This window comes from Capra hircus (genome assembly GCF_001704415.2).
Source record: "Capra hircus breed San Clemente chromosome X unlocalized genomic scaffold, ASM170441v1, whole genome shotgun sequence".
Taxonomy (NCBI): domain Eukaryota; kingdom Metazoa; phylum Chordata; class Mammalia; order Artiodactyla; family Bovidae; genus Capra; species Capra hircus.
The window spans coordinates 56,276,820-56,489,915 of record NW_017189516.1 but is presented as its reverse complement, the minus strand read 5'-3'; the positions used below and the strand labels follow the sequence as shown (position 1 = coordinate 56,489,915).

Here is a 213,096-nt window from a genome sequence, read left to right as displayed (position 1 = left end):
CAAATTATAGTTATTTTCAATCCTTTTGTCTTTTAATTTTTATGCTAGAGTTTCAAGGGATTTACCTACCACCATTACAACATTAGAGTATTTTGACTTTATATTTACCAGTGAGTTTAGTACTTTGATAGGTTTTCTGTCACTAATTAGCATCTCTTCATTTTAGCTTGAAGAACTTTTTTTTAACATTTCTTGTAAGACTGCTCTGGTGGTGATGAACTCCCTTTAGCTTTTGCTTGTTGGGAAATCTCTCTCAACTTTAGTTGTGAGGCACAGCTTAACTGGGTATAGTATCCTTGCTTGAAAGTTTTTCTCTTTGAACAGTTTGAATACATCATTTCAGTATCCTCTGGCTTACACAGTTTCTGCTGGTAGTCTTCCAGGTATTCCCTTATATGTAACAAGTTGTTTATCTCTTGGTGTTTTTCAGATTCTTTGCTGTCTGTAGCTTTTGACAATTCAAAATTAATGTATCTTGGGGACTTCTCTGGAAGTCCAGAGGTTAAGACTTCACGCTTCCACTGCAGGTTCAGTCCCTGGTCAGCCAAACAAACAAACGAAATATTGTTTCAGTGTTTATATCTCTTTGGATTCCTTTTTTTTTTTTTTTTTTTTTGGAACACTATGGTCTTTGTGGATCTGAATATTTCTTTCCCCGTATTAGGGAAGTTTTCAGCCATTATTTGTTTCAATAAATGTTCTGCCCCTTTCTTGTCTCCTTCATTGACCTCTATAATGTATATAGTTGGTTTACCTGATGGTGTCCTATAAGTCCCTTAAATTATCTTAATTCTTTTTCAGTTTTTTCCTATTTGCTCCTCTAACTGGATAAATTCCAGTGACTGTCTTCAAATTTGCTTACCCATTTGTTTAGTCTGCTGATGAACCCATCTGTTGAATTTTCTAGTTATTCTTCAACTGTGTGATTTGTTTGGTGCTTTTAGACATACTATTTGAAATTCTCACTTTGTTCATGCATTGTTATCCTAATCTCAGTGAGCATCTGCATGACTATTACTTTGAACTCTCAGGTGAGTCACTTATTTCCATTTTATTAAAGTCTATTTCTGGAGTTTTATTCGTTTGGAATATAGTATATTTTTTTCTTCATTTTCTTTGTCTGTGTTGGTTTCTGTACAATGGATAAAACAGTCACCTCTCCCAGTCTCAACAGAGTGGTCTCTGTGGGAGATGAACTTTGTCATTCAGTCCAGCCCAAGCTTTTCGTTGCTTCTCAAACCTTCATGGTAGTCCAAGCTACCTTCTTTGTTCTTGGTGCTTCTTAGTAGTTGAGAATGTTGTCAGGACTGGTCAGTGTGGCAGTGGGGACGATCACAGTCAGCATGTAGATGCAGGCTGATTGGGAAACTGACCTCTCAGATGGCAGCTGGGAAAATGAGCATTAGGTCTGATCCTGGAAGCTAGTGGTTTTTGCCTGCTCCCTCTGCACTTGGCCTGGGTGCATAGCTGCAGGGGTACTCGTACTCCAGTGCCTGGTAAGAACTGCTGCTACATCCTGTAGGCCTTGTGAATCCCAGTCCTGGTGGCTGTCAGAGCCAGATCGTCTTCGGATCTGTCCCCTGGGTGGCAGGTGCCGCTGCTGGAACACAGATCAGTGTACCAGCTCCTCCCTGGAGACATGGGTGATTACAGCAGGTAGAGCATGGATGCAGTGGCTTTCTTGGTCCCAGGGGAGGATGGCAGTGCCCTGTGTGCTAAATTAGAAGCCTAACTTTAGGCAGCCTTTTAATATATGTAAATAGATCCTTTTCAGGGAAAGACTCGGGAGTTGGTGAGTCCTCTCGAGCTGGGTAAGAACTGGCTGTGACAGCCATGTGGGTTTCTTGGACACCACAAAACACCTTAAAACAAGGTGTTTGGGGCAGGGTCTGTTCTGTAGGTGAGTCATAAAAAGGGGAAGTGCTAGATGTGGGGTCCGAACCCTTTGCTCTTCAAGGTGAATTGTGGAGGTGGGAGTGTCCACCAGATTGTGTGGTGGTGTGCCAGAGTTAGGGTTTCTGGTAAGTCTTACGTCTGAGCCTTTCCTGTCCATTTCAACGTGGGTGTTTTCTGCTCATTGTGTAAGAGTAGCCCAGCTAGTTTTTTCTTTTAGAAAAACCTGCTCGGTGTGCAGTGTCCTGTGCCGTGTGTCCATGGGAGGAGGGGGAGTTCAGGAGCCTCCTATGTCATGGTCTTAGTCGTAAACCCTCCGATAACATTTAACACTTCCCTTTCTGCTTTATTGCGTATGCCAAAGCCTTTGACTGTGTGGATCACAATAAACTGTGGAAAATTCTGAAAGAGATGGGAGTACCAGACCACCTAACCTGCCTCTTGAGAAAGCTGTATGCAGGTCAGGAAGCAACAGTGAGAACTGGACATAGAACAACAGACTGGTTCCAAATAGGAAAAGGAGTACGTCAAGGCTGTATATTGTCACCCTGCTTATTTAACTTATATGCAGAGTACATCATGAGACACGCTGGACTGGAAGAAACACAAGCTGGAATCAAGATTGCTGGGAGAAATATCAATAACCTCAGCTATGCAGATGACACCACCCTTATGGCAGAAAGTGAAGAAGAGCTAAAGAGCCTCTTGATGAAAGTGGAAGAGGAGAGTGAAAAAGTTGGCTTAAAGCTCAACATTCAGAAAACGAAGATCATGGCATCTGGTCCCATCACTTCATGGGAACTAGATGGGGAAACAGTGGAAACAGTGTCAGATTTTGTTTTGGAGGGCTCCAAAATCACTGCAGATGGTGACTGCAGCCATGAAATTAAAAGATGCTTACTCCTTGGAAGAAAATTTATGACCAACCTAGATAGTATATTCAAAAGCAGAGACATTACTTTGCCGACTAAGGTCCATCTAATCAAGGCTATGGTTTTTCCAGTGGTCATGTATGGATGTGAGAGTTGGACTGTGAAGAAGGCTGAGCGCCGAAGAATTGATGCTTTTGACCTGTGGTGTTGGAGAAGACTCTTGAGAGTCCCTTGGACTGCAAGGAGATCCAACTAGTCCATTCTGAAGGAGATCAGCCCTGGGTGTTCTTTGGAAGGAATGATACTAAAGCTGAAACTCCAGTACTTTGGCCACCTCATGCAAAGAGTTGACTCATTGGAAAAGACTCTGATGCTGGGAGTGATTGGGGGCAGGAGGAGAAGGGGATGACCGAGGATGAGATGGCTGGATGGCATCACGGACTCCATGGACGTGAGTCTGAGTGAACTCTGGGAGATGGTGATGGACAGGGAGGCCTGGCGTGCTGCAATTCATGGGGTCGCAAAGATTCGGACACGACTGAGCGACTGAACTGAACTGAACTGAAGTATTACTTTTCCCCTCCCCTTCTCTATCTTCAAAGCCCTTGTCTAAATCATTTATTGTGTTGTTTCAGTTTTCTAGGTTGGGGTTTGTTAGCTTCATTTCTTTTTTTCTTTTTCCCCTCTGTCAGTCAACTTAAATTCTAAACAGTATTCTTATTACTCCAGATGAGGTTAGGGTCTTTTTCAAGAGCAGTAAGTCATCTCTTTATGCAGCACGGCAGGTGGTCACATCATTCCCCATGTGAGTGAATACAGTATTCGAAATGTGACATGCTCCCCTGCAGGCTGCCTACTCCTGCCTCCCCAAGACCCCCCAAATGGAGTCTGTTCAAATCCTCCCCAGGTGGGTAAGTTATATAGATAGCAAACAGGAAGATGGAGGGGCAGTTGAGAAAAAGTGTTTTTTTTACCAAACCCGACTGACCTTTGTATTTTTTTTTTTTTCTCAAAACTTTCTGTTGTTTTACTCATCCTAACACTCACTTTGAAAAAGTTACCTTAAGTAAAATTTGTAATTTTTCACACACTGCCAAGAACAAAGTAACCCTGCATTGGCTAGCAGAAGCTGTCACCATTTAGGACAATACAGTACTCACAAAGCATGCTGCCTCCTTTAAATCTTGAAAGAGGCAGACCTCCTCCTATTGTGCTTTGCTTTATTGCATGTCACAGATAACTAAGATTTTTATAATTTAAAGGTCTGTGGCAACCCGAACAAATCTGTTGTTGCTGTTTTTCCAACAGCATTTGCCCACTTTGTGTCTGTGTCACATTTTGGTAATTCTAACAGTATTTAAAAGACGCTTACTCCTTGGGAGAAAAGTTATGACCAACCTAGATAGCATATTGAAAAGCAGAGATGTTACTTTGCCAACAAAGGTCCATCTAGGCAAGGCTATGGTTTTTCCAGTGGTCATGTATGGATGTGAGAGTTGGACTATAAAGAAAGCTGAGCACCAAATAATTGATGCTTTTGAACTGTGGCGTTGGAGAAGACTCTTGAGATTCCCTTGGACTGCAAGGAGGTCCAACCAGTCCATCCTAAAGATCAGCCGTGGGTGTTCTTTGGAAGGAATGATGCTCAAGCTGAAACTCCAGTACTTTGGCCACCTCATGCAAAGAGGTGACTCATTGGAAAAGACTCTGATGCTGGGAGGGATTGGGGGCAGGAGGAAAAGGGGACGACAGAGGATGAGACGGCTGGATGGCATCACTAACTCGATGGAGGTGAGTTTGAGTGAACTCCGGGAGATGGTGATGGACAGGGAGGCCTGGCGTGCTGCGATTCATGGGGTCGCAAAGAGTTGGACACAACTGAGCGACTGAATGGAACTGAACAGTATTTCAAACCACTGCTAGCAAAAAGATGACAGCTCCCTGAAAGCTCAGGTGATGGATAGTGTTTTCTGCAGTGAAGTATCCTTTAATTAAGGTGTATATGTTGTTTGTTTTTTAAAATATAATGTTACTGCACATGTTAATAGACTGTGCTGTAGAAGACCTATATGCCCTGGGAAGTCCAAAAATTCATGTTACTCTTTATTGTACCATTTGCTGTATCTCAGTGGTATGGAACAAAACCTGCAGTGTCTCTGAGGTTTGCCTGGATTAGGAACTGTTAGAAAGCCCTAAAAGGATTGTTTCAATGTAGAGTATTTTGCTTGTTGGTTATTAAATGAGTAGGTGAGTCCTGTATAATTTTGACTTGATTTTCATTCCTTAGAAATTAATTTTCACAATGTGTAACTAGAAAAAGGGAAAACTCTTAAACCTCTAGAGGTTCCTACATTTTGTGGCAGGATATCTGTCAGTATTTTAGATAGTACCTGTGATCTGATTAACTTAAGAAATAACTGCACACAAAACTTTATTCCATAAACAGAAAGTGTTAAGATGTGTGACCAACAGCATAATAATTGGACTGCTGATGTTCTCCTGCTGTGCATGAGGGAAGGGTGATAATCCAGAGGCAGTGCCTCCTTTAGAAACGTCAATAGTACTCAGAAAGGTCATATATAGACAGTCCACATGTATAGTCATGCTGACAGGTAAGTAGTTGAAAGAGGTTATAAAATGAAGTCCTAAGTAAGAAATCTAGGTCTGCAGCTTAGTTTTTTTAATTGAAATATAGTTGATTTACAATGTTGTGTTAGTGATGTATACAAAAGTGATTCAGTTATGCATGTGTGTATATATATATAAACACATATATGTGTTTTTTATATACATTTTTTCAGACTCTTCTTTCCGTTTATAGTTTATTACAAAATAGTGATTATAGTTCCCTGTGCTCTATACAGTAGGACCCTGTTGTTGAATAGACCGTGGTATCTTCGGTTGGTAAAACAGCCAGTGTTACGTGGCCCTTTATGAAGGTTCCTCACTGTTCCCACTGTCTCCAAACAGAAAGCTTTGTATTAATCCCATAAATTAGTATATAATTTTTCTGACTAGCTTCATACCTAAGTGTTAGTGGCAATTTATGTAACATACTGCCCAGTGGGTTACAGTGTTTTCTCAAATTGCTCTTGCTTTAAAAGAGGCTTCTGTCAGAAATGAAACACGTAGCACTTGGAAACTTGATTTCTGTACAAATGTAGAATCTTGATTATGCATACTGTTTAAAAATAACACCATACCGAGGACAGAGAGAGAGTATATATGTATGGTAAAAAGGCAAGTAAATGAAGCTATAATTTTTATTTCATTTCTCGTAATACATCCACAGCTATTTCCACCTAAATAGATCTTTAAAATAAGCATACACAGGTATTGACTATTATCTACAAATATTTATTGTAACACTTGAATAGAACTACAGGAAGCCCTTGGCACTGATAGAAAATATTGATTCACTGTTAGGTTACAAAAATTTATACATAGCAAAATTTAATGCTCTTTACATAAAAAATATTAGACTACTTAAACAAAACTTTCAAAAATTCCTGGTAAGAGCTACCAGAATTAGAAAAGTAAAATTAGGCTTTAGACACTGCCTCTTCTAGAACACTGGACTCAAACAGCACCTCCACTGCTGGAAAAAATATTTAGGTCTGTCATGCAACAGGAAAACAAAACACCAAGCTATTCTGGAACAACTGTTCTACACAGAAGAGATCGTCTCCCGATTTAGAAAAAGAAAAAATAGTCAAGATCCAAATAGGCATTTTTAGGCATTAACAACAACACCAACAGAAAGAATCCAAATGAAATATTATACTTGCTGTTCAATTTTAATAGCATCTGATAAAGGTATGCTTCCTTTCATTTTAACACATTTCTGCACGTGGATATGTTTAAAATCCAGGAAACAGCCAAACCACAAGTTAATTCTTAACATGAATATACATAGTTAACCCTATTATATTATGCAGCCCCCTTTAAAAGCACTGATGCACCCAACAGTTATATGTATCATTTCATAAAGAACAACACAAAGTTTACCATCACTAATACCCAATACCTATAGTCACTTAATGTTCTGAAACACAATGATTTAAAAGGCAAGTTTCTTTTGAAGATGGCTTAAACTCAAGCATTTGGGTTTTTTTTTTTTCTTTTCCTGAACATTTAACTTTAGTCTAGGAAACTTAAGATTTAGATAAGAAAACGTGAAATAAATACCAAACCTAATTGAAATTAATTCAGTATTCAAGTCTATAAAAGTAGGAGGTCTGTGGTCTGTTGGTAATTAGGTTTTGGGTAGTTGGTATGAAATTGTAAACTTGCTATTCAGACCACATAAAAATGGTTTTGAGTGGTGGTCATTTTAATAAGGTAACACTTCTTCATTAAGAAAAACATTTGTGGAACAAAATTCTTTGAAGGATTTGGGGTTACCTATTTTAAGATCTTAGAAATTGAAAACAAATACTCATTAAGGCAAAGCTGACATTTATGTAAAAGAAACCTATTACAAAAATTGATTTTGGATAGCTTGTCAGTCTGAATCTAGCTTCATCCATGGTAGGTAATGCAGAATTATTATAATGGGCTCATTTTAGCATTCTTGAGAGAAAGAAAAAAAAAACAATTTCTGATTGGACCAGGAAATTAGTATGTCCTGGACTTAAGAGGGGTGGGGAGGTCAGCTATTTTTCTTACAAGGGTCAACTCTAAGAATCACTTTATCTTTGAGCCACAATTTCATACATGTCAGCTGTCAGGAATGCAATGTCGCATCAGTTCCATTTTAGTTCCTATTTAGATGTGTTTGAGGACAGATGGTAGAAGGGAATGTGTGTTCATACCGCCTGATGCTGTGATGGCATGGTCCTTATCAAGGGGTATCGTGTTCTCAGAGCCTGTCTTGGTGGGATTGTGAACATGCCACAAATTTCAAAAGGATAAATATTCATTTTGTTGAAGTGTTGCCTTTTAAAATGGCTCCCATGAAACCTCCAATATCTTGTAAAGAAACAGAGTTACCTACTGGAAGGTTTTCCTAGAAATACATCCCAGCAGCTTGAGACAGACAGTGAAGTGTTTGGACTTCTACGTGAGTTTGTTTGGTGGGGTACACATCTGTACTGCAGAGCAGCTGTCTGATGATTTGTCAGAGCTGTAAATTCGTTGGCTGAGACCCTCTGGCAAACATTTATGTGTAAGAATTGAGTTGTTCTTTTGACCGAGACTGGATATCTTGCAGTTCCTGTTCTTCCTTTGCTTTGATATCCTGGTAAGCCTGCATTTTGCTTGCATCCTTTAAGTAAGCCCAGTTAGAAGACAGTATCATGAGGAAGTGGATCTGGAAAAGAAGGGTGAGCATGATGGCTAGTGAGCATGTGAGAAGGCAAAGCGAGCTGTGAAGGCAGATTAGACGCTCTGTGCTGTAAAAATGGAGAGGGTTATTCCGGATTAATATTCATTCTGCTGTCAGAGGCATCGGAGACTGAGTGCAAGCTCTGCTAGGACGCTTCGTATTAAAAGGGTGAAAAAAGTTAGTAAACAAACATAATGAATCAAGAGAAAATGGCCCAAGTTACTGTTAAGAAAAGGCAAAAATGAAATACGACAGGGTGCTTTTTACCATTTTAAGAGTCACTTGAAAAACGAAGGCAAAAGTTCAGAAACACGCTGTGTGGTTATTTTGGAATGAGTGTCGTGCAAAGATCTTTCCTATCTGTGGACAAAAATCAATTTCCCCAAAGGCCTGAAAGTGTGAACGGTGTTTATTTTGAGTAAATAATATAAAACTACATATTTAACATGGAAAAATTAAGTGAATGTCAAAACCAAAATTAAGAACTATCAGCAAAGCATGCAGTCCCTGTGTTAACACACTTTTAGTAGTGAAACTAGTTTTCGTGTATAACTGCCGTGATTTCATTTCACAAAACGTCAAAATCGTTATGATCATTCTTTACAGTTTGATGTGGCAAATGCTTCTTTCCCGCTTATTTTCCTCATCTTTCCTGCAAAATCTATATATCAAGTTCCTTATATTTCCTTCTCAACATATTGGAGACTTTCAGATCCAAGCACAATTACTTTCCCCATTAGAATCTTACATGCAGTTTGAGAAGTGGCTATGAGGAATCAGTTACTACTCACCCCAATCCAACACTGTGAGGTTATCCATTCTGTGGGCTCTGAAAGGACTGATGGTGTTGTGTAAAAATAAAACTACATATAAATATTTTTGAGAGATAACAAGTGAGCTCTTTTTCTTCAAATTTTTGTCAGCTTATTTGAGGGGCATTTATTTGGTAGTGAGCCCTATAATCGTTAAAAATACGGTAATCAGATTTAAAAAATATTTATAAAATATTTTCCAAACAGAGTCTGAGAAGACCAAATCCAGATGAAAACAGTTCTCTTCCAATTCATCTTCAGCACGTGTGTTCATTACTGAAATGGGTTATCAAGCAAGCAAAAATAATGGAAAACACAGGTATTCCAGTTTTAATACTTCACTTAGAGATACTGCTCAGAGTTTAAGTTCAAAGAACTTTGTTAAAAAACAAAGACATTGTTTTTCAGTGGCTGCTCACCAATGTCAGTAAATAACTGAATCCTTTCCACAATGTGGAAATAGCCAGATCTCATCATCATTTTGGAGTTCATGTACGGTAAGTCATTTGAGTAATCTACCATGCAAAATGAGTTGACTAAAGCGATTTACAAATTACTGTAACAAAACTGCAGAAGCCTAGGCTCTGCTTTAGTCTGGGGGTCAGTGATTCACGCTACGGAATATAGCTCTCTAAAGCTCCTTATTGGCCTTATGCAACTTAGAACTTAGTGCAGCAATCTTCCCGACTCTTAAACTTCAAAACCGCATAGTTATATGTGGTAGCCATCATGTAGATCAGCTGGTGGAAGAGAACAGAACAGGACAGTAAGATACAGGCAGTGCGGGCCTCTGCCCCGACACTTCTAAACTCGGCCGGGGATGGGAGCCAGCTCAGAACCTAGGGTGTTTCTTTTTTGCCATTTGTAAGCCCATTATATCTCGCGCACTCAAGTTTCTGGAGTCTCACGTATACAATAAGTCATCAGCCCAGAGAACAGGTCCCCATCCTGAGGGAATAGAGGGTTGCCTCCACGTGGGGAGGGATGACATCAAAGGTTGGACAAACTCTGAAGGACTCACTTCCTCATTTCTCAGCTCTTGAGGTCCCCCCTCATTCTACCCGCCTTAGAGCTCTGGACACCACAAGCCAAGCCCTCCCAAGTTTTCGGTCCACGTGATACACACAGACACACGCCTGTGTGGTGGCATCTTCCGTATTTGTGAATCTGTCCTTGTGCTAAAATTTCCTTAACTCTCAGGTCAGCACTCACAGCCATGCGGACACACAGGATGCGGAAAAGCTGACATGCCCAAGGCAACTGTGGCAGCCTTGGCAGCTATGGCAAGCTGTAAACAAGCATCTTTTTCATCATGTGCCCTGGTTTTTGCATTTTTGTGACCTCACTCTTTCTGTGGTCCCTCATGAGAGTGCTAAAGGGCCGTCTAGTGTTCCTAAGCGCAGGGAGACTGCAGGGGACCTGACGGAGAAAATACATGTGTTCAGCAAGCTCCAGTCAGGCCTGAGACACACTGCTGCTGGCCGTGGGTACACTGTTCATGAATCAGCAATGTATACCCCACAAGATGCCTTTAAACGGAGGCAAAAGGATTCTTCCCACCGAATCTGAATCTCATCACCTACCATGAATGCCAAGACCAGCACCTCATCCTTCCTGCAAGCTAGACACGGGGTACGTTTACATAGGGGCACCTGAACCGAGGCAGAGTCCCAGGTGTGTTGGCTGGAAGGGAAGTCTGTTAGGATGGTGCCTGCAGGAAGGGGGCCAGCACTCACCAGGGCAATGACGGTGGCGCCAGCTCCGGCACAGGCCACGATGAACAGGTGATAGGACATGTAGAACTAGGAGAGAACCGGGCACCGAGGTGAGCATTCTGCAGGGGAGTGATGGCCTCCTCTATTCTGGGCGCACTCCCTCTTCCTCTGTAGGGCTGATTTCTGAAGGCCGGGCACATGCTGGGCTTAGCTGGGGAGCTTTCAGAACTTGGCAAGAGGCTGTACCCCAGGCCAGTTACATGGGAGTAGCTGGGGCTGCTCCCCACGAACAGGGTATTATCTTGCCCCTGCATGCCTGCTACCTGCGGCCCAGATCATGGATGTACACACCCAGCAGCCGGGTAGGCGGGCCCTGATGATTGCGGTTGTTCCTTACTTCCTAAACCATGTCAGGATCATCTTAAATGCGAGCTTCCACCAGTGCATTTGAGAATCTGCTTTTATATACAGTTATAAGCCAATGCCTGAAGACTTTCTAGGGCAGAGAGATTTTTCAACCATAGTGTGTCAGGATTTACTGCCAAGTAAGGATGAATAAGCAATAGCAGCAACTCAGTCTAATCAAAAGAATAAGTTGCCAGTGTATAAAAATTCAGTTGTATACAAATTGAGGGCAGTCCTCTCTGGGAAAATTTACATTGGTCCTATGACAAATGTTCTACTTTGAAAAACGATCTGAAGATGAAGAACTGAGATATATTCAGACTGGGCAGGATTGGGATCACTCTCCAAATATCACCAAAAGAGAAAGCTGTCTGGTGGCGCAGGACCGTCACTCTGGATTCAGCCATGGCACAGGGCCGTTGTCTAGGTAGAAAATGGTGGCTCAGCGCCCTCTCGTGGTCTTTCTCCCTAGGAGCACCCTTTGCCTCAGCCTGAAGTGCCCAGTGGTCGTCTAGGGTCAGCTGAGGGGCCGGGGCCTACCTCGTTGGTGTTGCAGATGTTTTCCAGGGCCGAGCCACATATTCTTCCTGGGAAAGCATTCCAAGGGATGATTCCTAGAAAGTGAATCCCAGCAGAAGGTTAGTGATTAGCACAAATGCCAGTGCCCCTGCTTGCACTGGGCCCCTCCACTTTCAGAGGCAGTTACAACACAGTCACGTGCTGTGCTCTTCATCAACAATTGATGTATCTGCCCTCTGCAGAAGAAACTTTCTGGAATAAAAAAAAGTCCTATTTGAACAACAGGGCAAGAGCAAAGGCAACTAGTCCATGAGAGAATTAGATAAATTATGCTTTGGTTAGTTGAGCTGATATTCATGAACTCGAGTTCAACAGCTGCAGGACAACCCCCACCCCCACCCCCCCTTATAAGGCATTTCCTCCTCCTGAAACCAAACACATCTCGCCTTGAACTTCATGGTCTGCAGCCTTGCTTCTCAAGCTCTTTCACCATGATTGGCCCTGACTCCGTTCTGAAAGGGAGAGGCTATGCTCAGAAAGGTTCATGGCAATTTGAGAGGAATTTGTTTATATTCTGTAATCTGCACTTCCATTTTGTATGTCTTTGCTTTTCTATTCCTTTTTGTTGTGTTTTACAAGTATCTCAGAACTACTTCTGGAATGAAAGTCCAATTGGAAGCTTGGAAAACCACTGTACTTCCTCACAGAGTGAGGCCAGCTCAGCCTGTGGTGTCCTTGCTGTATCCAACTCCCCTCTGTGGTCACCTCATCCACATGGCGGCTGCTGCTTTTTTGGTCATTAATGCCTCGATGTACCCTTAAATATGAGACATACATCAAGTTCTCTTGTCTCCCAGGAGGTCAGAAAGGAAGATACTTAAAAACTATTCCTTCTACCTTTGTTATGGACCAGTAGTAAGTTTTTGTTTCAGGAGAATAGGAAATGATGAAACCACTGATTTCAAGAACAGAAGATTTTTAAAAATGATTACTGATGACATTTATAGTGAATGCTGAAGAGTAGGGAAATGATACATGCACCTAGATATTCATCTATAAATATTTTAAAAATCAATTTGAATCTCTGTTTTCCATCTATTCTAAAGAACAGTGTAGTTGAACCTTTGGCTCTATGAGAAGAGCTCAGTGCAAGGGGCATTTTAGGTTAAGTTTTGTATTATGGTTCAAGGTAAGATGCTGAGGATAAGCCAGACAGGAAGAAACCTCTTTTAGAAAAGCTCTGAAAGAACAATTATTTCCTCTTCAATTCTAATGGAAAACTTTTTTTCCCCTAGTTGATCCTGCCAAGAACAGGATTTCCACCATCCTGGACAGAAGTACTACTGAAACTGCCTTTTCTCATTCAGGAGGGATGTCTGGTTTGCAGTGATGGACAGGAGGTGCCATGGCCCTTTCTGTGGCCTCTCAAGATGAACTAAACTTAGGTGAAGTGCCCACTCAGAAAAATATGTTTGAATAGATATCCAGCACTCAGCTTTGTTAGAGTCCCTTTGGATGACTTTAAAATATGCCTGGATTTTATGTTGTCATCTAGAGCCGCATCTCCTCTCCTGAATCTTCAAAGTCTCCACTCACATCCTGAGTCTCCAGAATCTCATCTCCTGAGTGTCCAGAATCTTGTCTACAGTCTCCTCTCAAGACTAGCCTAGGTCTTCTCTCCTTTCCTGAGTCTTATCTCCAGAGTCTCCTGAGTCTTCAGGGTCTAACCTCCAGAGCCTCATCTCCCGAGTCTCCTCTCCCGAGTTGCCTAACCCTCTTCTCCTCTCCTGAGTCTCCTTTCTTGAGCTCCTGAGACAGCAGGGTCTCATCTCCTGAGTCTCGTCTGCTCAGTCTCCTGACTCTCCTCTCTTGAGTAGCGGAAGCCTCGTCTGCTCTGCTGAGTATCCTAGGTGTCCTTTCCTGAGTGTGCTATCCTGAGTCGATAGTGTATCCTGTCCAGGGTCTTGTCTCCTGAGTCTCATTCGCTGAGTCTCCAGAGTCTCGTCTCCTGAGTCTCCAGGGTCTTTCTCCTGACCCTCCTGTCCAGGGTCTCATCTCCTGTGGCTATAGATCTCCTCTCCTGAGTCTCCTGTCTCTCCGCTCATGAGTAGCCTAAATCTCCTCTCGTGAGTCTCCTCTTCACAGTCTCCTGTCCTGAGACCCCGGGCTCTCATCTCCTGAGTCTCGTAACCCTCATCTCCTCTCTTTAGTCTCTTAAGTCTCTCCTGAATCTGCTCTCCAGGGTCTCGTCTCCTGAGTCTCTAGTGTCTCTTCTCCTAAGACTCCAAGGTCTTGTCTCCTGACTCTGCTATCCAGGGTCTTGTCTCCAGAGTCTCATCTCCTGAGTCTCCACTGTGTTGTCTCCCGAGTCTCCTAACTGTCCTGTCCTGAGTAGCCTAAGTCTCCTCTCGTCTCCTTAGTCTCCTAAGTCTCCTCTCCTGAGTCTCCTGTCCCAAATCTCCAAAGTCTCCAGTCTTGGGTCTCGTCTCCCAAGTCTCCCTAGTTCCTCTCCTAAGTCTCTAGGGTCTCATCCCCTGATCTCCAGAGTCTCGTTTCTTCAGTCTTCTCTGCTTTCTTCTGCTCTTCTCCATCCTAATGATTATTAGAATTATTATTATTACAACCCTGTAATAATTTAGACCCGCATATGCACATAGAACACAAATCACGGACTGCACAGGAAGTACCATATTGCCGGATGTCCACACAGATCTGCTCCACTCCTGCTGTCCCGTTGGTTTGGGGGGACTTGATGACTTCACAGGTGGACCATATGTTGTAGAACATAAACACTGGCACTGCCGAGAAACCAAACACACCCAGCCAGGCCACTCCCAACACGTAGGTGAGGAAGACGAACTAGGACAAGAAGGAGAAAGAATCTTCACCAACCAGTGCAATCCCTGGGAGGAAGAATTAATATATTTCTCCTAATACTGAACTTGCTGGATGCAGTCACCGGACCATAGCAGATACAGGGAAGTTTTGGAACTTTACAGTTCCCTATTCAGTAAGGACGTAAGTAGCCAAGGCAGGCTGTCCCTTGTCCAAGGTCACTGAGCTAGCTGGGACAGGGCCTCCTTCAGCCGTGCCTTGTAAATATCAGTTCCACACTTACCAAGGTGTGTGGATGCTCTCACAGGCCACTGCATTAGAACCCTGTTCCAAATTGCCTTTATTCTACATAATAGAGGGGCTGTAGAACAGCCACCACTATAGGAAGCTCTTTCTGGAAAAGAACCTGGGTAGTTTCATGATCCTGTGAAATTACTAAAAAGCATTAGATGCACCTTTACTACATTTACAATAGCCATGAACACAAGCTTAGTGCACAGTAAACCTGCTCAAATGCTCATTTCCCTCTAGTCTTGCTTGGTTTTACATCTTTAAGAGTCCTCACCTCAGGACAGCAGAGAGCTCAGTTGGTGTCCTCAGCCCTGCAGCCTGTGTGTTTATCTTCCTCCTTCCATGACTTTCTGCCTCCATGTGAGTGCATCTCTCTCAACTCTCCAGCTGTTTTCTTCACATCTGACCAGTTTTCAAATGCCAGACCCACACATCCAGCTGCTTGGCATAGGCCATTATAAACCCCACTTCAACGACCCCCCCAGTTCCAACTCCAAAAATGCCTCCTTCCCACCTCTCCCTCCACCCCTGAGTCTCCTTTTGTGATAGAGCACTTTCTGACCCTGTCTCTTACCAAGCCCCTTACCAAGCCTCTGTCCTCCACTAGGTCAGCAAACACTGCCTATGAAAGGCCAGAGAAGGAACTGGTCAGGTTCCACTGGGTCACACATACGCCTCAGCTTTGCTGAGTGAATGCAATCACAGACCACATGTCAGCAAGGGAAGTGGGTGCCAAAAACCATACCAGACAGAAAAAAACTTGAATTTTGTATCATTTCATGCATACTCACCATCCCACTGATGCACCGGCCACAGGCAGTTGTTTTAAACTCCCCATGCAGTTCTTTCACTGCACTCGTGGTGTAGAAGCCTTCTGCCAGCAGAATGATCCCATACAAGAAGAAAAAGGATGCAATTCCGTAGATGACATACTGCATCAGTTGAATTCTGTGAAAAGAAGATCCCAAGTGGTTACATTCACGGCCTGATTTTGGCCTCTGGAGGGAGGCCGTGAGGGTAGGTGACATCCTGTGACAGCCGACCCACTGATGGCTTCGGTGGGGGTGCCGCAGACAGGCACCCCTGCCCAGACCACAGCAACCTGGACCCTTCTTCCAAGGGGTGGGCAACTTCCCAGATGAGGGAGATGTTTCCTTTGGGCAGGGCCCCGATGGACTTTTAGTACTTACTAGATGATACTCCTTTGCATGTAAGTAAATGCAGAGATTGACGAGTTACAGCCACTCATCCAGGACACACATACAGCCAGCATTTCAACTTGGGTCCAGTGGACGGCCTGTTCCTTCCACCACATCAGAATGTCTCCCAACCAGGCTTTGTGCTTAATGGTTTTCTGCTAAAACCCCTAAGTAAGCCTTCATGGCCTCTCTATGGAGTAACTTGGGCGAACGCTTTTTGCACAAGACACTGTCATAACACAAGTGATAATGTATCAAGCAGGTTTAAGATACAAAAAGTTAATTCACATCTAATTTTGTCCTATGAAAGCCAACAGAAATGCAGATGACAACCTTTGGCTGCCCAGTGGAACCAGCTGGTGAGTTAGAGACTACAGGTACCTGGGTCCTATATCCCCAGAGATTATGACTCAATTAGTCTGGGGTGAATCACAGACCTTTGGATTTTTTTAGAGCCACTTATCAGCATCACCAGCTAATTAAACTACCATGCTTTCCCGAGGTTCAGTCATGGTAAATATTTCTTGGTCTTTTTTTTGTACCCAGTTGGTACTCACTGAATCCCTCGTCCTGCTTGATCCTCCTCACAGCCTCCCCAACTGCTGATTTCTTTGAATCATTTCACAGATAAAAAATAAAATTTCCCAAGGACTCTTCCAACATGCTTCCCTTATTATTTCATAAAAATTCATTCCTGCCTTTTTTCAAAGGGCTGGTAGAAAAGTATCTCCCAATCACAAGGCACCTAAAGACTGTCAGACTTTGGGAGTAAGGAAGGAAAAAGCAAACAGTGAGGGGCAGGGAAAGACACAAGAAGACAATCATCAATACACTGCTGCCGGGCAGGCACGCTTGGGAGAATCCATGCATGGGAGTTGGACACTCAGGAGGATTCTAGGATAGCAGGGCTGAGGCCATACCCCTAAGACTTCCCCTTTTCTGAACTGGAGGATCCCCGGGGATTTTTCCTCTGCTTGAAGAATGAACGTCCAGGTCCTGCTCCTGTAGACTTCGGGTGGGGCTAAGCCATTTTCTCTGACAGCACCGGAGGGCATCTGTTACTCGGGGACCATGGTAACCCTCGGTGAGAGGATGGGCAGTGTTGCACCATCCCCCTTGGCCACACGTGCACTGTGTCTTATGTGTGCACCATCCCATTCCCCAGGCGCAGTCCTATCCCAGGTCCCCAACACCCACTGCACTCCTGGCCCTTTCTTTTCCCTTCTTTCCTGGCCCTTTTCCTGTCTATCCCTAGGGAGCGTGAATGAAAGGCATCCATTTTCTCCCAGGGGCGCCCACAGCAGTCTTTCTGCAGCCCTCCTGGGGTGGTAGCACTTTAAATGCACTTCTAAAAGGAAGGAGGCAACTTACACCTCACTCAGCAGGGCATGGTCACTGGTGTTGGTGGAGAAGTGCTGCTCCAGGATTGCCACGGTGCCTGCCAGAGCCACGTGCCCACAGCCGCAGAACAGGGCGACACCCGAGAAGCAGAGGATGGTGGCCACCAGGGAGGCGTAGGGGACTCCGCCCAGACACTTGATGCAGCATTCAAAGCAGCCTGGACCCAGGGGAGAGAAAACACGGCTGGTAAGGGTAAGATGCCTACAACTTCATGAAGACCACACATTAACAGAGAAGGTCAACTCTTCCCTCTGTCCCACATGCTCTTTGGGCAACAGCTCAGCATCGCAGGGGCCAAGGGGAGCTGTCCTCATCTCCTGTGGGTGAGGACCTGGGGGCTTCAAGGGGAAATGAAGCTTAATTTGTTCGGGGTGTGTGGCAGAGCAGCTAAGTGACAAATTGTTATGGAGTAAGGCACAACTCTACCACTTCCTGATTGACCCAGGGTTGAGGTTAGGGGACCCCTGCTCAAGTGACAATGAGAAGCAATCACCCCACTAACAATGTCAGAAGAATTTCAGTGAAGCTGCCGTTCTATGAAGACAAGTGACCATCAAGTTCCCCCCAGCCTCACCTTTATGGAGTTTCAGGTAGCTATTTCTCTATTTTCACAGCGGCCAAGGGCTTTCCCCAGCCTCTGACCACCTGGGCAACCAGAAGAGTCAAATACAGTAATTACACTATTGCTATGATCAGAAAAATATCAAGGGAATCAGTCTGGAAAGGGGGTGGGCATATGGGTCCCTAGAAGTACCAAGCCACCCAGATCCACTCAAATGGGCTCACTCAGGTTTCATTCATGTCAATACCACAAATCTTAGCTTTTAAATAAAAATGTTCCCCCAGAGCCAGGCAGCACAAGCAGTTTAATCATACTCATCCCCCGAACCCACCTCCTCAACTTCCACCTGCCCCCGCCCAACGCACATGTTGAGAGTAAGAATCCAGAACTGGTGCGTGACGTTTAAGTACTTGAAGAGGGAAAAGGAACAGGGTTGGGGTGGGAGGGGACAAAATGAGCATCCATGAAGTGAAATGAAGGAGAGAGCCACAGTTCACTCTTCATTCTTGAGAGAAATTAAACTCATTCATTTTTCAAATCAACTTTGACTTGAGACATCCATAAGGACCTCCCCAGGGACTGAGTCAGGTGACATTTTCAGTTCGGAGACACTTTACGTTTCAGTGGAGCAGTGCAGGCCTCAGGGTAATGTTGGTCCCTCTCCTGACCTCCCGTCCCTGTTTATACTATCCAGACCCTTAACTAAATGGCTTGTCAGGGAAATCGAACTCTGAATGCATTATGATGTTTAACAGCAATCAAGAGCAGTTCATGACTTCAGGGCAAGCACATTAAGGTGGCCAAATTTCTTTCCCCCAAATGGCCTTTACAGTAGATAGGGAATGACTACCCAGCATGAAACACTGGAGCTAGGTCTTTCCATTTTGATGATCATTCCATGCTAAACTAGGGTTTGCTTAAACCTACCCTAGGAGATAACCCCATCTCTCTCTTCAGTTCATTGGAAAGTAAAAATGCCAGGCCTTCATAACAAAGTGTTCTGCCTTTCATTTCAAAAGATGACCAGCTATTTTCAAGAAGACTAACCTCCCTGAAATGGACTGATGAAACTGCCCAAAATGGGACCCAGTACACAATACAATTCAAGTCCACTAGCAAGTCGGTACCTTAAAGAGATTCGGACATGTGAGATTTGTGAACACAGATGATGGAGGTCAATCTCATTTTGTCTTATGACTTCCTAGCAGGTTGAAGTGAGGTAAGAGGAACGCAACTAAAAGCCCAAATTCTCCAGGCTCCCAAACCAACAGCAACTAAAATTCCTGTCCTTGATATAGGTTGCATCATACAAGAGAGAAAACAGACCTCTTTTTTCTTGTGTTGTATCATCCCCACTTCTCCCATTCTCAGGCTCCATGATGAAGTTAGGGACAAGATGAATGCCTGCTTCCATGGCTAATGAAGTTATCTCTGGTCTTTATTGGATAGAGATGTGTGGCCTTGAGACTGCTGGCCAAGATGGTGGCCACTGGGCACATGTGGCTGTTTAAATTACTCAAAATCAAAACTTCAGCTCTTCCTTTGTAGAAAGTCACATTTCACATGCTCAAGAGCCACATGGGCTTTTGGCTACCATCTTGGACAGAAGAGATACTGGAGATTCTCTCACTGGAGAACACTGCTGTTGTGCCAGATCAATTTTGACGTGCCACATACTCACTTTCTTGTGACCTGAGCTAGGTTCTGAGTTTTACTTTGGATTTCATTCATTCAGTCCTTTTTGAAGATCTAGAGGGTGAAAAGCACGGCTGTTGGCACTGGGAATACAAACATAAAATAAGACGTCTTCCTTGCCTTCAAGGAGATCAGTTAGATGAGTAACAATTTCTATGGCACACCGTGATGACTACCAAGACAGAGGCTGCTAGAGGGCCAGTGGATGGTCAGGTGGAGGAGAGAGATACAGTAGGACAGGAGGAAATATAATTCAAATTGGAGAGGGATCCTGAAAGGCTTTCTACAGTAAAACCTAGGATGCCAAATATGTGAACAGCTGACATGGGGACATTGATACATAGTCTGATAAAATTTGAAGAAATCTGCATATTACTGGTGTACATTATCTTACTAAGCCTACATCCTTTCTCATCATCTGGGATTAGGGTTAGGTGTTATAGTGCAGTGCACTCAACCTTTAACAAGAGAACGCAACCTTCCAAATCCATGGTTGTAACTTCAAAAAATCTTTCCTCCAAATGGGCTAGAGCTGTCTGCTTCTTTCAAAGGAAATGCCACAGCTGTTCCGTGGCTCAAGAAAGACAAGGGTGGATCAGAAGAATGATGCTCTTCAGTCCCCAATTCACCACCAGATCAAGGCTAACATTTTCCTCCAATTTGTCTCTCCCATGGACTATGTACCCTCATGCTGGGGGTCTAGTTCTAGAACAGCAGGGGAAACCAGAGACTCAAGACTTTCAGGATCACTTCAATGAAGCATACTCTCTCAGCAGAAGCCAATGCTCTTAGGTTTTGGGTGGGTTTTATTTATGAACATAGAAGTCTGGCTCCTGTAGAAGTCTCCATATTGGTCAGGGCTGTTGCATGTGCACGCCTAAAACTCTTATGGACCCTGCTGGCCACCAGGAGCCAAAGCCTGTGACATACATCCTGGGAAAAAACTATAGGAAATAATAGAACTGGATACAGAGCTTATTCTAACATGGTTGGCCAGTTACCCACAAGGCTACAGCTGCATTTCTGGTGGATATCCAACCAGCTGTGGATGGATTGCTCCCCACTGTACATTTTCTGTCAGTCTAGAAGCCATCTCTCCCTACACTGTGTAACATATCTTTGAACACGGGGTAATTTGGTCATATGCCACACACATCCCAGAGGAACCAAGAGTGCTGCAAAAAGCTGGCAAGGAAAAGCTAAATATGTTTCTAAAATATGATATCAATACTGTTAGTGTCCTCACATTAAGAGCATTTCTGACCTATGGGTACCTGTTGGCAGAGGTAGGGGGTGGAGGCCATGGTGATGCTGTGCGTTCAGGCTAGCCTCACAGGAGTACACCAGCACAGCCCCATGGGGTCCTGGGTTTACTATAATGCTCCGCTACTGCCATCTTGACATTCTTACTACTTTCCGCACAAGGGTGTCTGAATTTTCAATTTTGCACTTGGCCTACAAATTATGGAGCCAGTCCTGGGTGTACTTACGTGAGAGGAGACAGGAGGGGTTCTTCCTACTTTATATGCCCACTGTGGCATGGTTTTATTTCAGTGTCAGATAGAAATACAGCCTAGAAAGGCAGATGTCACCTTGCCTACCTACCACGTTGTCCTGAGCACAGCAACTGTCCCATGAGATCAAAAGCCTGGCATGTGGGAGAATTACTAGCTTCCCCTTTGCTCTGAGAGGGGGTAGGAATCACCCACTGTACTACCCCCAACAGAGCCAACACTCCAGGTTCTGCTAAACCAGGAATCTGCAAACTAGAGCCTGTGGTTTGTCAATAAAGTTTTATTGGAACACAGCTTACATCCCTTCATTGACAAATTGCTGGCGGCTATTTCTGCTCTACCAAGGCAGAGCTGGGTAGCTGTGACAAGAGTGTGCGTGGCTTACAAAGCCTGCAACAGTTACTATTTCCAGGAAAAGTTTGCAGACCCCTATCTGGAGGCACTGACATGCAGACTGTGGTCTGAGGACCAGGAGCACCAACATCACCTGTGAACATGTGAAAGATGCAGAGTCTCAGGTCCCACCCTAGGACAACTGAATCAGAAAATCAGCAGTGCGGCGGGGTAGCCTGGCATCTGGGCTTTCAGACAAGTCCCACAGAGGCTCAAATCTGAGAACCACAGTCCTAACGAGTCGCGCCAGCTCTTCACTGTGGCAGTCCCACCAGCTTTCTTTTATTACCAGCCGAACTCCGTTGACAATAAACACCGAACACCATGAAACAATCTCCTGGCTTCTGGCCAAGATGGAGTATCAGGGAGCCAGTTTATCCTCCAGCCTGAAACCACAACCAAACTGAACGAAACCTATGCAACAATGGTCTTCAAGGTATTGAGACAGCAGACTGTGAAGGACCACCCATGGCGAATGAGTCAATGATTAAAATAAGTTCTCAACACAACCAAAGAAGCCACGTGAAACGCCCTGTGACACGTTTCAAAGACGCAGTTGGTATGGGGTCACCTGAAGGTGCAGCTCAGCTCTCACTGGAACAAGAGAAGCTTTTCCCCATAACCTTGCTGTTATCATCATCTCGGGTACTGGGGTTTCTTAAAGGCCTGATTGAATGGAAGCTGTCAGTTAAGCAGGGTAGTAATGGATATGGGTGGACAAGAGCACTGGGAGTGAGGGCACAGCTGTCCATTTATTCCATCTCATTCCATTAGCACATTCAATGCTCACCCAAGTGTCTCTGAGGTCCCACGGACTGGGCTGGACACTGGAGACTCGACAGCCAGCTAAGATAGGAGAGCTACATGCTAATGCAGTTTATAGCCTGGGGGAAAACAGACATTATCCAAATGGCGTGGGGATCAGAAGTGCTAGGAAACAGTAGGGACTTACTCAGGCTTTTGGAGGGTGACCGGGGACAGCCTCCACAGCTTAGACATGAAGGGTGGGTTTGAGCCGAGGGATGGTTAGGGAGGGTGTTCCAGCAAACAGGAACTGCGTGAACAAAAGCTCTGTGAGGGAAAAAGGGCACGGCGCTTTCCTGGGCATGGAAGATGATGCCAGAACAGAGAGGGTATGGGAGGAGGGTGGGGCAAGGAAGGCAGGAGGGGTCTAGGGGAGCCGGATGCACTGGAGGCTTTCCAGGCCACCCAAAGGGATCTGGACTTTAGCCTCAGAATCACAGGACACCACCAAGCCTTTCTGACCCTGGGGAACAGACCGGGGCTGCGGAAGATTCCTCTGGCGGATATGACAGGAACAAAGTGGCACTGCAGATGAATAGGAGCTCACTGCAATGGTGCAGGCAAAAGAGGACAGGTGCTTGGACCAGGGCAAAAGCAGCAGAAGTGGAAGAAAGGGATGCGTCAGAGAGAGGTTTGAGATGGCAAGTGGGCACAACTCGCTGTGAACTCAAAGGAGGGGTTGGGGATGGGTGCTGAGAACCAAGAGTGACTCCTCCATTTCTGCACATGGAACCCCATGGTGCTGTGCTGTTCCTTGAGCTGCGGTTGATGCAGGAGGGCTAGGCTTTGAGGACAAAGATGCTGAGTTTAACCCTCCTACACTGTTGGTGGGAAAGTAAATTAGTGCAGCCACTATGGAGAATAGTGTGGAAGTTCCTCAAAAGACTAAAAGAAAGGTTACCATATGATCCAGCAATCCCACTCCTGGACATATACCTAGACAAAACTCTAATCTAAAAACATAACATGCTTCTCTATGTTCACAGCAGCACTGTTTACAATAGCCAAGACTTGGAAACAACCTCAATGTCCATCGACAGAGGAATGGACAAAGAAGATAAGGTACATACATACAATGGACTACTACTCAGCATGAAAAAGGATGAAATAATGCCATTTTGGAGCAACATGGCTGCCTACTAAGTGAAGTGAGTTTGAAAGAGAAAGACAAATACAATATTACTTATATGTGGAACCTAAAATATGGCACAAAATGAACCTGTCTATGAAACAGAAACAGACTCATGAACATAGAGGTCAGACTTGTGGTTGCCAAGGGGAAGAGGCATGGGGGAAGGAAGGACTGGAAGTGAGGGGGACTCAGTTCAGTTCAGTTGCTCAGTCATGTCCGACTCTTTGCGACCCCATGAATCACAGCATGCCAGGCCTCCTTGTCCATCACCAACTCCCGGAGTTCACTCAAACTCACGTCCATCGAGTCAGTGATGCCATCCAGCCATCTCATCCTCTGTTGTCCCCTTCTCCTCCTGCCCCCAATCCCTCCCAGCATCAGAGTCTTTTCCAATGAGTCAACCCCTCACATGAGGTGGCCAAAGTACTGGAGTTTCAGCTTTAGCATCAGTCCTTCCAATGAACACCCAGGACTGATCTCCTTTAGGATGGACTGGTTGGACCTCCTTGCAGTTCAAGGAACTCTCAAGAGTCTTCTCCAACACCACAGTTAAAAAGCATCAATTCTTTGGGGCTAAGCTTTCTTCAAAGTCCAATTCTCACATCCATACATGACCACTGGAAAAACCATAGCCTTGACTAGATGGACCTTTGTTGGAAAAGTAATGTCTCTGCTTTTTAATATGCTATCTAGTTTGGTCATAACTTTACTTCCAAGGAGTAAGCATCTTTTCATTTCATGTCTGCAATCACCATCTGCAGTGATTTTGGAGCCCCCCCCAAAAAAAGTCTAACACTGTTTCCACTGTTTCTCCATCTATTTCCCATGAAGTGATGGGACCAGATGCCATGATCTTAGTTTTCTGAATGTTGAGCTTTAAGCCAGCTTTTTCACTCTCCTCTTTCACTTTCATCAAGAGGCTCTTTAGTTCCTCTTCACTTTCTGCCATACAGGTGGTGTCATCTGCATATCTGAGGTTATTGATATTTCTCCTGGCAATCTTGATTCCAGCTTGTGCTTCTTCCTGCCCAGCATTTCTCATGATGTACTCTGCATGTAAGTTAAATAAGCAGGGTGACAGTATACAACCTTGACGTACTCCTTTTCCTATTAGGAACCAGTCTGTTGTTCCATGTCCAGTTCTAACCGTTGCCTCCTGACCTGCATATAGTTTTCTCAAGAGGCAGGTTATGTGGTCTGGTATTCCCATCTCTTTCAGAATTTTCCACAGTTTCTTGTGATCCACACAGTCAAAGGCTTTGGCATAGTCAATAAAGCAGAAATAGATGTTTTTCTGGAACTCTCTTGCTTTTTCCAAGATCCAGTGGATGTTCGCAACTTGATCTCTGGTTCCTCTGCCTTTTCTAAAACCAACTTGAACATCTGGAAGTTCACAGTTTATGTATTGCTGAAGCCTGGCTTGGAGAATTTTGAGCATTACTTTACTAGTGTGTGAGATGAGTGCAACTGTGCGGTAGTTTTAGCATTCTTTGGCATTGCCTTTCTTTGGGATTGGAATGAAAACTAACCTTTTCTAGTCCTGTGGCCACAGCTGAGTTTTCCAAGTTTGCTGGCATATTGAGTGCAGCACTTTCACAGCATCATCTTTCAGGATTTCAAATAGCTCAACTGGAATTCTATCACATCCACTAGCTTTGTTCGTAGTGATGCTTTCTAAGGCCCACTTGACTTCACATTCCAGGCTGTCTGGCTCTAGATGAGTGATCACACCATCGTGATTATCTGGGTCATGAATATCTTTTTTATACAGTTCTTCTGTGTATTCTTGCCACCTCTTCTTAATATCTTCTGCTTCTGTTAGGTCCATACCATTTCTGTCCTTTATTGGCCCATCTTTGCATGAAATGTTCCCTTGGTATCTCTAATTTTCTTGAAGAGATCTCTAGTCTTTCCCATTCTGTTCTTTTCCTCTATTTCTGTGCATTGATCTCTGAGGAAGGCTTTCTTATCTCTCCTTGCTATTCTTTGGAACTCTGCATTCAGATGCTTATATCTTTCCTTTTCTCCTTTGCTTTTCACTTCTCTTCTTCTCACAGCTATTTGTAAGGCCTCCCCAGACAGCCATTTTGCTTTTTTGCATTTCTTTTCCATGGGGATGATCTTGATCCCTATCTCCTGTACAATGTCATGAACCTCCATTCATTGTTCATCAGGCACTCTATCTATCAGATCTAGTCCCTTAAATCTATTTTTCACTTCCACTGTATAATCATAAGGGATTTGATTTAGGTCACACCTGAATGGTCTAGTGGTTTTCCCTACTTTCTTCATTTAAGTCTGAATTTGGCAATAAGGAGTTCATGATCTGAGCCACAGTCAGCTCCCAGTCTTGTTTTTGCTGACTGTATAGAGCTTCTCAATCTTTGGCTGCAAAGAATATAATCAATCTGATTTCAGTGTTGACCATCTGGTGATGTCCATGTACCCAAGGTCAGGGGCAGCGGCCGAGAGGAGCTACTCCACGCCAAGGTCAGGGGTGGTGGCCCAAAGGAGCTATCCCACGTCCAAGGAGCAGCAACTGCATGGGCACAAGAGGGCCAGAGGAGCTACTCCACGATCAAGGTCAGGAGGGGCGGCTGTGAGGAGAACCCCTCGTCCATGGTAAGGAGCAGTGGCTGTGCTTTGCTGGAGCAGCCGGGAAGAGATACCCCACATCCAAGGTAAGAGAAACCCAAGTAAGACGGTAGGTGTTGCAAGAGGGCATCAGAGGGCAGACACACTGAAACCATAATCACAGAAAACTAGTCAATCTGATCACATGGACCACAGCCTTGTCTAACTCAATGAAACTAAGCCATGCCGTGTGCGGCCACCCAAGACAGACAGGTCATGGTGGAGAGGTCTGACAGAATGTGGTCCACTGGAGAAGGGAATGGCAAACCACTTCAGTATTCTTGCCTTGAGAACCCCATGAACAGTATGAAAAGGCAAAATGATAGGATACTGAAAGAGGAACTCCCCAGGTCAGTAGGTGCCCAATATGCTGCTGTAGAGGATGGAGCCAAAGCAAAAACAATACCCAGCTGTGGATGTGACTGGTGATAGAAGCAAGATCCGATGCTGTAAAGAGCAATATTGCATAGGAACCTGGAATGTCAGGTCCATGAATCAAGGCAAATTGGAAGTGGTCAAACAAGAGATGGCAAGAGTGAACGTCGACATTCTAGGAATCAGTGAACTAAAATGGACTGGAATGGGTGAATTTAACTCAGATGACCATTATATCTACTACTGCGGGCAGGAATCCCTCAGAAGAAATGGAGTAGCCCTCAAGGTCAACAAAAGAGTCCGAAATGCAGTACTTGGATGCAATCTCAAAAACGACAGAATGATCTCTGTTCGTTTCCAAGGCAAACCATTCAATATCACGGTAATCCAAGTCTATGCCCCAACCAATAACACTGAAGAAGCTGAAGTTGAACGGTTCTATGAAGACCTACAAGATCTTTTGGAACTAACACCCCAAAAAGATGTCCTTTTCATTATAGGGGACTGGAATGCAAAAGTCGGAAGTCAAGAAACACCTGGGGTAACAGGCAAATTTGGCCTTGGAATGTGGAATGAAGCAGAGCAAAGACTAATAGAGTGAGGGACTAGCAGATGTAAACTTTTATGTATAGGATGGGTAAACAACACGGCCTTACTGTATAGCACAGGGAACTATATTCAATATCCTGTGATAAATCATAAAAGAATCTTAAAAAAGAATGTCTGTATGTATATAATTGAGTCAGATTTGTAGTTAAATGCAGATTTTCCTGCATGAAATATGGAAATCCATGAAATATGGATTCACTTATATGATTATCTAATCTTCTTAATTGTGTGTGCTTGCATGCTAAGTTGCTTCAGTCATATCTGACTCTTTTGCAACCCCATGGACCATAGCCCACCAGGCTTCTCTGTCCATGGGATTCTCCAGGCAAGGATACTGGAGTGGGTTGCCATGCCCTCATCCAGGGGATCTTCCCGACCCAGGGATCGAAGCAGCATCTCTTATGTCTCTTGCATTAGCAGATGGGTTCTTTACCACTAGCACCACCTGGGAAGTCCCTTATACTTCAATTTAAAAAAAAAATCTTTTTTAAGATGTTGAGTTCAGTTTTAGACGTGCTGACTTTGAGGTCACCTGATGCCATCCAAAGGGAGAGATTCCAGGGGGTGATCAGACATTGGGTCTGTAGCTCAGATGAGCTGATGCTGGATGCTGTCAGCTTCTGGATTGCAGTGAAAACTTTCAGAGGTCAAGGAAAGACATGGGAGCACTGAGCAGTTCCAAGTGCTTTAGACCCTTTCTTTTGCCAGGCATGGTCCTTGGACAAGCAGCAAGAGCTTCAGCAGGGAGTTTGGGGGAAATGCAGAGTCTCAGGCCCCACCCCAGGACCAGTCGAGTAGGTGGAATCTGTGTGAGAACAAGTCCCCAGGAGTGAACATGGAAGTCTGAGAAGCCCACTTCCAGTCACCAGTCCTATCTGTCCAGTCCCAGATGCGGAGCCCTGAGTCCCTGTGAAGTGCTTGCTTTTGTGTGCAACTGTGTTTGGTGTTTTTTCCAAAGCCTGCTGGGCTTGGCCCTAACTCCAGCCACTTGCAAATCAAATGGCAAGTTCCAGGGGCCACAAAGAAGAAAACACAGTGTTCCAAGCTGTTCAGCCGCCTTGAAAAGAGTGCCACTAGAGTGTTTCTTCTGAGCCAAGCAAGCACTGTTAAGCTCAGATTTTTCACAACAAAGATGCTTTAGTGTCATACCACTGACAGGGTCTGAGAACACAGACCTATCCCACCTCCCCCGTTCAGACAAGCACCTGGGTTTTCGGCTGTCCCCAGCAGGAGAAGTCACAGGCCAGGCTGATGTGTTTTTTTTTTTAAAGAGGGAGGTGGTGCCAAGTATCAGCATAGCACCACGCCGTGCAAAGTGGATGCCAGCTAAGCAAGAGCAATGCTTTTCTTGGATATTCTGATAAATCCACATGCTGAGTTTTCCCAAGCTTCAAACCAGCAACGACAACGCTGGTGAATATGAACCAGAAAAGGGCAAGGAAAGCATTTTTTTTTTTTGATGACTATGAACAACTCATGGAAAAAACAAATCACTGCTAGGCTTTCTAGTGCATTTTACTAGTAATTCTCAGTGCCTCTCACCCGGCCCCCTGAACCTCCATTAGGTTAGTCACATCTTCAGCCTTCATTTAGCTGGTCTCTGCGGCTAAAGGGAATTTTCGGTTTTGATTTGCACAAAAACTCCAGTGTGCGTTAGTCTAAGATGGTTTAAATATAAACCACACAGTAGGGAGAAAAAAAACAGGCTTCAATGCCTCACCCTCTCAATGGCCATTTTGTCTCCGGCATCTCTAGAACCTTTTGTGCAGAACAACAGAAGAAAACTGGCTTTGTCCTCAGGCTCGCGGATGCCCGTTGCCATGGCTGGGAGTTCACAACGGCCCAGTCATTTGCCCCAAGTTGTCTGTGATCCTGGCTGCAGCTCTCATGCTGGCTCCCAGGAGGGCTGGCAGCAACAAGGGCTCAGATTCTTCCCCAGGGAATGAATGTCTCACACACACACACCCTCAACTCACGACCCTTCTTGCCACTTTACTAACTCCTAACAATCCATCAAATTAAAAAGAAAAGAAGTAACCAAGGTTTGCAACTTTCAAACAACCAGCAGGAAAATGGAAGCAGAGAGAATCCTTAGTTAAGCGACGTTAAGATTGGATGGTGGGGGACCAAGGTCTCCCTGACTTAGTTCTCCACCAGGAGTGACTGTACCCCCCTTGGGGACATGGGGCAACATCCGGAGATACCTGGGGTTGTCAGGACTGATGGAGGGGATACTCCTGGCTCTAGTGGGTGGAAGCCAGGCATGCTGCTCAATATCTTACAGGGCACAGGACAGCACCCCTCCCTCCAACAATTACACAACCCCAGTGTCTGCAGAACCAAGGGGGAAGAGTCCTGAGACAGTGCATGCACACACGTGCTGCACAATGTTCACATCCCTGGTTTTCACCTGCGGACGACTCTGTCCCCAGGGGAGGTGTGGAGACACTGCGTCATCACAGCTGGGCAGGTGCTACTGGCAGGTAGTGGGTAGAAGCCAGTGATGCTGTTCAACACTCCACAGTGTATAGGACGGTCCCCAGCCCAAACACAACAAAGAATGAGGCAACACCAAGGGTCAAGGATGAGAAACCCTGCTCTCAGGCTACCGTGTACCATCCTGGTCTGAGATACCAGCATGACCACCAAATTCTACAATTAAAAAAAAAGAAAAAGAGCTTAAAATAACCTTACTTTGTTTAAAAAATATTACAGACAGAAGTTTACAAATTTTGCTCTCCAAGAGAATTACCTGGAGCACATGGGAAAGCCCTGATGTCCGGACTTTCCCCGAGACCAAATTAAATCGCAATTTCTGGAAGCGGGATTCAGGAATTAGACGTTTTGGTTTTTTGCTTTAAAAAAAAAAAAAAAGCTCCCCAGGTGACCTTAAGTTGGAGAACACGTGTTCTAGAGCAGACATCAGCCAACTGTGCCCCATGGGCCCAACTGGGCTCTCCACAGGGCCTGTGAACTCAGCACACTTTTTTACATTCGAAATGATTGTGAAAAAAACCCAAACTCAAAGAATAATCCTGCTTCGTGACACAAGTATATGGAATTCAAAGTTCTGTGTCCAGAAATAAAGTTTTACTGGAACACGGCCGAGCTCAATCCTTTCTGTACTGTATGCGGGTATTTTCAAGCTGCAAAGGCAGAGCTGAGTAGCTGCCAGACATTTACCATCTGGCCTTTTACAGGAAAAGTTTGCAGCTCGCCCTTCGAGAGCACTGGTTCTCCACCTTTCATGTGCACATCAATTCCTGGGGAAACTCCTTGCAATGCAGGGTCTCTTTAGGCAGGTCTGGGCCATTGCTCCTCACTGAACCTCCTCACTGAACCACAAGGGCAGAAAAGAGAGGCTCTCCAAGGGGGGCTGGTGCAGCCTTGAGAGACCCCAAGACTCCGGAGGTGCAGGAGGCCCAAACTGTCTTCATGATAGCACTAGATAATACTGACTTTTTCCCACTGTTGACGTTTCCACAGGAAAACTGCCGATGGCTATAGCACAAATCAGGCAGTGGCACCAAAGTGAATGAATCAGCAGTTCATTCCTTACCACCACACACTCACAGGGAGAAAACATTGAGTTTCAGTTTGATGTGGTTGAAAAAAATTATCAACTGTGATAAATCTACACACCCTGTTGAAGATTCTGTGCAATGAAATGAGGACACATCCAGGACTTCTGTAGCATTCCAGACCACGATGCAAAGTTCAAGTGCGACTGAGTGTCAAGCTAAACTAGCATCTTGTTTTCTGGTGGACGGCTGTTTTTTTCTTTAAAGAATGACTAACACAGTATAGTTATTAAGACTTAGGAAGAAGACAGATGGCCAACAAGCATATGATAAACAATGCTCAACATCACTCACTAAACATCAGGGAAATGCAAATTAAGACCACAATGAGATATCACCTCATACCTGTCAGAATACTATCCAAAAGACAACAAATAACAAGTGTTGGCAAAGGTATGGAGAAAAGGAAACCCCTGTGGGCCATTGTTTTCCATAGTGGCTGCACCAATTTACAGTCCCACCAACGATGTTTTCTTATTCTCTGGAAAAACACTCAGAAGTAAAATAGCTTTGGTTATATTTCTGAGGAATCTCCACATTAATTTGAAAAGATATATGCACCTCTGTTCACTGCAACATTACTTATAATAGCCAAGACATGGAAACAACCTATGCCCACTGATGGATAAATGAATAAAGATGATATAAGAACTACCATGCGTGCGTGCATGCTAAGTCAGATCAGTCATGTCCAACTCTTTGTGACCCGATGGACTGTAGCTCGCCAGGCTCCTCTGTCCATGGGATTCTCCAGGAAAGGATACTGGAGTGGCTTGCCATTTCCTCTGGTTTGATCCTGAACCCACATCTCTTATGTCTCCTGCCTTGGCAGGCAGGTTTTTTACTACGAGCACCACCTGGGAAGCTCAAGAACTACCATATGATCCAGCAATCCCACGCCTGAGCATATATCCTGAGACAACTGTAATTTGAAAAGACACATGCAACCCAATGTTCATTGCAGCACTATTTACCAAGACAGGGAAGCAACTTCAGTGTCCGTCAACAGACGAATGGATAAAGAAGATGTCATTGTTCAGTTGCTAAGTCATGTCCGACTGTTTGCAGCCCTATAGACTGCAGTACACCAGGCTTCCCTGTCCTTCACTATCTTGCAGAGTTGGGCAAATGCATGTCCACTTAGTGGTATATATATATAATGGAATACTACTCAGCCATTAAAAAGAATGAAATACTGCCATCTGTAGCAACATGGATGGACCTAGAGATTATCATACTGAGTTAAGTCAGAGAAGGACAAACATTATGTATCACTTATAAGCAGAACCTAATTTTTAAAAATGATACAAATGAACTTGTTTACAATGTGGAAAAAGACTCACAGATTTCAAAAACAAACTTATGATTACCAAAGGGGAACTACGTGGGGAAAGGATAAAATAGGAGCTTGGGGTTAACATATACACACTACTATATATAAAATGGATAACTAATAATGACCTACTGCACAGCATAGGGAACTATACTCAATATTCTGTAATAACCTATATGGGAAAAAAATTTGAAAAAGAATGAATATATGTGTAACTGAATCACTCTGCTGTACACCAGAAACTAACACATTATAAACCAACTATACTTCAATAAATTTTTTACAAAGATGATATGATATATATCTTATGTGTATGTCTCACATATACACACAATGAAATACTACTCAGCTATATAAAAGAACAAATTCTTGCCATTTGCAACAACATGGATGGACCTTGAGGGCATTATGCTACATAGGGTAAGTCAGGTGGAGAAAGACAAATAGCGTATAATTTCATTCATATGTAGAATCTAAAAAAACAAGAAACAATTCATAGATACAGAGAACAGATTAGTAGTTACCAGACAGGAAGGGGGTTGGGGGTTGGGTGAAATGGGTGAAGGGGGGTCAACTGTTAGTCTGGTGATGGACAGTAACTAGATTTTGTGGTGGTGACCACTCTGCAGTGTACACAGATGTTGTATACAGATGCTGAATTACAATACTGTACCTGAAACATGATACACACACACACACACACACACAGACTTGGCTATCTGGCACAAATTTTCTTAAAAATGATGTAAATGAGCTTGTCAACTTCAAAGATAATAAGCGACAGTATCTGTTGCCAATCAATTTTGGAAAACTTGCACCTGTGAAAGGCCCAGCTTCCCAGTACTTAGAAAACTTCTTAATGAAATCAGTGGTGATGTTAATGAAATGTGACTCTTGGGATATGGTATAATAAAATGTGTCAATACTTGGAAGATTTGTACCAGCCAGAGAACCGGTATTTTCCAAGTGACCAATGCAGGATGTTACAAAATCATTCTCCAATACAGACCGATCAGACTGCAAGGGAGAGCAATAGATTTTAATGGAACGGAGTAGAAAAAGTTCACTAATACAGTTTCAGATTCCACATTATCAATAATCTATAAGAAATCACCACTTGCTGGATATTGGTGTATTATCAAGGAAGAGTTCCACAAAAACATGAAAAGGCCATTAAAACATTCCTCCCTTCCCCAACCACCTATCTGTGAGAGACTAAGCTTTCTTCATATACTTCAGCAAAAACTAGATGCTCCAAGATGTGAGTGAAGGCAGAGGCAGATGTGAAGATAACAGCTATTGAATATTAAGCCAGGTATTACAGAGATCTGAGAAAATGTAAACCAGTGCTGCTCTTCTCACTCAAGCTTTGCCTTGTTTGTGAAGAGTTATCTTTCTTAAACATTATTTTTGTTACCAGGTAATGGGTTTACGAGTAACATTTTAAATAAATAAGTTCATTCTTTTTTAAAGGATAGAATATAATCTATTTCTGAGGTCAAATACTAATAAACACAATATAAAAGAAATTATATAACTTTTAACTTCTATGATGAAAACATTACTTAAGTAATATCTTAGTAATAATTTCTAATACAAAAATACCTAGAGATATAACCCACATGAGCAAAAGCTTTTGGGGTCTTCAATTATTTTTAAGAGAAAAAAGGGACTTTACACCCCAAAGTCTGTAAACCACTGGCATATACCATTAAGAAGGTATCATGAAGTCCGTGGACATGGGAGCTTCCTGCTAAAGACTTAAGAAAACACCTAAACGATAGGTTGCTTCCCAGTTCTCTTAAGACCTTCTTAGAGTCATTAATGTACAAGCCCAGCTGTACAATGCCAAGAACACTGAAACTATTTTTAATGATATAAAGAGAATTGGTTTTTTTGGGATATCCTTCTAAAACCTGGTCCTAAAACCTGTGAAATCAAAAATTTTCATTTTTGTGGCATGTTGTGCAATATCTGACAATTGATGAGCCTCTCACATTTGCAATATGGCTTGGAGTAGGAGATAAGCAATTATAGAAAAGGAAAGCTATGTTCACATGGTGAGAGCAAATAAAGTTAAGACACAGATCTTGTTAGTCCCGTTCTTCACCTTCTTTGGGGACTGGCTTTAGTTTTCTTAAAGACCATGTGTGTGCTCTAAGCCTAGTTAAGTGGGGAGCAAAGAACCAGGGAAATCTAGGCAAGTTGGGGATGCGTGTGTGCTTGCTCAGTTGTGTCAGACTCTTTGGAAAGCTAGCTCTAAATCTAAATGACAGAGGTTTTAAGAGCACGGAGATCTGTAGGGTGTTCAGGAAATTTGAGGTGCCCCTGCAATACTAAGCTTTAGCACCACTCAACCTCCTTGACCATCTAGGTTTCAGGGTCTATGTGTTGCTGGATTGCACTGAGTTCAGTGATTGTCTATTGAATTGCTGCTATATGCAAGGCACTGTGCTGGGAGCTGCAGGGATTTGGTTTGCCCTCCTGGTCTTGACGCTTTGGAGTGGGGTGAGGGACACGACCACAGCAGAAATATTCAAGTAGAATGAAGAGCGAGGTGACTCAGGGACATAGGGAAGGAGGTAGAGGCATCTCCTTGGCTTAGTGTGGGGAGCTTAGGAAGGGGCATGTGGGTGGCAGTGGTGTAGACAGGCCTTTAAGAATAGAAGGATCCTGTGGTTAGGACAGATTGACAGGCATGAGTGAAGAACAGGACTGATGTGGTTAGGTGCCAGTAGGGAAAGTTGAGGGCGTGTGTGGTGGAGTTTGTCAAGGGCATTGGGACAGTGTCAGGAGACAAGCTGGAGAGGCAGGCAAAGCCCTCCTGTGGGGAGGTCTCTGAGCCAGCCTGCAGCCTTGGGTGCTTCATTTTGCAGGCAGTAAGGAGAGAGGGAAGGTTTGTGAACAGGCGAGTGACATGATCTGAGGTGTGCTTTTAAGAGATTAATCTGGTGCTAGTGTGTAGGCTGAATTGCAGTGGGTGCAAACTAAACTCTTCCACTGTGGGTGGTAGCAGAATGGGTCTTTTTGAGTTTTATTCAAAGGGCGCAGGGTGTATTCAATGAAGGCAGGAAGGGTAAAAATCAGACAAAGCTTGGAGCTGTGAAGCAGTCAAAGTCACACAGCATTTTACAGGCATGGCTCAGTGAGAAAACACGAGAGAATATATGTGAACGAATTTTCTTAGGGGCCACTCCAGAAAATATCAACTCACCCAGAGACAGAGGTTGTGTGGAAAGAAAGGGCTTACAAAGGGACTCAGGGGATTGGCAGACATGTCACCACCTTGCTCGTTTCATGGGCACATATGTATGTCAAAGTTGATCCAACAGGTCACTTTACATGTATGCAGGTTGTGCATATCGACTGTAACTCAAAAAAAAGTTTTTAAAAACGACCTTTCTCTTTTCCTTTTCAAGATATGCTTCTTAAGTTCAATTTTTACAAAAGATGCTAGTAATGGTAAAAGGTTATAAGTCCCTTTTGGAAACTAAGGATTGACAGCAAAAGTCAGGAGCCTTAACAACCACATTGACCTGGGTTGGGTGGGCTGGTGCGGGGGGAGGGAGATATCCTACAGCTACAGAACCTATGGGCTAGTTGGTGACAGGGAAGTGTAGGGGCTACTGTCATTAAGAAGAGAAGCCAGTGCTTTAAGGGGACACGTGATACATTTCCATTTTGAAACGTTTATATGGCTTGCAGCAGGTAGCCTTCTAAGACACCCCCAATGGTCCTCATCTGCTGATATTCATACCCTCCCTCACAGTATGGGCTAAACCTACTGACTAGCTTCCCTGATTAGGTTTCAAAAAACTGACTTCCATCTTCCTAGCACTCTCTGTCACTCTTGCTGGCACACTCTATCATCCACTCTCTCTGATGAAGTCAGTCGCCACATCATGAGGGAGATATGGGAAAGCCCACATGGCAAAGCATCAAGGGAGGTCTCAGGCCAAGAGCTAGTGAGTAGCTGAGGCCCTCAGTTCCACAGCCTTTGAGGAACTGAATCCCAACAACAACCACAAAAAGTGATCTAGGAAGTGGATTCTTCTATGGTTGAGCCTTCAGATGAGACTGCAGCCCTGGCCAAAGCTTTCAGTCACAGCCTTGTTAGAGACCCAGAGACAGCTAAGCAGAGTCCAGACTCCTGACCTACAGAAACTGAGATGATATATGTTACTGTTTCTGACTATTGAGTGTAAGATTAATCTGTCATGCAACAGTAGATAACTAATACACAGCTTCAGCTCTGGTATATGCCTGCAGCTCTACAATAGAATCTTTAAAGCATTTTTTAAAAAAATGCAATGACACAAACATGCAATGACAATCTTAAAACATCAAGAGAAGTTTGCTTCAAATTCACTCTCTGCTAGGGGTGTGGTGATTTACTTTGGGCATCTTGATAGAAAACATGGATACAAGTTGCCTTTCAATTTCAAGTTTATGTTGCCCTTCAGAAAGGTATTTTGACCTGAAACAATACTTTACCAAAGATGTTATCATGAGGAACTATTTTTTCCATTAAGATTTTGATCCTCCACATATACAGTAGTGGTGGTCAGACTTCAGTGTGGCTCTGAATTGCCTGGGGAGCTTATTAAAACAAATCAAATTCCTGGGACCCACCCCAAAGGGGGAATCTGGCAATCTGAACATTTAACCAGCATCCTTGGTGATTCTTTTACTTAACACAGAAAATAATACTCGCTAAAGTACAACAAATGGAGTAATAGATGAAAACAGCCCATGGTATCTATTTAACAGGACTCGGTTTATTGTGGGAACACTCAGAAAAGGGCTTGTAAGAGGCCAAAGGGGCTGAGCTTCCAAAAAGAGCCAAGGGACCCTCTGAAGAAAGACTGAGCTTTAGCCTAAAGCCTGTGAACAACCAGTACCCCAGGGAGCAAGGATTCTGGAGCCTGGAGAGAAGAAGGTGAGGGATCTTGGGTGGAGATTTTAGGAAACTGAGTGACTAGCAAAATGTTTAGGTCTTGCCTACCATAAGTGACTGGATTTATAACGAGTGCTAAGAATACAATCACTCTAAGTCAGGGGGTGGCTTTTTTTTTTTTTTTAATGAAAAGGGCCAGATAGTAACTTTCTTTGGCTTTGCAGAGCATATGGATGAAACCACTCAATTTTGCAGTTTTTGTAGGAAAGCAGCCACAGACAATCTGTAAATGAATGACCATAGCTGGTTCTAATAAAACTTTATTCACAAAAACTCAGTTGCGATTTTTGTGTGGTGAAACACAGCTGTGATCATCAGCCTGGTCTAAGCCACGTTCTCATAGGTCTCCATAATCTCCATCTATCACCACTGGGAAAGAGCACAGGACCATGAACAGGGTTGTCTTAAGACCACAGAAAAGACCTATTTTGCTCCTACTGGCCTGACATTTCGCCACTAGAGTTACTCCTTGGGGTGAAACCACTGACTCTGGAAGTTCCTAGAGAAAACACAAGCTGCTCTTCAGAGAAAGTCTCATCCTACCTAGATGACTCAGACCTCCAGAGCTTTCTGCTTCCCGGTGCACAAGCCATTTTACAAAAGCTTTTGATAGATCTAGAAACACATGGGTATGGGTATATTTGTGAGTGAACAGGGACCCCCAAAAGGACACAGCTTGGGGAGGTAGGAAGACTAACCTCTAAAAGCAGACTTGAGCTGCTTCCCAATGTCTCCAGTTAGCTCTCTGGGGCGGGGGTAGGGGGGTGGCGGGCCAAAGAGTTTAAGACGAAATTAATTTTAATTAACTCAAACTGAAAACATACAACATGGGAGGGAGTACTATAAAGGTAATGAAGATCAGATGTCACTGTTTCTAAGCGACTACAAATTGCTGCTTTGAATAATCCAAGTCAGTTTCTCTAAAACCAGATGCTGTACCTGACAGAAAGCCCCAGATAGACAGTCAGTTCTGACTGATCTGCTTTTCATCTCTGCTTTCTTTGTCTGCTCTGAGCTGAGGAATAGCACAAGACCGAAAGGCAAAGCAAGTTCTGTATGTCACAGACACAGTGGCAGCCACTGCTACATAATTGAGTACTAAGCATGTATCAACAGTATAGCTGATAAAAAGTTGAACATTTGTAAATGAAAAACTCTATGTTTATGACTGACATAATAGCCTTTGGTAAATAAGTAATAAAATAGTTACCTGCCCTATACTGGCACATTTTGGGGTGAAAACTTCAGGTAATTTGAAAATGGAATAAATAATCCACAGCAGAAAACAAAACGCAAAGAACTCTTCAAAAACTCAGAAACATTAGGGCATGAACCTGGGCTAGAACATGCTTGTACTGTGTCCATTGTTCACCTCCGTGTAACCTGAAACACCCTCAATCAGTGGCAGCCATCAGACACACACACTGGGTGCTTCCCCTGGCCATAGCTGTGTAAACTGAGAGTGCTTCTCCAGCCAGACTCCGGGGAACAGCTGCCCTGCCCGAAAACTCACACGACACTGTCAGACCCCGGGCTGTAGTCCACACGTGACCAGCAACAGACACCAAAGATGCACGCAGAGAGATTACAGGTTCCCCACCTTGAAATACAGTTCAAGTGTTTTCAGAAGAGGCCTCAAACATAGCTGCCTTACCACTATAGGTTAGGACAGTGCGACAAGACAGTTTAACACCAAATCCAATAGCATTTCCTGGGACTCTCATATCTCAGGTGTCACTCTATAGAATGGATCCACGGCAGAGAAGTCCCAAGCTAGGGGGCCAGAGGGAGAAAGGCTGGGGATCTCAAGGGGCCTGCCTTCTCAGGTCCCACCTGGGCAGATAGGAGGAGCTCAGCAGTGTGACCTGATGCACAGTACTGCGCAAGCAGGAATCTTGGTATTTGGCTGAGTGTTGAGCAGGAAGCCCCTGTGTTCGGATTTCCATGGCTGCCCGGGAATCTTGGCCATGGAAATCCCAACACGGGGGCTTCTTGCTCAACACTCAGCCAAACACGAACATTCCTCATGCTCTCCCCACACCTTTAGTTCTAGTCCGTATGTGAGAGGGTGATCTCTTTGGACTTCTGGAATTATCTAAAACATCTGAGTCCAAGCATCAGAGCCATCAGGATTTGTGACCTGGCCAGAAGGGGCTTCCCTGCTGGCTCAGTGGTAAAGAACCAGCCTACCAATGCAGGAGACGCAGGTTCGATCCCTGGGTCTGGAAGATCCCCTGGAGAAGGGCGTGGCAACCCACTCCAGTATTCTTGCCTGGGAAATCCCATGGACAGAGAAGCCTGGAGGGCTACAGTTCATAGGGTCGCAAAAGACTTGGACATGCCTTAGTGACTCATCCACAAGAACAACAGGAGGGGAACTGGCGACTGCTGAAGGGAGTGGTCTTTGTACTCCTTACCTGGTAGACTGAATGCAGAACTACACAGATTTACCAGCGTCTGAATAGTCATTCTTGGTCTTTCAGCTTACAGCTGCATTAGGTGGCAGCATCTTACATGTCACTGGATTATATTCAAGAAGATGATGAGGGGCATTTGAGAACTTCTCCCAACTCCTATCAACTGCTTTCTCTTCGCTTTCTCTAGAAGGAGACAAGCCAGACCCATTTTCACTGCCCCATCCCCCACTCTCATTCACCACGATTTTAAACAAAGAAATAAGAGGAGGCACATTTTCAGACAAGTGGCTAAGAGAATCCAAGGTCACCGGCCTTTCAAACTAACCAGGACTCGGTGCATTAACAACTGGCAATTCTTACACCTATCTCCCCATAAAGAGGGACAGAAAGGACAATGGAAAACACAGCAATTTCTCAAACTTTTGAGAGTAAATCCACCTCTATTCCTTCCTCTGTCTTCTCCCTTCTTGCTTTTGGACCTTGCTCTCAATTAGTGCTTCTCGAACTGCATTATGCCCAGGAATTATCTGGAAAGTTCTGAAAATTCAGACTCAGATTCAGCAGGCCTCAGGGGGGCCTGAGACTCTGCATTTGTAACAAGCTTCCAGGGGATGCCGATCCTGCTGGCCCATGGACCGTATGTGGAAGAGAGGATCTAAATTCTCTCTGATGACACTGACTGAAGCCCTTGTGACAACCTGCAGTAGCCTGAACCATGCCCTACACGCTAAGCACAATATTCCATCGAACACGACTGAAGCCCAAAGGGCTCCTTATTTCCCAAGTGCCACCGCTTCAGGCCTAGGTCCCCAAGGCAGTGTCACCCGAGGTGGCCCTTGTGGCCACCCGCCCCTTGATTTCCTGGAGGCCCAAAGAAGATGTGGATGCCACCTGGTCAAAGAAGTTAAACAATTCAAAAAGAAGAAAGCAGTACAGATGGTGAAGGATTCACTATCCAAGCGCTAAAAATGTAACTCCACAGAGAAGTTTCACCCAAAAAGGAAGATGGGAAACGACTGAGGCAAAGGAAACTGGAAGCACCTTGACGTCCCTCACGGGGAGTAAGCAGTTCGGGGGGAGGAGGTCTCTGCCACACTGCCTGCATTTTCCTTTGGCAAAAATCTCCCCGTTGGCATGGACCAAAACCTCTTCCCACTGTCTGTCCCCCACTGGAAAGAAACTGAGAACTCTGCAAAGGGGGAAAATAAAAGACACAAGAGCCATATGGAATCGTCTATTTTTTCCCTCACACCATCTGGTGTAGGATCTAAGCACAGAATGGCAACTGCGCTGATTGAGGAGACAGCAAAATCTCTGGGCCACTGGGAAGGCGACACCATGGCTAGGGTCAGTCCCTCCCTCTGGGGATTTTCTTTCTCTCCCTCTGACAAGAATGCGCTTGATCCTGGAATTCTCACCTGAAACATCACCTGCAATGTGATTAACTATTAGAGTTCTACAGCTTCTCATCATAGCACTCCAGAATTCCCAAACCTCTGAAAACTAAGGTTGGTTTCTTTTTGGGGGTGGGGTGGGAGCGGAGTTCATCTGGCAGCGAAACCCATCCTGCTCTGAATTCCCTTGATATCCAGAACTGACCTTGAATGGCCCAGACGCTGTTCACAGATGTCATCGACCTGAGTCCAGCGCTCCAGAAAGATCCATGTGTTGGACTTGAGGGGCGCACCCGGACCTTGCTGGGGACACGGCAAGTGCATACGGTATGTGCGCCACATCACTTTTCAAAAGCCCCAACTCTTCTGAATTCTTAACTAAATTAAGAATTTAGCCCCAACCGTTACAGATAACATGGAGACCTTCTTGTCATGTTAACAAGTACTGCCCATGGTGTAACCATCACCACGATCTAATTTGAAAACACCTCCATCACTCCATAAAGGATCCTTGTACCCTCAGCAGTCACTCCCCCACGCTGCCTCCCCCAGCCTCTGGCAAACGCTCAGCTATTTTCTGTCCCTCTGGATTTGCCATTTCTGGACGTTTCATGTCAGTGGAACCCTGCAGTATTTGCTCTCATGTGTCATCTTTGACTCAGCATCCTGTTTCTGAGACCCATCTGTGTTGCAGTGTGTAGTATGCGTCCCTCATTCCCTCTCATCGCCGCACAGTATTCCACTGTATGGATACATCGTGCCTAACGGCAGTTTTTTAAAATCAAGCTTCTAGAACCTTCCATCCTTCAAAGGCTCCAAGAGAACAAATGTCTGGTGGCATTTCTTGCTCACCTCTTCGAGTTGGCACTACACAGGCACACAGAGCTGGCACCTAGTGGCCAGAGATGGAGTGAAGGAATATGTCACTCAAGGTATAGAACTAAATCCAAAGACAGATTTCATGTTAATTAACATGAAGCCACAATTCAGGTTTTAAAGGAAAGAAGTTTTAATTATTAAGTGAATGACAGGTGCTATGACTTTGTAACTCAGTATAGGTCTTACACTCTACCTCCAGATCGCTCTTTCTAGACTTTTCAGTTCTATGCTGTCATTTCTGGTTTATTCTTACAGAAGTAAGAAGACATTTCAGATGAACGATGCTATGGGTTCACACAGAATTCCAGCAATAACTTGAAGCCTGGTGTGTTTCTCTGACCCACCACCATTTCTTTGTATTCCCATTTTAAGTAACAAAACTACTGAATCTAGCTCTATATGGACTTCAGGGATGTGGAAGGTGGGTGTGCATATCACTCAGGTTTCTCCCCTTCTAGATCCCCAGACGGGCTGATGCACAGTTCACTCAGACCCAGCACTTAGATGTTTCGAGAGGCCAGTGTTCCCCTGAGCAAGGAGACTAGAGATCGGACCCCATGGACCTACCTGATGGGGTCAAGTTCCCAAGTATATGATCCTCATTTCATGGGCTCTGGGTTTTCCTTCTCAAAGGTAAAAGACTGATGTTAATAAATCAGAGGGCTGAAGAGCCATGTGGCCAGAGATGTTTGGGACCACTGACAGCACTCTCAGAGCCCAGGCTCCTCAAATGTCCCAGCTCAGTTCTTGGTCCCATGATGGGCACGTGTGACTGCCCCCTTCCCCGACTGGTGGTTCAAATATTAGACATTTCGTGCTTAACCCCAAGGCACATCTCATTGCACCTTGCTCCCTTTGAGAAGAAGAGGTGAGGGGAAAAAATAAGGAGGAGGGAGAAGAAAGAGGGGAAAGATGGGGTGGAATGGAGAGGAAGAGAGAAAAAGAAAGATGATGAAAACAATGTTTAAAGGGCCACTTCCACCCCAGCCCCTGTGAACAAATGAATGCATCAAGCAAAACAAAAAACAGCACCAAACCAAAAGAGCTATCACAAATCATATTAAAGATAACAGTTGAGTTGCTATGCGAATGCACCCCGAGGCTGTATTTACCTGGACTGCTCAAGGGGTTAGCCCTGTCCCCCAGGGTTGGCACGGGACGGTACTGGTGGTTCTTTGAGCCTGGGTACATCCAGTGGTACCTGCCAATTTCCATTTCAGCTCTGCTGTTCACTGCCAATTTCAGGTGGCAAAGAGTCAGTGTCTCTATCTCCAGCAAAGATTCTACATCAGCATTTTAATGTATTCTTTTACCATATAATTAAAGGAAACGACGAATACACAAAAAACGCTATTGAACTGCAACCTTGCAGTACATCTTATCAACTCAGCATGATACGCTGAGAACGTTAGCATCTTCTCCTCCATTTTTGAATTTGACAAAAAAATCACCAATATTTTCTTTCTCTATTTTCTCCATCTCCTCCCAATCCTCCTCACCCCTTCGAATGCTCGTGTTAGGCAGACGCTGTTGATAAGGAAAAGCTGGCTTCTCACCATTGTATTTTTTCTTTCTGTTCAGTTCACTTTCAGACCCACAGAGCACAATCATCATTGTTGCTGCATAAGCGAAGGTGAACCCAGGCTTGCTCTAATGCTAGCTAGTTCCAGCCAATAACCCCATGGTCTGCTGAATCTTAGGTGACACTCCTGTTCTCCCAATGACATCAGCAGTATTCTCTGTCATCTCATCTCATCTAAGCTCAGGACATCAGAGTCTAGAATTTTCCACATTCAGTCTTGTTCCAATGATCTCCCAGTGTCTTGACAGAGAAAGGGCTGTGGGCACTGGGCTTGAAGCAGGGCTTCCTCACACACAAGGCGACAAGTGGCCTCCTGGGGACTCAAGTAGGTCCCAACTGGTAATCTGACTATATTTTGTACTTCTTAGGGAACCAGACAGAAAACTATCTACCAACTTGCCTGACACAGAATCAGATGCTGGTAACTGTTAGCTGAATTACAACCCTGAAATCCCAAGAGACCATAAGGTCACTGTGCCTGGTTTCTAGCCGAGAATCCTATCAAACCTAATGATGGATTACAGCATCCGGGGTGCCACAAATATTTAAGGATTAAGCAAATGGTGCTGACATTGATGGGGGGGAATTATTCCATCAGAAGAGCACATTATAATGCCCCATCAGGCATCTTAGACCACTGAGGATGAGAACTAGGCAAACCATCACATGGTAAGGTGAAGGAGCAAACGCCCTGAGCAGATTCACTGAACACCTCCTCAGCCATTATGAAGCCTGACTCTGCTCTCCACAGTCTCTGAAAACTCTTGTGGTATTTCCACTTGGGAAGTGGAGACCTACGTTTCTAGGTGGTGTTTTAGGGCAAATCTCTTTGGTTTCATGATAAAGTAATGTTTTTTAGAGACATTAAAAAGAGTTAAAGGCTTTTAAAGACATTTGAGAGGGGGAAAAAGGATGTGAGGACAAGATCAGAACTGCACAATGAAAGTATTTTTATTGCTGCTGGTTCTGTTGTTAAATGGAGATGTGTGCTACAATGTGCTGGGCACCACACAAAGCATGTTACACCTGTTCCCTCAGGAATTTTTTTTTAATGCAAAGTGTTAATTTTTTTTTTAACTGTGTAACACAGGCAAAACTATTTAAGTCAATACATTTTTAAAGAATGTCACATGTTCTGATTCTGCCAATCACTTTAGGCTTTCCAAAGTTTGTCATAAGTTTCAAGACAGTCCTTTCAAAAAGAATTCTTGCTCAGTCCATGGTTGTTATCCCAGTCAGTCCACAATTTCTTTAGTTGGGCTTCTTTGATCTCCAGTAGAATATTGGACACACTTCAAAGTTTCCCACCTGGAATCACGGGGATCTGATTTCCTCAAGCAATTTATTTTAGGACCCTGTTTAGGGTCAGAGGAGATGATCTGCCTTGGCTGTGAATTTTAGATGGCCTCTACACATGCATTAGGTTTAAATCAGATACCTTCCTAAGCAATCACAGCTTAGAACATTTGGGATATGCCAATACGTAAGATAGAAACAGTTTCACTGTTACCATGACCATGACCTCAATCATTTGAGATCAAGGTATTTGTCACAACCATCCTATGAAGGAGGTACTCTTATTACTCTAGCTTTACAAATGAAGAAACTAGGGGCAACTGAGAGTTAAGTCATTTGCCCATGATCACACAGCTGGAGGGGAGGAGCCTGTGCATAAATGTGGGTGATACGACTCCAGAGGGCAGGTTATCCAGCTGTGGCCTGTGCTGTCACTGTTTCTACTCTTTTGCTAAGGTCTGTCTGGAGGTAAGCTGTGCTTCTGTGCATCAAGATGTGTTTCAGATCCCAAGCTCCTGATGCTATTTCAGGGTTCTTAAAAGTTCTGAACTCTCAGCCTTTCCTGCATTTAGAGTTTTGGTTTACTCTTCAGGGGAGTTTCTCTCACACCACAGGTTGTGCTATATTCTCCAAAAGCAGGGCAACCCACTGGGGCCAGTGGAAAGAACTAGGAGATCAAGTCATACTCCTGGTTAAAGTGGCTATAAGCCCTCTATGTCAACCTCAAGCATGAGGATCCCCAGTAGCTCGATCACTTCTATCTGAAAAGTTTTCATCCTCCTTTCAAAAAATCTCTCTCTCCTAGTCCAACACACAGCAGGTGCCCAATCTATGTCTGCCAGATAAATAGTTGGCTGAATGCAAGAGAATATCCTGGGACCTTGTGGATCAAGCAACAGGTCTCCAGGTCCCCACCCCCACCCCCACCACACTAACCTCACCCAAGGCAGGGTAGGCAATTCAGGACATGTGTGTCAACGGCCCATCCCTGCTCTGCCCTCATCCCCTCATGTGGGCAGTCAGGCACAGGCTGCTTGGCAATGACAGTGAAAAAGCCCCAAACTAACATGTTTTCTGAGTAAAGCCTGGCGGCTACACCCAAGACACTCGGTTCAGCATTCTTCCTCCTCCTGTAGGTGTGGAGATGGGGTCAGTAAGTGGGTGACAAGGCCTCTGGACAATTCATCTTTCCATATGGAGGGAAAGAAAACCCTCTATTTTGTATCTCTGAGCCAAACTTAACGACAGTAAGTATCAAATTATAAAATTTCAAAGAACACAGGATATGTTTTGTTTAAAAGAACAGGGGCCCAAAACCTAAAAGGGAGTCACGTGATCATGAGGGGACGCCTCAGCTTGGGGAGTGTTTTAAAATGGCGTCCTTTCTGGACTGCCAACTGCCAAGAAGTGGAGAAAACGTTCAGACGCAGGAAGATTTCGGCTTCTGCTCTTCAGCGGGAAGACTGCAAATGCTCCCCTTAGAGACTAGGAGGGAGATGTGGGCAGGAGACCACTGGATATTCTCGAGGAAGCACAGAATACTATGACATTTCAGAAATGCTCTTGGTCAAGAAGTTTGATTGCGTTTTTCCATTAAAGGGAACCGAAAAATCCCAATGAACTTCTTGGCCAACTGCATACTATTTATGGTGGAGGCTGAGGTGAGACACAGAACTGAGTGGTCATCGCCAAAGATGGGCATGACACAAACAATGGGGGGGGGTGATGAAAGAAAATAAAAATAATGCTGTGGACACTTTCCCCCCATTGACTCAGATGCTGTGATTTAGAAATGAGGCTGAATAACTAAGCTGCAGGCTGGTGTGCTTTCTGCCATCTAGGAAATTATCACTGGAAGCAACTAAATAACAAAGATTGAGCTTCCTAAATAAAAATAAGTAAACCATACTCAGTGGGCCAGGTCTCTGAAAGCTATGTCTGTCACCCTCCATTCTCAAGTAGAGTTTAAAATATTAAAGGACGCTATAACAACACTATAGGATATAGTAGGGGTCAGCCAGTGATGGCCACCTGGTTTTGCAAATGAAGTTCTACTACAACACAGCCACACCTATGCACTGATCCACTATCTATGGCTTTTTGTTTACTACCTGGAAGGATTGAGTAGTTACAACACTGTGTGGCCCACTGGGCCTAAATATTTACTCTCGGGCCCATTACAGATCAAGTGCACTGATCCCTGATCTCAAAGATAGTCAGGCGTGAATTACAAAAAAAATTAATGCAATTCATCAAATGAGTCTACAAAATAGGAAAATATTTTATTTTCTCTATTATACTTTCTCTGGGCTGGCCAAGGATCAGAATTCTCCTCTTGGACATCGTCATCTGAGATTTAATCTGCCACCAATCAACAAGAGTATTGTTAAAAGCAAGATTATACCCTACAGAATGGTTCCTACGATGAGTTGGCACCTTCTGCTCCTATGACAAGAGCTGACAGGGCAGAAGAAGGGTGATGTTCAGAGGGGAACATTATTAAATGAATAAAGAAATGAACCAAAGAATGCACAACCAGGTACATTTGTGAAGGTGGGAGTCTGGCTTCCCTCTCTTAAAAGCCACCTTCTTCCTCCGTTCCACAGCCATCCTTATTCCTGGCCAACCATCTCACATGGATGGACACTGGGTCTCAAGGAGAAACAAGCAAGGGAGTATCTCAGAACAGGCCAATTTATCACCAGTCCCAGTGAGGGGAAACTTACGTCATGGGGACACTGGTTACGTCATGTGTCCTCAGATACAGCGAAGTTAATAAGTCATGTTATGAAGAGTGTTTACTTTACATTGGCGTGTACTCCCAAATAACAGGGAGAGATGATGTTTTTTAACATTACAATCAGAATTTAAGATTTCCGCTCACTTCCAAGGAAGGTAAATCTCTGTCTCCAGAAAGGAGTCCGAATTCTTTGTCTAATGAATGAGCAAGGCCAAATCTTTGAAAGGAAATGATCGTATCAAAGGAAGAGAGGTACCAACTGGCTTGCTGAGATCTTCTCTACATTTAAATTTTCTAAAAAAATTAAATAAATAAAAGCAAGCTGCATCATACCTACCACATATGTCCAGCACCATCTGGCCGGCCCTGCTTTTCTCTACAGTCTCATCCCCAGATAACCTCTCTGCAAATGTCCTCCTTGGAAGATCCTTATAGGAAAAAACTGCATCTACAACTTTCTCTGTATCATACGTATGTAATCAAGTCAGAAAACGTCAATAAAAATCTCAACATCAAATAATTCCTAGATCACCAGGATGAGTGTAATGTGTTAAATGTGTCCCTCTGGGTTTTTAGCCTACGGGGCAGATATTCTAGAGGAGTGTTTTCCTTCCTAAACAAAAACAATACAAATAAAATTTTTTTTGGCCAAAAGTACACATCTTTCACTCAATTTTTTTAAATAAAAACCTAAGAAATTATACCTATTTGATAAAAAAGATTTAAATGGATGTGCTCATTTTCTAATTATATCAACCATTCACATTCTTGTGTTGACTACGGCCTGCAATTCATTTTAAATTACACATTATTCCTGATTTTCTACATTTTTCTTTTTATGTGCTTAGAAATTTGACACCTGGAGTTCTGAAATGTAGCTGAGCAATGATTCAGAGAAGCTTAACTAGCCTGACTACAATTGCTTCAGTAGACTCCAATTTCCTACATGTAATAAAAATAATTTTCCTAACAGATACTTAGGGTTTTTTTTTCCATCCAATAGAGCAAGTGATTCAATTGTTTTTCTGCCCCTAGATTACACCCTCCCAGTGAGTCTAGATGCATTGGTTTTTCACAAATGAATTGACATCCATCAAGTAATAGTCCACAGAAATAAATAGAAACCTCACTCTCTTTATTATCGAGTCTCATGATCTAGTTGCTTTTATTCTGTCTTCTCCATTTTCCCCACTTATTCCATTTCAGTGAATCTGCTTACTAAATCCCCAAAACTTTGATTTAACACTTTCGATTTAAAAATTGTCATTAGTAATAATTTGGCTTTTTTTGTTTACATCCTTCTAAGAAAACCTCTTGCTTTCTGTAAAAATTCCTGAATAAAGGCTAAATTACTTCTTGTGAATTTCAAGCATCCAGTAGGGTTCCATGACAAAAGCTAGGAGACTGTTTCAAAACACATACGCTTTTTTTTTTTTAGGGACTTGGATTATTTTTATTTACAATAGGAACAAAGTCATTCTGATTGAATTTAAAGAAACAGCTTTCTTTGTCCTGCTAAAACTCTGAGAAGTGAGACTGGAAAAGCTGAGGTCAGTTTATAATAACTTGTATTCTTAGTAAACATTATTAATAATTATCTGAAGCCATTAATCCACAAGCTACTGGGTTTTAGCCATTGGGCAATAATACTCCAAATTCAGAGAGAAGTATCGCCCGTACCACCGACAATGAAAACAACTGGGAAAGGAAGAATAGAGGGGGAAAAATACATGTGCATAAAACACTCTGTGGGAAGTGACAAAACGTAGAGGATTCAATTTACTAAAATAAATCCTTTGGTGACAGGCTTAAAGGAAACCACCCCACCCCCTAGATCCACCTGCTCAAGAATTATATAATGCATTCTCTGTGTCAAACTTGTAAATGTTCATTTCAATCAAGTGAACACTGATTTTATAAATTTAAAATTAAATCTGAAGGAATCCTGGAGTGGCAAGCATGTCCAAACATGTTTATCATTTTATGCCTCTGTATGTGCCTTGGACTACAATGGGAGAGCAAACTGGGCACACTACAAAGACACACTCGTGGAAGCTTTGACCCTGCCTGGCTGGCAGATGAACTTACTCATTTAAACCAAGCTCAGCAGGTAGGCTGCCGTCCAGATCAACACTCCTGGTGGGTTAAGGGCAAGCGCGACCCCGGTTGCTGTGCTCAAAATCCAATCCCGGGCCCATGTTCTTACTTAAGTATAAGCCATATGTGTGATCGTGTCTTGCAGTAACTTGGTACATCTGGGCTACTCAATAGCTAGTGTTTATCCATTTTGGTAATTTTTTAAGTTCCTCCAGAAATTAAGTTTTGCTTCTAATTGTCTCTGAAACCCTCACTAACAAGTTTTCATATACAGACTGCCAGGGATGGAGTAGCAGCTGTAGATTTTTGGTATTAAATAATAAATATTTAATGGATAGGAATTAATAGCACTCCAGACGATAAACAATGGTGAGAACCAGAGTTAGGTAGTAAGGATTCTACATTGGTTTTATGCCCTGTTCTTGCTTCTGTGGAGACCAAAAGTGGTTTCAGCTGCATAGTAGTACAAAGTATGTTCTACGCATCTATTTTGGGGAAAATTGCTACAACTGTGATCGGCTTCTTCACAACAATGCTGTTATTGCGTGATTACATTGCCCAAGCTTTGTCTCTAATTGTCATGGAAATCAATCTTTCAACTTTTATCTCAGTTCCTCAGCTTTACAGATATTCCCGCGAGTTTCCCTTACTGCTATTTGGTCATTCATATAAATGAACAAATGTATACATACAAGAAAAGACAGGGGGATATGGGGGCTGGCTTTTGCTGTTGTTTGGGGGGGGGCGGTAGGTTTGCCGCAGCAGTTAAGCTCAACTATCAACTGCAGAAATCTAAATGCTATGTACTTAATTCCACCGAATTATCCATCTAAAAATGGTTCAAAAGGCACATTTTGTTCTCTGCATATTTTATCATACTTTGAAAAGTAATTAATTTAAAAAGTGAAATGGCTCAGTTTAGGGGAGAGTCAAGGACTGTTCTACCCAAGCATGCTGGCACAGTGAAATTCTCGAAATTGCTGTTTTTGCGGATGCAAAATGGTTGACTATCAGGAATTTCAGAGGGATCAACCTACATAGTCTTACGTAAAACGTACCTGTATCTCTATCTGGGAGACTGACTATTGTTTAGTGACTATTAGTGGATGTCAGGGTCAGGAGAAATAACCCTAGCATGGGGAGCTTTTGCTATAAGAGCCACTGCAGGTACGGAACATGTCCTGGTGCCTTTAGGACAGTACTTCGGGTGAAGGAGGTAAATTACAATGCAGTGAGATGCTCTTCACCTCACAGGCCTGAGCTGCTTCTGGGAGGCAGTGAACCTAAACCAGTCATTATCGAGGAAAAGAGAGATTAATGTTAGCCTCTATTTTCTGCCGTCTTCCTACTGCAAAACACTGACTTCTCCTTGCAAAAGTCAAGATCGGGATGTGTTCTCAAATGCCCTTTGAAGAACAGGACCTGTGTGGATTTTCCTGTTGGAGATCTCCAAGTCAGAAACAGCAGAAGACCAACCTCCCCCCTCCCCTGCCCCCAGCAACCGTCTTCCATCAGTACTAGCCCACAGAGCTGATGCTTTCTCTCTCAAGCTCCAACTGTAAATGGTTATTACACATCAGAGTTAGGGTCTGATACACAGAAATAGCAATCGTATTAAATACAAAAATTAGAGCATGTCCAAAATCAGTACAGCATCAGCAGAACCAAAGCGTATTTTAATACGTGTGTCCCTCCAGTTTCCCCTCCGCATTACTAACAGACAATGCATTCTATGTCCCCAGAATATAACTTGCCGAGCCTAGGATCTCAGTTAGGGCTCATTATAGTAATTAAAACAGACAGTTTCCCCAACCCAGCTTCCCAAGGTGACAGATTGTGGACCTCCTTCCGTGCAATACCACGTTTGGGAGAAAGATTTGGATGAGCGATGCACTGAAAAGAGGCTGCTCTCTATTCATTTAACACCAGCCTCCAGGAGAAAACCACCCCAAGAGCCAGGCCAGGCCATCCGGATGGTTTCAGAGACAAAAATCCGGCTGCCCCTTTCTAGCCACTCCCCCCCAGTGAAAAGCTTTACACGGGCTCTTCTCAGAGCCCAGGGTACCTTTTCTTTCTCCGCTCTGTTCAGTATTCTCCTCCGCTGCAGTTTCCATGGCTGGCTTCATACCATCCACCAAAAATGCTTTGCCCGCTCCCCCCCCTCGACACCCACGTCTCCCCCTCCTCTTCCTTTTCTTTTGCTCTCCCCTCCGGCTCTTATTTACACCCGGGTGATGGAGAGCTTCGGTTCTTCACTCCAGAAGATTACAGTCCCTTCCAAGATGCAAAAGTCTCCGGTGGCGTCGATCCCCCTCCGCCTACTGGTCCAGAAAGACAGCTGCCAAGGGGCCGGCAGCCATACGTCACGGAGGATCCCGGTTATAACACCGCCACCCCTGCCCGCCGCTGCCCAAGTCCCCGATGCGGCTCCCGGGGGAGGCCCCCCCCCCCCGCACCCCACAGACCGCGCTGCGCCTCTGGCTCGCCTGCCTACACGCGCGCTCCGGCACCCTTCTTCCTCCTCGCCAACTGCACCGGACGAATGCTAATTAATTCTCCCAGGAAAGAATAGATTTGTGACATCAGAGCAGGGGCTGTGAGAGAGAAGAGAGCCCCCTCCCACCACGTGACTCCGCGCTCCGCCGGCCCCTGTGTGTTTCTGCAGAAAGCCTCGTTTCTTCCCACAAGGGAACTCTCACCTTCCCCTGGGACCCCTGGACACAGCATCAGTTTGTTTTATTTCCTTTACCCCTGATCCTAGACCCTAGGATCCAGGTAAAGGACTTGCCCGGGGTCTCCGTTTTCTTTTTCATTCTTTAATATGTGTTTTTCCAAAAAAAGAATGCCATATGACATCACTTATATATGGAATGTAAAAATCAAACAAAAATGATACCAGTTACCATGTACAAAAGGAGACCCATGGACAGACAGAAGAAAGCAAACTTACTGTTAACAAAGGCAAAAGGGGAGGGAAGGGGTAAATTAGGAGTTTGAGATTATACACACTACCGTATATGAAACAGATAAACAACAAGGCCTTACTTGCTAGCACGTGGAACTATACTCAATATCTTGTAAGAATCTACAATGGAAAGGAATCAGAAAAAGAACAGATATGCATATATGTTCTGAATCCCTGTCCTATACACCTGAAACTATTAACAACACTGTAAATCAACTACACTTCAATTTTTTTAAATGTGTCTTTCACACAACCTCCAGCAAGCTAGCTAGATTGACCTGAACATATCAAAGAGGGGAGAAAAAGGACAGAAGAAGGAGGAGGGCCTAAACACCGATTTAACAAGAGCAGTATAGCAATTCAGCCCCAGAATCCTTTTCCTGATCTATAGACATATGAGATAGTAAGAGAAACTTCAGCTGAAACCTAGTTCATAAAAAAGTATCCATCTTTATTTTAAAGGGAGCATAATATGCTACAAGTATATCTAGCTGACAGTTTGCTGACTCCTTGGTTGAAAAATCAAACTAGAGTGGTTTTTCTTCTTGGATGTGGTTATTTCTGTATGGAGCCTTCCTTAGAATCCCACATTCGGAGTCAAAAGGCTGTTTTCAAGAACGTTCTAATTGTTCAGCAGAAAGGCTATTTTAAAAACAATGATTGTGACTACTGCTCTCACAAGTCTCCTTGCCTCCTCAGATACTATTGGACCATGTTCTCAACCCATCTAAGCATATATATCAGAGTTATAAGCTATATGGTTCCAAACATCACTAATTTCTGCACCATTTTTAAGCATTTGTTTGACCTGCTCACCTTCACTGCTCCTATTCAAAAGATTTAGAAAAATTCAGTGTAGCACTCTCAAGGTCCATCCATGGACGCTAAGTGAAGTGAGTCAGACTGAGAAAGACAGATACTGTACCATCTGATTTCTCTTATATGTGGAATCCAACAAACAAACCAAACCAAATAAGCAAAATCCAGACTCACAGATACAGACAAGACTGGTGGCTTCCAGAGGGGAGAGGGTTTGGGGAGGAGGGAGAAACGGGTGAAGGAGATTAAGATGTAAACATTTCCAGTTATAACAATGAGTGAATCGTGGGGATGTGACGTACAGTATGGGAAATACAGTCAATAATATTCTATTAACTTTGTAAGGTGACAGACAGCAACTAGACATATTATGGTGAGCATTTTGCCATGTATGCAAACATTGAATCACTATGCTGTATACCTAAAATTAACATGATATTGTATGTCAGTTGTACCTCAACTAGAAAAAAATTCTAGAAACTTGAGTCAAATACAGTCATGACCACTGATAAGTACAGCGTGAAGGGTTTCCTGATTCAAACAGTCTGCTAGTTGTTTGGGGGTGAACACATCTCAGAAGCAGACATAAAGACAAGTAGGAGGCCACCATCTCCTAAAAAATCCTCTCCCAAGTTTTGAAGGTCTGTTGCTCAACACTTGAAAACAAAAAAAAAGGTATAAGATCCTGAATCAAAATCCTCTAACAACCTGAGCTTTTAATGCATTCATGTGAGATAAATCCCTGAAGACTTCTACATTCAATGCCTCTGGCCCGGTTGAACCAGAAAAGATTTTAAAAACCAGTTTAGCTTGTTTCAACATTTTTCATTTTGTACATCTCATTTTCCACTTTCAGCCTTGTCTTAGGAGACCATGCCCGCAATCAACTAGCCCCTTGAATTCCGGCCCCAGACAACTTTATTGTCTCACGGTGGAAGGATTGAGAAGCATGGCAGCCTAAGATTTCAGACTTGCCAAAAGGAACACGGATGTGATGTAACTAACCTGCAAAGAAAAACGTGATGATGTGTCCACATAGGATGGTCTGCAAACATTTTCAAAAGATGGCTTAGGTGTATTCAGAGGGGAAGATGCCAAATGTTCTTTCATGACAGGCTTGTTCTCCCTCAGCAGTTCAAGAGAGAATTAATACCAAAACAAAATTCAATTCAGCATAAAAGGGCACAATTGAGATTAGCTACATTATCGGGTTTTATTTAAAAAGTGCAATCATTCAATCAAAAGCAAAATCAGTCAATTATAGAAATGGCAGAGTAGAATAATTTTTTGAGGGGGATATTACTTAAGAGCATTTTAAAATGTTGGTGGAAGTGGGCAGGCAGAATATAAAACACATTCTAAATTTAGGGGCCACTCTAGTTCTGTATCAGTCATGGAAATCATAACCATTGGACAAAATATTTACAAATTCTCCAGTTGATAGTCTGATCTCTTTTTCACCTTGAAAAACTATAAATAGACTATGCATTGCTTTTGCCTTATTCATAACTTTGTCATTTTCTTTTCATGAGACAATGAGTGTGACAATTCTAGAAGTTACCATTGCATCACTTTCTAAGCATCCTCAAATCCTCACTGGTGTTTGTGACAAACCATGTGAATCAGCAGAAACATGACAGAAAAGTTGTTCATAGCCAGAAGGAAAGCGGAGTATACACTGAGAACTTTTCTGAAGTTCACATCCATTTTTGGCCAGAAAAATGGACTATGTAGAATGAGTAGGATGCAAAATATCTCCGAGAGCTGAAAATTATTCTGAGCCCCATGCTTTAAAGCATTCTGGTGGAAGGTATGAATATTTCTGAAAGCAAAGCCAAAACAGGAATAACAAGTATTGACATAAACTGGATACAGTGGATTGAACCATACAAGCTTCCTGATATTGACTAAAAGAACAGGAGTTTCTCATGGTTCAACCAGGCACAATGTAGGCTAATGGAATACAGAGAACCCTTCTAAACAGGGGAATCCAATCTGATACAAGCACTATGGTATCCCAACAAAGGAGAGGAGGGCAAGGTGGGGGAAAAGCTTCACAGAACAGAGTTGGCTACCGCAGTAAGGTTAAAAACCTACAGAGTTGTTGTGTTAGTCACTCAGTCATGTCCAACTCTTTGCGACTCCATGGACTGTAGCCTGCCAGGCTCCTCTGTCCATGGGACTCTCCAGGCAAGAATACTGGAGTGGATTGCCATGCCCTCCTCCAGGGTATCAACCCGACTAAGGGATCAAACCTGGATCTCCTATATTGCAGGCAGATTCTTTACCTTATGAGCCACCAGGGATTCCCAGCCTGCAAGGCATGTGAGCAAAAGACTAAGAGCAGGGAAGCCGGCGGGGAGTGGGGAGGGGGGAGCAGGGATAGATCAGTCCAGGAAATGGTGAAAAGCATACAAAAGGAGAGAGGGTATTTTCAAAGTGTTGGAGAGATGATTTTCTTGACAGAGGGGCCAGAGCATAGGGTGTGGGAGTGGGGAGGGAAATGAGGCAGCTGAACCAGCAGAGTGGGATGCAGGGAGGTTGAACACCTGCTAATCCTGGAGGCAGTGGGTAGAGATGGAAGGCTTGAGAGTAGATCTAACCCATGAGTTCCGAAGGTCGTCCTGTTGGTAATGGGAAAGACAGCATGGCACAGGGCAAACCTAGAGGCTGCCAAACTCATTTGGAGTATCCTGATGGAGTACAGGTGAGAGAAGGGGCGTGTCAATGAGGGCACGAGGAGGTAGGCAAGGACCCTGATGACACCTGATTGGATCAGGGGAGTAGAAAAGAAGGTGGGAAGGGAAGTCTGGAGTCTCTAGCTTGGGGGAGTGAGGAGCTGGCCATGCTGTGAACCAAATGGGGAAACGAAGGAGGAGGCAGAGGTTTGGTATGAGAGCTGAGTCTGTGTGGTTTCAGGGGTCCCCAGATGGCCCGCAGAAGCTGTCCAGGAGGCAATCAGGAACCTGGCTCTGATGGACTGGGGGCTCCGAGACGAGGATCTAGGAGGCTGTGGTCTAGAGGGACCCTTGGGAATGCACAAAGTCCATCTGTGCTCAAATGTACCTTCACAGGGGACCCTCCCTGATTCTCTTGCCTCAAAGAGGAGCCCTGACAGGCTCAGTCCCTTAATCTTGGTTGTTCACTGTGAGTTTAACCACAATCCACCACTGATCTAGCTATTCGCTCATCCATTCACTGCCTCTCTTCCCTTAGAATATAAGCCCTTTGCAGACAGACATTTTGGTCTCTTTGTCCTCTGCTGTATCACTGGCTCCTAGAACAGTCCTCAACTGTAGGTCTTCAAAGATCATACTTTAAATGAACAGCAAACAAATGACTGGGGAGAGACTAGAGAGTCCAGCGACACTGAGATTTGAATTTTAAGGAACACTGACTTTTAAATATAAAGGTTAAGGAAACACTTGAAAGGGAGGTCAAAGAGACCAAGAAGGAAAAAATCAGAAAAGCCAGGAAATAAGGCCAAAGTGGGATGATGGGATGAGAAAAAGGTCCCATGAAGGGCATCAAGCTAACAGTGTCAGACAGAGCTAAATAATACAGGAGGAGCAAGGAAGATGCCAAGGGGCAAGCAGAGTGGGCCCTTTAGCACCACACAGCCAGAGAAACTTCCATGAGAAGGGTTTTGGTGGGATGATGGCAATTCCCAAGTCTGAGCACAACTATCACTCAAGATGCAAGGCTCTCGTGGTCCACTGAAATTGTAATCTTGTAATAGGGCTCTGTGCCCAGGTTTGTTTCTCTGGGTCCAGTATTCCACTTGTCAAGATCATTTTGATTTTTCTTCCATGATCTATTCCGTTAAGAATGATCTTCCCAGGCTTACTTTGTCTCTAACCATTCTGGTCACCAATCTGTGTATGTCGGGGGGAGAGATGAGGGTGGACTTCCCCACACCACCAAGGAATTCTCTGACACCACCAGGGTGACCTACAATTCACCTCAAGTACGACACTCCCAGGACCCAGCACCAGATCCCAGAGGTTAAGGGTTCAGCTCCCCCCACACTGGCTCTCCCCACCCCCACCCACTTTAGACAACAATCCGGTGGAATGAAGAAGAGGAAGCAGGGGCAGAAGAAACATGAGGGGAGGGTGAGAGAAAGATGCAGGCAGATGAAGAGGGAGAAACACCCTGAGGAAGAGAGTCCCCAAAGGCTGAAAAGAAGATAGGGGGTTGAAAGAGACTTAAGGAGAATCAAGTGAAGGTGGAGAAATGACGGATGGAGGTCACAGGAGAGGCGGAGGAGGATGGAACACTGCTCCCTCTGACGTGGGAGTGAGCAAAGAGGAAGTGGAGGGAATAGTTCCTCTAAGATTGAAGGCATTTCATCTTAGAAGAGGTGCCATTAGTGACAGGGAGGTTACAAAGGCACCCCCGTAAGGCCCTGAGAAGGGTCCATTTGTTACTTGCTTTTTGTAGTTCACATCACAGCCTTAGGAGGGAGGGATCATTGGCTCCTTCTTCTAGGATGTCATCCATAACGATGGGAAGATATGATGGGTTTGGTCTCAGTCAGAGAAACAGAGTGCTCTGAGTGCAGATGGCTTGGGATCCTGAATGGGGCTGAGACTTCAGGAGATCCGCAACCAGAAGTTGAATGAGGAAGATAAACAATACCCTCACTGGGGTTCTCATCGTGCCGGACAGAAATGGACCCCAACACCCTGGAACCATGCTGAAAGCCAAACCATACACAAGGATGAGATGATGGGCTTTTCAACCAGTTTCAATGAAAAAAGGGCAAGTTTTCTCCTTTTTCCTGTGTACACAAGGCATACATGAAGAGACAAGGCAGCTGATCCCCTGACAATATGCTTCCTGATTAATTATCACATTCCGTGGAGAACTGAGTCTCCTCATTAAGAGTGGCGTACCATCAATGGGCTCTCCCTGGGAGGGCCCCCAATTAACTCGTCCACTAAGCATGGACCAGCCAATATGAACAAGGGCAGGTCTCCCAAGCCCTTCTGCTAACTGCTGACCTGCAACTATTGAGATCGCACTTGTGGGATCAATGGTGCCATCCCTTCTCTGTTAGCTAGAGACCCCTGGGGCAAGGATGTCCTCTTACCCAGGGGGAGGTGGTAGCTCAACCTCAAAGCTGGGTTGGTCGGGGGTGCTCTGAGGGGGATTTTTCTCTACATTATCTGCCAAAATCCCTCCCACACTGCCTCCCCAGCTCTTCCCCTTTTCCAGGAAGGCACAGCTCAAAGTCTCCTCCTGCAGAAAGGCCTCCTGGGTTCAATCTACCCACTTCCTCTTCCTCCCATTCTTCCCTCAAACCATCCCTCTCTCAGTTATAAATGCAGCCACTCTGAAGGGCAGCGATTTCCACTGGAAAGACACATCACCTCCCTTTACCCACCTCCCACACCGGTGGGAAGGAAGCCAGACATTTTCAAATTCAAAATGAAATCTGAAGACATCGAAGCTTCAAAAATTCTCAGCAGAAGAATTTGGCAAATTATGGGGTGAGCCTGTCAGGGTAGGGAAAAAGCTGATGGGAACCCTTAAACTTGAGAACTCTGGGAGCATGAAGACCTTATTCTTGCCCAGTCATTGTATACACTCCTCTGCAATGATCAGCAAGGCATCATATTAGACTGGAAGCACCAGTTACCAGGGACACTTGGCCAGTTCCCTTTAAAAGCTACAGCGAAAGATCTGGATGGGTGTGGAACCAAGGTAGCACCGTGTCCAGAAAGCCACCATACCCCCCTTCTCCCGGAGATGTGACACCAGCTCAAAAGGGGTGGAGAGTGGCCAGAACTCAGGGATTGCTGCCGGAACTTGCTTGAACCCATGCTCTTTCATTCTGGCCTTCATGATGGCATTGGGAGGCGGGCATAATTACCCCACTTGCCTGGACAGAGGGACCCAGACCAAAGGAAGCCAACACGACTCAGTCAAGGTCACAGAGCTGGTCAGAGGCCATGCTGAGCATTGACTGACTCAGGCCACTGGATGCCAAAGCTGGGAACTCAAGGGTCAGGCAGCCACGATGGTGACTAGGTGACCAGCTGTGTCACCTTGGAGAGTCCGGGTCACCGCCCAAGATGCACTCAGGATGCCCACCACCCCTTCAAGGCCAGCTCCACCAGGTACCGACCTTGGTGATGCCATGTGACCTCAGCTTTGTCATCTGTTAAAATGGCCAGTAGAGACCTGCCCTCCTCAGGCTACAGTGAGGGTGATGAAGTCCTGCCCTTAGAGACTCATACAAAGTGTCCTATGGGGTACTCACGAAAGTCTAGGATTTCTTTCTTCTGGGTTTTCAGGCTCACACCACAATCACACAGGTCCAAGAAGGAGGGAGAGAGAGGAATAAGGAAGAGATAGTGATTCTGCATCCTTTCAGACCTTAACCTGTCCATGAGGGTTCCCTTCTGTGCCCATCTTGCCTGAATGAACTTTGAAGGGCACTCTGCGTCCCACACCCACCCCAGACCTCCCTGCAGAGGCACAGCTTGTATGCGACCTCTGTGAATAAGCTATAAACAAATCAATGGGCCTGAGATGAACGAGGCAACGGGATTAAAAAGAGATGTGCCTCCAAGGGCACTTGTTAGTACAGTGTCCAAATTGGTTTCTAGAATCTAGAAGATGTTGCTAATACCTGTGTGTGTGTGTGTGTGTCTGTGTGTGTGTGTATGTGTGTTAGTCGCTCAGTTGTGTCCGACTCTTTGCAACCTCATGGACTGTAGCCCACCAGACTCCTCTGTTCATCGGATTTCCCAGGCAAGAATACTGGAGTTGGTTGCCATTCCCTTCTCCAGGGGAACTTGCCAATCCAGGATCAAAGCTGGGTCTCCTGCATTGCAGGATTCTTTACCATCTGAGCCACCAGGGAAGCCCCAATACCTGGGTACTCAAGACCAAATTAGATTTGCCCCTGATGCTTGTTTAAAACAAAAATCACATAGAGCCCACCATCAGAAGGGCCTCAAGATTGGTTTCATACACTTGTGTTAATGTCTTGAAATTCTTAATAACTTACCTGTGAACTTTTGTTCTGCAAGTGAAATCCGATGGGACAATGGTGCATGCGTGTGAGCAGGGGAGCCATGTGCTCCTTGCCCCCTATTTGCATACAGCACTCACAGTGCCTCATGCACAGAAAGCCGGTGGGCCCACGAGGCAGGGAAAGAGTCGGCGACAGGACAAGGTAAGGATGTTCTGTCTACCACCGAGTGCGCACTGGCTCCATCCTTTGCCAGTCATGGCAACTTGGGCAATGCACGCCTGAGCCTCCACTCCCTCATCTATATGAAGACTGGACAAGATGCTTTGCAAAGCCCGTCCTGGCTCGAAGGTCCACTGAGCCTGAAATGACTGGTTTGGCAGCGTGGTTACAAAAAATAAAAGACATCAGGTCCGATGCTCTGCACACGCCCCCCACCCCCACCTCCATCACTGTTCCCGGGGACCTAAGTCGTCCTCTCCCTGTGCAGGGCATGCTTCACCTGCTCTGCGTGACGTGTCAACACCCTGCGATGGATTCTGCTGGGCTCCTGGCATTCTCTGGAACGAGATGCCAACACCTCTTCCTTTGGAAGTATGTGGTGCAATTCAGTTTTTCTCAGCTTTGCCCTGACTAAGTTGGAGCTTCTTTAAGCAGTTCCACTAAACTTAACCTTAGTGCTGACAGCACAGTTCAGTTCAGACTCAGTCGTGTCCGACTCTTTGCGACCCCATGAATTGCAGCACACCAGGCCTCCCTGTCCCTCAGCAACTCCCAGAGTCCACCCAAACCCATGTCCATCGAGTCAGTGATGCCATCCAGCCATCTCATCCTCTGTCACTCCCTTCTCCTCCTGCCCTCAATCTTTCCCAACATCAGGGTCTTTTCCAGTGAGTCAGCCCTTCAAATCAGGTGACCAAAGTATTGGAGTTTCAGCTTCAACATCAGTCCTTCCAGTGAACACCCAGGACTGATCTCCTTTAGGACTGGTTGGACTGGTTGGATCTCCTTGCAGTCCAAGGGACTCTCAAGAGTCTTCTTCAACACCACAGTTCAAAAGCATCAATTCTTCAGCAACTCAGCTTTCTTTTTTTTTTAATTTAAATTTATTTTAATTGGAGGCTAATTACTTTACAATATTGCATTGGTTTTGCCATACATCAACATGCATCCGCCACAGGTGTACACGTGTTCAGCTTTCTTCACAGTCCAACTCTCACATCCATACATGACCACTGGAAAAACCATAGCCTTGACTAGACAGACCTTTGTTGGCAAAGTAATGTCTCTGCTTTTTAATATGCTATCTAGGTTGGTCATAACTTTCCTTCCAAGGAGTAAGTGTCTTTTAATTTCATGGCTGCAATCACCATCTGCAGTAATTTTAGAGCCCAGAAAAATAAAGTCAGCCACTGTTCCCACTGTTTCCCCATCTATTTGCCATGAAGTGATTGGACTGGATGCCATGATCTTCGTTTTTTGAATGTTGAGCTTTAAGCCAACTTAAAGAGGAGAGTGAAACAGTTGACAGCACAAAGACAATGGAAACCAATAGAACCATTACAAAAACTTTTCATAATGAAAATTTTAGACCCTGTTAGCCACTTGGAAATATGTTTTTGAAGCAAAATGAATAAAACATGGTGCTTTCCAATAGAAAATACTAACACTGAAGGTCACATTCTAATGTTTGGGGGTTTTCCACACAGAAATCTGGTAGAAGGAAAGTTTTAATTGAGGTTTGATTAAGATCTCTTCGTGGGTCAGGGATTTTAATTTTTGGTACAAATGAAGTATACAGTTGCTTACTTTTGACAATTAAAAAGTAGGCTACTGAGAGGCTAAGATGGAATGACTAAAGTATTTGTTGGCCCATGAACTCCCAGTGAGGACTGGGTGGACTGGGCGAGCATGTGGCTGTCATCTGCTCCTACTGCCAACATGACCTTCCTGAAACCCCCGACTCAGATGAAGGAGAATGAATAGTGCGGACAGGCAGTCTCACACCGAGTGATTCTGATAAACACACCAAAGTCTAGAAACCACTGATTTACAGGAGAGCATGATCATCTAACATGTAGCTTGACAGAACATTTGCACGTTACCAATACTTAGCCCGACAGAGAACATGACATCTCCTTTGGGCCGTTAGAATGCCTATTTCCTGCTAGTTCAGGGAAACACCCAGGATTCATTGATACATAATTCAAGTGTCCTCAGATGAAAGTCCACAGAAAAATCAGTCCCTTGGTGGATCAGCAGATGGGTGGTCCAGGGCTGGTATAAAATATAAATTACACAAAACTGTGAGCTATGTCATTTAGTCAACTGCTGTTAAGAACCTACACTAAAAGAGAACCCAAACCACATACTTCAAAATATACCATATTTATTCAAATGCAATCTTTTATTCACTTTGGCCTCTTCTGTTTCTTTTCTGGGATGGAAATGAGGAGAAGTAGGATGAAGTCATTTAAGGCCCTGTACTGCACTAAAATAATCTATGGGCTTTTTGCTTTTGCAGGTGGCTCAATCTCTGGGCGGGAAGATCCCCTGGAGGAAGAAATGGCAACCCACCCTTGTATTCTTGCCTGGAGAATCCCATGGACAGAGGACCCTAGCAGGCTGCAGTCCATGGGGTCGCAAAGAGTTGGACGTGACTGAGCGACAAACACTTTCACTTTGCCTTTGCAAGTTGGAAACCACTGGGATGACTTGAAATATCCGTCCCTGTCAGGTCAGACATAAAATATCCTAGAGCATCGACAAGGCGGCCAACACAGATTACATCTTAGCCATTGCACTGAAATCTATCAAACTATTTGATGCCACGAATTACTTCTGATGCAATTACTTCTTACTGGGAAATCTAAGCGATTCAGAGCATCTCAGAGGCAAAGGGAAAATGTGAGGAACAACCTCTCTGTATGGGTCCTGAAAGGTGGTGATTGCATAGCAGCTACAGAAAATCACTGTGAAACCAGAGAAATGCTGGAAATTGAGACAAAAATTATCCTAAATTTTGAAAGCAGACAGAACAGAGTTCTCTCTGATCACTGGAAAAACTTGAGATTCTTCAACAGATGACTCAGGAATATAGGAAACTGTGATGTCCAGAAGGCGGCCCAGGTTTCCTGAGGCGCAAGTGATACCAAACTAACCTATGCTCTTTTGTAATTTGAATATTTAAAATCTGTGGATTTGACATGTTTAAATGCCAGTCACTGAGGACAAAGCCTGCTGTCTCCCATGAACATTCTGTGAATCAATTTTAGTCAGACTCTATTCTTACATCTTCAATATTATTCATTCACTCAGTCAGCATCGTGGTCACCAAGACAGCGCCAACTGGAGTCACGGACTGGTTTCCCAGAGCCTGTTACCTCTGTTTCCTTCCAAGCTGACACCCAGCACTTCTGAAAAGTCTGTGGCTACTGCTGAGATTTGCCCAGTAGACGACAAGCACTAACTGGCAGAATTCACCTCTTCAGGTGGGTCAGGCAGTTAGTGTTTATTCTAAATGGAGGCTTCACTATTCTTACACCAATGGCGTTCTGTATTGCTAAAAGGAATCTTTGTTTGCTTTTAAAGAAAGAACAACTAAGGCAGGTGACTGTCATCATCTACTCTGACTTCACAAGCCATTTGATAAAACCCTTCCTGGGTTTTGGGGGATAAGATGGCGGAAGGCTGGCAACACGCCAGTGCACTTCAGAACACTGTGCTCGTCCTGCGCTTTTAATCAACAACATTTCAGGGCACTTAATCATACACTCAAGCGGAATCAGAATGGGCTAATGTGATTTCAAAGTGGTTACTGAATGATGGATGTCAATTCGCAGAGGAAGGCTTCTGTACCACTGGGCTCTGTCCTTGGTCTGGGGCAGTGGACACGACAATGTCACTTTACCACCGAGGCCACTTAAGAAGAGGCCCAGGAGTCAAACAACGAAACTACAATGAGAAGAGATGTGTTCGACCCTCGCCTGATTTTCTGGCCCTGCTTGAAATAAACATTCCATGCATACAGAATTCTATGCAGAAGGAAAATTTTAAAACCATCACTCGCTTTTCCAGTGTGTAATTAGAAAAGACTGGACTAAAGACTCAGGTCTCTTGACTCTTAGCCAAACATGCTCTTGTTTTTGTGAGATGTGTAGTTATCAAAGTAAATATTCTGTTAGGCCCAGGCAAATGCCAGATCTGCAATGTGCACACTGGATAGAGGTAATTCCTAAAATATACATCATACCTTTATAAAAAAAAAACGTTTGTGTATTTTACAAAACATCTCTTAAGAGTAAATCATATTGGGCCAAGACAGAGAATAAGGGAGGAGACAACATAGATCTTTGCAAATCAATGCTTCTTAATGTCAATTCATCTTTTTAATGAAAAGCCACTGATAAACCATGCCATTGGGTTAAGTATCTAATGCATGCTGTAGGCTTTGCACAAGAGCTGGGAGCACTCAATAAGTAGCTGTTATGATGAATAAGCAGTTTATGCTTTCACACAACAGCAATAAAACTCCAGGATGGTGTTTGTCAAGCAGCCCCAGCCCAAGTGTAATGGATAGATAACGGTCACCCCTTCCACCCACTGCCAGAGGGCCAGCCTAGGATTCTGGGTAATTACCCACTCGCACAGATGTTCAAGCTGGTTTTAGAAAAGGCAGAGGAACCAGAGATCAAATTGCCAACATCTGCTGAATCATCGAAACAGCAAGAGAGTTCCAGAAAAACATCTATTTCTGCTTTATTGACTATGCCAAAGCCTTTGACCGTGTGGATCACCACAAACTGTGGAAAATTCTGAAAGAGATGGGAATACCAGACCACATAACCTGCCTCTTGAGAAACCTATATGCAGGTCAGGAAGCAACAGTTAGAACTGGACATGGAACAACAGACTGGTTCCAAATAGGAAAAGGAGTACGTCAAGGCTGTATATTGTCACCCTGCTTATTTAACTTATATGCAGAGGACATCATGAGAAACGCTGGGCTGGAAGAAGCACAAGCTGGAATCAAGATTGCCAGGAGAAATATCAATTACCTCAGATATGCAGATTGACACCACCCTTACGGCAGAAGGTGAAGAGGAACTAAAAAGCCTCTGAATGAAAGTGAAAGAGGAGAGTGAAAAAGTTGGCTTAAAGCTCAACATTCAGAAAACAAAGATCATGGCATCTTGTCCTATCACTTCATGGCAAATAGATGGAAAAACAGTGGAAACAGTGTCAGACTTTATTTTGGGGGGCTCCAAAATCACTGCAGATGGTGATTGCAGCCATGAAATTAAAAGACACTTGCTCCTTGGAAGAAAAGTTATGACCATAACAGCATATTAAAAAGCAGAGTCATTACTTTGCCAACAAAGGTCCATCTAGTCAAGGCTATGGTTTTTCCAGTAGTCGTGTATGGATCTGAGAGTTGGACTATAAAGAAAGCTGAGTGCCGAAGAATTGATGCTTTTGAACTGTGGTGTTGGAGAAGACTCTTGAGAGTCCCTTGGACTGCAAGGACACCCAACCAGTCCATCCTAAAGGAAATCAGTCCTGAATGTTCACTGGAAGGACTGATGTTGAAGCTGAAACTCTGATACTTCGGCCACCTGATGCGAAGAGCTGACTCATTTGAAGAGACCCTGATGCTGGGAAAGATTGAAGGTGGGAGGAGAAGGGGGCGACAGAGGATGAGATGGTTGGATGGCATCACCGACTGAATGAACATGAGCTTGAATAAACTCTGGGAGTTGGTGATGGGCATGGAGGCCTGGTGTGCTGCGGTTCATGGGGTCACAAAGAGTTGGATATGACTGAGCGACTGAATTGAACTGAAAGACAGGAACGATTTCAGAGGTTAAGTTGTTATCATGAAAAATGATTATTTTTGTATCATTGTGAATAAAAAGCAGTAAGCCTTTGCCTGAAGTGGTAACTTTTTAATTAATTTTTTTAATTGAAGGATAATTGTTTTACAGTATCGGTTTGATTTCTACCATACCTCAACATGAATTAGCCATAGGTGTACATATGTCCCCTCCCTCTTGAACTTCCCTCCCACCTCCTACCCCATCTGATTCCTCTAGGTTGTTACAGAGCCCCAGTTTGAGTTCCTGGAGTCATACAGCAAGCAAATGCCCACTGGCTATTTTACGTGAAGTGGTAACTTTTGAAGTTTGCAGCCAGAACGTTTCCATTCCCTTCTCTTTGCCCTCCTCTGCCTCACTCATCAAAAATCCAGACATCTTGAGACATCTCGAGACATCTCACTATTTCAAGTAAAAATACATTAAGGCTCACAGTGGGAAATACACAAACGGCATCGACGGTCCATTCTTTCCTTTGTAAATACTTGCAATTTAGCACTAACAACACTGAAAACCAGTTCTAAAACTTTTCACTCAGTGACTCATTTGTTCACTTAACACATGTATCATGTGCCTGGGATTGTGCCAGGCACAATCATTCCAGGAGTGACGGGGCTCTTGGGAACACAGGAACACATGGTCACTTCTGATTCAGCAAATATTGACCGCTTCCCCCACCGTACCCCATCCAGTCATGTGGGAGCACTGTCAGGGTAGCTAGAATCACAGGCTATCTGCCTGGGCACAGGCTCCACTTCTGATTCATTCCTGGGAGCAGGCCCACAGTCTGGTCCAGGGCAACTGATTTATGAATGCTGCTCACTGATCACCGGGTGGGATCTGGTTCCTGGCCGCCCTGAACTCGCGTGGCCCAGGGCTCACGGGAGGATGTAGGGGAACCACGAGCAGGAAGGCTGATTTTGGTGGGCTGGGAGCGTCGGGGGCAAGGCAGGCTTCAGGAAAGAAGCCCCCATCTGATTGGGAACCTGAGGGGTAACGAGCAGGCGTTTTCTCCCTGTGATACTTTTAGTTGTGTCACGGTCCTAGAGCCCACAGCGAAAACTAGGAGTTTAAGAGTTTCTCCAGCTCAACATCAGGAGCAAGTTCACTCAACTCCTCTGGGTCTCAGATCCCCACCTGTAGAGCCACCTTAAAAGGGACTGGGAAGATGAAAGAGAATGCGGCCAAGTGGTGAGACCGGCTCCTGGCTACAGTATTAAGTGTTAAATGGATGTCAGTGGAGATTGACGCTAGCCATGTACACACGCCTTTTTCAAAGCCATGACCACATGACACTTCCCAAGTCACAGCATTGTGATCTGCAGTCTGCTGGAGCCATCGAGAACTCCACGAGGGTTCCTCGCATTACTAAGTTTGAAATCAGAGGCAGAAAGTCTGGCGTTTGTGGTTTGCTGAGCTCCCGCTTTCCTTCAACCTTTACATGTTTATGGTGAAATGTCTCAGTTCATGATCATTGCTAGAGGTGAAAAGCGCTCAGTAAGACACATACTCGCTTCAGCTCCTAAGGAGGCAAACCCAGCCGCGGCTCACAGGTGTGCCCAAGCTGAGTTAGAAGCACATGCAAAACGTTACTCAGAATAATGTGGCTCTTAAACACTGATTTTATGCCACCTGTTGAGGTTTAAAAAACATACAAAGGAAGCACGGGAAATCATTGCTTTGTGATCTGAGCACGTCTGAATTTACTGAACTAGTGGGCAGCAAATCACTAAAATAGGTGGTTGATCTGTTTTTTCACTATGAGATCCTTAGCCAGCTATGACTTGACTCAGAACAAAAAGATGAATGGAAGCTGTTTATAGGCTGTGATTTTAATGGTGAAGTACACTCACCATACCAGCAGACAGAACCCACCAAAGGGAGGACTCCCAACCTTAATTTCAGGAGGAAGCAAACCTACAGTCTTCTTCATTTAATATGTGTGTGCATCCAGGTACATGAGCTACTTCTTTGTAGGGATGAAGGAAGGAATTCCGACCCTAGTTTCTATCCAGTGAAGCTCCTATAAGTAACTTCTCATTTTTACAGTGCAAAGATTTCCCATGTTTCAGTTTTTCAGAATTTATAAGGAAGAGATACAAAGACGTAATGCTTGATTTTTTAAAAAGAAATCCACCCCCTGCCACCTCCCCAACCCACACTGCACAGCATGAGGGATCTTACTTCTGCAACCAGGGATCGAACCCATGCCCCCTGCAGTAGAAGCACAGTCTTAACCACTGGACTGCCAGGAAGTCCCAACGCTTAACGTGTTTAAAAAAAAAAAAGGTACATTTGGAAACCATTGCAATAAAAGCATCCTATATTTTTGTTTCCCACATAAAGGATACAACCATCCATATCTACCAGTCACTCAACACAAACCTAGAATTCAATTAAGATTTGTTCTCTGACTTCAAAACATGGTATAAAAACCATAGAACTATATATATACAGGATATACTACAGGTATAAGTGACAAGTGTATGAACTGCCTCCAGTGAGTCGTGTGAAATTTCAATCTGGAAGCACTTTCGCAAGTCCTAATGGCTGTTTGGTAATGCCTGCATTATTCTTCAGTTATAAACTTCACACGTTTAAAAAACTAACTGCGCTCAAATGTGTCCACAAGGAATTAAATCAGTGCACTTCCCTGCATAAAAATCAGCCAGTCAGAGCAGAAAGGAAGATGTGTTTTTCCTGTTGTGAAAGGAAACATTGCATATCCAAAACTGTCATCTCATTGTACAGATCAAAGTTCAAGGCCTCAGAATTGAGGTACACCTTGATTGATCCAAGAGGCAAGCCAAGTGTTTACGGGAAGACACGACAGAAATTGACCTCACCCACATGGTGGTAAACTGTGATCGGATCAGCTTTGGAAAGCGCCAAGTTATCTAGATCAACTCTTCAATTACGGCCTGGGTATAATCACAGTTTTGCTGCCATTTCAAAATACCCATTCCTTTTTTTTTTTTCTTGGCTATGGTGTGTCTAGGAGGTGGAAGGTTCTCCCTCCCGCCAATCCCTTGCATTTCATAATTTTCAGCGTACAGCCTCCCTGCAGGGTACAGCGTGGGGCAGGGAGGATCAAGGGCAAGGGGGCCCAGCGGGACCCACTCACCCAGGGGGCGTCACGGGTGACTGGAGTGGCCACTGGTTCAACCCCTTTCTCTGGGCACAATAAGAGCCCTCCCGCCTTCTCTTCTCTTTATCATCAGTCATATCTCAGCTATGACAGGCTCAAAAAAGACTCCGAGGGGAGCTGTGCCTCAAATTAGCATATTTCTCCCCTCCACACAATAGAGGCTTTTAAGCTGCAGCTTTTTAAAAGCAGGGGAGGGAGGAGGAGGGGAAAAGCCAGGCTGCTCTTAGCAACAGTGTCTGAATGTAGTCATGGCCCTCCCTCAAAGCGGCTAGCGTGTTTTTCCATCTTCTTAAAGCCAGCCTCCTCTCCACGGGCCTCAAAACTTGTTAGAAAATACCTACTGGGCCATGGAGTAATCTGCATTCACCCTCTTACTGAATTGCGATTCAACTCCTTGATTACAAAAGAATAGTTTATCAACCCCCAAAACTCTTCTTACAGTGTGGCTATGGAGCATGGCATCTCCCTTCCTCACAGAGAAACTGACAATGTGAAGAGATTGGGTTACTGGAAATACTTATGGAGGGGGGCGGAATCCTCTGCAGGGACACCCTTGCCATGCGTATTTATATGTTTCCAATCCCCATTAACAAAAAGGAGGAAAAAAGACGGAAAGGCATCGCAGATTCTCCAACTCCCCTAGACTTGATGCTGTCCATCACAGTCCCCGTCACCTTTGTCTGGGCTAACAGGAACTCTTAAAGCTGCAGCAGGCACTGGCTGGCCAACCACACTAGGACGTTTGAAAGGTCATAAAAGCATCAATCGAGTAAATCTCTAAGCAGCCACTAAAAAGTCATTCTCCAGAAGACAGTGTCTCAACTCAACAGGGAGAAATGAAGATTTCTCTGGCTCAGAATGAATTATCTGCAAGGGCTCAGAGTGCTTTAATAGTAACCCAGCACCATCAGGGATAACTTGAAAGGATGCCCTTCCTCCCCACAAGCTCCACTTCCTTCCCTATGGCCAAGTGGGTGGTTTTCAAGGCCTCCCAAGGGGAAACTCGGAGCATTCGAGCTCTCCACAGGGTCAGCATGGAGCCAGGCACCAGCTCGGGCTAAGCTGGCTCCAGAGGGCAGCCCTCCTGCCAAAGAACACGACATCGGGCCATCTGCTCTGCCTCCTCGCCACGCCCCACAGAGCTGCAGTCCTCTCCTGCCTTTCAGAGATGCCTAAACACAACTTCTGGTCCAACCCCATGCCCCCCCACAACCCTGGGACCTCAGTATACCCCCAGTCACTAATTCTGACAGCCTGTTTTCTCTAACTGACCCCCAAAACCCTCAACTCCCACCTCCATCTCTCTGTCTCATCTATAGCACAGGCCCCAGCCCCTTGTTCTCTGCTAACTGATGCTTTACTAACCTAGGGGTTTCTCAGTTTGGCTCTTTCCTAGTGCCAGGTCCCCAAACCCAATTTAAAACTCAAAACAACAGCTTAATTCTCTGTAGTCCGAGCTATGGACCAAATGCAGTCAAGTCAAAATCCTGGCAAGCCTTTTGGTAGCTGTCAATGAGCAAATGCTTGAGCTCTTATGGAAATGCAAAGAAATAAGGACAGCCAAAATCATTCTGAAAACCAAGAACAGTCAGAGGACTCGCATTACCCAATTTCGAGACGTACTATAAAGCAACATCAATCAAGGCTGAGTGCTTTTGACAAAAGGGCAAACAGCTCAATGGAACAGAATAGAGAGCCAGAGCCACACAAATATAATCAACTGACTTTCACCAAAGGTAACTTGACAGAGAAATGTTACTCCTTTTAACATATGGTGTGGGAACAACTGGATGTCCAGATGCCAAAACATGGACGTAGACACATGCCTTGAACAGAAAATGAACTCCAAATGGATCACAGGACAAAATGTAAAATTATAATACTTGTAGAGGAAACTATAGGAGAAAATCTGCACGAGTGGGGTTTGGGGAATGTGTGTTTAGAGATACGGGCTTCCCAGGTGGCGCTAGTGGTAAAGAACCCGCCTGCTAATGCAGCAGATGTAAGAGACCTGAGTTTGATCCCTGGGTTGGGAAAATCCCCTGGAGGAGGGCTTGGCAACTCGCTCCAGTATTCTTGCCTGGAGAATCCCATGGACAGAGGAGCCTGGCGGGCTACAGTCTACAGAGTCACAGAGAGTCAGACTGAAGTGACTTAGCATGCATGTGTGTTTAGGGACAGAACCCAAAAGCACAATCCACAAATGAGAAAGTGTCAAGGTAGACTTCAAAATGAGAGCTTAAGAAAGCAGGTTCTCCTTGGTTTAAATGTTTTTAAAGACATTTGTTCCATCAGAGTGAATGAGTTTATGGGAAAGACTTCCTCCTGAAGGACACCACCCCAGGGCTGGAGTCCTCCCCACTGAGGGGAGTACATGGCTGAGCATCACACCACCCACCCCACAAACATGGCCGGGGTATCCTCTGTGACTCCCAACGACATGAGCTGCCTGAATCTCTGAAGCCCTAGCACTTCCTCTTCCACTGTGAGCCACGCTAATGCTATCAGCGTGGTCTCCCCACCCAGCCAAGGACCCCAGGGGTTGGGGCTATGTCTGAGATTTCCTAGTGGCCCCCCAACACCAGGGCCTCAATCGGTGCCTGGGGCATACTAAGCACATAGTATATATATTTTTTAAACTCACAACACTGACAAACATTCAGACAAACAACAGCCACTATGAAGACCAGTATGGAAGGTCTTTAAAAAACTAAAAATAGAGCTACCACATGATCCTGCAATCCCCCTCCTGGGTGTATGTCCAGAGAAAACCATAATTCAAAAAGATACATGCACCCAATGTTCATAGCAGCACTACTCTTTTTTTTAATTTTTATTTTTACTTTATTTTGCTTTACAATACTGTATTGGTTTTGCCATACAGTGACATGAATCAGCCACGGGTATACATGAGTTCCCAATCCTGGACCCCACTCCCACCTCATATCATCTCTCTGGATCATCCCCGTGCACCAGCCCCAAGCATCCTGTATCCTGTATCGAACATAGACTGGCGATTCATTTCTTACCTGATAGTATACATGTTTCAATGCCATTCTCCCGAATCATCCCACCCTCTCCCTCTCCCACAGAGTCTAAACGTCCGTTCTATACATCTGTGCCTCTTTTGCTGTCTCGCATAGAGGGTTATAATTACCATCTTTCTCAATTCCAAATATATGTGTTAGTATACTGTATTGGTGTTTTTCTTTCTGACTTACTTCACTCTGTATAATAGGCTCCAGTTTCATCCACCTCATTAGAACTGATTCAAATGTATTCTTTTTAATGGCTGAGTAATACTCCATTGTGTCTATGTACCACAGCTTTCTGATCCATTCGTCTGCTGATGGACATCTAGGTTGCTTCCATGTCCTGACTATTATAAACAGTGCTGCGATGAACATTGGGGTACACCTATCTCTTTCAATTCTGGTTTCCTCGGTGTGTATGCCCAGCAGTGGGATTGCTGGGTCATAAGGCAGTTCTATTTGCAGTTTTTTAAGGAATCTCCACACTGTTCTCCATAGCGGCTGTACTAGTTTGCATTCCCACCAACAGTGTAAGAGGGTTCCCTTTTTTTCCACACCCTCTCCAGCATTTATTGCTTGTAGACTTTTGGATCGCCATAGCAGCACTACTCTTAAGAGCCAAGACATGGAAGCAACCTAGATGTCCATCAACAGTGGAATGGATAAAGAAGATGTGGTACCTATACAATGGAATACAACTAAGCCATCAAAAGGAATGAAATTATGCCACTTGCCACAACACGAAGAGGCTTGGACATGATCAAAGTCAGAGAGGTAAGTCAGATCGAGAGAGACGGATATCATATAATACCATTAAGAGCTCGTGTCTACAATGATACAAATAGATTTATTTACAAAAGAGAAACAGACTTACAGCCTTAGAAGAGAAACTTAAGGTGATCAAAGGGGATGGGTATCAGGGGAGGAGGGATAAATCAGGAGGTCTACATTAACATATACACACTAAGATATATATATATATATTGTATATATATAAGACCTACTGTTTAGCACAGGTTGCTCTACTTCACACTCTGTAATAACCTACCTGGGAACAGAAATGAAAAGAGAATAAATGTATGTATTTCTGTGTCTGTGTGTGTGTGTGACTCAACTTTCCTGACCCCTTTATCCAATCTCTCCTGGCTTCAGACTTGGACAGTAGCAATGGCTGTCCAGCTGGTTATCAGTCTCTACAATCTCCCATCTCAAGTCCCAGATCAAGGCTTCCATTCAAAATGAATACTTTGACTGAGCTGTGGGACCCCTGCCTACTAGAACAGAGTCTCAAGGACCCACGTGGATCGCCCTCCTCCAAGCCAAGTCGTCCACGCTCGCCCACCAGGCTCCTCTCAGCTCCCACACGCACCTTCTTGCCTCTGCTTCTTGGACCAGTTTCCTCCTCCTGTTTCCCCCTCCTCATCCACTTGTTCTAACTCTGCTCATCTTCAAGGTGTAACCCAAAGGCTCCAGTTTGTGGGAAACCCTCCTAATGGTTCAGTTCTTACCACATCTCAGTGTCTGAATTGACCACATTATGACAATTATCTTGAACTGAAAGTGTCCATCTGCTATTTTACAAAAAGGCTTTGACTGCTGATGGGAGAGAGATCACACAAGTTACTTTTCTGGTGCCTCGCCAAAGCACAGAGCCTAGGTTGAGAAAAATGTAGTCACATTCAATGAAAACCCACTGATTTTGTCAAAGAATAATTACTAGGATCCTAGCTATGCTTATGTCCAGTGGCTTTTAAAATAACAGTATAGTTTTTCTGTCTTAAAGAAATAAAAATGGACCACAAAGGAACCCCTCTTTTAAAAAATTAGTAAGTTAACAGCCCTTCACTGCCAGAGAGGGAATACTTGACAAAGTATATTTTTAAGTATAAATTTACATATCGAATATATCATATTGGTAGGGCTCAATCTCTAGAAACACCAAGTGGTTTTAATTTTCCACCTACAGTTTGTATGGCCCAGGGGCTCAGAATGACCTCAATGTTGAACAGGAGGCACATCCGTCTGCCAGCAGTAATTGTTTTATTGACCTGATTAAAGAACAACTATTTCCATGGTCAAAGAGATTCAGCCAAACACATCAGCCTGAGGCACACAATGGCAGTAATTAGAGATGTATATTTCTCTAATTAAAATATGAGTCAATGAGCAGAACATAAAATGATGGATTACTAACATTTACTCAACATATTTCTTTCACTGGTTAAAATGTATGATTAGGCCAAAATCCATGTTTAAAAAAGGCAGCTTATCTGAGATATTATTGCCATACCATGTAACTCATCCATTTGAAAAGTAAACAATTCAACAGATTTGTGTTTATCTCTCCCTTTCCACTTGCCTCAATTCTATGGCTGCAACTGTCACCACGATCTAGTTTTGAAAATGTTGGTCACCCCTAAAATAAACTCTGATCACACTGGCAGTCAGTCCCCTTTCCTCCCAACCCTACCCCACTCGCCAACTCTGGCTCTAATCAATCTCCAATCTACTTTTTCTATCTATAAATTTGCCTGTTCTGGACTTAGGGTATATGGTCCTTTGTAACTCGCTTCCTTTCTTTTTATTGGAAGAAAGTAGATTTACAATGTTGTTGGTTTCAGGTATACAGCAAAGTGATTCAAATACATGCACATATATATACACACACACATATATTCTTTTTCAGATTATTTTCTCTTACAGTTTATTACAAAATATTGAGTATAGTTCCCTGTGCTATACAGTAGGTCCTTGTTGGTTATCTATTTTATATATAATAGTGTTTATGTTAATCCTATATGCTTAATTTTTCTCTCTCACCGTTCCTCATGGTAACCATGTTTGTTTTCCATGTATGTGAGCCTGCTTCTGTTTTGTAAGTAAGTCCATTTGTATCATTTTTTAAGATTTCACATATAAGCAATATCATATGATATTTGTCTTTTTCTGACTCACGTCACTTAGTATGATAATCTCTAGGTCTATCTCTGTTGCTGCAAATGGCATTATTTCATTCTTTTTTATGGCTGAGTAATATTCCTGTGTATGTGTGTGTACACACCACATTTCTTTTATCTGCTCATCTGCCAATGAACATTTAAGTTGCATCCATGTCTTGGCTAGGGGTGTAAACATCTTTTCAAATTATAGGGCATATATACAGGAAAACTGTAACTGGTTTCTTTTACTTAGCATAATGTTCAGGGGTCATCCATGTTGTAGTATGTATCAGTGTTTCATTATTTTAATTGATGAGTAATATTCAACAATATTATATATACATTTTATTTATCCATTCATCAACTTATGAATATTTGGGTTGTTTCTACTTTTTGGCTATTATACCTACACTGCTATAAACATTCATGTACAAGTTTTTCTATGGATATCAGTTTTCATTGCTCTGGGGTATAAACCTAAGCGCGGAATTGCTGGGTCATATGGTAACTCTATGTTTAAGTATTTAAGGAACTGCAAGACTGTTTCCCAAAGCAGCAGCACCATCTTACATCTCTACCTACAAGGTATGAGGGTTCCATTGTTTCCCTGTCCTCACCAATACTTGCTATTGTCTGTCTTTTTTTCATTGCAGCCATCCTAGTGGGTGTGAAGTGGTACCTCACTGTGGTTTCAATCTGCATTTCCACAATGACTAATGATACTGAACATCTTCTCATGTACGTATCATCTGTTTATCTTTTTTGGAGAAATAACTCTTAAATCCCATGTCTCTTTTTGTTTCAGGTTCTCTTTTTATTATTAAGCTGTAACACTTTAAATAATATATATTCTGGACACAAGTCTCTTAGATACATGATTTTCCAATATTTTCTTCCATTCTGTCAGTTATCTTTTCACTTTTTTGATTCTCCACAGTACAAACGTCTTAAATTTTGGTTTTTATTTTTTTCTTTTATTACTCATACTTTTGGTGTTCCACCTAAGAAATCAAAGTCATTAAGATTTACTCCCACATTTTCTAGCTTTTCTGTTTGTTTTAGCTTTTATATTTAGCCTGTGATACATGCTGAGTTAGTGTTTGCGAATGATGCCAAGAAGGGGTCAAACTTCACTCTTTTGCAAGTGGATATCCAGTTGTGCTCGTACCATGTTTCCACAGTTGTTTTAGTACCTTAGTCGATCCAGGCTGCCGTAACAAACTACTATAAACTGGTTGGCTTAAATGACAAGCATTTATTTCTCACAGTTTCAGAGGCTAGGAAATCCAACATCATGGTGCGAGCAGATTCCATGTCTGGTGAGGTTCCATTTCCTGGTTCATGAATGACCAACTCCTCCCTGTGTCCCCATAAGGTGCAAAGGGTGAGGGAGCTCTCCGGGGCTTCTTTTTTATAAGAGCACTAATTCCATTCTCGAGGGCTCCACCCTTATGACCTAATCACCTTCCAAAGGCCCCACCTCCAAACAGTATCACTTTGGGGATTAGGCTGCAACATACAAATAGAAGGAGAGGCCAGCACAAACATTCAGCCTACAGCAATACCCTTGTCAAAAATAAACTGACCACAAGCGAAGAATTACTTTTGGACTCTCAATTCTCTTCTATTGATCTATATGTCTATTCTTATGCCAGTCGCACACTGCCTTGATTTAGCTGTGGAGTTTTGGCTATTTGGGGGTTCCAAAAAGCTAAAAATGTAAATAAATGCAAATGCTGGTTATATGAAAAGTGACTGGAAAAACCTCATCTCACATTTGGACTGATTGATGTTCATTAGATGGCAAAAACTTTTAGTGCCTTAATCTTCTGAGAGTTAAAAGGTACTCTGATTACATATATATGCTAGGAAAGTCAAACACTCCATCCAACAATTTCATTAGCTTAGTAGATTCAGAATTATTTGAGCAAACAGCATCAACATTATTATTCCAGCTGGATACTGTATGATGACTGCCAAACCTTGAACACAAAGAGACTCAGAGTCCAAGGAACTGGAGAATGTCATTCTCCAGGTCAATACTGGAATCTGGAAGGAGTTTCAAACCTAGGTAAGACAAAATATTTCCTGGTGTGGTCCACAGAATTTTCCAGTTGTCTACAGCTCCAGGTGATTTCCCCCACCCTCAGAACCTACCAACAGACTCCAACATGGTATCTGAGCTCTCTAGGGCTTACAGCTCTCTAACCATTCTTTACCATTGACTATCATCTGAACTAAAATCAGGTAACAGGAGAGACAACTCATTATCTTTATTATAAAGTCAGACCAAGGAAGCTGGGCTGTATCTTTCCTTATTCAGGTATCTTCTAACACTGGCCAGAATGCCTTCTTTTCTATGGTGCAAATTTAAGCGGTTGAAAAGCTTCCAGCTTGTTCAGTATTTATTTAGGATAGACTGCCATTTTCCCTCTCACAGAATTTCTGTGCACTTGTATGAAATGGCCTTCAATCCCACCTATTCCAACAACCTATTCCAAAAACAAAAGGCTTCCCTTATGTGTCTGCAAACATTCTTACACACACGGAGAAGATAGATTTGATTTTTTCCATGAGAGAGGAAACTGCCAGTAAAAATTCTCTCTCCTGTAATATGTGTTTTTTGTATTTATATTCAACTAAAAGTTAGTTAGCTTTCAGCTTACCACTTGTTCTGTGTTTCTAAATTGAGTTTTAGGGTTTTGCTTAAATCTTTAGCATTCCACCACTCCTAATGCTTCAGCTTCTTAAGACTAAGGACCTAACTAGAGAAAAAAAAATTATGAGAGACATTTTTGGGAAAACTGATAAAATTTAACAAAGGTCTATAGACTAGATGATTTAAAAAAAGCCTCAGGACCATCAGCAACCTTGCAAGGAAACTTCCTGTAGCATGTGTTGAATTTTTCGTTCCCTGTTCTGTAAGGGGGACACATCCACACAGAACCCAGGCAAGCTTCACATCAGCAGCTCTCATCATGAGTTTTCTTAGAAATGTCCTCCTGTCCATGCAGGAGGTTGTGTCCTTCTGAAGATTCCTCCCCAGCCACGGATGGGCACCATGTCTGAAGTGGTAGGTTCTCTGTCTTGGAGAGAATGGATGGAGAGTCCTACTCCCCAGAGAAGAACACCCAAAATCCTGCCCTCCACCCGCCACTCTTTCTCCCTTCCTCACTTTTCATCTTTCCCTTCCATCACCAGTTGCCCGCTTCCTCCTAGTATCTAAACCTCTGGCTTTTCCATCTGAGCCCCTTTCCTTTTCCACACTTGCATTTCCTCCACAGAATTCAGAATTTTCATGCATCTCTCTATGGCATCTCCCAATCACCCCAGCATTTCTAACTTCGTTCATCTAATTCTGATCTGTGTTCCAAGACATGACTCTCAGGAACCTTGAGCCAAAAAACACTCTTCTGATATCCACGACTCCCGAAGTCCGCCTTACACTATGGAGGCTATTTCTGTTTTCTTATTCCATATAGTAAAAGATAAAGAAACTGACTCTGACCAACCAGAGCAAATCCTGACTTCTTCCCTTTCCTCACTACCCTTTTTTCTTAAAAAATTAATTTTTAAAATTGAAGTATAACTGACTTACAGTGTTGTGTTAGTTTCAGTTGTACAGCAAAGTGACTCAGTTATACACACACACACACACATATACACTTTTTCAGTTTCCTTTCAATTATAGGTTATTACAAGATATCGAGTACAGCTCCCTGGGCTATACAGCAGGATCTTGTTATCTATTTTATCTATATATTTGTGTATACCTGTTACTCCCAAATTCCTGACTTATCACTCTATCTTTTTTAATAAGCTAACTTTTTCTTCTTTAACCATCCTTCCTAGCACTGACATTTTTAGGCAAATGTCAGTAATGTGGTGGGTCACCAATGCGCATAGCAATCATGTACAGTAAGGGTGAGCACCTGCTCAGAACTACACCAGTGAGGTGACTCCTAATGGACAAAGACAGGCAGATGCCCTCAGGGTTGTGTCAATATGTCTGTTTGCACCAAGTGTTTTCCCCCAGCATTTGTCGTGTTTCCATATGTTAAATATATAAACATGGTACTTAAAGTCCTAAATCAGTAATAACATATAAATGAGACTTATGAAATGATTTGAGATGAGAGAAAATACCGCCTTAAGTGTCTGCAAACATTCTTACACACAACTTGCTGTCCAACTTCTGAGTGTTGAACAGACTAATTTGGCAGAAAATCAGTTACGAGAGCAGTAAGAAAATTTATTTTATTTTTTTAGTAAGGCAATTAAAAAAATCTAAACTTTTAATATAATTAAGTATTCAGAGGTCAAATTTTAACATTTACTAATGAGTTTCTCTCTCCAAGTCTACTTTAAACAAACAAGGATGCTTTTTTTATGGATTCACTGTATTATTTCTAAATGCAAGGCATAAATATCTTTTCTAAACTCTAACACAACATTAATCCCACCATCAATGCTAAACTTTTGCAGAGTTTGAATACATGAAGTATGATTCTCTTCAGCTGCGTTTCTCACCATCTCTCAGGGCCTCACAATATCCTTTATAGAAAATGAAAGTGTTTGCTAATCCATTAGCCATTCAGCTATAAGTGGATTAATACTGGTGCATCAGAAAATGGCTCCTATATATCACATCAAGTGAGTGATTCCAATATTGGACTTAATAATAAAGCCAAAAAGGCCCTCCAAATTACAGCTTTAATACTTGCTTAATAGAAAGGTTCTTTTTCAATCAATTGTATGAATACTGTGATTTAAATATTAATTGTTTTTAAAATTTTGTTATTTCTTCAATATTTGTTTCAAGACATGGACAATGGTGAAGCAGAGAATAAACACCTACATTTTCTTTCTATATTCTAAGCCTGGAACCACATGAATATTCAATGACCAATACAAAGATATTCAGGGGCCTACCAAAAGATGAACTAAGAGTTTCAAACACTTTTTTCCTGTTTACTCCAACAACTGCCCCACATCACAAATGTTTCTCACCTGACAAAACTAAATGCAAGGATGAAATATCACTTCACTTCAATAAACTAGAATGGCCATACTCAAAATGATAATAACAAGTGTTAGTGAGGATAAGGAGAAACCGGAACCCTCATACACGGCCTGCTGGCAAGAATATAAATATTTCAGCCACTCTGGGAAACAGTACAAAAATCTCTCGACAAGTTATACAGGGTTATCCACATGACAATTTCACTCCTAGGTATATACCCAAGAAAAACTCATACATGAAAAAGCAGCATTAGTTATAATCTCCAAAAAGTACAAACAATCCACGTGTCCATTGATTGGTAAATATACAAAATGTGGCCCATACAGGGATGAATACTATTTGGCAATAAAAACAAAGTAATGATACATTCTTTAGTGCGTATGAACCTCAAAAACATTATGTTCAGTGAAAAAGCCAGACATAAAAGAATTCATATTATTAAGTCCATTTATATAAAATGTTCAGAAAAGGGAAACAGAAAGTTGACTAGTGGTTCCCCAGGGAACCTGGGACTGGAGATGGGAAAAGGGATGAATGGATTTTATGGGGTGATGGAAATGTTCTAAAACTGGGTTGTGGTGGTGGATGTACCACTCAGCAAATTTACTGTACTAAGAGTACTTAAATGTCTTTAAAACTGGCAAACTCAATGGTGTGTAAATTATGCAATGCAATTGTTTAAAAATACAGATGTGGAAGAAATAGTCAGGAAGCAGGTACAGCAATTCAGGTCAGAGATGATCAGGGCCTGGACAGGCAGGAATGAAATCAAGGAGGCAGGCTCATTAAAAGAGGCTGAGAAGACAGAGCTGTGGGGATCCCCATGATGCCTGTCCTTATCCTCTTTTGGCATTCTGTGGACTCATAAGATGCTCTCAGGTAAGCTAACCAGCCAGCTGGAAACTCTCCGGCTAGTGGCCAGAAGTGGATGTGGCTACTGGCGAAGTCTGGCTCAGAAGGATCAGTTCTGATTGGTCGGCTGCTTGCCTTGAACCACTTCCCATGATTTGAACCCCAATGGAGCACTCCAGGCGCTGCTGCCGGAAAATGCGCCCGGCATGACAAAATCATCTCCTAACAAACTTACTATTTATGTCAAGCTGCTTCTTTGAAAAAATGACCCCATTCTTTCATTCTATAGAACTACAAAGAGCTAAAAAGGAACTGAGGGCTGGTGCTGGCTTCATAGATTTTCATGAAAGAAAGACTGTACTAGCTCAGGGAGCATGCACTCTATGGAATGAATTTCTTTTGGTTTACTACTGCTGAGATAGAAATAGACAGATTCCTTAACAGGAACTTTCTCTCTGTAGTGGGTATTTTCTAATGATTCTATGAAAGCACACATTTGCTAACGCAGGCTACCTGTGCACCTTTAAAAGAAATCCCCAAACTAAATTCTTTAGAGCTTAACAGTAGAAAGGCTTGTAAGAGGTTGCCTGCTAAACCTTCTAATCTTTAAAGTCAATCTTTAATTGAAATGTAATCTACACAAATAAAATGCACAAATGCACATACATCTCACTCCATTTTCACAAAATGAATATAACCATGTAACCCAATGCCAGATTTTTTAAAATATCTCTATAAGCACCCAAGATCCTCTCCTTCCTGTGCCCCTCAAAGCTAGCCACTACCCCAACTTTTAACACCACTGATACGTTTGCTCAGCTTTGATTCTCAGATAAATGGAATCACATGAAATGTTCTCTCCTAATTGGCTGTTTTCATTTAATAGCTTGCTTGTGAGATACATCTACGTTGCTGTGCACTGTGGTATATAGTTAACTTACTCTCACTGCTGTATCGAAATCCACTGCATGAATATGCCACAGTTTATTCATCCTGTCTACTGTTGAAGGACATTTGAAGTGTTTCTAGTTTGGGGCTATTATGAAGAATTCAGCATGTTCATTTTCCAAAAGCTGATAATTTTTTTAAAAAATTGATCAATAATAGGCATACATCAGATACACAAATCCTAAGTATATAACTTGATGGATTTTACACACACACACAACCCAAGGAGAAGACATGGAATACTTTCATCAACCTCAAAGGCTGCCTAAGACTGCTTCAACTTGAAATTACTTCCAAGAGATAAGCTACCAGCCCTCTTTAAACCCACTGCGCATGCTCCACTGAGGTAGTGCAGTGAATAGGATCAAGCTGCGGGTTTGACTCAAGGCTCTGTCATTTGCCTGTGACCTTACAAAAGTCACTCTCAGCTTCTGTTTCATCACCTGCAAATGAGGAGATGGAGCTAGTCGGGGCCCCAGGGCTCCAGACAGCTGCAAAAGTCTGCACATCAAATAAAACCACAGCCTTTCCTGCCTGTCCCTCGTTCCTCAACCCAAATTCTTTTTGCTCTTTTATCTGAGGGTTGGCTCCGTGAGGACAAGGAGCAGTTAATCACTGTTTCCCACTGATTAACTCTAGAGGTTCTTATGTATCATCATCAAACCATGCTTCAGCCTCCTTCTCCTAGTGTTGAATAATTACAGCTCTTTGATTTTGCCCACACTGGCTCTTCTCCAAGTCTTTGTGGCTCGCCTTGGAACATTTTCTAATTCTCCACATGCCTCCACAAAAGTGCCCCAACAGGATACAATATTTTAGGAACATGGACCAAACTGATGGAGGAGACCAAAGCCTGGATCATGAACCCACCCTCCAGAGCCTACCTCTTCAGCACAACCACATTTTCACCAGATACCAAGATGACCCGATGGATACTGAAGTGTGGAGAGCAAAGGGTGTTCTACCTAAAAGTAAATCTTGAACAGACATGATTTACTTGCTCAAGTGTTCAGAGAATAATTCTTTGTGTCAAAGTTAGGCTGAGGATCACTCTAAATTTTAAATGGTTGTTTCAACTTTTTTTTTTTTACTTTTTAAAATTAATTTTTTCACTTTTAATTTATTTTTTGGCTCTGCAGCATGCGGGATCTTAGTTTTCCAACCGGAGCTCAAACCTGTGCCCCTGGCAGTGGAAGCATGAGTCCTAACCACTGGACCAGTGGGGAATTGCTTTTCAATTCCCAATTGCTTTTTCTTTTTTAATTTCCAATTGCTTTTTAAGCATAAAAAGAAGGCAGTCCATTAACACCAAGATGTATCTTCATAAAAGCAATAGAAGTTACAATATTAGTTGACATGGTTCAAATACAGACATCTTCACAGTTATTCAAGAAAAGTATAGGTAACTCTTTCCTAAAAGGTCATAAAATTAATGTACATCCATGTTTATTAAATAATTAGCCTCTATTTTGTAAACCATAGAAATCACAATTCTCAGATCAGTGTATCAGAACAAGAAGGCCTCTGAATTCTTGTAAGAGTACAAGAATCTATATTTTGATTTACAATCACACAGTGCGGTGTGCAAGACTTTATTTAGACTATTTGTGAATGTAAAATATGTTAATTAATAAAATTGAATGGCTTTTAACATAGCAAAAAAAAAGTTAATCTTGAGAAGAGATGATTTACTGGTTTTTAACCCTGCTATAACACACAAGGAACAGACTGTAGGGCTTAAAACAATATAAATTTCTTCTCTTATAGTTCTAGAGGCCAGAAGTTCAAAATCAGTTTTATCAGGTTAAGTCAAACTGTTGGAAGGGCTGCTTCGTTTTGAAGGCTCTAGGGAGAGAATTTCCTGGTTTTCTTCAGCTTCCAGGGTGGCCTTTTCATCTTCAATGCAAGAACAAAACATCTTCCAGTCCTGTCCCTCTCATCTTGACTGCCATCCTCACATCTTCTATTGAATCTCTGGCCACAGACCAGAGATGGAATCACAAGGACCACTGTGATTCCATTGGGCCACCTGAATAACCCCTCCATCTCAAGATTCTCAATTACATCTGCCATCTCTTTTGTCATATAAGGTAATACATTCACAGGTTCCAGAGATTATGACCTGGATGTGGGGAACTGGGAGGGGGTGGGCATTATTCAGCACATCGCAGATGAGGGGAAAGAGAAATGGGACAGAATGAGGCAATGATTGTTAGCCAGCATCACTTATCAATGATCATCAATGATCATTTATATGGGTAAAAGAATCTGATGCAAAGAAGTCAAACAAAAAGAGAAAACTTGCTCACAGTGTATAACTTTATATCTCTAACATACAGCCATCAGGGACCCACAGTTTTAAGCCCACAAAGTCTGAACTTTCCTCCCTCATAGAATCACAGCACCTCAGACTTGGGAGAATCCTTGAGAGTAAACTGCTTCAACTTTGGTATAGTACAAAAAAAAACCGAGGTGTGGGCCTACTAGTGTCCTCCAGCCAGAGACGAGGGTGGGAACCATGTTTTAAACAACCCAAAGCTATCTCTTTTTAATATTTTAAGAAAGGCTGGACTGTTATTGACCAGAACCTAAGTGATCTTTTGCTAACAGCATGGTATCTAAAATGGAAATTGCCTAAATTCACTAGTTTAATTAGCATAGAGATAGGCTCTAGGATACACAAAGACTCAAAATTCCTGGCTCTTCCCAGAGCTCACGTGAATGGGGAGACAAACAAGGAAGAGAGGTTTTCTGTTGGAAGCACACAGTATTGGAGAACAATACTGTGAGAGGAATGAGTTCATGATTTCGCTCATCCACCACTCTGCCTGCCTTCCACAGGCCTGGAGCCTGGAGGACCCAACTAGCGCTGCACATGTTGACAGCTCCAGTGCTGTGCATTATCTCAAAACAGCTGTTGATCAAGAGGGAGCCCCTTTCTTGAAAGTCTGAAAGCACCCCATTTTGTGTAACAGGTGATGACATCTGTGCTGTGAAAATGACTGCCACTGCTTCAGCTCTCTGGGAAACATGAAAATTACCCACCTTTTCCTCTTTCAGTTTAAGTATTTGTGACTTTTCATCCCCCTCAAGAGGAATTCTTTTTGTTGTTGTTGTTCTTTTAACACCCTCCTATCTACCTCTCAATTCTTCTGTTTGCTCCCCTCTCTCGAGTTCATGATTAAGATTACCACCATCAGTTCAGTTCAGTAGCTCAGTTGTGTCCAATTCTTTGCGACCCCATGGACTGCAGTGCGCCAGGCTTCCCTGTCCATCACCAACTCCCAGAGCTTGCTCAAACTCATGTCCATCGAGTTGGTGATGCCATCCAACCATCTATCTCATCCTCTGTCGGCCCTTTCTCCTCCCGCCTTCAATCTTTCCCAGCATCAGGGTCTTTTCCAATGAGTTAGTTCTTTGCATCAGGTGGCCAAAGTACTGGAGTTTCAGCTTCAGCATCAGTCCTTTCAGCGAATATTCAGGACTGATCTCCTTTAGGATGGACTGGTGGGATCTCCACCATCAGTGGTATACTATACACACAGACACTGGGGTATCACTGGGGGTGGGGAGACCCGGTCTGTATAGCATTTGTCCTTGTCCCTGGTGTAAATACATGGCCAGCTGTAAGCTACCCATGTGATGTTGCTGAACTTGGAGTTGGCGGTGGGAGGGGGGGCACTCCTACTCAGAGCAGGAACAGTGCATGCCACTCTAGGCAGCCAGGCCACTGGGCAATCAGGAACCCTCACTGCCGCTCCCCACTCTGCATCATAGCTGTGAAGCTGACAGACCTCAGAGTCAGTCTGGTCAGTTTCAAGTATATAGCCATACCTCTCTCCAAATTATTTCCAACATAGTCTATCCAACCCTTTCAAGTCTTCTCTCTGGCAGGGGGCTTCTGTGGCTACTGCTATCTCCACTAAACTGTCTCCCTTCCTGCTGATCCAACCCATTTCTTATCTGCACTGCACACCTTGAATTCTTCTTGCTCATGGGATTTCTTGATGGTTTCATGGACATGAACTTTCTGGAACTTCCCTACCATTTCTGTGAAATAAAGACTAGCATCAGTCCCTTTGGTGGCATCCTGGGTCTCTTTTATGGCAGACAGGTGTATGGTAAGCACCCAAAGGCACCTGCTTTATTTCTCCTTGGAAATAATCTAAATAGTACTTCAAACTGGATCTGTATTAAAAACCCATTCACCCTGGTTCTAAAATATAAGACAATCTAGTATCATGTATGTGCATGTTCAGTCAGCAGCCCCATGGACTGTAGCCCACCAGGCTCCTCTCTCCATGGAATTCTCCAGGCAAGAACACTGGAATGGGTTGTCATTCCCTTCTCCAGGGGATGTTCCCAACCCAGGGATCAAATTAGCATCTCCTACATTGCAAGTGGATTCTTTACCCACTGGGCCACCTGGGAAGCCCTCTAATATCATACAGTCTTACAATTTGCAGCACGTATGCTTTTTAGCTCTGAGGTATAACCTCCATATATTAACTTCACCTTTTCCATGTGCAGTCTGCTGAAATTTAGTAACTGTGGGCTGCTGCATAATGACCACAAACAAGACACAGAACAGTTGCTGCTTTGCAGTTTCCTGGAACCTTTCTGTAGCTGATCTTCTCTGACCACTGGCAACCACAGATATACTTTTTAAAAAACACCAAAAACATTTTGTATCAGGGTATAGCCAATTAACAATATTGTGATAGTTCCAGGTGAACAGCAAAGGGACTCAGCCACACATAAACATGTATCCATTCTCCCCCAAACCCCCTCCCATCCATGCTGACATATAACATTGAGCAGAGTCACAGATATACTTTTTATTGCTACAGTTTGGCTTTTCCAGAATGTCACATCAATGAAATTATACAGTATGTTTGCATTTGTCTTTTTTCACTGGACATAATGCTTGAGACTCTTCCCTATTGCCGTGTTATATCCATAGGGCTTCTCAAGAGGCTCAGCGGTAAAGATCCCACCTGCCAATCCAGGAGACTCAGATTGGATCCCTGGGTCGGGAAGATCCCCTAGAGCAGGAAACGGCAACCCACTCCAGTATTCTTGTCTGGAGAATCCCATGGACAGAGGAGCCTGGCGGATTACAGTCCACAGAGTCACGAAGAGCTGGACACGACTGAGTGGCTGAGCATGCGCACGTCCACATCCACAGGTGTGTCCTTTTTGTTGCTGAGTACTGTTCCATGGCAGGGATACACACAGTGTGTGTGTGTGTGTGTGTGTGTGTGTGTGTGTGTGTGTGTGTGTGTGTGTGTGTGTGTGTGGTGTGTGTGGTGTGTGTGTGTGTGTGTGTGTGTGTGTGTGTGTGTGTGTGTGTGTGTGTGTGTGTGTGTGTGTGTGTGTGTGTGTGTGTGTGTGTGTGTGTGTGTGTGTGTGTGTGTGTGTGTGTGTGTGGTGTGGTGTGTGTGTGTGTGTGTTGTGTGTGTGTGGTGTGTGTGTGTGTGTGTTGGTGTGTGTGTGTGTGTGTGTGGTGTTGTGTGTGTGTGTGTGTGTTTTTCTTAATCCAATTACCACTTGAAGGACATCTGAGCTGTTTCCAGTTTGGGGCTGCTGTGAATAATGCCACTATGAACAGTCACTCGTAAGTCTCTGTATAAATATTTTCTTTTTATTGCTAACTTATTTACCTCTTTTGAGTTTTTTATGTATCAGGCATAATTATAGATGTATTATGGCTACCGCCTCATTTAACGGTAATATCAACCCCAAGAGATGGGTACTTAAGGGTTCATCTAAAAAAAAATTGCAAAGTTGCACATGTGCACACACAGCTAGAAGTGGAGGGGTCAGAATTTGAACACTACTATCCCATACAGTTTTCACAGAGCAATAATGCATATAAAATGCTTAGAATAGTAACCATTCAATAACTGTTAGCTATCATAACTACACTCTGCCACACATGGCCCTGCCACGCAGAGTATTCAACAGTGTTTGAAACTAAAGCTATGCAGCTACTGAAATAAATGAACAATGCACCTCGCCAATGTATGCCTGTCAGTTGCATTGTCCTTGTTCTCGGCTCACCCCTCTTTTCTTCCCCATCCTCCATTTCAGTCCCAGATGTAAAAAAGAAATCCATGTTTTATCACTTGAGCAACTGACATCACATCACAGCAATAACTGAAACTTTCTTCCATGCCAACATGTGTTTAAGACAAATAATTCACAGTGAGTTGAAAGTAAAGCTCTGTTAGTGAGCAGGGAAACTTCTACATAGGAAGGAATTAGAAGACTAGAGAATCCTCACTAGAATTTTTTCTTCCCTCACCTACCTCTTTCTTTTCCCTCCCCTAAGTTATTTCAGTTTTATGGATTTTAAGAACAGAGTACAAAAATGTCACATAAAACTTTGGTGGGAAGAGTAAAATATGACTGCCATTTGAAATATACAAGAATCTTATAACACTCTGGGATAGTGAAAGATCTACTATAAAAGATGGCTCCTGTGTGGAGTCCAACTAAGGCAAAGCACTTGCTACCATTCCAGAAGAAGCTTTTTAAATAAAAAAAGATAGTCACATAAGATAAGCTCTGGTGAAAACCCTGCAGGGAGCTTTCCCAGTATTTTTGCTCCTGATGTGGTAATTATCCACTCTCATCCTTTTGATGCTGTCAAAGAACCATTTTGGCAACTATAAGATTTTTCCCGTGTGAATATGAGGCTATTAACACAGCCAAACCCTGAACATATTTATGTCTGCTTTCAAATAAGGAGCCTTTTTTTCATACTCTTTGATTAACAATAATTCAGATAAAAATTCAACTGTTGATTTTTTTTTTTTTTTACTATTTTGGTTCTCATCACTTTTTGGGGGGGCAGTCACACTGATATGTTTTGGTATTAAAAAAGTCAATAATGAACACTGAGCTTTCAAATCGATTCTCAGGACTCAATGCTGTACTTACATACGAAAACCAGTTTTAGGCTCCTGGTCATCTAATTAATTAATTAGTTAACTGCAAAAGTGACCTCAACAGATTCAATTAACAAAAGTAATACATGCAGATGGTAACACGACTCAAAACAATTAAGGGTATACAAGAAAAGTAAATCTTCAGCACAGGCTTCATGGAAGCCATGAATTCCTGCGAAACCACAGACAAACACTACATTCATTTGTAGAAAACTTGTGCTGTGCTTAGTCGCTCAGTCACATCTGACTCTTTGCAACCCCATGGACTATAGCCCGCCAGGCTCCTCTGTCCATGGGGATTCTCCAGGCAAGAATACTGGAGTGGGTTGTAATTCCCTTCTCCAAGAGAAACTTTCAAGGGAGAGGGAATTTATAAGTTTTCAACTGATTCTTACGTGGTCTACAACCCAGAAATGGTGAGAACCAAGAGATTGCTTTGTCTTGCTTAGTACAGCTCAGTAGGGTCAAATCTAGGGGAAGGGGAAGGGGTATGTGTGTGTGTGTGTGTGTGTGTGAAGTAGGTCTTGGTCCTTGGAAGTTCCCAAAGGAAACTTCTGTTTGCCTTCAGCTGTGGTTCCCCCTTCCTAGGGACAGGGTAGTCAAGATCCAGGTTGAAGGAAAAGGGAGACAATGGGGGAAACCCTGGCATTTGTCCCTCCTCCACTGAGGTCACATGCCATCATGGGAGAGATTACAGAAGGTCTCACAGGACCCTCTGGAGTCAGTGACTGTTTCTTCTGATGAAGACAGCAGAGGCCGCAGCAATCTTGGCCTCTGGGACTCCTTAAAAACCCTCCCCTGGTTTCTGCTTTCAGTCCCCAACACCATTTTCCTAACATTAAATACTAACTGCAGCACAGCAGGAGGTGGTTTAGTCGCTAAGTTGTATCTGACTCTCTGCAACCCCTGGACTGTAGCCCGCCAGGCTCCTCTGTCTATGGGATTTTCCAGGCAAGAATACTGGCGTATTCTATTCCCTTCTCCAGGGGAGCTTTCAGGGATCCAATCTGGGTCTCCTGCATTTGCAGGCGGATTCTTTACCACTGAGCCAACAGCAGGCAGGTACAACACAAATAATATGAAGCAACAGTAATAAATAAAAGCACATTGTGGAGCTTTTGGAAAATAACCAATGAGCCAAGTATCAAGAATGTTATCCCAAAAAGCTTTCTCAATTCTGACTTCAATCATGAATGTAAAGTTTCAAAACTGGTATGACCACAGAAAGCCATTTAGCCTTGAAGCCATCCCCCTCTCCCACACCCTCAAGCCCACCAATGTGTTGCATGTTGGATATGCAGCAAGCAGAACCTTTACAAACAGTATCCTTGTCAGCTCTGCTGGGATGACAAGAAGACTGGGCACATTTTTAACCTATCACATAAAGAGTTTCACCACACCATCCTCCAGGGGCAATCTTCAAAAAGTGAACAGCAAAGGACTGAGAAAAGTTTACACCATCTTACAACATCTCATTTCTGGATAAGAACAAATGTCCTGGCCCCATGCTACATCCATCTGAAATAAAAGTTTACTGCACCCCACTCTACTTGCTCATGTCATGGTAACTTCTTTCACCTCCTAGGAAAGTGGTAGATTACAACCCCACAATGCATGGTGGTTTCAAAAAAAACAGACAGACTCGGTGGAAACCTTGCCTGAAGACACCAGGCATCGGCCCCAGAGAAAACCACAGAAGCTGTAACACTGCAAGCAAAAATAGGCTTGTAGTAGTTACTCAGACGCCAAGCTGTCAATTGTGTGACCTCTTTCCACGCTGGCCGCTTCCCAGGGCTCATTATGAAGAAGGTTGTTCTTTCTCTTTCCCCAATGAATGCAGCTTTTGAACGGACTTTGCTAGTTACGTTTGGTCCCAGCACCAACGGATTATTTTAATCGTCATCTCCTAGTGGGAAACTTGCTCAGTTTTTTCCCAGAGAAAGAGCTGCCTTGTGATAATTACAGTGGTTTTCAAAATGCCAGGATGTGTGGTGTTTTGAAAAGGAATGAGAAGAGTCTTTGGCAGAACAACACAGAAATAATTTCCCTTTGGTCCATTCTTGTCCCGTTTCATAAGTTTGTTCTGAAGTGGTGAGAGAAACCAGAAAGAAAGACTCAACGTTGCAGTTTTATCTTTAGGATCATATGTGGTAACCAAATCAGTATTTTCCCCCAAGCAATTCTTCCTGGGACTGCCTTTCATTATATGCAGATTTGATAACAAGTGACAGCAGCATGTGGCCCATTTATTTCTGGAAAGTGGGGAGAGGTTAGTGGAGGCAAGAGAAAAAGTTCCCAACACAGTATCAATAAAATTATATTTAAAAGGTCATCTGTTGCCTGACTCTCAGAGTACAAGGAACACAGCAAGTCAGCAAGAGGCTTGACAAATCTGAAAGAAATCGATGTTGACCCTTGACCTTCTGCCAGCTCTCCAAGGACATGCCGGGTAATGTAAACACATCACTGAACCAGATCTGCACAGCACCTTATTCAGCAAAAAAGCAGAGGAGCTGATAAATCCTGGATCACCTTCCTTAGCAACGCTGCTAATTTCCTCCTAGAGAAAGTCAACCAGGGGGCTGCTCTACTAGACTGATGCCAACCCTCTTGGGAGCTAAGTGGGTGAAGTGAAGGGAATTTTGGGAGGAAGGAGCTACATTTTCTCACAATGGGGGGGGGGGGCCTAGGGGGCCCAGGGAAGGGCAAGGTTCCAGCCTTTTGGTTTTCCAAAGGTTCAGAAAATGGCCAATGTGATTCCAGAGTCTTCAAAGGAAGACGGTTTTAGAGGATTGGGACAATCACAGAAATGATATTCTGGTAATACACTCATCAACCAGCCCCAAAAGATGTGAAACAGGAACAAAGGAGCTGAAATGGTTTATGGGAATCTCCCTCCCCAGGCCATGTCTATGAAAGACAGAGAAGGGTCTGCATGAAAGGATGAACAAGGCCTTTGGAGGAGAAAGTCTAGAAAGGTGAGCCTCAGAGCGCTGCAGTATGGGTGATGAAATACAGCAAAGGCCATGTGGGGTACAAGCCAGGAGGTGCCTACTTTGCTATGAAGAGCAGAAAAAGGAAAACTCACTCAATGCTACATGTCACCACATGTAAGTTCAGTTCCATTTCCTCACAAGTGAATCTAAGAAATTCCTCAGAATTCCTCAAAGGCAGCTAGTAAAGACTCCAGGTTACCAGGGATTATAAAAATCAAATATGTGTGAAGGCACCATGTAAACAATGAAGTGGGTCCTGACACCACAATCAAAAGAGCAAAGAGGTCATGTGCTAAACTCGTGGGCTGATGTTTCAATTCCAACAGGTACAAGAAAAACCTGATTATCTCCTCAACTTCATTTTGCTTCTGATTTCTTGGCCAAGAACAATGACCTTCACCCAGGAAAAGAGTAGGAAATACTCCTAGGGAGAGAGAACCGAGGACCCAAATCGATTAGAAGATTTTCTAAAGGAATTTAAGCATCATAGTGAAGACAAATCACACGCCAGTTTCTTAAGAGACCTGGGGAAAAAAAAAACACAGCTAAACCCTCTTCTGTCATAGGGCTTCCCAGGTGGCACTAGTAGTAAAGAACTGCCTGCCAATGCAGGATACATAAGAGATGTGGGTTCGATCCCTGGGTTGGGAAGATCCCTGGAGAAGGGCATGGCAACCCACTCTTGCCTGGAGAACCCCATGGACAGAGGAGCCTGGCGGGCTACAGTCTATAGGGTCGCAAGAGTCAGACACATCTGAAGTAACTTAGGACACACCTCTGTCATACCAATAGTCAAGGAAATGTAGTGGTCACTTTCCAAAGAGATAAAGACAACATATGGCTTTAAAAGCATGGATTGCTGGATTTGATATACATCCTAGTCAAGAGTCTAGAATAGATTATTAAAGAATGTCCTATGCACACTTAAGAGAGGATGCAGGGATTATCAGATGTAAGAAGATTAGTCTGTCTTCCTGTTTTTTTTTCAGTTAATGAGATTATTAGTATGAGGGAATTTTCCAGGCACAAAGTCACTGGATATGGCAAGGCACTTGGTAAAGGCCTTTCAGATTGCCAGTGTTCACAAGAAAGATCGATTTGGAAGAAGCGATCTTTAGTGATGCTGATGTTTCAACAGACTTCAGGCTGTGCCCAACCATGGGGATGAAGTACCAGCTGCCCGGCAGCCTCCACTGGTTGGCATGGTATGGGGCTGACTCGTTTGCTACCAAAGCCTGCTCCTCCAAGGCTCAGCAAACCTACTGACACCCACTGGGTTAGGTCAGTAGGTGACAGGAAACTAGGCAGTGAGGCCAACCCACACCCTTTTGTCACAATGACAAAAATCACCAGAAGCCAAAAGGAACTTGACAAAACGAGAATCTGAAAACGCTATGCTGTGGGGACAGATGTCATCTCCTAAATTGACGTCTTAGGAACCAATTCCATGATTTCAAGATGTGGGTGAGAAGGGGTTGCCGGGGGTCAGGCTCATTCATCGACAACACATCAAAAGGGACTGAAGGGCTTTGGAGACATAAACGTCAGCTTGAGCTCAATGCCATGTTCACCCAGAAAGGTCAATTAGGGCTTATGCTAAATGACCAAAAATGTGACAGCGAACCAACATCTGTTGCTTGGGGTCCAGTTCTGAATACTGTACTTCTAGGGTAACTATAAGCAGTCCAGTAAGTGGGTGGGTGGAAGGGCTGGTGCGAAGAACAGAAATTATGCTCTCAAGTAATAAGCATAGAACCTAATTTTGAACTCTTAGATTCTGTGAAATGTCTCCATTTCAAATCTAGGTATGAAATCAGATTACTGAGGAAGATTCAAGTTGGGCACAAAGTTTTCCAGACAGTGAAAAGTTCTTCCTAGACACTGAAATAGAGAGAGAGCGAGTGTGTGTATGTGTACAGGAACCCCTAAAAAAAGTTATTTAAATGATGGGAAGAAATGCTATGTATTAAAAATAACTTTTAGAGAGCAACTCTTGACAACTGTTGGGTTTCAAAAGTAAAAGTGTCAAAGTCAACACCTCTGCAAAGAGTAAGTTGACAGTTTACTCAGTTTCTGAGTTTGGAAGGTAATTTTCACAACTAAATTGAAATCAGATGCAAGACCAGTCTTGGATTTTTCTTGCATTCCCTTTTTCACCCTAACTGTGGCTAATGGAACATGAATTAAATATGCAAATCAGCTCCCGCTAAAAGTGAAATACAGGATCTTAGTCATCTCTTCTTAGATAAAATTGTCTATTGTTGGTTATTAACCAGCCTACATATAAAAGAATAACTTTTAAAATGAGATGGTTGCATAAGAGTTTTCCTCCACCCCTTGGGTCAAATGAGGGGAAATTCCATGGCACAGGAAAAAAATGTATGCTGTTTTCACAGAAAAGATTCTGTTTCTACAAAGTTTGGCAACAGCATTCTTGGACAACTAACATCTTTCTTTTCTCACACTTATTCAATAAAATGTTTCACTCAGAAGCTCCTTGAAGTAGTGGCTATTGATTTGGACATAATGTAACACACACTTTTTTTTTTTCTTTTTGGGATACTGGGTTCACTGCTTGCCTTAATTCAAAAGACATTCTCAAGTGGTTAAGATAAGCAAACAATCCTGCATGGGACACTCTGGAGATGCTACAGACTCTCTATTCCAAGAGTTACCTCTTAGAGCAACAAAATGCACAGAATGTAGGAGGATCTGGAGAAATTCTATAATTCTCTGAGATTTGACCAAAAGTCACCAGGGCAATCTCCAGAATATATTAGCAGTCCATCAACTTATGAAGGGGTACACGAAATGTGATATATATCCACACAACAGAGTATTACTGGGCCATAAAAAGGAACGAAGTATTGATACAGGGCTTCCCTGGTGGCTCAGAGGTTAAAGCGTCTGCCTGCAATGTGGGAGACCTGGGTTCCATCCCTGGGTCAGGAAGATTCCCCTGGAGAAGGAAATGGCAACCCACTCCAGAATTCTTGCCTGGAGAATCCCATGGACGGAGGAGCCTGGTGGGCTACAGTCCACGGGGTCGCCAAGAGTCGGACACGACTGAGTGACTTCACTTCACTACAACATGGGTGAATCTCAAAAACATTACGCTAAGTGAAAGAAGTCACACCCAAAAGATCACATACAATACCATTTTACATAAATGTCCAGAGGCTTCCCTGGTGGCTCAGTGGTAAAGAATCCACCTGACAATGCAGGAGGCAGGTGTTTGATCTCCAGTCTGGGGAGATCCCACATGCCGTGGAACTAAGCCCACAACTATTGAGCTTTCCCTCGAGAGCCCAGGAACTGCAACTACTGAGCCCCTGAGCCCCAATTACTGAAGCCCACTCGCTCAGATGACAGAGGATGAAATGGTTGGATGGCAGCACTGATGCGATGGACACGAGTTTGAGTCAGCTCCAGGAGTTGATGGACAGGGAAGCCTGGTGTGCTGCAGTCCATGGGGTCACAAAGAGTCGGACATGACTGAGTGACTGAACTGAACTTGCTCTAGAGCCCGTGCTCTGCAACAAGAGAAGCCCCCACACCGGTAAGCCCATGCACCGTAGCTAGAGTAGCCCCCGCTCACCTCAACTAGAGAAAAGCCCAAGCAGCAAGGACCCAGCATAGCCAAATATAAAGAAAAATTCTAAAACAATTGAAAAAATAAACGTCCAGAATAAGACATGAATGGAAAATGACCTATAGGGAAAGAAATGATGAAAATGAGGGGCCATCACTGTGTCATCTGTGATTATCCCGTTGAGTTTCTATGTTGAAGTGATTGTCTCCCTTTGGGCTCCTTTACTCTCCTTCCAGAACGTCCTGTTCAGTGACATTGCAATTATTTCCCATTCCTTTATTCATAATTTCCTCTTAACCACTCTTTTTGGCAGGAGATTGGGATAACTTTAGGCAAAAATTGCTGCAGGGAGGTTCCACGTATCCTTCATCCTTATGTTAGTGGCTTACGTAACTACAGAACACTTATCAAAACTAAGAAAATGAAGCTCGATACAACGGGATGAACGAAAGTACAGAACTTTGGGGGATTCTGCTAATCTTCCCACCAATGTTCTTTTTCTGTTCCAGGATCCAACCCAGGCTCTCCCACTGCATTTAGTTGTCACGTCTCCTTGGTCACCTTCCACCTGGGACAGCTCCTCATGCCCTTGACTCTTTCGAAGAGTACTGGTCACGTGTTTGGTAGACAGTCCCTCAGTTTGATTTGTCTGGTATTCCCTCAGGCTTTGGCTGAGGTTTAGCATTACTGGAAAGGCAACCAGAGAAACCATATCCTTTGCGATGCATCGTATCGGGGGGGAGTGGTGTTGCCATGAACTGCTCGAGATGTTAACCTTGATCCCTTGGCCAGGGTGGGTCTGCCAAGATTCTCCACTGACATTTTAAATTTCAAATTTATTTCCGCAGGCTCAGAAAAATATTCCTTCACTATCTCCATGTGCCAGGGAGAATGTGGGGCTCCAAAGCAGCAATGAACACTCCTGCCTGCAAAGCAAGATGGCCTGCGAGGCCTTCAACACACACACATTCCTGGGGCTCAGCCTCTCGAGACTCAGAGCCCATGAGTCTGAGAGAGGAGACCGTGGCAATGGCCTGGATGGAAAGGCAGAGATAAAACAGGATGGTGGGCCTACCTTGGAGGAGCTCTCAGTCTAGAAGGAAAAAGAGGGCATAGACACGTCACAAAGCGACGACGGCCATCCTAATGAGGTCAAAACCGAGGGCCGTGTGAGCACAGAGGAACGGAGGCACTGCCAACGCCGATTCCGAGAGTGCAGGCACACACTGGGACTTCGCAGGTCAAGCAGGATTTAAGGCCGCTGAGGCTGACGGTGGGAGAGAACTGCAGGCGGGAGCATCACCACATGCTGGTGGAAGTCTGAGTGGATGGATGAGCCAGCTGGGTCTGCAGAGCCAGGAAAAGAGACAGGCAGAAACCACCAGCAGGAAGGGGGCGGGAGGAGCAAGAGCCCATTGGACAGGGTTGAAATCAACGATCAGAAACAGGACCAGGAGGAGCCCAGAAGCCAGTAGAGGGAAGAAGTTCAAAGGGGAGGCAAGAAGGAGAGGCAGTAACAATTGAACATGATCTTGGAGGAGGTGCAAGGCAAGGCCTGAATGAGGGGAGGCAACAGAGCCCTGCCCCAGGGCGCACACGACCCCCAGAGTGAACACCACCTTATTGACTGCACCCTGGGCATCTCTTTTGCTTCACACCCTGGAGTCCCAGTGCTGGTGAAGGAGATGCACCAAGGAACACTGATGTTTAGAAACGTGGAGGTGGGGCAGCAAGAAACAGATACAGCATGCTCTGCTCTGTGTAACCAGCATTCCAGAGATTGGCAGAAGAAAAAGCTCTGGCCCGAATCCTCAGGGTCATAGTGTAGGGAACGCTGAGTAGTCGTGAGGGCTCAGCAACCAGCAGGCATCTCCCCTGAAGACCACAAAGTTAAAGAAGCTAAGTGCTTTGACCACCCCCCCCACCACGAGCGAGGTGGCACTCAGACACCAGCAGAGAGCTGCCCACAGTGGTAGCAAGTGGCCTGAGTCCCAGTGCTCGGGTTCAAACATGGGCTCCATCACTTACCAGTTGGGTAACCTTAGCATGGGCTTCCCTGGTGGCTCAGGGGTAAAGAATCCGCCTGCCAGTGCAGGAAACGTGGGTTCAACCCTTGGTCTGAGAAGACCCCCTGGAGAAGAAAATGGCAACCCACTCCAGTACTCTTGCCTGGAGAATCCCATGGACAGAGGAGCCTGGTGGGCTACAGTTCATGAGGTCACAAAAAGTCGGACATGCCTTAGTGACTAAACAACCACCCCCTGTGCACCTATATTACAGAAAGAGGGAGAGTTGGATGCATAAAAGGTTCTTAGAAAAACTAATTAATAAGTAAAATTTCACAAGATTTTTAAGTTGGAAAATACTGCTTTAAAATACTGCTTGATTTTTTTTTTGCGTATATTGGAAATCAGCATAAGGTTTTTATTCTGGAAAATTAATATGATTTCCATAGGGAAAAAGGTTAAAAACAGTAAATTAATTAGAAGACTATAGCTAAATTACATATACCTTCTTCACAATGTTACCTAGATAGAGGTGCGGAAAAAAATCTATGGAAGCCAGATAAGAAATCCATTGTCTTTGATCCAGGGCTTCCCTGGAGCAGCGATGTGTGGGCAGACGGATGGCAGAAGTTGGCCCTTCTCCAGTGGGGCCCACTGGTAGGGAACTCTGGCGAAATCCTTCTCCTCCCTTGCCCGTTCACTAAGATTACATGCCCTTGTTTACATGCAATCTCTAAAAGAGTGTATTTGCCTTTTTTCTGCTGTGCCTTTCCTTCGTTGGCTTTGTTTATCGCCCTGCAATATACTTGCGACCTGCAGAAATGGCTGCCATTGACATTGTGGCTGCTTGTTCTATTGCCTGTCCTTTATTTTCAGCACTCCAGAGGGGTGGTGTGTGTGGAAGAGGGGTAATGTAAAGACGATATAAGCAAAAGCCATGAGTTTTGATCGCTGGGGTGGGCCAAAGGCTAAAGAGCAGAAGGAATATTGAGCAGCAGTGTCGATGGCGAAGAAATGAAAGCCTGAAGCCTTCACAATTTCTGGGCACCAGCCAACTCAGTATTTCCCTTTTTCCCATCCTTTGGAGATGTCAGACTGAAACCCAGAACTTACAGGAGCGATGGTTTAATGCGATCCACGCGGATAAGCCTGTTAGGAACACTTAAGAGGCAAGGGAAGGTGTCCAGCACAAACATCAGCCAATCCATCCAGGAACAAGTTTTCTCACAAACAGCTGACGAGCGTTAGGAAAGAGTATTGAACTAAAATGCTTCACTTTTAGCCTGAGCCAAAGCACTGTCTTTTTCTGCAAGATTTGGCGCAGTATTGTTTAGGAGCGTGTTGTAAGCCTTAATACAAATTATGGATATCATGAAAATAATGGGTGGGACAAATATATCTCATTTCTTTTCATTTTATTTTCATGAACTAAGGAGGCAAAACAATATACCCTAAGACCACCTAAGTGTCATACTTTCTGGAAAAGTATACTATGTCACATCCTAAATATAGGTGTTACAAACTTCCTTGCATTAAATTAGAGTAAAAATACAAATAACCAATGAACGTTTAAATTGTCAACCTTCTACCTATCGCTTAAAGGCAGAAGAATATAGTACATTTAAAATAATGCTTTTTTAACAGAGGGCTTGCAGGGTTTTTTCACAAAATAACTTTTTTAAACTGCGTTTACAAGACTGAATCACTGGAGGCTAAAATTCTCGACAAGTTGTACCACAGCGCCGCACCAATCTGGCCATATAAAAAGGACAGCCCAGAGTTGAGTCGACTATAATTAATCCTGCTGCGGCTAAAGTCCGCTTTAGTCTGTTTCGCCTCTTTGGCTGATCCTGGTTGAGCCTTGGCCCTCAGGGTTCTCTGTCCAGGGAGTCTCCAGGCAAGAACACTAGAGTGGGTTGCTGTGCCCTCTTCAGGGGATCTTCCTGACTCAAGTGAATGGTACCTGCCTCTCTTAAGTCTTAATCCTGCTGCCTTGGCCCAGAGCCTGCTCAGTGCGCCTTTTGGAACAAGCACAAATTTAAGGCTGTTAGGCACCCGCACTGGCCGAAAAAGTCCCTACAATCTTAAAAATCAATATTGAAAGTGGATGACAGCAGTTAAATTTGTTTAGGTGCTTTTCTCTTCCCTATGAAACCCCAACAAGAATAATAATCGGTGTGCGCAGACCCCTAAGAAAAATCGCACAAATGACCTGGACTGCCCTTCCTTCAGCGACCTCCAGGATAACCTCGTGCTGCTGTCCTTCCTGATAAGTCAAAATCCGAGTGTCCTCGATGATGGGACATGCTTGCGATCTCTGGGTGGAAGGACATAACCCGCGAATGGACTAGCGATATTCTTGTCTCAACATAGGTGGCCGGCAGACAGGCAAAGTCCCTCCGCTCCGTCCCCCATGCACGGATGATCACCAGAGAGACATGGGCACGAAAAAGGTGAGATGAAGGCAAGTGGAGCTTGAATTGATGCTGCACAAGCCAGGCAATGAAGGGTATTGTCCGATGTACGTCTCTACCGACCAGTCTAGCGAAATGCAGAGGTGACAAGAGGTGAAGAGAAGCTCGCTCCAACCGTCAGACGCCTAGGGGAGCAAGCTCCTGGTCGCGTTGCAAGGGTTCAGCCTATGGCGAGCATGTCGGCACAGAGGTGTAAGAAGATTCTGTCATTCCTCACGCAGGCCTCCGGAATCCTCGAGCTCAGTGATGGAGGGTTTTCCAGCCAGGTGGCTTCCGAGTACTGGATGTATAGAGGGTTGACGTGCCGGAATCTCGCCGCGAGCTACCCAAACTACTATTTTAAGCGCAACGGTAAATATTACGAACTTAGGGCGCTGACAGGAAAGGGACCGATAAGCAACTATTCTGAACCTGGGTTGGTGTTGGAGAAGGACCCTCCTTAAATCAGTCCCTCGTTACTGCAAGCGAGCATCAAACCAGTCACATCCGTAAAGCGAAGAGATAGTCCTGAATATTTGTGAAGGCACGATGCTGAGCTGGAAGACTCATACTTTTGGCCCCTTATGTTAAAGACTTGACTCATTAGAAAAGACCCTGATGCTGGGAAAGATGAAGGCGGAGGGAAAGGGGACACAGAGGATAGATGGTTGGATGGCATCACCAACTCATGGACATGACTTATGAGAAACTCAGGGAGTTGGTGAATGGACAGGGAAGTCTGGGTCCTTGGCCATCGCAGACTCAGACATGACTGAGCACTGAACAACGTTAGCAACTGAAACTTACAAACAACTAAACATCAGAGCGTCTCTGGTGTTCAAGAAATGCCTTGATCTCTTTTTCTGTTTCCATTTTAAATTGAAGAATGAACATATTTTTAAATAGATCAAAATCTTAAAAGCATGAAAGTACTCCCTAAGTTAGCAGGTCATTCTTTTCTTTTCCTTTATTATTGACAGACATAGAAAGACTTTTTTTTTTTTTTTTTAAGTGTTAAAAGCTTTAAATTTTAGTGATAACGTCACCGAATGGTTCAATTTAAAATGGTTAATGTTATGTGAATCTCATCTCAATTTGTTTTAAGAGGGCTACCGACCTCATACAGTATAGTCCTGGGATTAAATGGGTCAGGCAATCCACATTATGCAATGAGAACGCAGTCTGACACGCCGTAAGCTCCAATGAGATTGAGCACAATTAGGTCATCATTCAGCTGCTTCATTCCATGTAAGTGCCATGAAAGCATGCTTAAGGGATCTAGACCACTCAAGTGTCTCAATTTTTCCCTAATGAGTGATTAAAAACCAAACATTTATATTTAAAAATGCATTTCCTCTTAGAATGTTTCAAAGTATCCTGTCTTCCATACTTTCCATCATCTAAATAGCAAGCTCCCATTTTATTCAGCTGCATTTTGTCTTTTAAAAATGAAATACAGCATTTAAAAAAAAAACCACTGGGCTTCTTTAAATAAGAGAAAACACTGTGTCATCTTTTCTTACTCTGAGCAACACCACCAGAGAATATTTAATAGTACTTATTGTGCAAAAAGACACATTTCAAATTGAGCTGCCAGTGATTTACAATGGATATATTAATACCATTTTTATCCAAAAAGAATGGGATTAAGAAAGACATTATGAGGCAGTCAAAAGCTTTGTTTCAACAGTTTGTAAACAGATGCAAATAAAGATTGAAGCTTCCATCTAAGAATAAATCAGAAAATCTCATAAACAAAAGCCAACACTTTTCTGGGACTTGAGGGAAAAAATTACCAAAAGAAAGAAAATGTACTTTAGGAAAAATTAATACAATCAGTGGCCTATCCCTTAGTCATTAAATTCAACAGCTAGTCATTGAGCACCAAGTATAGAACTGGGGAGCAGCTTGGAATGCTACAGGTTCGTGGGTAATTCCTGCAAGGCTAGTACAGGGAGTGATGACGGCAGTCCAGCCTTGGAAAAGATAAGGTGTGGCAGAGGGCAAAATTAACTTTATACATTGTTGTAGGTTGAATTGTGTCCCAACAAAAATATATGCTCAGGCCCTAATGTCCAATACCTGTGCATCTGACCTCACTCAGAAACAGGGTCTTTGCAAATGAAATCAAGTCAAGATGAGGCCACAGTTGATTAGGGTGAGCCCTAAGCTGAAGACTGCTATTCTTCTAAATAGTGGGAAAACTGGACACAGGAGAGACATGGGGAAAAGGTGAAGGTAGAGGCAGAGACTGGAATGATGCTGCCACAAGCCAGGCAATGCCAAGGATTGTGGGCAGCATCAGAAGGCAGGAGACAGGCATGAAACGCTCTCCCTCAGAGCCTTCAGTGGGAGCCAGCCCTGCTGGGGTTTCAGACTTCCAGCCCATGGAACTGTGAGAGGGTAAAGTTCTGCCGACTGAGCCATCCCGCTGGTGGTGCTTCGTTACAGTAGCCCTAGGAAGCTAACTTATGAGGCGCATTGGGGGCAGGAGAAGGGGCCGACAGAGGATGAGATGGCTGGATGGCATCACCAACTCAATGCACATGACTCTGAGTGGACTCCAGGAGTTGGTGATGGACAGGGAGGCCTGGCGTGCTGCGATTCATGGGGTCACAAAGAGTCGGACACGACTGAGCGACTGAACTGAACTGGGCATGCCCTCTTCAAGGATCTGAGAAGGTGAATAGAAGACGAGTCAAAGACACAGGCTCTACAGTCTGATATTTTGACCTTGCCACGCAAGAGCGGCAAGGCCTTCAGCCAGGGCTAAATCTCTCTGTGCCTCAGTTTCCCTGTTTTCAAGTGTGGATAATAATAGGATCCACCTCATATGGTTGTCAGGAAGATTGAAAGTGAAAGTCACTCAGTCATGTCCAGCTCTTTGAACTCCCCAGGCCAGAATACTAGAGTGGGCAGCTGTTCCAGGGATCGAACCCAGGTCTCCCACGTTGCAGGCAGATTCTTTACCAGCTGACTCCCCAGGGAAGCCCATCAGGAAGATTAAATGAGATCAAAGTCATGAAGGCAGCATGAATGCCATTATCGTCATTCTGGAACTTAAATTTTTTACCCTGCATGCATAACAATTCCCTTTCCCTCCTTGACCTACTTTTTAATCCTCTGACAGTTTAGTGTTTCAAACATGGTAGAATCTGTGATACCCCCATTTCAGTGAAAATCTGAGCTTCATGAACAACAGAATCAAATCTATTTTTGTCATCTCCAGTTGTTACTAGAATAGCCCAACAATAGAACGGCAAAAATAGTACCAAGTGCCTTTGAGCGCAGAGAACAAGGGTCTGTCTCTGTTCTTGTGAGACTGCAGTTGGGTGCCGGGAGAGGGACACACATCCTTGAAGCCAAAAGAAAGAGTGCAGGTACAAATGAAGATACCAAGGGGCAAAAGTTAAGTTTCTCGAGGCAGAGCTGAAGGAGGGGCACACATGAGTCAACAGAAGCTGCAGGGAGCCACCAGGCAAAGAAATCACAGTGGAGGCGAGTTCCAACATGGATTTGAAAAAAAATGGACATATATGGTGGAGGAGGACTGGCAGCACAGAAGACCACGGGCAGTTCCTTGATATGTTAAACATCAAATTACTGTATGAGCCAGGAACTCCACTCCTAGGTCTACAGCCCTCCCAATTAAAAGCAGGTGTTCAAACAAAAACTTGTACACACATGTTCACGGCAGCACTCTTCACAATTGCCAAAAGGTGGAAATAACCCAAATGCCCATCCAGCAATTAATAAACAAAATGTACAACAGAACAGCATTCACCCATAAAAAGGAACAAAGTCCTCATACATGCGACAAAGCACATGAACACTGAAAACATGCTAAATGAAAGAAGCCAGATACAAAAGGCCACATGTTGTGTGAGTCCATTTATATGAAATGTCCAAAACAGGCAAATTCAGAGAGATAGTAATCAGATTAGTGGTTGCCAGGAGCTGAGGGGAGAGGAAAATGGAGAGCAGGGAAAGGGGTTTTGGCAGGGGGGTCATGAAAATGTTCTAGAACTAGATAGTGGTGATGTTTGCACAACGTTATGAATCTATTACTTGCCACTGAATCGTATACTTTAAGATTGCTAGATGGACAAATGTTTTACATATATATATATCTATCTATATACATAACCATAAAATAAAAATAAATTCAATGAAAGGGATAAAAAGAAGGAAAGATTGCAGATGAACAACTACAGAAAGCCACGGTGAGTGTGACAGGGTAACATGTTGTGTAGAAATAAGAGAACTAATGGTAATTCATTTGTCACCAGGATCGGATGAACTTGGTACAGCGCCTAAGGCAATTCTTTTTTAATCCAACATCAAAAGGAAACCCAAAAGCAACATTCTCAAAGCTCTACATAGTTTGAACCTACTGGTTAGGTCCTACCCTACTTCCAGATGACTAATAAACATATTAACAAGTCTTTAAGTCACTGATAAGAAGGCAATGGCACCCCACTCCAGTACTCTTGCCTGGAGAATCCTATGGATGGAGGAGCCTGGTAGGCTCCAGTCCATGGGGTCGCTAGGAGTCGGACATAACTGAGAGACTTCACTTTCCCTTTTCACTTTCATGCATTGGAGAAGGAAATGGCAACCCACCCCAGTGTTCTTGCCTGGAGAATCCCAGGGACGGGGGAGCCTGGTGGGCTGCCGTCTATGGGGTCACACAGAGTCGGACATGACTAAAGCGACTTAGCAGCAGCAGGTCACTGATAAATTGTTATTGATTGGGTTATTCATCAAGGGGAATATATAAGGTGTCTACATCTTTGTCTTCAAAATTTTAAGTCGCACTTGTTCAAAATTTCTACCTGAGATGTTCTCTGATGAATGCCCATAGGTCCTGCGTTTGCAGCATAACTGGTCACCCAGGAGTGGTACTCAAAACCCTAAGTAGATCATGTCAGAGGGAACTTGAAGCTGTTTACCAGAAACATGAGGGAATGGGATACCAGTGGCCTGCAGGGCAGATGGTGGGATGGACGCAGCCAGCCGGTCAAGGGTGCTCTGAAACAATCTCCCACTTGTGAAGATGGCCTGCTGCTGGCTATGGAGGCATAAGGAACCTTCTGCAAGCCTGTGCAAGGCCCAGCACAGCACATCCACACTAGGGACAGTGGACAAGAGAACAGCTGCTTCCCAGCGGAGCCCAGCCTCTGTTACAGAGCGCCGCAGGGCCAACTTGAGCAGGCCTGTTGTCCAGCGACATCTGAGATGAGGCCATGCGCATACCGTGAGGCTGTGCCACCCCCATCCAGCTGCTGAAATAATGGGCAAGCCACTGGGGTAATTTGCGATCACCACCTCAACTCCCAAGCTGGGGGCAGCGAGTCTGGGGCTCCCATGAGTCCAAAGGCATGACCGTTTTCTGGGTCACACAATGTCTCAGGGTCACTGCAAGGCCTGGGTCATGAGGCAGCAGAGGACGCTTCCCTGTCCATATCCTCCCACCACGTGGTCCAGTGACATAGCTGAAGATCCACTGGCGACTGCATCCTGGCTAGGCCTGTACATGACTGTATCGGCTCTCTGTCGATCTAGAAGAGGATGTGTCCTTTAGAAGCTGAAGGGTGGATTGTGATATGGAACATAACAAAGGTAACAAGACAGACATTCTTAAAATTGTAAATGAGGGGACTTTCCTGGTGGTCCAGTGGTTAGTACTACAGACTCCCACTTTGGGGCCGCAGGTTCAAAGAGAACCTGCTCGGGGAACTAAGATCCTGCACCACGTGGCCAAAAAAAATTTTTTTTTTAATTTTTAAAAGATGTAACTGACGTCCCACCAAAGAGCAATCAGAACATGTAAATGTGACAGGGATACTGAGGCAGAGCACTTCAGGCTCCTGATGAAGCACAAGTTATAACAACAGACAAGAGTTTGTGAGTGTGTGGGGGTCGGGGGTTACTGGTAAAGCTCTGAGCATCCAACGGATTTCTCCAGTGTGGTACTAATAAAAAGATCACTGTTTCAGAAACTAGATTTCTGGCCATTTGGGTCCTTTGAGTCACTTGATTGTAGATAACATTTCAAAAATCATTTCAGCATATTGGGTTTATCTTTTTTTTTAAAGACATTTCACAGCTGAATATTTCAGTATGTACATCCCCCCAAAGCACATTTTCCAACATAACCGCAATAATACTATTATCATCCCTACACAAGTTAACAACAGCTGCTTAATATCATGCAAGACCCGTGCACACTGAAATTTTGCTAACTGCCCCCTCCCAAACGTCATTCACAAGTTGGTATGACTGGACCAGGATTTGACAAGGGCCTGGATGGATATGAGACAGAAGCAAATCTAAAAAGCAGAGAAAAGGAAAAAAAATCAAAATTATACCTTACTAAAGCTGATTTAAAAACAATCAAATGAAGCACGCACACTTTTGTGGACTTTTTTCTAGTCAGGGTTTGAAGTAGGGGAAAACAGGCACGGATTATTTGGGCAGGAAGGGTTGTTCCCTCCCCCCACCTTCCACTTGCAAATACTTTATCTCTCAGTCTCCCTAACAGCAGCAGGGGAGCAGCCCCTTAGGGGTGTCAAAAACTGAGCAGAGGCAAAAAACAGAGGGATGAATTTGGGGAAACTCCAGGAGATAGTGAAGGACAGGGAAGCCTGGGGTGCTGCAGTCCATGGGGTCAAAAAGAGTCCGATGTGACTTAGCAACAACAACAAACAGGGGGACCAGAAGGAAGCCTTTAAGTAATTTGTAAAAAACCAATGTAGAGATTTGGGGAGGCCAAAAATAAACATGCTGGGAATTTCAGATTCTCACAAAAGGCCAAGAGCATTTCCTAGAGCAGCTCTGTACCAGATATTTTCACATATGTCCCATTTAATCCTCAAGGAGATCCATGAGGATTTTTTTTTTTTACTATCCTCATTATATAGATAAAGAAACTGAGGTTGTAAAGCAGTTTCATGGCCTGCTGTGTAGGAATCATGGTTCTCCACCACCACCACCACCCAAGATGCCCCCATCCTAATCCTTTCCAAGGTAAAGCGGGATTAGGGTCACAGAATTAAGGTTGCCAAGCAGCTGACCTGAAAGTAGGGAGAGTAGCTTAAATGATCCCGGTGGGCTCCATGTAATCACAGGGTCCTTAAATGTGGAACAGGGCAGCAGGAGAGGTCACTCCCAGATCCCAGTAAAGCCACTGCTGGCTTTGAAAATGGAAGATGGTCACAAGACAAGGAATGGGGCTGGGTGCGGGGAGGGGGTGCGACTTCTAGAAAATGGAAAGGGCAAAGAAATGGGCTCCCCCCGCCGCCCCCCGTCCCCCGCCCGAGAGCGTCCAGACAGTAACACGGCCCTGCATAGCTACTGGGAAAACAATAACTTTGACATTTGTAGGCAAAATAATATCTTTGCTTTTTAATACACTGTCTAGGTTTGTCATAGCTTTTCTTCCAAGGAGCAAGCATCTCTCAATTTCCTGGCTGCAGTCACCCTCCACAGTGATTTTGGAGCCCAAGAAAACAAAACCTGTCACTGTTTCCCCATCGATTTGCCATGAAGTGATGGGACCGGATGCCATGGGCTTCGTTTTTTGAATGTGAATGAGATTAGTGCCCTCATAAAAGAGGCTCCAGAGAGGTCCCTCCCTCTTCCACCATGCAACGACACAGCAAGAAGACAGCCCTGTACAAACCAAACCATGATCATGGACTTTCCAGAACTGTGAGAAATAAATTTCTGTCATCTGTAAGTCACCAAGTCTATGGTATTCTGTAACAGATGCCCAAGTGGACCAGGACAAGCAGATCATTTGTAACCAAGTAGAGGATTTATGTACAAACAAGTTGGCTGGTGGCATGAGCCACCCAAGCATTAAAAACTCAAGGGGTGGGGGGAGCTGCAGTGTAGACCGCCCACCTGCAGGCAATTGAGAATCTGGTTTTTAAATTCAAATACAATGCTGCTGGTTGTTCCCAGTAGGAACTTTTTATCAGGACAGCTAGAGGCTTCTACCAATTTACACTGTTCAATTCGGCTCACAGAGGACGTAATTACATCAGTTCTACAACTCTGAAAATTCTGATAAGCAGCCAACCCAGAAACCTTGTAAATATTACCCCATACAGTAGCATCCGATAGGAAGAACCTGAATAAAACATGAATAGCCTCAAACACAAAGAGCTGGATTCAAACCTTTGATTCCAAAAGCTCCCCAATGCTCCAGATGGACTTTAAAAGATTACCCTGAAAGGAGTGGAGCCCTCTCCTTAGTCACTCGGCACTATTCGCTCCAGGCAACCATTTCTATCAGCAAAAACCAGCGGTTCCCTCGACTGTGACGGGTGAGTCACCTAGTGTGTTGTTCTTTAGTCGCTCAGTCGTTTCTGACTCTTTCGTGACCCCATGGACTGCAGCCCGCCAGGCTCCTCTGTCCATGGGATTCTCCAGGCAAGAATACTGGAGTGGGTTGCCATTTCCTTCTCCAGGGGATCTTCCCGACCCAGGGATCGAACCCGGGTCTCCTGTACTGGCAGGCGGATTCCTTACCACTGTGACACCTGGAGGGCTTGTTAAAACATTGATTGAAAGAGACACGTGTACCCCAATGTTCATTGCAGCACTGTTTATGATAGCCAGGACATGGAAGCAACCTAGATGTCCATCAGCAGATGAATGGATAAGAAAGCTGTGGTACATATCCACAATGGAGTATTACTCAGCCATTTAAAGAATATATTTGAATCAGTTCTAATGAGGTAGATGAAACTGGAGCCTATTATACAGAGTGAAGTAAGCCAGAAAGAAAAACACCAATACAGTATACTAACACATATATATGGAATTTAGAAAGATGGTAACAATAACCCTGTATGTGAGCAAAAGAGACACAGATGTGTAGAACAGTCTTTTGGACTCTGGGAGAGGGCGAGGGTGGGATGATTTGGGAGAACGGCATTGAAACATGTAAACTATCACACGTGAAACGAATTACCAGTCCAGGTTCGATGCATGATACCGGGTGCTCGGGGCTGGTGCACTGGGATGACCCAGAGGCATGGTACGGGGAGGGAGGAGGGAGGGGGGTTCAGGATGGGGAACACGTGTACACCCATGGCGGATTCATGTCAATGTATGGCAAAACCAATACAATATTATAAAGTAAAAATAAATAAATAAACTGAAAACAATAAAATAAAATCCCTTAAGAAAAGAACAAACAAACAGAAAAACATTGCTGGGCCCTTCCAGAGTGTCTGACACAACAGACCTGCTAGCATGGGGGCCTAGCATTTTTTGTTTCCACCAAGCTTCCTGTAATGATGAGGCTGTTGGTCCAGGAACCACACTTTGAAAACCACTAGTATAAATCCATCATCCTACTTTGGGGTAACTCAGAGCCAGCCTTCTGTTGACCAAGAACAGAGTTCAGCTGTTTCAGTGGCTAGTGGCAATTTGCAGCTTCTGTGAGGGTTTCTTTTCCCTCCTTTGCAAAGCACACAAAAGACCTCTGCTGACACACCCATTGATCCTCCTAGAGGCATTTGCCAGTGCACACCTGGTCACGTCTAAATCTGAAGGGCAGACCACATTAGGATAAAGGCCGCAACACCCAGCTTTACAGACAGAAAATGACACTTTTCAAAACCCAGGGCTGGCAGAGGAGATGGCGGCAGGGCAGTGGGCTATGCTTGAGCACAGTCAGAGACGGAAAGCTGGGCCCAACCTCCAAGGTGCTCTTGTTCATTTCTCTGTTGTTCCTTGTTCATTTCCTTGCTTACCTCTCATCTTCCTTTGTGGAACTGCCCCATGCGAGAGCAGGCTTCGCCTTCGCCTCATTCACCACTAACGCTTCTAGCAACACAACCTCTAACTGGAATGCAGAGAACACTCAGCCAGAAGTTAATGAATGAACAGGTAAGCCAGCCCAAAGTGAGACGTGGGCAACGGAACAACTTTTCAATGAGAAGGATGATCATTTAAGAGCTAATGCTATGACAGCACTACACACAATAACTAATAAGACATGGGACCAACCTAAATGTCCATTGCCAGATGAAAAGATAAAGACGATTTGGCACACACACAATGGAATGCTGCATTCACGCGTGCTAAGTCACTTCAGTCATGCCCAACTCTTCCTGAGCCCGCCAGGCTCTTCTGTCCATGGGATTCTCCAGGCAAGAATGCTGGAGTGGGTTGCCATGCCCTCCTCCAAATGGAATACTACTCAGCCATAAAAAGAATGAAAGAATGCCATTGGCAGCAACATAGATATCATACTAAGGGAAGTGAATCACAAAGAGAAAGATAAATACCATATGATATCGCTTATATGTGGAATCTAAAATATGACAGAAATGAACCTACCTATGAAGCAGAAACAGATTCACAGACATGGAAAACAGACTTACGGTTACCAAGGGGGAGTGGATGGGGGAGAGATCAATTGGGAGTTTGGGATTAGCAGATGTAAACTCTTTATACAGAATGGATACATAACAGGTCCTACTGTACAGCACAGAGAACAATTTTCCACATTCTGTGATAAACCATAATGGAAAAGAATATGAAAAAGAATACATATCTGTATAGCTGAATCACTTGGCTGTGATTATAGCAGAAACCAACACAATGTTGTAAATCAACTATATATCAATAAAAAAATTTTTGAAAATGAGCTAATGCTATGATACAATAGCTCACTGCTTAGTTATAATAAGTCCTTTGGGTCGGTTAGCTTATTTAATTCTCAAAAACCTAGAAGCTGGTTACTTTTTACTAGCCTGAGCCTTCAGGTAAAGAAACCTAGGCCTGGAGAGGAATTTGCCCAAGATCACAAAGCCAGCAAGTGGGATGTGAACTCGGGCACTGCAGCTATAGTGATCATACCCTAAACCCTCAAGTACAATCCATCTGCCTTCCAGGTCCCCAGGATCTTGTTTTTTTCCGCAAGCGCAAACTGAAAGACAATGTCCTTCCAATTCATACAGAAACATTTTAAGAGATTGGTCATCTCCCAGCATGGTCTTCAGATGAAAACCAAGATTGTTTAGTTCTTGCAAAGTGGTTTACTTCCTAAGGTCAACTGTTTAAGTTTTCTATCACATTTTTTTTTCTCCAAGAGCACCTTTTCTCAGCATTTAAGTCATCCTTCTAAATCAGGGCCAGACTCCTGGTTAGTTCTCAGCCTCTCACTATCTGGATTTAGGAATGCAGATGGACAGCTGTGTTGTCCAATACATTACCTCTGGGCGCATGTCACCATTAAGAAGGTTTGAAAATTTAGACTGGACTTCAAAAAGACCTACTCTGAAAAATAATGTAAAATATCTCAACTTTTTATATTGGTTACACCCTGAAATGATATTTCAGATATATCAGATTAAATAAAACTGCTATTATACCTGCTTATCCTTTCAAATAATTTGTAATAGCCTGTGAAAAATAACATGTGGTTCATATTATAATTCTCTTGGACAGTGCTGGTCTAGAATATTCTAGAATAGTTCCTACTGGACAAAATATCTAGAATAGTTTTCCATGTTGGAAACACACATTTTCTTTTTTTATATATAAACAGATGATTCTATATTACTGTGTTTTACTGACTCATGGGTAAAATTTTGGAGTGAAAGATACTATATCTATTTTCATTTGTCTGTGTGATTATATATGTCTTTTTTTAGAATAGTTTTCCATGTTGGAAATGCATATTTTTTCAATCAGGCTTTTTCTAGAAACAAGGATCAGATTCCTCTAGATTTTAAATGTCACATGGATTCATCAGGGCTCCCACAATTTAGCCGAATGCACAAAACTACTAATCTGACGGTCTACACTTTATTTCCCTATTTCAAAAGTAGTGAATTTAATGGCCATAAAGCCATTCTGCCTTGTTTTGAAACAGAGGGAAATGTTTTTAAGGACCTACCAAGCAGCAATGCAAAACTCCCTAAGGATTCGGCAAATCTCACCCCTTCTCTATCTACTCGCATTAGAAGATTCTGGAAATATGGTGTAAGAAGAAATAACAAGCATTCTCCATTTTCTTGCCACAATTTTCCCTCGAGAGCTACAAAATTATGCAGCATGTCATGAAGTGGGCTGAGTTTTCCCAGAGACATTAAGTAACTGGACCTGAGTTCCTGAGCAAGGATCCAAATCAAAGAGACAAAGGCAGGCAAAGAAATGTGACAGAAGGAAATGTACAACCTCTGGTCTGCACAAAGATTTAAAACAGCAGAGGAGGATCCATGTAGTGGATGGGCCCAGCAGAGGCCTCACCAGGGGATTTGTCCTGTCCGCAAATTTATATGTGGGGGAACAGGAACCCAAGGGAAGGGAAGGCCAGAGCTAGAAAAACATTTGTTGTGTATCTACATGTATTTTGCTTCAGGAGAAATCCAGTCATCTGTTAATACAGAAGTCTTGTTCCTAAACTCTGCATTCCCAGGCCAGGACATTTTTATTTTTAGTATTTTAAATAAAAAACCCATTTTAATCCATACGAATCCATGAAACAAATCTCGTACACTCTAAGGAAAATAACGAACTGGGTATGTTAATAAACATACACACCAAAAGAATGGATGTGCACTGAATTCTGTCCTTAAGGCCAAATGAGAGAAGTTAGTCCTGTCCTCTCATCGGACTCCTACAAATATCAAATTCTATCACAAAAACAATCATCTAAGAACGTGATGAGAATATCTGCTCTTCACTGATTGCTGCTCCTCGGCCAGTTTTGCTGCCATCTTTAATGTCTGGATAGGTGAGCGGTAGCTGCCTTAGGTATTTTTTCAAACCCAATTTCCAACAATGAACAGTACAGTGGGAACGTGCCTTGTGGTTCTTTCTAACTAGTGAACTGACTGGGTCAGTTTATTTCAATATCCAACTGAGGAAACTAGAGGCCAGGGCGTTTTTTTGTTTTTTTTTTCCCTTAAAAAATTTTTGGAAGTCTTATTGAATTCATTACAAAATTGCTTCTGTTTTAAGTTCTGATTTGTTGGCTGCGAGGCATGTGGGATTTTAGCTCCCTAACGAGGGACTGGACATGCAGCCCTTACATTGGAATGCAAAGTCTTAACCACTGGGCCACCAGGGAAGTTCCAAGGGCATTTTTTACAAAACCATTCTGCACCCCTCTTCTGGTAAATTCTATAAACTGTGCATAACTAAACTATTAAGTACAGATACATGGAGGACAGGTTTATTATGAAGTATATAGGCATCATATGGAAAACAAAATGTCTCTGTGCCTTTATTTCATCCAGAACTAACATGTTAGCTAACACAAGCACTAAACTGCCATCTTGCCTGCCCCCTAAGAGGAATTCTTAGCTGTTCAAGTGGATGTCCACTAAGGGGCAGCTAAGTACCCCAAGTTTATTTGGGACTTATGTGTCCCAAGTAAGTAGCACCCCAGCAAATAGAGGTCACCTCCAAAAATATCCTCTACAGTATTGCCAATAGTGGGGGCACCATTAAGCTTTGTTTGGGAAGTTCACAGGCAAGGACTCTAGAAGCAGACCCCCCACGCCCAAAGATCTTGTCCTTTACTACTTTTGACCCCTCCTCAGCAAGATTTTCAGAGGCAGGTCCAGGGATGCATGAATGAGGGCATCGTCAGCTCCCCTCCCCATGAAGTGCTTATCAGCCTACATCTGTGTCAACGAGCCCCAGTGCCAGGGTCAGCACTGGAGCAGGCCAGCGCGATGGACGGAGCGGTGCAAGTGCGGGGAGGGAGTCATCTAACAGCAGCGAGTGAGCAGAGGAGAAGGACCAGGTCTGCCTTCTACAGGAACGTCATGACATAGTTTATGTCTGAATTTTGAGAAGTGTTTTGTTTTGCACCCTCATGGCTTCCACCTGTCATCATCAGGGCTCAAGCGAAAAGCTGGCATCTCTTCACTGTGCATAGTTTCACTTTTTAAAAAAGAACAAATATCCAAAGAGCACAAAAACTTAGGCTCTATGCTTTGGCGATACACTGTTCATTTGTTCAGTCAGCAACAGAAATGCAACTTTGACCTTGCTATCTATCCCCTTTCTGCCGAGTCTACAACTCATAAGCATAAAACCCACTGCTTTTCTGGTTATGCGCTGCAAAAGGATTTCACCAAATTAGTATTCTACTTGTGCACTGATGCAAATTTATTCAGATTTTAAGCTAATGAACTAGGAAGCAAAATCTCATCCTGAAGTTTCATGTTTAATCAATGATTAATTTAACCCAATGCCTTTAGGAACTCAAGAGCTGTCTTTGTAGGTGCCAGCACATTTTCCTCCAGTGAAGTCTTCAAACATTCCCCTCTACATATAGCATTCCTTCATCTTCACGTTTATAGTTCTGTATGGATCAGAACACTGCTTCACTTGAGCACGTGAAAAGTGCCTCCGCACAGACAGTATTTATAATTCCCCAGCACTGCTGACATTACAGGGCCTGGTATAGAATCCGGGGCTTTGGACTCAGATCTTAGCCCACATTGAGAGGGGCCACTGCACCCTGAACAGCCACCCTTCTGCTGACGTCACGTTTCCAGCTCTCAGACGTGATGGCACAGGAACACCTGATGAGAGAGAATGCTGCTTTTGAGGTCCCATGGCTCTCTCTCTCAAACCACAGTTGAATCAGTAAGAAGTGTTAGTCACTCAGCCATGTCTGATTCTGCGACCCCCCGGACTGTAGCCTGCTAAGCTCCTCTGTCCATGGGATTCTCCAGGCAAGAATACTAGAGTGGAAGCCATTCCTTTCTCCAGGGCATCTTCCCGACCCAGGGATTGAACCTGGGTCTCCCGCACTGCAGGAAGCTTCTTTACTATCTGAGCCATCAGGGAAGCCCAATCAGAGGTGATAGCAAAACAGACCTTATCCTCCATGGTTGATGCATGAACTCAGGTACTGAGCCACACATACCCCCTCTAATGGTGGCCTTCATCTTCCAACTGCATGAACTGCAGTCCTGTCCATGCAGCTGTGACCACTGACACCTGCTCTATGTCTCTACTGCTGGGAATAAACAGAGACGTCAAGCTCAGAGGATGATGACTGAAGTGGAAAGAGTTAATCAAGTTCATCATTTTGAGTTTCTCCTTCGGGAGCACACTGGGGCCATCCTAGGGGGAGACACAGGTAAGGGCATTGGAGTGAATGGTGTGAACTTCCACATCCGAGTCTGAATCCACCAGAATCCCTGGCAGGGCAGTCAGAGGGCTCAGAGGTCCTCTCATTAGTTTCCATCACAAAGCTGCCATCAATACAATCACCCAGTCTTCCTGCCCTTCTTCTCGAAGCCCAGGGTAGAGAAACAGAGATTTGCAACATGGGGAGAGAAGGACAATGGGCTGAGGCAGCGATTGCCACCTGGACTAAACATCAGATTCACTGGGGAGATTTGCACAGTCCCCTCCCACTCACCCCTGAACAATCACATCTGAATCCCTGACCAGAGAGCAGTACCTTATAAAGCTCCCCAGGTGATCCCAGTGTACAGCAAAGTTTGACAACCACTGGTACCTGGGCATATGAGAACTCAGGGTTTTTCGGTTCCCAAACAAACAACATCTCCCCCCTTATCATTTATGCATTATGGAGCCAATGCTCCTAATGGCATAGGTTTAGATTCTACAGGTGGGTTGGGGACAGAAAAACAGATTGAGATGTGCTGAATTTGATCATTTCTAAGGCTTCTTTCAGCAACCAAGGGCTCTTTTTCCATGATTCTAGTAGCATCTCACATCCTATAGGAAACAAGCCAATCACTAACAGAGAATGTCCCTGTATTGCAACATTTTCCCATGTGGCCGTGGGTTACTGGGAACTCTGCTTTGCTGCACAAAGCCATTTGGTTACAAGCCTCATCCTGATTAAAAAAAAAGAGTTTTCAATCATTAACAGATCTTCCAAAGCACATAGAAAACTCTTGAAGGTAAAATTCATTCTCCTCAACTGTCTTTCAAGCCTCAGAAGCTAGAAACACACACACATTTCTGTCTCTTGCCCTGGTACACGCAATCAGCAGTTGTGCTTGTCACATGGTTTCTAGCGGAGCCAACTCTCTGTTCTATATTCTTTGTTCAGCAGCCCTGCACACACTGAAGCATTATGTTCCAGCCCTCAGTGAGGGCAAACAGGAAATGCATTCTTTTCTCTGGAAGAGAAAGATGCCACTTTCTGCCTTTTATTTTTTTTCAGCACAGGGCAAGATGATTTGAAACGTCTACCCATTTGGTTCCTCAATGGCCCCCTTCACCCTTGGTCCGTTTTTTGTTTGTTTGTTTGTTTTTTGTTTTGGTGGGGGGGGGTGGGTTTTAAAAACCAAGACAAGAAATGAAGTAGGCTTTTGGCCTTTTGTTTCCCGAGCCAATTATTGACAAATAAAACCACAACTGGTGCTGGTGGTTAATGACACCTCTTTCTCGGTAAAATGTTTCTGCATTTTAGACCTCTGCCCATTGGCCTCCAAAACTACACACCACTTTCCTTCACCCTGGAATCAACAGCCCTCTAGGCCAACTAGAACAATGGGACATAAGCAAGCAAAAAGGAACTTACAGCCCCATCTGAAAACATGCAGCTTCTTATTCTACAGGTTTGGGCTGGGGCCTGAGGACCTGGAACTCCAACAGACGCCCAAGGGGCTGGTCTTGCCGCTGGTCTCAGGACCACATTTTGAGAAGCAAAGACTTAGATGGTGGTTTTCAAGCTCAGTGCATGCTGGGGCACACCAGTGGAACCTAAGCCCCTGGGGCGAGACTCAACATTGAGTTGAACCAGGGATTCTATTCTAAAACAATTTCTAGAGAAGACCATCAGAAAAACAGTGCTCAGGCACCAAATCTCCATCTTACAACCTGTACAGTATCCAAGGCTAGAAGACAGAAGATACTAAGTCTGAACGTATGGATAATGGCCAATTCCCATTTCCAGGGAGGCGAACATATAAACCACAGTAAATCCATCCATCTAAAGAATATCTGTGGTGGTTGTTGTTCAGTCACTCAGTCCTGTCCAGCTTTTCGCAACCCCCCAGACTGCAGCACGCCAGGTTTCCTGGTCATTCACTATCTCCCGGACTTTGCTCAAACTCATGTCCATTGAGTCAGTGCCATCCAACCATCTCACCCTCAGTTGCCCCCTTCACCTCCTGCTCTCAATCATTCCCTCAATCATTCCCAATATTTGCGGCATGCCTACAAATCCCAAGAAAACCCTGCTGGGCATTTGGGATACCTAGCAAAGCAAGACAGATGTGGTCTTTACACTCATCAAGCTGACCTTAGTGGGCAAAGGCATTACTCGAATAACCACGCCACTCCTTGCCATTTTAAGCCACCATAAGCACTAGGAAAAAAGTACTGAGGGTAATAAGAAGTGGAGCAGAGTGCTGGCTTCACATTAGAACTGGGCAAACACAGAGTTTGTTTATTGTCCAATCACTGATCATGGAATTTTAAACACTGTGGTTATATACGTATAACACGAACTTTGTAATTCAGTAGCCTTAAATACATCCACAGGATTAAGTAACCATCACCAACATCCATTCTCAGAACTTGTTCATCACCAGAAACAGAATCTCTGTAACCATTCAAACAACTGCAGGATTTTTTTTGACTGCAAGGGCTTTTGGAAGCTTGTAGTTCTGCAGCCTGATTTTCTAGAGGAGGAAAACTGACTTTCCAGTTCAGAACATCTGCCACAGTCTCATGCTGTAAAACCAAATGAGACCCCAAAGAAAAGCTCCTAGCTACCTGCTCTGAGCTAATGGCTCCCAGTGGTCACTGGAGAGAGAAGGGCTGAACCTGCCGGCCTGTTGAAGATGGGAGTTAAGTAAGTTAGAGCAGTTTCCTCCTCCAGGGCACCGTCGCTGTTTGGGCTGGATCACTCTTGTGTGGGTGCTGTCCTGCACATTGCAAAAAGTGTAGCAATGTCTCTGGCCTCTACCTGCCCCATGCTGGTAGCACTCTCCCCAGTTGCAGTGAACAAGCACATCTCCAGACATCAACAGATGTGTCTCCTGGAGCGCCAGGGCCTGGTGGAGAACCAGTAAATCAGAAGGATGCTGTCTTCAAGTGCCACCTTTTCAAGGACTGAAGAACTGGGCTCAGTCTCACTTGGGACCCGAAAAGAAGACATATCCTGCCTTCTAAGAGGACAAACCCACTTCCTCCATGTGCAAGGCTGCGACAGCCCCACCACTGCACATATGAAAAGCCTCTTGGGAGAGTCTTTTTTTTTAATTCCCAGTGCCCAAGCTCAGATCAGTTATGCCAGAATATCTGGGGATGGGGCTTGGGTACAAGTAATTTTTTACTTTTGTTGAAATATAGTTGATTTATTGGGTTGGTCAAAAAGCTTGTTTGAGTTTTTCACTAAGGTGTTACAAAAAAAACCCGAACGAACTTTTTCAGCCAACCCAGTACAATGTTGTGTTAATTTCTGCTGCACAGCAAACTGATTCAGTTATTTATATATATATAAAATTCTTTTTCATATTCTTTTCCATTACAGTTTACATAGCTCCCTGTGCTATACAGTAGGACCCTGTTGGTTTTTTATTTATTTTTAATTGAAGGATAATTGCTTTACAATACTGTGTTGGTTTTTGCCAAACATCAACATGAATCAGCCATAGGTGCACATATGTCCCCTCCCTCTTGAACCTCACTCCCACCTCCCACTCCATCCCAACCATCTAGGTTGGGTCACAGAGCCCTGGTTTGAGCTCCATGAGTCACACAGCAAATTCCCACTGGCCATCTATTTTACATATAGTAATGTACATGTTTCCATGTTACTCTCTCCATACATCTCACCCTCTCCTTCCTCCTGTCCCTCCCCCGTGTCCAAAAGCTATTTTTAAAATTTATTTTATTGACATAACGAGTTTTAAAAGATCTCCAGATGACACCAACATGCATGCACCCAAGGTAAGCGTGGTGGCGTGTGGATCACCACCCTTAGCATCACCCAGGAGTCGTGAGAGATGCAGAGTCTCAGGCTCCTGGCAGCCCTGCTGAATCCAAATCTACATTATCACTAGATCCCCTGGCGTTTGAGAAATGCTGCTATGGACTTCATGAAACATAGCACCTTGCCTTGTGAGCAGTCACGCTCATCTTTTTCCCCCAGCTGCACAGAGCAATTCAGATTAAAAAAAAAAACAAAAACCCACTACCCAATCTTGCAAATGGTCATTTTGAAAAGAGCTGCTTCTCAGGTTCCCTCCTCCAAGCCCAAGAGGCCACACTTTGGGGGTGGAGACGCCAAGGGAGAAGTGTGGCATGTTTGCCTCTGTCTGAGCCTGTAGTCCCCCAGAGGGGGCTGGACATGCCACTATGCATTCCGTGGGTGCTTGATCAACATGGGCTGGCTGGCTGGCCAGCCCAGATGTGAGAACAAAGTGTGCCTCTCTCTGAGTTGGGGGAGATGGACCAACCGAACCATTTCTTGCGATTTAGGGCGAGCAGTCCCAAGTTGGCTTGACTCTAGGCTTTGAGAAGCAGGAGGGCTACAGGCGCAGAGCGGGAAGGAGGGGGGTGACTGGAACAGTAAGAGGCCAAGCAAGAGGCTGCGGGGGGCACAGAACGTATTTACTGTACTCAGGGCATGAAATAAACAGAGGAGAAGTATGCCAATCACTGCCTAATGAATTCGCTTCTGGCTGCCAAAGTAGGAGCTGAAGAACAATGAACAATCCGAGCGGCTTCTGTTTCCACAATGCAGCCTTGTCAATGTCCATGGGCAGAAAATTCTGCCTACCATGCACGGGGGCATTTTTCTTTCTGGGCTGTGTTCTCGATCTGGGCAGTGAATCGTGTACCTACGAAACATTTCATTTGGGGGCCAAGCAAATGAACATTTGAACTGTCTATCCTGCCGAGTCCTTGGGGACGAGAGGATTTCTTTTTCTGGAAACCATTTTCTGAAGTAGCAGCAAGGGCTCAAGACGGCAGCGGTGGTCTGGTTAGCTGGATATGGACATAGCAAAAGCGTTTCGAGAATCTCCTTGCCCACAAAACTGCCTTGTGGGCACAGCTTGGCCTTCATCATTCTGCCTTTGGATCTTCAGTCATTATTTGTCAGTTACCCTGACGAGTCATGTCTGTATCTCCCATAAATGAGTTCTGGCAAGTACTAAAGAAGAGCATGGTAATACAAGTCATGCCATCCATTTCTGTGGATGATTAGGCACCAGGAGGCCTGCTTGAGTTGTCCCTAAACTAGCAGCTTGAGAAGTCCAGGAATACTGACTTATTTCAGACAAGGCTTCAAGGCTTCGATTCAAAATAAATGGTCTCATATGCAGTGCAAAAGGGTTAGGAAGTAATCACATGGACCCTTTAGTCAACAGTCTGCCCCATTTTCAAAAAAAATTTTTTTTACATAAAAAATTTATTCTTGTCTTTAGAATTAAGTTAGGCTAGCTTAATTACTCCAAAAAAGTTAACAAGAATAAAGGAAGCATCATGTTTAATCTTATCACCCAGAGATAACTTCTGTTAACATACAGATAAACTTCTATATCCAGTTTTTCTGTTTAGCTCTATACATTTTAACAAGTCTTATCTGTTCTACCATCAAAATATCTGAGAGCTGACTACTTTTCACTTCCTCCCACTACCACCTTAGGTAAGCCCCCCCCCTTTTTTTTTTTTAGCAACAACTAGATTGTATCATAGAGAAGGCAACGGCAACCTACTCCAGTACTCTTGCCTGGAAAATCCCATGGACGGAGGAGCCTAGTGGGCTGCAGCCCATGGGGTCGCAAAGAGTCGGACACAACTGAGCAACTTCACTTTCACTTTTCACTTCCATGCATTGGAGAAGGAAATGGCAACCCACTCCAGCATTCTGGCCTGAAGAATCCCAGGGACAGGGACTCTGGTGGGCTGCTGTCTATGGGGTCGCCCAGAGTCAGACATACTGAAGCGACTTAGCAGCAGCAGCAGCAGATTGTACCATAAATACCATTCTTTTATCTTTGAACAGTATACATATATAAAAGCCAACATTTTGAACTCCACAATTTTTTCATTGCTATACCTCTATTACTTAAAAGTAAAAGCTCATATATTCCCAATACATGTAAGTTTAGGTTAAAGCACTAGATAGATAGATAGTAAATACAAGGTTAATTTCGTTGTTTTTAAATAAATGCAGAGGGGTTAGTATTTTCTTCCTGTGCCCGGTGAAGCACCTTATATGTCCCTCTGTGATAAACACAGCTCTGTGCTCGCATGTGGAACACTCAAGGGTGTTCCACTGGGTAAAGATAATTTGAGGCAATGAAAGAGAAATATCATTGTGTTATTCTCTGATTTGTGTCATGACAATTTGGTTTTAACCTTAAATGCATTTCTGAGTTTCCTCTCGTTTGTAAAATGTTCTGGTGTGGAATTCCAGTTCCATTTCCCTTATAGCACTTGTCTGTACTGAGTGGTAACTGATTATTAACAAAAAGTTAAGCAGCTGGAGAAAACTAATTCAAAAAGATACACACACCTCAATGTTCACAGCGGCACTATTCTCAATAGCCAGGATATAGAAGCAATCTAAGTCTCCATCAACAGATGAATGGATAAAGAAAATACAGTATTTATGTGTGTATATCATATCTTCTCTACCATATATGTATACAATGGAATACTACTCAGCCATAAAAAAGAATAATGCCATTTGTAGCAATGTGGAAGGATCTAGAGATGATCATACTCAGTGAAGTAAGTCAAAAACAAGATATGACATCACTCTTATGTGGAATCTAAAATATGATACAAATGAACTTATTTACAAAACAGAAATACAGACATAGAAAACAAACTGATGGTCACCAAAGGGGTAAGGGGATATAGGATTAGCACATACCCACTACTGTATATAAAGAAGATAACAAGATCCTGCTGTATAGCAGAGGGAACTATATTCAGGGAACTATAATAACCTATAATGGAGAAGAATATGAAAAAGAATATATATGTATATGTATAACTGAATCACTTTGCTGTATACCTGAAACATAACACTGTAAATCAACTATTATTTCAATAAAAATAAACAAACAAATAAAGAAAACTAAAGGGTGACATCACTTCATTTCATCTCGCTGCTAAAGTAGAAAGTCACAGATAGGCTTAAGGATAGAACTTCTCTGAGCTCAAAAAGATGCACTAATTTTTCTAATTATAGAGAAGGGAGTTCTGAGGAATGGTCTTTGACAAACAGAAAATACGTTTAGTCTTCCATCCTAAGTACAGAATGAAATAATCAGGGAAGGTGCATGTGACCATGTGTCCATTAGACCAGGGTTTATTAAGCACCTTGTCATATATAAGGTTTGTTGTCAAAGTTAACAAGTCACAATCATTGCCCTCAAAATGCTTACAAGATCATGAAGGAAACAGACATGTAAACAAATCGATGTAATACCATGTGATCTGATGGGTAAGAGACAGAACCTATGCAGGATGATACCACAAGAGAGAAAAATGAAACTGTCTACACAGAGAAGAAGAAATGGCCTTTGAGAGGACACTAAAGCAACAGTAGGGGCTAGTTAGGCAGACAAGGTGAGGAAAGGAGTAGGAACAGAATATGCAAAGGTGGAACATTATGAAAGACTGTGGCAAGTTTGAAGGGACATGAATTAATTGGAAGGATGGTGGTAAAAAGTATATATGGGAATAAGAAGGTTGAGCACTGAAGAATTGATGCTTTCAAGCTATGGTGCTGGAGAAGACTCTTGAGAGTCCCTTGGAGAGCAAGATGATCAAACCAGTCAATCCTAAAGGAAATCAACCCTGAATACTTGTTGGAAGGACTAATGCTAAAGCTGAAGCTCCAATACTTTGGCCACTTAATGTGAAGATCTGACTCACTGGAAAAGACCCTCATGTTGGGAAAGATTGAGGGCAGGAGGAGAAGAGGATGACAGAGGATTAGATGGTTGGATGGCATCGATGACTCAATGGACATGAGTTTGAGCAAACTCCAGGAGATAGTGAAGAACAGGGAAGCTTGGAGTGCTGCAGTTCATGGGATCGCAAAAAGTCAGACACAACTTAGCAACTGACAACACCGTTAGGAAATGTGGCCAGAAAGACTTAGCAACTGACAACAACATTAGGAAATGTGGCCAGAAATAAAGATATAAGCCAACAAAGACTTGTAAAAGATATATCTTCTATCCTTTGTATCAGTGATCAAATCCATTCTTGAGACCTTTAACAAAATTCCCAGGGTGGCCAGGGGAATGAAATAGTTTCCCAAATCACTAGTTAAAGGTTGAACACTGTAAGCCCCATAAGAGGAAACCAAAAGGCCTTGTGGGCTCAGACTAAGGGTGAGGGAACACTGTAGACATCATTTCTCCCTTTAGTGACCAAAAGTTAAACTCTGGTGTGGTCTTCTGCTGGTGTGTGTGTGCACGTGTGCTCGGCTACGTCTGACCCCATGGACTGTAGCCTGCCAGGCTCCTCTGTCCACAGGAATCCCCAGGCAAGAATACTGGAGTGGGTTGCTATGCCCCCCTCTAAGGGATCTTCCCAATCCAGGGATCAAACCCACGTCTCCTGCATTGGCAGGCGGATTCTTTACCACTGTACCACGAAGGGCTCCATGATCTCCCATTGCTAAACTCCTGGCAGACACTGGGGATGGGGGTTAGGCAGAGAGGCCTTGCCTATGATGCTTCCAAAGCTGAGGCACCATTTTGAGTCTCTCTTTTCATTAACAGGTCTGGGCAAGATTTTTGCAGGGGAGGTTAAGTGCAGCTGATGCATGGGGTAACTGCAAGATTTTGCTTGTAGGACAGAGGCTTTGAACAACTCAAGGCTGGACACGATGATCATGCCCTCCCTGTAGTTCTGCTCTCAGTCGGCATTTAGCCAATTTATTCTCAGGGGTCGACCAGACTGCCACAAGCAACTTTAACTCTTGTGACTTCACTTGGAGGGTCCTCTAATGAAACTTTCAATGAGCATATTCTGGAACATTTTGATCAGGGGTCAGTGAACTCTTTTTGGTAAAGAGCCAGACAGTAAATATTTTAGGCTTTGTGGGCCACATGCAGTCAGTTGCCATGACTCAGCTTTGCCACTGTAGTACAAAAACAGCCATGGATAATATAAGAAGGAAGGGGCATGGCTGTGCTACAATAAGCCTTTATTTATGGACACAAATTTGGAGTTCATGTAATTTGCACCTATCATGAAATATTATTCTTTTTCTTTATACCATTTCAAAATACAAAAATCCTTCTTAACCTGTGAGCCACTGAAAAACCAGTGGCAGGCCAGATTTGGTCTGCGGGTGCCACTGGGGAAAGGGTTCTGTCTCCAGGACAGCTCAGGGAACACTCACTGTGTTGCTATAGTAAAACTAGACAAAACGCTATGAAATCTGGCTAATCGGACAAACTAGATGGCAAAAGTTTATCACACAATTACCACCCAAATTTGATCCCTCTGTGTGAGTTTGTGTAAGGCGGTCCTTTTCATCCACGGATCTCAGAGTGCATTTCATTTGTCTTATGGTTAGAGGAATATTCCTAGGTAGCATACTCATATGGTAGAATCATATGCTGGGGGTATTTCTTCTTTTGGTAATTCTTTGTTACAAACTAAATCATAGCTTCATACATTCATTTCCCCCAGTGATTATTCATGTTGAACAAAAATTCACACAACCACATGAGAGGAAATTATACAGCAGATCAAGGAGTTGGTTAGGAATGCCATGTTGTGTTCTTTCCTGGATGCAAACTGGCTACGGGACCACTTTCCATTTTATAGGTTGCATCTGCAACAAAAGGGTCTGCTGCTTTCAATCCATTTGAAGGAAACAGCATATCAGTTTGCTGAAACGTGGCGCTTTTGATCAAAGGAGACCCAGAGCAGGCTCCTACACACTCCCTGTCTCTTATCCTCTCTGACAACCGCTCAGCTTCTAGGAGATACACATGACAACAATAAGTGAGTTGTGGTTACTGTTTTCCCTGAAATGTTACATCATTTTGGTGAGAAAAGCACTCTTCTTTATTTGCCATGCAAACATTTTCTTTGGGGGGTTTTTCTCATAATGGGAGAGATCTTCATTTCAGAGTGTCTATTGGGGCATCTTAGCTGATGCTCTGCTTTCATTATAGCTTCTAAATATACCCACATAATCACAACAGCCCAGGATGGGAGGGTCAATAAGCTCCTTGTTATGATCCTGTCCCACAGTAAGGCTATGACTTACCTGAAAGTGTAATTTCCACCAAACATAATAATAATCTGGTCCTTTTTTTTTCCACTTTAAGATTTCTCAACTTGTGTTGAAACATGCTGCTTTCATTTCCCTGGAGGGGAATAATATTCCTTTGGCAAAATTCTTAGGTCAAGCTCATGTGTATTTTGGAATGGACCAAAAGCTGGGGGGAAAAAAAGAACAGCTATCATCTGGAGGGAAAAATCATAGCCCACTCCCAGGATCTGGAAAGGATCTCCCAGACTGTACACTGAAGACTGCTAGTACCCTGGGATGTTATGAAGTGTTCCACAGTTAAATATCTGAAAAATAATTTATATATATCTCCATCACGGAAATTAGTCACAGAGTTCAGAAGATTAGCAACAAAGCAATCTTTTGTAAAAACCTCAGTGTTCCAGACATTTCTAGGACCTCAAAATCTCCATTTTCCCCTAAGGAACATCTGTCAATATCTTGAGATACTAGTGTCTGGTTGATAGGATAGAAATGTTGGGATACAATGAGTGTTTTTTCTTTTTAAAATCTTAAATATGGTGCATGTGAACAAGAATTAAAAATAGAAAGTAGGTAGTTTATCATTTTAAAAATTAAGAAAAACGAGACCTCTGTGTGGCTAGAAAAGGACAGAACCAATCACCGTGACTCACGTACTGTGAGGTTTCAGGAGCCACCCCCTGTATGAAAGGTGTTACTGGTGTGAAACCATATCCTGTACAGAGAGGAAAAGAACAAACAGAACTGGCTAATCGGAAAATACAAAGCAGACCTCGGCATTACCCCTCACGCTTCTCAAAGCTTTTTAAATACCACAGTTAAAATACATGACTAAATAATAGATTGAACCATATGAAATCACCAGTTTTGTAGGTGGGGAATGATCCCATGTTGGCAATTTCACATAGTTCGCTCTAACAAAGGAATTACATGGAGAAAGGTAAAAGGTAATACTTGTCTAGCATTTTAAAAATTAAACCAGAGAAACTGTGATGATTCAGCTAATTAATCTGATTTTACCAGTGGGAACAAAAAATAAGGAACATTTATTCCAGATGATGGAGTCAACTGTTGAGCAGACATGATTTTATTTGTAGGAAAAGTCTGGATTTTGTCTTAAGTGTATGTAACACACAGGCTCAATGATTTTTTACCAAAAGCTGAGCTCAGTCTATAAGAGTCTACTGGTCTTAGGATTTGTTAGAATTGTGTATTTTAGAATCTTCTCTCCTTCAGGGTCAACAAGGGTTAAAGTCATCTTACATAACCCAACAAATCTTCTCTCCTCCTGTTGAGTGGATCAACATGTCTCAGTTGACATGAGGTGACTGTCATGTTGTCTTCCAACAAAGACTGTAGTCAGTATAAATTTACAAATATCTCTCAGGAGCAAACTGCCTAATATTAAGATTCTTTTAACGTAAATGGAAAATTACACTTGACAGAAAAGAATTTTCAAACAACCCATCCTCTGAGGAGCTACTTTTATCTCCTGCTGCTGCTGTTTTAAATGATTCAAATACAAACGGATGATATTAATACACTGAAAAATCCCAATGCTCCCACATGTACATCCCATGCAACAAGGCTGGTTTGCAAATCAGCATACCTAGACTTAACGCATCAATCTGTATTTATGATTCTCTTGAGGGAAAAGTCGTCCACAGTGAATTATTTTTATCATTAAAAAGTATCTTCAATCTGTGGGTCAGAACATTGCACCACTTTCCTACCCAGCTGCAAGTCATATTTAAGAATCCAAAGGAATGTCCTAAGTTTGTTCCAAAAATGTCCAGATGGGCTCACTCGCATACCACGCCAAAAAATCCCGACGGCCAGGCGTGCACGGCCTGATCAGCCCACCACGTTCACACTCCACAAGGGGCAGGCATGCTCCTCCTTCCTCCAGCAGGGGCCCTTGCGACACATACATGCACAACTGCCGCAGATTTCAGGATTACAGAAGTCTTTTCCTTGCAGTCTACTTAACTGCTCTTCTTTATGTTACCATGAATTAACTTTCCCATTGAAATTGATTAGCAGTATATATTATTGTCAATTGCAGAACGTGGCCACTATAAACTAGTTGGTGCTACCACAATGGGTTAGACTCACTGCTGTCAAGGAAGAGAAGGAGCTACTTGTCTTAGTCTCTGCTGCCTTACAGGGGGCAAATGTGTGATTTCCTTTAGGCAAGGATTTCTAATTTCAGCACTAAGGACATGTGGGGCTGGACCATTCTTTGCAGTGGACACTGTCCTGTGCTCTGTAGGATGTTTAGCAGCATCCCTGGTCTCTATCCACTAGATGCCAGTAGTGCCACCCAGATGGGCAACGAAAAACTTCTGCAGACACTGACAATGGGCCCCTTGAGAGCAAATCACCCCCCAGAGAAGCATTGCTTCAGACTTTCTAAAATTCTGAGGATATTTGAGGACGCTCTTATAACTGCCTTTATGTTCTCTTAGGAATTTGCAGCTCAAAGTGGCACCCTTGGACCAGCAGCATCTGGAAACCTGTTGGCAACACAGACTCTCGGGCCCCATCCCCTACCTGCACTTTAGCAAGACCCATGGGTGATGCGATGTACAGTAAAGTCTGAGAAAGCCCTACCCTTTCATATCTTAGGTTGGAATCTATCATTTAGTATGTTCAAAGAAGATGACTCGTTAACTAAAGGTTCTAAATATAGACTGATGAGCCAGAATCATTTATTATTCAATAGCTGATTTCTTCCCTTTTGTTTTTGGCCCCATACATACTTTTTCAAAATTGTTCTCTATACAGAGACAAACAGAGTGCTGGGAATTGGGCACTTGCTCTTACGCCCCACTTTCTCGCAGGGACCGCGCTCTGTTAGTCAACCCAGTGTACTTCCTGCCAGGCTCATTCAACGCAGCCCCAACAAGTTGTCAACCCCCACCAACTCAAGGATACCATTCTCAGGTAGTCTGACAGTAGTTTTAAAGGCACATGAGTTTAAGATAATTGACAATCCAGGATCTGCATTTTCAACAGGGGCAGTATTACCCCCAATATGACGAAAACGGGTTCTTGAGGGGCAAAAGGAAACCTTACTCTTCTTACATAAAAAGCACAAAAAGACACCCAGTCCATAAACATACAGATGGTTTATTTGAGGTATTAAGATTTCATAAGGAAGCAATTTGGAAAAAAATATCTAAAATGTCCTCTGGTGGGGGGGAATGTCTTCTTTTGAGGGAAAAATGTCTTCTTTGGGGGGAAAATGTCTAAAAAACAATAACAAAATAAGACATTGAGAAACAATGATTTTTTTAAAAAATGGTCTCTTGAAAGATAAAGTCTTCCAAGACCCCGATGTACCCTTGGGTAAAGCTCACGAGTCCTGTGTTTGTGTCAGCAGACAGAAACACACAAGCAGGAATGGGAAAGCCCATGGACAGGGAGAGAAAACCGTCTGGAGCTCTGAGTCCCAGCCTGGTCACCTCCCTACTACAGAAGTCCCCCTCTCCCTCAAAGCCTCAATTCCTCACCACCATGTACCTTGTCAAGAGGATGAGATGCAGGGACTACTGAAGGCATTCAACATGACCTGGCATAAGGTAAGTTCAAGGGCAAGGTTAACTTTCTCTTTTCCTCTTAAATAGCCTCTCTAGCCATATGATTTTGCAACTTTTTAAAAAATATAACTGATCTACAATGCTGTGTTAAGTTGCAGATATACAGCAAAGTAACTCGGTTAGGAGCCCTACTCTTTAATACCCTAGGCCGGAATCTATCATCTAGTATCATATATATATATATATATATATATAATTATTATTTTCCATCATAGGCTATTATAAGTTACTGAATATAATTCCACATGCTATACAGTAAATCCTGGCTTATTTTATGTAAGGACTTTTAAAATGTCATTGATTTTGAGGGTTTTTTGGCAAATAAATCTATTCCTTGTTTGGATTCTGAATAAATCATAAGCAGGACTTTAGTACATCCTATTATAGAGCATTTTCACTCCCCAAATACTGTATTCAACAGGGTGAAGTTAGATGTAAGGTTTAGGGCTATAATGGCACACAGGTGGTCCTAAAAATATCCTTCTTTACAAAAATGCACAATAAAAAAGCATATGTCTTATGGGGAAAAATGAGGTTCAGGACACAATACTCAAAAACTGCATCAGTGCCATACATCATAAAAAAGAAACCTAATAAAAGTGGTAACAGTATTGTAAAGTAAAATAAAGTAAAAATAAAAATTTAAAAAAATGGTAACATTTTATATAAGTGAAATGATTAAGAAATATATAAATATAACCATCAATATTTTCCTTCCCCTTGAAGGAGGATCTGAAGGGTGCTTTGGGGTGGCTGACAGGTACTACAGCTTATGAGTTACTGTGAAGAGGGTGACCTCAAACTGGGGGGCGGGGGGCATTGCAGCCCAGGTTGAGGGGATGCACCTCCTAATGTGGGTCAGCTCAGAGATGCAGGAGGTGTGAGAGCTGGTGTGTTCTGTGTGTTCTGACTTTGCTCAGCTCAGTTGGGTGTAGTACTCTGCTTTCACCAAATGTTTCATGAGGAGAAAATGGCACATAAGAAAATGTGAATTCCCGTTAAGCTCATGAAGTTCCCTACTGTATCAATTCCATTGGAACACATGTATGATTTCAAAATGGAGCTAGGACAGAACTGACTGTATTAAGCCAGATGGCTTCATTTTTTCATCTTGGGTGTTCTGCAAAAAAGAAAGACTCCTTTTTCTGATGGATGTTTTAATTCAGAATCAGATCCATCAGCTGTAGTCTTAAGTCTTGAGATATGTCTAGCCCATGTTGCCATACAACAATGCTTTCAAGAACAGTATTTCATGCCATTCCTGAGTTGCTACAGAGTTCAAGAATTCACAAAAGTAACACAACGTGATGAACACAGGAGGCAGCTGTGGAGAGGATTCTAGACTCACAGAGAGGGGTCTACATGCAAACCCCTGTCTGCCTTGCAATGTCCCTTCACCACTCTGAGCCCCGATACCAAATCTCTCAACTCAGGTTGCTCTGAGGATGAGATGAGATAATACATGTTGAAATTACCTGGGCCAGTGCTTGAAAAATATCAGCTGAATGTAAATGTGGACACGGATTGACTGATAATCATGAAGAAAGCTTAACTTTGTCCCTCTACGAAGTAAGGAGCACCATATCAAAAACATTCTTTATTTTACTGCCTTGGCATAAAACGGTCATTGAAGTGGCTATAAAAATGCAGATAAAATAGAAAATAAACATGTGAAAGACTAAGGCAGTTTACAGACACAGGAAGACGTGGGGGAAAGCAGTCACCTCTACCAACGCAGAGAGAATTTCATTTCCTCCTTCAGGGTTTTATTAGCTTTCGTCTCCCTGGTCTCTTGTCTCACAGTCTGGAATGTCCCACTTCCTCGTCTAAAAAAGAAGGTTCAATCTCCTGAATCTACAAAACTTACTCTTGCTCAATCCATTCCTCCTGTCAGAGTGTTGGAAGGAACTTCAGAGTCATGTGATGTGGTTTCATTCTTCCTCAAGACCTGCCAGGAATGAAGAGCTCTTGTTCCCAAAGCCCAGCCAGCCAGACAAGGTCATGCTGCCAAATCCCAAAAGTTCTCTTGTTTGTTTTAGGGAGTCCATGTGCAAATCTCCTTCGACAGAGAACACGCACGTGAACCTGAAGATGGACATAGACTGCAAGAACGGAGCTGTGAACTCGGTGAATTTTCCTTCCTGTTACTCTCTGCTCTTAATGCGTGCATGCTCAGTTACATCTGACTCTTTGTGACCCCATGGACTTTAGCCCGTCAGGCTTCTGTGTCCATGGGATTCTCCAGACAAGAATACTGGATTGGGTTTCCTCCTCCATGGGATCTTTCTGACTCAAGGATCGAACCCAAGTCTTCTGCCTCTCCTGCATCGGCAGAAGAACAACTCTACCACTGAGTCAAAGGTCCATACAGTCAAAGCTATGGCTTTTCCAAGAGTCATGTACAGATGTGAGAGCTGGGCCATAGAAGGCTGAGGACCAAAGAATGGATGCTTTCAAACTGTGGTGCTAGAAAAGTTTCTTGAGAGTCCCTTGAATTGCAAGGAGATCAAATCAAATACTAAAGGAAATCAAACCTGAATATTCATTGGAAGGACTGACGCTGAAGCTGAAGCCCCAATACTTTGCCCATCTGATGTGAAGAGCAGACTCATTGGAAAAGACCCTGATACTGGGAAAGAGTCAGGGCAAGAGGAGAAGGGGGCGACAGAGGATGAGTTGGTTGGATGGCATCATCGACTGAATGTACATGAATTTCAGCAAACTCCAGGAAACAGTGGAGGACACAGGAGCCTAGCATGCTATAGTCCATGGGGGTCACAGGGTCAGACATGAATTAGTGACTAAACAACAACTCCTCTCTGCTCAACCTGGTCCTGAAACTTAGATCCCAGGGAACTTTCCCAACAAAGAAAGAGATGCTTTGAAGGCTGAAGTTGGCCTGCTGATTTTCTTTCTCATTACACATTAATTAAATTATCTCCAGTTTTGTTTTATTTTTAAAAAAGAATTGCTTACCATCACATAGGAGGAAAGGTGACAATACAAGGTTACCCTAGAAATGTAAACTTCTAGTATCAAGACTCATCATTTGTTGGTCTGAATTTAGATTCCTATACAATCTTTGGGCTACTAGTGGATAGAGAAAGTTAGGAGACTGTGTAATAGGTATGGTTCCCATATTTGGTCCACCATCAGTGATGCAGAACCTCCTTTAACATCTCTGCGGCAGTAGAAATACAAATAGGATCCTGTTTGCTAAGGTCTTTATTCCTATCTGGCAAGAGGTGCCCTCAAAAACAAGCAGGAAACACTACAGGCCCAACACAGGAATGTTCCCTCTCTCTTAATTTGTTATTAAAGGTGATTCCATAAGGGTGGATTGAATTTATTGGGCATTTGTGTTGATTATCTCACTTGATCATGGACAATTGCTTGCCCGTCAAGTGATTTCTCTACACCATCTCATCTACTCCTTGGGGAGGGTATTACTCCTTTTTCAACAAGGTCACGCAAGCACACAGAGGTTAAGCAGCTTGGCCGAGATCATGAGATAGACAGTGGAAGCCACAGTGCTAACACCCGGGCCTCCGCTATCACCTTCTACTCAGCCACAACAGCCCCTGCCGAAGGAGCGGCCCAAAGGCCAGCAGAAAATCACTAAGGAGGTCAGGCCTCTCTCTCCCACCCCAGTCAGGACTAATGACTCAAACTCACAACCAAAGGCCAGTCCAATCACAGAGAAGCCTGTCTCTTCTTATCCCAATGGCCTGGACAATCCCAACAACACTGGCACCCTCAAAGTGCTTGATCTGTGGTACCAACTGGTGAACTGCAGGAGGCCTGTGTGACCCAGTTCCAAAGAGAAGGTACTAAAGTTCAGGTTCCATCAAGATGGAAGAGGGCTCAAGTAAGAGTATTCTGTTGGCTATGAAGGGCTACATCGATAGTCGACTCCACCGAGAGACTGTGGAACCATCCCAGGGTTCTCCAGGGCTGGGCAGTGGGTCCTAGAAATGACCACAACCAGATGCGGATGTCAGGGTCAAAGCTTTATATGTAATCATATAATATGCAACTCTATATACATGTATTAATATGTATGTTCTTTATTAATGCTGCTGAGGATACAGTACACAATATTAAAGTCATGACGAGTATAATGATATTTGGAGATTCTTGAAACAACTGCAATGAGAAATGGACATAGGCCAACCTTGGAGATACTGCAGATTTTGTTCCAGACACTGCCAGAAAGCATTACACAAAGTTTCTGGTTTTCCAGTGCATATAAAAGTTTTACATCATACCAGCCTATTAAGTGCGCAATAATAGCATTATGCCCTCCCCCAAAAGTACATCCCTTATTAAAAAAAAAAAAAAACTTCTGTTGAAAAAAATGGCACCAATAGACTTGCTTGACACAGGGCTCTCACAAGCCTTCATTTTGTCACAACCACAATACCTGGGAAGTGCAATTAAACAAAGTGCAATAAAATACGGTGGGCAGGTCTACTCATGATGTCTATTCATGGCAAAGTCACAGGCCTGCTAAAGCACTGCCCCTACTCATACGAGAGCAGGCGCTCAGTTTCTGTCGGAGGTTAGTGAATACAGGGGAGTATTTTTTTCCTACCCCAGTGCCCCCTGAGTTCTAGCCCACAGAGCCCTTGAGAAGCCCTTGCTCTAGACCGGAGCTCAAGAAGTTATGGCACGAAGGCCGAAGCCGACCTGCCGCCTGCTCATGTTAATACAGTTTTACTGGCACAAGGCCACCCCCACTGTAGCCGCACAGGTGGGTCACTGTGACTGAGCCTGACTATCTGGCTCTTTACAGAAGGAGTCGGCTGAGCCCAGTGTTAGACAGACTCGGCGAGTCTGGGGCCAGCCAGGGCTCAGGTCTGATGCTGGGAGTGACAGAGGGGGCAGCGGGTCCCAAGCAGATGCTCACAGCAGGGAGCACCTGATGCTGTGCCCATCCTCCGAGCCTCCTGAGCTCTCTGAACCTCAAGGGAGCCAGAGCTCACTGCACAGGAAGTCTGTCTCTGGGCCTGAGAAAGAGCAAGGCCAGAGCAGCTTCCTGCCGACCGGGCCTGCTTCTGCCTTTGAGACTCTGTGATGATCCTCCAAGGACGTGCCATGGCCTTCATAGACCCCCTCGTTCTGCACGCAGTCGTGGCTCTATTCAGAGTTTGTATTCGTCCTTTACCGTTTCTTAGACCAAGGAGCTGATGTGGAACTTCAGCTCCTTACTTTTTAAGTAATATGACGATAAAATCACCTTGTGAAGTGGGCCCCCTTGCAAAATGCAAGAACTCACTCATGGGACTGAGAAACGCAATGATAAATGTATTGCATATGCATAAGCCATCTGGAAAACATGGAAATGAGTGTTTCCAAGAAAGAGTTTTCTAGGCCAGCTAGCCACTCTGCCTCTTTCACATGGCTCTGGGTCATAACAATTTTGCACACCGGCCATATATGTGTTTTGCAATAAGAAGAGCACCCCTATGAAATGGATCAAGGTGCTACCTTGCCACCTGTCTTCCCAGTTCTCTCTGCTATATACCATGTGGACTTGTTCCTCTCCTGTTGTAAGCTTCAAAACCTCTATGTGATCTCAGATAGAAGACTGGGCCAATGACAGCCATGTCCTCCATTCGTCTAACAGTGGGAATACGACAGAACAACACAAACGTCCAAATTCATCTCAAGGTCAAATATTAAGTAATGGCTCAGAATTTTAAAACCAAGGGCCATGTTGATTCAAGAGTCACTGGTCTCGTGCCAATTTCATTTCTGCACCAATCGACTGGCTTCCTGTACAGACTTCATTTCATTGCTTCTCAAATAAAGAAGAGCGATAAATACCTTCCAAACTCGAGAGTGCTCAAATATAAAGCAAGGGCTTCCTCTTTTGATAATTGGAGCAGCTGCTGTGGCAGAACTGTTTTTCTTCACCCCCTTTCACTGGGGTTTCTCTCCAGCAGCTGCTTTTGTTTCTTGTTCATGGGCCCCCCTCCCACTTCCCCTCCCCTAACCAGTGACAAAGTAGGGGGCTGGGGGGGGGATGCTGAAATACAAAGCAGCGCTTGTTAAAAATTTGAGTAAATCTGGGCTAATAGCCAAATTTAATTCTAAAGACCCATTTTGGAGGCTCGGGACTAAAATGGGACCTAGTATAGGTCTGGCTGTTTCTAGGACACCATGTTCCTATTGTGGGGGAGGGGTGGGGGGCCAAGAGATTCATTTGATTCTATTGGCCACCATGTTTGGAAGATTTGCTATGTGTTAAAAATAAACCACTTCTACTACATTTCCCCAAAGATGACATACAGATCACCAACACACACATGAAAAGGTGCTCAACGTTGCTCATTATTAGAGAAATGCAAATCAAAGCTACAATGAGGTATCATCTCATGCCAGTCAGAATGGCCATCATCAAAAAGTCTACAAACAATAAATGCTGGAGAGGGTGTGGAGAAAGAAAAGGGAACCCTCTTACACTGTTGGTGGAAATATAAATTGATACAGCCACTATGGAGGACAGCATGCAGATTCCTTAAAAATCTAGGAACAGAACTACCATATGACCTGATAATTCCACTACTGGCCATACACCCTGAGGAAACCATAAGTGAAAGAGACATGTGTACCTCAATGTTCACCACAGCACTGTTTACAATAGCTAGGACATGGAAGCAACCTAGATGTCCATCAGCAGATGAATGGATAAGGAAGTTGTGGTACATATACACAATGGAGTATTACTCAGTTATAAAAAACAACGCACTTGAGTCAGTCCTAATGAGGTAGACGAACCTAGAACCTATTGTACAGAGTAAAGTCAGAAAAAGAAAAACAAGTATCATATATTAACACACATATATGGAATCTAGAAAAATGGTACTGATGAACCTATTGGCAGGGCTGCAATGGAGACACAGACACATAGAGAACAGATTTGTGGACACAGTGGGCGAAGGAGAAAGTGGGTAAGTACATTGAAACCTACATCACCATGTGTAAGACAGCCAGCCAGTGGGAATTTGCTGTATGACACAGGGAGCTCAAATCAGGTGTTCTGTGACAACCTAGAGGGGTGAGATGGGGTAGGAGATGGGAGGGGGGTTCAAGAGGGAGGGGGCATATGCATACCTGTGGCTGATTCCTGTTGTTGTGCGGCAGAAACCAGCATAATATCGTAAAGCAATTATCCTCCAATTAAAATTTTTTGGTACAAATTTGATGTCACTTCTTAAACAAGCCATTTCTCATAGAGCTAAGCAATGAAGAGATTTTTAGTTTAAATTAACAATTTATGACTAAATGAAATTAAAAAAAAATTACTGGAGTATATTTGTTGAACAATGTTATGTTATTTTCTGCTGTACAGCAAAGGGACTCAAACATATGTATACATATATTCCCTCTTTTTTGGACTTCCTTCCCATTTAGATTACTAGAGAGCACTGAGTAGAGTTCCCTGTGCTACACAGTAGGTTCTCATTAGCTATCTATTTTATACATAGTAGTGTAACATACATCAATCCCGATCTCTTAATTCATCCCACCACCACCCCACTTTTCCCCCTTGGTATCCATACATTTGAGGAATGGATGAAAAAGACACAGCAAATATATACAATGGAAGATAACTCAGCCACAAAAGGGGACAAAATTGTGCTATTTGCAGAGATGTAGATGGGCCTAGAGACTGTTATACAGAGTGAAGTTAAGTCAGAAAGAGAAAACAAATACTGTATATTAAAGCATATATGTGAAATCTAGAAAAATGGTACAGGTGAACCTATTTACAAAGCAGAAATAGAGACACAGACATAGATGAAATTTAAACTCAATGGCTGTGCACAGAATTCTGATCTTTTCCACACTACACCTAACTAGATGTTACCTTCCTAGAAATAGAACAAATCTAGCATTTTTAAAGAAATGCCTGGCCTAAGTTCAGTTGAGTCGCTCAGTTGCGTCTGACTCTGCGACCCCATGGGCTGCAGCACGCCAGGCCTCCCTGTCCACCACCAACTCCCAGAGTTTACCCAAACTCATGTCCATTGAGTTGATGATGCCATCCAACCATCTCATCCTCTGTCGTCCCCTTCTCCTCCTGCCCTCAATCTTTCCCAGCATCAGGGTCTTTTCAAATGAGTCAGCTCTTAGCATCAGGTGGCCAAAGTATTGGAGTTTCAGCTTCACCATCAGTCCTTCCAACGAACACCCAGGACTAACCTCCTTTAGGATGGACTGGATGGATCTCCTTGCAGTCCAGGAGACTCTCAAGAGTCTTCTCCAACACCACAGTTAAGACCTTCCAATTTTAGGATCAAATACACTAGAAAGACCTAGTACTTCAAAGAACAGAGTAACTACTGAGAAAAAAATGCACCACCCAAGTTCATCAAATCTTGTCAACAGTCAGACTACTCCCCAAACTGATTCCAGAGAACAATTTTAATAAGTTAATCTCAGGATATCATTCCTTTACTAGGAAGTGATGTGGTAATTATGGACAAAAGTGATCTTTTGTGTTTTATAGCCATCCCCAGAAAGATTCTGGGAAAATGGTCATAAAAAGCAATATCACTAACTTGAGAACAATCCAACTGCATTTAAATTTGAGGGGATAAATGCACAAAAGAGGTTGTATGCTCTTTCTCCTTCTGTGTCTCCTATTCATTCTACAACCCAATTGCAAATTAATTAGGACATAAAGCTAACTGTTTATCCTTTCGTGCTCTGTCAGCTCTTAAGAGGCCACATGAGCCCTGCGTGGGATAAAATCACAGAAAGCAGCTGAGGTTCACTGGCCATTTATCGGGTCCAGACGCGGTGCCCAGCACACCCTTTACATCTTTTCACTTCCTCTTCACAATAAGCCAGGGGAGGCTTGATGGGAGTGGAGACTGGGGCTTGTCTAACTTCCGAATGGACTGCCAAATATTGCACTTGATTGTTCAGAGCAGGAAAAAAAAAACAACTTCAGACAACGCCTATTAAAGTTCACGTACTTGATTGCCAGAGGACTCTCCCAAGTCTCGATTTATAGCCTGTTCATTTTTACTTTACACACACTTATAACAGCTTGATTATCTGCTTTATCAATCAACTCTCAGGGCAGAACTCTGCAAATGGTGAGAAGGCATCGTTTCGAGTACAAATGAGATTAATAGGAGAACACGATAAGACTTATACATAAGACGTTCAAAGCAGAGCAGTTTGAAACCATTTAATGCTTGGCCGTAATTCCTCTCATCTTATTCTTACACGGAAGCATGGCACAGGAGTGGCATCCATTATCAAAGCTACTTACAAAAATAGACCAATATCCACAGATGCCCCCTTAACCAGGTGATCAGGGTTAATATCACTAGGAATGACACCTACTGACATTGTGTATCCCCTGAAGCGATACCCTGCCACGGGGCACAATGTCAGATGTCCGGTGGCATTCTTGCCCCAAACTCATAACCTCAATCTCATCATGAGAGATCAGACAGGTCTCAGTTGAGGGACACGCAACAAAATACCTGATCAGTACTCTTCATCAGAGCAGAACAGAGGAGGAAAGACTGAATTGTCACAGATTGGAAGACACGAAGGAGATGTGACAACTAAATGCTGTGTGGGATCCTCCACCGCATCCCAGAACAGAAAAATGGCATTAGAGGGGAAACAGATGAAACCCAAATAAAAGCTGTAATTTATGTAACTGTACTGCACCAAGGATCATTGCCTGGTTTTGAGTCATACTTAACGTTGGGGGAAGCCTAGGGAAGGATAGACACGAACTGTGCACTATTCTTACAACTGTATCCAAAATGATTTTAAAATAAATGCAAAGTTTAAATTGACTGAATTTGGTTCCCCACACATATGGAAATAACTATCTTAGAAATCTCCACCCTAGAAATATTTACAGCAAAAACATTTTGGTTCTTCGTGAATTGGGGCAACTTCCTGTTGACCGAACAGTTGGCACACAAATAGATGTTGAAAAATAAATAAATATCCCATGCCCACTTAACAGGGCAGTATTACCTTAGCAATAACTTGTTCTTTTTTTTTTCTCAAACTGATTTTATTCAAGTATAGTCGATTTACGATGTTGTATTGAAGCCATAACTTTAAACAAACATGTTCTCTTAGGACAGTATCAGAATTTGTTACAGCACTGCTTTTGATTGATGTTTTGGTTTTCTGGCCATGAAGCCTGTAGGATCTTGGCTCCCTGACTAGGGGGTCACACCTGCATCTGCTTCAGTGGAGGGCAAAGTCTCAAGCACTGGACAGCGGCTCCTCCATCTCACCAGGGAGAGGCAGGCTTGGTGCCTCACAACCCTGGTGGCACATTAAAATTACCAGAGGATTTTAAAAAGTCTCTACGCTCAAGCAGCACCCTAGACAATCACAGCAGAATCTCTGGCGGGGGGCGGGGGGGAGGTGCACAGCCAGGTGTCAGCATTTTGAAAGCCCTTGGGTGACTGGAGCATGTCTGGGGTGAGAACTGCTGGGGTAGCATTCATCTCCCATTTATCCGCAAGGAGACTGGGGATTACCACCTACTGACAAAGGATATGGCTCCCTGTGGGCCATGGCAACACCTTTCCCAACAGAATACTGGCCCTTGTGATTTGCTTCCCTCCCCGATCTATGGAGCTGTTTATCTGCTCTAGCATTTCTCAACGTTGACATCAAGTTCATTAATTTCTTTTGCAAAGAACCAATCATAGAGCTGAAATATCAAAGAATAAACTTTGAACCTGTCCCTCTAAGTTGTAAGTAATTTATTCCCCAAAGGGGCTTAAGTTATACAGGACAACAGAAGCATTAAGAAGCTACAATGTGGCACACTTATACTTGATACAGGACAGGGTGCAAAGAGGTTTAAAAATCAGAAAACACCAGCAAACTGAAAATATTACTTGCAACAGGACCTTTTGATAGCACCTTATACTCTGCAACAGATGAAATAAGTAATCATTGTAATAATAGTAATGATAGCTTAAACATGGGCCAGATATATGTCTCATATATGTCTATGAAACCATTTACCACTCAATCATGCAAAGGAGGTGCTTCACTGTCCCCATTTTTCAGATTAGAAAACCAAGGCCCAGAGAAGCCTACCTATAGGTCACTGGTATTTCAATCCAGCAGTTTAACTCCATAGGCCACTCTCTAAACCATGAAATGGCACTATTACATCTGATTATCTATCTGTTCATGTTAGCATCATAACATACCAAAGCACACAAAGGTAGTGGTTGCAATACTGACCCGTCCACTGAGGCCTACAATGTTTCAGAGATAAGGTCATATAGCTTTTAAGGGCTCACATTAGAACAGAATCAACTCTGGACTTCCATTCCAAGCCTCCTCCTTTCTATACCATACAAAGTTCTTTCCTAGGTGTCCATCTAAAGAGTAGCAGTGCCTGAGAATCTTCTACAATGATGGAAATTTACTAGATCTGTGTCATCCAATATGGTCACCTTTAGCCACATGTGACTGCGGAACATTTAAAATGTGGCTGATGTGGATTTAATTTCAGCTAATTCAAACTGAAATAGCTAGTGACTATCATATTGGACACACAGCTAGACAGACCATGAAAGGCTTATCACTGTCACCTTTTCCAATTACTTCTCAAACCAAATGCACTTCCAGGCTCTGTTTCCACATTCATTTAACAGTTCACCAGTGTACTGCAAGCTCTATTGAAATAAAAGACCACCAAGGGGTTTAAACAAGTGTGATCTCCATGATCTCACTGGATATTTGCCTGGCAAAACCACCACAGCAGGCTCAGCTATAAATTGGAACATGTGATTCATGAAATGGAGTAGAGTCAAGGAAAATATTTCCTGAAGAAATGCCGTTGTACATTTCTTTGCATGTTGAGGATGTTGTTTGTTTACAAAGGGCTGGAAAAAGTTTCAAGATAAGGCAAATATGAATTCCACTGACTGGGAGCCAATCGCCTGGCCTGCCTGAAATAATGGCACAAACTGTGGCCTTGAAGACATTGTGGCCTTGATTGAAGACACTGTTACCCCAAGTCTTTCCCCAGATGCCAACCACATAAGGTGTTATCTCTCTATGCTCTCACCATTTTCTTTCCATAGCTTAGAAAACTGAGGCCAAGACGAAGGTGAACAATCTTACCAAATAATCACAGGCTTAACTGAGAGTAAATCCTAGAATAAAAACCTAAAATGCTGGCTTACTTTTAAAGTTGAATTCTGGAAAGTAATGCTGCTGCTGCTGCTGCTGCTAAGTCGCTTCAGTTGTGTCCGACTCTGTGTGACCCCATAGAGAGCAGCCCACCAGGCTCCCCCGTCCCTGGGATTCTCCAGGCAAGAACACTGGAGTGGGTTGCCATTTCCTTTTCCAATGCATTAAAGTGAAAAGTGAAAGTGAAGTCGCTCAGTCGTGTCTAACTCTCAGAGACCCCATGGACTGCAGCCTACCAGGCTCCTCCGTCCATGGGATTTTCCAGACAAGAGTACTGGAGTCGGGTGCCATCGCCTTCTCCGTGGCAAGCACTACTTTCCATTAAAGCAAAAAAGACAATTTTTTCTGCAGTTTCTCTATTGCTATATGCTCTGCTGCTGAAAAATCCCTCTAGTTCAGAGAGCAAAGCAGTGCTGAACCAATAAAAGATGTAATGGTTGTCACTGTGGAAAGCAGTTTGTACACAGAATGCTTTATTAGCACTTAAAATCCAATTGCAGAAACCTACTTGAATGTTTACGTGAAGTTTGTGCAGAGAACAATTAAGTAAAAGACTAGGGACCAAGATGCTTTTGTTGCAATCTTTCGATGGACGCATTTGGAAGAAGGTCGGTATTATTTCAAATTTGGTAAAAAAGGAGAATGACCATCTAAACTTGGGGGGGTGGGGGCACAGTTTGAAGGCAAAAGAAAAAACATAGAAGTAACCCAGTGAAAGAAATAGCTGGGGTATTTAGCTGAGGGAATTTAGCCAGAATTCCTGCTTTAACCAGTGGAGAGATGGGTCACTGTTAACAAATGGTCGCTTTGGGTTGTAAATGCCACTAAGATAATCATATACTTGACCCATATACTTCCTATACTTGACCCAGTTTGGGCTATTTCAAAATGATTCCACATATGGTTCCTTGAAGAGGAAAACCTTAAATTTCCAGTTTAATCTATTTGTTTCCACACCTTGGCCTGAAGAAAACTCCATATGGGATGGGGGAAAAAAAAAATCACTGCATCCATTTTATAATATCAGAGTGAGGAAAATTCAGTAGAGTCAGCTCTCCACATCCTTCACTTCCACATCTGAGGACTCAACCACACTCAGATTGAAAATACTCAGAAAAAAATGATTCTAGAAAGTTTCAAAAAGCAAACCTTGAATTAGCTGCCCGCAAGCCATTATTTACACAGCATTTCCACTGTATTAGTTATTATAAGTAATCTGGAGATGATTTGAAAGTATATAGGAGGATATGCCTAGGTTGTATGCAAATACTAGCCTTTTAATATAAGGGCCTTGAGAGTCTACAGATTTTTTTGTATCCCTGGGGTGTCCTTGAACAGTGTTCCATGGATATAAGGGACAGCTGTATATATCTTACTTTCTTTTTATTCAGGTGAAAAGTACTAAATATTTAGAATAAAAAGCTTGCAGTGCTGAAAGACAATTTCATCACATCCCAGATGTTTCCCTTTTTGTCAGACCACTACACTTGATGTAAATATAGGGTTCTGCCTCAGTATTGAATGTAACTTTCAATTACATTTGAAATTGTACATGATTGAAAATCATGTGAAAAGTAGGTAAATTCCTCAATTTACACCAGCCAAAAAACGTGACTGGAAAGAAGAGGTGAGCCAGTCCCTGAATCTATTGTTCAAATGTTAATAAACACTTCCGCCATCTTCTTGTTCCATCTTATTTACAGTCTTCACTTGGGAACCTTTTGCAAAACAAGGGAATTTATATTCAAAATAAGTTAACACTATCAGCTACTTCAAAAACTTCCCTTTCTCCATCATAGATTTAGTAACACATCAGCTACATGGATCTTTCAAGTTTTGCATTTGTATGTTAATATGGATTATGGGTTGCAAGCATTTCATTATTCTGAAAGAAAAATCAAATTATCTCAACATGTGAGATTTTTAAAAATCTGAAGGTTTACTTTTATGTTTTCACCAATTTTATTTCTCTTTCTAAAATGACACTGCTTCCTTTTTTTCTAATATCTCTGCCCTCCTCTTCCACACTAATAATACTTTTAGCTAGCTGCCCAGCTAAAGACTGGGCTAGAATCACTTGCAGGCAGGTGTGATTATGCTATCAGGTTCTGGCCACTGGGATGTGAGGAGTGACATGTGCAACTTTCACAGAATGGCCTTTAAGAGAAGGGCCTGCCTAACCTTTTCTTTTCCCTATTAGCAGGAATGTGAAGGTGATGGCAGGAGCTGCAGCAGCTGTCTTGAATCATGAAATGGAAGCCAGGTCATGAGTAGGACAGAATAAGACAGAGTTTGGTCTCTGACTTTTGTTTTGGAGGAGAGTTACCATATTTTGGCATTTGTACACCAGAAGGGTGGAAAATTTTGGCAAATCGAAGTTATTATTAACATTTTGGGGAGGGTCTATTACTGTAAACATATATCCAAGCTAATTAGTATGATGACAAAGTAATGAAATTATCTGTGTTTTGTTCTCTTAAGAAATAATTATTAGAGAGCCCAGAAATAAACCCATGCACTTATGGTCAATTAATCTATGACAAAGGAGGAAAGAATATACAATAGAGCAAAGACAATCTCTTCAGTAAGTGGTGCTGGGAAAAGTGAGTAGCTACACGTAAAAATGAAATGAGAACATTCTCTAATAGTATAGACAAAAATAAACTCAAAATAGATTAAAGACCTAAATGTCAGACTAGAAACCATAAAACTCCCAGAGGAAAACATAGGCAGAATACTCTTTGGCATAAATCTTAACAATATTTTTTTGGTTCTGTCTCCTGAAACAAAGGAAATAAAAGCAAAAATAAACAAATAGGACCCAATGAAATTTAAAGGCTTTTGCACAGCAAAGGAAATCATTGACCAATAAAAGGGCAACCTACTGAATGGGAGAAAATATTTACAACTGATATGACCAATACAGGGTTAATATTCCAAAACATATAAACAGCTCATACAAGTTAACATCAAGAAAACAAACCTGATTAGAAAATGGACAGAAGACCTGAATAGACATTTTTCCAAAGAGGACATGCAGAGGGCCAATAGGCACATGAAAAGACGAAGATGTTCAGCGTCACTAAGTATCAGGGAAATACAAATCAAAATCAAAATCACAATGAGGTATTACCTCACACCTGTCAGAAAGAACACAAATAAATTTGGTGAGGATGTGGAGAAAAGTTTCTCAAAAATATAAAAACAGAACTACCATATGACCCAGCAATTCCACTTTTTTTATATATATATATTTTTAAAAAACCAGCATCATTTACAATTGCCAAGACATGGAAGCAACCTAAGTGTCCATCAATAGATGAATGCATTAAGATGTGGTGTATGTATGTACATACATATATAAAATGCAATACTACTCAGCCATAAAAAGGGTCAAATTTTGCCATTTACAACAACATGGATGGACTTGGAGGGTATCATGCTAAATAAGTCAGAGAAGGACAAATACTGTGTATCACTTATATTTAGAATCTAAAGAACAGAACAAACTAGTGTCTATAACAAAAAGGAAACGGACTCACAGATGTAGAGAACAAACTTGTGGTTACCAGTGGGGAGAGGGAAGCAGGGACGGGCAATATATAGTGGAGGGGGATTAAGAGGTACAACCTATTATGGTTAAAATAAGCTATAAGGATGCAACAGCCAATATTTTATAGTAACTACAAATGGAGTATAACCAAAAATTGTGAATTAGTATATTATACATCTGTAACTTATCTAATCGGAGAAGGCAATGGCACCCCACTCCAGTACTCTTGCCTGGAAAATCCCATGGGTGGAGGAGCGTGGTAGGCTACAGCCCATGGGGTCGCTAAGAGTCGGACGTGACTGAGCGACTTCACTTTCACTTTTACACATTGGAGAAGGAAATGGCAACCCACTCCAGTGTTCTTGCCTGGAGAATCCCAGGGACGGGGGAGCCTGGTGGGCTGCTACCTATGGGGTCACACAGAGTCAGACATGACTGAAGTGACTTAGCAGCTTAGCAGCAACTTATCTAATACTGTACATCGTCTATACTACAATTAAAAAGTAACAATAACTACAAAAGTGTACATAAAAAGAACGGTTCTTCCAGGTCACCTGGCCCCTAATGGTGCCGAAGGATCTCCAGAGGGGATAAACAATTAACATTATTTTACTGGGTCCCTAAGTGGCAGTCCTCGAGTTGACCACTCCCCTTACCCACTCGATCTGGCCCAGTCAACTGTGACCACTTCCCCAAAATCTAACCCACCTTCAGAAGTGTGCCACCGCTGAGACAGTTAAAACAAACGAGCCTCAGGTTTCCCTCTCCCTTTCCTGTGCTGGCACAAGAAAACAAGTAGGAGAAAGAGCATGCCCCACATCCCTCCACCTCCGCCACCAGTTCAAAGCTCCCTGTGGTTATAAGGCACAAACTCGACAAACCAAGTTAACCATACCATTAAATGATACCGACTGTACCACCTCCATCAAGAGGAGGTGAGGAACGCAAAGACGAAGCCAGAGTTGCGTGGGTTCAAAACTGGCCTTGCCACTTCCTGGCTCTGTGACCTCAATGGTCACATCTGCGAAATGGAGAGAATTACACTGGTTGATGCACCTAGAGTACTTAGAGCACTGCCCACACACAGTCAGTACGGGTTTTGTATACGTATCATATATGTATGCACAGAGGTTCGATCCCTGGGTCAGGAAGATCTCCTGGAGGAGGGCATGGCAACCCACTCCGGTATTCTTTCCTTGAGAATCCCCATGGATAGAGGAGCACGGTGGGATACAGTCCAGGAGCTGCAAAGAGTCAGACATGACCGAGTGAGCGCACACAGCACACATGTACCTACACATATATGTACATGTACCACACAGTACAAAGTCCAAGGCAGCCATCTCTAGACTTGCCTCACAAGGCTCTGAACTATCATTTTATTTTCTCAGTGACCAAGGGCACTGATCTGAGCCGCCATCAGAGGGGGAAAAAAAAGATGCTAATACAGAAAGACAAACACACTCTGCCAAAGAAAGAGTTCCACGTCAGGCAGGAATGGATGAAAGAGACGCTCACGAGTGAAGCAGTACTCTTTCCCACACTGCCTCCAAGGCTTGGGAGTGGATATTTACAAAAAGAAAAAAAAAACAATAAAAAGAACAATGACATGTTTATATCCCCCATGTGGATACAGAATGCAACTTCTGCATGGATGCATCTATATCCACTGTTATTCCCCACTTATCCAGGACTTGAAATGTTCTGGAAGCAAAACGTTTGCAAAACCGTCAAGTACAAAAACTCTGAGTGGCCAACAGCTGTCACAAAGCCCACTCCACAAAGGAGCCACGACGTTCCTGGGCACCCACTCCAGGCTATTGCCTGCAATACAATGCAGATTTCTGTGCTGTTTAAGCTAGTTTACAAAGAACATGTATTTGTTTATTCATTTGTGTGTGTGTGTTTTAAGGGGTTTCCATCTTCAAAAAATAAATAAAATCAGGCAGCCAATTGGCTCTCATGGGACCTCTCTGACAGCAGAGGGGAGACAACAATCAACTGGATTATTCCAATCTAGTGTCTTAGAGCCATGAGCGGAAAGTGGGTACATGGCCTCAACAATGGCGGCTGACTGTAGACACCCTGTATCTTGCCCAAGTACAATTCGCCCCCGAGTCCCTCTGGTCCCTCAACACGATCAGTTAAGGTTGTTTCACTCAGGGAAACATGGAAAGGACATATAGAAGCTATTTTGCAATATTTAAAATTTTTAGTGGTGGAAATTAAAAATATTTTTAGTGCTTGAGAGTAATAACCTCTGGCATTTCTCACAGCAACTTCTGTGATCAAGTCGTTCACTGAAATGCCAGTGAAAAGGCAGTGTGGACACGAGCAAATTACTTGTGGAGATTTTTACAGCAATCACACAGTAGATATTTTTAAACCAAGTAAGCATAGCCTGCCATTTTAAGTACAGAGTCACCATAGCAACGATAACACAGACCCTGTTTTCTTTACCTCAAGATAAAGTTTTCATAGGTAATAAAATTATAGAAATAATTAAATGACGCATTTAAGACTAAACTCTATAAGAGATTAAAATTCACCAGGCATTCAAACACCACCTTAATTAACATTCGGTTTCCTGTGATGGTGTCGCTGGGCTTCTAAAGAAAGAAACATCATATAATGATGATGTCTCATTATGCCATTATAGTTACTGACATCACTGATGGTTTATCTGGTGATGCAATCTGTGGTTTTGATCAGTTTTCCGACCAACCATCTCTATTTTACCCCTAATTACATTAAACTATCGATGAGGATTTGCTACATTCACACAATGTCCTTTGGCGAAGGTCTGTCTCCCCAGCTGAGTATGTTTTGGCTGGATGTCCACCTGCAAAAGCCGCAACATTCAGATATAATGAACTCTGGCATTTGTTCATATTGTCATTACAACAGCCAGTACTTGGCAAAAGAACAGAGATTTGTCCCCTAGCTGGTAATATATGTGGCAGGCACGCAGAGTACATACACACATCATCAGAAGAAAATGCTGTTTTGAGCACACTACTATTGTTTTATTTTCATCTTATCATAATTTCTCTGCTCACAGGTACATCTCTCCCACCAGAATGCAGGCTCCTCCTCAAGGTTAAGGGCCCTCTTACTCACCACCATAGCTCTTTCATTTACAGTCACATTTGGGCGATGAAAGTACACAGTGAAAACTGGGAAGCTGGCTCGTCAAAGAAGCCAAGTCTCCCAGGATGCCTCTGATGAGATCAACAAAAAGCCACATCAGAGCAAAGAACTACCATGGATGTTCAGAGCCTGTCCTTTCTTCCCAGGCCGGGTGGCAGCTAACTGTGACAATGACCAAACGGTAGCCCTTCTCTGTAACATACAAACACACTTCTTCCTGGGGATGGAAGCATAGACATCTCCCAGTTACCTGGGCACATGAGTTACAGTGGGGCACATCTTACCTTCGTGGTCACGTCCTTTCTTAACTTCTCAACACCCTTCGTTTACCTCTTTGGGGAAGCCCCCCAAACTTTCCTCAGCTGGGGAAGGGTCAAGAGAAGCCAGACCTTTTATCACAGAGATTTCAAATAACAACAGCACACCAGTATTGTGGACAGTGCAAAGAAGGGTCAGGCAAATGGGCTGGGATCCATGGCTGCCAATGGATCACAACTAGAAGCAGAGAGTTTTTTGATTGGGCCAATATGTGGCTCTACGGTTTTTGTTGGATAGCATTTTCAAGATAAAACGCCTGCTTCCAAGCATCAGGGTAAGTGCTAAAATAAACAGGATTCTGATGACTTGCTGTTTCATAGTAGGATAAATTCTTAATGCTAGGAAACTAAGATAGGGGTTTCCCCAGTCTTAATTTCATCCTCAAAGAGCAATTTTATATTTATTTCATTTAAGGAGATGACAGAGGATGAGATGGTTAGATGGCATCACTCAATGGACATGAGTTTGAGCAAGCTCTGGAAGATGGTGAAGGACAGGGAAGCCTGGCGTGCTACAGTCCATGGGGTCACAGAGTCAGACATGACTTAGCAACTGAACAACAACAATGTTCAGCAATGCTAAGCAGGGTAAAATTACAAGAGAATAAGACTTTCCAACAACCTGTGAAATTATGTTGGATTTTTCTCACGAAGATGTCAAAGGTGCACAGATTGCAAATTCACACTAACATAGAGATATAAATACATTTAGCACTTCACTCTCACTTTTCACTTTCATGCATTGGAGAAGGAAATGGCAACCCACTCCAGTATTCTTGCCTGGAGAATCCCAGGGATGGGGGAGCCTGATGGTCTGCCATCTATGGGGTCGCACAGAGTCAGACACGACTGAAGTGACTTAGCAGCAGGAATAACTCAGCTGTATGGATGTAAAACCTTGACACTTACCTGGAAATGGCCACACTTTTATCAATTTCAACTAAAAGTATGGAGGACAAACATCTCTACAAATATAAGCTATCATTAATTTTCTGCACCAAAATTAAACCACCGAGAAGCATTCGCTAAATTCAAGTGGAAAAAGAAAAAAAAGACCAAACTTAAGAGCTTCCCACAGTTCCTGCTTAACAATTATCCAGACAGGTGTATCACATACCTAAAGAGAATACAACACCCAAATCCACCTTTAGCAGTAGATAAACTGGGGGACAATTCTTTGCTTTGCCAGAAAAGCTGCTGAAGGGCAGCATTCTTAGGTTTTTAAATATCTATGAGGGAAACCCCAGGTTTAGGGAAACCCCAGGTTTAAAGTCAGAGTCCATTGAAGACACATCAGAATGAGGTTTCAATTACATCTGCAAAGCTTCAGAGAAAAAAATGAATAGGCATTTCTTTTTTCTCATGGCAATTTCAGGTTGGGAAAGGCCCTTGGGAAGGAATATTTAGGCCACTACCTTCTTTTTAGCTAGCTGGGCAACTATGCTGGATTAGACTGAACTATATGAAAATACCATACTGTATGCCCCCAAATGGACAAATATTGTCTGTTTTATGTGCCTCAACTTAGTATCTTCACCAAGGTTGGGAAAAAAATGGAGAAAATATGATACTTAACCCACCTACTGTACTATCCATTACCAGCTCTTAGGAGAAAATAATAAGGTTAAACCTATTTCTTGAAACTAAATGGTGAATAAAAAAATAATTGCTTCACTACAATATTCTGTGCTCTCTTCTTTTGTTATAGGACTATTGGCAATTTTTCCTAGAGGCCGAAATAATAAATGAAATTTCTCAGGCAAAAAGAATGTTCTGAAGCTGATTATGATTTGGTTTTAGATCATATACACTATCATAGTCTGATTTTTTTCTTATCATAAAGAAGGTCTTGTGCAAGGTAAGAGTTCAATGGATTGCAACTGGATTCAACAAGTAGGTTCAGATCGGCACCAGTAACTAGTGGCAACCAGGACTAGGTTTGCCAGCATCAGAGAGAGGCTTGTCCTGAAGGCTCCCCTTCAAAAAGGCATCTTCTTAACTCAGCAGCTTCTTCTATGCCTGGATCCCTTTATCTGGTGTCTAGAATCCCTTGCTCTATTTCAGGCCAAATTCTAAACCTTACCACGGGTTCTGTGTTTTAAAGGTTGGCAAAGACTGCCTTTCATGAATTCAAAAGTTAAGTCTACAACTCAATAACAACAGCAACAAAACAGAGAAGCCAATCGAAACATGGGCAGAAGACCTAAAGACATTTCTCCAAAGAAGATATACAGATGGCCAAAAGGCACATGCAAATATGCCCAACATCACTAGCTATTAGAGAAAAGCAAATCAAAACTACAATGAGGTTATCACCTCACACAAGTCAGAACGGCCATCATCACAAAGTCTACAAATAATAAATGCCAGAGAGCATGTGGAGAAAAGGGAACACTCCTGCACTATTGGTGGGAATATAAACTGGTACAGCCACTACGGAGAACAGTATGGAGGCGCCTCAAATAAAAAAAGTACAAATGGAACTACCACATGATCCAGCAATCCCATTCCTGGGCATATATCTGGACAAATCTACAATTCAAAAAGGTGCATGCATCCCTATGTTCACAGCAGCACTGTTCACAATAGTCAAGACATGGAAACAACCTCAATGTCCAACAGATGCAATGGATAAAGAAGATGTGGTGCATATGCTGCTGCTGCTGCTAAGTCACTTCAGTCGTGTTCGACTCTGTGCGACCCCATAGACGGCAGACCATCAGGCTTCCCCCAGTGCCTTCTCCAGTGGTGCATATACACAAAGGCATATACTTCCCTGGTGTCTCAGACGGTATAGCATCTGTCTGCAATGCGGGAGACCGGGGTTCAAGCCCTGGGTTGGGAAGATCCCCTGGAGAAGGAAATGGCAATCCACTCCAATACTATTGCCTGGAAAATCCCATGGACAGAGTAGCCTGGTAGACTACAGTCTATGGGGTTGCAAAGAGTCGGACACAACTGAGCGACTTCACTTTCACTCAGCCATAAAAGAGAACAAAATAATGCCATTTACACTAAGATGGATGCAATTAGAGGTTATCATACTGATTGAAGTCAGTCAGAAAGAGAAAGACAAATACCATAAGATACGTGGACTCTAAAACAAGGCACAATGAACTTAACCACAAAATAGAATCACAAACATAGAAAACAGACTGTGGTTGCCAAGAGGGTGAGGCGGGTGGGAGAGAGAAGGACTGGGAGTTTGGGATGAGGAGATGCAGACTATTACATATATATAGGATGGCTAAACAACAGTTCTACTGTATAGCACAGGGAACTATATTTAATATTGGGTGATAAACCATAAGTGAAAAGAAAACAAGAAGGTTATATATTTTGCATAACTGAACCACTTTGCTGTATAGCAGAAATTAACACCCACACACAAAGTTTAGTCTAAGTAGTGTTTCCCACCTTTGGCACTCTTGAGGTGAGAACCATAAGACTGTGTTTGGGGAAGGGGGGCTCTGGGTTCATAAGATATTTAGCAGCAGCCCTGCCCTCTACCCACTGGATACCAGTAGCACCTTCCCCCTCACCCCAGCTAACAACCAAAAATGTCTCCAGACATTGCCAACCGTCCCCTGGGGGCTAAAAGTCAATTTGAATGGAAAATCAGTGGTTCAACAAACTCCAAACAAAAAAGAACTCATGGTCACTTCTGATAGAATTGTGAGGCCACCGTTTCCCATGAGTCCTGGAAAGAAGCAGTGCCTGACTTTGCCAACATCACCAATGAGCACATGGGCCAAGAGCCTGCCCAGGTGGCTCGTCCCACCTCTTAAGCCTCCAACCAAGCAGAAGTTTTCAGTCAATAACGCACGCTGGGACATAGCTATTTTGGTCAGTTTTCTTTTTCTTTTAAATGAAATCTCACTCATCGTTGTGTTAGGCTGAGGAAAACAGAAATTGAATCACAAAGCAGAAATACCACCATTTTTGCTCAAATCTCCAAGGGCAAAAATATGATGGTAAGAAGTAAAAAGAACTTAACTTTCATATTTAAACTTAGACTTCAATTCTTAAATAACTGAACTATAGTTGACTTACAATGTTGTGCTAATTTCTGCTGTACAGCAAGGTGATTCAATTATATACATAAATACACATTATTTTTTATAATATTCTTTTCCATTATGGTTTCTTACAGGATACCAAATATAGTTCTGTGTGCCATACAGTAGGGCTCACTATTTACTTTATATGTAGTAATTAGTATCTGCTAATCCCAAACTCCTAATTTATCCTTTCCTCGCCCCTTCTCCCTTTTCGTAAGCACAAGTGTGTTTTCTATTAGACTTCCATTTTAAATGAGTTTCTACAATGAGCGACCACTCCAAGACAAAGAAATGTAACCAAAAAAAAAAAAGTGAATTTTAAGAACGGATTCTGATGACGGGCCTTTCTGGGTTATTCAAATCTAAATATATGGAAGTCCATATGTCGAGGGGTGAGGGATGGCGTCCTGGGACGGCAGGAAATTGTCCAGCAGTCCAGTTCCATTCTAGCCAGCAGCAGCATCACCATCATCAACAGTGAGGGGGTAATCGTGCTCTATTAAAAACTGCATTTCCAAAGATGTGTTCTAGGAGATGTTACATGTGTGATTTCTGTTGCCATCAAATAAATAAATAAAAGTCCGAGTCCACATGGAGGACTAAGAATATTTCTGTGAAGTGATGGGCAACAGCCACACACATGATGTCATTTGACAGCTGAACAAATTGCTTTCCAGAATAAATCAAGCTCACAGTCCGGTCAGACGCTGGCCTCCTCTCAGCGGGGTGAGCAGTATATAAAAACACCCCAGGTAAAGTTTTCTTCTAAACCGCTTTGGGAAACCAGGTAATGTTGAATCAACCAAGAAAAGGTCATTTTTATGAGTGACACAGCCAAACATGGAAGAGGCGGGTTTCCACCACTCTAGGGTTACCCTGGTTGCATGGCTGCGCACTCTGACTGAAGACTGGCTTCCTTTCTTTCTCTCTTTCCGCAGAGAGTTTGCATCCTGAATGTAATGATGCAGCAAATATGGCCATATTTTTCTTTTCAAAGAAATCCACATTTTTAACAGACTGAGGGTTATATTTTCTTATTAGAATATGTCTAGGGTCGGTTGAAGTAAGAATACCTCACTTCACTTCTTATGACCAGGCTGGTAGGTGGTAACTCAAAATCAGCTTTCCCTACAGCCTGTGTATTAATCTGAACTTTTTGTACATTCAGCTGCAATTCGTTGCAGGTCTGTGGAAGGAAACCATGACATCCGTGGAATTAGTTTTGACTCCAGTAGATTTACTTTCTCACTCTATGAGGGACCTTCACTAGTTTTTTAAAGGTGTGCAAAATTATTGGGGAATGAAAGAGAAGATCTGATTGAGTGAAAACATACACCATGGATATAAATGGAAGGTGCAATACAGTGAACACAGTGCCTATGGTGGAAATTCTTCTATAAACTCACTGTAATCCCACTCAAAATCCTAACAGGGAAGTTGGTAGAACATCAACGGCTGATTGCAAAAACAGCAAACAGTGAAGTGGACATCTCAGACACTTTGAAAGAAGAATAAGAGGAGAACACATCTAGGAGATATCCCGGCTTACTTTAAATATATACTAATTATGACAGTGCAGTCTTAGCAGACGGATGGCAAAATAGACCAAGAGAACCAAACCGAGGCCAGAGATGTGTGCACAGGTACAGCAGAGAAATGTAATGCATGAGATTATATAAAAATCAGTCGGGAAAGGAGGAAATATTAAGAATGCAGTGGTTTCTATATAGGAAATGCAAAATATAGGTTTCTACTTCATACTATACCCCCAAAACTAAAATTCTAATAAAGACTGAAAACTGAAAACCATACTTTTTATGAAACACAATTGTTTTTTAAATTGAAGTGTAGTTGATTTACAAAGTTGTGTTAGTTTCAGTGATTCAGTTGTGTGTGTGTGTATGTGTGTGTGTGTGCTCTTTTTCAGATTCTCTACCCTTACAGGTTATTATAAAATACTGAGTATATTATAGTTCCCTGTGCTTTTCAATAGGTCCTTGAAAAGCACATTTTAAAAGAGAATATTGAAGAACATCTGCATGACCTTGGAGATAGGAACAATTTTAGAACAAGGCTAAAAGGCACAAATCACAGAAGAATAAAGGAAAAGACTCATAATTAGGGCTTTATTATAATAAAAAATGTTCAGCACAACACAAAATGTGCTCAAAGTTAAAAGATAAGCCACAAAAAGCATGATGATATTGACAATACATTTAATTAAGGGTTAGTATCCAGAATGTATAAAGAATTGCTACAAATCAATAGAACAAAATAAGTATATAAATGAAAGAGAAAAGCCAAATGGCCAATAACCTACCCCAAAGTTTCAACCTTTCTAGGGAAATTCAATATAAAAAAAAACAATGAAATACTTCATACCTATGAGATTCTTGAAAAAAATTTAAAACAGAACACCAAATGCTGGAGAAGATTTGGAGAAACGAGAATGTTCCGATGCTCCTGGTGACAATATAAATTGATACCATGACTTGGGGGACAGTGGTGACACTATACAGTTGAAAGGCAGCTCCATGTGATGACAAAGCATTCATTCTGCAGACTATGAGACCCAGGAGGACCCCATGGGGCATTACCTGGACAGACCCCTTTCCCCATATTCTCTGCTTTAGCTCCTCTCTGAGGTACTTAGATCACTGTATCTGATGCACATTTCCTAAGCTGTCTTACAGGCTCCTCCTGGAGCCTAAAGACTGATAATATTAACTCCTGTGACACCGCCCTGTTACCTCACTAATCTGAGAACTAATCTGAGAACTGAGCACAAGCTGATCACACACCGTGGGATGCCCCTCCCTCACCTGGCCTCTGAAAATGCCTTGCTAAAAGCCATTGGGGACTTTGGGTCTTGTGAGCACCAGTGACCCAGATTCCTTTCTTGTCGCCAGCAATAAATGCTGCACTTTTCCTTCACCACAACTTGGTATCAATAGATTGGCTTTACTGCACACAAGAAAAGGGATCCAAGTTTGGTTTGGTAACAACTATACCATCACTTCAGTCAGCCAGATGACAAAATACCTCATTGAAGGAACGAAGGCAGCTTACTGTCTAAGTCCCAACACCGCAAGAAGAAAAGTTAATTTAGCAAAAACCGTTTTACATCTAAGAATTTTCAGGAAGATAACCGGAAATCATCCCAGGCCTTCAAACTTTTTTCTAAACCTGCATATTGCTTGGAACACCCATTTGGCCATCAGTTCTCTAACTACTGTTAATTGAAACAATTCCTAAAATTCTATCTTCTTCAGGCAACTAATTGGGAGGAGGTCTTAACATCTGTTACATCCTTATACTCTGAAGCCAGAAAACATTCTTACTGATTATATCCTGAATACACAGCATCAACAACTTCCTCTTTATTCTCAAATCCTCCTGACCTATCTTTCCATTTCCAAGGTGGATAGTGGGGTTACCTTATCTTTATAATCCCTTCCACTGTGTGCATGTTTTTCAGTTACCCATCTCACCTCCCACCAATTATTTTCAAAGTCCTTCATACACCTGCTATGTCAATGTTTTCTACTTAAAACAGAGGGTAGGAACCAGTGGCTGATGCACTCCTTAGCATAGCTCTACACATGAAGGCATTTAATAAATGCTTTTAACCATAATGATTTAGAAGCACGTCTATTTCCAGACAGAAAATATTACTGAGTTTTAACATAATGTTATTCATGTTGATCAAAAGCTTGCAGACCTAAGAGTTCATCCTCTATGATTCCATTTATATGAAGTGCACAAACTGGCCAAACTATGTTGGCAGAAATTAGGAATGATTACCCTTGGTCAGGGCTGCCTAAAAGGGAGCTTGCAGGGGATTTCTGAGCGGCTGGTAATTTTCTGCTTCTTAATCTATATACTGGTTAAGTTTGCAAAAATTTATCGAGCTGTAGGCTTAACATCTGCCCACTTTCTACGTGTATGCTATACTTCAATATCAAATTTTAAAGTGATTATATAATATTTGTACCTCTCACAAAACATCTAAAAATACCTGTGACAAACTATCATTATATAATAGAGTTCAAAACAGTTTTTGGTAATCCAGGACAGTGGCTTTGCAACATGACAGTAATTTGTGGAATAAAAATTCATCTCTTTAATGTTCTGAATTCTGCTTTACTTAATCATGGTTATTGTCAGAATATGCCACAGGAGAAAACTAAAAGGAAAATACAAAATAGAGGGCTGCATCAAATAAGGTTATCCTAAGGGTGTGAATTTCTTTGTTAATTACATCTCCATTCTTTGCTCCTTGTGTGAAGGAACAGATGCCTGAATTGAAGCTGCCACTTGAAAATCCTCCATTTAAACAATCTTTTCAGTGAGTCGTGAAACACTGCAGTCCTAAAAGGGTGACCTGATACACACACAAAATGGCAGATTTTACAGGCTCCTTCTGACTTTCACTTCCAAGGCTCCTGCTCTTTTTATACTGGAACTATTTTGCAAGTGTGCTCAGATCTCTTGGAGAACACCAATTTAAGCTCTCCATCAGAGGGAGGAAGCGAAGGATGACGAGTGGGCAGGGAGACCAATGGCTGTTCAAAAAGGATCTCTGTGAGCAGGAAGGGAGAATCAGTCCCCTCTCTTACAACTTCTACATTTCTCAAACCCACAGGGAAAATGTAATGAAGTCATTACTACAGACCCTAAGGATGAAACAGAGTGTGCAGGAGGTTGCCTTTAAGGCTTAATCTGGGTATATTTGATTACAGCTAAGGGGATGAATTCTAACTTTGGAAAGGCCATCAAGGTAATTAAGGATGTTAAGAAATGGGACTAGATCCTTGAGGTCTCTCTACTTAATGAAGAGAACAAAGGACGATGAAAACAACTTTGGTAAGCAGAATGAACTTCATATAGATTCAGTTCTTTCAGAAATAAAGCATCCTGAAGATCAGAACAATTTACCAAGGAAAGCCAGACACTTGGGGTTTGCTCTCACTGTTAAGATGGTTTAGGTACCATTTTACTCGAAACGAAGAGTGAATTACATGGTGTGCAACGCTCCCCACTGTATCTCCAGGTTCTCTGATGACGCTGAAAAAAGGTTTAAAACTTTCCTTAGCTAGAAAAGTCAAGTATCCCTTTTGGAAGGATAACAGTTTTAACCAGAGATTTTTCGATCCTGTAGGTGTGCTCAACCAAGTCTCAAATCATGCCATTATTCAGATTTTATAATATTGGGAAACACAAAAGGCTTTCAATCCCTCTTACTCAAAAGCAGTGGTTCTCAACATGGGATTACTCTGTCTCCCAGTAGTTCTTACTTGGCAATTTCTGGAGACATTTTTGGTTGTCACAAGTAGGGTAATGTTATTGGCATGTAGAAGCCAGGGTTGCTGCTAAACAACCCACAGTGCACAGAATGGTCTCCACACAACAAAGAATCATCCAGCCCCAAATGTCAAAAAGTGCTGAGCCCGAGAAACCCTGACCTAAAAGTACACTTGAAAGGGAAGGAAAGACTTCTTTTGTTTCAGTGTCTGTCTCCAGTTGCTCTGAAGAGGAAAGCAGAATTCAACAGTCCTACAGAAAATGAATACACAAGCAGATACTAAGCAATAACTCTAATGCAAGATCATTTACAACAGATCTTGGCAAACCAAGTTCAAATACCCAAGTTATAGAGCCATTACGAGTAAAATTCAAAAGATCAGGTTTAATACTTTTTCCTTTGGCAGATTCTGTTTCTAACCAAGTAAGCAACTTCTGTGCTGTGCTTAGCTGCTGAGCTGTGTCTGATTCTTCTCGATCCAATAGACTGTAGACCACCAGGCTCCTCTGTCCATGGGATTCTCCAGGCAAGAATACTGGAGCGGGTTGCCATGCCCTCCTCCCAGGGATCTTTCCAACCCAGGTTTGATTCTTCCTCATTGCAGGCAGATTCTTTACCGTCTGAGCCATCAGGGAAGCAACTTCTACCTCTAGACATTAAAATTCTATTTTCTGATTACTAAAAAATGTACTCCTTTTTAATTAAGTGATCAGCTTATCTATCAGATGTAGTTATCAGATGTAAGCATCAACCTACTAAAATAAATTTTAAAATAAATGCCCAAGATTGATCAAGAAAAATAAACAGATATACTTAAATTACCTACATTACTAGGAATGAATGCAGGAACATCACTACAGATCTTATAGACAATAGAATTAGATAGATAATACAAAAATAGTATGAATGACTTTATGTCAATAATGTTAATAACTTAGATAAGACAAAAAAGTCCTTGAAAAACACAGCTTATCAAACCTGAAACAAAGAGAAACAGGAAATCTGCATAGTACTCTCTCTGTTAAAGAGACATAATTCATAATTTAAAACATTTCCACAAGGAGAACTCGCGACCCAAATAGCTTTACTGGTGAATTCTTTCAAATATGTAAGGAAGAAATAATAACACTTTCAAAATAATCAAATGTATAAATAGATAAGAAGTGGGTTTCATTTTGATGCCTAACCCCTCTGGAGTCACACCAAAGAGACCCTTTCCTTCCCCCAAAAGGCTCACACTTCCTTCCTTCTCTGCTTTATCTTTAGAAAGAGAGGAGGCAATAGACAAGATCAAAAATATTCTTGCAAGATTCAGCTATGTGTGTCCATGTGTAATCACTTAAAGCAGGTTACTTTCTGTACACTTTATGTATAAGATGTCCCCGCCCCCCGCAGTCACTGATTCCTGTCATCCTGCTCATCCTTCAAGACTCAGATCAAGGAAAACCTCCTCCCCAGGAAATCCCCTTAAGAAATATCACTCCACCCTTTCTTCTCCCTGAGACAGAGGAAATTATTCAACAGGATCTTGTACTTCTATTCTAACTATTTATCTGCATCTCTGAAATAACTGTGGTGATCTGAGGACAGCACTGGGTCTTGTTTATTTTTGCTTCAAGATTTAGTACAGTACCTGGCTCATCTAACAGGACTCGGTGAACGCTTGTTGCATGAGCAGCTGTCTTATATTCCCTGAAAGCCTTCACGGTGAAGGCCATGTAACCGGAACTCAAACACTTAGAAACGGGCACATGCCTGTTGCATGGCACAGCAGTAGGTATTCATTAACCCAGTTACAAAAGTGGAGAGTGGAAGCTCAAGACCATTGTTACCTTTTAATCCTCAGGGCAATAATGAATTACACTGAAACAAACTTTCACTCCAAAAATTTTGTACACTTCAAAAATCTGACAAGAAGGAAGTACTTTTCACCAGAGAGGAAAATATTTTATAACATCAAAAGAAAAGGCTAAAGGCAAAAAAAAAAAGTAATGAAACATTACTTTTAATGTTTAAAGAACATTGTTCTTTAAATTGTTTTTGTGTCTGTATATGCCTATAGCAATCAATTTACTTCGAAAGTAGCTTCAAGCTCTGAAATTCTGTTATTCTGGGCAAATCTGTGCTCAATGTATTAATGTTATTAAAGAATAATAATTAATGTCATTTGCCCTAGTTAATTTGTTCTACTTTATCAGTTTGTCATATATAAATATAATTTTATACGCCTTGAAATCTATACTCTTATAATGCAGACAGGCCTTAATAAAATTGATTTTATATGATAAAACCCTTATCCTTTTAACAAATACTTGTGGAGTACCTATGTCAATTATTTGAATGAACACTGGGATAAAACAATGAGTAAAGCAATCTTTGTTCTTGAAAAATTTGACATTTGAACAGAAAAGACATAAACACTAACAAGCCAGCTAATGGGAACCAGAAAAATCATGTTAAAATGTTAAATGGATAATATTGGCTTAAAGATATAGTAGGAGCCCTCTTACCAATGTTCACCTAGTGGATCCACCCAATTACCCAATATTCTCTATTCTTTTTGTAAATAATACTGGGCATTGCCCACAGAACTTGGTTTCTAGGCTATTCTCCAAGACATCTATGTATATACTGCTTCTCCCACCAGTTGAATTGTGTACCTCAGAAGTCTGTTATATTCTCAAGTCTGTTTATGCCAGCTGTACTTGTTACTAGAATTATGACATTTAATTAGGTGTTACACAAGCTAATAAAATGAGTTCCAAAAATAGTTTTTATTTCTTTGAAAACCAAGTTGATTGGCTTTGGAAAGTCTTAAGAGATGAGTCACTTCGAAAAACAGTTGCCAGAGTAAGTAGGGGCTAGAAAATTTTAAAGGTTTAAGAGGAGTGGGATTGTTGATTTACAAGGAATCTGCACACAGATTGGTTCTCACTCTACTTTAAAAGGATCAAACTGGAAATCAAAAGCCATTGAATTCTGGCTGTGATTTATATACATGGACGTCTTCAAGAATTTCAATCAGGGTTCACACTCAAAGACCTTGACTTTACAACAAAATACTGGTGAATTCATGTTTAAAGTTAAACAAAATGTGTAAGATGGTTACTGACAGTGATTCACCCCTTCGGCATTTTCAATAAACCATCAACTACTTGACCCCGGATGCAGCCAATAAGGATGTCCTCTAAGAACCCCTTGGAAGGGTCAAGTGGTTTGGGCTAGAGGTTCTGCTAGAGCAAAAAGATACTCAATAATTAATTACTTCCTGTTTGTCACAAACAGCACTCTGTGCTATTGGACTAGAGTTTTATGCAAAATTTCCCCAAGACTTGAAGGGCACTCTCTCCCAGACCGGAGGGTGGGCTGTTCCTAGGTCTTTAGACTCAGACAGAGGGAAGCGAACCATCCTGGGACTATTTCCTGCCCAGCTGATCTTCAGGGTAGCATTCTTCATCTCCAGCTGCATCTGAATTCCTGAGCAAACTGCCAGAAGCAAATGTTACATGTGTGGGTCCTTGGCATCCATGCTTCCTTCTGACTCTGGCCTCTGAAGGTGGCCTGGGCCCTGCATGTAGAATCAAGAGAGGCTCTCTGACAAGGCCAGCTCTAAAGACAAGAGGGCAGGAGAAGCTAAAGCTGGAAGCCCTCAAGTGGGTGAACACTACGGCTTCCTACTAGTGTCTTTGGGGATGGCTGGGTGTCCTGTTGGTGGGCACATCAAGATCCCAGCATTCAATGCAACGACCAATGATGCCTGTGATGCCGGCTTCAAGAAAACACGTGGTGTTTAAACAATTAGGAAGCTGTTCTGTCACGTTTGTCAAGCCTAATGTGACCCTCTTATTTCTTTTTTCTAATTTACATCCTTTGAGAGGGCAGTTGTGGGGAGAATGGATACATGTATATGTATACCTGAGTCCCTTTGCTGTCCACCTGAAACTATCACAATATTGTTAATTGGCTATGAAAGTGAAAGTGAAGTCACTCAGGCATGTCAGACTCTTTGAGACCCCGTGGACTGTAGGCCACCAGGCTCCCCTGTCCATGGGATTTCCCAGGCAAGAATACTGGAGTGTGTTGCCATTTCCTTCTCCAGGGGATCTTCCTGACCCAGGGATCGAACCCAGGTCTCCCGCATTGCAGGCAGACGCTTTAACCTCTGAGCCACCAGGGAAGCCCTAATTGGCTATACTCCAACATAAAACAAGAAGTTTTAAAAACAGAAAACCAAGAAAGTATATCCTTTTAGATCTGTAAGGGCCCAAAGAAATGATTTTATCGAATCCTTTTACTGTATAGTAAACTGAACTTAAGAAATGAAAATGATTTACCCAAGCTCACATGGCGAGTTCGTGGAATTCCTGAGGCAGGCATCCCGGCCTCAGACTTGCTCTATTTGCTGGCCTTGGGGACTACCAGCTCCAGTACCACCAAGAGCTTGCTAGAAATGCAGAAACTCAGACCCCACCCAGACCTAGAGAATCATAATCAACATTTTGAACAAGATCACCAGATGACCTTCGTGCACATTAAAGATCAGCTCTCAACTCATGTTTTTAATGCTGTTTAGTGAAATGATTGACTGTGTTTAAATTCATAATCCTCATAAAAACTTCCTTATCACTAAAACAGATCTAAACAACTACTTCATTGTTTTGCTATATCTGATCATTTCACATATAATTTTCATTTAAAATTACAAGCAACTAATGAAACAAAACTGGCACTTCTCGGATGTGTGCATGATAAGTCACTTCAGTTGTGTCTGACTCTTTGCAACCCCAGGGACTGTAACCCACCAGTCTCCTCAGTCCATGGGATCCTCCAGGCAAAAATACTGGAGTGAGTTGCCATTTTCTCCTCCCGGGGATCTTCCCGACACAGGGATCGAACCCGCGTCTCCTGCATTGCAGGCAGAGTCTTTATCACTAGCACCACCTGGGAAGCCCTCTCTCTGGATACATGATCCATATTCACTCTGGGTGGATAGTCCACAAAAGCCTTGTAAGAGATTATTGCAGGGAATCCATTTAGTTGCCATGTCTTAGGGTCTATAAAGAAAGTAACAGGTTCGAAATTCTATTAGGCAACCTGAGTTGCTATCAGAGAAAACCAGAGTTACACTGAATGAGAGAATGAGATGAGAGTAAAAGAGAGTATACACATGCACAATGGCCAAATGTGGAACTCTTCAGCCAGTGAAACAATTCCAGTTGCCTCATTTAGGTGGTGTACTACATACAAACAGTACATCATGACATCTTCCCATTGTGCAAAAGAATCCAAGGTACTGAACAGTCAAACACACGTCAAACATCAATGGGCTCAATGCATTTACATGAAATGTTCAGAATAGGCAAATCTAGAGAGACAGAAAGTAGATCAGTGTTTGCTAGGAGCCTGGGGAGGTATTTCTAATGGGTACAGGGTTTCTTTTTGGGGTGATGACAATGTTAGCTAGTGGTGGTGGTTGTACAACTTTGAATATACTAAAACTCACTGATTTTGTGCACTTAAATGTGTGCATTACATGGTATGTGAATTCTATCAACAAAGCCATTAAAAAAGTCAATTGGCTCAACAATTTTTGAAAAGCATGCTTTCTTTTAAGATGCACTGAAAGATAAAGCTGTACGCACATTGCTCATTATTTTGTCAACGTAAAGATTCTGAATACCTTAAAATTTGAGTCCAGAGGAACTTTTATTTCCACAAACCTCACCCAGTTTACCAGTAAATGAACTGATACCACATTAAGGAAATGACTTATATAAGAATCAAAGTTCCAGCCAATGGACAAGTGGTCAGAGTTTTCCCAGCATTAAATCACTTCAATTAAAACATTCATTGGGGTACGTTCAGTAATTAAATACATCTGGAAAAATAAAACCAGTTCACGGCCTTGTGGTGTATTTACTAAGAATCTACCAAAGGAAATCAGTATGTTTCCTTTCTGGCCTGAGGGGAACTTTTTTTTTTCTTTTTTAATGTAAAAGCTAAAAACTAAAACCAAGGAAACTGCCAGAACCAGTGAGGTATGCACAAATTAACATAAATTGGCAATTGAAGTGTAGAAGCAACAATTGTCCAAGACACAAAGTACTTCCTTGAGAACAGGCCTCTGGTTTGGGCATTTGCTTCATGAGAATCTCCGGGAACTTCCACACCTACCTAAAAATAAAGCCCGCCCCCAATTAGGCCCTGGGCATTGTGAAAGCCATTCCCAAGAAGGTCCCCAAGTGGTAATTCGACGCTCAATTTCTAACTGGAACAAATCCGAATGCCTAGGATCAAAAAAAAAAAAAAAAAGAAAGAAAGAAAAGAAAAGAAATAACTTTATTTCAGGAAAATTAGTTAATGCCTTCCTCAAGCCGGCACTTTGTGCAACTTCAACGTCTTTGAGCCAAGCATTACTGAAATATTGACAGTCACAGGACATGATGAGCAGGAACCTTTGATGTTGGGAAACATTGAGGGCAGGAGAAGGGGACGACAGAAGATGAGATGGGTGGATAGCATCACCCACTCAGTGAACATGAGTTTGAGCCAACTCTGGCAGATGGTGAATTGGGATAGGGAAGCCTGGTGTGCTGCAATCCATGGGGTCACAAAGAGTTGGACACGACTGAGCAAATGAACAACAAGTAGGAACGTGAGATACAGGTCATGCAATTCTGCCCTTTTGTAGAAAGATCTTATCCTAGCTCACCCCTAACTTTTTGGCAAGAAATTGTCCTGGTGGATTCACGGGCCTTATTTCCTTTCAGATTTTGATCACCTAGTAAATTTATAAAACAAATCAAAAAAAGAAAAAGGAAAAAAAAAAGATTTAACTCTAAAATTCTTTGAGCTTCCTTTTAAACGTAAAATCATGTGCCCTCCTTACAAACCCTCACCAAACGTTTGCTCGGTACAAAATTACCACCCACGCCACCAACAGCACAAGGACTGCCGGATGGGGCCGGGGGCCGGGGCTGGGGCCCGGTAGGGAATGCCCAAGCTCTCCCCAGGGGCCGCAATGGTTAAATTCACTGACTCCCTCATCGGAATGCGGATTCCGAGGGGCTCCTGTGACAGTCTTTGTGGCTTTTGCGGCTGGAGCCTGTCAGCCACGAGAGAAGGATAACAGAGCAGGCAGGGGAAACCCCTTCCCAGGCACATTTTTCGAGGGTGCAGCGGAACGAGGTTGATTTCCACCGCACTCTTTAACGAGTTTTCCGAGAGATACAGCGTCCCTGTGTAAAACATGTTGCAGGATTTCGGAGGTGTCAGGAGGTGACAGACACAACACACAACAGCCTCCTGCTCTCCGCCCCGGGCCAGGTGCGAGATTTTGTAATCTCCAGAGCTTGGCTTTTTTTCACCCCGACTAGTCGATTCCCCAACTGCCTCGGACCCCGCGGGGCACATCGGCTCCACCTGCGCACCAGGTTCGCCTTCTGATAGTGGAAATGGGGGACAAAGAGCCTCGCCCTCCGTCCCGTCCTGTCCCTCTTCCCTTCCACCTTCCTGGTTTCAAGGCTCACGGTTCCCAAACGAGCTCACGGAAGACCCCAGGCTTGGGGAACTGGGTGTTGATTTCAGGTGGGCTTAAGGCGAACAAGACTCCGGCAGGGTGGGACCGAATCAGACTCGCAGCCGGGAGCTCGGGCGACTGGAGAGCGTCCCGGGGAAAGGACCAGGAGCAACTGTCTCTCACCCCCTGAAAATTACAGCAGGAGCCCGCAGCCCGGGACGCTCCGTCCGCCCCCTCGGCTCCCCTCGGGGGGTCCCTCCCGTCCCCTCCGGCGAGTCGCACGCCCGGGGCGGGGGCCGCAGCCGGAGTGGGGACGCCCCCGGGATGGGGCGGGGACGCGCACCTGGGCGTTCGGGACACCTGCGCCGCGCCCCTCCCACCTCCAGCCTCCCCAAAACCGGCCCGGGTCGGGGAGGTGCCCCCAGGAGGCCCCACCTGAGCGGGGGCGGGGGCGCGAGGCTGTGGCCGGGGCGAGGGGCCAGCGCGTCGGCTTACCCATGGCTGGAGACGGGCGGGAGGTGCGGGCTGCGGGCGCTCGGGCTCCCGGGGGACGGACACAGCCGGCGGCACAAGTTTGCAGGTCCGGCGGGCACGTGCGCGGGCGGGCGGGCGGCGTTGGGCTGCGGGGCTGGCGGCTGGTGATCACTCCCGGCCGGGGTGGGAGCGCGGCGCGGCTCCGCCTGCACTGGGGGCCGGCCGCGCCGAGAGGGGCCCCTGACGTCAGCGCCGGGGGCTTTGTGCGCCCGCAGCCGGGGCCCCAACCGGGCAGCGCGCGCGCCGGGGTGGCGGCGAAGCGCGCAGCTTCCTCTGGGACCCCCAGGGCGAGCTCCGAGGGGCGAGGAAACCGGAAAAGCCAGCGAGGGGAATGGGGACCGAGGGAAGCGGGCTTAGAGGATCTCGGAGGCGCAGATCTGCGTCCCAGAAGAGAACTCTTCCAGCCGGAGGGGCCCCGGCAGTCCTAGCCGTCACCCATTGTGCAGATAAAGAAACTGAGGCCCGAGAGGCTGCTCGAGGCCCCAGTGTTTGGCGGCCTCGCCCCAGCCCAGAGTCCTGGAACCTTTGGCTCACGTGGGGGCGGCCGGAGGTAGTTCGTTCCGTGGGTCTCCACCCTGATTGCACATTAGAATCACCTGGCGAGCTTTTGAAACTCAATTTCTTCTGGGCCTCAGCGGGTGGGACCGAGGCCTCCATGCCTCAAAATCTCCTCAGCTGGTTCCAATGTGCGGCCAAGGTTGCCACACTGACTTACTTGTTGAAGACAAATGACTTAGAAGGGCACAGATGGCACTCTCCCATCTGAGTAGTGACCTATTTGGGGGTTTCCATAAGCCGCCCGATCCCTGGAAGCCCACCCTGGAAGGCTCCAGAAGGCTTTGCCCACCCTCCCCAGACACGGCCTTTCCCGGTACTCAGGCCTCCTGCTTGAGCTTGTAAGGGAATTAATGGTTTAACAGTGTCCAGATCTTAAATTCCTTCTGTCTCCTTAAGAGAAGAATTCTCCTGTCTCCAAAGGTATTAGCAAAGCTCTGAGATCCCTGCAGTTTTCCCCTGGCTAATGCTTTGTGAGACATTTCTGAGCCTAACCTTTCCCCCTGATAGTTTATGTTGTGTTTTTTCATTGTTTTGAAAATACATCGTGTTACTTGAACGGAGGGTTACATAAACAGTAACAGTAGATAGTCCACTTAAGGGACATTTAAGCCTGAAGAAAGAGGCTTTAGGACTGAGAAAGAGTGGAGGAAACAAACATTTCATCTATTGAATTTATTGGATTAGGAAAGATTTTATCAAGGCAAAGCTCTAGAAAGCCTAATAATATTTTGCCCAAAAGGACAGAGATTTGTGCTAGGCAAATCACGGGCTCATTTACACAGTCCCATGGGAACAGTCATGCCTAACCAATCTTCATGCAGTAATAAAATGGCAGGGAGCTCATAGGTTTAACTTTTTGTCCTGTTACAGGAAAGTAATCCATTTCAACCAGTCCTGAAAGCACGTGCATGCAGGAATCCAACTGCAGTTGACAATAACTGGGATCCCCTGCAAAGGGATAAAGGCGACAAGCAGTTGGTTTAAGTCTTGATTTAGGGAAGAGCATTTGATCTGATTAATTCCTACATCTTGGGAGGCTCCTAGGAGACAAGGAACACAACAAAATGGGACTTGGGCACACAGTCTGAGATAGTATTTTGGCAAGATATGACCTCATTCAGCCACTCTGGAAGCAAGAACTCTAAGGCTGTATGCACTGAGATGAAAAGTAAACCCTTTGGTTCACTTTCTGTCATTCCCTAGAAGTCTTGGATTTTTTTTTTTAACCAAAGAAAAGAAATAACAGCTGTCCAAATATTGGAGCCAGCCACAATGGGATGCTGTGATTAAAAACCAAGTTATAGCCATTGTGTACACAATGTCAAAGGAAAGCCACATTTTAATAGAAACTTTTGCTCACTCTGGAAATGTCATGGACTGATTTCAACAAGCAATTGTCCCTAAAGCCCTTAAGAAAAACAAAACAGCAGTTGGGAAATTAGCAAGGCTACTACTGACAGGGTGTACAAGATAGCTAATATGCGCATTTGACTATTAGTCTAAGAAATGCTCTTTTAAAATAATAAACTATTTTTCTCATATAACTAAAACCTTTAAAAATAAAGCAAGACTGTGTTGCCAGTGGAAGAGTAAACTGGTAGATCCTTTCTGGAAAGATATTTGGCAGGATGTATCGAGAGACTTAAAACTATTCATAGCCTCTGGCCTAATAATCTGCTTCTGGGACTCTCTCTCCTAAGTAACTCATGACTGTTTCAGTCGAAATTAATGTAAAAAGATATTTAGCACAGAGCAAGATGTAATAGCACGTCAAACAATAAAAACAATAAAGGAAGCAACAACTGTTTGATAAAAGGGACGTGGTTGCATAAATTACTGTTGATCTAGCCCCGTGGTTCTCAGCTGTGGATGACTTTGTCCCCCAAGAGACATCTGGCAACACGTGCAGACAGTTTTAGTTGTCACAGCTGGAGAGAAGGTGCTACTGGCATCTAGTTGATGGAGGCCAGGGAGGCTGCTAACATCCTACAGTGCTCAGGACAGGCCTCACCGCATGAAAGAAAGATCCAGCCCCAAATGTCAAAAAACAGTGATATATACACAATACTGTGTATAAAATAGATAACCAATAAGAACCTACTGTACAGCACGGGGAATGCTACTCAATAATCTGTAATGACCTCTATGGGAAGAGAATCTAAAAAAGAGTGGATGTATGTATAACTGAATCACTGTGCTATACACCTGAAACTAACACAACATTGTAAATCAACTGTACTCCAATACAGATTTCCAAAAAATCAGTGCTGAGGTTGAGAAACCCTGCTCTATATGACTAGATAACACACAGCCATGTTTGCAAAGAATTAGGTGGGAAAGTGCTCAGAGATTTTTTTGTTGTTGTTATTTTTAAAGCAGAGTAAAAAGCTAAATGTACAATATAACCCTAGTCATACACATATATATGTACTGGGAAAAGCTGAGAGAAAATACACTACGGTAGACCAAACACCTCTCGGCTACCTGGCCACACAGCTGAACCACATTTCCCAGACTTCTTAGCAGTTAGGTGGGACTACATGTTGAGTTCTAGCCAATGAGGTCAGAAGTGACGTCCACCACTTCCAGGCATCACGGACAGATTCTCCAGCACATCATGTGCTTCTCAGCGCTTTCCCCTCCTCTCAGCTGGAATGTGACATTGACACCCAGCATGCCTTATGAAACCACATGTTGAAGATGGAATTGCCCCTGCCAGCCTGGGTGACTGAATGACTCTGTGGAGCAGAGGCTCACTCCTACCCAACACACTGACAGCCTGGAACTGACTTTGATGTGAGCCAGAAAGAAACTGCTGAACACTGTGTTCAGGGGCTTATTAGTTTTAGCAGTGGCCCTACACTTACTAATATATCAATATATTAATGTATACCAAAATATTGACAGGGTTTATCTCTAAGGGTTAATGGAGTTTTCAGTTTGTTTTTTTTATACCCTTTTGTGTTTTCCTAGATTTCTACAAAGAGCAAGATTACTTTCATAATGGGGGGGGGGGCAAGGAGGAGTATATAGTTGTACCTTATTCCACAGTAGAGATACTCTCCTAATAATTTAATTTTAGGCCATTAATGAAACCTTATTTCCAATGGATTTTATACAATTTGAGATCTTACTGACCTTCATTGCGTCATCCTGGAGTACAACTAATTATAAACTATAAGGACACATTTTGTCTGCCCAGATCAGAATTGGTTTTCGATTTTTATAGTCACCTTATGACAAAGCAAAAAAAAAAGAAAAAAGACTAAGTTCTGTTTGCAGAACATAAATGAAAATATTAGTAAACTTTGATAGTGTTTGACTCTGCCAGTGAAAACATAGCTGATACACAGGGGAACATGGGAGAATATGAATGAAAAGACAGCACTACTGATGTCCTCAGCTGCTCAAGCAGGAATCAGAAGATACAGTCAAACTCTGATGAAAAAACAAATAGAGCTTTGTGAGGGGGGATGACGTAGAGCCTCATCATTCATGTCAAGGAATCAGCAGATATTGTCAAAAGTTGATAAATCAAGAAAGAGAGAATTAAGCATATTATCAAGATCGGAGCCATTTGTTTCAAGCCCATCAGATCTGACGTCGCTTATAAACAAACATGTATACTGTCCCTTTGGCACTCCACGAATGAAATCCAAATGAAACAAAATATCAATATAACACCTCAACTGCAATGTAAAGAAGTAATTTTAAATGAATTGTATTTTCTCAATGTGTAAATATTCAGGCACTGGAAGATGGAATGAAGTCATCTGATGGGCAACTGAGCTGCAGAATCACCATGACTGGGACAGCTAAGACGCTAACCCTGCTGAGATGTAGTGTGTTGGTCATTCAAATACCAAGGGTGGTCCTGCCATTAGTGCCCTGATGTTCCAAAATGGTGAACAACTTGGTAAGGTTTTAAATGAGACGAAGCATGTTTTTCCCTCAACTGACATGGCAATTGCAGTCCTGAAAAACATCTGTGTTTCTGAAAACCACCCCCAAATATCTTGTGTTTATATGTCAGATGGACTTATTTCTTAGTTACTGATAATTAGAAGCATATTTTTAATCTACGTAAATGTCCAGAGGACATTAGCAAATCAATCAAGAAATGGGGACATTGTCCGAGGCCCATCCTGGACCCACTCAATGCCAATAGTGCCCCCTCCCCCTCATGGTGACAGCCCCAAGTGCCCACACCAACATCCAAACTGTCTCACCTCCCTGTGTCTAGATTCTGGAAGCATCTTTAACAACTCAAGCAAGAAAGAGTTAATAGAGATTATCTCTTGGAGCAAGATGATGAGAGATGATGAAAGCAAGGTGACAGAGGACGAGATGGTTGGATGGCATCATCGACTCAACAAACTCTGGGAGACAGTGAAGGACAGAGCAGGCTGGTGTGCTGCAGTCCGTGGGGTCGCAAAGAGCTGGACATGACTGAGCAACTGAACAACAACTTGGAGCAAGGCCATGCAATACTGTTTTTCATCAAGCCCTACTATTCAATTTAGCTGTTACCACATGAATGTTATATATTACTTATAGACAGATATATAGATATATATTCAAGTAAAGCACTTGTTTCCAGTGGGTGTTTAGTTCTACACCTTCTGAGCTCCTGAGAACGTACTTCCAGACATACCCCATGTATATTGATAAAATGGGTATTATCATGGTCCCTACCTCATATAGTTGTTGTAGGGATTAAAGGAGGGAATATTAGTAAAACACTTAGCACTGGAGGCTCAATAAATGGTAGCTATTTGACATTGTTGTTGATGTTATCTTTGCTATCTCTACCTTTTCCCCTGGAGAGGCTGAGGGGTCCCAGAAGGCAGCTTTAGGAAGAAGGCATTCCAAGATTTTGTGGTGCCAAAAGGAATGAAGTGTTGGTCGCAATGTCTTCCTTTATTTTTTTAGGCAGGTAAGGGAGCCCGCATTTGGCTCTGCATCTGTACTAGAGGTGGAGAAGGCAATGGCACCCCACTCCAGTACTCTTGCCTGGAAAATCCCATGGACGGAGGAGACTGGTGGGCTGCAGTCCATGGGGTCGCTAAGAGTTGGACACGACTGAGCAACTTCACTTTCAGTTTTCACTTTCCTGCATTGGAGAAGGAAATGGCAATCCACTCCAGTGTTCTTGCCTGGAGAATCCCAGGGACGGTGGAGCCTGGTGGGCTTCAGTCTATGGGGTCACACAGAGTTGGACACAACTGAAGCGACTTCACAGCAGCAGCAGCAGCAGCAGCAGCAGCAGCTGTACCAGAGGGTAGAGGGAGATGATTGATTTCCATTCTCCTATCACACTGTTTTATTTGGACGTTTATTTACTATTTGGTGAGGGATGGGGGTCAGGTGACCTTGAGTAGTAAGAAAATATAGAATGTAACCCAATGTAGCAAGAAGCAACAGGAAATTAACAAAAAATAATTTTCCTATATAGTTGGACAGTTCATCATTTAATTAGGAAAAAAAATGAACTTAAATGCACATCCCTTAAGACTACAAATGCCCCCAAAGACTAAAGATCACTCAGAACCTTGAATGTGACTCTAAATGGTCTTCTCGGTGCCTACACGTGATCAGCCGTGCTGAGTCGACAGGCTGAAAGAAGGGCAGATGGCAAGTCAGACGGGAATGAAAAGCATAGCACCCTAAAGGCAGGGGCCCTCAGGGCCAACCCTGGGGGCAACCGAGGTGGGGCTGGGGGACCTTTTGCAGCCCTCAAGGAAGACTCACAAGGAAGAGCTGCTGGGTCTTGGAGAGGCTGAGATAAAGATTAAAGCACAATCAAGATGTTCCACTTTGCCTCCCCCTCCTCCATCTTCCCAGGTTCAACTTGGGGATGGAAGAAAAGATGTGATTTTTGCCTGCCAGATGTTTAAGGGGCTAATCACCCTTGGGGTAGGAGAAAACAGAGCCTCTGTGACTCTTTGAGTGGGTCTTCTGGTCTCCTGCAGGTGACAGAGGGAGGGGGTCCCAGCTCTCTGCACCCTGTACCCTTGGTCCTCTCCTGAGACCCTCTTCCTGAGGGCCTGAGATGCCCTCTCACCTCTCCTGGTTCTCTATGGCCTCCTGACCTTTCCTCAACGTTTCCTTTGGTGAAGAAATGGGATCTTAAGACATATTAGATCATGTGTCATAGGCGCACACTGAGTATGTGGCGAATCTGTTACCATCCATAGAAAATGTGCTCGGATTATCAGATTTCTGGTCTGGGCTACAAGGAACAAGCGCAAGACCCCAGCAAGGGTTCATTGTGGGGAGTTCTTTCAGAATCAGTCTCCAGTTAGGCTGTGACTTAGAGATCAGGCGAAATGGCTATTCCTGCCATATGCCTCCTATGGAACTGCAGCTAAAAGCGAGGAGAATGCAGGTAAGACATAAAATAGCAGCCTGCCAGGGGGCCCTGGATTTCAAAGCTGGCTGAAAGCTGACCCTATCTTTAAAACACAGGTCACTTCCTCCTATCTGTTTACGAAGCACAGGGAAGGGCCAGTGGTTTTCCTTTGGTTTGTACTGAGCGTTTCAATCCACCTGGGTTATGTCCACCCCCTGATGCTTCAGTCCTTCATGGGACACTCCGCCTTTGCACTGTAGCTGAGTTCCCCTCATATATGAATCCCCTCATATATGAATGCCCTGCTGAGTTCACAGCAGGGCATCAGTTCAGTTCAGCTCAGTCACTCAGTCGTGTCCGACTCTTTGCGACCCCATGAATTGCAGCACACCAGGCCTCCCTGTCCATCACCAACTCCCAGAGTTCACTCAGACTCATGTCCATCGAGTCAGTGATGCCATCCAGCCATCTCATCCTCTGTCGTCCCCTTCTCCTCCTGCCCCCAATCCCTCCCAGCATCAGAGTCTCTTCCAATGAGTCAACTCTTTGCATGAGGTGGCCAAAGTACTGGAGTTTCAGCTTCAGCATCATTCCCTCCAAAGAAATCCCAGGGCTGATCTCCTTCAGAATGGACTGGTTGGATCTCCTTGCAGTCCAAGGGACTCTCAAGAGTCTTCTCCAGCAGCACAGTTCAAAATCATCAATTCTTTGGCGCTCAGCTTTCTTCACAGTCCAACTCTCACATCCATACATGACCACTGGAAAAACCATAGCCTTGACTAGATGGACCTTTGTTGGCAAAGTAATGACTCTGCTTTTCAATATGCTATCTAGGTGGGTCATAACTTTTCTTCCAAGGAGTAAGCGTCTTTTAATTTCATGGCTGCAGTCACCATCTGCATCAGTGAACACCAAAGAATATAGCTAATCTGATAGCATATCCTTGCCTTTACAGACAAAATTGAAAATGCAACCATGTACACAGCTCCAAGTTATTTAACAAGCCCATCACTTTCATTAGCTGACAATAATTTCTCTTAACCATCCCACACTTCCCACTTGCCTGGCAACACCATTTGGGGTAGCCTCTTGGAAAACATAATACTGCTTTGGGCTAGAATTTTCCTCTCTCCTCCTGACTGATTCTTATAAATGTGTCATAGAATCTCTGAGTTAAAGGGAAATTTATAAGGCAATCAACCTAGACCTCCAGGGTCAGAAATCCCTTATGTCCTGTCCATGGCAGCCAACCATTCAGGTACATTTTAATACATCTCAGGACAGGAAGCTCACTACTGTTACTTCTCAACAAATGTGACTGTTACAGTGTTTTTCACTCTAAGTTACTGTGTGCCTCTCAACCTCCATCAGCTGTCCCTGAGGGAGGCGCCTTTCGTTCCAAGCTGAGTCCAGCTCCTTCGACCATTCTTCATTATGAAAGTTTGAAAAAATCTCTCAGCATCCTGCTTGTCTTATGGGTGACATTCTCAAATTTTGCAAAGTTCCTCTTTGAGGAGTGGGCACTCAGTAAGATGAAAATGTCTAGCTGCTTGGAACTCTATTCTCTTGAGTGGAAAATGTTCTAAGTAATAGGTATTACTTGTTTGTTTTTATTGAGGTAAAATACGCATGACATCAAATTAACCGTTTTAAAGTGGAGAACGCAATGGCATTTAGTACACTGACAACGTGTTGTAACTATCATCACTCTCTAGTTCTAAAATACCTTCTCTAGCCCAAAGGAAAAGTGCACTCATTATGCAGTCACTCCTCATCCCCCTAGCTAACCATTCGCCTACTTTCTGTCTCTATGGATCTTTCTATTCTGGGCATTTCATTATAAATGGAATCATACAATAGGTGGTTTTTGTATCTTGGCTTCTCTCACTAAGCATGAGGCTATAGCACGTACCAGTATTTCATTCCTTTTTAAAATAGCTGATTAATCTTCCATGGGAGGGATAGGATGTCCATTGCAGGAATGGAATATCCAAAAATATCCATCATCTGGATGGACCACAATTTGTCAATCCATTCATCCATCCGTCACTGGAGTTGCTTCCACCTTTTGGCTATGGCGAATCATCTTGCTATCCACATCAGTGTACAGGAACCTGTTCTAGTCCTTGCTTTAAATTCTTTTGGGTATATATACCGATAAAATTGCTGGGTCATGTAGGAATTCTATGTTTAACTTCTGAGGAACCGTGACAATGTCTTTCACAGTGGCCGTTATCATTTGGCATTCCCAACAACAGCATCTGAGGATTCCCATTTTTCTGCCTCCTTGCCAATATTTATTTTCCATTAAAAATTTTTTTAATTTAATTCTAAAACATTATAACTGTCCTATAGGAGTGAAGTGGTATCCTAAGGAATCTGTTTTTAAAGAGTTCCTTGCCGTGGCCTCTGCAGCTCCATTCCCCATGCTCCAGCCTGGCTGCATTCACAGGGTCTCCCCCACTATATGTACAGCCTTTGCACAGGCAGTTCCCACTGCCTCTTTGCTTGGCTACAGCCCACTCATCATTGGCCTCAAACCCTGAGTATCACTTCCTCAAGGAAGCCCTCCAATCTCCCCATCCGGTCAAATGCCCCAACTGACAGTCTCATGATCTATCCAGCTCCCCTTCCTAGGACCTACCACAGTGGCCATTTACTTCAGATGATGTGAATATATTTTTCTCCTCTGCTGGGCTATGACTACAGTGGGAGTAAATTAAGTGTACTGATTAATCAATGAAAAACTTTTTGAGGAACCCTGTGAGAATTTGAACTTGTGGCTACCTCATTCTGAACATCTTTTGAACATCAAGTTTTCAAATTCATGTCCCATCTCCTCCTTCCCAGGACTCTAGTCCAACAACAAGTCTTCCATTTCCCCTGCATCATCGGTATCTCCCTTTGACCTGGATCATTCCCACTGGTTCACACACATGTTCTACCACGGCATTACTTCCTTGCTCCCCTTTTTAGCAAAACCTCTTGGGAGAATCATCCCTCCTGTCTGTGCTTCATCACTTTTCCCTGTCTGAAGCCTGCTCTGATAAGCTTTGTGTGCCCATCATCCTTGCCATGTGGCCACATGGGACTCTTGCAGTGGAGGCCTCCATTCTTCTGGAAACATGTTCTTATCTCAGCATCCCTGAAGCCAGACATTTCTGGTCTTCTTTCTCCTTCACTAGATGCAACTTTTCGGTCTCCTGTGCTACTACTTTAGAGTTGCCTTGTCATGACTATGTTCATTTCTTATTGTCAGTTTCACCCTGTAGACTGGATGCTCCAGGTGGCCAGGAACCTTGCTTATCTTGATCACCACTTAACCTCCATGCACAGAATGTATCGGATGCTCAACTCTTTATTAAATGAATATCTTCTCTGTTGGAACTCATATCATTTTCATCTTGGGGATCTTTAAAATTCTTGTTTGTATAAAAAATATTAGGTCATCTTATATGTATCGTTCTGAGTTTTGATTCTTCTATGTAACATATTAGTCACCCCAACAGTCTTTCTCAATTTTAATCCATCCTGAGGATAAAAATATTGATTCTGACATTCTTTCTTCCTTCAAGTTGACCTTGACTCATTGATCACCATTTTCTGGGTGTGATTGTTTTCAGCCAGTAGGGTGATCCTCAGTTGTGTTGACACCCAGCACACATTGCTCAATGTTGCTGTCCACAAGGAAATAAGTTTTGTTGTGGAAAAAGGCCATCGTCTGTTTTGCACACACAAAGTTCGAAGTTGATTCAGCTGTTCAGCTGGGGCAGACACCTGTTAATAGGGTGAGTTCCAAACGGCAATCAAGGCCTGTTTAAATCCCAGAAAGAGAAGCAGATGTAGCAATTATGCAACCCCTGCATATTTCTTGGCCCAGAAGCTGCCTCGTGGCGAAGGAACCAGCTCTTGTGCCTCACTGAAATCAAGGTCAAGGAGCAACTACAGGGCAACAATATCTGCTCCTTTCCCAAGCCCATACAGCACGGTTTCAGGGCTCTCCTTCTCTCCTCTCCTGGGAATGGCTAACCCTCTGCTTCAGCTCTTCCTGAAATCCAGAGATGGTGTGGAACATGACCCTGTTCTCCCATCTAGAAGCTTCATTCAGGAAAACAATGAAGGTGGAAGTGGCAGGGGAAAGGGTGAGCGGGCGGGGGGGTGGCTGTTGTGCCTTAATACATGCTGGTTCCTTATGACCATTTCTTTCTTTTAAAAATGATCAGGGATCCTAATTGTAGAAATCGGAGAAAATATTTGCAAATGATGCGACCAGCAAGAGATTAATCTTCAAAATACACAAACAGCTCATGCAGCTCAATATCAAAAAAACAAACAACCCGACCCACAAATGGGGAGAAGATCTAGATGTTTCTCCAAAGAAGACACGCAGATGGCCAAAAAGCACATGAAAAGATAGTCAACACCACTTTATTGAGAAATGCAATTCATTATTAGAGAAATGCAAATCAAAACTACAATAACGTAGAGCATCTCCTATTCCTTTATCATGAGTCTTGATTTCAAGCCTGTCAGTTTGCATCCTGGGTCTCCTCAGGGCTTCATCTCAATAGGAGATGCTCACACCAGTCAGAATGCTGCTGCTAAGTCGCTTCAGTCGTGTCTGACTCTGTGCGACCCCATAGATGGCAGCCCACCAGGCTCCCCCGTCCCTGGGATTCTCCAGGCAAGAACAATGGAGTGGGGTGCCACTGCCTTCTCTGACCAGTCAGAATAGTCATTATCAAAAAGTCTATAAGCAACAAATGCTGGAGAGGATATGGAGAAAAGGAAAGCCTCCTACACTGTAGGTAGGAAACAAATTGGTATAGCCACTATGAAGAACAGTATGGAGGTCCCTTAACAAGCTAAAAATAGAGCTGCCATATGATCCACCAATCCCACTCCTGGGCCTATATCCAGAGAAAATGCTAATTTGAAAAGATACATGCAGCTTAACGTTCACTGCAGCATTATTTACAATAACCAAAACATGGATGCAACATAAATGTACATCAACCTATGGACAAAGGAATGGAGAAAGATGTTATACCTATATACAACGGAATATTACTCAGCCATAAAAAGAACAAAACAATACCATTTGCAGTGACATGGATGGACTTAGAGATTACCATACTAAGTGCAGCTCTACATTTGTAGACACTCCATCCATGTCAACAAGTATCTCCCCAATGGATTCATGACACAGAGGCAGATAGGGTCAACACTATCAAAATTTTGCAGGAGAGGTCATTGAGACTGGGACTGCTTAGGCACCTCAGCCATGGTTCTAAGACTCATGGATGATGAGAACTAGAATTTGTTAACTGGAACTCACCATGACTCTTTGTCAATTTCCTGTCCTATCCACCACTATCAACATCCAGGTAGAAACGTGACACGGTGACTAAGCAACCTGCTGTTTCCTTTGGGACAAATAACCTCACTCCTTTGAACCTGTTCCTCATGCTTGAGAGACAGATAGGAATACTACTGGCCCATGCTCCCTTATGGGAACCTGAGGAGGTTTATCAGAGAGTATTTGTTTTTTGTTTTTTTAGTTTCTTATTTTTTTTAATTTTTATTTTTACTTTATTTTACTTTACAATACTGTATTGGTTTTGCCATACATTGACATGAATCTGCCACGGGTGTACATGGGTTCCCAATCCTGAACCCCCCTCCCACCCCATATCATCTCTCTATCAGAGAGTATTTGAAAACACATGATTTAAGATAAAGCCTGGCTTTATCCAGGCTTATATTTTTCTTGTTTTTGTCATGATTGGTCAAATCAATCTCTCTCTCACTTCTTTTATTCAAGATGGAGACCCCTGCTTCAATCCAGTTTCCTGGTACATCTTCACCAAAGGGTCTCTGATCATGTCTACAAAGCCCTGAAGAGACCCGGGATGCAAACTGATAGGCTTGAAATCAAGACTCATGATACAGGAAAGGCTTGAAATCAAGACTCATGATACAGGAATGGAGATGCTCTTAAAGACTAGCTGGACTCTTCCCCTCTTCTCCTCTGTGTCCTAAGCCCTTCACTGATGTTTGCTGAATGAATGAATGAATATAAAGAGCAGACAGACGGGAGATCAAACCTCACCTTGGGCCTTTATGAGCTGACCCTCGGTTTTCCAATCTGCAAACTGAAGACGATCCACTCTTTGGAGGGTTGGGAAGAGGATTTCAGTAACAGCTGCTTGGCATTTGTCTCTTTTCCACATTCAGTTTACCTTCAGTTTCCCCTTCCATAACGGTATCTGCTTTACATTTCATTCTTTCTTTTCAATTTTTTCTCCTTGTTAAAGGCAGAAGCAAATTAGGAGGTAGGTACTCTGAGTCAGATCTGCCCCAAACCAGACTTCTCTCCCGGCTTTGTCCCTTCTTTGTCTACTCATGAGTTGAAAAATACCCTTTTAGCTTTGCGAGTCACAAGTAAAAGCACAGCACACACTAGGCTAAAATATTAGTGAATTAGTCCACCTACATAATGTCCTTTTTTAAAAACAAGACAATAAAAAACCTTAATTCGAATTCTAAAAACTGTTACATTTCTTTTGATTTCTTAAAATGCCACTGAATTGGAGACAAAGCATTAAAATCCTTTAAGAGAATTACATTGAAATCTCTCCTTATCTCTGAACAGGTCATATTTGGGGAGCAATTTTCCAATATATAAAATGAATAATGATGGCTTTAGAATAATCATAATTACCTCCCCGAAAGGGAATTTTATCTGTTAATTTTTTTCTTTGTACAGTCAAACGACTGATTCTGAAGCAATTATAAAACACTGCATTATTTTTCACCACTGAATAGCACACCCATTACCCCTCGCAGTTCCCTGTGTTTGCCTGCCAGGCTGGCATTTGAAAACAGTGGTTTTGTGATTTAAACTTATCAAGCAAAATGCCATTTAGGAGCCAATTTGCTAATCGACCTTTCAGTGTGTATGTCTTTGTGCCACAGCAAAGGGCCAGGAAAAAGTATGTAGGCGTGCGGCTGTTGAGGTACCATTAATCCTCTCTCTGCGTTTGGTTTCCACTCTCTTAAGGATTCTTGTGTGGGTGGTGAGAGCAGATTGGCTGTCTTAAGAAGCCAGGCTCCTTTTCCTCTTCGTAGCAGTTGTGCACAGGGTCTCCTCGCCTCCCCTGGGTCTGTCCTCTGGGCCAGTCCTTGGAGATGCCTCTCTCCACCTCTTCCTGGTGTCTGCTGTGTTGTCTCACCTCTCCACTGGCCCAGGGAAACTTGGCTCACTCCTTGGAGAAGTTAAGAGTCACAGCCTAGTAAGAAGGGCAAGTGGCGAAGGGCACTGCTGAGTGGCACTTTGTCTGCCCCAGCAAAGTCCGCACAGCTGAGAGGTGAGAGCCAGGGACTCAGCTAACAGTGTGGGTTTGAAGTCAAATAGACTTGGATTCAAATCCAGTTCAGAAAAGCTGCAGAGCCTGCAGAGGCATGACTCGACTGGCCTTGCGTGGCTTTCCTCTTCTACAGAATGATGCCTCTCCCAGAAGATGGGTTGTGAAAAGGCAGTAAGTTAACACATTCGGAGTGCAGCGCACAGGCTTGCTCTGGCTAAGTGGCTCCACAGGTAGTGTCTACATTTCCACAGCAGCTGGAATGGCCCTGGGTGGACCCAGGTGCTGGTGACTCCTACCTCATCACTCCTCATGCCTGGGGTCTTCTGAAGGCTTTATTAGTGCATTTTAGTGTGTGTACGTGGGTGTGTTTGTGTGGCCCAGGAACACCATCCTGCTGCATGGCGCCCTCCCACTTCTGCTCCGTGTCCACGGAGATGCTGTGGGGCTGGGTACATGTGTATGTACTGACACGTATATCGACCTTGCTCCCCTTTTGTGTAATCACAAGGGTTCTTCTAAAAGGGAGGCCAGAAGGTGGGAGAGACTCACTGTCCTGAGTCAGGTAACCCGAATGACTATCCGGTGGTGTCTCTCTTGGTTGTCTCATTTCTTTAAGCTATTTATCCCAAGCAGCAGAGATTTATTTCTAGAGTGAAGTTCTAAAGCCAGCATTCATTTCAATTTTCTTCTGGAGATCTTTGTCTCCCTTCCAGGTCAAGGCATCCAGCAGCTTCCGACTGCTCATGGTGGGGGAAGGGAGGAAGCACGTCCTTGCATGGAGAAAGGGGCATCAGAGGTGGGGGCCGAGTGCCCTGGCGCAGCCCAGGAGCTTTGACAGAAGCCCCTGGCTCCCCACGCCCACCATGTCCCTGGCTCGGACCACGCGGCAGTTGTCAGCCGTGCTGCTCCCACATCTTACTCATTATCACTGACTGTTCTCAATCTGTCCTTTTCTGATTTTCCTTTTCTTATTCCTCCACCTCCTCAATTTTTTTTTTTTTTGCTTGTTTCCATTTCCTCCTCCAATTCCCACTGGTCTCAGGCTGATGACACCCTTTTCTTGGCAGGTTTTCCCGTCTCCTGCCCAGCTCCCTCTATGCCAACCGGGCCGACACTGTAGACAGAGCTGGGCAGCCCTCTCAGCCTAGCCGGCAGTGGCAGTTGTCATGGGTGCACTCTTTCCAGCTCTTTCTGCTTTTCTGGGGGATGGGTCCAGGTGATGGTGTGTGTCCATGCTCTGTGAGCATCTCATCTGCAGAGCCAGTGGGCAAAGCCCTGGTGGTCCCAGCAACCAATTTGATGGTCATTCAGGTTACCCGATTCAGGACAGTGAGTCTCTCCACCTTCTTGCCTCCCTTTTATAAGAACCCTTGTGATTACACTGAGCCCACCAGGATGTGCGCATGCTAAGTTGCTTCAGTCATGTCTGACTCTGTGCGACCCCATAGACAGCAGCCCACCAGGCTCCTCCATCCCTGGGATTCTCCAGACAAGAACACTGGAGTGGGTTGCCATTTCCTTCTCCAAGGCATGAAACTGAAAAGTGAAAGTGAAGTCCCTCAGTCGTGTCCAACTCTGTGTGACCCCATGGACTGCAGCCCACCAGGCTCCTCGGTCCATGGGATTCTCCAGGCAAGAGTACTGGAGTGGGGTGCCAGTGCCTTCTCCACATGTAGACCCTATTATATATAAAATATCAACAGATAAACAACAAGGACCTACTGTATAGGCACAGGGAACTCTACTCAACATTCTGCAATAACCTATGTGGGAAAAGAATCCAAGAAAGAATAGATACATGTACACATATAACTGAATCAAGATGCTGTACACATGGAACTAACACAATGTTGTTCATCAACTGTACTCCAATATAAAACACAATTTTTTAAAACTGCAGGGCTTTCTTCAGCTTGAGAGAGAAGAGGAAGGCAGAGAGGGTGGAGGCCTGAGAAGGACTCACCTTGCTGTTGCTGGCTGGAAGATGGCGGGGACTGGGTGAAAATGAATGTGAGCTGCCTTACACACTCAGAAAAAGGCTCCTGGCTGACAGTCAGCGAGGAATGGGGACCTCCGTCCTACAACCACAAAGAACTCAATTCCGCCACCAACCTCAATGAATGAGCTTGAAAGCATGTTCTTCCCCAGAATCTCTAAAAAGAAATGTAGGCCTGCCAATGATTTGATTTCAGCCAGTGAGATCCTGGGCAGAGGACCCTGGACTCCTGACCTATAGAAACTATGAGATAATACATTTGCATTGGTTTAGGCCACTATGCTTGTGATCATTAGTTATGTAGCCATAGAAAACTGACATAGTATGCTTACAGGAACCAACAGAACACCACTCTCTTATTGATAACTTTGACTAAGGCCAACTGTGGGTAACGATAAAGCTACTTAATAGAAAGAGAAAAACTCAACAAGGGGCAAGTAGCTATGGGCTGTGCATGCTGCTGCTGCTGCTGCTGCTAAGTCGCTTCAGTCGTGTCCAACTCTGTGCAACCCCATAGACGGCAGCCCACCAGGCTCCTCCATCCCTGGGATTCTCCAGGCAAGAACACTGGAGTGGGTTGCCATTTCCTTCTCCAATGCATGAAAGTGAAAGTGAAGTCGCTCAGTCGTGTCCAACTCTTTGGGACCCCCATGGACTGCAGCCTACCAGGCTCCTCCGTCCATGGGATTGTCCAGGCAAGAGTACTGGAGTGGGGTGCCATTGCCTTCTCCTATGGGCTGTGCATAGACCACTGTAATAAACTGAATAATGTCCCCCCCGAAAGATGTCCACAACCTCATCCCCAGAGCCTGTGACTATGTTGACAGGAAGGTTGGAGTTAGACAAAGGAGATGTGAGGACAGAAACAGAGGTGCAAGTGATGCTCCTAGACCAGGGAGGGACGATGTTCCCCTGATGCCTTCAGAAGGAACACAGTACCTTGACTTCAGACTTCCGGCCTCCACACTGTAAGAGAATAAACTGGTGTACTTTTAAGCCACTGCATTTATGGTACTTTGCTATGGGCGTGGTAGAAAACTAGTACAAATCCCATGTGAACAGTATGGCAATTCCACAGGCAACATGCAAAGGCCGTGAGCAACCTGAGGGAAGCTGAGAAGAAAAGCTTCTCCACGTTTTAGTTGTGGAGACAGCCTAGAGAAAGCTCAGGTGAGCTGTTGCCTGATGAGAGCCCTTGGGAGAGAGGGAGAAAGCATTGCACATTTCACAGAAAAGGGCTCCTGACTCTCGATTGCTTCATTCTGTGGAAACCAACAGCTAAGTGGCAATTTGTAGAAAGGGAAGGAATCACGTATTGGTTCCTGGGATATGTGAACTCAACTCAAGTCACTTGACAGGGACAAAACAATGACCTTTTTATTCACTCTAAGTAATCTCACCAGATTAGGAATGCAGTCTCAGCTCTGGGAGTTGGTGACGGACAGGGAAACCTGGTGTGCTGCAGTCCATGGGATCACAAAGAGTCAGACAAGACTGAGCAACTGAAAAAAACAAATCTCACCAGAATTTTCTTTTAATTTAAATGTGGTGAAATATGCAATGATATGGAAAACTGACATTCTCGAGCTTATGTCCTTGAATAGAAGCATCTTTGGGGGAAAAGAAAACCCTAGGGGGAAGTCTGGCTCCCTGGCTGTCCATGGTACCAATTTATAGGAACCACTTCTTGAACCTAATAGTCTTCAATCAGTGTTTTTGTCTGATTTAGGTTTTGATTTTTAGCCAGTTTCTCTCAAGAAACTCTTAGACCCTTTGCCACTCAAAGTGTTGTGCATGGACCGGCAGCATCAGCATCATGTGGGACCTTTGTTAGAAATGCAAAGTCTCAGGCCCACCCCAGACCTGTTAGCTAAGATCCCATGTTTAAACAAGATCGCACGTGATTTGCATGCAACCAGAAGATACAGGCAAAAGTTCAGTCATAATTCTTTTCTATAAGGAGAAAGTGCCATTTAATTCTTACAAATTTAAAGATTTATATTAAATATAATATAAATCTTTTATTTAAAGATACAAGATTAAAATTTTCTGAATCGTTTTCTCCTAAAAGTAATAAAAGGTCATTACAGAAAAATGGGGGGAAAGAAAGGAAAAAACCACCTGCTCTCCCAATGCCTTAATGTCACTGCTATTTTTATTTGTGTACATTTCCACACACCTACACTGAATCTCCACATCACACTCTTCATCCTTGGAAATGGTTTTTTCACTGAACATAGTCTGAAAACCACAATTTTACCATCATCATTTCAATGGCTTTATGAGAGTAGAATGATTTATTTCACATCCCCCAATTTGGGGCAATTTTTCACCAATCTAAGGAATACTGTGATAAACATCTGAATGGATTTTCAAAAGAGGAATTATTGGATCCTGGGTAATAAACACTCAAAAAAGCACATTTTAAGGAATCAGTGGTACATTGTTTGAGAGAGAGAGAGAGAATGTGTATGTGTGTGTGTAAAATGTGAACTTGTTTGGGGAGCACAGAAATCTAATCTTTTTCATCTAGACTATGTGATAGAGTGATGATGTCTCACCTCTGTTCTTGAATAACTCAGCCTGGCTTCAACCCACGAAAATGATTCTGTCTCAAGGAGATGCTCTTACTGAGTGAGGCACCACTCGCTCCCAACCTGGGACTCTTGTCTTCTAAGACAGCTTCCTCCGCTGACAGCATTATTATTATTAGCCAACAAACTGCGTTATAAGGTGTGCTCACCCCATTGATCATTTATGCCAACAGGACTGGTTCGTGGAAATAAATGGGCACCATTTTAAACAGTTTTGATGGATACTAGAAAATCACAGTGGTTGAGTAGTCATTTGATTTTTGTCCCTCATGTTCTTTCGATCGGAGTATAGCTGACAACCACAATGGTGTGACCACTCACCTAGAGCTGGACATCCTGGAGTGTGAAGTCAGGTGCACCTTAGGAAGCATTACTACAAATGAAGCTAGTGGAGGTGACAGGATTCCAGCTGAGCTATTTCAAATCCTAGAAGGTGTTAAGGTGCTACACTCAATATGTCAGGACATATTGTGGTCCATCAATATGTGGCCACAGGACTGAAAAAGGTCAGTTTTCATTCCAATCCCAAATAAGGTCAATGCCAAGGAATGTTCAAGCTAGTGTACATTTGTGCTCATTTCACATGTTACCAAGGTTTTGCTCAAAATCCTTCAAGTAGTATGTGAACCAAGAACTTCCAGATGTACAAGGTGGGTTTTGAAGAGGCACAAAAACCAGAGGTCAAGTTGTTAACATTCATTTGATCATGGAGAATGCAAGGGAATTCCAGAAAAATGTCTACTTCTGCTTCATTGATTACACTAAAGCCTTTGACCATGTGGATCATAACTGTGGAAAATTCTTACAGAGATGGGAATACTAGACCTCCTTACCTGCCTCCTGAGAAACCTGTATGTGGGTCAAGAAGCAACAGTTAGAATCAGACATGGAACGGACTGGTTCAAAATTGGGAATGGAGTACGTCAAGGCTGTATATTGTCACCCTGCTTATTTAACTTACATGAAGATACATCATGAGAAATGCTGGACTGGATGAAGCACAAGCTGGAATAAAGATTGCTAGGAGAAATAACAACCTCAGATATGCAGATGATACCACTCAAATGGCAGAAAGTGAAGAGGAACTAAAGAGCCTCTTGGCAAAGGTGAGAGAGGAGTGTGAAATAGCTGGGTTAAAACTCAGCATTCAAAAAACTAAGATCATGGCATATGACCCCATCACTTCATGGGAAATAGAAGAGGAAAAAGTAGCAGCAGTGACAGATTTTATATTCTTGGGCTCCAAAATCACTGCGGATGGTGACTGCAGCCATGAAATTAAAAGACACTCACTCCTTGGAAGAAAAGCTATGACAAATCTAGGTAGCAGATGAAAAAGCTTTGCCAGTACATAGTGTACATAGTGAGAGTCCCTCATTCATGTCTGACTGTTTGCGACCCCATGGACTATGCAGTCCATGGAATTCTCCAGGCCAGAATACTGGAGTGGGTAGCCTTTCCCTTCTCCAGGGGATCTTCCCAACCCAGGAATCAAACCCAGGTCTCCCACACTGCAGGCGTATTCTTTACCAGCTGAGCCACCAGGGAAGCCCAAGAATACTGGAGTGGGTAGCCTATCCCTTCTCTAGCGGATCTTCCTGACCCAGGAATCGAACTGGGGTCTCCTGCATTTCCAGCAGATTCTTTACCAACTGAGCTATCAGGGAAACCCTCACTTTGCCAACAAAGGTCCATATATTCAAAGCTATGGTTTTTCCAGTAGCATGGATATGAAAGTTGGACCATAATGAAGGCTGAGCACTGAAGATTTGATGCTTTTGAACTGTGGTGTTGGAGAAGACTCTTGAGAGTCCCTTGGACTGCAAGGAGATCCAACCAGTCCATCCTAAAGGATATCAACCCTGAATGCTCATTGGAAGGACTGATGCTGAAGCTCCAATACTTCGGTCACCTGATGTGAAGAGCTGACTCACTGGAAAAGACCCTGATGCTTGGAAAGGCTGAAGGCAAGAGGAGAAGGTAATGACAGAGGATGAGGTGGTTGGTGGGCATTTGGGCTCTTTCCAGTTTTTGGCTATTATGACCAATGCTGCTATGTCTGTGTAGACATACGTTTGCATTTCTCTTGGGTAGATACCTTGGAGTAGAACAGCTGGGTGGTATGGTAACTCTTTGGTTATATTTTTGAGGAACTGCCAGACTGTTTTCCACAGCAACTGCACAATTTTCCATTCCCACTGGAAGTATGAGAGTCCCATTGTCTCCCCAACTTTACCAGCACTTGTTATTATCTATCTTTTATATTATAGCCATCCTAGCAGGTATGAACTGGTATCTGACTGTGGCTTTGATTTGCATTTCTCTCATGGTTAATGGTGCTAATCATCTTGCATTATTTATTAGCCACTTGTCTATCTCCTTTGAAGAAATGTCTATTCACAGCCTTGGCCCATTTTTTTAGTTGGGCTATTTATCTTTCTATTATTGAGTTATAAGAGTTCTATATAGCCTGGATCCAAGTCTCTTATCAGATAAATTATTTGCAAATATTTTCTCCTATTCTGTGGGTTGTCTTCACCGGTACACCTTTTTTAGCCTACACATAAAAGAAGCTATAGCATTTAGACATCTGCTTTTGGTTTTCTTTCAACCATAAATTTCTGGTGTGTGCATCTGTGTGTATGAGCGTGTGTCTGTGCGTGTGTGTGTTAAATCCAGACATTAAGCAGCATTTTAAAATGGAGTACCAGACCATTTGTATGCCTGTCTGGTTTGGAGGTTTGAGTCTTATAGTGAGTGAAATGCAGCCAATATCACAAATGGGAGTTTACTTTCTCTCTCTTGTGCCCCCTTAGCCTTCTGACTTAACCACAGCTCTCAGAGATGGAAGAGTGGCAAAGAGAAGTAATAAACCGTCCACATTTTAGCAGGATCACCTTGCAAACAACAATGTAACACCCAAAACGGGAGGATGAGTCCATCAATGGAGGCTGCTGAAATCCACTGCAGAATACAGTCTTCATGGGAAAAATAAATAAATAAAATGTGGCAGGAAATCAGCTGCACATTGACAGGAAAAGGGAATATTCCATGTGTTGGACAAATAATCCTTTCTGAAAAAAAGTGCTGATTCTTTCACTAATGATACATGTGTGCAGGTTGATTTTAAATGATAGCTGAGCACCTGAAGAAAAGTGCAGATGCTGTCCCCCAGAGGCCCCTGCCACATAACAGAGCAGTGTCAGGAGAAAGATGCCTCTAGAAGGTGTTTGCCCTTCTTCCCTGTCTGCACACATCCCTGCCGCCCAACACTCAAGGCTGATCAAGTCCCACCACTCTCTGGCATTCTCTCCAGACCCCCATCAGCCCACACACATCGCCTGGCTCTAACTCTCCCCCTAACCCTCCCGCCCCGCACAGCATCCTGGCCTTCCACACAACTGCACTTAACTCTTTGCTTCCTCCGATTGTTTCTCTGTTAACACTTGTCTCCCCATCTCCCAGAAGGTTCCTAAGGCCTGCGGCTGTTGTTCCTTATATACAAAGAAGGGCGTTTGTGTTTGTTCGAGGGAGTTACATTATGGCCCGGATGATGGGCAATGCTGCTGGGTCAGTTTACAGCATCTCATATGGTTGCACGTTGCCACATTTGGCAGGGCTGCTGGCGAACAAGGGGAACAGCAGGCCCGGGGGCGCTGCTTCTGTCGCCTCACTACTTGGCTCTTCCTTTCTGCCTCTTCCCTTCCTGCGCCTCTGCTTTCCATTTGTGTCTTTTCTTTTCTTTTTTTTTTTTTAAATCTTCTGTCCTTCCCACTTAATGATGAGAAGAAAAGTGACACTCACAGAACTCAGACACTAGCAAATGGGAAAAAGACCTGAATTATTTGTTTGATTCTTTTTCATCTTTACTTTTGTCTTTTTTCATTTTGTAAAATTTGGTCAAGTGAGGTCTGGAAATTTTGTATCTACTTAGAACTGTAGATGGTGGATTTTTGTGCATATGAGTGCCTAGTTCATAATGAAGAAATATTATTATCACAATTAGCAATATCTGCAAATTCCTGGTAGCTCAATGGTAAAGAATCTGTTTGCCAATGCAGGAGATGTAGGTTCGATCCCTGGGTCGGGAAGATCCACTGGAGAAGGAAATGGCAACCCACTCCAGTATTCTTGCCAGGAGAATCACATGGACAGAGGAGCCTGGCGAGCTCCATGGGGTTGCAGAGAGTCGGACACAACTGAAGCGACTTAGCATGTGCACACGCTATTTAATCTAGGCAGATTCAGTAGTCTAAAATGTTGGAATTAAATTCAGTATCAGACACAAGGAAACCAATGCACTGCTCTGACAGTTTTCCTAAAACTCATCAGGGCAGTTTCCTAAAACTCTACAGCCTCCTAACCTGCAAAAATGCTGGCTTCATTTCTGGCAGACGATGAAAAACAAAATCAACTCAAAAACAGAATTTGGGAGCCATAATGCCAGTACGATATCAAATTCAGAAATGAGCGTGGATGTCAAGAGCCTCCTCCACTGGCACTCTTGTGGTTCAGTCCTGGCCCACGGACCTCTGAGTCCTGGCTGGCCAATGTTATTAACAGTCATGTTATCTGTGTTATCTGGCAAGGCAATGGCACAACTCAAAATTAGCAAGAAATGATGCTATAGGAAAAGATTCCATCAAATGTATCTACTTCATGGAATTACACAAAATGTATCTGTATGAGAGTTCCTTGATTTTAGGTAGGGCAAGTTGGGGAAAGGAACATCATGGCCTTGAGAAATTGCTTTGAGAATCTTCCAGTGAAAACAGAAATAGGGCTTCCTTCCAGCAAAAAGCCTTCTGATTAGCTTCTTCCATTTTCAGAGAGTGGAAAGAGCATTCTCATAGAACTTTTTTTCCTTAGCATAAAAATCTCGGTTATGTGATGTCACAACGATACGGGGTGGGGGAAGGAAATGGACCCAAGACACGGAGATAAAAGGCAGGGCAGAATTTTTCTATTTGATATTTTCTGAAAAGTATCTTGATGTGACCAGCTTTTTACTTCTTTTCATCCTCATGATGGCTGAGGCCCTGATTGTGGCAATCAAAGTCGAGTGGAGTACCAGTTGAATCAGCTCCCAAGATAATGCAACTCTGGGAAAATTGTCGGGCTCAGACCTTTCAAACAAATATGCATGAGTCAGGTGGTCCCTGCTGGTTGTCAGGGAGATGATCGGTGTGGGGATGCTGGGGGCCAGCAGCTCAAGGTCTTCTGTGACCTCCTGGATCACCAAGATGCCCCAGTAGAACAACATGGCACCAGGGAGGCATCCATATTATTTCAGTCCTGTCCCTGGTGCTTCATAACTTACAGCTCTAAGCAGGCCTGTGGAAGAAACCTCAGGGCTTGTGTGTCTCTAGAGTAACCATTTCTGATGCTGCTAATCAGGCAATCATGGGATTTCAGTGGTTTATTGAAATATCGAGGAGCTGGAGGGCATGTCTTCTGTACTCACTGAGCACCAGCTGGATGACCATCCCTCTGTGAGATGCAGTGAGGGTTGAGAAATAGGAACTCAGCTGTCTGGGAACTTACAGAGGTTGACTTTTGAAGAAGTACCTCAACTGACTCACCCCATGCAAGGACGATCTTATGTAGAGAGTGCTTTTGTCTCACTAATACTGAGACACCTCAGTCCAAGAGTCATGGCTCCTTAGGCTCCTGGGACTTGTAATAAAAAAGCAGGAACTGCCTGGTTCGGAGCAGCTGAGGATGCTTACTGGCTCTGCAGCATCTGGGCGTCAGATGGTATTGTATCAGGCCCATACCTGATTCTGAGAGTGAAACTGTATGAGGGTTTGGCAAATCCCAGTAAGGGAATGTCTTCTCTAGGTTTCTTCTGTCCCCTCCCATTAATGAGAACACTTGTATAACACAAGCTGAAGTAGGAAAGGGAACCCAGTGGCTTGTGTCCTTCTTTCACAGTCCCTGATTTACCCCACGATGGCCTGGGTTTAAAGATTCCAGGATGCTTCGATGTGAACCATTGGGATCTGAGTTCTTACCAGACGGGCTGCAAAGCAGCAGAGTCACTCCAAAGCAATTGATTGGATACATAGAAGAAAGAGCGAGAGAGCAAGGGAACGAGAGTGAGAGCGTGGGAGAGAGCAAGAGACTCTGTGCAGATGTCCAGGAAGCCCAGTGTGCTCAGCCTTGAGGTTTAATTAGTCAGATCCATCATCTCAACCCGAGACACTTCAGAGCAGCGGTTCTCAGCCTGGCTGCACATTAGAATCCCCCAGGGAGCTTTTAAAAATGTACAGATGCCCAAGTCCCACCACAGAGGAATGGAATCTGAATCTCTGAGGCTGGTTTTCACAGACAGCAGTATTTATTAGATTTCCCACTGCTACAGAATCACCAGACAACTGAAAACCACTGACTTCGATTTCTGGTAGAGGATTCCCGCAGACCAGATGGAAAAAGCCCCTGCTCTTCTTTGTGTGTGTGTGCATGCGTGAGCGCATGCATGTGTGTGTGTGTGTGTTAGTTGCTCAGTCGTGTCCAATTCTTTGCAACCCTGGATTGTAGCCTGCCAGGCTCCTCTGTCCATGGAATTCTCCAGGCAAGAATACGGGAGTGGGTAACCATGCCCTTCTCCATGGAATCTTCCTGACCCAGGGATCGAACCCAGGTCTTCTGCATTGCAGGTGGATTCTTTACTATCTGAGCCACCAGGGAAGACTCCCTGCTCTAAAACCTCGGCATGATTAGCATCAGGCTCAACAACCTCAACTTCTTGCTCTTCTCAACATTTTTGTGTTACCAAGAGAATACTGGTCCTATGTATGCATGAATGCATTTAAGTAGATGGTATATAGTCATGTTTCTGTGCAGAGATCAGTTTATCACTGTGCTTCTGGAGCCAAAGTAAACAATGGCTTTATTTCTCTCTTCATTTCTATTCGCTTCCTTTTGTGACATGGGCCCTTGAAAACTCATCCTTTTCACTATTCAAAGATCTTGTGTTGAGCCTGTCCTGGGTGCTTCAGTAGATCCACAGGAGATAAGTTGGCAGGGAAAGCCCAAGAAGCCTGGCCAGGAAGTGCAGGAGAAGGGCATAGTGGCATCCAATGAGACAGTGTTGTAACGAAGTGTCCTGGGTGCTAATGAACAATTGGGATTAGATGATGGCATCAGAGAAAGTACTAGAAAGGATGACCTTCCTGAGACTTGAGGGCTGAGCAATAGCTTGTCTGGCAGCTGAGGGGGAAGAACGAACAGTGAGATGGAGGTGGGGTAGAGTCAGAGGCAGGAAAGAAAGTGCTCCGTGGGCTCCATCTTGCCCTCATCTCTCATGTATTATTAATACCTTTAAGACCGAGCTCAGATAGGGATGTATAATCCTGTTTCCTCCTCACACAGGGTTTGGGGCACTTATTCACAAGAGTGAATGAGACACAATCCTTGCCCTTCAGGAAATTTCAGTTTCATTGGGAGCTCAGAATGATGACCTGAACTACTATACTTCCATTTTGAATGGATTTCCCCCAAAAGGAGATCATCGAGTTTGCTATAATGGAATATAAGACAAATCCACCAAGAGGAATTAAAGCATCTCATTATATATGTTTCCAACGCAGAGTGCCTGAGACTTCAACATGGTAATAACACCCTATGGTTGTATGTCACTTTGCCATTTATTAGCATAAAAGCTTTGTGAGGTAGACAAGATAGGCCATAGTATTCCCACTTGAAAGGGTCAAGTGGTGGATCTGGAGTAAGGAAGTACTTCCGACTCCCTATCTCATCTCTACATATTTCTTTCCTTCTGGCTGAATACCAATTTGCCACAAATATCTCCATGTCATACCATTTAAAAAGAAGAGAAGGCTTGTCCTGGAATAACTCAATTTGAGGAGAATGTGTTAAATTTAATTCCTAGTCCCCGGTTTAGTCTCTTAGCAACCACATATATTTAGTGATGACTACTTCTCTGCCTATAAAGCACACCCCACACGCATTTGGTTTCATATATACTCCTCAAGCTGGATCATAATTTAACTGCGGCTTTGGTCTAAAAACTAAAGATTCTTTCATCCTCAGAATCTGATTTTTCACCCTCTCTGCTATGCATATGATGTGTGAAATTCTGACACTTTCTCATTTTAAAACTTATTTTTCTTTAAGAGTTCGATGCTAATGAAGGATTTTCTTCTTAAAGGTTTTTTATGGCTTTAGTAAACCTATGTGAATTTATATAGGCATAACCCTTTTGAAGAACAGTTTGAAAATGAGTATCAAAAACCTAAAACACATTCTTTTTGACTTGTTAGTTCTGCCTCTTGAATCTGTCTTAGGGAAAGCAAATCTAAAATACAGATTAAATTTTCTGCATAAAAATCTTCAATGATGCATTATTTACTGGACTGGTTGAGTTCAATTTTAGATGGCCATAAAATAGAATACTATTCTTCCATTAGAATACATAATTCTTCTAGTGGTTAAAATGCTTCTTATATTAGGTTAAGAGATCAGGTGGAATACCAATGCACGTGCATATTATCAACTAACTATATAAAACCACGAAGTTGAGAGGGAAACATCCCGAAATGTCAATAGGAGTTGTACCTAAGAGGTAGCATTGATAAATTTTCTCTCCCTTATAGATTTTTCTGTTTTTCTCAACTATTCTGCAGTGAGTGTTTGTAATTCTTATATTACATATAAGAATTGAGCTTTTACAGACTTTGTAAAAGAAATGAGCTTTTACAAACTCTGTTTCTGTGCTGAATGTTAGTTCTTCACCAATAGCTAGTTTGAATATCAGCTCTAAGAATGCTTCTGGGAGTGAAATGAGAAGTAACAGAATCATTCTGGCCCTGGCCTTCCTGCTTCTGCTCTTGATTCTCTACAGCCTGTTCTCCACCCAGCAGGCAGAGGGATGCTCTTAAAATCGAAGAGCAAATTTCACTCCTTGACTCTATACCCTCCAGTGGTTTCCCATCTCCTTAAGGCACCGTCTTTAGCAGAGCTCACAAAGCCCTGTGGCAGCTGCCGCCTCCTCTGCACCACCCACGCTCCCTCTCTCTATCTACTCCAGCCACACTGGCCCCCTCTCACTGAACTTTCAATAGGCCAGGAAAACTCATGCCTCAGGGCCTTTGCACTAGCTGTTCTCTTTGCTTGGAAGGCTCTTCTCTCAGACACCAGTTGCCTCCTCATCTTCACATCTTGCCCTAAATGTTACCTTCTCAGTGAGCCTTCCTAACTACCCAGTTCAGAACTGTACACTCTATTCTCATCTCAGATATCTACCCCACACTCCTGATCGCTCTTACTAAATATTAGTTTTTCTTAAAAAAAAAAAAAAATCAGGGACTTCCCTGGTGGTCCAGTGGCTAAGACTCCGTGTTCCCAATGCAGGGGTCTCAGGTTCAATCCCCGGTCAGGGAGCTAGATCCCATATGGCGCAACTAAGATTCCACATGCCACAACTATGATCCAGCACAGCCAAATAAATACATAAATACTTTTTTTAAACATAAAAGGACACATCATCTTTTAACACACTACACAGCCCACTGATTCAACACAGGCCTTAATCTGTAATTGGCAGGTCAGGAGATTGGACTCTCTAGCTCACCTGTACTGCAATAATGTGCAAATTACCTTTTGTGCTTTATTCTTCTTCCAAAATACTTGGGGATGGGGGAAGAGAAATGATTACATTGTGTATCTGACCTAACATTTGTCTATTTGTATATTTTACAACTGGACATGTATGTTCATCATACAGATCACTGTATATGATTTCAGTCCCTACTAACTGTTTGTCAATGTCAAATACATTACCAAAATGGCCCTAACACAAAGATATATTGTTTCATTAAAATTTACAGTTTTTTTTTGAATAGAATAGTATATTCACGTGGCTCAATAGTCCAAAGACAGAAAGTGGGATACAGAGAAAAATTTCATTTGTATACCTGTCTCCAAATTATTTACTGCCCTCCCTAGTGACAACTACTGCTAGCAGTTTGTTATGTATTCTTGTAAAGATATTTTACACTAGCAAAGTAAATTCATACAAAATATATACTTCCCCCTTTACCCAAATGGTGTCATACTATACACATCACTCCATACCTTGCTATTATTCTCAATATATCTAGGTGATCATTCTGAATCAGTACAGAAAAATTCTCCTATTCCTTTCTGAGTAGCATATTATTCCATTGTGTATGTGCATCAAAATGTACTTAGCCAGTCCCATACTGGTAGACAGATGAATGTGTGCACTGTTTCCAGTCTTTTGCCATTGGAAACAATGCTTGTACATAGCCACTTTTGTGTATGCAATTACATCTGTAGAATACATTCCCAGAAGCACATCAATTTGTCACTCTATGCATATATAATATTGCCGCATATATAATATTTCCACATATATTATTTTTGGATATGAGGATGCAGGTTATAAAGACATTGTCATGAATTAATGTAATATTTCAAAATGAGCCCAACCAAAATACCTAGAGAATCAATTTTTGGAACTTGAAGGCAGTTCATGATGCCACTTTGCTCTGTCTGCCCCGATGGCCCCCCACCTTGCTCAGAGAAACAGCCCGAATCTTTTCCTTTGCCCTCAAGGCCCTCCTTGAGCACTCCCTGTTACTCCTCTGGCCTCATCTCCTCTCATTCTCTCATTCATTTTGTTCCAGGCGTACTGGCCTCCAACTTCAGGGCCTTTGTACATGTTACTCCTACTTATCCCGGACCACCTGGTTTTACACTCTCCCCACTTCCTATCTTACTTGGTTGTTTTGCCTTTCTCCATCTCATTTACCAGCCTTTGACCCTGTTTGTAATGACTAATAGAATTGGTCTCTCACACAGCTAGAATGGAAGTACCATGTGGGCAGAGATTTTCCCTGTTCTACTCACTACTGCATCCCTAGTGCTTAGCCCACAACCTGACACATAGTAAACACTCATTCAACATTCATTAGTTTAAATAAACATGTGAGAGTGGCTAGAACTCTGGTGGGGGGGATGATTAATGAGTAAAAGGTTACGAGCTTTACCAAAGATTATATTATATTATATAATATTTATATATTATAAAGCAACAATAATTAAAACAGTCTGGTTTCTGGATGAAAAATAGATTGAGCAAAATAGAACAGAGTTCAGAAATACACCTAAATTCATATGAAAATTTAAAATATAATTAAAGTCACATATGCAATCAAAATAAGAAAAAAGAGATAGACTACTCAAAAAAATGGTTTTGAAGTACCTTCTGGTCACTTGGAGAAAATAAGATGAAATCTGTATGTCTGTTATATCTCATATGGACCAAAGATATACATGTAAAAAATAAATCACAAAAAATCCAACACTAAAATTTGGGGGAATTAATTTTTAATCATGGGGACAGCCTTTCCACGCAGAACACAAAATTAAGAAGATAGGTAATATAATATATTATATGTAATAGATAGTATAATTAATAATGAAATATATTAATAAGGATCAATATATTTCACTAAAAATAACAAAGTCCCTGCAGGAAAAATTGCCATAAACAGAGTAAAAAGGCAATACACGCTAGTGAAAAATTTGCACATTATATGACTTATGAGTAATTTCCTAAGTTACAAAAAGCTCTTATAAATCAATGAGAAAAGATAAAGAAGCTAACAGAAAAATGAGACAGGACATGAATCAGCAGTTCTCAGAGCAAGAAATCCCAATGGCCAATAAATACTGACAAAATGATTACTTTCATTTATAACTTTAAAAATGCAAATTCAAATGTCAAGAAAATATATTTTCACAATATCAGATGGGCAAAGATCCAACAATTTGTTAATAGTTGCTGCTGGCAAGGAAGAGAAACCAGCACTCTCACCCACTGTTGGGGAGGGTAATATCAAGTGAACTTGTCTTTGTAGAGCATTCTGGCAATTTCTGCGAAAATTAAAGCTGAACATACTCTTGGACTCAGCACTTTCACATATAGAAATTTGTACTATAGAGACAAGAAAAAAAAGATGACTATTCAAGGATATTCATTGTAGCACTGTTGGCATTAAAAAACAAAAATCTGATTGCCCAATAATAAGAAAACACTGATTAAATATTCTTCAGCCATACAATGGAATAGTCCATAGCCATTTAGAGATGGTTGGATGGCATCACCGACCCAATGGACCTGAGTTTAAGCAAGCGCCGGGAGACGGTGAAGGACAAGGAAGCCTGGCGTGCTGTAGTCCATGGGGTCACAGAGTTGGACACGACTGAGTAACTGAACAACAACTAGCCTTTTAAGAAATGGCTTGGGACCTTATATGTGATTATGTGATATGAGATATAATAAAAGCAAACACATGTGTAGTGATATGATAGTATAGCGTATCCATCTGTGATAGAATGGATATCCTTACATATTATTATATATGTATAAAAATCTTTCTGGAAAGATCCATAATGTTACTCCTGGGTAGTGGGAAAACTTTCTCATTTTCTAGCCCCTTTCTGGTCTTCATTTCTTACAGTGTGCATGTGCTGCATGGAACAGAATACAGGAGTCGTGTGGGTTTATTTATAGGTTCTCTATTATGTTAAACTTTAACAAAGGAGGCAAGACTATATAATAGGGAAGAGAATCTCTTCAGCAAGTGGTACAGGGAAAGCTGGACAGTCATAGGTAAATCAATGAAGCTAGAAGACACCCTCTCACCATATACAAAACTAAACTCAAACTGGCTTGCACACTTAAATATAAGACATGACCCCATAAAACTCCTAGAAACGAACATAGGCAAAACATTCTCTGAGATAAATTGTAGTAATGTTTTCTTAGATCAGACTCCTAAGGCAAAAGCAAAAATAAACAAATGGGATATAATCAAACTTATAAGTTTTTACACAGCAAAGAAAACCATAAAGAAAATGAAAAGACAACCTATGGATTGGGAAAAAATATTTGCAAATTATGCAACCAACAAGGGCTTAATTTTCAAAATGTACACACATCCCATACAACTCAATATAAAAAAAATTCTTTGAAAAATGGGTAGAAGACCTAATAGACATTTCTTCAAAGAAGACATATAGATGGTCGGTCAATAGACACATGTAAAGATGCTTCACATCACTAATTATTAGAAAAATGCAAATCACAACTATAAAGAGGTATCATCTCACACCAGTCAGAATGGTCATCATCAAAAAATCTACAGATAATAAATGTTGGAGAGGGTGTAGATAAACAGGAACCCTTGCACACTGTTGGTAGGAATATAAGCTGGTATAGCCAATATGGTAAACATTATGGAGGTTCCTTAAAAAACTAAAAATACTGCTACCATAGGATCCAGCAATCCCACTCCTGGGCATATATCCAGAAAAGACAAAAACTCCAATTTGAAAAGATACATACATCCTAATGTTCATAGCAGCACTATTTACAATAGCCAAGACATGGATGCAACCCAAGTGTCCATCAACAGATTAATGGATAAAGAAGCATATATCAATGCTTATATACATACATGATGGAATATTACTCAGCCATAATAAAAAATGAAATACTGACATTTTCAGCAACATGGATGGACCTAGATATTATTAGACTAAGAGAAGTAATTCAGACCAATAAAGACAAACATATGATACCATTTATATGTGGAATCTAAAAAATAATACAAATGAAATTATTTATAGAACAGAAACAGACTCATAGAAAACTAATTTATGGTTACCAAAGGGGAAAGGGTGGGGAGGGATAAATTAGGAGTGTGGGATTAAGAGATACCACTATATCTAATACAGATAAACAAGAATTTATTGTAAAGCACAGGGAAATAGTTCCCTGTTCTCCATCTCTCTCTCTCTCTCTCTCTCTCTCTCTCTACACACAAACACACACACACACACACACACACACGTATGTAGGAATCACTTTGCTGTCCACCTGAAATGAACACAATATTGTAATCACCTATAGTTCAATTTAAAAAACAGAGTATGTTGTTGAGTCGGCCAGCTATCACTGTGGATGACTGGGGTTTAATCCCACCAGGAAGTTCTGTGAAGCAGCACAGAATAAGTAACTCAGTTATCTATGTGATGGGCAAGGGAGCAAGGGTAATCAGCTTCTATCAGTCATTCGCCATGGGCTGCTGCTTCCCTGGCTTTGGAGAAATCCCTTGGGCAAAAAGATAGCAATACGGGCAGTGGGAAGTCAGCCTTGAGCGGTGGTAAATCCTGATGGCTAGAGGCGGAGCAGGAGCAGGGCCTGCTGCAGGGTGTACAAGGACATGTGGACAGGTCCAGCTTCTCTCCATGCCCCCGCCTCACTCATCACCTCTCCTTGGAGAAAGAGGAATGGCACATCCATGCGGTGCATTTGGAAGAAAAAGAGGAACATGATTGGCTCAGGGTTTCCTGAGTTATTTCTCTTTCAGATTGGCTTGCCCATAGAAGGTCTAGAGAGTAGGTCTGTTTTCTACTATGAGAGGAGATCATGGGGTGGGTGCTGCCCCAGAAAGAGTGGAGCCCAGAGTTCAAGTCAGTGGGAATGTACTGGGAAGTCCATTTACCCCTGAATTTAAGGCTTCAATCTTCTCATCAGTTGATATTTCCATCTACGTCGGTTGGACTCTTACATTTATGTCTCAACTGGTTCTGAACTTGGGTGGAAAGAGGGTTGCAATTGATCAGGCACTTAAATACCGCAGCTGATTATTATTTCTGTGAACTGACTTACTTCCTTAGGTTCTTAACACAACCTAACAAATCACTGTGAAAGACTCAAACAATGCCCCAATTTGTGGAATGGGTGTCTTGGGTGTCTTTGTGGCTATGTTTGCGCAGCTGTTTGTTTTTCCTTATATGAAACAAGATTAAGCACAGAATATAGAATGGTGTATCAGAAATCTGTTTTTCTAATTAGTACACAAAACTGTTGGCTGGAAAGATGACAGAAAGGTCTATATGCCGGAAAACAGTCATGGTGGATTAATATTCTTCTTTTCATCACTTGGGAAACAATGGCCTTTTGTGACCCAAAGAGACATCTCATATTCAAAAACAGAAATAACAGATGTGCGTGTTCACCATCAAAAGAGACTTGCACAGGGAGTGCCATTTACCCCAGGGAAAGCAGAAGGAAGCACAGACGAGAGAACAGTAATGCCTTTTCTGGTTTCTTTTTAGAAACCTGATTTTTATTCGCCTTTGCTTTCCACTTCATGCATGGTTATAATGAGATTCTCTGCTACTTGTGCTGTTTCTATTTGGTAACTACTTCTATTTCTACTGTACTTAGAAAAAAAGAAAACAGCTTGAGGCATCTCACGAAATGGTCGTAACAGAAAATAGAAAGAAAAGTAACTATGTGTAAGGAAATAGAAAAGTCAGACAAAGTAAGTTATTAGAACCATGCTTAAGGTGGGCAGAGGACATGAGCAGATGAGGGGAGGAAGTTACCATAGCTGCTCTCCATCTTGAACAGCCCCGATTCTGACTGTCCAGACATGGGGCTTTCTCATTGTATGGCTGTGGGGTGCGTGTATCAGAAAGGATTAGGTCTCTCTCACTGTAGATAGCAAAGACTCTAAATCATAAGAGCTCAAGGAGATAGAAATGAACTTTTCTTACGTAAAGTCAGGACAGGATATCCAGAGCTGGTGTGGCTGTTATGTTTCTCAAAGTCCTCAAGGAGCCAGACTCTTTTCATCTCACTGCTCCCCAAACCCAAGGGTGTAACCTTCCACTTGGGGCTTCCCAGGTGGCAATAGTGGTAAAGAACCCGCCTGCCAATGCAGGAGACATAAGAGATGCGAGTTCGACCCCTGGGTCGGAAAGGTCCCCTGGAGGACGGCACGGCAACTCACTCTAGTATTCTTGCCTGGAGAATCCCATGGACAGAGGAGCCTGGTGGGCTATGGTCCATAGAGTTGCAAAGAGTTGGACATGACTGAAGCAACTTAGGACGCATGGTCTAAGATGAAGTTCAGCACACCAACCATCACATCAGAATTCTGGGCAGCAGGAGAGTGAAGGGATGAAGAAGAAAACTGCACAATGGCATGTGCCAGCTATCTTTTAAAGAAGATACATGTCAGCAACCATGGGACTTTATTAGCTAGGACAGAGTCACGTGGCCACACCCAGCTACAAGGGATGATGGGAAATGTAGTCTTTCCATGCCTACAGCTAAAAATCAGGGTTTCTATTACTATGGAAGAAAGGACATTGGATATTGGGGCACATCTGGCAGTCTCTGCCATAATGGGCCAGGAATTGATCAATGAAACGTGTCCTCCATGTGTTGCTCCCAAATGCTCATTCTTAGAACCAGTGCCAACCCACAACAAAGTATTCACTAGGCTCTGTTGAAATGTACACACATTTGTTCAATGTAGTTATTTTTTAATAGTTTTTTTTTAAAAAGAAGGATTATCCATGGGAACTTCTGTGGAACTCCCTGAGACGCTTCTGTCCACTTCTGCCCCCTCAGATATATGGGAACAGCCTGTTCCCCAGGTCTATGCCTGGCTGCCTGAGACCCCTGAGACAGAGATCAGGGGGCTGTATTTTCTCTGGGGTCTTGTTCCTGCCACAGGGTCCTACTCTGGAGGCAAGACACACACCTCCTCCAAGATCCCTGCATGGCATCGATATTGATTAGAAAGCTTTTGGCTGCATGTCAAGGGGCTAAATTATGGATTGAATCGTCTCACGTGAAGAGAAGGCTGGAAGTAGACAGGCTAGATTTCTTGGCTCCCCTCTTCTCATCATCAAACATTTGCTGCAGCACTATCACATTCTCCCATGCCTGCATCCAAAGCAGGAAGGAGTAGTCCTCTGCTTTCTCTTGAGGAGGCAAAACCTCTCTAGACTCTGTTGCTGAATAATTCATTGGGCACAGCCAGGTCACAGGGCACCCCTGAAACCACTGACTGGCAAAGAGAAGGATTACCTTGACTGGTTTAGAACCATCCTGATTCATTCTTTGGACCTCAGCACCTTGCCACCTAATATCTGGACAATATTAAAAGATGGCATCTGCCACAGCTTCTATCCGTCCTTTTCTGGCTCCAAGCTCTTCAGGGGGAGGGAGTGTAAAACCCAGAACAGATCTCTGCACATATAATTGCTCCTCTGACAAGTGCCTCCATCCCAGGAATTATCTAGTGGGGTGGAGTGGCTGAGAGGGTGACGAAGCATTGCTTTAATTTCTTTCACATTCTCCAAGATCAGTGGTAGTTGCACATGTGAGTTCCATTTAGCCCTTCTGAGTGTGAGGCTTTTGGAACTCAAAAGTCCAAAGGTGGCTCATTTTTTCTATTTCTGGTCTTCATCCCTTTCCTGAGCTAATGAATTTCTGGGTAGAGAGGGTGACAGGGGAGAATATATTCTCGTCACACTCATGTATGTCCCCAGGATGGCCTGCAGCTCCTTAGGGGCAGAAGCTGGCTTTGTATCCGCAGTACCCAGCAGTCAGTAAGCACTCAAGCAATACAGGCCAAAAGGATAAAGGACCTTTCTTCTGAGGGCAGCAAAGGGAGCTGTCAAATCCGTCAATACATGGGAATACTAACCTGTGCATTCACCAGTTGAGTGAGATGACATTTTTAGGTCTCCCGAACTTTCTGGTTTTCCTGAAAGAGAACATTTAGGTCAGGAAGATGACGTGTGCAGCTTAAGCTAAGATAACCAGAGTATTATTTGAGTCACTACAGGATTAATAAATCATGTCTGTTTCACAGGAAGGGCATGGAAAGAAACTGGTCAAAATGGGAAGGACTGTCTCCGGTGCTATGATGCCCAACAGCAAGATGGCAGAACTAGGTTAGAGAACCCCTTGAATTTGTGCCAGCATTTAGACTCTTAACAGTTAGACTCTTAACCATTAGAGTTAAGAGCAGCTTGAGAGGTAAAGCTTACTTACTAAGAACATGCTCTTAACACAGAGGATCAGGAAGCTGTTGAATATATTCGGTAGAAACTTAGAAAATACGTTGAGATGTTCAAAGACTGCAGTTATAGAGATTTAGTGTAAAGTTTCCCTCTCACTGTAAATAAGACCTTCTTTATATTTATAAGCATTTTTTATAATAGCTTTATAGAGATATAATTCACATACTATAGGATTCAGTCATCTAAAATATACCATTTAATGGATTTTAGTATATTCAGAGTTGTATAACCAGTGCCCACAATTTTTGAACTTTTTCATCACCTCTCCAAAAAAACCCAAACTCCTAACATTCCCTTTCCCCACAATCTCCTCCATCCCTGGCAAACACCAGCCTACTTTTTGTCTCCATGGACTTGCCTATTCTGGACATTGCATACAGCTGGATTATATAACAGTCAGATACTATATGTGGTCATCAGTTTCTTCATCCTCTTAAGTAGTTACACAGACTAGAGAGAGCCACATGTGTCACTAAATGAGCAAGATCACATAATCAGGACATGACCCAGGCATATATGAAAGCAGTTAGGACAACCATTAATTCCTTTAGTAGAATATTTGAAAATTAATAGTAACACAAGAAGATAATATTTTTAACTTTTTACTTACTTATTTGGCCGTGCCATGCAGCTTGTGGGATCTTAGTTCCTCAACCAGGGATTGAACCCAGGCCCTTGGCAGTGGAAGCACAAAGTCTTAACCACTGGACCACCAAGGACTTCCCAAGATCATATTTTTTACTTGTAGTATTATTAGTGTTGCTTTTTAAAAGTTGCTGTTCTTGGTATTTATTTTATCCTTCGGCCTTCCTGCCCATTTGTATATGCAAGCCCTGCCATTCTACCTGTTCTTATTGCCAAGGGAAGGCTTGAAATGCAGAAAAAAGAGTCATGAAGACCCTCCAGAGTGCCCTGTTCACTGTCCTGTTTAGTGGCACTGCTGAGGTCTGGCATGCCCTGGCATGGGCCTGCACCCACAAGGAAGGAGGGGTGCTTTGGTCTTATTAGCACAAAGATGCCATATGGGCTGGCAGCAGTCTTTTGCTTAGCTGAGAATGGAGAGGGTTTAGGTTTAGGCAGTAGACAGGAGAATGCTTGGGTCAGAATCTGGTCTCACTAAAAGACCCCACACATCAACGGCCTCACAGAGGTGAAATCATATCTTCCCCCCTTTGAAAACATCTGTTTGCTTCTCCATGCATGTTACAAATCTACAGTCATTTCCTCCAACAACAACTGCCAACCAATACTGTTCAAGAGAACCTCGTGTGATGCTGGAAGGGTTCCATTCTGTGCTGTCCGTGTGGCCGTGGAACACCTGAGCTAGGGCTCATGTCACCGAGGAGCTGCATTTTCAAGTTTAAGTAATTTAAAATTAGATGCCATACATGGCTTATGGCTGTTGGACTGGACACGGCCAACACTTGAATGGACACACACCATTCAAGAGAGTTCTATTAGATAGCATCATTCCTTCAGAAACCAGCACTGAAACAGGGTTCAGCATTGATTTGGAAGAGTAGGGAAGTAGGAAGTTACAGAGGAAAAGAAGGCAGCCAGCAAAGAGCATGTCCCCGCTCTGGGAGTCAGCATAGTGAAAGTGTGAAAGTGTTAGTTGCTCAGTGGTCTCTGACTCTTTGCAACCCCATGTGTAGCCCACCAGGCTGCTCTGTCCAGGGGATTCTCCAGGCAAGAATACTGGAGTGGGTTGCCATTCCCTTCTCCAGTGGATCTTCCTGACCCAAAAACTAAACCCAGGTCTCCTGCATTGCAGGTGGATTCTTTACCATCTGAGACACCAGGAAAGCCAGTGTGGAGCACACACCGATTTTCTCACAATCACCCTGCTCAAGAGGTAAAGTGCGTGGGTGCTTAGTCACTCAGTTGTGTCCAACTCTTTGTGACTCCATGGACTATAGTCCACCAGGCTCATCTGTGCAAGGAAAGTTCCAGGCAAGAATACTGGAGTGGGTAGCCATTCCCTTCTCCAGGGGATCAAACCTGCAGCTCCTGCGTTGGCAGCTGGGTTCTTTACCACTATGGCACCTGCAAAGCCCCAAGAGGTAAAGCAGTTGATGTATTTCTCCACCAGTTCCCACCAGTCACTGACTGAGGGGTGTTCATCCCTGAGCACTTCCAGCCATCCAGAGTGTGGACTCAGAGGGCTCTGTAGCCAGAGGGAGCCTTCTGGCCAAATCACAGAGACCAGTGGTTGGAGTTGGCGAGGCCTGAGTACTTTGGGGCATGAACACTGCCTGCCCCTCCCACTCCTGACCCCTATCTGCTTTCCTGATACAACTCTAATATTTCATACATATCATTAAGGACTTTTTTTTGCATCTATAAATAGAAATACATAGAATGTATGTAAATATTTTGTCTTATTTATACAAATGGGACCATTCTATACATACTCTTCTGCACTTTGCTTTTTGCACTTAATAGCACAATATGTCTTGGAGATATTTCACTGTAGTCATTTCCTTAGTTTCCTCCACTTGGCTGTCTTCATCACGCATAAGTTCAGCCTTACAGAGAAAAAGAGCTGTAATGGCTTGGCTGAAACCATGCAAAGAGATTTGTGTTTAGCTTATGGATTTAGAAGGCAAGCTGTTTGTTGAGACTGCAGAGTTTGGTTCAAGGCATTTCAGGATGGCATGATTTTCCTGTTAAAAACAAGTGGGAATTTGCCTGGTGATAAACTCAGGCAGTGTGTGGGCTGATGAGACAATAGAGGATGCAATCAATGGATTAACCTCCTGGGATGACTGCAGACAGCAGCAGCCAGCTGTCTCCAGCTCAGGCATCCACAGCCTGCCCTGCACAGAGGCACCAGGCTCCAGGCTCAAGCTCTGCTGTGTCATCACTGAAGCCTCTGAACCTCTCAGAGTCTCTGTTTTCATATCTATTAGGTGAACTTGCCACTGCATGGCAAATAGATGGGGGAAAAGTGGAAAGTAACAGACTTTATTTTCTTGGGCTCCAAAATCACTGCAGATGGTGACCGCAGCCACAAAATTAAAAGATGCTTGCTCCTTGGAAGAAAAGCTACGACAAACCTAGACAGCATATTAAAAAGCACAGACATCTCTTTTCTGACAAAGGTCCATGTAGTCAAAGCTACGGTTTTTCCAGTAGTCATGTATGGATATGAGAGCTGGCTGAGTACCAAAGAATTGATGCTTTTGAACCATGGTGCTGGAGAACACCCTTTCTTTAGAGTCCCTTGGATAGCAAGATCAAACCAGTCAGTCCTCGGGGAAATCAATCCTGAATATTCACTGGAAGGACTGATGCTGAAGCTCCAATACTTTGGCCACCTGATGTGAAGAGCTGACTCATTGGAAAAGACCCTGATGTGGGGAAAGATTGAAGGCAGGAGGAGGAGGCAGTGACAGATGAGATGGTTGGATAGCATCATCAACACAATGGACATGCGTTTGAGCAAAATCCAGGCAACAGTGAAGGACAGGGAAGCCTGGTGTGCTGCAGTTCATGGGGTCGCAAAGAGTCGGACACTACTTAACAACTGAACAACAACAAGGTGAACCTGGTCATGCCTACTCTACCCTCTCTAAACCGGTTTGATGCCTAGACCACCAGGGATCTAGTGCCTTCAGGGGCTAGGTAGGCATGTACCCAGGTCAAGCGAGTTTGCTGTTCAAGAGTAAGTAGGGAGCAGGGGACTATGGTTAAGAAGGAAATAAATCACACTCACACCCCATCTTCCAGGTTGAAACCCTTAAACTAATACTATCATGGCCAAACAAGGCATATTGGTGGGCTACTTGCAGCTCTTCACCGAGAGTGTGCATCCTGTAAATTTGACTTACGATTTCTGGGTAGAGGAGATGGTGCTGCTCTGTTTACTGGGCCTTATTCTGTTGAACTTTTTGAAAGCTTCATCTCCTCCTCTTCAGTGGTCCCTTCCCACACCAGTCAGGAGAAGTTAGGTTGGGCTTGGGCTGTGCAAATGACTCAAAGGTGGCATGGCTTTAAAGAGCAAAGGTTTATTTATTGCTCCCACTGCATGTCCCTTGTGGGACTGCACTACCAAGTGGACAGCAGGAAGCTGACCACCATGTCCCCACTCCCGCGGACTGATGGGGCTCACCGTCCAAGGCCTCACATCATCCACGCATTGGCATCGCTGACGCCCAGGAAAAAGGAACCGCTGTGTGCAGGTGCTGAAAAGCTTCTGCTGGCATCTCATTGGCCAAAGCAAGTCACGTGGCTTGGGGACCTTGCCATCTTGCTGCTGGCTGGAAGGAAGGTTGGAAATATCTGGACACAGCTCTGAGGAGGCACACGTTTCTTCAGACGTTCAAACAACTGTGGCCACTCCTTTCTTCCATGTCTACAGTTCGATGGGTATGGACATCTCACAGCCGGCAAAGCTCTTTATCTCAGCTTGGTAAGCATGAAGACTGATATTCACTGAGCTTCCAGGCTGTTTCTCCTTCCTTGTTGCCAGGGCACTCACTGCCTGAGCTCATGATAGCTGGAGCAGTATCACAGTGGTGGAATTGTCCCTTTTGCAGGTTCTGCTGGAACCACGGCTCCTTAGTTTGGTGTGCATTCTCTGGCAGTTTTACAAAAGACTTAGCTTTTTTAGGGGCTTCCTTTGTGGCTGAGCTGGTAAAGAATCCACCTGCAATGTGAGAGACCAGGGTTTGATCCCTGGGTTGGGAAGATCCTCTGGAGAAGGGAAAGGCTACTCCCTCCCATATTCTGACCTGGAGAATTCCATGAACTGTATAGTCCATGGGGTCGCAAAGAGTTGGACATGACTCAGCGACTTTCACTTTACTTGCACTTAGCTTTTTTAGAGCAGTTTTAGGTCTGCAATAAAAGTGAGAGGAAGGTACAGAGATTTCCCACATAGCCCCGGCCAGCACACATGCACAGCCTCCCCTATTATCAACAGCCCACAGTAGAATGGCACCTTGTTACAAAGGATAAATCTGTATTGACATATACCATCATCTGAAGTCCACAGTTTACTTCAGGGTTCACTCTCGGTGTTGTGCATTCTGTGAGTTTGGACAAATGTATAATAACAGCTATCCGTCACTGAAATATCACAGAGTATTTTCACTGCACTAAAACCCCTCTGTGCTCTATCAAGCCCTCGTCCCCACCACTTCCAGCAGCAAACACTGATCTTTCTACTGTCTCCATAGTTTTGCCTTTTCCAAAATGTCATATCATTGGAATTACACAGCACGTACCTTTTCAGATTGCCTTCTTTCACTTAGTAATATGCATTTGAATTTCCTCCTTGTCTTTTCATGGCTTGACAGTTGATTTCCTTTTTAGCACTGAATGATATTCCACTTTCTGGATGTACCAAGTTTATTTACCCATTCACCTACTGAAGGACATCTTGGTTGCTTCCAATTTGGGGCAATTATTAGTAAAGCTGCTACAAACAACTACATGCAGTTTTTTGTGTGTGGACGTAAGTTTTCAACATAAGTTTTCAACTCCTTTGGGTAAATATCAGTGTATTGCTGAACTGTATGGTAAGAGTATATTGAATTTTGTTAGAAACTACCAAACTGGTTTTCAGAGTGGCTGGATGATTTTGCATCCCCAGTAGCAATGAATGAGGTGCCTGTTGCTCTGCATCCTCATTAGCAGGTGGTCTTGTCAGTGGCCATTCTCTAACAGATGTGGAGTGGTATCTCATTACTGTTCTAATTTGCATTTCTCTGATGTGCATATTTCTCTGATGACATATGACGTGTAGCATCTTTTCATATGCTTATTCACCATCTGTATATCTTCTCTGTTGAGGATTTTGGCATCTATGTTCATGAGAGACATTGGTCTGTATCTGTCTTTCCTTGTAGGGTCTTTGTTTGGTTTGGGCCTTAGGATAATGCTGACCTAATCACAGGATGAAAGTGAAAGTCACTCAGTCGTGTCCGGCTCTTTAGTCTGTACAGTCCATGGGATTCTCCAGGCCAGAACACTGCAGTGGGTAGCTTTGCCCTTCTCCAGGGGATCTTCCCAGCCCAGCGATCGAACCTAGGTCTCCTGCAGGTCTCCTGCATTGCAGGTGGATTCTTTACCAGCAGAGCCACAAGGGAAGCCCAAGAATACTGGAGTGGATAGCCTATCCCTTCTCCAGCCGATCTTCCCAACCCAGGAACTGAATCAGGGTCTCCTGCATTGCAGGCGGATTCTTTACCAACTCAGCTATGAGGGAAGCCAGTATTCCCTGTGCTTCTATCCTCTGAAAGAGATTGAAAGACTTGGTGTAATTTCTTCCTTAAATGTTTGATAGAGTTTGCCAGTGAACCCATCTGGGTGTGGTGCTTTCTGTTTTGGAAGGTTATTAACTATTGATTCAATTTTCAAAGAGACATAGGCCAATGCAGATCACCTATTTTTTCTTATAAGAGTTTTGGAAGATTGTGTCTTTCAAGGAATTGGTCCGTTTTATCTAGATTATCATATTTGTGGGCAGAGTGTTGCGCCTTCTTCCATTACTGAAACGAGTAATTTGTGCTTCTCTCTTTTGCTTGAAGTTTTTGTTCCAATTTTTACCTTCTACTCTCTTTTTCTCACTTTTGTGATTTTAATGAAGCATTTTCTACAATTCTAATTTGTTTCCTACGTCATATCAGCTATACTGCTTTTCGTGTTTTACTTTTTTTAGTGGTTTCCCTAGAGTTTACAATATTTCACAACTACTCCAAATCCACTTTAAAATCACACTATACCACTTTACAGGTAGTGTAAGGACCTTATAATAACAAAATAATCCTAATTCTTCTCTTTCATCCCTTGTATCATTGCTGTTACTCATTTCACTGATAAATGAGCATATGTAAGCATATACAAATGCACACACATAGTTCAGTTCAGTCGCTCAGTCATGTCCAACTCTTTGCGACCCCATGAATCGCAGCATGCCAAGCCTCCCTGTCCATCACCATCTCCCGGAGTTCACTCAAACTCACCTCCATCGAGTCAGTGATGCCATCCAGACCTCTCATCCTCTGTCGTCCCCTTTTCCTCCTGCCCTCAATCTTTCCCAGCATCAGGGTCTTTTCAAATGAGTCAGCTCTTCGCATCAGGTGGCCAAAGTATTGGAGTTTCAGCTTCAACATCAGTCCTTCCAATGAACACCCAGGACTGATCTCCTTTAGGATGGACTGGTTGGATCTCCTTGCAGTCCAAGGGACTCTCAAGAGACTTCTCCAACATCACAGTTCAAAAGCATCAATTCTTCGGTCCTCAGCTTTCTTTATAGTCCAACTCTCACATCCATACATGACCACTGGAAAAACCATAGCCTTGACTAGACGGACCTTTGTTGGCAAAGTAATGTCTGTTTTTTTAATATGCTGTCTAGGTTGGTCTGAGTAGATGACACCATGCTTATGGCAGAAAGTGAAGAGGAACTAAAAAGCCTCTTGATGAAAGTGAAAGTGGAGAGTGAAAAAGTTGGCTTAAAGCTCAACATTCAGAAAACGAAGATCATGGCATCTGGTCCCATCACTTCATGGGAAATAGATGGGAAAACAGTGGAAACAGTGTCAGACTTTATTTTTGGGGGGCTCCAAAATCACTGCAGATGGTGACTGCAGCCATGAAATTGAAAGATGCTAACTCCTTGGAAGAAAAGTTATGACCAAGCTAGATAGCATGTTGAAAAGCAGAGACATTACTTTGCCAACAAAGGTCTGTCTAGTCAAGGCTATGGTTTTTGCAGTGGTCATGTATGGATATGAGAGTTGGACTGTAAAGAAAGCTGAGGACCGAAGAATTGATGCTTTTGAACTGTGGTGTTGGAGAAGACTCTTGAGAGTCCCTTGGACTGCAAGGAGATCCAACCAGTCCATTCTGAAGGAGATCAGCCCTGGGAGTTCTTTGGAAGGAATGATGCTGAAGCTGAGACTCCAGTACTTTGGCCATCTCATGCGAAGAGTTGACTCATTGGAGAAGACTCTGATGCTAGGAGGGATTGGGGGCAGGAGGAAAAGGGGACGACAGAGGATGAGATGGCTGGATGGCATCACTGACTCGATGGACGTGAGTCTGAGTGAACTCCTGGAGTTGGTGATGGACAGGGAGGCCTGGTGTGCTGCAGTTCATGGGGTTGCAAAGAGTCGGACACGACTGAGTGACTGAACTGAACTGAACTGAGGTTGGTCATAACTTTCCTTCCAAGGAGTAAGCGTCTTTTAATTTCATGGCTGCAGTCACCATCTGCAATGATTTTGGAGCCCAGAAAAATTAAGTCAGCCACTGTTTCCACTGTTTCCCTCTCTATTTGCCATGAAGTGATGGGATCAGATGCCATGATCTTAGTTTTCTGAATATTGAGCTTTAAGGCACCTTTTTTCCTCTCGTCTTTCACTTTCATCAAGAGACTCTTTAGTTCTTCTTCACTTTCTGCCATAAGGGTGGTGTCATCTGCATATCTGAGGTTATTGATATTTCTACCAGCAATGTTGGTGCACACACAAGATATATATATACCAATATGCAATCAAATACATAGGTGCTATTATTTTCAACTGTTATCTGTTAGATCAATTAAGAATAAGAAAAATAAAAACTAAAAGTAGAAAATAAGCTAAAAGGTAAAATCTTACATGATACACAGAAATCAACTGAAAATGTATTAAAGACTTGGATGTAAAGTCTGAAACCATAAAACTTGTAGAAGAAAACATAGGGGGCAAGCTTCCTGACAGAGGTCTTGGCAATGATTTTGTTTTGGATTTGATGACAAAATACAACAAAAGTAAAAATCAACAAGTGGGACTACATCCAACTAGAAAGCTTCTGTATAGCAAAGGAAACTAATGAAAATAGCAATAGCAATGAAATATGCAAAATGAAATAGCAATCTACTGAAAGGGAGAAAATACTTGCAAATCACATAAAAGGGGCTAATATCCAAAATATATTAGGAACTCACACAACTCAGAAAACAATCTGATTTAAAAATGGGCAGAGGATCTGAATAGACATTTCTCCAGAGAAGACCTACAAATGGCGAACAGGAACATGAAAAGGTGCTCCACATGGCTAACCATCAGGGAAATGCAAATCAAAACCACAATGAGGCATCACCGCAGACTTGTCAAGATGGCTGTTATCAAAAAGATAAGAAATAAGAAGTGTTGACGAGGAGATGGAGAAAAGGAACCCTTTTGCACGTTAGTCAGGAGATTAATTCACACAACCACTGTGGAAAACAATGGCAGTTCCACTCCAAATTAAAGACAGAACTGCCATATAATCTAACAATCTTACTTTGGGGGCAGATCCAAAGGAAATGAAATCACTATCTTGTAGACATCTGTACACTAATGTTCACTGCAGCATTATTTATGATAGCTGAAACGTGGAAACCAACTATGTGGTGACAGGTGAATGGATAAGAAAGTGTATAAATATGAAACGGGATATTATTCAGCCATAAAAAGAAGGAAATTCTGCCACTTTCGACAACATGGGTGGACCTTGAGGGTATTAAGTGAAATAAGTCAGATAGAGAAAGACAAATATCATATATCTCACTTACATGAGGAATCTAAAAAACCTCATGAACAAATAGTTACGTACTGATTGGTGATTGCCAGAAGTAGGGAATGGAGGCTGGGCAAAGTGGGTGAAGGGGGTCAAAAGGAGCAAACTTTTCAGTTGTAAGATAAGTCCTGGGGATGTAATGTACAGCATGGTAACTATAGTTAACAGTTGATTAATTCTAATATTGATAATATTGTATTGTATATTTGAAATTTCCTAAGACAGTAAGTCTTAAATTTTCATCAGAAGACAAAAATGTAACTGTGAGGTGATGGACATGAACTACTTATTCTGGTCATCATTTTGCAATCTATACATACATCAAATTATTATGTTGGATGCCAAAAATAAATGATATACATCAACTGTATCACAATTAAAAATTTTTAGAAATTTTAAGTAAAATGAAAAGTAAAAAGAAACTTTTAAGTTAGATCCATGTCAGAATTTAGCTTCCAAAAGAGGCACCTGTATAGCTTAACAAGTGTGAAATTGTTCGTTGCTCAGTTGTGTCTGACTCTTTACTAGCCCACCAGGCTCCCCTGTCCATGGCATTCTTCAGGCAAGAATACTGGAGTGGGTTGCCATTTCCTTCTGCAGGGGAAGCTCCCCCACCCAGGGATGAAATCCACGTCACCTGCATTGCAGGCAAATTCTTTACCATCTGAGCCCCCAGGGAAGCCCGGCTTAACAAGACATTGTTAAATAATGACTTTAGTTTCCTCCTTTATAATTAGCTCAAGTTTTCCAGTGATCACATTTCAGAATTATTTTTTAGCCCATGATCAGGCTCATCCTCTATGCCCTACACGTTTCACACATTACTTGTTCACACACCAACTGTATTGCTAATCACCATCCATTTTGGGGGGACATACTGTACCATTTCCCAAAGACACTTCCCTGTGACCATGCAAAATGAATGTACTCAGACATTCCAAAGTTTTGCTTGAAGCAGAACAGGTTTCTAAGTCCCCTGTGAACTTAAATATACAGATATCTGAAAGCAAGAGTGGGAATGGGAAGCACAACCTGATTCTCTTTCTGATAGACATTCTATTTGATTTATAATGTATTTTGGTACTCGTTGGGGCTTCCCTGGTGGCTCAGACGGTAAAGAATCTGCCTGTGGTGCAGGAAATGTGGGTTCGATCCCTGGGTTGAAAAGATCCCCTGGAGAAGGGAATGGCAACCCTCTCCAGTATTCTTGCCTGGGAAATCCCATGGACAGAGGAATCTGGTGGGCTACAGTCCATGGTGTCGCATTAAGTAGGACACAACTGAGTGACTAACACACACACACTTGGTACTAGTTACAATCCTGCTTTTTGGCCACATATTTGCAGGTCTGACTAGGCAGGAGCTGGGGTGGCTCA

The 213,096-nt window shown here is 43.2% G+C and overlaps 1 protein-coding gene across 5 annotated transcripts; it reads right to left on the bottom strand.

Annotated features, from left to right (window-relative positions):
- Positions 1-6,012: 6,012 nt before the first annotated feature.
- GPM6B (glycoprotein M6B) lies at positions 6,013-165,831 on the bottom strand. 5 transcript variants are annotated; one of them, XM_005701097.3, is made up of 8 exons: positions 51,328-51,700; positions 42,660-42,779; positions 17,239-17,425; positions 15,460-15,616; positions 14,230-14,401; positions 11,564-11,637; positions 10,640-10,705; positions 6,013-8,076 (listed from the first exon to the last, which is right to left on the bottom strand). In XM_005701097.3, the coding sequence occupies exons 1-8, from the start codon at positions 51,386-51,388 to the stop codon at positions 7,927-7,929; spliced, it is 987 nt and encodes a 328-aa protein (XP_005701154.1). In that variant the 5' UTR covers positions 51,389-51,700; the 3' UTR covers positions 6,013-7,926. The 5 variants fall into 5 exon arrangements, with proteins under 5 accessions (XP_005701154.1, XP_017899381.1, XP_005701156.1 ...); XM_005701098.3 differs by having other exon boundaries at positions 6,015-9,643; XM_018043892.1 differs by lacking the exons at positions 42,660-42,779; positions 51,328-51,700 and adding an exon at positions 165,311-165,831.
- Positions 165,832-213,096: the final 47,265 nt, after the last annotated feature.

Excerpts from the sequence above, each read along its gene's own strand:
- GPM6B (XM_005701097.3), bottom strand. The coding sequence starts at position 51,388 with ATGAAGCCAGCCATGGAAACTGCAGCGGAGGAGAATACTGAACAGAGC. Across the intron at positions 14,402-15,459 it reads GCCGGTGCATCAGTGGGATG|TTCGTCTTCCTCACCTACGT; the intron begins GTGAGTATGCAT and ends TTCTTGTCCTAG. Across the intron at positions 8,077-10,639 it reads GCGCCACCGTCATTGCCCTG|ATCCACTTCCTCATGATACT; the intron begins GTGAGTGCTGGC and ends CTTCTTTTCCAG.